This window comes from Diaporthe citri (assembly GCF_014595645.1).
Source record: "Diaporthe citri strain NFHF-8-4 chromosome Unknown scaffold_4, whole genome shotgun sequence".
NCBI lineage: Eukaryota > Fungi > Ascomycota > Sordariomycetes > Diaporthales > Diaporthaceae > Diaporthe > Diaporthe citri.
Genome location: NW_025064849.1, coordinates 1464857 through 1708909, shown reverse-complemented (window position 1 = coordinate 1708909; position 244053 = coordinate 1464857). Strand labels below are relative to the sequence as shown.

General features: G+C 47.5%; 65 protein-coding genes across 65 annotated transcripts; 31 read left to right on the top strand and 34 right to left on the bottom strand.

Annotated features, from left to right (window-relative positions):
- Positions 1 to 11425: 11425 nt before the first annotated feature.
- INS49_009669 (uncharacterized protein) lies at positions 11426 to 12325 on the bottom strand (the record flags this gene model as incomplete). Its single annotated transcript, XM_043170397.1, has 1 exon — positions 11426 to 12325. The coding sequence occupies one exon, from the start codon at positions 12323 to 12325 to the stop codon at positions 11426 to 11428; it is 900 nt and encodes a 299-aa protein (XP_043024962.1).
- Positions 12326 to 13194: 869 nt separating this feature from the next.
- Positions 13195 to 17458, bottom strand: INS49_009668 (uncharacterized protein; the record flags this gene model as incomplete). Its single annotated transcript, XM_043170396.1, has 6 exons — positions 13195 to 14929; positions 15646 to 15795; positions 15872 to 15925; positions 15985 to 16761; positions 16819 to 17028; positions 17100 to 17458. 6 exons carry the CDS (start codon positions 17456 to 17458, stop codon positions 13195 to 13197), a joined length of 3285 nt encoding a protein of 1094 aa, XP_043024961.1.
- Positions 17459 to 21703: 4245 nt separating this feature from the next.
- On the top strand, positions 21704 to 23120 carry INS49_009667 (uncharacterized protein; the record flags this gene model as incomplete). Its single annotated transcript, XM_043170395.1, has 3 exons — positions 21704 to 21829; positions 21890 to 22875; positions 22934 to 23120. 3 exons carry the CDS (start codon positions 21704 to 21706, stop codon positions 23118 to 23120), a joined length of 1299 nt encoding a protein of 432 aa, XP_043024960.1.
- A 278-nt stretch (positions 23121 to 23398) lies between these two features.
- Positions 23399 to 25814, bottom strand: INS49_009666 (uncharacterized protein; the record flags this gene model as incomplete). The annotated part of the gene is made up of 7 exons (XM_043170394.1): positions 23399 to 23444; positions 23625 to 23830; positions 23990 to 24313; positions 24386 to 24637; positions 24722 to 25052; positions 25142 to 25267; positions 25384 to 25814. The coding sequence occupies 7 exons, from the start codon at positions 25812 to 25814 to the stop codon at positions 23399 to 23401; spliced, it is 1716 nt and encodes a 571-aa protein (XP_043024959.1).
- A 1691-nt stretch (positions 25815 to 27505) lies between these two features.
- Positions 27506 to 28970, top strand: INS49_009665 (uncharacterized protein; the record flags this gene model as incomplete). The annotated part of the gene is made up of 2 exons (XM_043170393.1): positions 27506 to 27800; positions 27853 to 28970. The coding sequence occupies 2 exons, from the start codon at positions 27506 to 27508 to the stop codon at positions 28968 to 28970; spliced, it is 1413 nt and encodes a 470-aa protein (XP_043024958.1).
- Positions 28971 to 29596: 626 nt separating this feature from the next.
- INS49_009664 (uncharacterized protein) lies at positions 29597 to 30841 on the top strand (the record flags this gene model as incomplete). Its single annotated transcript, XM_043170392.1, has 1 exon — positions 29597 to 30841. The coding sequence occupies one exon, from the start codon at positions 29597 to 29599 to the stop codon at positions 30839 to 30841; it is 1245 nt and encodes a 414-aa protein (XP_043024957.1).
- A 618-nt stretch (positions 30842 to 31459) lies between these two features.
- On the top strand, positions 31460 to 32454 carry INS49_009663 (uncharacterized protein; the record flags this gene model as incomplete). The annotated part of the gene is made up of 5 exons (XM_043170391.1): positions 31460 to 31470; positions 31532 to 31597; positions 31661 to 31813; positions 31891 to 32230; positions 32299 to 32454. 5 exons carry the CDS (start codon positions 31460 to 31462, stop codon positions 32452 to 32454), a joined length of 726 nt encoding a protein of 241 aa, XP_043024956.1.
- Positions 32455 to 33177: 723 nt separating this feature from the next.
- INS49_009662 (uncharacterized protein) lies at positions 33178 to 34338 on the top strand (the record flags this gene model as incomplete). The annotated part of the gene is made up of 5 exons (XM_043170390.1): positions 33178 to 33188; positions 33249 to 33314; positions 33377 to 33532; positions 33596 to 34034; positions 34108 to 34338. 5 exons carry the CDS (start codon positions 33178 to 33180, stop codon positions 34336 to 34338), a joined length of 903 nt encoding a protein of 300 aa, XP_043024955.1.
- A 374-nt stretch (positions 34339 to 34712) lies between these two features.
- On the bottom strand, positions 34713 to 36587 carry INS49_009661 (uncharacterized protein; the record flags this gene model as incomplete). Its single annotated transcript, XM_043170389.1, has 1 exon — positions 34713 to 36587. One exon carries the CDS (start codon positions 36585 to 36587, stop codon positions 34713 to 34715), a length of 1875 nt encoding a protein of 624 aa, XP_043024954.1.
- Positions 36588 to 36993: 406 nt separating this feature from the next.
- On the bottom strand, positions 36994 to 45192 carry INS49_009660 (uncharacterized protein; the record flags this gene model as incomplete). Its single annotated transcript, XM_043170388.1, has 4 exons — positions 36994 to 41526; positions 41561 to 44359; positions 44492 to 44790; positions 44874 to 45192. The coding sequence occupies 4 exons, from the start codon at positions 45190 to 45192 to the stop codon at positions 36994 to 36996; spliced, it is 7950 nt and encodes a 2649-aa protein (XP_043024953.1).
- A 1367-nt stretch (positions 45193 to 46559) lies between these two features.
- Positions 46560 to 47758, top strand: INS49_009659 (uncharacterized protein; the record flags this gene model as incomplete). The annotated part of the gene is made up of 5 exons (XM_043170387.1): positions 46560 to 46607; positions 46686 to 46817; positions 46968 to 47077; positions 47170 to 47434; positions 47507 to 47758. 5 exons carry the CDS (start codon positions 46560 to 46562, stop codon positions 47756 to 47758), a joined length of 807 nt encoding a protein of 268 aa, XP_043024952.1.
- Positions 47759 to 47876: 118 nt separating this feature from the next.
- On the bottom strand, positions 47877 to 51123 carry INS49_009658 (uncharacterized protein; the record flags this gene model as incomplete). The annotated part of the gene is made up of 4 exons (XM_043170386.1): positions 47877 to 48761; positions 48917 to 50459; positions 50530 to 50791; positions 51117 to 51123. 4 exons carry the CDS (start codon positions 51121 to 51123, stop codon positions 47877 to 47879), a joined length of 2697 nt encoding a protein of 898 aa, XP_043024951.1.
- An 859-nt stretch (positions 51124 to 51982) lies between these two features.
- INS49_009657 (uncharacterized protein) lies at positions 51983 to 53623 on the bottom strand (the record flags this gene model as incomplete). The annotated part of the gene is made up of 1 exon (XM_043170385.1): positions 51983 to 53623. One exon carries the CDS (start codon positions 53621 to 53623, stop codon positions 51983 to 51985), a length of 1641 nt encoding a protein of 546 aa, XP_043024950.1.
- A 1360-nt stretch (positions 53624 to 54983) lies between these two features.
- INS49_009656 (uncharacterized protein) lies at positions 54984 to 55532 on the bottom strand (the record flags this gene model as incomplete). The annotated part of the gene is made up of 2 exons (XM_043170384.1): positions 54984 to 55329; positions 55444 to 55532. The coding sequence occupies 2 exons, from the start codon at positions 55530 to 55532 to the stop codon at positions 54984 to 54986; spliced, it is 435 nt and encodes a 144-aa protein (XP_043024949.1).
- A 1321-nt stretch (positions 55533 to 56853) lies between these two features.
- On the bottom strand, positions 56854 to 58287 carry INS49_009655 (uncharacterized protein; the record flags this gene model as incomplete). The annotated part of the gene is made up of 3 exons (XM_043170383.1): positions 56854 to 57791; positions 57913 to 58029; positions 58086 to 58287. 3 exons carry the CDS (start codon positions 58285 to 58287, stop codon positions 56854 to 56856), a joined length of 1257 nt encoding a protein of 418 aa, XP_043024948.1.
- Positions 58288 to 59686: 1399 nt separating this feature from the next.
- On the bottom strand, positions 59687 to 65852 carry INS49_009654 (uncharacterized protein; the record flags this gene model as incomplete). The annotated part of the gene is made up of 7 exons (XM_043170382.1): positions 59687 to 60837; positions 61443 to 61806; positions 61913 to 62779; positions 62857 to 63013; positions 63082 to 63677; positions 64499 to 64827; positions 64889 to 65852. The coding sequence occupies 7 exons, from the start codon at positions 65850 to 65852 to the stop codon at positions 59687 to 59689; spliced, it is 4428 nt and encodes a 1475-aa protein (XP_043024947.1).
- A 2308-nt stretch (positions 65853 to 68160) lies between these two features.
- Positions 68161 to 69189, top strand: INS49_009653 (uncharacterized protein; the record flags this gene model as incomplete). Its single annotated transcript, XM_043170381.1, has 1 exon — positions 68161 to 69189. One exon carries the CDS (start codon positions 68161 to 68163, stop codon positions 69187 to 69189), a length of 1029 nt encoding a protein of 342 aa, XP_043024946.1.
- Positions 69190 to 71169: 1980 nt separating this feature from the next.
- On the top strand, positions 71170 to 72143 carry INS49_009652 (uncharacterized protein; the record flags this gene model as incomplete). The annotated part of the gene is made up of 3 exons (XM_043170380.1): positions 71170 to 71356; positions 71419 to 71587; positions 71717 to 72143. The coding sequence occupies 3 exons, from the start codon at positions 71170 to 71172 to the stop codon at positions 72141 to 72143; spliced, it is 783 nt and encodes a 260-aa protein (XP_043024945.1).
- Positions 72144 to 75777: 3634 nt separating this feature from the next.
- Positions 75778 to 76447, top strand: INS49_009651 (uncharacterized protein; the record flags this gene model as incomplete). The annotated part of the gene is made up of 2 exons (XM_043170379.1): positions 75778 to 75997; positions 76074 to 76447. The coding sequence occupies 2 exons, from the start codon at positions 75778 to 75780 to the stop codon at positions 76445 to 76447; spliced, it is 594 nt and encodes a 197-aa protein (XP_043024944.1).
- A 2142-nt stretch (positions 76448 to 78589) lies between these two features.
- Positions 78590 to 79426, top strand: INS49_009650 (uncharacterized protein; the record flags this gene model as incomplete). Its single annotated transcript, XM_043170378.1, has 1 exon — positions 78590 to 79426. One exon carries the CDS (start codon positions 78590 to 78592, stop codon positions 79424 to 79426), a length of 837 nt encoding a protein of 278 aa, XP_043024943.1.
- A 537-nt stretch (positions 79427 to 79963) lies between these two features.
- On the bottom strand, positions 79964 to 81099 carry INS49_009649 (uncharacterized protein; the record flags this gene model as incomplete). The annotated part of the gene is made up of 3 exons (XM_043170377.1): positions 79964 to 80030; positions 80097 to 80235; positions 80298 to 81099. The coding sequence occupies 3 exons, from the start codon at positions 81097 to 81099 to the stop codon at positions 79964 to 79966; spliced, it is 1008 nt and encodes a 335-aa protein (XP_043024942.1).
- A 2074-nt stretch (positions 81100 to 83173) lies between these two features.
- Positions 83174 to 83863, bottom strand: INS49_009648 (uncharacterized protein; the record flags this gene model as incomplete). Its single annotated transcript, XM_043170376.1, has 3 exons — positions 83174 to 83581; positions 83642 to 83702; positions 83805 to 83863. The coding sequence occupies 3 exons, from the start codon at positions 83861 to 83863 to the stop codon at positions 83174 to 83176; spliced, it is 528 nt and encodes a 175-aa protein (XP_043024941.1).
- Positions 83864 to 85519: 1656 nt separating this feature from the next.
- Positions 85520 to 86418, bottom strand: INS49_009647 (uncharacterized protein; the record flags this gene model as incomplete). Its single annotated transcript, XM_043170375.1, has 2 exons — positions 85520 to 86085; positions 86154 to 86418. The coding sequence occupies 2 exons, from the start codon at positions 86416 to 86418 to the stop codon at positions 85520 to 85522; spliced, it is 831 nt and encodes a 276-aa protein (XP_043024940.1).
- A 3385-nt stretch (positions 86419 to 89803) lies between these two features.
- On the top strand, positions 89804 to 90092 carry INS49_009646 (uncharacterized protein; the record flags this gene model as incomplete). Its single annotated transcript, XM_043170374.1, has 2 exons — positions 89804 to 89900; positions 89986 to 90092. The coding sequence occupies 2 exons, from the start codon at positions 89804 to 89806 to the stop codon at positions 90090 to 90092; spliced, it is 204 nt and encodes a 67-aa protein (XP_043024939.1).
- Positions 90093 to 90307: 215 nt separating this feature from the next.
- INS49_009645 (uncharacterized protein) lies at positions 90308 to 91607 on the bottom strand (the record flags this gene model as incomplete). Its single annotated transcript, XM_043170373.1, has 3 exons — positions 90308 to 90765; positions 90927 to 91176; positions 91248 to 91607. The coding sequence occupies 3 exons, from the start codon at positions 91605 to 91607 to the stop codon at positions 90308 to 90310; spliced, it is 1068 nt and encodes a 355-aa protein (XP_043024938.1).
- Positions 91608 to 92237: 630 nt separating this feature from the next.
- Positions 92238 to 94043, bottom strand: INS49_009644 (uncharacterized protein; the record flags this gene model as incomplete). The annotated part of the gene is made up of 3 exons (XM_043170372.1): positions 92238 to 92649; positions 93390 to 93754; positions 93813 to 94043. 3 exons carry the CDS (start codon positions 94041 to 94043, stop codon positions 92238 to 92240), a joined length of 1008 nt encoding a protein of 335 aa, XP_043024937.1.
- Positions 94044 to 95702: 1659 nt separating this feature from the next.
- Positions 95703 to 96665, top strand: INS49_009643 (uncharacterized protein; the record flags this gene model as incomplete). Its single annotated transcript, XM_043170371.1, has 1 exon — positions 95703 to 96665. The coding sequence occupies one exon, from the start codon at positions 95703 to 95705 to the stop codon at positions 96663 to 96665; it is 963 nt and encodes a 320-aa protein (XP_043024936.1).
- Positions 96666 to 96847: 182 nt separating this feature from the next.
- On the bottom strand, positions 96848 to 98802 carry INS49_009642 (uncharacterized protein; the record flags this gene model as incomplete). The annotated part of the gene is made up of 3 exons (XM_043170370.1): positions 96848 to 98313; positions 98381 to 98718; positions 98777 to 98802. The coding sequence occupies 3 exons, from the start codon at positions 98800 to 98802 to the stop codon at positions 96848 to 96850; spliced, it is 1830 nt and encodes a 609-aa protein (XP_043024935.1).
- A 784-nt stretch (positions 98803 to 99586) lies between these two features.
- Positions 99587 to 101069, top strand: INS49_009641 (uncharacterized protein; the record flags this gene model as incomplete). Its single annotated transcript, XM_043170369.1, has 3 exons — positions 99587 to 99600; positions 100235 to 100379; positions 100437 to 101069. The coding sequence occupies 3 exons, from the start codon at positions 99587 to 99589 to the stop codon at positions 101067 to 101069; spliced, it is 792 nt and encodes a 263-aa protein (XP_043024934.1).
- Positions 101070 to 101494: 425 nt separating this feature from the next.
- Positions 101495 to 103321, bottom strand: INS49_009640 (uncharacterized protein; the record flags this gene model as incomplete). The annotated part of the gene is made up of 3 exons (XM_043170368.1): positions 101495 to 102008; positions 102090 to 102730; positions 102797 to 103321. The coding sequence occupies 3 exons, from the start codon at positions 103319 to 103321 to the stop codon at positions 101495 to 101497; spliced, it is 1680 nt and encodes a 559-aa protein (XP_043024933.1).
- Positions 103322 to 105626: 2305 nt separating this feature from the next.
- INS49_009639 (uncharacterized protein) lies at positions 105627 to 106517 on the top strand (the record flags this gene model as incomplete). The annotated part of the gene is made up of 3 exons (XM_043170367.1): positions 105627 to 105664; positions 105735 to 106099; positions 106342 to 106517. The coding sequence occupies 3 exons, from the start codon at positions 105627 to 105629 to the stop codon at positions 106515 to 106517; spliced, it is 579 nt and encodes a 192-aa protein (XP_043024932.1).
- A 244-nt stretch (positions 106518 to 106761) lies between these two features.
- INS49_009638 (uncharacterized protein) lies at positions 106762 to 109375 on the bottom strand (the record flags this gene model as incomplete). The annotated part of the gene is made up of 4 exons (XM_043170366.1): positions 106762 to 106856; positions 106919 to 106946; positions 107668 to 108602; positions 108688 to 109375. 4 exons carry the CDS (start codon positions 109373 to 109375, stop codon positions 106762 to 106764), a joined length of 1746 nt encoding a protein of 581 aa, XP_043024931.1.
- A 488-nt stretch (positions 109376 to 109863) lies between these two features.
- On the bottom strand, positions 109864 to 111411 carry INS49_009637 (uncharacterized protein; the record flags this gene model as incomplete). The annotated part of the gene is made up of 3 exons (XM_043170365.1): positions 109864 to 110622; positions 110691 to 111135; positions 111212 to 111411. The coding sequence occupies 3 exons, from the start codon at positions 111409 to 111411 to the stop codon at positions 109864 to 109866; spliced, it is 1404 nt and encodes a 467-aa protein (XP_043024930.1).
- Positions 111412 to 112578: 1167 nt separating this feature from the next.
- INS49_009636 (uncharacterized protein) lies at positions 112579 to 114737 on the bottom strand (the record flags this gene model as incomplete). Its single annotated transcript, XM_043170364.1, has 7 exons — positions 112579 to 113060; positions 113122 to 113166; positions 113226 to 113315; positions 113374 to 113652; positions 113730 to 113931; positions 113998 to 114191; positions 114254 to 114737. The coding sequence occupies 7 exons, from the start codon at positions 114735 to 114737 to the stop codon at positions 112579 to 112581; spliced, it is 1776 nt and encodes a 591-aa protein (XP_043024929.1).
- A 717-nt stretch (positions 114738 to 115454) lies between these two features.
- Positions 115455 to 116100, top strand: INS49_009635 (uncharacterized protein; the record flags this gene model as incomplete). The annotated part of the gene is made up of 3 exons (XM_043170363.1): positions 115455 to 115656; positions 115758 to 115963; positions 116020 to 116100. 3 exons carry the CDS (start codon positions 115455 to 115457, stop codon positions 116098 to 116100), a joined length of 489 nt encoding a protein of 162 aa, XP_043024928.1.
- Positions 116101 to 119419: 3319 nt separating this feature from the next.
- INS49_009634 (uncharacterized protein) lies at positions 119420 to 120504 on the bottom strand (the record flags this gene model as incomplete). Its single annotated transcript, XM_043170362.1, has 3 exons — positions 119420 to 119739; positions 119799 to 120099; positions 120163 to 120504. 3 exons carry the CDS (start codon positions 120502 to 120504, stop codon positions 119420 to 119422), a joined length of 963 nt encoding a protein of 320 aa, XP_043024927.1.
- Positions 120505 to 123981: 3477 nt separating this feature from the next.
- Positions 123982 to 126007, top strand: INS49_009633 (uncharacterized protein; the record flags this gene model as incomplete). The annotated part of the gene is made up of 7 exons (XM_043170361.1): positions 123982 to 124269; positions 124382 to 124428; positions 124503 to 124672; positions 124774 to 124970; positions 125053 to 125129; positions 125190 to 125286; positions 125351 to 126007. The coding sequence occupies 7 exons, from the start codon at positions 123982 to 123984 to the stop codon at positions 126005 to 126007; spliced, it is 1533 nt and encodes a 510-aa protein (XP_043024926.1).
- Positions 126008 to 126518: 511 nt separating this feature from the next.
- On the bottom strand, positions 126519 to 127274 carry INS49_009632 (uncharacterized protein; the record flags this gene model as incomplete). The annotated part of the gene is made up of 1 exon (XM_043170360.1): positions 126519 to 127274. One exon carries the CDS (start codon positions 127272 to 127274, stop codon positions 126519 to 126521), a length of 756 nt encoding a protein of 251 aa, XP_043024925.1.
- A 1165-nt stretch (positions 127275 to 128439) lies between these two features.
- Positions 128440 to 129945, top strand: INS49_009631 (uncharacterized protein; the record flags this gene model as incomplete). Its single annotated transcript, XM_043170359.1, has 4 exons — positions 128440 to 128591; positions 128756 to 129377; positions 129437 to 129759; positions 129828 to 129945. The coding sequence occupies 4 exons, from the start codon at positions 128440 to 128442 to the stop codon at positions 129943 to 129945; spliced, it is 1215 nt and encodes a 404-aa protein (XP_043024924.1).
- Positions 129946 to 143135: 13190 nt separating this feature from the next.
- Positions 143136 to 143352, top strand: INS49_009630 (uncharacterized protein; the record flags this gene model as incomplete). Its single annotated transcript, XM_043170358.1, has 2 exons — positions 143136 to 143164; positions 143217 to 143352. 2 exons carry the CDS (start codon positions 143136 to 143138, stop codon positions 143350 to 143352), a joined length of 165 nt encoding a protein of 54 aa, XP_043024923.1.
- A 5212-nt stretch (positions 143353 to 148564) lies between these two features.
- INS49_009629 (uncharacterized protein) lies at positions 148565 to 151087 on the top strand (the record flags this gene model as incomplete). The annotated part of the gene is made up of 6 exons (XM_043170357.1): positions 148565 to 148800; positions 148857 to 148940; positions 148999 to 149326; positions 149464 to 150160; positions 150217 to 150953; positions 151013 to 151087. 6 exons carry the CDS (start codon positions 148565 to 148567, stop codon positions 151085 to 151087), a joined length of 2157 nt encoding a protein of 718 aa, XP_043024922.1.
- A 1142-nt stretch (positions 151088 to 152229) lies between these two features.
- INS49_009628 (uncharacterized protein) lies at positions 152230 to 152964 on the bottom strand (the record flags this gene model as incomplete). The annotated part of the gene is made up of 1 exon (XM_043170356.1): positions 152230 to 152964. One exon carries the CDS (start codon positions 152962 to 152964, stop codon positions 152230 to 152232), a length of 735 nt encoding a protein of 244 aa, XP_043024921.1.
- Positions 152965 to 155529: 2565 nt separating this feature from the next.
- INS49_009627 (uncharacterized protein) lies at positions 155530 to 157116 on the top strand (the record flags this gene model as incomplete). Its single annotated transcript, XM_043170355.1, has 3 exons — positions 155530 to 155604; positions 155784 to 155901; positions 156074 to 157116. 3 exons carry the CDS (start codon positions 155530 to 155532, stop codon positions 157114 to 157116), a joined length of 1236 nt encoding a protein of 411 aa, XP_043024920.1.
- A 967-nt stretch (positions 157117 to 158083) lies between these two features.
- INS49_009626 (uncharacterized protein) lies at positions 158084 to 159024 on the bottom strand (the record flags this gene model as incomplete). The annotated part of the gene is made up of 3 exons (XM_043170354.1): positions 158084 to 158807; positions 158879 to 158914; positions 158981 to 159024. 3 exons carry the CDS (start codon positions 159022 to 159024, stop codon positions 158084 to 158086), a joined length of 804 nt encoding a protein of 267 aa, XP_043024919.1.
- Positions 159025 to 161204: 2180 nt separating this feature from the next.
- On the bottom strand, positions 161205 to 162386 carry INS49_009625 (uncharacterized protein; the record flags this gene model as incomplete). The annotated part of the gene is made up of 1 exon (XM_043170353.1): positions 161205 to 162386. One exon carries the CDS (start codon positions 162384 to 162386, stop codon positions 161205 to 161207), a length of 1182 nt encoding a protein of 393 aa, XP_043024918.1.
- Positions 162387 to 162687: 301 nt separating this feature from the next.
- INS49_009624 (uncharacterized protein) lies at positions 162688 to 163281 on the bottom strand (the record flags this gene model as incomplete). Its single annotated transcript, XM_043170352.1, has 1 exon — positions 162688 to 163281. One exon carries the CDS (start codon positions 163279 to 163281, stop codon positions 162688 to 162690), a length of 594 nt encoding a protein of 197 aa, XP_043024917.1.
- Positions 163282 to 168156: 4875 nt separating this feature from the next.
- Positions 168157 to 169290, top strand: INS49_009623 (uncharacterized protein; the record flags this gene model as incomplete). Its single annotated transcript, XM_043170351.1, has 6 exons — positions 168157 to 168166; positions 168291 to 168495; positions 168554 to 168596; positions 168654 to 168733; positions 168799 to 169153; positions 169210 to 169290. The coding sequence occupies 6 exons, from the start codon at positions 168157 to 168159 to the stop codon at positions 169288 to 169290; spliced, it is 774 nt and encodes a 257-aa protein (XP_043024916.1).
- A 1780-nt stretch (positions 169291 to 171070) lies between these two features.
- On the top strand, positions 171071 to 172255 carry INS49_009622 (uncharacterized protein; the record flags this gene model as incomplete). Its single annotated transcript, XM_043170350.1, has 1 exon — positions 171071 to 172255. The coding sequence occupies one exon, from the start codon at positions 171071 to 171073 to the stop codon at positions 172253 to 172255; it is 1185 nt and encodes a 394-aa protein (XP_043024915.1).
- A 1635-nt stretch (positions 172256 to 173890) lies between these two features.
- On the top strand, positions 173891 to 175375 carry INS49_009621 (uncharacterized protein; the record flags this gene model as incomplete). The annotated part of the gene is made up of 2 exons (XM_043170349.1): positions 173891 to 174284; positions 174426 to 175375. 2 exons carry the CDS (start codon positions 173891 to 173893, stop codon positions 175373 to 175375), a joined length of 1344 nt encoding a protein of 447 aa, XP_043024914.1.
- Positions 175376 to 176372: 997 nt separating this feature from the next.
- On the top strand, positions 176373 to 178934 carry INS49_009620 (uncharacterized protein; the record flags this gene model as incomplete). Its single annotated transcript, XM_043170348.1, has 3 exons — positions 176373 to 176490; positions 176603 to 177985; positions 178174 to 178934. The coding sequence occupies 3 exons, from the start codon at positions 176373 to 176375 to the stop codon at positions 178932 to 178934; spliced, it is 2262 nt and encodes a 753-aa protein (XP_043024913.1).
- Positions 178935 to 179453: 519 nt separating this feature from the next.
- On the bottom strand, positions 179454 to 180574 carry INS49_009619 (uncharacterized protein; the record flags this gene model as incomplete). The annotated part of the gene is made up of 3 exons (XM_043170347.1): positions 179454 to 179731; positions 179865 to 180345; positions 180446 to 180574. The coding sequence occupies 3 exons, from the start codon at positions 180572 to 180574 to the stop codon at positions 179454 to 179456; spliced, it is 888 nt and encodes a 295-aa protein (XP_043024912.1).
- A 1030-nt stretch (positions 180575 to 181604) lies between these two features.
- On the bottom strand, positions 181605 to 182608 carry INS49_009618 (uncharacterized protein; the record flags this gene model as incomplete). Its single annotated transcript, XM_043170346.1, has 3 exons — positions 181605 to 181721; positions 181780 to 182296; positions 182382 to 182608. The coding sequence occupies 3 exons, from the start codon at positions 182606 to 182608 to the stop codon at positions 181605 to 181607; spliced, it is 861 nt and encodes a 286-aa protein (XP_043024911.1).
- Positions 182609 to 184389: 1781 nt separating this feature from the next.
- INS49_009617 (uncharacterized protein) lies at positions 184390 to 186512 on the bottom strand (the record flags this gene model as incomplete). The annotated part of the gene is made up of 10 exons (XM_043170345.1): positions 184390 to 184462; positions 184540 to 184601; positions 184650 to 184676; positions 184746 to 184804; positions 184899 to 185112; positions 185175 to 185434; positions 185563 to 185629; positions 185691 to 185743; positions 185799 to 185809; positions 186016 to 186512. The coding sequence occupies 10 exons, from the start codon at positions 186510 to 186512 to the stop codon at positions 184390 to 184392; spliced, it is 1323 nt and encodes a 440-aa protein (XP_043024910.1).
- Positions 186513 to 187438: 926 nt separating this feature from the next.
- Positions 187439 to 188618, top strand: INS49_009616 (uncharacterized protein; the record flags this gene model as incomplete). Its single annotated transcript, XM_043170344.1, has 2 exons — positions 187439 to 187603; positions 187656 to 188618. 2 exons carry the CDS (start codon positions 187439 to 187441, stop codon positions 188616 to 188618), a joined length of 1128 nt encoding a protein of 375 aa, XP_043024909.1.
- A 9565-nt stretch (positions 188619 to 198183) lies between these two features.
- Positions 198184 to 199280, top strand: INS49_009615 (uncharacterized protein; the record flags this gene model as incomplete). Its single annotated transcript, XM_043170343.1, has 2 exons — positions 198184 to 198198; positions 199080 to 199280. 2 exons carry the CDS (start codon positions 198184 to 198186, stop codon positions 199278 to 199280), a joined length of 216 nt encoding a protein of 71 aa, XP_043024908.1.
- Positions 199281 to 200957: 1677 nt separating this feature from the next.
- INS49_009614 (uncharacterized protein) lies at positions 200958 to 202527 on the bottom strand (the record flags this gene model as incomplete). Its single annotated transcript, XM_043170342.1, has 3 exons — positions 200958 to 201070; positions 201133 to 202390; positions 202462 to 202527. The coding sequence occupies 3 exons, from the start codon at positions 202525 to 202527 to the stop codon at positions 200958 to 200960; spliced, it is 1437 nt and encodes a 478-aa protein (XP_043024907.1).
- Positions 202528 to 205727: 3200 nt separating this feature from the next.
- Positions 205728 to 206610, bottom strand: INS49_009613 (uncharacterized protein; the record flags this gene model as incomplete). The annotated part of the gene is made up of 2 exons (XM_043170341.1): positions 205728 to 205945; positions 206046 to 206610. The coding sequence occupies 2 exons, from the start codon at positions 206608 to 206610 to the stop codon at positions 205728 to 205730; spliced, it is 783 nt and encodes a 260-aa protein (XP_043024906.1).
- A 1225-nt stretch (positions 206611 to 207835) lies between these two features.
- On the top strand, positions 207836 to 209780 carry INS49_009612 (uncharacterized protein; the record flags this gene model as incomplete). The annotated part of the gene is made up of 3 exons (XM_043170340.1): positions 207836 to 208812; positions 208845 to 209388; positions 209415 to 209780. The coding sequence occupies 3 exons, from the start codon at positions 207836 to 207838 to the stop codon at positions 209778 to 209780; spliced, it is 1887 nt and encodes a 628-aa protein (XP_043024905.1).
- A 505-nt stretch (positions 209781 to 210285) lies between these two features.
- On the bottom strand, positions 210286 to 212851 carry INS49_009611 (uncharacterized protein; the record flags this gene model as incomplete). Its single annotated transcript, XM_043170339.1, has 5 exons — positions 210286 to 211268; positions 211327 to 212107; positions 212167 to 212451; positions 212553 to 212685; positions 212778 to 212851. 5 exons carry the CDS (start codon positions 212849 to 212851, stop codon positions 210286 to 210288), a joined length of 2256 nt encoding a protein of 751 aa, XP_043024904.1.
- A 1458-nt stretch (positions 212852 to 214309) lies between these two features.
- INS49_009610 (uncharacterized protein) lies at positions 214310 to 217446 on the top strand (the record flags this gene model as incomplete). Its single annotated transcript, XM_043170338.1, has 2 exons — positions 214310 to 215908; positions 216268 to 217446. The coding sequence occupies 2 exons, from the start codon at positions 214310 to 214312 to the stop codon at positions 217444 to 217446; spliced, it is 2778 nt and encodes a 925-aa protein (XP_043024903.1).
- Positions 217447 to 218997: 1551 nt separating this feature from the next.
- INS49_009609 (uncharacterized protein) lies at positions 218998 to 221261 on the bottom strand (the record flags this gene model as incomplete). The annotated part of the gene is made up of 2 exons (XM_043170337.1): positions 218998 to 219087; positions 219228 to 221261. The coding sequence occupies 2 exons, from the start codon at positions 221259 to 221261 to the stop codon at positions 218998 to 219000; spliced, it is 2124 nt and encodes a 707-aa protein (XP_043024902.1).
- Positions 221262 to 221373: 112 nt separating this feature from the next.
- Positions 221374 to 224111, bottom strand: INS49_009608 (uncharacterized protein; the record flags this gene model as incomplete). The annotated part of the gene is made up of 4 exons (XM_043170336.1): positions 221374 to 221593; positions 221732 to 221766; positions 223368 to 223944; positions 224041 to 224111. The coding sequence occupies 4 exons, from the start codon at positions 224109 to 224111 to the stop codon at positions 221374 to 221376; spliced, it is 903 nt and encodes a 300-aa protein (XP_043024901.1).
- Positions 224112 to 225256: 1145 nt separating this feature from the next.
- Positions 225257 to 225710, top strand: INS49_009607 (uncharacterized protein; the record flags this gene model as incomplete). The annotated part of the gene is made up of 2 exons (XM_043170335.1): positions 225257 to 225548; positions 225619 to 225710. The coding sequence occupies 2 exons, from the start codon at positions 225257 to 225259 to the stop codon at positions 225708 to 225710; spliced, it is 384 nt and encodes a 127-aa protein (XP_043024900.1).
- Positions 225711 to 226660: 950 nt separating this feature from the next.
- Positions 226661 to 227113, top strand: INS49_009606 (uncharacterized protein; the record flags this gene model as incomplete). Its single annotated transcript, XM_043170334.1, has 1 exon — positions 226661 to 227113. One exon carries the CDS (start codon positions 226661 to 226663, stop codon positions 227111 to 227113), a length of 453 nt encoding a protein of 150 aa, XP_043024899.1.
- A 2562-nt stretch (positions 227114 to 229675) lies between these two features.
- Positions 229676 to 230488, top strand: INS49_009605 (uncharacterized protein; the record flags this gene model as incomplete). The annotated part of the gene is made up of 4 exons (XM_043170333.1): positions 229676 to 229803; positions 229852 to 230230; positions 230293 to 230364; positions 230444 to 230488. 4 exons carry the CDS (start codon positions 229676 to 229678, stop codon positions 230486 to 230488), a joined length of 624 nt encoding a protein of 207 aa, XP_043024898.1.
- Between the last annotated feature and the right edge of the window lie 13565 nt (positions 230489 to 244053).

Genomic DNA, 244053 nt, shown 5'->3' with positions numbered 1-244053 from the left:
AAAAGGCTATAATAATTAAGTAAATAAAGTTTAAAAATATATTTAGCTTTATAATTATTATTAATAAAATAATATAACTTAAAAGAATAATTAGCTTTAATATTATTTAAAATAAAAAGGTTAGCATTATTTAAGGTTAATAATTATAACCTTATAATGCAAAATTCTTACTATATTAATTATAAGAATAAGCTTTTAATAAGGTATAAATAATAATTAAAGTAAAAAGAAAAAGGGAAAAGTAAATTAAGTTATTAAAAGAAAAAGAAAGTTTTTAATTTTAATAAGAAAATAATAAATAAGTATATAATAAATTTTATAATGCATTTTTTAAAAATATAATATTTTATATTTAAACTTAAGGCTAAATTTAATTAAGTAAATAAATACATATAAAAAGAAATTTTACATTATAATAAATATATATATATATATATATAAGAAAAGATAACCCCCCCTTCCTTAAATAAATACTTAAGCTAAGATTTAAAAGTATTGCTAAGCTAATTATATTAAAAATATTAAGAGTTATTTAATTAAAGTAAAGGAATATTAATAAATTATAAAGGCTTATTTCTTAAGTTTCTTTATTTTATATATAAGTATATTATAGGTTTAGCATTTTAAATATTAAAGTTTAAAGAATTTAATAAGTTTAAGTTTATAAATAATTAATATACTTAAATAATAAATAAAAATATATTTAATTAATTTTAATAATAATTAAAGTTAAGATTATTTAAGATAAAGTTAAATAGGCTAAATTTTATTAAAATATTTAAAAAGGGGTTATTATTTATAATAGCTATAAGATTAGTTTTTTAAAGTAAATAAGGTTTAAATTTTTATATCTTAAAATAATTAATAAATCTTTTTAATTATTTTAATAAAAATATATTTAAAAAGTAAATATTATTAAGTATTTAAAGTTTATAAATATTATTATAATAAATCTTATAAATAATAAAAGGATTAAATTAATAATAAATTAGTTTTTAAAATAAGAAATAATTAGCTTTTCTTTACTTATTAATAAGTAAAATAAAGTTATCTTTTTTTAAGAAAATAAATTAAGGGAAATTATAATATATATTTTATTACATAGCTTTCTTTTTATAATTTAAGATTAATTTAATTATTATATTTATATCTTATAAAAGATTAAGAAATAATTAAAGCTAGGAATTAAGAGTATTTTAAGTAAATATATTTAAAGTTTAGGTTTAAATATATTATATAAGAATAGTAATTTTAATTAAAATAATTAGTTTAAAGCTATAAAAAAAATAAAAGGGACTTTTTTTATAAAATCTTTTAAGTAAAGTTTAATTAATAAAAAAAGCATAAGGTAAGATTTATATTTAGCCTTTAATCCCTTTATTAAGTATTTTTTTAATAATAATTATAATAATAAAGTACTTATATTTAATAATATTATTAATATAAAGGTTATATATTAAGATTATAATCTTTTTAACTTTAATTATTAAAAGATATTAAGCAAATTAACTTATATTTTCTTATTCCTTATTTATTATTACCTTTATTAAAAGCCTTTATTTAAAAAGGAATTTTTAAATAAAAAACTTTTTAATGCTTTTTAAGTTAATTACTTTAAAAGGTATAGCTTTAACTTATTTTATTAAGTTATATTATTTTTTAATTAGCTTATTATATCTTTAATTAAAAAGTAAATATTAAATATTAATATAAATCTTAATAAATAATTAATTTAATATAATTAAAATAATTTTATTATTATAAATTTAAGTATTTTACTTATTATAATAAGAATAATTAAAAATAGCTTTTTTAATATTAATATATATTTCTTTTTAATATTATATAGCTTAAATTTAAAAATAAATAATATTTCTTTTATAATGCTTAAAAGGAATATAATAATTCTTAATAAATTTTTATTTTTAATTAAGGTTATTAATAATTTATTATTATAATAAATTCTTTTTAAGTTATCTTTAAAGAGTTTCTTTATAAATAAAAAAATAATAAGCCTTTTTATAAAAAAATAATTATTATTATAATATTAAGTTTTTAAGATAAGTTTTATAATAAAGATATTAAGCAATCTTAAGTAATTCTTTTAATTAAAAATAATTATTAAATAATAATAATTCTTAATTAAATAATTAAAATTAAAATAATTAATTAAGAAAAGCATTATATTAATTCTTAATATTTTCTTTAAATTTATAATTTACCTTATTTAATAGCTTTAATAGCTTTTTAAAAAGTATATTTATAATAATATTCTTAAAATCTTTAATATAATAAATAATAAAATTATATATTTTAATTATAATTAGCTATTTTATAATATAAATACTTAATATATTTAAGGTAAATTCCTTTAATTATTAAATTAAGATATTAAAATATATTTTTAAAGTAAAGTAAATATTATAAATATAAAAGCATAAGCACTTAATTATATATAAAATAACTTTATATTTTTATTTTATTATATTATATAACTTTTTAATTTTTATTTAAATATTATTTTTATATTAAATTAAGTATTGCAATTTATTTTTAATTTATATAAGGCATATACCTTATTCCTTAAGATTTATATTTATTATAAAAATAATTTTATTATTAAAATAATTAATATTAATTAAATATAGCTTTAAAGTAATTATAGCTTTAAAAGCATTTATAGCTTTTTAATAATTTAAGGTTTATTAATAAGGCATACTTTTTTTTAAAAGGTTAAATAATAACTTAATAATAATTTTATAAAAAAGCATTTATACTTTATAAAAGTTTAATAAGCTTAAAAAGGATTTAAACTTAATTATATTTTTATAAATATTTTATTTATTAATTTTAATAATCTTTTTATTTAATAAAAATTAATTAAATATTTTATAAATATAATTAATAATATTAGCTTATTATTAATATTATTTTAATTTAATAATAATAATTATTTCTTTAGCTAGCTTAAAATTATAAAGAATATTATTAAAATTCTTAATATACTTAGCTATATATTTTTAAATTCTTAATAAAATAAATACTTTTTTATTCCTATAATTTATTTTTAAATTTTTAATTATAATATTATTAAGAAAGAATTTATATATTATAGAAATTAAGTTATAAAATTTAAATTATATATTATATAAATTAAGTAATGAAATTTATAGCTTTTATAAGTAAGTTATATTATTAAAATAATTTAATTAAAGTAAAAAAAGTTATAATATTTTAGCTTTTTTTATTTAACTTAATTTAATTATATTTTAAGAAAAAGTTAAAAAGGAATAATATTTTATATATTATAAATTCTTTAATAAACTTATTTATTAATAATAAAATAAAGGCATTTTTAATTATAACTTTATTAGCTTTTAAAATATTATTAATAAATTAATAATTAAAGTCTTTTTTTTTATAAGAAATTATTAATTTTTATAAATAGCATAAGATTTCTTAATAACTTTATTAGCTTATTAATTTTTAAATATTTTAATAATTATCTTTTTTAAAGCTTTTAAAAGCTAAATTATCTTTACTTAATATACCTTATAAGGAATTATTTAAATAAATTATAATAACGCTATATTAATATTAATTTAAATAATATAAAATTAATTTTATATTAAAGATTTTTCTTAATTAAAAAGTAAATAAATAAATATCTTTTTTTCTTGCTTTAAAAAAGAGTTATAATTTTTCCATAAAAGAGCATTTAATTAATTAAGCATTAATTTTAATTTCTTATTAATTAAAAAAAACTTAAGCTAAATTTAAATATTATATTTACTTTTATAATTTTTATTTATAATTAATTTTACTTTTTCTTTATAAGTAAGTTTTTAATTAATTATATTTTTAAGAATAATATTATTAAAAGAATAATTATTTATAAAATAAACTTTAATGCTTACTTATTTATAAAAAGTTTTAATTAAAGGTTAAATAATTTTATTAATTAATTTAGCAATAATTAAAGTAAAAAGAATTTTATTAACTTATTTTTTAATATATATAGCTTTTTTTTATAAATAAGCATTATAAATATAAGTTAATATTTATTAACCTTCCCTTTTAACTTAATAAATCTTTTAAACTTTAACTTAAAAATTTTTTATAAATATAAAAATTAAACTTTTTATATCTTTATTTAAAAAGATATTTAAAATCTTTTTATTTTTTTTATTTTAATATTAAAATAAATTAATATAATTAATATATTAATTAATATTAAGCTTTAATTAAAGCTTAAAGAAAATAAAAAAATACTTTTAAAAGTTAATAAGTATTTTTAAGAAACTTAAGCTTTCTTAAGTAAAGCTACTTTAAAGAGCTTTTAATTTATTTATATTAAATTATATATTACCTTAGTATTATTAAGAATAAAATAGGTATAAAAATATTTCTTTAATTATTTAAATATTAAGTTTATATTTAAGAAAAAGAATATTTTTAAAAAAATATAATATAAGGTATTAAGAGCCTTATTATTAATAATAAAAAACATAGCTTTAATTTTATTTAAATTAATATAAATTTATTTTTTTATAACTTTAATTAAAGATAAGAAATTTTCATTATATATTATTAAATTTATATTATTAAGTAAAGTATATAAAAGTTTATTATATTTATAATATAATAAAGGTAAAAGATTTATTTTAGCTTTAATATTTAAAAAAGCAAGTTATAAAAAATAATTATTTACTTTTATATAAATTATTAAATAAGTTAAATTAAAATATTCTTAATTAATTATATTTATTATAAATATAGTAATAAAGTTAACTTAATATTAAATAATTTATAATAAATTAATTAAAGTATTAGCCTTAATATTATTTTTTAAGAAAGTAATTATATTAACTTTAAAAAATAAGGTTTTAATATAATTCTTAAAATGCATTAATTTAAAAAATATCTTTAATAAAATATATATTTTAAATTATATTATTAATAAATACTTAATTAAGGTTAAATTAATATTATTAAGCATTAAAATATTTATAATACTTATTTTAATAATTATAATTAAAATTACTTAAGCTACTTTTTCTTTAAGTAATAAAGATTATTAAATATATTTCTTTAATTTTAAGTTTATTATACTTATTAAGCTTACTTTTCTTATAAAAAACTTAATATTTTCTTTTTAAGTTTAATTTTAATTAATAAATAAGTTTTTCCTTTTTCTTATTTTTTTTATTTCTTAGTTATAACTTATTATTAATAATTTAAAATTAATTATTTTTTACTTTTTTAAAATCTTTAAATTAAATATAATTAGCTTTTATAATTTTTATAATTTTATTTTAATTTTTAATATTCTTAATTATATACTTTTTCTTAATTATAATAATATTTATTTAAGGAAGCTTATTATTACTTATAATTATAAGCTTTTTCTTAATATAAATTATATAATTTATAAAATTTATAAATATTAAAATTAAGCTAACTTTCTTTTAATTATTAAGTTTTTAAATTATTTTTAAGGCTTTTAATAAGGCCTTTTTTTTAAATAAAGAATTTACCTTAATAAACTTATAATATTTAATTATATAAGGTAAATTAAATTTTTTTTTCTTAAATAAAAACTTTAATTAATTATAAATATATTTTTTTAAATTATAATTACTTTAATTATAATATAATTAAATATAAATAAGGTTTAAATACTTTAAAAGGCTAGCTTAAGTATTTTTAAATAAATTAAGGAATATTAATAATTTCTTTAGCTTAAAAGTTATTAATAAGCTATTTAAAAAAAGTTATTTAAGCTTATTGCATTAATATATATTATAATCTTAAAAAGTATAATTATAATAAACTTTAAGTAATTTATTCTTTTTAAAAAAAGTATTAAAATTATAATTTATACCTTATTATTATTAAGGTTACTTTAATTAAGTTTTATTAAAAATTATTAAATAAAATTTATAATTCTTAATTTAATTATTTTAAAATTACTTTATTATTTATTATAAAAAAAATTTTTAATATCTTATTAAAATAATTTAAATTTATTTTTAAACTTAATTAAGTTAAATTTTAATTTTATAAATTTTTAATAAATTTATTTATATTTTATAAATCTTAATTATATTTTTTAATAATATTAATATAATTAAATTTAAATAAAAATTATTAAGTTTATAAGTTTTTATTTTAAAAGTAATTTAAAGAATTAAAATTATTTTAGCTTTTTTAAAGGAAATTTAGCCTTTTTAAATTAAGTAAATTTTAATTAAAATTATTTTATATAAATAAATACTTATTTTACTTAAAATACTTAAGTTTTTAATTAATAACTTTTAATAAGGCATATTTAAAATTTAATTAAAGAATATTCTTTATTAATTTATAAATAATTTCTTTCCTTATTAATTATTTTTTTAAATATAATAAAAGTATTTTATAAAAAGGCTAAGTTATAATAAAAAAGATATTATTTATATTATTAAGTTCTTAATTATATTTTATAATTTTTCCTTTTTATACTTTTAAATTATTATAAGGATTATTATAAATAATATCTTTAATAATTATAATTAAATTTATATAATAAGTTTAATTATTAAACTTATAAAAAATAAAAAGCTTTTTTTTTTAATTCTTTTAAATAAATTATTTAATAATAATGCTTTTAATTATTTTTATTAAGTTTAAAGTAATATAATATTGCTTAAGCAATTTTAAGATTTAATTATTTAAATAAGAAAATTAATAAATAATAATCTTAAAGCTATTTAAAATCTTAATAATATTAATTTTATTAAACTTTAAAATATTTAAATTATAAATTATAAATAAAGCTATTTATAATAAAATTATTATATTAGCAAAAAGTAAGACTTTTAAAATATTAATTTAAGTTCTTAACTTATTATTAATAATAAATTATAAAGTTTAATTAAAGTAAAGTTAATGCTTTAATTAATAATAAATAAAATTAAATCTTCCTTTTTCTTTAATAAGTTTTTTAAGATTTCTTTTTTAGCTTTAAGTAAAAGAAAATAAATAATTTTTAAGATTTAAAGGTACTTTTAAAATAAAAGTAAGTTTAAAAAGGCTTTAAGCTTAAAAATATAATATATATATTATAATAATTTTTATTAAAATAATAATAAAATAAAGAAACTTAAAAGCAATAATATCTTTAATTAAAGCAATTACTTTTAAAGAATTTATCTTTAATATTATTATAAAATATTTAAATTAAAGTTTAAAGAATAAAAATATTAATAAATATAATAAATAAAATAAATTTAATAAAAAGATATTTTATTAAGAAATAAGAATTATAAAGTTATAATAAAGAAAGCCTTTTAAATTTATATTTAATGCCTTGCTTATTAATATTATATTAAACCCTTAATAAATTAAATTTAAATTTAATTAAAGTTTAAATAAGGTTATACTTTAAGTTTAAGTTTTTTATATAATTTAATTAATATAAAAATGCATAATATAATGCTATTTATTAAATTTATAAGTAAGTAAGATAGGTACTTTAATTTTATATTATAGCCCTTTTTACTTTAAGCTTAAGATTATAATAATAATAATAAATATTAATTAAGAATTTAAAGTACTTTTAATTAATATTAAATAATATTTATAAAGTTTAAATTTATTATTTTAATTTTAAATTTATATTATTATTATATTTTAAGTATAATCTTTAATAAGAAATTTAAAATAAATTTAAAGCTTAATAATATATTAATATATAACTAAGATAGTATTTTATTTAAATATTAAAAGCATAAAAGGTATTTTAAAATTAAAAAATAATCTTAAGGTATTTATAATATTATTATAAATTTAATTATACTTAACTCTTCTTTATAATAAGTTAAAGATAAACATAAGCTTTAATTAAAGCTTTAAGCTAATATATAAAATAATTTAGCAATATTTAACATAAAAATAAAAGAAAAAATAAAATTAATAAATAACTAACTTATAGCTAACTTTTTATTTTTCTTATTATTAATTAAAAATATATAAAATTAAAATTAACTTAAGCTAAATTATTAGTAAAAATAAGCTACCTAAATAATAAAGGATAAGTTTTGCTAAACCCTTTTAAAGATAACTTAAAAAGGAGCTTTAACATAATAAAGAGGGAAGATAAAAATAAAAGGGAATTAAAAAAAGGGAAAAAATAAATATTTTAAAAATTCTTAAAAATAAGAAAAGCTTAATTAAAGCATTAAATATATAAGAAAAGAAAAGAGTTGATTTCTTAAAAAAATATTTAAAATAAGCATAAAAGCTAGCTTTTTATAGCTAGCTGGAATTTAGCGCGATACCATTTCTTATGTAATTCCCTGCACCTGCCAACAATATTATTATTATTACCTTTACTAAGCTAATATTTACTACCATAGCTATCTTTATAAAATCTTTTATTATAGCTATTATCTTTAAATTAATAAGATTAGCTTAAGCGGAAATTTAATTAAAAATTATTACCTTTAAAAGGAGATTAAGAATACCTTAAGTATTAATTATTATTATTATATTGCTTATTAAGATAATATTACTCTTTAATATTCATAATAGCTAAATTATTATTATTTTAATTATTATAATTATTAATATAACCTTATTTATAAGCTTATTAATTATTTCTTATAACTATATATTATAATATAAGATTTTAAGCCTTTAATGCCTTAATATATTATTATAAAATAAAGTAAAGCTGCTTAATATTTATTAACATTATTAAGATAATATAATAAAACTTAGAAATGCCTTATATTACTTATAAAATTATATTTTATAAAAGGCTATCCTTATAAGTAATATACTTAAGTATTTTATAATAAAGCTATATTTTATTAATAAACATTTAAAGAATATTTATATAGCTTTTATTTAGGTTTTTTTATTAAAAAATAAAGAAAATTAACGTATTTTAATTTATAAAATAGTTATAATAATTATTATTTATATTAAATTAATTTTTAAGTTTTTTATATACTTAAATAAATAAATTCTCTTAATTAATAACTTAAGTATAATATATTTTTATTAATTTCTTAAATATATATAAAAAAGCTACCTTAAATTATTAAGATTAAATTTATAAATTATTATAAGCCTTATAAAAAAAAAGGATCTTATTATTAAGAATATTATATAATTTTTTAATAAATATTTTATTTTTATAATAATATTTACTTAAATTAGCTATTATATTTAAGTTAAATAAAAAGTTCTTTATCTTTATTAAAGGTAAAAAGGTATAATAATTATATATTATATAAAAGTTATTAGCTAAAGAAAGGTTATTACCTTTTCTTAATAAATTAAGAGATTTTAAAGAGCAATTACCGCCTTTATTACTATTATTAAGTAAGCTAAATGGTTTAAATAATTTAAGATTAAGAGAATTATTATTATTAAGTAGTTTCTTAGCTTTTATTAAGGTATAATTAAAGTTAAAAATAATATAAATATTTAAATTATAGCTTTAAATTTAATTAATTTTAAATATAATATAATATTTTTACTTTTAATTTATTAGCTATTTAAAATAATTTAGTATTTTAAGGATATATATTAATTCCCTTAGGGTATTTACTCTTTAAGTATAAATGCCCTTAACTTAAAAAATCTTCTTAATAATATATAGTAAGTTTTTATTAACTTATATAAATATTAGCTTAATTTAACTATAAAAGTCTTTAATAAATGCTTTATATGCCTTATTACTTAATATATATATTATAGCTTAAATTTAGCCCTAAATATAAATATTTAAGTATTATTTATTATTAAGAAATCTTAGGAAATTTATTTATATTAAAGGATTAAGTATTTTAATAATGCTTTTAAGTATAGGAATATAATTCATTATAATTAATATTAATAAACCATTTTAATTAATAATATTGCTTATTATATTTATTATATTATTATTATTTCTTATTATTTTAATAAAGTAATAATAAAAATATATTTAATTTAAAAAAGAAAGTAGTAAAAAGGGGAAATAAGTAATATTAAGGGAAAATAAAAAAGTTAAGAATAACTTTTATAACTTAGCTATTAAAAGGTAAATTAATTCCTTTCTTTATATTTATTTATATAATAAGATATAAATAAATATATTATTAATAAAAATAAATATTAATTTAGTTCTTTTAATTATAGCCATTAAATTTAAAAGTTATTATTAAGGTTATTTAAAGCATAATAAATATGCATATATTAAGGGTAGGGAAGTTTACTATAGTTTCTTATTATAATAATTACTTCTTTATATATTAAATATTATTATCATTATAAATTATGCTATATAAATTTATAATATTAATAATATTAATTAATATAATTAAAAGGTTATCTTTTTAAGCTTTATTAATTTATAATTACCCTTATAACTATTAATTAATATTAGCTAAGTTATATATTATAATATAACGTTTAGTTAATATAATAATTAATTATTATTAATTATAAAAGAAAAGAAGGCAAAAGGCCTAATTATGCTAGCTATTTTATATGCAGCGCTAGGGCTGCTGCCTGCTAGGCATCCTAACGGGCCAAAGCTGCCTAGTCCCAAACAGTCCTCCATACAAACAACACCCATTATTCCCACAGTTAACGTCATATGCTTAAGACTGGTGTGGACTGCAAGCTTTTTAAAGCCATGGTGTTGGTGTTCAATCCTATCACACAGCTAAAAGAAAATTGAATTATTAAGATATTATATAGTTTATTAAAGACTCAATGGCTCTATGATAAACAAGCTTAATTGTTTCTTAATTATATGGCTTAGTTTACCAGAGGTGTACAGCTGTGGTAAGATGATCATATCTCTTGAGGAGCGTTGGTGCTTGGTTAGTCCTTACCTGAGCAGCAGGGTAGTCTGTTTTTCTAGCATGGAGTTTCCAGCAGATGACGGAAATCTTATACAATGGTCTACGATGGAAAAAACAGTCAAAAGAAGCTTTAATGCGGATTGTAAGGTTGAATTGCTCTGCCTTCCAGACCGGTCCCTCCCCGCTGCGCCGTCACAGGAGCCCTGTCAACAATGCCAGGGAGGTCGGCAACGGCATGCCCGGGTTTCCATTCCGTTTGCTAATCCTCCTCAGGAACAAACAAACCGGCGTCTGAATGGCTTATAGTGTTGAATCCTTCAGTAATCCGAAGGACTTTCTCCCGTCCGTGATTCAATTGGGCCCGCAGTGTTGATAGGTCGTATGTGCTCGCCCTCCAGGCCCGTTGGCCAATACTTCCCAGGCAGCACGAATCCCGGATTTGGGTGGCTCATGGCGCCACCTCCTGTAACGGCTTGCTCTCCCAAGTCCGTCTGTGTCACATTCCTGGGCTTGAGTCAATGTTTGTTGGTCCAGATGGCCCATGTCTGCAGCGTCACGATTTAAAGGAGATCTGTCGCCCATCAGGATTCCTCGTCTGTGCCGAACTCACACATTCGGTAGTCTTTTGGCGGTTTCCAAAGTTCAGGGTTGAACACAGCCCCTTCCGTGACTTTTGCCGCATGTTCGCAAATCAAACCTGCGACAGCTAAATGGCCCCAAGATTCAGCCTTCGAAATGGCGCCCTTATAGCCATTTACACCACGATCACCACTCAAAGCATTAGCTTTGAGGAGGAACTTAACCATGTCCAAACGTCCATAGTGAGCAACGATGTCTAAGGCCGTATCTGTGCCGCCCAACCAGCACGATGGTGCATTGATGTCGGCGGCCTCGCGGAGTAAAAGCACAGCTAGCTCCAGATCTCCCTTGGTTGCTGCCGCTGCTAAAGCCGTCAACCCGCGTTTAGCAGGCGCGGCATTGACGTCTGCGCCTTGATCGATCAGGAGACGGCAGATTCGAATTTTGCGTTGATGCTCCTCCTCGGTAGCTGGATCCCACAAACAGAGGCCTTGTAGCGCGGTGCGGCCGTTTAAGCCGCGTGCAGGACTGTTGACGTCGGCCCCTTGCTGCAGAAAGAGGCAGACAAGGGTTTCATTCCCACGCTTTGCCGCAGCCTGGAGAGGTGTATATGAGGCGTAATTATCAAAAGAATACGCGTTGATGTCGGATCCCGAAGCCAGAACCTGTCGCACGAGTTCCTCCCGCCCACCTGCATTGACAAGGGCTGCAAGATGGGGACCTGGGCTCAACTCTGCTCCTTGCTTGTACAGGTATTCGTATATTCTCAGTCTCTCTTGTCTCTGCTCCCTAACATCACCGAGGTCTGCCGACCAGTGCCATGCGAAACATGATTCCAGGAGGTCAGCTGGGAGAGTAAGCGAGGTGTTGCCTTCCATCAATGTGCCGAGAACATATTTCATCTTGGCCAATGTAACGCATATGCCTTTGCGAAGAAGGCGGTTTACGAACTCAACAGGCGCTGAATCCTTAGGGGTGACAACTAATCTTGCGCCATAGCTGTCCAAAAGTTGCATCATCTCCACACTGCACCCGCCTTTCCGTGTGCTGTAGGGAGCGCTAATTGCAAGAGCCTGAATACTGTAGCTCCCGCTTTCCGTAGTGCTGAATGCGTGTGGGTCGACGCCCTTCCGAAAGAGTGATTCAACGGCTTCGAAGTTGTTGGATCCCGCCGCCTTTATCAACGCCCGAACTCGCCTTGGTCGCGAAACCAGTCTCACGGAAAAAAGATCCTGCCAAGCTACTGTGAGTCGGCTGATGTACTTTTTCTCGTTTGAGGGTATATATATCCTTTGTAATAAGAAGAAAAGAAAAACAAAAACTTGAACGTAAAGTGTACAGAGCCGGGGATTAGGTCCATAGAAGGCCAGTGCGAGCGTGAGACTCAGTCCAAGCAAACGCCCTCAAGGCTAACTACACGCTTCGCAACGAGGTAAGACGGCATGCTTAAGGTCCACAGATAGCAGCGTCGATCAGCCTTGCAGCTTCTTGAACCAGCCCAAAAGCCATGACATAATCTTCAATTACGGTCCTATACACATGGAAGACATGCTAGCAGCCAAATAGTTCATGCTTCACCCTAACGCCATGAGGACGGAGAGGACGTGTTTTGACAATATCTTTGGCCACCTCATTACTGCCATTGGGAAGGGAAGTGACGTTTTTTCTTTAAAATCATATTTGTATTCATAGTGTCTAAACAGACTTACCGAAATTGACCGAGTTTGCAGAAACGACACACTTACCTCACTTGCCTGTTCCTCAAGTGCTTTCATTGTGCCCTACCAAAGTGAGACATATCAACGCCAGGGCCGAATCCCGCCCACCCACTCTGCACGTTCCTATCAAAGGAATCTCGGTTGTAAACCAGCAAAAACGGCTCAACCCGCGCATACTCCCTGTCCACAGGCCCGACCTCGGCCGCCGGCAGCGACGCCTCCGACTCGGGATCCGTCTCCGAAGCATCCTCGTCCCATGCCGCGCGCCTGCGGAGCTTGGCCTGGTGCTCCACGACCCACTCCAAAAAGCCCTCGGGGATGACCTCTGTACGGCGGTACAGCCTGGCGACGGGCTGCGCGGACCCGGGAGGGCCGCGCACCGGCCGAGGCAGCATCGTTCCACGGCCGTTGAGCTTGGATAGTGTTTCCGCTCGCGTCGCCTGCGCCGCGGCTTCCCTCCGGCGCATGAAGACCTGGAACGCGGCAGATAAGTAAAACTGCACGTCATCCACGAGGGGCGGTTCGAACTTGTTGTCGTCCCGGGCTTGCGCCGCCGGGTCGTGCAGGAGGCCTGCTGCGACGCCGTAGGCGACCAGGGGCGTCCGCGCGGGATCGCCATCCAGCACCCTGCCCCTGCCGTCCGCGTAGGCGCCCGTGGCCTCGATAAGCTCCGAGGACATGTTGGCAACGTCGAAGTGGGCGGCGGCGTCCTCGCGGGGCTGGGCCACAAAGCTGCTGCCGCCGTTCTCGCGGACCTCACGGTCGGCGAAGTCCTGGATCTCGACGAACCGGGCGTACTGGGACGCGGTCGACGACGGGCGCTCGCGGTCCAGGTCGGTGGTGCCGATCGAGGTGAGCAGCAGCCGCTGGAGGTTGGGGAAGGTCCTCACGACGGCGTAGCAGAGGTACCTTCTGGTCTTCCTTTGCCCGAAAGCCCTCGCCGACACCGCGACCGTGGTCACCTTTGCCGCGTCAAGGCTGTTCAGGAAAGAGACAAGCTTCACGTCGGACCTTTTGCGCTGTCCGAGCGGGCCGCGCTGGCCGGCGCGGCTGAGGAAGTCGGTCAGGTACTCGTCGTCGAGCAGCAGGACGTCCCGCGTGCCTCGGAACCCCATGCCGAAGGGCTTGCGGTCCGAGTCCCGGAACCGGAAGAAGGACCGGTAGTCATCTCTGGCTTTCTGGTGCTCTCTGACCCTGGCGGCCATGACGGCAGCCTCACTGTTGTTTTTCCTCTCGAGTCTTCTGATGATATTTAGCGCCATAACCTTGATGTTCCGCCATGGCACCTCCGAGACTGGGGCGGGCTCCGATGGGTCTCTGCCAGCTGCGTTGAGGACGGCTGCGGCAAAATCGAGCGACTCACGAACGGTTCTCTTACTTGCCCCCATTGCCAGACCCCGCCTGAGGATTTCCCCCGGGAAGTCTTCCAAGGGAAGGTCCAGCGCTGGGCAGGGGAACTCCTGGATCCAGCTGGCATCGCAATGGGGGTTGGAGACCTTCTGCCAGAGGAAAGCCTTCTCCCAGTCCAAGTCGTCAGTCATCCTGAGGTTAGACTGCGGTCTGAGGTGGAACAGCCTCGTTGGGTAGTTGACATACCTTTTGTGGCCTCTTCTGTTGCGCATCCCCTCCAGCACCTGAACGGGAACGTCGTTGGGTACCTTCAGCCTGGCGAGCTCCTGTGGCTGGCACAGCCGAAGTGCGGGAGGGGCGGGAAATTCGAAGGGCCGTTGGCTCGTGTGCTCACCCGTGAAAGGGTCAAAGGGGCCCTCGAGAGCCTCAGGACCCCTTCTGGATGGTCGTGCCATGTTTCTGGCTCGGTTGAGACTATGGAATGCGTTGTATACGCTAGGAAACCTGGCTTGGTAAATTTCTGAAAGCGGGAAGGCCGCTCCGTGCAGTGCTTTTGGTAAAATGAAACAAGTCCTGAAACTGATGAATGACTGGACCGAATGTACTTATCTATGAAACCCTACCTCGAGTCGAAGACAATGCTTATTGTTGGAGCAGAACGGAGTCTAGAACATTGTTGAGCAAGGAGCACTACTAGTATCGTCATCTGACTCGCCCTCTTTTTATGTCCTTTCACCAAGGCGGGATGTGCACATGTACATCTTTGTCACACTATCAGTAATCCGACCATGAAAGCACACAGAGATTCGCTCACACAAAGCTTCGAGAGTACCACACATGAAAATCCTGTTGAGCAGCATGGGATTTCTTGTTTGTAAATCTAAGTGGTTCGAACCAGTATCCCGAGGTCTGTCCAAGTTTGTAATTTGCATGGTGCCGATCATACCTCATCCCACCTAATAATCAAAATGAAAGTCCCCTCGTGTTCATAATAGGCCGAGCCAATGGCTACATGTATCCGTGAGTGGATTCTAGATGAAGATGGTCTATGCGTAATGATTCTACGCAAGTAAGCTCCAGACGCCGGACACTATTGAAAGTAAACGGCCGGTGAAAAGCAGAGTATGCGGCGATGTGAAAATCAAAACTTCAACTGCCTTGGCTTGAGTTTGACCTGCCAGTGGCCACTGGCAAACTGCATTGTGATGTACTGCCTGAAGTCAATGTCCTGACCAGGCACCTCGATGGCATCGAAGCGGCTGAAGATGTTGGCGGCCACCATGCGCATCTCGGCCCAGGCGAAGCTAATTACGAGGCAACGCGGTCAGCGAAGAGATCAGGACATGGGGCTGGGACTTTTGTTTTGTTTTGTTCACTCACTTGATGCCTATGCAGGAGTGCTTCCCGCCGGAGAAGGGATAGTACGCATCCATACTATGGAACAATGGTCAGCAAGATGGAACATGTACACGTAGTGTAAGCATTTGACTTACTCGGGAGCTGGTGCGCCCTCTCTCTTGCCCTCTGGCAACCACCGCTCGGGCCAGAACCGCTGCGCCTGGGGCCAGTGCTCCTCATTCAAGTGCAGAGCCCTGTAACTGGCGCTGACGACGGTGTGAGGCGGAAGCCTGTAGCCCATGATCTCAACCCACTCACCGCCCGTCCGACGGCCCATCTCGGATGCGATAGGGTGCATCCTCAAGTTCTCCTTGATGCACGCCTCGAGATACTCGTACCGCGGGTCCGTCCGCACCGTCTTGGACGTGATGATGTCCTCGTCCATGACAGCGCGAGGAGGCAGGCTGGCCAGCAGCTTCGCCCGCACATCCGGGGTGCGCGCCAGCTCGAGGAACAGGCACGCGACGGTGCCGCTGGTGGTCTCGGACCCGGCGAGCAGCACCTCGGCCATCTGGTCGATGATGTCGCGGCTTGTCATGACCGTGCCCGTGTCGGGCTTGCGGCCCTCGTCGATCATGTGCTGCAGCAGGTCCTGGCGCTCCACGTCGGCGCCCTCCTTGCCGGCCTTGGCGCTGCGGCGGCGGACGACCGCGTCGATGGCGGTGATCATCTCGGCCGGCCAGTCGAACTTGATGTCCCACCCGAGCTTCCGGAAGAACTTCTTGACGTAGACGGTCCGGTACCGCTTCGCGAGCCCATCGAAGATGGAGCGCGGGATCGACTTCCATACCTGCTCGTCCACGCCGTTCTCCACCTCGGTCTGGTCTGGGTTTGTCTGCCCGAAGCCCTTGCCGAAGGAGCATTCTCCCATGCTGCAAATCACCGTGCGTCAGTTACGTGTTGATGTAATCCGGCTTGCTGGTACTCACATGTCGAGAGCTACGTTGTGGAGGTCTTCCATCAGATCCACCTGGAAGCCGGTATGTTTGGCAAGTTGGAGATCGCGGTCGATTGTATTCTGGTACTTGGACAGCAGTGCTCGAACGGTGTGTTGGAAGAAAGACTCCAGGTTGTCGATGTAGTTGACAGTGAAGGCTGGTGACAGGAAGCGCTTCAGTTTCTTGTGAGGCTCGTACCGGCTGTCCCGAAAAGCTTTGGTTAGTCTGGAAGTATCTCGAGAGCTGTCAGATCAGAGGCCCGTGACACTTACATCTCCCCAAAGAGACCAGGACTGAGCTTGTCTCGAGAGATTTCAGAATACATGGCAACCTTGGGCAGGTCCACCTTGACCAAGATCTGCTTGAGGGCGTCTTTGTCTGACACCCAGATCTGGCGCGGGCCGAGACGAACGATAGAACCATAATTGGAGTGGGCTTCCTCCACGGTCTTCCAGATCTCTCCCGTTGAGAAGCCCCATTTGAGGTGTATCGTGGTCAGCGGGGCGTACCATGGCCCTGGTATATCACGCAGCGGCGAGCGAATAGCTCTTAGAGTGCTTAACACCGATTTGACAAGCAGTGAAAGTACAACTAGCACTGCCGCTGCTAGTATCAGAGTGGCGGCCGCCATTTTGTATCGACAGGCTTGTAGTCAGGTTGTTCCAGGCTCCTGTCACTTGGGAACAGAATCACGAAACACAGCCAGCTTGAAGCGTGGCAGTCCTTTGCTCGTGTCTGATTGGAGATATAATGGTAGGATAAGGGGACTCGAACCAGTGTAGTTGTCTCTGGGACCTCTAAGCTGAGCAAGTCGAGTGCGTAACAGAGGCTTTGAGCTGCAAATAAAGTACACTATACAGCTCCTATCGTCACCACTGGGAAGTACCATTATTTATATACTATAGGAGCTCAACTATCACGTCCCATCTTCCCGCAAGAACGACGAGGTCCGGTTCGTCTCAGCTTCCCGGCCAAGGGCTCAGCCTAGATGGGCATGGGTAGCGCGGCTGGGGCTCACTGGCAGAGAAGATATCATGCGGCATAATTCGGAGATTGAAGCGGCAAGGACACGGCATGATCGTGGTATCAAGCCCACTCGCATCGCCCAGGGGCCTGATTCAGGCAATGCTCGCTTGGGTGACAGATCGGGTCCGCGAACCGATCATTCTGGACCTCAAAAAGTGTTTTCACAACGTGGGACATTGTTTCACTCAAAACACAATGCTTAACACGACCAGAACGAGACAAACCCGGCTTGTACCCGAGTGAGCCTACGTAGTAACAAAGTCTACTTTAAAACCAGGCTATCACAATGGCCGAGGCCTAATAGAATTGTCAGGCTGAGAACAATTTCGCCATCTTCCTCGGTTCCGGGGGGCTTTACCGCCTAGCAAAGTGAGGGGAAGATGCTGCGATAGACTCAGGCTCCCTGTCGTCATCGAACGATGAGACGGGATATGGTCATGAGTGTGTGGGCCTCTTTATGATAATTACTATCGTGATTGTTCTGTCCTGCCCATAGCCTGGTCTCCAGGCGAAGCTTAACAAAATAAGGTTTATCTGCGGGAGGAGGAGGAGGAGGAGGAGGAGGAGGAGGAGGAGGGGTTTGGTATGTTTAGCGTAACACTTCCGCGGCTGTGGGCCCAACTATGCTCGATCTAGAACCCCGGAGTCAGCTCGTGGGGATACTCGTAAACCTTAATGCTGTACCATGTAAATCGACAATGGAGCATATCCGGCCACATGGAGACTGCCCGCACCCGCTCGGTTGTGGGGAATATCAGCGATAGCTGCGGGCGAACACAACTTAGGCAGAGATTGGCTTCGAGAACTTGCATCGACACATGGCTCTCACACTCTGTACGCGCGCTTACCTTTCGCATGTTAGCAGCATGCCAGGGCAGCGATGAGCAAAGTAAGATTTCAGGCATGATATCCGGTGCTGAATGATATCCAGGGCCCGGTCTTGACTTCGAGCTGACTGTCTGAAAGTTCACTTTCTCAGCTTTTGCCGAGAGGGACTGCATTGACTAACAGAAAGAATGACCAGTTGACTGTCGTATTGGGCTATTGGCATCTGGGCCCGACGAGTGATGAACACAAGTGTGCCATAAACCCGACGGCTTGGGAACTCCCTCAGCGAAAGGCCGTGTCTAGGAGAGGCTGAGGCCAGGGCCCTTTGAAACATGTCAGGACACTGTAGAAAGATAGTTTGGTATACCATGCGATCGCTTCGCTGCCCAATAGAGAGACCGACGAGTCTATTTAAGTTTTGACTAGGGGACCCGCCCGTGCGGCCTTTAACCGTCGACCAACAGGAATTCTCTATCCCTATTTCTGTCTCATGGTCCCTTAATCAGGCACCGAATACTCGTACAGACCGGCCACTTACGAGGTGGCATATCGTATGTTTTGCCGGCCGGTTCAGCACGCGTGAAGGCGTCAACTTGGCCGCCCCTGGGCAGTAGATACGCTGACTCGTTTTGGGAGTGAGTGCTGGTAGACCTGCGACGCGCAGGCAGCCAGAACCGCCAATCTTTCCAAGACGGGGCCAACTGTGCCGAGGAGAAAAAGACTTTTCAACCCCTCGTGCAGTACCTGCACACTTCTGCAGGTAGTAATAAGCAAGACTAAAAGTCGAAGTTTCTCACCGCCGGAGGGCCGTAGGCAGAGCTGTGGAATCAAGAGGCCAGACCCCTCGAGTCTCGAGGAAGTGGGTCTGAGCGGACCGAGCGAGCGAGAGATCTAACGCTTGGGCGAGGCATATGCAATGTGCAGCAAGTGTGCAGATTATGATCAAGATTAGGGGAAGAAGATCACTATTAGCGACGATCTTTTTTGGAGGGGTCTGATACATTTCTGGACCTCTCTCCTTCCCCTGACCCTATGAGCAGGAGACTGGCGGCGGCAGTCTGTCGACATGCTGTTGACGCACGTGATCACGGTGTTTGGGTTGCAATGCAACATTGGAGGCGAGCTAAGCGCAGAGCCTGCATTTCACATGTCGTGCGCATGCTGTGTGTGTATGGTGCGTCAGTCGCCAAGGCCTCTTACCTCCTGGGCAGGCTATTTAGGCGGCATTAGCCTCGCCCAGTGCTAAGTTGATGACGCTACCATTATCCCCTTTGAACTGTGACCACGCCGGGCGAAGTTGGGGTGAGCCCACTGTATCTTTTGGTCGTGGCAATGGCGCGTTTCGAAAGGGGCGTTTCAAAAGGGGGGCAGGGTGGTCCGGCAGTTGGTAACCCTGGTAGTAACCCTCGCACTAGAAAGTGGGTACTCGAGTCTTTCTCGGCAGGTGGGAGGGAGAGCAAGCTGTAACTTCAAGGCAGTGTGAGAGTTTTCATCAAGGTTGGAAGGTCCGGGCTGTGAGCATGTTGGGCCGGCAGGAAGGAGTGTCACTTGCATGCCATAGCACGTGCGAGGCCGGTTGACTAACCGTTTGAGGATGGGAGCACCGTTGCAATGCTGCAGTAGTCTAGGAACAGGTAGTACTCTGGTACTACAGTGCACCACCATTGGCCTCCTTTTTAATTCCCTCTCTCTTTGCCTAACTTTCACTCACTCTGTCTCTCTCCGCCTCCCACCACAGAATTGTACACTACATGCATTGTGGTGTTTGTTGTCCACGATTGCATCTGCTTGTGCCAAGTGCCTGCCCCTCCCGCACGCCAGCAACTGGCCCCAACGGTTTTCCTCTATCCCCGCCTCCTTCCCTTGAGGAGAGCAGTCTCTGTCCTCAAAGCAACCCCCCTGGTTGGCTGTGAGGCTGCTCGCCCGTGGGGGCCCCGAGCCGCTTCCAGTTCAGGCCAGGGATGCCCCCTCCACACGGGCTCATAGCCAGCATAGCGGTCCACAAAAATAGCTGGGCTGAGCTTGGGACCCTGAATTGGAAGCCCTTGCCAGCCTGCCTGCCTGCCCAACTGCCAACTCCCGCCGCCCCTCTCCCCGGCCCACCAGTGCCAGTGCCAAGTTCCCACCACACGCTCGCTCCGTGCTCAAGCTACCCACGCAGTCAGACTGACAAAGAATCCTGCTTGGCAGAGTTTTGCATGTGAAAACCCCCTTTGGGCGTCCCTGGCGTCTTGGCCCCCTGATCAGCCTGCCAAGCTCCAATCCAAGGCCACGGACCTGCACGAGTCTAGCTGCATGGGACGTAGCCGAATGGTTGATCTAGACTGCAATCTGTCTAGAAGCGTTCCAGAGTTTTTCCTTCTCCTTCTTCTCAGGGGGGAGACGGGATGAATGCGAGGAAAGGAGATTGATGGAGTCAGCCTGTGCCCAGCGCGCCAGCGTGCTGTCTGCGCTGCTGGCGAGTAACCCATCTGTCCATCCACCCACGCGAGCGTCTATGCGTCGTCCATCGCCTTTCACCGCCAGGATGGGGCCGAGACCACTGGGCCGAGCCGGGGCCATTCACGGACTGGGCTGCTCCTCGATCCATCTCGCTCTTCAGGGGACCGGACGCCTGGACGGGGGACGGGGATCCTCAGTTCGGCTCAGGGTCCTCTAAGGGTCCTTGGGGTCCATGGGGTCCAAGCAATCCAGTCCCAAGTCCCAAACCCACCAGCAGGGGTCTCACTTGTTGATATCGCTCGAGCGGTCGGGGGTGAAAAACTGTTGATATCGTGTCCAGATCCCAAACCTAGAAAAAAAACTTCCCTGGTCCCCAAACCAGACCCTGAGACCCTTCATTCTTGAGACGAGACGAGTTACTATTCTGTCTCTCTTGCCTGCGCAACAATCCTCCTCTCACCCTTCACAGCCAGGAAGAGTCCAGAGTCAGAGTCTGCTTGCCTTGGGAACACCACATCGAGGTCTAGTAGACAGACAGTGAGAGAGAGACAGGGGACAAACTGGGCCTGAAGTCATAATCATGGCTACCGCAACCACCACGGTCCAGACGAGGAGCAGGGCGGCGAAGCAGCAGGTGAGCCTCTTCCCCCTGCCCATAATCACTGAGGGGCGCACTGCACCTTTCAACATTGCGCGCGCAGCGCTGGTCGCACAGGAAATCCCTCATCACAGCCAGCTCGACCAACACTGACACCATGCTTCCCAGGCTGCTCCCTCCGCTCCGATCAAGCTCGAGGCCGAGACTAAGGGGCAGGAATTCCCCGATGTCAAGACCATCAAGAGTTGGATCCCAGAGCACTGCTTCCAGCCCACGGTCGCCCGCTCCATGAGCTATGTCGTCCGCGACTATGCCATGGCCCTTACCCTGGGCTGGGCGGCTCTGACCCACATCCCTCAGATCGAGAACTCGCTCTGGCGCTCCGCCGCCTGGATCGCCTATGGCTACATCCAGGGCCTCATTGGTGTCGGTATCTGGATCCTGGGCCACGAGTGCGGCCACGGCGCCTTCTCTGTCCACTCCAAGTTCAACGACATCATGGGCTGGGCCATGCACTCCTCGCTCCTCGTCCCCTACTTCAGCTGGAAGTTCAGCCACCACCGCCACCACCGCTTCACCGGCCACATGGAGAAGGACATGGCCTTCGTGCCCCAGACAGTCGCCGACCGATCGCGCAAGCGCCTCGCCAACCTGTACATGGACGCCGATCTCTTCGAGGACACCCCCATCGTCCAGGCAGTCAAGCTGTTCTTCCACCAGCTGGTCGGATGGCAGACATACCTCCTGACCAACGCCTCCGCCGGCAAGGGCAGCTTGCAGCGCGAGGGAGCCAGTTGGTTCCGTGTTAGCCACTTCGAGCCCACCTCTGCCGTGTTCAGGCCCAACGAGGCTGTCTTCATTGCTCTCTCCGACCTCGGCCTGGCCCTGACCTCAGGCGCCTTATACTACGGCTCCACCATCTACGGGTGGCAGACGATTGCTCTCCTCTACATCGTGCCTTACATGTGGGTCCACCACTGGCTCGTGGCTATCACCTACCTCCACCACAACCACCCCGAGGTGCACCACTACGAGGCCGAATCTTGGTCCTACGTCAAGGGCGCGCTTGCCACCATCGACCGTGACTTTGGCTGGGTTGGCCGACACCTGTTCCACAACATCATCTCCGACCATGTTGTCCACCACCTTTTCCCGTAAGTTCAACTGCCCGCCGCGCCTGTCGATGAATCTGGCACTAACACGAAACCACAGTCGCATCCCCTTCTACAAGGCCGAAGAGGCCACCGAGGCCATCAGGCCCAAGCTCGGCAAGCTGTACCACCGCGACGACCGCTCGTTCCTCGGCCAGCTGTGGTCCGTCTTCACCACCTGCAAATACGTCGAGCAGGACCCCAACGAGCCCGGTGCGATGAGGTGGGCCAACCTCAAGGAGAATTAGAAATTTTTCTTCTGTTACTAGATGGTTGGGTTAGATCTCATTTTGGGACATTTCGACTCGAGTTTCTTTGTGTTCTAGACTCGATATTCTCCAGAGACTACAGACCATGGGATAGACAGATCCGACCCGCAGTGGCTGCGGGTCATAGATCAGAGGCCGGGCACACCTCGGCTTTTATGCTAGATTATAGACGGGCTGCTTTTAGACCATAGAGAAAAGAAGACTAGACTAGTTGATACCAAACTATGCCAAATCTCTTACTCCTACGCACCACACAGCTACTCCTCACCATTGTCAATGTGAAGCTTTGCGTCGACCAGCTGCCTATAAAATCTACACGTCACATCTTCAAATACTCGCGCAGTAGTCGGATTTTGCGTAGACGAGCAAAATCATAAATCTTGTTCAAATTGTTTCACAGTAACTATAGAAGATTGAATATAACCTCAGCGGCTTAAAAATCACAATTCCCGCTCAAATTTATTCCGCAGCCTTTCACCATACCTGATGAAGAGCAAAGGAGCAGGGATAAGCACACATGATATACCGGCCAGCAGCGTGTTCGCCAAGCCCAGCCCCAGGCTATCATTGAGCGAGGTGCCGACGAGCGGCAGGAAAGCACCCAGGACATAGCGCAGCAGCGTCGACGCGGCGATGGCGGACGAGGCGACGGCCGTGAAGGCGTCCACGAGGTAGGTGTTGAGAGGTAGCTAGCAGCGGGGCGCGCACACCGAGTCAGCCTTCGTTCGCCTAATGACCCCACCTTCATCCAAACAACAGCAGCTGAAAGGCGGGGGGGGGGGGAGGGGAAGGGAAAGGTCCTGGGTAGGAGGAAGCAGCAGGGAACATCGCAGTGGGGAAGAACATACCAGCGTGAGCACCATGCCGGCACCGACGAGTGCACTGCCCACGATGGGCACGGCGAAGTGCAGCCCGGCCTGCAGGGACCAGCCATAGAGCAGCAGCCCCGCCGGGATGAGCGGGCTCGCGTAGACGATGGGCACGAGGCGGTTCTCGGGCCTGTGGCCGCTCTTGTCGGACAGCCGCATGGCAACGTTGTCCATGACGGTCGCGCTGAGGGCGACGCCGGCTGCGAAGCCGGCCATGAGGCCTGTGTAGACCAGCCCCACCGCGCTGGTGGAGAAGGCGTACTTCTCCTTGAAGACGGTTGGGAGGGTTGCTAGGAATATAAACTTTGACGGGGGTTGTGTTGTTAGATGTGCTTTTGTGTGTGGGGACTTCATGAGGTGGTGGTGGCTACTCACGATGTATCCTGAGACCATTGCTAGGTACATCGACAGCAAGGAGACGACTGGGTTGGTGAAAAGCAGCAACAGTGGCCTGCGCAGCGCCCGCGCTACCATTTTGTAAAGAGGCACTGTGTTCGCATCTGCAAGTTTGGAGATGTACCTCTTGTCTTTGGTTATCTTGCGCATGTCATGTGCTATGCGCCCCAGGATGACCTTTGGGTTTGTCTCCCGCAGCAGGAGCAGAGAGGCAACGGTGAGGATCCCTCCCTGGGTTCATTCAACCCGAGTCAGCCAGCATTCTCACAAATAATCCAGGTGTGAGAACACAAGGGTTTAGGGAAGGACACCCACAGCAGCAGCAGTGAAGTAAACTGTTGACCTCCATCCGTATGCATCGACCAGGGGCCCGCCAATCATGGGACCGACGGCGAGTCCCAGGAGAGGTGCGACGACGGCCACGGACATGACCTTACCGCGGAACTGCAGCGGCACGATATCAGCCATGGTGCCGGCGCCGACGCTGTTTGGGGCCGAGGCGGCACAGCCCGCGACGAAGCGGAGGATAATAAACGCCATCAGGTTCGGGGACCTTGCCGAGGCCAGGGTCGAGATGGCGAAGACGATGTTGGTGGCGTGGTAGACGCCGAGGCGGCCGAAGACCTCTGAGAGCGGGCCGAGGACGCTTTGATTCACTCTCGCGTCAGTATTCCCTTTCCTATAATCTCTCTCCTGTTTGCCCCGGTATCTCTTCCCTCCGTTAGAAGAACTTACAGTGGAGCGACCCCCCACCCCAGCGCGTAGATGGAGACGGCCATGACCCCGAGCAGCTTGCTCGTGTTGTGGAACTCGCTTAGGAGCTCCGGCACCCCTGGCGAGAATATCGCCGTCGCAAGCGACCTGTCACGCGAGAGGTTCAAGCTTTCTTAGTCCCACTGTAGGTAATTCCTCCCGTTGCTGGGCGGGTCTTGGGACTCTTGGTAGGCAAGGAAGTAAGGGAGGTGGGCCACACTCACCCGATGAAGAGGATCCCACTGACGAGGCCCATGTGTATCCAAATCTTGGTCCACGACCAGTTGGCGGGATTCTCTGGGTCTAAGTCCGAGTCCCAGTCGACGATGAAATCCTCCGGCCTCTTCTCCGACTTCTCGGCGAATCGTGGAGGTTCTGATTGTGACGGCGACCATAGCCCTTCCTGCGACTGCGACCGCCATCGTGCTTCGCTCGCCCGCTGCGACGCCGCGTTGGCCGCCAGGATCTCCCGCCATTCCTTGCCCCAGTCCGCCTTTTCATCCTCGAGGCTGAATGACCGCTCCACGAAGGTGGTGAAGCGCCTCAGGCTGTTAATCGATATCCCGTCGGCGGACATGCCTGACCATCGTGCCCTCGGCGGGAACCTCGGCGGGGTCATGGGCGAGGTCGGCATGCTCGATGAGTTCCCGTTCATCGTCGCGGAGGAGGCCGAGCTACGGCGGGATCTCATCTGCTCGGATGATTACTGTCGTCGGGGAAGAATTTCGAACCAAGGAGTGACGGCATCACTCTGCCTTCCTTCTCTGGCGCTTTCCAGGAGATGGTAGGCAGCTGGATGTACTACAAGCCCAGGATGTGTCTGTGTATCAGGAGATATCGGTACACTAGGGTTTCTCTACTGCCTGCGCGCCCGCTTCTCCCCGGAGATTAAAATGCTTTTCAGGCTGCTGAGAGGTGTCAAAGTTTCATCGCCCACTGCTTGAGGGCAATAATGCGAAATCTTTAGGAAGGCTGAGAACGCAAGGCGAAAGTCCCGGCTCGGCGCGACTGAATATTGGTCCTCAGCCCAGAGTGCGCGCGCAATACTGATGTATTCTTCACCTTGGCGACAATTGTGGATCCTACAATACTCGTCACGGTTATAATATTATTACTTGCCCCAAGTGTGCACGCAAATTAGCGCTGCGAAGGTGAACTCGCACTCGGTACACCTATTATGCAGCGTTCTTGGCTGCGGAGGGGAGTGGACATTCCAAGTATCAGCCTCTTGAAACACCCTCTGTACTTCAGGACCCTCCCCCGACCATCGGCCCTCATCCCAACTCGGGTGACTAAGGTTTCTCGCGAACTGCCTAATCGAGCACGACCCCAAACAGCCAAGGAGGCCCTGCTAAGCGGTACCTGGGTGACATCGAGTCATTGCAGCGCCGGACGCATGATCGTGCGGCGAGTGCTACCACGGGTTCACAACAACACGAATGAGTCGAGAGAGACCGGTGGGCCCGATGTCATCACCGCATGTCAGAGTCTAAATCGGACTTCATGCCCTGCCTCACCACAGGGACCGAGTAGGCCTGGCCCAGACGTGGAGAACAGAGTTCGGAACTGGTCACGTATCACGACCGAATTCTGTTGCTTGAGACACGAGGTATCCATGGCCATGGGATCTTGCCCATGTACGTAGTTGACTTTTGGAGAAAGATAGGGAACATGGCGGGCATTTCCTTTCACCCCGGGGTCTGAAATCCGAATAGGGCATTATGAGGCGAGCAGACTGTCGTACCCGGCGGCACCAGACTTTAATTCGGTATTTTCAGCCCAACTGTCTCAGCTCTACCTATCGGAAAGCAAATGTATAGGCCACATAGAAGAATTAACTCTGATAGTGGAAGTCTATTTCCAGGCGCAATCTGTCGGGTAGACTCGTCTTTCCTAGTAGATATTAGGCGCAGGTCGAATGGTTCTGTATTAATTTCCACCGAGGTCTCCAGTGCTCGTGACAGCCCAAGACTTAATCTCTGACAAGCGAATATCGAATAGGGTGCCGCAAAGAACAGTCTGCAGTGTCCGTGACAGCCCGGTCCAGAGCTGAAAGGTGAGGACAGGGCAGCTTGGGCGTGGCCGAATCGTGTCATTTCGATCGCAAGATGGGACTTGACATGGACTGACAGATCCGAGAAAGGACGACCGTCCGGTCCACAGGACCACCACTGTGTGTCATCCGACGGGTCAATTACTTGCAGCACTGTCCAAAGGCCGATGGCAAGAGGGCCAGACCGTTCCACGCCTCAGGGATGAGGCACATGATTGTGGCATATAATAACAGCAAGTGAATGCAGGTAAAGCGACTGTGTAGTAGAAATACCTCGCAAGACACTGACGAAGATGACTATAATCCCAAAAAGTGAAGTACCTGCCACCAAGCAGGCGGCAACGGTCGAGACGTTTCTGGACTTTGTGAAGGGTAACTCTCCGTTTTACAAAGAGTTCTGGAATACTGTTCCGTCTGCTTCAGCTTCAGGGACCACCTTAGAGCGTTTACCCTTGACGGACCACGCTGCGTACTGGCAGGCGAACACATGCTTGAACAGCAGTGTAGTTACGTTGAAGCAACAAGATGGCATAATATTCAAAACAGGAGGTAAACAAGCCCCATCTTCCTACATCACCGACGGCCACTGTACGTTTGGCGCAACTCGCTTAAAGGCAGATGCTGATCAGATTTGAAATAGGTACAACAGCCAAGCCCAAGGTCTCCTTCTACAGCCATGCCGAGCTCGAGGGAGTCTCCAAGTCCCTGGCAACAAGCCTGGTCCGGTGCGGGGTGCGCCAGGGTGACAAGGTCATCAACCTCTTCTACGCGGGGGACATGTACGGCTCGTTCCTGCTCCACATCCTCTCCGTCTTCTACCTGCCCATCCACGAGCGCGTCGGCGCCGTGCAGCTCCCCGTAGCGGGGCACGTCACTACCGAGAGTATGGTCACACACATACTGGAGTTCGAGGGGAGCGTTGTGCTGTCCACCGTGACCACGATGGTCAAGATGGCGGAGCTGCTGGCCGACGTGGGGTGGCATGGCAAGAGCGTGGCCGACAGCGTGAGGCTCTTGTTGTTCTCTGGCGAGGCGCTGTACAACGATCAGGTCGGCACTATAAAGAGGGCGTTCCCCAATGCCGAGCTGCGCAGCTTAGTATACGGGACTATGGATTGCGGAGTCATTGGGCTGCCTCCTCATCCAGAGGCGAAGGAGCAGTTCTCAGTCGCTGACGGCATTAAAGACCCAAGAGTTCATCAGCTTAACCGCCCGGGGATGATCGTCGAGATAATAAGAGAGGACGGGACAGTCACTACGGAACCAGGCACGCCAGGAAGTCTCGTGGTGACGAATCTGGAGAGGAGACTAATGCCTGTTGTCAGGTACCCTTCTGGGGACAGGGCGGAATGGATTGACCATGAGACCGGACTATTTAGAGTCCTGGGACGGGATCAGACGGCCATACGGCTTGGTCCAGTCTCTATCGACTTCACGCATCTTCGTGAAGCTGTCTCCTCTGCGTTGGGCAGTGAGCGTCATGTCTCTGGGATCCAGGCAGTGGTTGGTAGACAAGATGCCAAAGACCTACTAACAGTTCTAATTGCCTTCCAGCCAACATCTGGAGCTGAAGAGAAGGAGCTTAGACTGAGAGTGGCCGAGGAGTTGGGCAAGGCGAGACCAATGTTCAGAGGCCATGTCGAGCTCGGTCTGGTTAACCCTTTGCAAGTCTCATTCGTGAAGGCAGAAGAGCTGACAGTCAACGAGAGGAGTGGGAAATCGATCAATGTGGTCGACAAGAGGCTCACTACATTATAGCGATACTCTCACGTACACCAGAACAAGCACGTGCAATTAGGAGGGCCTGAATGATATTCAGTCGAACAATTGTGTTACCAACTTGGAGGACTCCCAGGAGACACGAAGCGTTCTCGCCCACGTAGCCTGCCAGTCTGTTTCCTTACACTTTCCCAAATATTGAAAGCTCCCAGCCCCCAAATGATTATGATTAGTGAATTCGTCTCTCATTCAGTTGAATGTAGCTTTCTATTGTTGCTGGCAAGTGAATGGCGCCGTCTGCATAACTTAACGACCGGCTCTCAGTTGCCAGAAAGCCACAAATACCCACTTCTCTCAAACCTCCAGACTTTTCGAAACTTCATCTAACCTCGAAGTTAATCCTATCTATTATTCATCACTTCACAAGAAAAAAATCGATCACGAAGCCTGCGAATCTGCATGCTTGCAACCCTACACTCTCAGCCTTCCCATCAGCCTCCTCACATCACCTTGGCCCGAGACGTCATTGCCTTCAGCAACTGCGTCAAGCAAAGAGCAACTATTTCAAGCTTACTGCCTCAATCCGCCCGCGATTCGTCGTAGCAACTAGTGAGTCCTCGGTGGAGTCGACGGTGACAGTATCTGAAGCTGACTATCACCAGACCATGGCCGGAAACATGGGCTTTCCCCTCGTTACCGAGGAGGACTTCAACTTCGCCATAGGATTCACCATGGAGTCTCCCCTCGAGGCACGCCTCAACACAGCTCGTGAGGACTTCAACCTCCAGTATCGTCACCTTCGCCAGGCGGACGGCCAAGACCATGCAGCCAGCGTTGATGGCGACCAAGCCTTCCATCTGTTCCCCAGGCTGCCAGCTGAGCTGCGACTCGAGGTCTGGAAGCAGGTTGTCAAGAACCTGCCTGTCCCGAAAGTCCAAGAATTTGACTTCGACCTTGCGTACGACGCCAATGCCGCCCCAGAGGGCCGCGCTGGAAACGGCTTGGTTGCCTGCTTCAAGCCTAAGCACAACCGCCAGCTCGCTGGCCACCGTGGTCTTCTCATGGCCTGCATCGACTCCCGAGAGGCCTTTTTGAATTCTAGCGACTATCACATGCTGCCTCTGACCTACCTCGTTGCCCTTGATGTCGAGAATACCACCAAGGAGAAAGTGGAAAAAGCCGAGAGCTTCGAGGACTACGTCAAGAAGACGAATGCCACGTTCAGGAAGAAGTATGGCACGATCGAGAGCAAGAAGACTATTAAGATTAGGAGGGTCGGAAATACTACTTTCAGAGTCAAGAAGATAACCCCCCAGGCCAACGACGTCGCCCACAAGATCACGGACAAACATTCCCAAGCCAACAAGGCCTTCGTTCGCGTTCTCTTGCCCGTCAGCTTCGAGCATACCCGTTTCCTCATCGACAAGGTGGCAGAGACCTTTGCCTACAAATCTGTTCACCCGACGCCACCACCGCCATGTATGGCTTTCGGCCGGGCTGCAGGACTCGAGTTCGTCCACTCGATCAAGAAGCTCGCTTTCTCCATGGACAAGAAGGCCTGGTTCAAGACCAGCCTCTTCTCAGACTTGTTCGCCACCTCTCTGGACCAGTATCGGGTCGATCCCAATACCCCGCCATACATTTTGGGCAAGCTCGAGGAGCTGTCCTACGCGAGTGCCAGTGCTGTGGAGCGCCAGTGCTGCATCGGTGCGGATCTGATCTGGGAGAGCGTCCCCACCATCGCGGTTCAACAGTTCGAACGACGGTCCAGTCCGTCGGAGGGATGGCATATCCTGGACTTGTACAGACTGCAAATACACCTGCTGAACCAGTGGGCTCGGTTCCATTCGGACTTCAACTTGCGCTGGGGAGGAGCCATCCGTCAGAAGTGCACCTGTCCTCCCCGCTGAACCGATACTTCGCTTTGCGACACCGAAGACGACTCGTCAGAAACTTTGCGGCACACAGACACGCGAGGTGGAAGGGAAGCGCAGGGAGAAACCTCCATCGCAATGGCTCCTTGTTCAGCCTTTGTCCCCAGGGCTGCTGTATGTTCCAGGTTGTCAGGGTTCTTTTCGAGGTCCGAGTCGGGGTCGATTGGAGGAACAAAGGCGGTGGATGAGGATTTGACCTTGGAAAAAGGAGTTGAGATTGGAACAAAACGGTGAAAGCGAGGAGTGAGGACATCGTCTCGTATTCTAGGCAGTACTTGGTCTGGAATGAGGAGATTTTACATGGACAACGAACCTGATTCCCTTCGCGATTAGTTTACTGCACTGCTCAGTGATGAAACAGTCTTTGTGTCTCATCTCGGTGAATGTACACGATGATGGCTCTGCCAGATGACTCCTTCCTCAATAATCCGCGTGCCTGCTGTCGTCTTTTGAATGCCCTATTTATGGCAGCGTGACGCCCAATCCCCCCACGTGGACTGCAAACGGCGCTGCAAACTCAACAGCACCCACTCAGGTTCAATACAGCCCACTCAGCCCTTAACACCCTGTTGACCCCAAACATTGCCTAGCAGAATGAATATCGAGTGAGCCCACGGCAGCAGTCACTGCTTTGATACGCAGCTTGCAAGATGCTGACGTTCCCAGGCGCCTGTGCGACATTGCCGTCAAAGCAATCCGACATACACTGCGATACCATGTCGGTGCAGAAGCGTAAACACTACCAACTCCAATGCGCCCTCGATCACTGCTGACATGATGCGGCGCACGAGATAGACTCGATGACGATGTCCAAGCCTTGATTAGACAAGAGATCCACGAGCTCTACCCCCTCCGCGCCGTAGCACAGGATACCAGCGTCGCAGACTTGGAGATTGCTTGCGACGCCGCAGTCACCGTCGCCGAGGCCTACAACAAGGCTGTTCCAGGGTGAGTCCCTCAAAGTGTCATTGCGTAATTTCGAGATCATGTAGAACACAGCTCTGACATGCTCACGGATCATCGAGCATCAACCTGCGATGGTTCTACATCTGCGTTCAAAGCCTCCTCCTCCCCGACCTCCTGCCTGCCGCGTTGCTTGATGGAAAGGTCGACCGACTTTCACGCAAATCCCAACAGCCACTCCCAAATATTTCTAGGTCTACATCAGAGAGCAAGAGTTCCCCACTGGCATTTTCGTCAACTCTGGGCCCCAACACGGCCCATTCCTCTCCCCAGCAATCAACGCCGCTGAGCAGCGCCACCACGGCCGTCCCCGCCAAGGCCGCGAAGGCTAAATGGGAGCACGACGAAATACAACGCATGTTGGAGCTCAAGGCCTCCGGGCTGCGCCACCGTGACGTCGCCGTAAGCCCCCCAAGTGTTGCCAGTATGTGTCAAGGGCTGTCAAAACCGACACTGACCAACTTCTCCAGACGAGACTCGGTAGAGGCCAGAGCTCGGTCGAGAACAAGTACGGAAGGGTCATGCATGAGAATGAGTGGAGGGACTATTCGACTTCGTTCGAGGCGAGCCTCCGGCCAGAGGAAAAAGACACGGAGGACGGGGGGAGCGAGGGTCCCTCGCCTTGACTTTACGACAACAGCATTTCACCAAGGTCCGAGAACTGGTGAGCGTTTGAACGGCTAGTACAGGAGAGACTATGGGAGCAGCCTCTGCAGTGGTGTATCAAGCACGATGAGGTGGGCCATGCAGATCTGCCTCGGTACTGTACGGGCATGCTGTGCCGTTCAGGATTCTGGAACTCACCGGCACATTCATCATAGTCATGCCTGTGTGTCTGGCTACTCCAGAGTTCGGGTTGTAAACTTGTTCTTGTGTAGGAGCATCTTAGCTGTTTGTATTCGGCTTCATGCTAGTCATTGACCGCACTTCAAGTGTCTTACGATTCTCACACATTCATAATGTAACGGATCTGTTTGCTTCAAGCAGTTGAGCACCGCATGATTCGATTTGCCCAGCTATGAACACAATTATGGGAAGGAATGCCCCTGTGTCTTCTTTCACTGGTAGTTGCAACCGCGACAGGTTCCAGCCGACCAAAAAAGTTCTATGCAACAAACCGTTTCTTGACCCTAGTTCCCTTGAATGCGGTGCCAATTTCATTCTGGTACCACAGCTCAAATCGAGTGAAGTGGGGACCCGCCGACGTTATCCAGGTATGCCTCAGCTTCAAATTTAGGAACAACAACCATCAGGTGGCACACCTACCTTCGCATCCTCACGAAGCATCGACTGGCTTAACGCCAACTTTCAGAACTCAGTTCAGCATCGCTATAAAGGAGCAGACCACGATGAAGGACCAGTGAGCTCTGCCACAGACTCGACAGTGAACTTGCGACAAGCATGCTAACCGCGCCCCTAGCGAGCTCCCATCCATCGCCCAGAAGGCGATTGAGCATCTCTTGCGTTACCATGATAGCTGCCACACGTACATTTTTTCTGGACCGCGTTCGATGCCTAGGTACTGGAGCTGACAATGTGACCGCACAGGGGCTTGACGGATCTGCACAAAGACATCATCAAGCAGAGGATCGAAGCACTTCTCCCCCTGAAATCGCTGGCAGCCGACAATGACGTTGCCAACATCGAAATTGTCTCGGACGCAGCCATGTCATTTCTCGACGTCTACAACCTGGAGCACCTGGAGTGTGTTGTGTCCTTTGGTGTCAAGCCCCGGACACGCGACCCCAATTGCTAACAGCAGTGAAGGAATCCGCTCAACCACAAGTGGCTGTACATCGGCGTGCAGACTCTGGCCTCCATTGACCTCAAGCCCGCCCTGGTGAGCGGAGAGGTGAGGCGCCTCTCAGAGGCCTCAATCGAGACGGAAACTCGCGCCATTGACTCTAGCCCAGACCGCCACGACATGTCCCAGCCCGACGAGACCGAAGCCCACGATATTGCTGATCCCAATGATATCCATCACAATCCCCCGACTGCGCCGGCATCCAATACTGACGACAGACCTCGAGAAGAGCAAGCCTCGGCCGGAGGGGAAGAGTCGCCTTCCGTGAAGACCACTCGGTCCAGAAGGAAGAGGAGGTCGAGCGGGTCGCAGGCCGCGAACGGAAATGACCCGTGGGGAGACGAGGAGATCATGAAGTTGATCAAGTGGAAGGTGCAGGGCATGACCCATAAGGAGGTCGGCGTAAGTCTCAGCCTTGCACTACTTGTCAACCTAGATTAATGGAACTCTTGCTGACGAGCTTCGAACTTTGCAGGCCAGGCTTGGCAGGAGTGAGCCCGCGTGCGCCATCCGGCACTCAATAGTCCTGAAGCAGGATAGGTGGATCGAGTTTGCTCGGGCGTACCGGGAGAAGAGGGCGGCTGGCGAAACTTCGGATGCGGAGGGCGAGAATGAGATTGAGATCGGGGAGAAGGACGAGCTGGCCAAGGAGGATGAGGAGATGAAGGAGCCAGAGGAGCAGGAGGATTCTTGCGAGATGAGTTGACCAACGAAGCCGAGCAGGCGACGAAGGACGATGACAACAACGACTTTGACTTAGGGAAGAAGGAGGCGGTGGATGAAAGGAGACAACGAGGTCCTTGGTTGTCCGGAGAGCTGCGAGAGCAGGGTGCAAACCCTCGCCGGAGCGGATCTGTGACTCTAGTCCCTCGAAGAGTCGGCTGTTGTTTCCCCTAGAACGGAAGGAATATAGCCCGCATTGACGAAATGCCGTAGAACAGCTTCCGTCACTTTTTAAGCGTTCTTCATGTACCATTGACAGAAGTTCGGACAAGGAGAAGATGGTCTTGATTAGACTTCTCTTGGGGGCTTCAAAATTTGTATAACTAAATTCAGGCCTAGGACTCCCGCACAATATATTCATTGTGACACACTCCAGCCCTGCTTCTTGCCCGTGAACGTAGCATTGCCAACACCCAAGACCTCGAGGATATCCTTGAACCTAGGCGTTCCAAAGCCAGTCACTGCATCCCAGCCCTCCTTCGCAGGGAATCCGAGGCCGTCCCCAAGCTCAGAGCAGCCCACGGCACTACCCGATGTGATATCCGTGAAGGCCTTGTGACCTCGCTTGTAAAGCCACGGGTTGAGGAACCCAAGCGGGCTCCTGCCAGCAGCGATCAGCGCGTCGTTGACCAACGCAAATATGGCGGAGATGGCGGGCGTGGACGCGCTGGTGCCAGACACGCGTACTTGGCGCGAGTTCCACACCTCGACGTACGAGTACCCCTGGCCTGCGATGTCAGGGTACCCGCGGCCGCTTGGGTTGTAGAAGCCCGCATCCCTGCCACCTAGGGACTCGATATAGGCGTCGACAACGGCCTCCTGGTACAGGGGCCGGGAGAAGTAGTTCGAGAAGCCGCCGCCGCTCGCGTAGCCTTTGCTCTCCTTTTGTGCGACGACCTCCGGGGTGAAGTTCATGGTGGCGCCGACGGAGGTCACAAAGGGGCACGAGGAGGGGAACTCGGGCAGGAAGGAGGAGCGGTCTGTCCCGTCGTTGGAGCTGCAGCAGCCGCTGAAGCCGACGCCCTCGTCGCCCGAGGCGAAGAGCAGCGACACGCCGCGGGCGCCGAGCTGCGCCATGTCGTTGCAGACGCGCGTGGCGTACGAGAGGGGCACGGTCTGCTCGTCGTCGTCGTAGGACGTGCTGATCACCCTGGCCAGCTCGTCGTCGGGCTGCGACAGCAGGTGCTCCAGCCAGGCGAGGTACGGCTCGTTGCTGTAGATCGGGGTCGCGGCGTCTGGGATGGAGGGAGCGCGGCCGCCGACTGAGTAGGCGATGAGTCTGGTTGGCCAGCCGATCCCCAGCATGGCTTGGACGTCGAGGTTGCCCTCGATGTTGGTCTGGTCTTCGATCGATCGGTTGGTATAGATTTGCGAGGTCGTGCCGTTCGCAATGGAGTCGAACTTGAAGTCGTAGGCCCCGGACTTTGCCTCGGGTCTATACTTGGAGAGGAACTGGAAGGTGTCGTTGCGGTTGTTGGACTCGCCGAGGTAGTTGACCAGGCCCATGATATTGGTGTCTGCAGACCGTGTCTGGTAGTCGATGGTTCCGTACAGTGTCCTCAGGCAAGTGGGGGTGACGTGATCCCAGACGCAGACGTCAGTTACGGAGCCGTTGCTGCACAGCGTCGTGGCTGGCTTCGGGTCCTCGAGCGTCTCGACCTTGAGTGCGAAGGCCTTGGGCCTGGCGCGGAACCAGGAGTTGGTCGGCTGGATCGTGTCGATGTGATCGTGGAGGTGGAGCGGCAGAGACCACTTTGGAGTACGCACAACCTCCGAGCCATCGTCATGACGGTAGATCGAGTACTTGGTGTTCAGCATCTGCTCGATGTCGGCGACGGGGAGGGTGACAGTGATCCAGTCCTTGGCCGGGCTGTAGTCCAGCTTTGACTTGTCTACGCCATAGTCGGCCAGCCACTCATGAACCTGGTCCAAGGTCTCATCGGAGGGCTCGACCAACTTGTGAACGTCTTGGGCCGTGAGATGGTGACCGTAGAATTGGTGGTCGGGATCAGACACCTCGTACAGCTGCCGCTCCAGGTCTGAGAAAAAACCTTGCTTCAGACCGATGCGCAGTGCGATCTTGTGGTCAGCATCAGGGAGGCGGGCCTCAGTCCACCTGCGAGGCACGTGGTGAGAGTCCTTGACAGCGAAAGCAGAGCGCTGCTTGACGGGCTTGCCAACGGCCAAGGTGACCATTAGGCCTGCTGCCAAGAGGAGTCCGGTTGCCCTCATTCTGAAACTGTCATCCACAAGCTTGAGAGTTGTGGTATGAGAAAGACGAGGCACTCTGGGGAAAAGAGAAGGAGGCAGGGGACGTCACCAAGGGCGTAGATCTGGGAGCCCATACCCTTTTGTCACGCTACAGTCTGATTCACAAGAGACGGTCACCCACGCACGGGGAATACGGACAAGGAGAACAAACATGAGGTCACAACGTCCGTTTGGCAGAGTTTCGAATCTCAGTATTCTCACACGTAGCACAGATATTGCTTGAAGCTCCACCGGCAGCAGAGACCCCTGATGAGACAGCTTTGGTTGCAATGAGGTCGATAATACATATATACACAGTTCTGTTCCAAATGGCCTTATTCCTTTCTCCCACACGCACTTTGTCCAGGAGCCTTACCCTTGCTCGGGCTTACTTGCAACTCGCACGTACAAACTTGCTTGCCTTGGCAATATCACCACTCAAAGCCTCCATACTCTTGTTGCCCATGATCTCCAACACGGAAATCTCCGACCCGCATTCACTAGCAAGATAGTTCCTGATCTCCATGGCCACCAGCGAGTCCACGCCATAGACGTGGATCGGCTTGCCAACGTCGATATCCGGCTCCGGGATCCGCATCGTGCGGCTCAGCCTCTTCACCAGCGCCTCACAGATCAGGTCTGCCGCCGCCTCCAGGCTCTCGGCAAACTTGAGCGAGTTCGTCACTGACACGGCGCCGTCCTGATCCGCGCTGCCGTCCGCCGCGCCGCCCGACTCGTCGCTCGCCGACCGCAGCTGCCGGAACAGCGGCGACTTGATGAAGGTGGGCTCGGGCAGCCCGCGCTCCTTGAACACGGACAGCGGCGCCAGGCCGACGCCGATCTGGGGCTGGCCCGCGCGCCCCGCGCGCCCCGCGTCGAGGTGGAACTCGACCAGGCTGAGGAACTCGTCCTCGCGGATGCCGTCGTGCGCGAAGAAGAAGAGCGGGTTCTTGTTGAGCGTCTCCTGGTTCTCGGCGACGAAGCCCACGCTCATGATATTGCAAAGGTCGATGCACGTCGCCGCCAGCCCCCGCGCGCGCCGGTGTACGGCAAGTGCGTCCTGGAACGTGTTACCCGCTGCGTAATTGGACTGGCCCCGGTTGCCAACCAGCCCTGCGACGCTGCCCAGCATCACGAAGAAGTCCATGTCGGCGGGCAGGTGCTTATGCAGGTTCCACGTGCCCTGCACCTTGGGGCCTAGGCACTCCTCCCACTGTGCGTGCGACATGAATTCGAACGCAGAGTCGCGCAGCTGCATCGCCCCCTGGATCACGCCCGCGATCCGGGGGAAGCCCAGGCGCGTCACCTCGGCCAGCGCCGCCACCAGCTGCGCCTCGTCGCCGACATTGCACTTTAGCGCCGTCGCCCGCACGCCCATGGCGGCCAGCTCGGCGAGCAGCTCGCGCGTCGTCGCGGCATCGGCGCCGCCGCGCGAGAGGAACACCAGGTTCTTGGCGCCCTGTGCTGGCAAGGCCATCCACTTGGCGATGGACCGCCCGAGACCGCCCGCGCCGCCGGGCAGCAGGTAGGTTGCGTCGGGTCGCAGGCGCGTAGGCGGGAGCGGCTTGGGGGTGACCTTGACAACGTCCTCGGGGTGCGTGGAAAGGACGAGCTTGCCTATGTGCTTGCCCTGCTGTAGGACGCGGAAGGTGTCTTCTATCTCGGCAAAGGTGTGCACGTTGAGTGGCCTGCAGACGTGGAGCTTGCCGGTGGCATGCAGGTCGATGACAGAGCGCATCATGCGGGAGGTCAGCGGGCGCGCCATGGAGGATATCTGCGCAAGGTCGACCGCGGTGAATGTAGCGCACCGGCTGAAGGGGAGCATGTCGATCTTGCCGTTGGCCATGATATCGCGTTTGCCAATCTCGATGAACCGCCCAAACATAGAGAGACAGTTGAAAGATGCGCGTAGTGCCTCGCCCGAGAGAGAGTTCACAATCACGTCGACGCCCTTGTTCTCAGTCATCCGCATAATGCCGTCTGCAAAGGACAGGTCACGACTGCTAAAGATGTGGTCCTCGGCAAGCCCGTAGTTATCCATCAGGAGCTTTCTCTTCTCGGGCGAGGATACAGTTGCGTAGACCTCGGCGCCCAGGTGCTTGGCCAGCTGGATCACGGCCTGGCCTGTGCCGCCCGCCGCGGCGTGAACGAGGATCGTCTCGCCCGCTTTGAGACGCGCCACCTCGTAGAGGCAGAAGTACGCCGTCACGAACACGACGGGAATGCTGGCGGCCTCTTCGAACGACATTCCATCCGGGATCTTGGCCACGAGATCCTGGGGTGCCCTCGTGCGGGTCTGGAGGCAGTTGTTGTCGCCATTGAAGACAAAGATGACACGGTCGCCGACCTTGACATCCGTCACCTCGGCACCGACGTGAGTGACAACGCCAGCGCCCTCGTAGCCGAGGATGTTGTTCACCAGCTCGCCCATGGCCACCATGACGTCGCGGAAATTCAGGCCCGCCGACTTGACGTCTACCTGGACCTCGTCGGCCTTGAGAGGCTCCTGCGCGCCCGGCCAGTCGATGAAGTGCAGCTTGTCCAGACGTCCCGGCCCCGATGTGTGGAGCTTCAGGCTGCGGTCTGGGTCCGCACCGAGCGCCTGCAGCTGAGGCTGGAGCACGGTCGTCCTCTGTGCGATGAAGTCGTTGACGGGGGGAGCAGCGATGATCCGGGCCGTCTGGACGAAGCCACCATCAGGGCCACCGACTGCGTTGACAAGGTAGTCGGCATGGCGATCCGGCGACGGGGAAGACCCGCCGAAATGATGCTTGAAGACCTTGACAACGTTGGAGACAACGAGCGAGGCCTCGGCAGCAGAGGGCAGGTGCATGAGCAACAGGTCCGAGCCGTCCAGGTCTCTCTCCCAGCGCACGGTGCGCAGCAGGCCTGGTATCAGCGCCATGTGCGGGTTCTCGTGTGGATCGAGCGTGAGCCACAGCAGACCTCCAGCCGTGGTCAACAACTGGCGCAGCAGCCCAAACTCGGCCTCGCTAAACGACGACGCGAGGAAGGGGGCGGTGGTCTCCATCGTCACAATACAGCATGTGTTCTTCAGTTTGTGCTGGGCCAGGTCGGCGAAACGAATGACGCTTACGCTGTGCTTGGTGACCTCCCCGACAGCAGAAGCCACGGCCGCAGCCAGGGCGGCGTCCTCGGGCGTGTTATGTGCGATCACAAACACCCGGCTGATGACGTCGTCCTCGTCGAGCTGCTTGCTGGCTTCGTCCTCCGCCGGCCGCGTGGCCACGATCATGCTCTGCACGTGTTGCTCATCGCTGAGCGAGTCCTTGAGCTCCAGGACGGTCTCGGCGAAGCCGGCATCGCGCAGCACCCGCTCCCACCCTTTGCCGTCCAGCAGCGGGCCCCAGGGGCGGAAGTCCTCCTTGCCTGCCCACCAGCCTGCAAGCATGCCGAACACCAGGGGGGACTCGAGGCACCAGAGCTCGGTGGTCTCCTGGAGGAAGACCTTGCCGCTGGGCTTCAGCAGGCTGTTGACGCGGGTCATGGTCTTGGTGATGTCCGAGGTCGCGTGGAGACAGTTGGCTGCGATGACAAGGTCGTACGAGGCCAGGTCGAAGCCCTGCTCCTCGACGTCTCTGTCAATATCCAACGTCTTGAACTCGATTACGCCGCCAGCCTTCCACTTGCCGAACTTGGTAGCGGCGGTTTCGAAGAAGCTCGGGCTGATATCCGTATACGTGTACCTGAGCAGGCGCGAGTCTCCGATGATCCGGGAGCCTGTCGGGCAGATGGCCTCGAGGATGCTGGTCGTCGTGCCACCCGTTCCGGCACCGATCTCGAGCACCTTGAGGTCTGCGCCCCGCTTGTGGCTCAGCGTCCTGGCATACGCTCCCATCAAGGTGTGGATCTTCGGGGTTCCTATAGCGGTGCGGTAGACGCGCTCGAGCATGTCATCCATGCCGAACAGCAGGTGCAGTCCGTCCACGTCGCCGCGGATGATAGGGGCAATGTCACGCCCCATTCGACAAATCATCACGGCCTCGGGGTGGCCTGACGCCTCGTACTCGGCAAGGAACTTGTCGCGCGCAGCAGCGTCTTCCACAACAGCCGCCCACGAGGCGTCCTGGCGGAGCACCTTGTTGTTCTTGTAATGATCGGCGATCAGGCGCAGCCAGCCTAGGTATTTCTGCAAGTGTTCAGGCAGCGCCTTCTCATCTGCAAGCGGCCGGGCCTCGAGGTCCTTGACGGCCTCGATGATCCAGATAGCGCATGCCAGCTGCACGTCTCCAAGCTGCTTCACGTCGTTCTCCTCGAGCGCTGGCGTCTCTAGTGGCTGCAGGGCACGGCGTATACAAGCCTCCGCCTCGCCGCTCGCCTCCAGGATGTCCACGTCCGGCTTCCAGTCCAGGTTGAAGCAGATCTCCCGCGCGTCGCTGGCCGCGTCCCCGGCCGTCGTGCTCCCCTGCAGCGGCACGGCCTCGACGCCGCGCATCACGACCCTCACCGGATTAGCAGCCCCGGCATCGGTGCTCCAGGCCGTGATGTCCGCCTCGACCCGCTTGTGGCCGACGCGGCCGGCGGCGGCGTGCACGGTGAGCTCGGCGCCGGGCTGGGCCTCGACGTCGGCGCTGACCCACACGCTGCGCATGGCGACGGGCACCATGGGCTCCGTCAGGCGCTCGGCGCAGGCCTGCAGGGCGAAGATGAAGGAGTGCAGGATGCTGTCGAACACGGGCGGGTGGATCACGGAGGCGGCGAGCGCGTGCGCCGGCATCGCCTTGGCGAGGTCGGGGACGCGGACGGTGGCGAGCGACTGCCCGCGCGCCTTGGTGTCGCTGCTGCTGTCGCTGCTGCTGCTGCTGCTGTTGCTGTTGGAGTGCGCGCTGGTGATGTTGCGGAAATTGGGCCCGAACCCGAGGCCGATGCGCTCGAGCTCGGCGTACTTGCTCGCCAGGCCCTCGGCCGTCGTGCAGGCCTGCGTGACGGTGGACAGCAGCTCGGCGTAGTGGCGGCGCCGCGCCTCCTCCTCGCCCGCCGTCGATGATGCCCGTGGCGGTCGAGGCGTGGGTCTCGGCGGCGATCTGGCCGCGGCTGTGCTCCAGCCAGGTGTCGTCGTGGGCGCTGGAGGACGTGACCTTCCACTCCCACCACAGGCTGCTGTCCGACTGCCGCGACTCGGCGACGCGCCTCATGGAGAACATGGTCTCGGTGTGCTCGTCCTCGCTGACCTGCAGCGCCCGCGAGATGCTCACGTCGCGCAGGTTGAAGCCCAGCGGCACCTCGCCCCTGTCGCTGTACAGCTGGCGCACGGCCTCGATCGCCATCACCAGGTACGTCACGCCGGCCACGACGATGCTGTCCGTGACCTTGTGGTCGCGCAGCCACGGGACCTCGGGCACGCGGAGGTGGTTGCGCCACCGAGGGGCGTCCGGGTCCCAGTCGCGAACGGGGGCGCCCAGGACGTCGTGCCGGGCATGCTTGCGGAAGCGCCACGCGCGGCTGCTGCGGGACTCCAACCACGAATGTGTCTCCTTGTCGTGGTGGAAGGGGTACGGCGGCAAGTCCACCAGCGTGCTCGCCTTGCTGCTGCCGTTGACCTTGGGCAGGTCGATCGGCAGGCCCGCCGCGGCCAGCGCGCCGACTGTGTTCAGCGCAGTGGCACACGCGTGCTTCCCGCGGGTCAGGAGGGACACGTAGCGCAGGGCCTTGTAGTTGGGGTCGTCGAGCACGGCGTCGCGCGCAGCCGCCTGCAGCGCGCCGTGCGGGCCGGCCTCGACGAGGTGCGACACCGGCAGCTCGGCGCCGCCGCCGACCTTGAGCTGCTTCTTGGCGACGTTGGAGGTGCACAGCGCCACGAGCGCCTGCGAGAACTGGACCGGCGACACGAGGTTCTGCACCCAGTAGTCGGCCTTGGTCATCTCGCCCGCGGCTACCAGGCCGCCCGTGACGGACGAGAAGACCTGCACGTCGGACGGCGGCTGCGTGGCCGCAGCAGCGCGGAGCGTGCCCATCAGCGAGCGGTACTCGTCGGACACGGGAACCATGTGGCGCGAGTGGTACGCCTTGCCCACGCGCAGCTTCCGCGCGAAGAGCTTCTCCGCGCTCGCGGCCTCGACCAGCGCGTCGACCTTGGCCTCGTCTCCCGAGAGGGTCAGGCTGTGCGGCGAGTTGTAGCAGGCAATGACCAGCTCCCCGTCGGCGCCGACTTTCTCGTTGACCTGGGCGATGAGCGGGCCGACCTCGTCCGCGGTGCACCCGATGGCCATCATGGCGCCGCGGACGTTGTCGGCCGCGGGCTTTGCGCTGACGACGCCGCGGTAGTACGCGACCTTCCACGCCGACTCGCGATCCAGGGCCCCCGCCGCGTACGCGGCCCCGATCTCACCGCTCGAGTGCCCAATCACACGCTTGGGCGCCAGGTTCCAGCTGGCCAGCAGGTCGACCAGGGCGACCTGCAGGACGGTGCACAGCGTCTGCGAGTACAGGGGCTGGTCGATCCTGGTGGTCTCCGCGTCGCGCTGCGTGAGCTCCTCCAGCACGCTGAAGCCGCCGCCGAGCGTGCCGGCGATGAACTTGTCGGCCTCGGCGACGCTCGCGCGGAAGACGTCGTAGGCGAGCAGCTCGCGGCCCATGGCGAACCACTGGGCGCCCTGGCCGGTGAAGATGAAGGCTGCGGCGGGCGTGGTGGCCTTGCCCGGGCGGACGGCACTGGAGCTGGTGGTGGGATCGGTGAGCGCGGCAACGAGGGACGTGGCTGAGTCGGCGGTGACGGCCAGGCGCCAGGCCAGGCGCGAGCGCCGTTCTGAGAGTGTCGTGGCGAGGCTGGAGAGGTATGTGTTGTCCACTGTCGAGGAGGTTCCGTCCTCGCCCGTCTGCTTCTTCTGCAAGTGGTCTGCGAGGCTCGCGAGGACTCGCGAGATGCCCTCTTGTTCGTTGGCAGAGAACAAGAAGACCTTGTGGCCTGCCACGGCTTGTGAGCTCGCGTCCTTGCTGGGGCTCGCGAGTGCCGGCGTGCTCGATTTTGTGTTGTGCAGGTGGCTGCTCTCGCCCAGGCCCAACCTGTCCAGGTAGCTTCTCGCATCGTCCAGCACCAAGTGGGCGTTGGTGCCTCCAAACCCGAAACTGTTGATGCTCGCCCGCCGGACCCCCGAGGGCCCTGCCTCGAATGGTGTCGGGGCCAGAGGCAGCTTGAGGCCCCATCTGTCGATCGGTATCCTGGGGTTGATCTTCTCAAAGTTGGTGTTGGGCGGTATCACACCGTTTTCCAGCACCAGAACCGTCTTGATCACCTGGGCCATGCCGGATGCCGCCTCCAAATGGCCGAGATTCGCCTTGCCAGTGCCTATGTATAGCGACGGCCTACCTGTCGCTTTCGGCCCCCCGCGCTGGAACACAGCTGCAATGGCGCTGGCCTCGATTGGGTCGCCAGCCGGCGTGCCTGTGAAGTGGCCCTCGAGGAAGCCGGTGTCGTCCGGGTTGAGGTCATTGCGGGTATACACATCTCGCATAAGGCGCTCCTGGGCCGCCTTGCTAGGCAGTGTGATGCCACCAGTACCGCGGCCGTCCGAGTTGACGCCCGTGCCACGCACCACAGCGCGGATCACGTTGCCGTCACGGATGGCCGCCGACACGGGCTTGAGGATCAGCGTGCCCACGCCCTCACCACGGCCGTAGCCGTTCGCGCGCGAGTCGAGCGAGAAGCACTTGCCGTCGGGCGACACCATGCCGAGGCCGCTGGCACGGAACATGAATTCAGGGGACTCAATTATGTTGACGCCGGTGATGATGGACTGTTGGGAAGTGCATTAGCAAGTGGCTCTGTTTTCCTGTGCCTACTTAGGTATTCGTAGGTATTTACCGCCGTGGTTCCTCAAGTGTGCGACACACACTCGAGAGGCAGATTTTGGGATGTAGTTACTTACCATATCGCTGAGCCCGGCTCGCAGGTCCTGGGCGCCTGTGTGCAACGCTACGATACTGCTCGAGCACGCCGTGTCGAGCGTGAAGCTGCTGGCTCTCAGGTCGTAGAACCAGCTTACTCGCGCCGCGAGGATGGCCGCGCTGGTGCCGATCGGCTTGTATTTGACAGACAAGTCCGGATCCTCCTGCAGGATGGAACGTACGTCGTCGGTAAACTGGCCCGCGAACACGCTGGTGTTGCTGCCTTTCATGTCCTCGAGCCGGAGGCCGGCGCTCTCCATTGCCTCGTAGACATTTTCCACTGCAATTATCGTGTGGTGAGCTTTTTTGCTACGATTTACATGTTTTGTGTGCAGACAGCCGCTGGGTCTTGGCAGCACCTACTTACTACCCGCTGCTGAAGATCCATCGTCTCGACCTCTGTGCGGGTGATGTTGAAGAAGGCGGCGTCGAACTGCTTGCCGTTCTGCTCGCCGTCGCGCAGGAAATGCCCGCCCTTCACGACGTTACTCCCTGCGCGCTCCTGGGACGGATGGTAATGTGCGTCCTGGTTCCATCTTGATGCTGGGACTTCCGACCAGGCCGACTTGCCGTCCATCAGCAAATCCCACAGTTTCGAGGGACTCGTGGCGTCGCCGGGGAAGCGGCAGGCCATGCCAATGATGGCGATGTCGTCGTCGAGACTGGTAGCCGTGGACCCCATGGTGCCGTCTTGGAATTGATAATTTTTACGCAAGGGGGTTATGAAGTAAGGCTAGGTGGTTGAGCACCAAAAGAGTGACGATGACTGCCAAGTCATCTGGGGTTCAAAACGATCGGTATACAACTTTTTGTAAAATAGTACGGCACTATATCAACATAAACTCATGATCATCCATCCTCACTAAATGTAATGTAATAAGATGACTCAGCAGAAAACGGCCCTTTCACATGTACTGTATGTCCTCCCAAGATATCGCTGCTCCGTGTCATACAATCGGCCCATCTCCGGTTTATTTTGCGCCAGATTCGGCTGCGCGGTGTGCTCTGCTCAGGTGTTGAACCCACAAAACAGACCGAGTCAGTGACCCACCACCCCCTCGTCAGCCTCTTCCGATATCTGGGTCGCGAGAAGTCAGACCCTCTTACCTGACTCTGGGGAAGCGGAACCCTTCTGGCAACTCCCGAGGGCCCCCCTTCTTCCAAACACACTGGACAGATCCGATCATGTCACAATTATTGCTCCGGATCAAAAAGAAAATAGTAAATATATAATTGAATTCTATAATGTATCCTTGCGCGAGAATCTAGGTCAACCTGACCGGTCGATGGCACGAAGTTGTCCAGGTATGTATGATCCTAGGTATGATCCAAGCGCCCGGGCAGCTACTTTCATGCTACTTCCAAGTATGTGCGAAAAGAGAGGGCAATTATTTAGGGGGAAAAAGTCTCTGTCCTCACTCTTGTCGATGGTCCCAAATTCTAATATTATGTCGGTCCGACTATACAAGGGGCACGAGCTTATCTGCCACTTCCACCCCACACATTCACATGTCAAACGACTTGATCTTGTGATTGGGCGGTGTGGGGATCGTATTCAAGTTGATCTTACCCACTGGCCTCAAGCGAAGAATGTAGGAGCTTGTCATAATGCTTGTCATAATGCTTGCTAGTTTCTTGAAGTCGATTGGATGAACTGGGGGCCCCGGGGTTTTTATGGGTCAACATGGGGAGCGAGAGAGTGCAGTCTATGTACTAAAGGTAGTGCGTTCTTCCGTTGGATCCCTATTCCGTGCAGTAATCAGGTGGTATCTCTACAAACAGGACAGGACTACCTCGAGGGTGGACGGAGGGTGAAAGACGCCGCGCACGACTGACAGTGGATCTCAGGAAAATGCGGCATTTAAATGCACTCATACCACATGTGGCTATAACCTGCTGTATTTGGTTGGTTTACCAAAGTATCACCATCAGAAACTAGTCTTACCTGCTAGAAGACTCCCGACGTCAACACCTTTGTAAAGCTTCGCAACCATAGTCTGAAACAGCAACTGAGTCTCTCACGAATATCGTACTTGGCAATCTGTAAATATGTCTATACGGATTCTATGTCTGCACGGCAGGGGGTCTAATACCGAGGTGGGCAGTTTTGATTCATCCTGATCGCATGTAGCCCAACACCAAAAACAATCGACTGATGTTTTGTCGCCCTTGTAGATCTTCCGGATGCAAACGGCGGGCATACGGAGCCAGCTAGAGCCAGAATACGAGTTTGAGTTTGTGGAGGGCCGGTGGCCTCACTTGGAGGGGAACTGGTCTCTGCATACAGTCGACTTTTCAAAGTCAAATGTAAGTATTCAGGGGCTTTGTTCTGGCTGCTGGGTCAGAAGGCCGCGTACCCCTTCCGGGAGTCTCTGCTTGCTGAAGTGCCTACTTTGGTCTGGCCTCAAAGAGACTGGGCTGCTAATAATTGCCGTGCTAACTAACATGCGTTTAAAGCTGTATGGATTCTACAATATGTTGGATATCGAGGATATTCTGGCCACCGAGAGCGAGCTGCGTCAGGTCATAGAGGAACATGGTCCATTCGATGGTTTGTTGGGATACTCGTAAGTCGGCTAAAACTCTCTGTTCATCACAGGAATCCAGTACCTGCACGATCAATGTTTTCTTCTCTGTTACTAAGCCTACCTTGATTTAGACAAGGTGGATCAATGGCTGCCCAAATCGCCATCCGGCTCCTCCTGGAGAACCCATACGCCACACCCCAGGAGTTACCGATCAAGTTCTTGGTGCTCATCAACAGCGCCGTGCCGCCTTTCATCATGCCATTGGATGGGCAAGAGGTCACGGACATACCGATTGAAGAGTCGCCAAAGCTGCAGATGCTCTTCGACGTCTTCAAGGCGAATCCGGCTGATCATATGGAAAAGGCGCGGCCAGCGAAGCTTGCCAACGGTCGACAGGTACGTACAGAGAGACTACACTTTTTTAGAATGTGCAGTACCGACTGACGGTGATGAAACCCACTCCCGCAGGTTCTTGCAAATAACACGCACTACATGACTTTTTTTGACGAGGCCTGGGATGGCCACGTTCTTTCCATGCCTTCGCTGCACATTACCGGCGTGGGCGATGCCCCAGAATACGGCCAGCAACTGTTTGACATTGCCGAGCCCAGCCAGGCGCAACGTATTGGGCATGTGTTCGGGCACGACTTTCCACGAGGGCTTGATATGAACAAGACCATTGCCAGGTCGATCAGGGAGATGGCGGAGAAAGCTCTGTAGAATGACGGACACAGGAACTTCTTATGGCGGCTTTCGGTGCGTGTAAATACAGTACATCCAGTACATATCCAATATCTCAGAGCATCTCAACAATGATGCCTCATCTCAAAACTGTGTCTCATGATTCATGAGAATCTGCGGACACGAGCGCAAACTCAGCAACCGTTGCCCCATCACCATCATCTGTCCAGCGTCCTGTGACCTCGAGTTTCGCAAACGCACCACTCCATACTGCGTCGGTGAGCTGGATGGTGGTAATGTTGCCAACATATCTCACCACAGGCGAGTCCGGGATCCATGGCTTCGTGATGCCGATATCCTCGTCCGCAAGTACAACGGCAGGCTCGAAATCCGAGCTATTGGAAACCGAAACCTTGACATGTCTTGGCGGTCGCATAGCAAAGTCCAGCTGAATGGCCCCCAGCGGCCGCGGAGCCTGCGAGGATCCAATGTCCACTACAAGAGCGGCTGTAACATCACTCTCACCGGGCTGCCAGAAGGTGCCTCCGTACCCATCCGTGGCTGCAAACGCCAGCTCGCCATGCGCCGAGCTTGCGGCGTGACACTGCAGGATGTTGCCCGGCACGTGGACCTCCGTATCGTACAACCTGTTCTCTACCACTGCAGTGTCATTGACGCGCAAGAATACCGTCCGCGCGTCGGGGTCGTCCACGTCTCGCCCGATGGAAACGGGCATGTCCTCCTTGCCGTACTGGTCCGGCACCAGGCCGTCGAAGTGGGACGCATCGCGCCGCGTGATCGAGGTATGCGTGCGGTTCATGCGGAAGCTGACGACGGCGCCGTTGTAGAACTGGACGGGCGGCTTGAAGTCGCGGAGCTGGGGAGGGAGGGACGGGTTGATGAGCAGGTTCCGGTGCGTGACGCGCAGGCCGAGGAAGCCCGCGGTGAATGTCTGCAGGAGGCCGCCGTGGCCGGTGAGGAACGGGAACGCCGGGTTGATGGCGTTCCCCGTCAGCGGGTCCGGGATGCCTGGCTCGTCGTCCTGCGTTCGGAATACTGGTACCATGGGCCGCGGATGTAAGGCTGGAATGATTTGACTAGGTATGTCCAGAATGCGCACCCTGAGGTGGCTAGGGAGTTGGCTGCGATGGCGTACATGCTCCATGTCATTGCTGGACCGTTTGGATCCGTGCGGACCGCGTAGAAGTCCATCGCGGCTCGGTACTTGGCAAGTGAGAAGTTCCGCTTGTAGTCGTATGGATAGTGGGACAGGATTACGTCTGCCTGCTTGGGGAAGACATCGTTCGTCATGCCCCGGAATTCGAGAACGACGTCGTCGTCCGAAGTGGGCATGGAAACGTGCTCGAGCTGGTCAAGCCAGTCTGGCTCGAGTGGGACGCCTCGTTTATGGCGAGCCTCTGAGGCGAGTTCCAGAAGAGTACTGACTGCAGTCCCAGTAAATGAACCGTCTGCGATCCACATGTAGTATTCGTCAGCATCTGCCATCACGTCGATGCCCCAGCGACCAGTATCCTCTCTTCGTGTTAGAACGCGAGCATCGCTCAGGCCCAAAGCCACGCCATCGATCACGTCCACCGCCCCGTGCTGGTCAAACCAGTTACTGTCGCCGCTAGTGTTCCGGCCCATGACCATACTCAACGCAATGTCGGCGTTGAGGTGATACTGGTACATGATGCAGGGTGCGGACATGTTGTAGCATTGTCCATGTCGACCGCTTGTCCACGCATAAAGCATGCTTCCCGCTTTCAGCTCGTGCCTTTCGGTGTTCTTGCGAGACTGCTCCGCCCGGTTGATACGATACAGCGAGAACTGTCTCGCCAACTTGGGGTGCACTCCCTGGATGGCGGGAGCCACGAAGAGATCAGCGTCCCAGAAAATCTTGCCTCCGTAAGTTTGGGAGACCAGGCCGCCCACGGCAAGAGAGTTGCACGCGATGCAAGTGCTCGGGTCCTCATCACGCGTCGGACTCCATGGGATGAGGCTCGTGTAAAGGTAGTAAGCGGAGGAGATGGCTGTGATCTGCAAAGCTTTCACTACGTCGTCGCCTGTTGGGAGCGATCCTGTCACCGGATCTCTGAAATCAGCCACGAAGTCTGCACTCATGAGCCTGCCCACTTCAGCGCTGTGCTCCTCGCGTAGCACACTATATCCGCGGTTTATAGCGGATGAGACAACGTCCGAGACCACTGTCTCCGTGTCCGACCCATAATGCTCTGATGAGGCAATACCTGCGTACTTGTAGACCGTTGCGGACTGTAAACCAGATTGGAACCGATACCCCTGGGTCGAGGAGACGGACTCGGACTCGGTATTAGATGAATTGGCTGAACCCAAGTTTGCTTGGTCATTGAAGGCGGGAACAAAGTCGCTGGAGTATTCGTCCTCGTCTTCAAGGCGTAATAAGTCGTCCCCAAGCGTCGACGACAGCACATACGCCATGGCATGGTCAACTCCATCTGGTGAGACAGCGGAGACGATCTGATTTCTGCCTCGATCCACTTGCGTCTTGACGGTTGTCGTGCGCAAAGCTGACTGGTTGTCCAGTATATCAAGAATGTGTACGTCGTCGAGGCCCTGCTCGCTGGAGACGACCAGTTTCACAGCTGCCAGACGTCGTTCGGCCAGCGACGCCAAAGATTCGTAAGACACCAGTAACGTTCGACCATCTGCACACTTTGGAGGACTCCAGACATATGACCATGTGAGTATCCCTGTCTTACTTGTAGGACATCCCGAATCAGCGCCATCTTCTGCCTCATAGGGGAGCTGGTGCACACATGCTTACTTACAAAGACAGTGTCGACTCGAATTCTGTGATTTCGGATTCGTCTACATCTCCATTGAGGACACTTCCACATGCCTCGACGTGCAAATCGGTGAAGTGCGGCACACCGGAGATGAAACTCTCGCCCAGCTCCCCGGGCTCAAGCGTGCTGGGCTTGCTGCCCCAGAATCCCGTGACCGTGGCGAACGTTCTTCGAGGATTGCTATAAGACGGCCATCCTTCGGAATCATTTCGACGGCTGAGCTCGTAGAAAGGCCCCAAAGAACCTTGTGCGAGGCCAAAATAGCTGATCACAATACAACAAGCGCTTTATCAGCTTGTTTGTACAGAACGATAGGGGGGAACGGCGTCCTCAGCAGCCATTTTATGGAGAAGTCATACCCGTTCGACTGTGGTAGCCACGCAGTAAATACCCCTGGCAGCGGCTTGGTTGACTTCAAAGTCCACGTAGCATCGTCCCAGGACACCCAGTCTGCATTGATATCGAATGTCGAGCTAGAGCTTGGTGCTCCGCTTGCTACGCCCAAGGAGCATACACTAGCTAAGACTAATGCCGGGAGGTTCATGGTGTCTATTCGAGGTGAGACGAACCCAGCATTGGCTTCAGAGTGTGAAGGTGCCGTCTATCTCGGATGAATCATCTGTGTCAGAGGCAGCGCCAGTGTGGCCCGTGATAATCAGACGCTGATGGAGTGGCTGGCAAAAGCCCACAATGGAGCCCCCACAAGACCTGACACGCGAACAGCAGATTGAGGGGGAGCGACAGGGTCGGTGACTCGTGAGGGCTCCATGAGAGCCAGGTGGGTCGGAATTCGGTCCTCCTCTGGGGAACGACTGAGGTAAGCAGGGAGGCTCCTGGTTTTCATGGTTGCGTTGTCGCACCTTGTTGGCAAGCGCCAGATGCTGGTGTTGTGGGCTGCTTTCCGTGTAATGCCCTGCTCGAGCGCGCTGATACTTTTATTCTGGCAAGTGGGTACGGAGGCTCGACACATGCCGTGGCGAATAGCGTGCCTGTGGTCAAGACTGGCTGCAATTTGGACGACGCGGACCTAGGCGTCGAGTGAAATACTTGGGAATCATGTGTATCTGACTCCAGGAGGGCAAAATTGGATCAAGTTAAGTTTGCGGAGCTGTGTGGAAGATCTTGCCAAGGGATCAAAGCTTCAAGGACAGAGCCTTGGCATTCAGAGAAGACTTCAGGAGTCCGGAGTGTACAAGCCTCTGAGAATCCAGGAACAGGAGATTCGAGACCTCAATACTTGAATAGTTTGTTGAGATAGCTCGTGTATACAAAAGTTGACCTCCCGAGATCCTCGCTGCACATAATCAAGTTCAAGTTTGCGGCTAAAAATCGAGGCGCTTCGAATTTGTGGACGCGTGAGATTTTGTGCGGATGCCCACTTCGTTTTGATAACCTGGTATTCTTCGAAGAAAACAGAAACTGTCCTAGCCTGTTCTTACACCTCTTGCTGTCTCCTCCTGATCCTCATTTTCGCGGTCATCGGCGGAATGTGATTCGTTCCAAACCACACATTATCCGGTCTTTTCTCTTGGAACTCAAAGTCATACCTCATCAGGATATTCGCCATCAAGACCTTGATCATTCCGGAAGCAAAGAATCGTCCAGGACAGCTATTCAAGCCAGCCCCAAAGGACAAGTAGTCGGCGGACGTGGTCGCCCATGCCTGCCTCGCCCCCTTCAAGTTATCGCCAGTTTCCTGTGCGTTCTTCCTTCTGTTGTAGAAACGAAACGGCTTGAAAGACGCTGCGTCAGAGCCGTAGATCTCCTCATCATAATGGATCGAGTACGCTGGAATGCCAAGTTGATAGCCCGCTGGCACCTGGACGCCGGAAGGCGTCGTGACGCCGTTCTTCCCCACGATGCGCAAGGGGCCCAAGCTCAGGATCGTGTTCATGCGCTGGCTCTCCCGGAAGCTACTATCCAGCTTCTCGAGTTGGGCCAGTGATCGCTTGTTCCATCCTTCGTCGTCGCTGTGGGCGGCGCGGACATCGGTGATTTCTTGACGCAGTTCGGCAACGTCTTTTGAACCTTGCTCTGCGCCGGAACCGACAATGTCGAGGACCATGTGCACGATGGCGAAGACATTGGTGTGCAGTGCGAAAGCGTTGAGGAGCAGGATCCGTGCTGAAAGGACTTCTGGGTCCAAGAGGTACGGGTCGCCCTGGGATTCTCCGTAGGCGATGAGCCATTCCAAAAAGTCATTCTTCTTTGCTTCTCCCTTGTGCTGCCCAGCATCTGTTCCCGATCCCTTGCCATGCTTTGAGTGACCCCTGGCCGCCAATCTTCTGTGAACCTCGCCGAGGGTGAGCTTGAACCATTTTTTCTCGTAATAGCGGGATGGAAGGGTCACCAAAGGCGCCAGAAGACGGCGCAGCGGGTCCGGAATCAGCCACAGCATATTCGCCGCCAACGGTATGGCCTGCGCATACCCAAAGCCGGTGTCGAGCACCTCTTCATTCCGGCAATGTGAGTCTCCTCCGATGAAGATGCGGTTGATTGCCTGACCAATGATGGGCCTCAGCGTGTCGTAAACGCCCACCTCCTTCCACTCGCTGCTGCCGTCGTCACCACCCCAGTGCTTCGCCAGTGCAAGGTCCAGCTCCTCCGAGAGGTCTGGGATCAGGTTGCCGATCTCCCGCGTGAGCTTGGTAGATATGATGTGGATGGGCACCGCGTTGTGATCTCGCGTGGGATAGACGGTGCCGTAACTCCACTGGAAATGCTGGTTGGTCTGCTCGTGCATGCTCACGGTAGACTCGGGCTGATCGACGAGCCATTTCCTCTGGGAGGGGGGCAGCAGGATTAACTTGTCTTGGCCTGGGCCGTAGATGGGGACGCGAACGGTCTCATCTTTGTGCTCTGTGTGGTGCAGGTGAAGCGTCTTCTTCAGATCCAACGTGTTCCGGTAGAGTGCCCGAAGGTAGGGGAACCATTCGCCGGGCGTGCTATTCAGGAACTTCAATTCGGCAATTGAACGAGGGGTTGGGAAGATCAAATAATTGTAGGCCAGGTATCCAATCAAGACGACCGCCAGCATGAGTACCTGCGGCGGTACGGGCCATTCTGCGCTTTGCATTGTGGCGTGAGTTGGAATTGATTCGTTGGCAATTGGCGGGAAACGCAGACAGTCAACAGGCATGAGAACAGAAGATGAATGTAAAACTTTATAACTCCCTACAGTACCTGCTGAGCTGTGGCAACGGTAGCCACACGCTCAAGTCCAAATGCCCAACTGGCAGGTTGACAGATGTTCCTGCCACCCCCCCCCCCCCCCCCCCCCCAGCTGCAACAACCCCTCATCTGTACTGTAACAACCTTGCTGCCCGAGTCGTATGTCTCAGGAGAGGGAACCACTGTACTGGTGCTGTCTCGTATGGCAACGAAGACCAGGCTTCTAAAGAGTGACCGAGATCTACAAGATTTATGCTGACTCGTGGCCAGTGTGGAAGTGATCCACCTAAAGTGGTCCTCGACCTCAGACCGGGGACACTGGTCAGCTGATGATGACCCGGGCCGATTGGACTAGTAGTTGCATTTGACAAAAGTTTCTGTACAAACGCCAGAAATGCGCTCAGCGGTGTATTGAAGTCTTGACTCAAGATAACCGCTAGTTTACTTATCCTGGCATCGCAAAGCTGCATTACAAACCTGAAAACACCAAAGGGCATTTATGACTAGCAGCGCGGAAAATTAACGGAAATCACCCCCAGGATGGGGGGGCGCATCTCCTGATCAGCCATCGGGCAACACATTGTTTACATCGTACCACATGCTGAACCGGAGCTGCAGTATCTGCTTTATGCTCGAGAGGCATCAGATCATGATGTCCGTGCCGTACGATTCTGACTGGTAAGAGGTTTCGAGGCTACTCTCGTCTACACAGTTGGGAAAGTACACCAACGTCTGCAGGTACGTGCTGCAATTCGACGTGGGAAACGTAGCTGCGTCCTCGTCGGCCAGTGCGTCGTCGTCCTCGCAGAATCACTCGACTTGAGTTTCGGCATCCAGGGCAGGCTGAGCTAGGAGGACTTATTATGCCCGGCGCAAGTCAAACTGTAGAACTTATCCAACAAGTGAAGCCACTTCCGCACACTCGTAGTGAGTTTCGCAAAACAGAATTGCTTGGAAGACACCCCAAGACTTGTGGAGGGAACTAATGTCCAGCGAAGCATGCAGCAGAGGGCAGGAAAGAGCCACAGCCACCACGAGTCCTGCAGTAGATGCATCTTCATGTGCTATGTCAGTTATTGGATTGTTCCAAGTGTTCTCGGTGAGGGCAGCCTGCCTTGCTGGTCATTGGCCGTCACATGAGGAACCGACGGGTTGTAGACTCACAAAGCGCGTTCCACCACCACGTCGCACCATGTTACGTCCTGAACGTGCTGTATGTGAGGTCCAGCAGATGTATCACACACCGAACACAAGAACTGCTGCATTCAATTGTCAGTGTTGACCGGAGAGGACTTCTGGATAAAGGAGACGCTGGGTCTGAAGATTCGAAGCACGCCAGTTCCAATCATGGTGTCGAATTTGCTACAATGGTGATCCTCTGCGTTCGTCTGGTCCCCTCTAGACTTGCTTCTCCACGGCTGGTAGACCTGGACCAGTATCCGTCCTAGTATCGTTGAGAGGCGAACGCTCTGGAGGAAATACCCCATTCCCGATGTATATTCGAAGGACGTAACCGTGTCCGTCTCATCGACTTCTTCAGTGAGAGAAGGAAGCGAGACCTTGGAAGCATGTGCGCCCATGGTCGGGCGGCAGGAGGTCATACTGACAAGCCTACATGGGGTACAAGGTCAGACGGACATGCGCTTGATTAGTGTAGCTCAGTCGTCCGATGGATGCTTAGATTTCCTGAGTGTACGATTACATGGGCGGAAGGTAATGACTTACTCGTGATCTGGTCGGGTGTAGTAAGTCTCCGAGAGAACCTCGTAGGGAAACTCCACGAGGGCCAGGAGGGATTCTGGGCTTGGTTCCATTCTTGGCCGTTCGCTTCCCAACAGGCTCGAAGAGCTCCAGAGCCGCCCAAAAGACTAATGCCTAGCAAAGGGTAATTGACTGCCGTCAAGGCCAGCTGGAGCCTTGCCGTGCCGGAACACAGAACCGACCCCGCCATCACCAGGAAATTGGCCTCATCTCGTCGCCTCATCGCACGACTGCGACTCGCTCGTGTCTGGTGGCGGCGAACACCTGCTTGGTGTGATGAGTCTGCTGTGCCTGGCTTGATCACCTCGCTCTGGTCCGTGACCATCGTCGCGTGCAGGGGGTTTGGCTAGGGCAGTCTATCAAGCTTTCTTGGATCTGCTTGGCCAATGCAGGCCAAGCAGCGGGACGAAAGCTCGGCATCCTCTTGGCGTGCGGCTGGCGCCCAGCTGCTGTGTGTGGAAAACGAAACTATCCCCCCCCCTGTCTTTTTGCCATTCCACATATGAAAGAACGCCCTTGCTTAGTGTAGTAGAGACTTAATTGACAAGTAGCAACCGGAAAAGTACAGTTACACAATTTTGCACTTCCTGATTTCTACCTCACACCTCCCCAGGGTCGCCGGAAGCTTTTGGGCCGGATTAGAGCGGTACAGCAAAGCTCGAGCTTCCTATCAAGATTGACGTTAATCCCAGAAATATGGTGCTGCAGAAAATTCAATTGTGGACGAAGTGAATTGAGCTTGTTTAGTAGCGCTTTCGAAGCTCTACAAGTCATCTGCCTGACCAAACCCACAACTTCCCACCTTGTGTATCATCGCATCTTCTCGATCACCTCGCCCCACCGGCAACCCAAAGCATTCCCGAAAACACTGGCCAGATTTGATCGATACAGCGTAAGTAAAATTAAAATTAATATTGCTGTCCAGTCTGGGGGCTGACGGATAGCACAATGCCACCACAGGACCAGTTCCACGATCAAGGAGCGATAGAGGCCGCGATGGCTCCTGAAGCTTCCGACGACAGCGTTGAGGAAATCGTCCCGCGTTGAGGAGGATCCTGTACGCTACGACTGACACCCCAGCCTGTACAACAATTCCCACATAGCCGCAGACTTCACCAGACCACATAGGTACTAACTTGAGACGACAAGTTCGACCACGACTCTCTACATCCTCCTTGCCCACGTGAGCCACGTCAGGAAGCCCCTGAAGAGCCTAGCGGCGCACCGCACACCAAGAAGCCCCGCAGAGGTCGGTCTCGTCATGCCCGATCCCGTGGCCCGCGGTCGACAAAACGAGGCTCGACTCGCTCGTCAATAGAAGCTCTATCATGAAATTGATTTGACAGCATGGCATCAAGACCTCTCATGGTCTTTCTATTGAGTGTCCACATGTGTATAGATGTCGTCCTCCGGGACAAAACTTCTCTCGGAGCCCTTACGCTTCCATATTTCCACCTCGCACCCACCGCGCAGAACACCAACTCGCATGGTCGCCAGCAGATTGTGTGCCGCATTGGAGTGGTCATAAACGCCACCATTGAATGCGGCAGTTGCGTCTTTGCCGATATACCCAGCAAGCAGAGACCTGCCACCCGGGTGTTCATGGACAAAATCTGCGGCATCGTGTATAACACCAGCCACAACCAGCAGGGCCTTTCCATTCACCCGGGTCTCCTCCACGAAGTCATCCCAGGACATGATGGGCAGCTGCTCCAGCGGGAGGCCCCAATCGCACTGGCTGCGCCTCCGGTCCAGCGCCTTCTGGAGCTGCTGGATGCGGCCCTTCTCGATCTCGTTCCGGCGGAAGCGCTTGAGGTCGCCGGCGAGCCCGACCTGTTTCCACAGCCAGATCATCCACTTCGTGGGGTCGTACTGCCACCATTCGATGGCGTTTCGGTAGTCCGAAGGGAACTCGTGGTGGAAGTTGTGATAACCCTCGCCCAGGGTGACCACAGCGGTCAGGAAGTGGTCACGGGGCGAGCGGCGGTCGTCGAATGGCTGCTCCCCGATCCAGTGGGCGAGCGAGTTCACGCAGAACGTGGCCTGTTGGAGGAAGAAGCACCGCAGGATGCCGGCGTAGATGAAGCCGCCCATCTGGTCGCCCCACAGACCGCACACCAGAGCCGGAAGGGCCCAAGCCATTATGATCACAGCTGGTAGGTAGTTCCGATGTTGCCACATCACGATTTGGTTCTGATTGAGATCGGTCATGTCGGCTCGACCGAGCTTTTTGGGGTCTTGTTTGAAGATCATCCAGCCCAGATGAGAGTGTAGGAGACCCTTGCGGACCGAGTAGGGGTCCTTCTCGGTATCTGTATGCCGATGATGTGCTCGATCTTGTACTTTCAGTCAGATTTCACCGAACCAAAGGCTTGTTTGAGACGACCCCCAGGCAGCTTCTGGGGGGAAGGGATTCTGACTGAAATCACTAACGATCTCGTGACCAAGCCCTGATGGACCCTTGAACTGCACCAGCACCAACGGCAGCTAGGTAGACCTGAAGTAGCGGCTTTGCCTTGTAACATGTGTGAGACCAGAGCCGATGATAGCCTGCACACAAGTCAACATTTCCTGCCGGTTCAGCTCAATGTTACGATCTCACATACCCGCGGTGATCCCAAGTGCAGTGTTGAAGTAGTACACAGCAGCAAAGATGGCAGTATAGGGGTGCAAGGGCGTCCTGATCGCCCCAAGGAAGCCCAAGACAGGGACAACGATGACAAAAAAGACATTCAGCCAATTGAGATGCTGGTACCAGTTCCGCCACGTGATGGGCACCTCACTGATATGAGGCGCCTTGCCCGCCATGTTGCCAAAACCGTCACCGTGAGTGGCTGATCAGGATGAAGCTGGCTTCGGTCTGGAGCAAGCAAGCCTTCTCCAGAGCCCCGTACGTTCCGAGGCAATGCTACACCCAGAGATTTTGTCTGGGCTTGATCTGAAACTTAGATTCTGGAATGGTTTAAGTAAAGTGCCACCGCTGTGCGGTGAGGCGAGGCGATCCCCAACGTTGAAAAAGCAAGAGGTCAAGAGCTTGGCGCCTGTCGTCGGCCTCTCACCAGTCACCCTCAGTAAATTCCCGGTCTCTGTAGAGTACTTGTGTTGAGGAGACCGTCTTTTGTTGGGACGTGCGCATTTCAGTTAGTCTGGTTGGGCCCGATATAGGCCGGCTTTCTAGGCACAAGTACGGGTCGGATTCGGGGGATGCATTCCGCCGAAATGGCAAGTCGATGACCCGTGCAAACGTTTGTTGTTTTGAAACGAAAATTGTCACAACACCCCGTACCTTCTCCAGGGGTGGTATTACCGGTATCGCGCCTTTTTCTCAAGAATTCCCTCCCGATGCAGTTTCGGGAAAGCCTTGCTTGCAACAGCGTCGGTGTTACCCGCCGTGTGAGACATGCGGAGTGTGCTCGCGAGAAGTTTCATTTGATCTTTCGCGTCCGTGTTGTCAAGGAACACATATGTGGAATTTCATCCCTTTGTGCCCTATTTGATTTGAATTGGATTGGATTGAAGGAATCGATTTCCCACGATCTTGCAGATTGATACTCATAGCCAGAACGGATGTGTTTTCCATCGCCAGCTTGCCGGAATGGTAGTGGCTAGCCTGGACCTTGACAACTAGCCATGTCACGTAAATCCGGCATTCCAACAGGAATGCTGGGGCTAGATCTGAACACAACTTGTAATCTCCGAACCAGCCGGCGGCTGTCATGCCCGTCTGACGGTCATTAGCACATTTCAAAATAGCCCTGAGAAGCAAGGGTAGCCTTGCCACCGCGGTATTCCTGAAGATCACGTTTGGAAGCCTAAGGAGCCATAAGAAAAATCGACCATCTGCAATTATTAGTTCACTCGCCCAACCGGCGAAGAACCAGGTGTGTTGCTACAAGTCTAGGCCGTTGCTAATTACATGAGCCACGTGCCTACTCCTAATCTTCTACAGAGCCATCGCAGGCGGTATTCTAGTGTTGCTACGGCCATAAGGGGGAATTGACAAAACGCCATTTCCACATCAATTCCTCTATTACATCACATTATTCAAAATCTACTCGGCCAGGGTCTATGGAGGTCGTCTATGCGACCTTCGGCTGCTCAAGTGTGCGTATAAATCTACCGACCGACCAAAAGTATGCCTGCCAGTTTCTTCGGATTAGTTGACAAAAGAAATAAGATTAATTATGGCTACTGTATCATCAATTGATCATGCCTCGGTATCCAGCCAGTCTTCCGTTTCCACGTTGTGCCGGGACAGAAAGGTCCTTGCCTCACCCTCATAGTCGATCGGGCCTTGCTTTCGAGGCCGAGAGGTCAATGGATGGTACGCCCGGAACCCAATGTCAACACTGGGGTGTTTGAACGTAGTGTTTCTTCTCATGCTAAAAGGCTTGCTCACCGGCTTCTTCTCGGGTTTCGTCACTTGTTTTGCCGCTGGCGCACCTGGCAAAGTGTCCATGGCCAGCCCCAGCAAGCTTCTAATCGCCTGCCTGACGGGAGCCGAGTCCCAGTATTCTACGAATGCCCGAAACGGGTCCGCGGTTTCCGGGACTGCGGGAGGAGCGCACCGTAGGAAGACACCCTCGACAATCTCCGGGTCAAAGCAGCCCTCGACCAGCCGGGCTACAATTGCCTCACGGCGAATGCGGATGTACGCCGGGTCCCTCAGGACCTCAGGATATACACTTAGCTTCTGAATGTTGTCCTGGAATGTCACGGTCCCATCGCCGAGCGGAAAGCATTCGCAGGCAGCAGGGGTTATCTCATACTTGGCCAGCTTCGGTATTTTCGCCTCGCCTGCCCAGAGGGAGGATTCCAGGAGACGCGCCTCGTGATCATTCAGAAAGCGTCGGATAGAGCGCTCATTCCTGAGGTCATCGAGGGTGTAGCGTCCTGCCGCCGCAGCCCAGACACGAGAACGCCAGGCCGAGGTTGTGAAGTACTTTTTGGTGAGCGGGTGCGGTATCACACTTTCTTCCTTGGCCAGGATCCGAAGCCAGATGTGTAGGTTGCCCCACGCCTCATTGTCAACACAGTCCCATTGCTTTGGGCCTGTAGCCTCGAGCGAGTGTGAACGGTGGGGTGCGTTGTTGAGGTCCTGGATTGCGCGTTGAAAGTCCTCCGGTCCGCCCAAATCATGCATCAGGCGCACCAAGAGGGGGCGGTCGAGCTCATTGATCCGTCTGTAGACTTTGAAGACTAAGTCATTCCGTGCTTTCGAGTGAAGGTATCGTTGGATGAGGCCCTGCTTGCAGGGCTTGCAGATGAGATCCGAATGACTGACCGCGCTGAAGAATGCGTGGCAGAGTTCAACGTCGAAGTCAGACGACCTTTTGTTGACCACAGCGCTGCTGCTGTCTGTATGATACATCTCTGATGGTCAATAAATTTCGGTGGGAAGAGAATTGAATAGAGAGTTTTGTCACCGTTTTACCTGCGGGCCTGCAAACAGTGTCGAAGCAAGTCGAAAGGCTGCAGCGATGGCAGATATAGCTTTGGGATGATAGGCGGCCACAGACAGTCCCGAGACCACGTACGATCTTTCACAAAAGCTATATCCATATGGAAGGGACGAGACCCCACGATTTTTACAAAGATAGACGGGCTGCGCAGAGCATTGTGTCAAAATACACAAAGAAACAAGACTCAAACCGCGGCACTTGGTTTGGACTCCTTTGTATCGAGCTTCAAGATTAGAACCGGGACGCTTTTGTTTGCCACGTGCATACTCAAAGTGCAGAGCCTTCTAAATTTATGACGGCAAGGGCCGAAGAGACTTGAAAGCTCCCGCGTTTCTATTTTCTCCCACAGCTGGAACTACCGAAATCTCCTCCGGACCAAGGGATCATCAACCAAACCAATGCCCGTTCGCGATACCCAGTCCTGGACCGCAGCCACAACCCCCGACACACTCGCCCTCCCGCTCGTGGTCGCTGCGGGCCTCTTCCCCACGACGTCCTCACCAGCCAGCCGCTCCGTGTCACCAAGCACCGTGCCGTCGCTCTTGACGCTCACGTCCCGGAAGTACAGCTCCACGTCGGGCTCGCCGCCGCCGCCGCCCACGCCGCCGAACCGCATCGTCTGCGCCTGCGTGCCGGACTGCGTGCTCCCGTTCTGCCCCTCCGGCGCGGTGAGCACCGTCGCGGTGCCGTTCTGCGTCGTGGTGAAGGCCGTCCCGGCCAGGCCCTGCACCCGGTCGGCCGTGCCAGGCAGCACGGAGAAGAGCTGCAGGCCGCTGGGGGAGACGGCGCCGCCGAGGCCGGTGCGGTCCACGCTCTTGGTGCGCTGGAGCGTTGCGTCGAGGCGGGTCGTGCCGTTCTGGAGGGTCTGTGAGGTCACGTTTGAGTTCAGGGGGAAAGGAGTACCGGGTGGTGAAGCCTGCTGCCCCGTCGTCCCCGTGTGTGGAGGTGTCGGTTCCCGTGGTGGTGATCACGTTGACCTGGTTCTGTCCGCCGTTGCTGAGGACGGCGTCGTCGGTGTGGGCGAGTGTTTGGGTCCATGATACTGTGGTGTTGCCCGTCGATGTTGTGATTGAGCCCGAGACGCTGAAGCTGCGGGACACGGACGTGGTATACTTGAGCGTGTCGTTGAAGCCCGTCGCGTTCTGTGTGACGGACTGGCTGATTGCAATTGTTGGATCCAAACCGTTGACCGTAGGTGGCGATCCTGTCGTGATAGAGTCCGCTTTGGGGTCCAGCCATACAAACATTTTGCCCGTGACTTGCCAGTTTGAGGTGACATTTGGAGACAATGTAGCGGTCTTCCCGTCGTCGCTGAGACCAACAACGTTGACGGTCAAATTGTGCGGCTGGCCATCACAGAGTACTGGAAGCCACGGCGAGATATCGATCTCGCCCTCCTTAAGATCAAAGGCGTCGATACCAACGGTGGGTTGCCAGAAAGCTGGCGAAACACCGCCGGTGAAGATCACGGGGAACGGCCACTGAACGCCTGCTAGTTGCCCATCAAGAAGGACCTGAACTTCTCGAAATGGTGAGTTACCTGGCAGCTGGCCACCTGAGGCGTTGTATGTCAGTGCGTTGGACTCCAGAACATTGCTCCACCAAAATTCCTCGTTGCCCTGTCCTGTTGCCGAGACAGAGAAGATGGCCTTGACGGCGTTTCGAGGGAAGTCAGTGATAACGTTGGAGGCAATTTGGTCTGGGATTGAGAATACGCTCGGCTGCGAGTCGTTGTTCGCCTGGCGGGAGGAAATGGGGATGACTGTGTCCGCCGGAGTCACACCGTGGGGTGCGCTGAAGAAGCTGGCCGTCAAGGTGGTGTTGTATACTCCAGTCAACTGTGAACAGCATGAGCTTTCTGTTCCATTCTGCCTCCCCCAAATCCAGGGGAGAGGCTTAGATGGACCAAACTTACTATATCAGTGAGGCTGTTCGGAAGATCGAAGATGACCTTTTGTGGCTGCTTCCACAAAGCCATGTACTGCGACATGTCCTTCACATATGTGTAAGATATACCCCTCCGATTTGGCTCCTCAGTAGAGGTCCGGAAGACTTCTGTGTCTCCGAAGTACCTGAGCATGCCCTCCGTCAGCATCTGAACATGGTGAGCGTCGAGGTATGTGGCATCTCGCAGACTCACACGATAGCCAGGCGATCAAACTGCCTCCCTTGCGACTGCACCGTCAAGTTCATGATAGCCGTATTACTGTCAGCTAGACACGCAGGCGGTGTATAGTTGCCAACGAATGGACTTCCAAACGAGTTGGAGAAGGTGTTGGCAGCAATCGTGACCTGGCAGTCCTCTTCACCGAGACCGGGCAGGATCGTCGGTATGTCACTGAATCCATTCGCAGTACCGCCACCAATGACCTTTCCATTCATTCCTAACAGCGGTACGTCAACTTGGAAAGTCTGCATTGCGCTGTTGTTGCCCCCAGGGACGTCCCTCCTGACCCGCCGCAGATCGTGAATGGCGTGCCGCCTCAGTGGCTTGTGCACCGCGGCTCGAAATTCAAGCTCGACTGGCCTCGAGACTTGCTCGATTTGCTCTTCATTCTTTGCCCATAGGCCCAGCCGTCCGAGTGCTCCCAAAACAAGGAACAGCACGTTGAGGACGACGACCGCGATAATTGCCGGCGTTTGGGACCGTTCGTCGGCCCATCTTACTTTCTTCTTCTTTTTTGGTACCTTCTTGCTCGGACCTGCCGTGTTGCTTCTCAGGGACGGCTCAACCGTCTGATGTTTCTCGTCAGACATGGGTAGGGTGGGTGGATTCTCCATGGTCGATGGCTTGTTGCCCGGCGCTGGGCTCAAGCTCGAGTGAATGCACAGCGCCGGCGGCTGGGGCCGGTGAACATTACCACAGGTAGTCCTAAGAAAAAGTGGGAAATCTCGCCTCGTTTTGATGATGTGTTGTCCTATCGTTTTGCCTCAGTCACGAGTCAAATCAAGCTTTCGTGTCCAGCCTCCGTGTCCGGGTCCGGGTAGAGGGGTAGCATCGTTTCAGAACCCGGTCGCATTGAACATTCTTACCGGGGCGCACAAACGCACTGGGTCAAAAGTGCGCCCGGCGGGCACTGCAGCTGATCCGAACTGCTGGACTATAATTGCTGGTGTTAATGAGATCGGCGCAAACCTTGTGTGTCTCATCAAGCCGGCGCCAACGAAGAAACATCACCAGCTTCAAAACGCTAAACATCGCCAACCTGGAGTATGGCGCCATATGCTGACAAAGCCGTCAGGCCTTGGGTGAATAAACGTGGGCGCTCATTTCTGAATGTGTTCAAGGCCTTTGGAGAACGGGCTACTTAAAGGTGCAGGCAACATATTTACGGTACTTGCAGGGCAGTCTGAAATCGGTATGAAGGCCGCAGTGTGTCAGATTATTCAGCTCTGTACACCCGAAATCAAGTTGGCATTAGAGCCGTCCTATCGGCAGAACTTGGTGCTGCGATGATGGCCATGTATGCAGCGATAGGCCTTTGACGGACAGCATAGGTAGTGCCAAAAGATAGCAAGACGAAAGCCTGCATCACCCCAAAGCCTCACCGACTCACCGCGCTGAATATCCTCCCAGCGCATTCACCAAAGCCAACCCTCTTGCCATCCTCACCGGCCGAGGCCCTGAGCGTGACCAGGTCCCCGTCCTTCAGGAACTTGCGCGCGTCCATGCCGGCAAGGAGGACCTCCTTCTTCCCACCCTCGCTCATCTCCAGCAGACTGCCGTGCTCAGATGGCTTCGTGCCGCTGATCGTGCCCGAGGCGAGCAGGTCACCACTCCTCATGGGACACCCGCCAAGGGTGTGGTGGGCCAGCATCTGAGGGAAGGACCACAGGAGGTTCTTTGTGGAAACTCGAGAGATGGTGGTGGTGTCACCCTCAGGGGCTGCGAGAGTCGTCAGTTGTGAGAGTTCCGGCAGTGAAGTGTGCTTGGGCAAGGAACTTACTTGTCAGGTCGATCTCGCACTGGACGTCAAAGACGTTCTCGGGTCTCGCCTCCTTGAGATATTCCTGAAGCTCTGGCCTACCCTCGAGCTCGATGCCCTTGCTCCTGAAGGGTTCCAACGCGTCCGGCGTGACGACCCAGGGGCTTATCGTCGAGGCAAAATTCTTGCCGTTGAACGGCCCCAGCGGCACATACTCCCAGTTCTGAATATCCCTCGCGCTCCAGTCGTTCAGCAGGACATAGCCGAAGATGTGGTCATCGGCCTTGTTGACATCGATGGGCGACCCCATCTCGTTGCCCCTGGCGATGAAGCAGCCCAGCTCGAGCTCGATGTCCAGCTTCTGGCTCGGCCTGACCGTGGGCTGCTTCGGCTCTGCGGCCGGGTCTATGATGATCTGGCCAACCGGGCGCTTGACGGGGTGCCCCGAGACGACGATGCTGGAGGCTCGTCCGTGATAGCCGACGGGCAGGTGTGTGTAATTCGGCTGCAGGGCGTTGGCCGGGCCGCGCCACATGGATCCCACGCCAAAGGCATGGTGGTACCCCGCGTAGAAGTCCGTGTAGTCACCAATGTGCATTGGCAAGTGCATCTTCACCTTCGTCCTCGGTAGGAGGGCCTTTTCACGCAGCTCTGCATTGTCTTTCAGGAACTCGGGGTGCTTGGTATCCACGGACAGCAGGTCCTGGATAGTGCCGCGTACCTGCCGGTGGATGTCTCTTCCTAGTTCGGCGAACTTGTTGAGCGTAGGGGAGTCGAAGACATCGCCATGGTCCTTGAGGTATGGGAAAATGATTCCAGCATCTGTTTGGTCTAGTAGTGTCTTCAGGTCGAGGACATGGCTGCCGATGGCGGTCACGGCGCGAGGAGTCTCGTTGTCCAATGTGGTGGCGATGCCAAAAGGGATGTTGGCGAGAGAGAAGTCGCTGTCAGGACCGACGTCAGAGACCCAGGTTGAGGAGGCCATCGTTGATTCCTGGTTAGAGTCACCGTGTGAAGCATGCAACTGAAGGGGGTTCTTGTCCTCGACGACCAAAACCTTCAATATTGAGTTCCGAGGGAGCTGTGACGGCAGTTATGGGGCCGAGCTCGGCGACTCCCGGAGGGGCAGAGAAGCCCGACGGAAGCCGGCGAGGACGGGATATCGCCGCCAGCCCCACAATGCCGCTTCCGAGCGACGACAATTCATTCGATTTGATGTCCCGGATCACGGCAGTCTTGGCTTCATGCGAGGGATTGAAGTTGTGTATATTCGGTGCTTTTCGTTCCCCTTTACTATGGAAATAGTGGACACTCAATCTGCCGAATACAGGAATTGCACCAGTAGAACCTGATATGCCACAGACGCTACAAATTGGAACATAAGGTTGTCTAGGAGATGTCAAATACTGTTTCTAATCCTTCAGAAAATTCCTTATTTCCCTCTTTTGACATCATTTACGGGCCGCAAGATGAAAGGCCCTGTCATACCAAATATCAAGGCAACAACGTCGCCAATTTCAATGACTGGGACGCTGACGCCCATGTGGCCGCTTTTGGTAGCAAATGCCATTTGGCCAGCTCGCGCGTCCAACGCCAGGTTGACCGACTCTCGTAACTCCCTCCAACGTCTCTGGTCGTCAGTTTTCGTCCACATTTTTCGAATGTCTTCCTCAGTCACGCGTTGTGAGAGTACTCGCCACAGCAGTGACCTCAAGTCAGGGGTGATTGCTTGGCCGAAGAACTGTCCACGAGGAATAAGAAGCCAGAATAAGTCCTCCATTGAGTGAGTCTCCACAGCTGCATGCGCTGGACCGTATGGGGCTGTCTTGGATAGGATCTTCTGAAACATTGCCATAGCATCCTGCATGCCCCTGATGTGGATGCTCAGACGTTCTGATTCCAGCTCTAATATGTTATTGACATCGTTAGGAAGATCCAATGAATCTATGGCCCCTGAATCAAGGGAATCGATCACAGTGTCGTCCAAGTGAGCCAACTCATCCGGCTTTGTCAACGGACATAACTCCGTCACCGTATCTAACAGCCAGGCTGAGAATCCGAGCGCCGTGACCAAGCTGTACTGAGGGCCGGCCAAAGGTGCGAGATCCAAGCTCGTGGTACGTGTGTGCCGTACAGCCTGTGAAAGGTTTCAAGCTGGCTGAGCGTTGCTGCGACAGATCCGGCACCCAGGAAGGGGCGTCCCCACAGTTGGGCCAGAAGCGAAGGTTTATGATAGAACGGCCTAGGAACTCGACTGGATTGTGTCGTAAAGCTGCTGTAGTAGCTTCGTGGTAAATCTCGTGTGCGGACCTCCGGTAGTTCACCTCCAAACCAGATGAGGCTTCTCGGCACAAGAAGCCGAGACAACCGTACACGTATTCCTTGGTGTCTGTGACATTGCACTGGGCAGACAAGTCGAAAGAAATGTTCGCGCCGAGACTTCCGCCCGCTGGTAGTCCCGTCGCAATCTGGCGAACATCGACACTGTGGCGCCAACATTAAGTTGAGGGTTCAGAGTCGGCATAACATCGTAAGAAGGCAGAAGTTCTCCAGGCGTGTCCCTGAGCCACTTTTGAACAGCAAGGACTAGCCAGGCAATAGTTGACCATGAACATATCTTCGACCCACACAGGACGGCAGGGACCTGACGGGCCAGCACCAGCTCTTGACGTGCACCTGGGTCACTATGAGAAGAAGTGGGAAATTGGACAGATATAAGAGGGCTGGTTTCGTTGCAAGTGACGAAAATGCATGATTCTCGACTCGATGGGCAAGGAATGCAAAATGGGTTTGTTCGTGCTGGGTGATGTGTATGGCTTTAGAGCACTGGCCACTCTTTAGAAATATTGTATTTGACTAAAAGTGTTAGTATCATGCAATATTGCATAACTTGATATTCGGTAGCGTACAAATGCATACGGCAATGGCATTACAGCTGGTGCCTCTGGACGCCACTAGCCCTCATGAATCAGTCCTATAAATACTGCTGCCCTCACTTCAACTCTTCCGGAAAGGTCACATGCCAGCCAACAATATCTCGTCGAAGATGGCGAAGAACCACAACCCTGGAAGAGCTAAGCTGGAAGCCGCTTGCAAGTGCCCCAGAAACGTACATGGGTTCGGACTACGTTACCCCGGTTTGAGCTTAAGCTTCGGGCGAGGGACAAAGTCCTCCGCGCAAGGGAGCTGGGTCCGATCTCCCCCAAGAACATGCCCGACCTCGACTCGAATGCTTGAAGATCTACAAACGACGACAGCTTCGAAGACGACTCGGCGTCGACAATCGTGCCACAATGCCTCACTATCGGGTCCACAAAGCCGGGAAGCCTCCGGCTCTCGGCGCGACCATCAAGCGTGATAGCTCCGACTCCGACTCCGACGCCGAGACCAACCAGCGCCGCGTGCGCGAGCAGCGTGCTCAATTGGACCGTGGCGTGAGGCTGCTTCCCAGGACCTCGGCGGAGCAGAATCCGCAGCGCCTCACACGAAGCCTCCAGATCCAGCCCGCGGGCGTCTTCCGACCTCAAGACCACTTCCTCGCTCCCGAGCAGCACTTCCCCCTGCAGACCATACGCACGCGAACACAGTACCCTCGTTATGTCAACCGCTTCAACTCGAAGGAGATCATGCTTGTCGTCGACGGCAGTTGCGTGAACAATGGTGCCGGTGCATGGCGCAACCCACCCGCTGACAAAGACAATGCGCCAAGGGGTGGCTTGAGCTTCATATACAACAGCAGTGTCGGCGGAGCCGGGACCACGTTGCCATACCTTACAGCGGACAATATGAATACGGACGGTGCACCGCTGGGAGACCTCACGATACCGATGCCCGACATCACAGGCAAGATCGCACTCCCTCTCGAGCAGAAGGGCCCCTGCGGGGACATACACAGGCACACCTCAAACAGGGCCAAGCTGCGCGCCGTGATCGCCGCGTTGGACTTCCGGCCGTGGTACGGGGAGGGCTGGCAGTCGGTCGTGATCGTCACGGACCTCGAATACGTCGTCCTCGGGGCCACCAAGTGGCTGCCGGCCTGGGTGCAGCGGAGGTGGAGGCTAGCCCCACGCAGGGACGGCAGGGGGAGGCTGAGGCTCGGCAGGAAGCTCGCGAATCGTGACCTGTGGGAGGAGCTGCAGTCCCGCGTCGAGAATCTCCGGGCGAACGGCACGGAGGTGGCCTTCTGGCTCGTCCCTCCCAAAAGCCTGGCCAGGGAGGACAGCAATCTCCTCTGGGAGGCGAAGACTGCTGCCCGGGAGGTCGCTAGGGGCTCTGGGCCTGTTGTCGATGATTACACGAGGCTGCATGGCTTGTTCGTCTGATGAAACCGCCGTTCGGCATGATTGAATCACTTTGGTGACAAGAGTGCTTACACGCTCTTCCCTCTGCTGCCATGTTCATCTCATGCAGCACGAGGGGCATCTAGAGGCTATGATTCGGATTTTTCATGGTTCGGCCTGACTTGACGACAAATGTCATGCACTGATCGACTTCCTCACTGCCTTCTTGTAATCATGCCGGATGCAGGAGGCGGGCTGCAGCCGCTGTTCCCTCCATTGAATTGGTCCAGCAGAGGTCGTCTTGGTCTTCAAATGCCGAGGAAGACTCCTCATGATGGAATGATAGACTGGCTGACCTGAAGATTGGGTTTGCCATCTTGTGCTCGTCAACGAGGTCAGTGAGTGAATCGCATCGGTATTTTCTGAGGCGATATGGGGCTGGGCTCTTGCCACACACAGGACCTTTTGGTTGCCGTCATTTCATCATTATATTGGCGGCACCAAAAGTCTGAGAACTCGATAAGTAGCTCCTCAGTCGCTGATGTCTTTGTGCCCTCTGAAAGAAAGACACCAAGGCTTTTTACAGATCGGCTTCAACGGACCCGTGACGTTGAAGACTTTCGGAGCAGGAAGTTGCGTACAGGGTCGTTGCAGACTCGATGGACATGATCATTGAAAATCATTACTCCTTGTCAGCACACCATAGTGTACTTGAAACCCCGGGTGGTGAGTTGCGATAAAGATTCACGGCGAATCTAGAATTTTCAATCGAACGCACAAATATCTAGCCTTTCATGCGTTCTTGATGCTTAGGCCGCCGAAGGTCTGTTACGCGAAGATAACAATATGGTCTCGTCATGAACTGTGGATTGCATTTACGATGTTCACATGGCCTTGGTTGCAGTACTTTAATCAACCTAGTGCTTTGTTGGACGCCAGTGGAAAGTTAAGTTGTGCTGATGAGAAATGAAACTTGATGTCTGCTCCCATGTGCCCACAGTCTTAACACTTGCTTGGAAAATTGATGCTAATGGCATAACTGGAGCTAGAAAATATCGGAATAAATCTGCCAGGTTGTTCTTGTTGATGTTCAGATAGTGAACCTTGCCGGCGATCATACTGTGATGACGGTTATCAATGCAGTATGGTACCACTGGCAGCTGCCGTGAACCAAGTTGGGCGAGCTACCAAAACATAACTGATAACGCAACGTACTTAATTTGTTGTTCGAGGTGTCACTTGCCAATCTTCTACCAGCGTGGTCGTGTTGTTCTTTCACTGCGAGTTTCATCATATGCATGGAGCCGTGGGGTGAACGACCCAGCCAAATGGATGCCGGTGCCATGTTCCGGTCGCTCAATCCGTCGTGGGTCTTTGTTAGGTGTTCTATGTGGGCCACGTAGTGGAGGAGTATGCATTCCATGCCACATGGATGAGGGTAAGGGTCTTGAGTGTTTGAGAATCAGGGATGAACAGGAAGCATTGGGCACGAGCCTTTGACTCTGGAGAACCTGGTACCCGGTCTGCATTAAGCTTCACCAGTCTCCCTGTCACCAGGCCCAGCTCAAGCTCAAGCTCTCCTGCGTCGCGGCCGAGCCGAGCATATCTTCACATCTACACGTGTGCTCCGTCTACAACACACGTACGGGCCCAGCTGAAGACGATCAACCCCTGGTCTACCAGTCAACCGGATCTCGCTTCGTAGAGATCAGCGGATACCTGCCCTGTGCGTCCAGCAAAATTGGCAACACCGCTTTGAGTGGGGACTGACAAGCCGCCATCCAACAGGCCAGCATCACCTTTCAAATTTGCCCCTGATCTGTTGAACGTCTGACCGCCCATCAATCAACCGGCCCTACAACAACAACAACACAGGCCGCCGCCCAACACTCGCACATACTCACTCATAATATACTCAAGCTCACCCTCACTCGATACACTCACTTATCCCACCTCACTCAACAACGATACCCGCGACCACCACCTCCCCTACCCACCGCCACATCACCAGATCCGTTCATCATGGCGAACCTCGAGGGCATCGACGAGCAGAGCCTCGATTGGCTGCGATGCTTCGATACCATGTTCATCATCGATGACTCGGCCGCCATGACGCCGTACTGGAAAGACGTGCAGCACCTCATCGAGAAGGTTGCCCCTATCTGTGCCAAGCACGATCCCGATGGCATCGACCTCTACTTCGTCAACCGTGAGTATTTCCTTGCCTCGCACCGAGTCTTGAGATATCATACTAAGCAAATGCCTGCATAGACAAGCCGGGCGGACTTCTCGGCCAGTTCAAGTCCATCCGGAAGACGGGCTACACCCGCATCGGCGGCTTCGTCGGAGGCATGCTGCTCACAGAGAAGGGCAAGGAGGTTAGCTCCATCTTCACAGAGAAGGTCAAGCCTGCCGGCAAGTGCAACATCGGCGCACGACTGTAAGTAGCCTTCCCAAGCCACCATACCCAGCCACCATGAGAGGAGGGCAGAGCCCCGGCCTCACCTTCACCCAGGCTCAACGAGCCGATGAGTATCGCCCGACAGCCGCTGACCTAGAGCGAACACAGTGGAAAGCTGCTGGAGTGGTACATCGAGAAGTTCAAGGCGGGCGAGGAGAGCGCGGCGCTGAACCTGATCGTGCTGACGGCGGGCGCCTTCGACGACGACATCAAGACGCCCATCGTCAACATCGCGCGCGAGCTGGACGCCGCCAACGCGCCGCCGCACCAGGTCGGGATCCAGCTGTTCCGCCTGGGCGGCGCCAACATCGAGCGCCAGAAGACGTTCGACTACCTCGACGACGAGCTCCACAAGGAGGCCAAGGTCCGCGACATCGTCGACACCGTCACCTACCGGGGCGCCGGCGAGGGCGAGCTGTCCGGCGACGAGCTGCTCAAGGTCGTCCTGGGCGCCGTCGTCAAGAAGCTCGACACGAGGAGCTCCGAGCTGCGCCTGAACGGTGGGGCCCAGGTCCTGAGGGCTGAGAGGGACTGAGTGTCCGATGTTGATTGGGTGTCTATGAAGCACGGTTAACGGTTGTGCTTCCTTGTTGAGTTGAAGCGAGATTTGGTAAAATTTGTGCCATGCTATGCGGACTCTGGATCAGTTATCACGGTCATTTTGCGAGCTCTGATGAAGATGGTCCACATCTGATGTGGTCGTGATCCAGAGCAATCAGTTGAAGAGCCGAGTTTCAACATGGACGAACTCGCAGGATCTCATTATTCGTGACCTGTTGTAAAATCATCCCTCAAGCTGTCACCTGTGGAATTATCACGGTCAGCAGTTGGTATTAGCGAAGATTAACAACCGCTCGTCCTTAGACCGTAAGCTTATTTGTCTGACGTATGTCAGTCGGAATGGCATGCCAACTATAGCTAGCTTGGAGACTTGCTACTCTGCTGTGCTGTACAAGGGGTCATGGGTGACCTGAACCTTATAAGTCGCTACTATAGACGTTTCAATTTGTAGTCGAGGTAAATATGGTGAATCCATGGAGGTAGAAAGTACACATGCTTTGTACATCTATATTAAGTGAACAATCTCGGTGTAAGATCACAAGCCATGGCATGTATGTACGGCTCATGCGTAGAGCATATCTCCATGTGTTCGAGCTGGGGACTCAACCAAGCATCTGTTCCTCGTAGTATCTCCAGAAAGGACAATACCTCCTCTTTGCGTTCCGTTGTCGACACACTTTAGGCCACTCGTGCAGTGATGTGATGAGCGCCTCTTCAAACCTCTGGTCATAACGCTTCATGATTTCAAGGATGTGCAGCAAGCAGAGATGCCCCAGAAGCCTTCAGATATCCACTGCAGTGCTCTTGATGTCACGTATATAAGGACCCGGGTGTACTGTGCATAAGTGGCGTCACTTTTGTCCTTATAGTATAGCGGCCAAAAACGTGACACTTGAGAACCCACGGAGCCACCGACACCTTGCCTCCATGGACAGTCTGATACCCCCAAATTTGCGAACCCTCTCGTTCCCTCAGCCAGATTCTCGCTTGCTGTATTAACATCCCACCTGAGAGAATCACGTATTGGAGCAAATCCCACGTGCATTCCACGGATTTACCAGGTCAGTAAAATTTCCCTCCGCGCTTCGTCACATTTCCAATCCAAGGCGTGGCACTCATGTCGCTGCTTTGTCAGTAAGAACCTCGTGTGAGAAGCCGCCGCGCTCAACGCACGAGAAGGCCGATCTCAGCCAATGTGTCCAGAAGTTTCCTAATAGCTATTTCACTCATTCTTCTCTCTATCCCTTGTCACAGTCAGTCCCATAGCATCTTGGTGTGCCTAGGCCCTAACTAAGGGGTTTGGTCGGACTTCATTTCTTCGATCGGGTCAGTCTTGGGAAGTCGTGTGTCTTATTGCAAGTCATGTTGGTAAAGCCAAGCACTCACTCCCTAACACACCAAGACAATGTGATGGCAGTCACTGCTACTCGGGAACATGGCTCGGGAAAATCACTGAAGAATTAAGCCAACAGTTTGCACGAGTGAAAGCCTAGAGAACCCACTCTTTCCGATCAACTGTTGCCTCTGTCATCGAGCTATCAATCAACAAGAGCGAGCTTGAGATGGACCAGGGGTTGTACAGGTTGAAGTGATACATAAATGCACGGGGCCGTCCGGAGTCCAGTGGCGATGGACTAGTCGCCGGAATACATTTGAGAACCACTGTTTGAAATCCACGTGTGATTATGGGGAAGCTTACTTTTGCAGTTACTCAAATAAATAGCGATGGCCGCACTGCAGGACTGGGCACTGAATTCGTAAGCCCGCGGGGCCCGCGGATCTCTGGCTAATCACTCGGTGGCTTGAGCAGGCCACTCTGCCGTATATCGGTGACGAGACGTCTGGTATGGCCGGTGAATACCGAGCCGGCGACGTTACCCAATCGGCAAGGCCCCTGAAGGCCTCGAGGTATTTACGAGTAGATTGTCGTAGATCTACGTAATTTTATGACTGGTCATGGGCTTCCCCCGCTTCCCTAACCTAGAAAACACACAAGGGCCTGGTGAGATCAGATGACAACACCCCGCCTGCCATTGGATACAATGCGCAAGAGAAGCAGATGGCATTGATTGAATGGAACATGAATTGTTGAGATAAGCTTTAGATTATTATGCTCGAGGCGTGCTGCACCCCTTGGAGAGCGGAAGACGCGGGAATATGCCTGGCTGTCGAGATCGGCATGCCCGGTGCAGAGCCAGTCATCGAAAAGCTTGTGTAGCAGAGGACGGATGCGGCGAATTGGATGAGGCCGAGAGGAGAAGGGGGCGCCTGGGCAGCCTACTGTAAGCACCCGCGAACCTAACCTTATTGTGTGGGAACCAAATGAGCGGGTTCCTGTTCCCTTGATGATGGGTACCTGTGTTCTGCACGGCCAAAAAAGGCCTCGTTGCAGTCACATGGACGAGGGCCCGGGAGTCGGTCCCAGTTTTTTGGCAGCGAATAAGCGGTGGGGTCGGAAATGGCCATGGGACGACGGACATCTCATTTCCCCCAAAACCCAATGAGATGTTTGCGGCCATGCCAAGGGTCGATCATCGTGGTAGCGCAAGCGCCAGGCGGGATCAGACACTGAGTGACGGCTGTCATAGCCAATTGTGGACTGTTCACCGTCGCCGCAACGCATTTGGCAGGAAGGTTGAGCGAGTGGTGGAGCAAAGGTGAAGCAGACATCGAACATGGAAGACAATCAGGATGGAAATCAGAGTTGTGTAGGAAAAGATGGTCGGGAGACAGGAACACCCTGTGGTCACGACCGACATGCTTCGCGACACGTGCGGCCGGGCAATTTCCCGCCCATGGCCATTTTGTCAATTAGCTTTTCACGCCATGTCAACTGACTCGGGATTCTTTCTGGTTACCCGCTGTCAAACCCTTTGTGCCTATCCAGGCCTGGTCTATCCCGACCATCCGGGGTCTTTTCAGCTCCAGGGCCTGTCGTCCAGGCGTCCGCTCCATTCGATGTGGCCTCCGTCCCTGGCCACAACAGACGAACCTGCAGACAATCGAGACTATTGGTAACGGTTTCGTCACATGTGATGACACTTGCTGGCATGACCCATGCGTGGCAACAGGAGGGATGCTACGTTCCAGGAACGCCATACACCCTCCCGGCCCTTTTACCCCAGATGTTGGGCCCTGGTTTCTCCTGGGGTCCCCCTTGGCGTGCAGCTTTAGCCAGAGCTCATCCTTCGAGCTGCGAGGCGACATTGGAGCTCGCCAAGCCCGTGCAGGCGACCAGCACCACGGTTGACCAAACCCTTCCAGGCCCAGCTTGCTGATGGGGAACAGGTCAATGGAGCTCAACGGAGCTCCTAGGCAGCTATAGGCAGGACACATGCCACAGTGGCGCCCCGGTGCTAGATCTGAATACGATGGCTGGGCCGAGCCCGGGAGCTTCATGGCTCGACTCAGGAGGAGCTATATAAGTCGCGAGGTATTCCCGATCCGGCCGTCCGTCCCTGTTTCTTTGTTGTCTTCCCACAATATTAAGGATTGCCCATTCAAGTCCAGATTCGTCACTTGCTTCTTTCACATCTTCGTCTCCGTCACCGTTGCAGCCACCGAGTTCCGAAAGACCGTTCCGCCTCACCCCAGACCCCTCCGCCAAAATGAAGGTTACTCTCCTCGCCGCCGGCCTCGTCGCCGCTGTCTACGCCCAGGACCTGTCCTCCATCCCCGAGTGTGCCCGCACCTGCCTCACAGACGCCATCAGCCAGGATGGCCAGTGCCAGGCCACCGACGCGGCCTGTGTCTGCGGCCGGATCGACCAGCTGACCACCCTCGCGACCAGCTGTGTCCTGAGTGCCTGTGGCCAGGACGTTGCCCTCAGTATGCGGAACCCCACCCGTCCCGGCGTCTTTGTCTGCCTGATGAGCCCTATACTAACACGGCCCGTTCCTTCAAGACCAAGTCCTGCCCGCTGTCCAGACTTTCTGCGCCAACGTCGGCTCCGGCTCCTCGGCAGCCTCCTCGGCACCGGCCAGCACCTCTGCTGCTCCCACCTCGGCCTCTGAGTCGTCGGCGTCGGCTTCCAGCACCGGCTCGGCCTCTGCCTCTGGCTCGGAGAGCACCCCCTCCGCCACCGAGTCCTCGTCTGGCTCAGCCACCGCCTCGGCGTCTCACTCTGGCACCACGCACGCGTCCAGCGCCACCTCGGGCTCCAGCGCGAGCGCCACCGACGCCTCGGCGACCTCCAGCGTCGTCACCGCCGGTGCCGCCCAGTACGGTTCCGTCAGCGGCCTGGCTGCTTTCGTCCTCGGTGCTATCGCCGTCTTCTAAGCTGTGGCTGAATCCCTTGTACCACCGCCGGGTTAGTGTTGTGCCGAAGGCTGTTTGAACTCGGCGGATTCTGTTGAAGCCGGGTCAGCGCTTGGGTACCTACACGTCTGGTGTCAAAAAGGAGTGGGAGTGATGAGTAGTCTGCATATAGTAGAGATCTCACACCTGAGCTAATAATAATAACAACAATCGTATAACGTCTTATTGCCACAAATCTCTGTTGAGAGTGTTACTGTCTAGGATGAGATATTCTTGATTCTCTCGTTGAACTATGTGTCCAATGGCTCCACAACATGAGCTCGGCGTGTATATACCGCTTACCGCTCACGTATGCCTGACGAATGCGACATTTGGTGAGCAGTTTCTTACTTGCCGAATATGTGTATATTAAAAGCATCATGCAAAGGTATGGAGGACGCTGAGAGGCATCCTTACGCAGTAGTTGGACTTAAAGCTCTTGTAAGAATTGATCGGATCCGGCTGAGAATGTTGAGCCTTGGCCCCACAAACCTGACCAGGCGTGTGAACGTGCACCGAATATGTGCAGCGCAAAATGAAAGTAACGGACGCGAGAGCTATGCTCGAATATATTTGAGTCTCGGATGGATTTTACTGATTCTATGATGGACTGCCATCGCAACAAACCGTATTTGCATACCGGAATCGCTGGCTGAGGGAGAATAAGGCGGGTTCCAAAGTCCAAGACCACCTGTCCAACAACGAAGTTTCCAATACAATAATATACAATACATCCAAGACATGCACTACACTTAAAGGTCCAAGGCAGAGCGTCCATGTGCTAACCGCGAGATATCCCTCCGAAAATACCGTGGTCTTTCATGATGCTGCCTAAACCATGCGGGCCACGGACAGACAAGTGTTGCATCCAGTGATTGTGCCTTGCCTTGGGCTTTTAGTCCAACACAAGCGGTCTCTGCGAGAGAGTCTATACCAGACAGTTATTTAGATGTCCTCCGTTGGAAGTTAGCCACCTGAGCAAGGATGAATTAGCCCAGCTCTCAGGTCCTCAATCTTCCACTGCTAGCCAGGCATAGATAGTTTGTGTTCCTGTTTCTGGTCTACTGGCTCCCACCCCACCGTCTGCAATGGAAAGCCTGCATATTGTACGAGCTTCTGTAGCGAGGGGAGGGGAAGATGGACATCCCTGGGAACGCGTGACATGGATAGGGAATTCGTATTTAGGAATGCAGTGGAACAACCACAGTTCGTCTAACCCATTTGACAAGTGGCTGCCAATCGTTTCTCACTCGGGCTCGTTTTCTGGCGAAAGGACTCGCCAACTGCATTGAAGTGGGAGTTTTGATGGGGCTTAACATTCCAGCACGCTCCACACACAGGGGCCTGGGGCTGCATACAACGGTCTCGAGTGGATATTCATCATGTCCGTTGGCGACTGTGCCACTAGACCGCATGAAACATGGGACAGCGCCAGCCATCAACAATACAACATTAGAAGTTTCTGTGGTCTTCACTGTGTTCGAGTTCCGGTTTTCTTCTTCCACATCTCGTTGCAATCCTTCCACTTGGGTTGCTCGGATCGTTGATTTCTACTGACGGTGACAGTCATTCCCACATTATTGACAACATGAGCACAATCAATCCACTGATATCGAACGGAACCTGTTATTACGGTGTAGGAAGGAAGGCTGCTTCAAACATCATACCATGTGGCAATGCTGCAAGTGGCACACAGCAATGTTGCCAGGAAGGCGACTTCTGCTTGGAATATAACGTCTGCTTTAATGCAAAGTGTGAGTTCACATTTCTTGGTCATAGATATAACACCCAGTTGTAAATATTAATACTGAAATACGGAGTGTGCAGATACAACGACGTAGTAAGCATCTTCACCGCCTCTTAGGCCCCTCCGAGCACACTGGTTACAGTCAAAAACATTATCTTCAGGACGAGAACCCCCTATCTAGCCCTTGTCTCTGCAGCTGTTCGTCCGGAATGCCAGTGTTTCTGACTTGAGACTATCGCAGTTTAGCCGGTTGCACTGACGAAGATTTCACCTCACCAAAATGCCCAGGAAAGGGCACATCAGAGCAGCAGCTCCTCAACCTCGTACAATGTGCCGACTCTGAAAGTGAGAGCTCTGTCGTCTGGAGCACCTGCTCGATGCCCGCCACAAGAACGGAAATCGGACCGCCAGCGGCATGTACCTGCACAGACTCAGACAGCGGGATCCTAACAGGGCCCAAGAGCTTCGCCCAGGTCGCATCCTTGCCGACAGCCACTGGGGAGACGATCAGCTTCCAGCCCGGCCACACACCAAAGGCCAAAGGCAGCGCGACGGTCACGTCTACCGCAACCGACGGCCAGCTGACGACGATGACGGAGCCGCTCGCCACCTCCACGGCCACTGCGCCGAGCACAGCTTCCGGAGACCCGGGGCTGTCCAAGGGCGCCAAGGCGGGCATCGGCGTCGGCGTGGCAGCGCTCGGCATGGCGGTCGTCTTGCTCATGGCGTTCCTCTTCGTGCGATGCCATCGGATCCACTCTAAGAAGCAGCCACCGGGAGAGAAGACGGCATACCACCCCGCCGCGCCCGGGCCGGATATGGCCCAGTCGCCGCCGCCGCAGTACGGGAGCCCAGGCATCTTGTACAACCCGCCGCCGCCGCCGCCGCATCATGACGTCTCGGCCTTTGGGTATCCGGGCTACACTGGCTTCAAGTCGGAGCTCCCCGCCGTGCCGGTCGAGAGCAAGTCCGCGTCTGGGTTCACGTCTGAGCTCCCGGCGGATAACGGTATCTCCACTAGCAGGCATGGCCTCGATAGGAATGCTACGCCGTCGATGCTGTCCATGCCGGGGTCACCCGGACACCACAGCATGGTGTCGGGTATCTCGAGGGCGCCGTCGGTCGCGCCTTCGATGCACTCTAGCCAGGGGGATGCGTACATGAGGTACTCTGTTAGCGGGGATATGGCGCCCATTGCTGAGCTGCATGGGTGAGAATCGGAGACGGGGCTGGCTGCCAGTCTGAGGAGACCGTAGGCTGCAGGAGGACGGGTGGGGAGCAGCTTTGTGGGAGAGCCTTGATTAATGCACACGAGGCGATGCTAGTTAGAAAGCTCCGTTCTAGGGATATTCAGCTTCATGACATCTTGTACGCAAAGTGGGTGAGGGTTGAATGCTGTATCGCCGACCTTGTTGAATACATGACACATGCGCATGTAAATGTCTGATCTATCCGCGCTCTCACACAAATTCACGTCTGCATGCAGCAACTCATGGAGAGACCAAATTTCCTCGGAGTACAAGTCTGGGCCCCCTGGTGAGAGTAACTTGTTTCATCTACATTTCGAGTCTTGTATTTATACAATTGTGATTTGAGAACCACCATCGCAGCTCTGTCATCACCGAAGCGAACCATTCAAAATGAACCAGCCACTGGGGCTACTCGTGCTCTTCTTCAGCCCGTATGAATCTCCACGACGTCACAGCAAACTGTGGCCGCTTATCCGCCCTGGACTTTTTTCCAAGAGCCACTTAAGCCCTGGCGACGTCGCGGGCGTGGCGGCGCTTCTTGCAGGACTTGGCGGCAGACGTGGCGGCACTACAGACCAAACGTTAGCATCTGAATCCTCAGACCGACAGCATTTAACGCTCTCAGGATACCTACGGGGAAGCTGAGCTCGTCTGGGCGGCGGCAGCTGAGCCGGTCGGGGCCACAGCCGAAGGCGCCTGAGACGCAGCACCAGAGCCAGTCGGGGTAGTCTGAGCAGCCGAAGTGGATGCCGCAGCTGCACCGGAAGCACCGCCTATTGAATGTGAGCACATGTATCGACTACAGAAGGAAGAGTGAGAATTGGTTCCAACTTACTGACGACTGCACTTGCGCTGGCAGTGATAGGGACAGCAGACTGAGCCAAGTTGGTACCAGCAGCGATCTGCGTGGGACCCGGGATATCATATGAAGTGAGGGAGTTGTAGATGTTGACCAAGATGCCCGCATCGCTCTCCTTGTACAAGGCCTCGCCGAGCGTCCCGGAGGGCTGGAGCGAGCCGGTGCCGGTGATGGCGAGGTTGAAGCACTGGGGGTAGTTCTGGGCGCCGCCGGCCGACCCGGCCGAGTGCAGCGCGATGATCTCGTGGCGGAGCACGTAGTTGCCGGTCGCGAGGGTCGACGGGATCTGGAGGACCCACGAGTTGTTGTTGCTGATGAGCTCATCTGTTCCCCAGGTGGAGGCCGAGGCGTCGGCCAGGCCGACGGCGTCGATCTTGAAGAACTCGAGGGCCGTCTTGTCTGCCGTCACGCAGTCGTCGCCGGCGCACTTGGCGAGGTAGTCGATGACTGGCCCCTTGTGGGAGGTGGGCCAGGTGTTCCAGTAGACCTCGATGGTGTCGCCCGCCTTGGCGGTCGCGTAGCCCTTGGCGTTGGTGGCGGACTTGTGGCAGATGATGTCCCCTGACGCGTAGGCGCTCGGGGCCACGAAGCCGTTGTCGGTGTCGGATGCGGTCCAGCCCACGACTGTCGGAGGGTCTGACATGTAAGGGAACGAAGTTGGGTCATAACCCTCGTACCAGGTGCCAGCCACGTTGATACCGGTAACATGACCGTGAGCAGCCACAGAGGTGGCGCCGGCCACGATGGCAACGAGGGCCTTGACAGCAACGAAAGACATTTTGATGGGATATCTTCTGGTGTTTGGAGCACAGTCGGTTGAGGCGGGAACAGACCAGCTTTTTGTAAGAGAATGGCGGGATGGGCAAGAGTTGTCTCCAGTCAATGAAGTGAACAAATGTTAATGAAGATTTCCTCAAGAAAAGAATCGATAGAAGAGACTGATGGTCTTTGAAAATTCTTGGCAAAGGAATACGCCCATGGAGGCGCGAGACTGATATATATACATGATGGGCATTCGTCCTCCTGCCGTGCGAGCTATGGTCAGGTCAGGGGCGGGAGTTCGGCACCGAAAGCTGGCAGAGGAGTCGACGTGCAGGTGTATGGGTCCGATCCGACTCATCCACGCACGGAATAGCCCAGTCCTCTCGACCGGTGCCCGTTCGGGTGCCCCCACTCGGGCAAATGTTTCCTGCGTGCCTGTTTCAGTGAAATGAATGTTTACGAGTCCAACCCGAACGTGGAAGGCATGGGTATGGGGCTCCGTGGCCAGTACCGCATGGGGACTCTGCCCAGAGATATCCACAGAGATTCAAGTCATTGTCTGTACAAACCTTCAACCATGATGTCTCTCAAGTGAGGCGAAAAGATCATGTGGATGGCATCGTGCACCGCCAAGACACCAAGATCTGCCAAATCTGGGGGTATCTCTTGGCGACGGGCCTTGGACGAAGCTTGGCAACGGAAACATTGATGGAGATGGCGATCCTGGGGGATTCGATCAGGGGCTGGCAGCCGGGGGGCGAACGGTGAGTGAACATTTAATCAATGCGGTGGGCCTGTCGTTTTACATTTTGCGCGCGCGGAAGAACAGTTTCCTGGGATGCACGCTAGCCCGGCCCAGTGCACCAATCCACCAAAGAGTGGCATTGCTTGGCTGCCATCTCGGGCCTTATCCGGGAATGCTGTGACCTTCGAGGCTGCTGTCGACATTGCGGTCGCTGAGCTCTGAGATGGGCACCACAGATAGGAGGGGCGTTTTGTTTGAAAATACAAGGGTCTAGGACCGGGACAGGATTACAGGACTGGCGGCGCTTGCTCAAAAGCGTCGGCCGGAAAAAAAAAACATCATCCTGACCCACAGACGTCAGTGATGCCAGCAACCTCCAGAATGAGTATGGCCGCAGCGATAGGAATGAATGTTTTCGGCTGTAAGGAAGAGGAAAGCTTGATCGCACGCCAGTCCTGAATGCAGAACTCGTGGCCTTCAATTTATGTGAGACACCGGTGGGGCTCAGACTTCCTGTCCAATCGCGAAGTCATCATGGCCTCGAGAAATACTAGGAGTAACATTTGGTCGTCATTGACTGACGGTGATCCGGCAGCAGCCCTGGATTTTCCTTGGCCATCATGATATTTGTATCCTTATCAGTCCGAGATTATTTTACATCGCAATGCGCGGTCCACTTTCTTCTCGATGTTCTGCTCAATGCAACAAACCAGCACACACTTGCTCCTTTGAGAGAAATCGCAATCTACAAGATGATGACGGGGGCGCACAGCAGCTGCAGACTGTCCAGCAAATTCACGGTTAGTCTTCCTGTGACATGAACAGTACGGCGATAAGGAACTCACCGAAAACACTCTGAAGTGTACATAATGTACATAAGTCTACAGAAGTTCTTGCGACTCAGTATCGCCTGGGAATTTACAACGCTCAAAGATTTAGGCGCGACTGATAAGCTGTTCTAAGCAGCTGCGTTGGTTCAGTGTTCAACTCGCTACCTATTTACAGCTCACGTTGCGGCCCTCCGAGTGTCAGTGACACACTCGCGGCTCGCCTCAGGCATGGAGACTACAACTATTCTCCGAGGCAGATAAAGTAATGCACATATGCGTTCCACAGTCAGCTTTGTATAACTCCAAAGATAACTATGTTTGTCATGTAACCCATCCTCAAGTTTGACTATCTACAAACCCATTCCCCAAGAACTTTTTCATGTCTCGTACACTTCGTTATCGTAAAGCACCGTCCCAGTCTTTCCCTTTTTGGTGTCATCATGGCCTCTAATGCATCTCACGTACATGAATTGGCCTTACATCACGTCATTTTCACATTGCAGTACTCGTCATGTTCATCTCAGGCTCCCACTTGGCCTCCTGTTCAGGTTCTTCATACTCTTTTTCATCCTGAGGCCAAAAGTGCTCACGGAGCGACGGAACCGGACGGTAGTTTCACAGGCGGGGTTGGCGCTGGGTTCCTTCGCCTCGGATCCGGGGCGGGCCTCGCTATCGGCCGAGCTCGTCGAAACGTGTGTCGAGGCCCTCGACGCCTTGCGAGGGTGCCCGCCGTAATCTGGGCTGCTCAGGGCTGTGGAGGGCGGCCGCGGGAAGCCTGTGCCCTCGATGCAGCAGGGGCACCCTGAAGGATGATCTGAATCTCTGTACCACATGGGTTGGCAGTCGTCTTCCTCCTCCTCCTCCCCCTCCTCGTCGTAGTCGACGTACGCTGGCACATTTGCTAGGCGAAGGCTCGAGCACCACTTTGTTTCGTGGTCAGCGTTATATGTCCAAATGCCTGCTTTAGTTCCAGGGGTCCTCACCATGGGTGTTGAAATGGCGACAGGCTCGTCGGATGTGGGCGAGAAGGTTGGATCGGGCGACCTGTGTGGCATTAGCTATCGTGATCCAAACGGCCCTTGCTATTGGTCCTTCAACGGTCACAGTGCTCGCGATCAATAGAGACATGGATAGTGCTGTTATTACTTTTGTGGCGTCTTCTTCCGTGTCTCGCCGAAGAGGTGTCGCAGCCAGAAGCGGACCATAGCGGGCTAGGGCACGGCGCTGAATAGAATGTATTAGGCCTAGAGGCTTGACTACGGGTGATACCGACGATAGTGAAGAGAAATGGGCGTATGAGAAGAGCAACGATGTGAGACGGACGGCAAGGGTTGGTTGGATGAGGGAGGGGGAAGACGGTGACACGGTAGAAACATTGTACAGTAGTCCAGGCAAGGGTAGGTCAAGCCCAGGACTTTCGTTCCCCATCCGACTTATATCACAAGAAACTATCGAATCATTCTAGAGCCCGTCCATGTGGCGTCAACCGTGTGGAGACATCCGAGCGAGGTTGGTTGACAAACAAACCTGATAAAATAGCCTTGTTCGGACAATTTGCAGGGCTTCTGCCGCACCCTGCGCCAATAATATGCATGGCACTGACCCATCTGCAGGCCCCAGAAGCGACCCCCCCCCCCCGACTCCTGTCACAATACCACATCCCGCATCTTATGTCTGTGCGCCCGAAGCCTGAGGATCTTGCCCATCTTCGTCCAATGTTGTCCCAGCCCGATGAAGATTTTGCCCATCTGCCTGCATAGTATGCGGATCGTGGAGGGGCACGATGTGGGAGGTCAGTATGGCAGCCTGTCTCGGTTCTAAAGCTTATGCTGATCCAGCAAGTGAGAAAGGAGAAAAAAGCCACACATGAAACGAAACAAACGAGAGGCAGGGGGGACGCGCTACGGATTTGGGGCAGCCCTCCCTCCCAAGTCCCAACTGCGGGGCCGCGGTCCAAGGCACATTCCCGCGGCCGTGTTGCCCTCATCGAGTCGGAACGGCTGCTGCTAATGCAACGTCGCTGCAGGCCCCAACATGAACGGCGTCCGAGCGCAACAGGAACCCCCTCGGCTCGATAATAGCCCAAGTCACCAGCCTCTGCAGGCTTTGCAGATAGGCTGGGTCACGGCTCGAGCCCTCTTCCTTGCTGGGCTTTCTTCCACGCCAGCCAAGCGTCACAGGACCCGGCTTCATCAGGGGAGCACGCAGGCTTGAGGCCGGGGATGGGACGTCTGTGATCGGCACTCTGGATGCCCTCGTTCTCTTCGGTAATAAGCTAAAGTCTAGTATTATCCCCCGCGCTCTGCGAGCATGACCCGTGACAAGATTTGTCGTCGATTTCCCCGTCATACTCCCGCTCTGTCTGCGCCTGCATGTGTGGACGACCAATGGCAGGTAGTAACAGTGTCATAGCCCCCTCCCCCTTTCAAGGTCAGATGCTCTCCCGCTGACTATAATAACAAGCTTTGCCCCGAGATGTCAGGGTTCAGGAGGCCCGACGCGCCAAGGTGGCCGTGACTGGCCTGGTCCGACTCGTGCCTGCGAGGCCAACGCCGGCAGATGTCCAAGGTGGCCGGCCGGATTTCCCGGGGCCCAGAGAGCTTCACCAAAAAGACATCAAAACGTGGACGCCGTAAGCGCGCCGGCCCGTGTCGCCCGGGTCGCGTTGTGGCTCCATCCGCCAGGGTGCCGCCACAACGCCGTCGTTTCCACTCGATACTCCTGCGCTTGGAAGTTTTCCATCATGGTTTCGTAAAAATAGGTCATGGATTCTATCATGTCGTTCTGTCGTACTATAAAGTTGTGTCGTCGTGTCCGCATGGTGCATTCGCATCGTGTTCCGTCATATCCCGTCGCATTTCTCATTTGTACTCGTTCCCGTTGATCATAACCGCCTCATGAATTCCGCCGTTCCACCCGCACTTAACCATCCAAAACATCGCGAAGAAGGGGGTCGTCATGACCGCAAGCACGCCGCCGAGGACCAGCTTGAAGATCTCGGGCGCCCACCGCGACGCATAAACCCAGTCGCCGCCGGCGCCGACCTTGGACCCCACGGCGGTGAGGATCCCGACGGACGGCCCGAACAGGATGCAGAAGCTGACAAACGCCACCAGCAGGGCCCGGACGACCTGGGCGAGCACGTACAGCGCCTTGCGCTTTATGCTGCCCCGCCGCTTGCGCTGCTGCTTCGACTGGTCCAGCAGCATGAACCAGCGGACCCAGCGGCTCAGGCGCTCCGTCGAGCTGGGCTCCGTGATGAACCCGATGGGCTGGATGTTGCCCTTGCGCAGGTCCCGGTTCACGATGAACATCTCGATCATCCACGTCATGAGGCACTGCACGATGATGGTCACGGCCGTGTCGCCGGCCAGCGTGTTGGGGAACTGCCACAGCCTGATGGGGTCATCGGTCGTGGTGTACATGGCTAATGGTTCCCGGGAGCGTCAGCCAAAACAGATTATTTGCCACCAGAGGCTTGGGATACCGACTAACCATAGGCGAGGGCAAAATTGATGCCCCCCGATATGATCAGGGCACCGATGCCATGGGAGCCGGCAATGTACAAGAACTGGTGCAGAGTCAGGTGTGAGCTCGGCACCCTCTTGTCCGGAAGACGGCCGGTCGGTGGAGTCTGGCGTTCAGACGTGGTATAATTGCTCAGCGGTAGGCCGGGTTCGTCCTCGGATGTCTCCCGAAAGTTCGGCTTGGAGACATTGGTCCACCAGGTCTGCAGGACGTTCTTCGCTCCCCTCACCATTTTGACTGGCTGTATCACCTCGTCGGTGAAGTGGACTTGTCGAAAGGCAGCGGACCCATGGGCAGAGGAAAAAATTGCGAAGACCGAAGACGGGATGCCGCACATGCACACTCAAGTCGGGGTGGCACCGGCCGGGACATTATAAGAAGGACATGAGTTGGCACATACGCCTTGCTCTCCTCTGCTAACGACTGGGCTCTTCCCTCAGAATGCTGGCCGTGGCTGGGCACCGGCCTCTTGTGATCGCAGCCTTACTGCTGGGGATCCCAGCCCGGCATTTATCCTTGGCATATATGCAGCACGCGCCGGCTCTGACACCTTAGCATTGCCACCGGCGCTTGCACCCGGGGCTGAATGGTTGGGCTAGTGTGCATGATTGATCAGAGGTGGTTAACGAGGCTAGCAAGACCGCGACATGTGCGTGCATTGTTGCGTTCGTCGCCGGCGCGGCCCAGCCCCCAAGGAGAGGGCGGGCGGTGTTCGCCTTGTGCTCAACATCGTGAGACGAACACATCGTAAGCACCAGACTTTTTTCGTTCGAGGAAGCATGATAACTCTGTCATTGGGTTCCAGGCGACTGTGCACGTTATCATGCTCTACACACTGCAGCAAGACGTCATTCTCCAGCTGATCTACGGTATGGAGCGTCGGATTCATCCAGTCTGGCCATGCACGGGGCCCAGTGCACCCAGGCTCAACCCAGGAAACAGGCGCGAGGTGCGGTCTAGAAAGCCCTTCCGATTTGCTCAAACACGGTCAATGCAGGCAGCCACCGCCGCAGGCGAACAGTCCGATGTGGGAGGCTTGGCTTCGCCCAGAACATCGGACGGTGACCCAATCTACCCCCAACATCGCCGCGTCGCCGTCTTCCGCGCCGTCACGGGCCAGAAGGTTGCGGACCGGCAACAGAGTTGCATCCGCCTGAGGCCTTGTTTCATTTCTCTGGTTTTTTAGTCCTTCTCTCGCCTCTCTCACTGCTCATGCTGCGCCATTCCGTGCCGTCGCTCAATCAAGGATCGGGTTCCGGCCTGGATTCGCGTAGACCGGGAACCTTGCCAAGCCGCCCCAGACAGCGGGCGGCCCTTGTCGCGCCCGTGCCGTGTCATGCGGTGATTCGTGCGCTGGCGCCGCCTTGCCTGGTCCGACCTTGCCCTCGACGAAATCTCTGGTGACTGGATGTGATGTGCTGAGGACTGGACCCGAATCGATGACGGCTCAGCGCCTCCACCTGGGCTTATCCTTTCCTTTGAGGTGTTTGAGAACCAGCCGCGGCTTTCAAGCAGGAGACGGAAAATTCTGGTAAGAACTCAATTCCCTGCGTCCTTTATGCCAGGGGTGGCTCTTGCAACGTTTTGTGATCTACGACATGACGCTTCATGGGCAGGGGTCAGCAAGTCGGACGAGCCTCAAGGGCAAGGGCATTCAGTCGTAACGCTGGCTGTTCCTCGTGTGCAACTTTTCCCGTGTTCGCTCTCGCTCGTGTTGGAAACGGAACAATTATGCTTGTGTCGTAAATATGGTTGCCAACACATAGGGCACACAGAAATCGATTCGAAAGACTCGGGCATGAGCTCCAAACTGCACCGTCGTTTCGCCTTGCGAGGAAGGCAAATGAGGCCACTTTAAAAGTCTATTAGCTTTGCACAAAGTGTGGCTGAGCCGAGGAAAAATAACTGGCTGCAGACTAATAGTATCCAAGCTTTCGATGTTCTGAACAAGTTATTCCCTCAAACGCTAAAACTTGCACAATCACACTACGTGTATATGTCAACCTATATAGTCTACTTAACCTGCATTCGGAGGATAACCAACCAGTTACAATGAAGTTACTTAATACACCTGTATAGACTCGTAAGCTTAGTTTCTGCGGTCCCAGTCCCACATGTTTGATGAGCTAAGAGTTGTCAGTCTGACACACCGAACATGCACATTATTCGGCGATTAAGATGGCCGCGAACTCTACGGTACGAGCCGAACAAATCTATTAGCAAAATCATTATTGCCAGGGGTCTGTCTTCGTATCTGATTTGATAACGGCCCCAAGACACGGCTGCATACTTTGCGAGCACAAATCCCCTGTCGCCACCTCGATCGACGGCGTACTAGTATGTGCCTGTTTACGAAAACGATTCGTCAGCTCACCATTCAACAACGGAAAACAGGAGTGACACCCTGGGCTCGAGAATACGTGATGGGGGTTAAGGCCGAAGATCGTAAAGCCTGGATCTCAAGGTCCCGAGCCCTGATATCCCCATCACATCGACTTGATTGGCAGTTGGAAAAGGCACGTTCCACGTCTCTGGCGACGTTCGCCACTGTAATAGTCCATCCAGAAGCCTGATTGGTCTGTGGCGCTTCTAAGGAGGCCTGCTTGCAGAAACCGGGTCTGAAAGCATTTGCTTGGAAGGAGGAATAGAGGAACGAGCTCGAATGATCATTCTCTGGCCTTATCTCAACCGGCCATTCCTTGCGAAGCGTTCAGTTCGTATCTGATTATTATTTATATTCCATGTTTCCATTGCAATGCTCTGACTGATACAGACTCATCTGTGGCGGGTTACTTAATTCATCCTGACTATTGGCGCATTTTCAATACAATGCCTACCTGCAACGCGCTTAGGAGGTGGTTATTTGCTACTGTTACCTTTGAACCACAGATCAAGAGGTCATTCTGCAGGCTTGATGTTGAGAAGAATTGCTTGTCCTAAAACCGGCCGGGTCGTTGCTTTTGAATTGAGAACTACACCGCACCCAGAGACCTTTGCCACCCCCTTTTTCCTTGCTTCAAGAATCTTGAGCGCATCAATCTTTTTCTATGAATATCTCTCGAAGAACTTGTGTCAATTCAACAAACCGATCTCATCGTGCGTCGAGTTGTTCGTCATAATGAAGACGTCGTTGGGATGAAGTCGGCACATCTAGCCGTGAGCCCCACAATGATTTCATGTGCCTTGCAGAGCCGCTACAACATGCCAGGGTCGTGCTGATCGTTTGATGTCATCTTAGGGTCGAACCAGCTATCGCATATGAGTCTGACGTATCACGTAGCCAATGGCTTGCATGCACTGCCTCCAAATTGACCAGCAGCGATGCTGTAGTCGCAAAGTGAAGCCGACTAGCCAGCTAGCCAGCAGCATCAGCCAGAAAACTGGATTGGGGTATTGCACGCAATGACGAAAGCTGGACGACAGCATATCCAACCTGCTCAAGGTAACAACAGATAGAATCATACCAGCACATTGATGTATAAGTATAAAGAGTCGACATGTCGACGTTTTCCAGACTGTGAACTGTCCTTGGCATCAATCCAATTCACAAGCCTTTACAACTCATACTCTAGACCTCAACTTTAAAAATCACAGACAATCACCCAATTTCACTCAAAATGGACTCCCTCAAGAACGCCGCCCAGAACAAGCTTGGCAAGGACTCTCAGCCCGGCAACAACGTCGAGCGCTCCGCCGATAACGCCGTCGACCAACGTATGAATCACCCCTTCGCTGCTCGTCAACAGCCGCACCGCTCCCCGATTTGAGATCAGAGTATGCTAACTAGGCACATCAACAGAGGTCGACAACGCAACCGGCCAGGCCGGCGTGCCCTCATCAACCAACAACACCATCAACGATGCTGTTAACAAGAAGGTCAACGAGAAGATCCCCGGCGGCAACTAAGCCTAGGGAGGGAATGATACCACGAACGTCAGCAGTGTAATTACCATGTATATTACGAAGAGGGATATGTACAGGAAAGCGCGTTAATATTTACGATCCAAGATTCCTCATACTCCTATTATACTGCTCCAATATCTACCTGCACGTGCATGTGCATGGGTATGTGGTGAACGCAAGCCCACGCCCCCCTCCGAACACGGCCCCTCCCCGGTCAACTACGCCCACTTCGCAGCGCTGAGAGCACCATACTGCGCCGCAGTGATGGGCAGCACGCTGCCGTGCCTCAGCCCCCCGGGGAAGTCGGCCGTGCTGGCGTTCGCCCAGCCGCTGTTGCTCCGGGGGTTCGTCGTCGTAACGGGTGCATAGCCGTTGCCGCCGTAGTAGTCGACCAGCAGGTTCACCTTGCCCGCGGCCTTGTTGTCCCAGTACGCCGCGGGCCCTTCGGTCTGCGCGCGGATGTAGGCGCCGCTGCCGCCGGGCCGCGTCCAGGTTCCGTTCAGGCCGGTTGTTGAGTACTCTACGAAGACGTTCTTGAGCGTCTCGTCCTTGAGGAAGCGGAGGTAGGCGTTCGTGTCGCTGCTGCCGTAGGGCAGGATGTTCAGGTCGATTATGTTGGTGGGGGCGTAGTCGATGTAGGTTGCTGGTGCGCTGAAGGTCTTGAAGTCGCTGGTGTCTGTTTACTTGGGTCAGTGGATGCTCGGAAAGAGAACTCTGAGACCATCTCGCTGGGCTGGCACAAGGAGTGTAGCTCATTGAGAATTGTGCTCGGATCAAGCCATCAGGCTTGAGACCAATGGCACAGGAGGCGGGGGGGGGGGGGGGGTGGTTGCATACAGGCAAAGCGGATCTTGATATTCGATGGGGTGCCGGTGTGGGCGGTGTCAGAGGCCGCATAGAATTTAGAAGCCCAATGGACCAGGTACTGGCCCTTGTTGGCATCCCAGAGAGCCTCCGGAGCCCAGACCATGCCGGCAGTCTTGTCCTCGACCTGAACCAGCCTCTCGTTCTTCCAGTTGATCAGGTCGGTGCTCTCCCATACGAAGATCCCCCTCGAGCCGGTCCTCTGCGCCGCGTCCCAACTCGTCTGTAGCTTGGTCAGTATTAAGTTAATCAATACTTGAGTCGCGCTGCCGCGTTCGCAGTATGGTCACTCACCTTGCCGATGTCTAGATCCGTACCGACGATGTACCACTTCTTTCCGGCCTCAGCGCCACCGCCAGGAACTATCGCGGGGTCACGGACACCACCGGTGCCTGCGCTGGGCACGATCACCGCTTTGCCACCGTTGAGCGCCTTGAACGAGATCGCATCGTTTCCATTGCTGAGATAGAAATAAACATCCGGCTCGTCACCGAGGAAGAAGGCACCAAGGTAGCCCGTCAGACTCGGATCAGCCCGCCTTTCCGGTAGCCCGAGCTCCCTGAGGTCCAGGTGTTGAGGGCTGCGGGCCACCAGTGCCAGTGAGGAAGTGGCAAGCAGCAATGCTGCGGTGACGGTCTTCAGTATTGATGGCATCGTCGTGTCTTGTTTGACAGTAGCACGCGCGGAACTACAAGGTGTTGACGCGGTTACGAAGGACGGGGTAAAGGTTGTGGGAGAACAGGCACCATCGGAAAGTTAAGTAACACGCATTGGGCGTGCACCACGCCTTTCACCTTCTGTGAACTCCACCATCTATCGTGACCAGTTCAGGCGGGCCGCGGTAATATTAAGGTTACATTTAGGCGATCCCCATGATTCAAGCTATTTTGGTTGCGGTGAAACGAAAACGCCGACGACTCATAGCTGAAATCGTGCCGGAAAAACAAGCACGTTCCTGCAGAGCAATAACGGACCTAACCCACACGTTTATTAGGCGACACATCTCCGGCGCCATTGTACAGGCTTACACCGAGCTGTGCCTCGTGACCAGCAAAACTCGGTGGAATGATCCAAGCCGGTAGAGGTCCATCCGCCTGGCTCTGTAGCGGGCCAATAGAGGACCGCTGGGCCCCGGACTTTTATTGACAGGCCTTCTCCACAGCGAAGGCAACGGCTCCGTGGTCCCCGCAATTAAAGCTGCAGGAGGCTGGCAATGACAGATGCCAAGCCTTCGCGCGTTGTGGGGGTGTTCGCATTGAACGCGCTCGGTACATGCCGAGGTTATCAAGGCACTGATTCCTTGGAAGGACCGTCATCCATGCCAGACAAATCCCGTTCCTCGCCTAGCTCAGTTTCTTCATGTGTGTGGTTGTTCTTCGTGCACAGGAGGCCGTCCCACCGGTCAGGATTAGACTCGTGAAGCACCGAGTTGAAGGCAGTTCGACGGGTCTCCAATGCGCGGGCCGAGATGGATGTCTCCTGCGAGTCGAGAAGATGACTGATGTCTTCGTCGGCAGTCTCATCACGCGACCGTGCTTTCTGAATGGGCTCGATATCCTCAACGAAGCTTCCGAAATTCCTCTTGAGTAGCTGGCTCCGTGTATCTTGAGTGGCCGGATTTTGGCTGCTCTCGGACTCCTCGAGAGTGAGATCTATGACTTGATGTTGCCGACTGGTGCAGTCGTTGTCATGAGGACTATTCCTGTTATCATGGTATTCGTGGGTTACTGAGGCAGTGGTCGCTTGGCTCGATGCTGCCCTCTCATCGCTGCGAGGAACTTGCTCATGATTGCTATCCATGCCAGGGGACAATGCCTTGGCAACTGGAGGTGACATCCCAACGGCTGGGGATGACTGTATGCGAGACTCAGCAGAGATCTGAGTCTCTTGTTGCTCAATATCTTCTATCTGCAGCTCGGAAGCCAATTGAGCCATGTGTTGATCATGATCAAAGACATTACCCGAGCAGTGCTCACCGAATAAACCCTCAATGGTGATTCCTAATGCAAGGGTTAATTTAATTCACCTGAAGACGACCGGTGCGTGCCATTACCCTGTCTAATCCACCGAGTCGTATCAACTGTGCACGGCCAGATATCTTTCGGCTTCAACGCTGAAACCAAGTGGCACAATTCGCCGTAAGAGGAGTGGCGGGAATAGGGAAATCTAATCCTGTTTGTTAGTGTGGTGACGGGCCTGTGTCCTCGATTCTCCTCCGCGGCGGCCACAAGAGACCGGTATACTGTGTGTAGGTCATGCTCGTCCGATTCATTTTCTTCCACAAGACTCAGCACAAGAGGGTGCTTGGCCGAGATAGTACTCGTTAGGAAATTCTGTAGCAGAGATTTGGTGGCTTTGGGCGTGTGTTGGTCCGTCTTCACGCTGGATACATTCAGTTAGCGTTCTGGATGGATATTCAGTGGCGTAGAATCCTACCTTTCGAGCCATTTACGGAGATCTTCAGTAGCCAGAACGACTTGATCCGATTCTTCCAGATCTCCAGCTCCGCCGCCGATACCAACCTCTACCATATCATCCTCGCCCCGGTGAGCAACAATGGGCGTGATCCAGACCACATTTCCAGTCGCCGTCTTTTGCATTATCGGGCAACCGGACCCCTTTTCGCAGCTGTGTATTCGGACATTTGGATTTCGGGTTAAGCAGCCAGGGTGAAACCGATTACCACATGGGAAACCAGCCAGAGCTGGTGCTTCAGGGCTCAGGTGGAGGTAGTTGTTTTCGTCGTCTAGCTTAACTCGAAGGGATTCGTAAACCTTCATTTTGTAGTCATCGACATGTATCTACATATCGATATCAGCACTGGCCCGAGAAAAGACTTGGGTAATGTCATGAGCGTACCTGGGTGTTTAGGGCCTTGGCCAATGCGATCCATACATCCTCGTATCCATAGGTCCAAGCAGAGAAGTAGAAGAGGGTATCACCAGGATACTTGTCTACCTTCTCAAGCAGCTCGCGCAGGCCGTCCGCTTTTGTCTGAAACTGAACGTCTTCAGTGAAGCTCGTGTCCAGGTATATCTTATCCAAAGTCTTCAGCTGTCTCGAATCTCGTCCAAATGTATACTCAACCATGCAAGGATTCCGGACCAGGGCGTCAACATGCCAAGGCTCGCTCCTGATGTCTCCCGTGTACAGTACAGCCTTCCCATCTCCCTCGAAGACTAACAAAATCAGGTACGATCGCTTATATCAGGGGTACAAGTCACTCACGGAACATGACGGCACCGGGGCAGTGGTTCGCATCGAGGAGTGTGACTCGCACGGTGTTGTTTGGGGCAAGTTCAACATCCGTCGGCGTGTTCAGTGGCAGAGCTTTCTGAGGGGTATCAGCCTCTGACGACAAGCTACGGCCGCACGGGGAAGGCTCACCAGGCGGTTCCTTTGATGTCTGTAGGTAATTTCCTCCGCCTCCAATATCCCTTGGGCAAAGTTGATGCGGGAGGCTTTGCGTTGCAGCTTCAACAGCATTGCCCTTGTTGCCGCCGAGCAGTAGACAAGACGGCCCTTGAAGGTGTCGAGCCCAGCTATGTGATCGCTGTGGATGTGACTGATGAAGCATGCCAGCGGAGGGTCGTCCACGACGTTTCGAAAGAAGTCCACTGTTCAAGAGTCAGAGAAGGCGCCTGGGCAAAAGGGTCAAGAGATGCACACCCCTAATCCCAGGGAACTCTCTGATTATGCCGTCGAATGTGGACATGGTGAAAGGAGTTTAGCGTGTTATGAGACGTTCTAGTATGTGGTCTCGATCGCCGCTTCGGAAGGTGACGATGACAAGCCACACATGGACAGCGACGGTGCACAAGTATCAACGGCCGTGACGCATGGACGGGTCGGAGTCGCGGTTTCATGGCAAGATGCAAAGAATAGCAACAGTGGTGTCACGAGTCTGTCGACCCCAGCAACGCAGGAGTGAGCCCATGTGGTTTCCAAAGTTGATGCAGGAGAGTTGATGGAGCTGTTAGGCTGGTGTTCTGTGCTGCGAGCAGTGAAGGTCGGTCTGTCTGCCTGCTCGGGCATGTTCTCCTGACGTAGGGTTTGACCCCGAACCCTTAGGGTTATCAGGTCAGAGAGAATAGGTGAAAAAAGGGGGGGGGGGGGTTGGAGTTGCCCATCGCCAGAATTTCAATTCACACTCAGTATCAAGCGCCATTACTATGAGTATCTTTTTCCCCGGACAAACTGAGTAAATCATTGAATTTGATAAGTCCGAAAAATTACGCAGCTTATGTGTTGCGAAGAAGTAGCCTCTGTAAACGCAGTGTGGCCTACTCCTGTGTCACTCCCTCATCCACTGTAACCTACCGGAAACCAGCACGGTGACTTAAGTTTGAGGGACACAGATGCGGACCGTGGATTTAAGCCGATTCAAGCGAAACCCTTAGTTCCGCTTAAACCGTGTCTTCTAAGTGGCTTGTTAATCAGATGTCATCCTCGACGGAGTTTACAACGGCAACGGAGGTAAGCAGTAGCCGGATGTGGCAATATGACGGGCTTACACATGGACGTAGGACAAACCACGGAGTACTGCGTCGCCCCTATTCCCATTGATGGTTCAAGATGGAAGACTATAAATATGCTACTTAACGCATGCTGCCATGCCACACGGTCGAGTCCTCCGCTCAGCTTTAGCCAACATTCTTCGAACGAAGGGCATCCTTTCAGCACCAATCCCCCAGCTCGAATTTAAACCCATTATCACTCTTCAGACAACCATCTTGAGTCCTCAAAGTAATGTCACAAAAGCGTATCTTCATGACCGGTGCCACCGGCTATCTCGGGCAGGTTCTGACAGAATTTGCCATCGCCGAGGGCTACACCGTCCGCGGGCTGTCGCGCGCCGAAGCCAACGATGCGAAACTCACCATGCTGGGCGCAACCCCCGTGCGCGGCGACCTCGAGACCCTCGACGTCCTCGAGACCGAGTCCAACCAAGCCGACATAGTGATGCACCTCGCCGATGCCCTCCTTAGCCTGGGCTTCGACACGCCCTACGACAAGGTCCTGGCCATCGACGCCGCAGCCGTAGACGCCATGATCACGGGCTTATTAGAGTCTTCAAATCCAGAGACCAAGACCCTCATCACAACATCGGGCACCATGATGGCACGCCCGGACCCGGACGGCGGGGAGACGGCCGAGGACGCGCCGGTCATGACCGAGTCGCCCATCACGCGGTACAAGGCGTGGGACCACGCCAAGGCCGCGGCGGCGAAGGCGGGCGTGAGGGCCCTGTGCGTGCGCCTCGCGCCCTTCGTCTACGGGCGCGGCGGCAGCGGCGTCAGGATGTTCATGGAGGGAGCCGCCGCGGCGGGGGCCGCGACGTACGTGGATGGCGGGTCCACGCGCACGACGACGGTGCACGTTGACGACGCGGCGAGGCTGTACCTGTTGGTCGCCCAGAAGGGCAGGGCTGGTGAGGCGTACAATGCGTCTGCCGAGACTCATGTTACCATGAAGGAGCTCCAGGGGGCTGTTGGGCAGACTCTGGGCGTGCCTGCGTTGGACCTATCCAAGGAGATCGCGTTGACTAAGATGCCGCCTTTCCTTGTCAATTTCTTGGTCATTGAGAACAGAGGCTCGAACAAGAAAGCCGTATCGGAATTAGGCTGGCGCCCTACGGAGCCGGGTATCGTGGAGGATATTCTGAAAGGCTCGTATGTTGATGTTGCGAAGAATCTAGAGAAAAGCGAATGAGCGGATGGGATATGGCTGATTCTTAAACCAACGTGGAGACACCGGGCCATGTTGCAGTTTTAACAGCAGTAAAACATTATCGTTTCAACATTCATAGGATGAACGAGGCTATCGTACATAATCACCCCCCCTGGGCTTAATACCTGCGCCTATTATTTACAGAATTTGCATCGAGATCTCGATCAGCTCTTCGCTCTAGCGGTGGTAGACGTCGTCGTGACCTTCTCAAGGTCACGGTCCGCCGACTCCTCCTCCCCAATCGCCTTGGGCTTCTCGGTGAACTTCTCGAGGTCGTTCATCGATTGCTCCGTGTCGTTGTACCTGCTGTACAGCAGCCAGAAGATGATACCAGCAAGGAAGCACGAGACGCACAGCCCGGTGTACATCCAGAGCAGCTTGGGGTCGACGGCCGTGGGCGAGAGGGCGATCGAGAGGGCCGAGCCGAACGCGTTGGTCAGCAGGAACAGCGACATGATGAACGACTTCATGCTCGCGGGGGCCTTGGTGAAGGCGTACTCGAGGCCGGTGATGCTGGCGAAGATCTCGGAGAGGCCGATGAGCAGGTAGGCGGGGGCCTGGATGGCGACGTGGATGTCGTTGGGCGCGTAGGTGCCGTCCGACTGCAGGGCGGCGGGGCAGGCGGCGACCTGCTCGTAGCAGGGCCCGGAGTTGTAGATCATCTTCTGGACGCCGGCCGCGTATGCCATGGCGCCGCTGGCGAGCATGAAGCCCCAGAAGATGCGCGTGATCGGCAGCATCTTGAAGCCCAGCTTGTTCAGTCCGGGGTAGAGGAAGTAGTCGCAGATAGGGATGAAAATAATAATGGTAATTGGATCCCAATTCTGCATGAGATCGTTGGGGATTCCGTGGAGGCTCATCTGGCCGGCTTGCGAGATGAAGTTGTTGAGCATCTGGCTGTAGACCACCCAGTAGATCGGGTAGAAAACGAAGACCTTGCAGGCGACCAGGGCCCTCTTGACTTCCTCGACAAAGATGCTATCCCAGGTAATCTCGTACTTGCGGCCGGTGCAGAGCTCCTCGTGGTATTCGGGCTTGGCGGCGTCGTAGTTGCCCTTGTGGGTGAAGGCAATCCAGATGATTTTGAATGCCTTGGGGATAACACTCCCCTGGGGAGGCCGCAGCTTGTATTTCGACTTTCCGGCAACCAAAACCGCCATCCCGATGAGGAACATCAAGAACGGAAGGAGGTACGCGGCCCAGAAATCAACGTTAGCCTCGAGTTCGGTAGTAGCGATGCTGGAGAGACTGCCGATGTTGATCATCATGTAGAAAATCATGTAGATCCTCTTGATGGTAGTTGCGGGATCCACGATGACCCTCTCACCGGACTTGAGCGTCTTCACGAACGGCACCGTGTTGTCGTACTGCTCCGCGATCAATGGCGAAACGTTGGACTTGATGCCTCCGGTGCCCAGACCGATGACGATCATCGCCGCGATGAGGCCTCCCAGAGCAGCGCCATTCTCGATGGCGACGGGCAGGGAGGTCAGGAACAGGATCAGGTTTCCGACGATGTAGATAACGGCTGAGTAGAAGATGGTCCAGTATTTTCCTAGGTACTGGTCACTGACCACGGCGCCAAGCACTGGAGTCACGTAGCACCAGAACTGGAAGAAATTCGTCAAGCCTGGTGTGATCTTGTCAGCGACACGACGGCCGAAAGCGCGCGCCTGGGTTATACAAGGGCTGCTCACCTGTAGCTCCGCTTTGGCCCAGGCCAATGGCACCAGGAAGGGCGTCGTTGCGGCTATTCTCGATGTAGTTCTGAAAAGGGCCGGAGAGGCCGTAATACGTAAACCGTTCGCAAAGCTCGATGATGCAGACGAGGAAGGCGGCCCACGGCAGCTTGTCGGCGACCTTGCGCAGGTTCTGCTTCTCCTCGTCGGAGGGCTCGTCTCCGTCCGCCGTCACAAAGCTTGCAGCGTCCCCGCTGGAGAGACCCTGCTCGTGGCCGACTGGCTCGATGCCACCGGCCATGTCCTTGTGGTCCTTCTTGTCATGGAGGCGAGGCTCAACCGCGGTAGCATGAAGCCTGCATTGTCTTCATTAGCAAACCTGGTGGTTATCAACCTCGTGTGGTTGCTACGTACTCCGCTGCGCTCGATTCGTGGTCCATGGTGGGAGCGCTGTACACGACTGTGCGTGGGAACCCAATTTGACAGAGTCCCGGAGAGACTCGACCTGGCGTAAAGCTGCAGGGTGAACTTCAACGCCTGGACGGGATGCGACTTTCCGGTGACAGCGGAAGGGATAAATAGCCAAATGGCAGTGACTCAGAGAGCGCGGGTGTATCTTTAAAGACCGTTAGATGTTGAGAAACCCCGTGTGAAACAACTTAGGTGGGGCCCCTTTTATCAGTGTCGATGTAATACTCGCGCATAAAAGTTACCTCACACGGCCGTACCACGGGGATTTCTCGTCTGGGGCACCCGATGGTCAGGCCATCAGTGTCACGCACGGCTTGCAGGCGCTGGGTGGTTGAGGCGAACAGGGCGAGTCCCTGGGACCCACGTAGCAGGTCGGTCATGAGATGCTGGCATCCGGCCCGGAGTGCAACCCAGCGAGACTCGCCCGCATCCCATCAGTTACCAATCGGGCAGCTGCGAAGCCAGCTTGGAAGTGATCATCTCTGGATCGAACAGATCGCCCACTGATTGGCGACAACTGGCGCACCGTAATTCTCCGCGCCCCTATCTCGCGGAATTGCTGGCGACGAGAAATGAACCGAGGCAGTGGAGAGTCAGTTCGAGGCCGGAACCTTGCCGAGTAGGAGTCAAGGGGAGGGCAAAATTTATCACCGGGAACTGTGCAACGTTGCGTAGTTTATTCCTAGTCCGTATACGAAGTAGGGTGGGTTATGCAGCAGCTGCTGTAGGCGGGAAACACCCATCTCCTGTTTCATGCGTATTCTACCGTACGCTATTAGGCTGAAGGCTTTGTGGCGAGTTTGTGGGGCCTGGCGGCATTGACCGAAGCTTGATGGTGTTGGAGCCACTGGAAAGATCGGATCTTGAGCGCTCTCGCCAAGTTTATCTTGCCTCTTCTCCACATTAGCAAACGTACAACCGTCGAAGCTGAGGATCGTGGCCTACCTTTTGGTGTGCAGTACATAGCCATGTGTGTGTAATCGACTGCCGCACTCCGATCGATGGTAGCACAGCTAGACAGCCACACTTTCGGACCGCACCGAGACCAAGAGATCCGACGCCTTGGCTTCGAGAGCCGCATTCGACATCTTGGCGCGTAAGCAGTCTTGGATGCGCTACCCTGTGGTGGCTCCACACCGCACTGAGCGTCGCCCGGTGCCGCCTGGGCACCCAGCAAGTCCCAGGATCCCGGGTCCCCGGAACTCCAGGGTCTTGGGAAAACTCGCGTGTGGGCTCCAGCGCTCGCGTGCTCGCCCCCTTGCCGATCTCGGCCCCATTTGCCACCGACCCTCATGCACGACACGACATTCAATCACCGACCACTTGCAGTAGCAAATCATGGCCTCTAATAACTCACAAACTCCAGCATGCAGGTTGAAGCCTAACCTGACAGGCGCACAGGAAACACTCCTGGCCCGTCCTGCACGCGCGTGCACTGGATGCGAAGACCACCACGCCGATCCTCGACGACCAACACGCCGTGCGACTCGTCGAGCAGCTCGACTACGACTTCTCGAAATTGCGTGTGCATTCGCTCAAGGCAGCGGTAATTGCTCTACGTGCGAAATTTCTGGATCAATGGGCTTCTGAGTTCCTCCAACAGGCCCAGAATGACGGCGCACCGGTCACGATCCTGCACCTGGCCGCGGGATTGGATACCCGCGCGTTGAGGCTCCAGGGACACTGCAGCAAGGATGGAGCAAATACCCGTTGGATCGACGTTGACCTGCCGGATGTGATTGATGTGAGGCGCGGGCTTCACCTCCCGGAACCGGATAGCGACCGTATGCAGTACGAAATGGTCGGCGCCGATGTGACGGACGAGCTCTGGCTGGCAAAACTCGGGGTCCCACGCGACCGCAGGACGCTCGTCGTGTTCGAGGGTCTGACCATGTATCTGAAATCAGCTCAGGGCCGCATGCTTATCGAGCAGTTGACGAGTTATTTTGTCAAGGCACGAAACCAGATGGTATTTGACTGCTTCAACTGGTTCCCGATGATCGTCCAGAGGCTCGAGCCCATTATCGCCAGGACGGGGTCGACGATATCCTGGGCCATCAACGACCCGAAGGATCTTGAAGGGTGGCATCAAGGGCTGCATTTAACCGGTGAAATCCTGCCCGCAGATAACCCAGAGAACGTCAGGCTGCCCATCGTTGTGAGATGTTTCTGCTGGATAGTATCGTGGATCCCAACATTCCGAACCTCAGCCAGAAATCTCCGATACGAGTGGTGATGTGGACTGCCCCCAGGAAAATCCGTCTATTAGACTATTGGGACCTGCCCGAGGAGTGAAGGTTGCCCTTAGAGACAAACACTCCCTGTTGTGTTAAACATACAAGAAATGTCCCCCACACATAAACACTTTGCGACCTGGTCGCATTTTTGTCAACCCTCCACAAGAACCAATCTCCGCTTGACCTGCGCGGGTGAACCCTAAAAGACCAACGAGGAAAGGTGCCTCTCGTTCTAATATCTGGAAGAGAAAATGCCAAATGTACGCTGTTCATGCCTGGCCTCTCGGCCGCCCTGCTGAAGATTATAAGCCGCTTCAGACGCGGCGTCTGTCTTATCCATAACCGAGGAAGGAAACATGACAGCGCTCAGTGCTATGCTGAATGCCAATGTTCTCCCATACAAGCGTCCCGAAAGACCAAAACCTCACCATGCCATTAGGCCACTCCTCTTCTTCCCGAGCGGGTACAGCAGCAACGCGGCCAGCGACAGCCCCATGGCAATGCTGATGCCGATCTGGATGACCTGCAGCAGGATGGGCATCGCGTCGAGCTGGAGCTCGCCCAGCGGGAAGGCCTGGTTGTTGGCCGTGGTGTTGCGGACGATGGCGTCGGCCGTCTGCAGGCCCGCGGCCACGATGCCCGTGTTGGCCAGCCCGGACGGCACCTGCACGGTCATGGCGGGCACCATGCCCGCGGCCGCGAGGGCGAACCCCTGGGACGCGCCCAGGCCGATGCGGCTGCTGCGCCGGTTGCTGCTGCCCGTGCCGAGCCCCCGGTCGTAGATGAGGTGCTCCACCTGCCAGCCGAACTTGGAGTACAGGTTCCCCAGGAGGCCGATCATGAAGCCGCCCAGGGTGTGGGAGATGGTGAAGGAGCCGTGGAAGAGGTCGACTGAGAGGAAGTTGATTAGGTAGCCCATGAAGGATATGAAGACCATACTGCATTCATGTAAGTCAATGATTCGGTCACAAGGGGGCCAACGGTAGTGAGAGTGATGGAGGTATTGGGGGATATCTTACGCTGGGATCTGCCGCCATTTGGCTCCGCTGATGATGGCGACCTGGACCGAAAAGAAGGGCACAAAGAACAGATTCCACCGCCGGTCGATCAGGTTCTCGCAGCGTGGGTTGCTGACTGCATCATAGTCCATGTAACCATACAGCGTCGATCCGATGGCGATTCCATAAGCGAGAAGAAGCGAGTAAATCAGGGCGTACATCATCCTCGAGCCACCAGTGACGATGTTCTTGGTCATGATCTCCAGAGCAGCGTTGGTCATCCAGTAACCAGGCATGAGCAGGTTGATGGAGCACTGCGTGAGCGCCGAGTAGCAGAAGATGCGGGACCCGTCGGCGCCCCGGATCGAGCCCAGCATGCGGCCGAGGAAGGACATGAGGATGGCGGCCGTGACCTCGAAGATGAGCGCGTACAGCGGGTGCGAGGGCGCGAACTTGAGCTGCATGACGCCCAGCAGGCTGCCCGTGATGAAGGCGACGGGCAGGTCGATGAAGCGGGCCCGGTACGCAAAGGGCGCGATGCCCACGGCCGCGAAGCCGAAGATCATGAACATGAACCACACGTTGTGCCCGTCGTTGCGCTGCTCGATGTGGTCCAGCCGGCGGATCCCCTCGGCGACCGAGATGCGCCCGTGCAGCACGTGCTTTTACACCTCGTGCGCGTCCAGCATCTTGCCCACGTGGGTGCCCGCGCCCTGGACCAGCTTCACCTCGGTCGGCTGGTAGATTCCCTTGCCGTCGACGTCGTCTGGGCTGTCGAAGGCGAGGATGATGTTGTCTGGGACGTAGAGCATGTATATCTCCATGTCCAGGGCGCGCGCTGCCATCTGGATGTATGGCACGATCCTGTGCGTGGGCGAGCCGTAGACTAGTGTGGCCTTGCACAGCTTGGTGATGTACCGGCGCCTGGTGGGTATGTCGCACTGCTCCTCGGACATGGTGATGTAAACTTCGTCCTTTACTCCGATTCCCACCGGTGGCGGAGGACTCCTCGTTGGCGGCATGGGATGAGCGTCTGCCGAGTGTGTAGAGAACCGATATGTCGGGTAGTTCGTCCTTCCACTGGCGCCGCGGCGGTCGTAGCGGTCGTCGCCAAATACCGAATTACGCGGGCTCTCATACCAGCCGCTCTCCATTGGCGGTGCACCGCGGATGGTCGGGCTGTCGTTGAACGAGGCCTGCCTGGTGACCGCCGGAGGCAGATGGGCCAGCTCAGCCTCGGGGTCGACTACCATTCCCGCTCTCTTGTCTCCGTCTCTTGTCATGTCTTTGACAAGGAATTCTCTTACTCTGTGCACAAAGGCCTTGAGTCTGCTGGTTGCGGAGGGCATATGAGAATGTACCGTCGAGGTATGTGATAAAATTGAGAAGGCACGCTGGTTAAGGTCTTGGGCATCTGTTATGGGCTTGAGCACGGAGTCTGGGGGGCGACAAGTTTTCCTGAAACTCGTAGAGTGCTATCCTCAGTTCCCAAAGTAGAGCAGACGGAGATCGACGGGTAATTGCAATGTTGGAGCCAAGGCCCAGATGTAGAGAGATGGCAAGTCGCACAGGTCTTGGCAGGGGTTTACATTGACAAGCTGGCTCAGTAGACTTCATCTCGATCTTCCCAATACTATTGGGAGTTGCCGCCGGCGTGGCAAGACGATGTGACCGAGCTCAAAGCACTTGGCAGCCTCGCCTCTCAGATACCAAGACTCGAAATGTGTTGCGTGTGATAATGCCGCGGGACGTGTACAGCCGCCACTCGGGTTTTGAGGCACTCTGTCATGATCTTGATGAGGAAGGGGCAGTTCCTAGCGGTTCTCTCCACTTGCTTCTACACAAAGACGCATGTCTTCCTCAACAAAGTCAGCCTCACGACACGAATGGTCGGATCTTGCCGTCCTTGTTGTTGACTGTGACAAGATGGCTGCTTCAGAATTGTAGAGCGGGAGTTCCTCTGGTAGAGACGATCTTTGACTAGAGGAGATGGAAGACATACTTGGTCCGCCGTCACATATTTGTTGGCTTCCAGGTGTCATCGCCGAGTCTGGACTACTGACCATGATGCAAAATCCACCTGGACTTGTGATAGTCGACTTGTGTGTCTAGTGTAGTGAGGCCAGGGATGCTCGTGTATACGAGTCAACGATCAGTATTATCGCATGTGCTCAATGTCTCGCACAAGCCCATGCGAATCGAGTCTTTACGACCTTGGTCTAGCGCTTCGAGATGTGATGGAAGTTCTCGAAAGGTAACATATTCACACTAGTAAGTCAACAATTAAGCAGCAACATGATGCCAAATCTCCGCGATGCGGCCGCCCGAGTTTCCCGTCACTCAAGAGATCGGAGGACGTGTTTGAGACTGAGATGGGACGATGAAAACCGGTGGCCATATCTATATTTTTGGAGGCACCCGGGCGCAGTACTAGGGGAAGCTAAAGTTTTCTTTGCCATGAATCCAACTGACTCACTCACTCTGTTGCCAGCCGATGTGAATTCCCACTGAAGCTGTCAGATCTTGCGGAGAACATGGGATCGTGTCGACACAGCTTTTGGCCATTCAAATCCCTGTTAGTGTGGAAGGCCACGAATCAGAGCAAGCTTCAAACCTTGATACTAAAAATAAAGATACCACGACAGTATATCACGGTAAAGTGGACCATCTCAGACGCTCTCCCGTGGACCTTTGCGGAACGGGACTCTGGAGGCCAAAGCACCGATAGCAACCCCAGCTCACTGTGCCTTGCAATGTACGATCAAGATTGTGTGCTACATTGCCACCTAGATATTCTGTGCAGATCACCAGGCTCAGGAATCATCGTTGTCCAACTTTTCTTGCGATGAAGAATTTCTGTCCATAGTATTTCAAGCAGTGTTGCAGTGACGACGAGCGACGTATCGATGTCACGTACGCCATAGGTCCCCGAGCATTGCCGGAGATTAATATCGCCAAACCTTCCCCTACGGCCGCAGCCCCCCATGGCCCTTGCCGTTGCAACCCGCCTGGCCCTGTTGTGAAACACTCCCAAGCAACCAGGCACTCTGTCCCCTGCAAGATAGTAACGCGTGCGGCGAAGCGGCTTGATTTCCCTCGCATCCGCGAGACGTGAATTGCTACCAGTTGGCCGGAGACAACAGGTTGCTGCCCGTCGCCAAGTCTGCTAGGCCAGACTATGTCGTTGTTTCCAAGCCCTACGGGCCTACCGTGCCTATTGGCAGCCTCTCCCGAACACGCCGACTCAATTGAGTCATGGTGTGATCTTACCGGTTAACTCGAGCCGCCTTCTTCTCTTCTCTTGAGGTCGCCCAGAGCCTTGCCGGTACTCACATGCCTCAACCTACGCCCAGGAAACGCATGAAGTTCTCGGCCGAGTGCCTCTAGGCTCGCCTGCGGTAAGGTGTCCAGCTTCATGCTTCATATCAAATCCTCAGCATTGATGATCCGCCCGCCGATGGGCCGCCCGCCGGCGGCGAGCAACCGTTAAACGCCATTCTATCACCGCCAGGCGTTCTAGACGAAGCATTCGAGGAATCGTTGCTGTCTCCAGCCACGATGATCATGGGAGAATCACTGAATTGTTGGATCGAGATGTGAGGAGGCTGTAGAAATATAGAAACAATATTTAATTCAACACTCGTTGCCCGTAACTTCATCCAACAGGCTCGAAGAACTAAAGGTCTACACCCTCAGGTCTCTCCACCACCCAGCTGTCTATCGGGAACCGCAGCCCGCGATCGAGCTCTCTCTGATCGCTTCCTGCCCACAATTTCTCGGGCGCCGGAACACTGTCAGTCACTGGTTGAAACATGCCATCCACACCCTAGTCCGCCGAGATGCTTCCCCGGCCCATGAAACCAAGGCGGGTCCTGCAGCAAAGTCCAACAACGAGTCCTTCAAGAGCATCAGGAACTTCGTCTACGTTTTTGTCCATCGCAACGACTCGGCCGCGGTCGAGGAGAACGATACCGAGCAGGATGCGCTCACGCACCGCGACCTCAGGCGCTTCCCTGGTGGATACCAGCTTGGTGAGCGTCACCTTGACTACACCGGCGGGTCTCGAGTGTTCCCTCAGCGAGGAGCGATGACAGTCCTCTGCCGCCGTTCGATTCGGTCTTAGTGGACGGAATTTACATTGTTTCACTTAATGGCACACGTTGAAAGTCGCTCCTGCACCCCTCGCTTGCTCCTCTTTAACGCCAACCAGATTCGATAGTAGAAGGTTCTTTAGACCCATGATTGCTGACATTGTGTGTCGTTACTGTTTTAGTGAACTGTGGTGATGATGAGCCTCGACCGGTATCCCAGCCAGATCTCAGTGCAACTGCATTCAGGAATGGGAACAAGGTCAAGGAAAAGTATTTATGGGAAGTTCCCGATGAGGATTACGAGTTGCATGAGGTCGAGTTCCGGGCCAGAGAGCGAAAGAAGCCGATTTCCTGGTGATGAACGTACGAGTCCCCTCAAAAAGAAGGCACAAATTTGTCCGCGCTGGCCGCTGCCTGTTCATGGAGGTAGATGATGCAGTGCTAGGCTATATGATGGATTCTGCTGTTCCTGCACTATATAACGAGCTGGTTGGGCACCTAGTCTATTATGCAGAAAGCGGTTCACATACTTCCAGCTTCAATCCTCAAAGTACAACAGCATAGGTGTGAACTGCTGTTTGCTTCAAGGGAAAAAAATGCAATTAGATCCTGAAGGTTCCATACTTCAAAAACTTGACCATGATGACCGTTGGTGCTAGCATAGGCCCAACATATCCTAGAACAAGCGCCTCGTTATCTGTATTAAAGAATATAACAGAATGTCACCGGTGATTGTCTGGTATGATCCATTGTTCCTACATGCTACTGTGGCCTGAGGGCTACGTGTCTGCGCTGCATTAGATGTATCAGCCCCTATGTTGGCTCTCCTGTCAGGCAGGCGCAAGATGTTCAAGAGATCAAGATCACGCGAGTTGATTTCGGCTGCTGATTCCCGGCCATTTCCAAAAGTCAGGTCCATGAAGACTCACAACATGCCAATGCTTGGCTTTGCCACAGAGCCAGTGATAAATTGCGTGACTTTATTGATGGAACTTACGGCTGAAGAGCAACAAGTTTCGCCGTATTGATATATTCAGTGCTACCAACCCCCTAATCGCTTCCTCCGTCACCAAGAGTCAAACCAGGGAGTCAGCCGTGATCTGGGATCAACGATGCTGTGACTGTGTGAGAGCAGTTGAATTGCAAGGTACAGAAACCGTGACGATACACTTGGCATATTGTGTATATGGACTGTCGGACCGGGTGAGCCTTATGAACGCAGTCGGAGGCCCTCTTCCCGTATCCGAGAGAGCTCGACAGAACGATTTTGCGAGGGAGTACCAGGCTGCTGTTGCTGTCGTGTGTCGTCTTCTTGCCGTATCCTTTCGAGCCCAAGAACAGCTCCTTTTGTCTCTGAGCTCAAATGGTGAGCACGAACAAAGAAGTTAGAGATAAGAGAAATTCCGGCGACAACAACACACTGTTCGAGAGCACTCAATTAGCTCAGGGGACACTGGAGCCGGCTCCACCGGCTTATCTGGGCACATTGTGATTCGACGAGCACCTACCATGATCCATACCGCGCGTAAGCTTTGGAAATATACGCGTCTTATAACATCCTGCACATCCACCGGCAACGTAGCAATAAAGTCCACGTTTGCAGTGGCGTGTTCACCGTTGAAATGAGCTGCGAGCTCCTTGCCTATCTGGGCAGATAGCCCGCTGTTGTTCGCGACCATCTGGCCTTGGAATATGACGCCACCAACGACGACTATGATGGCTGTGGAAATCGACCGCAAAAAGCTCATGGTCGAAATAACAGCAGCCGTGTCAAGCGCCGTCGCCGTCGCTTGTGCAACAAGGAGCGGCGGCTCCATGTTGAAGCCGACGCCGACCCCTGTAATGATCTCATAGATGACAAGTTTGGTAATGCTCTTTTCGAATGCGAGGTTGATGAACAGCCCAGAACCGAGTGTGAGCAACACTTGGGCTCCGTACATGATTGGTAAGTAGATGCCCGTCTTTTGTATGAATACTCCGGTACACGCGGCCGCAAGGGAGCTCGACACAATGAGGGGAAGGAGATGGAGGCCAGATTCCAAGGCGTTGGCCCCAAGCACTGACTGCGAATAGAGGGGGAGGTAATAGGAGAGGCCGATCAAGACCGAGAAATTGCAGACGTAGACAAGATAGGCCGCTACTGTCGAAGCGTTTGAGAACAAGCGTAGTGGGACGACCGGATTTCTTGCTAGCTTCCACTCGTTGAGGAGAAACAGTCCCAAGACTACTGTGCCAAACGTGATGAGGCAGATGACAGCTGCGGACGACCACGGGAAGGTGACGCCTCCGAACTGGACCCCGAGTAGGACCATCAGAGCGGATCCGACGATGAGGAGGCTGCCAGTCCAGTCAACTGCCTTCAGACCAGCCACTACAGGAGTGTTGGGCATAGGTATCTTGAGGTATAGCAGCTGGACAACAAAGACTAGGGCACCAATAGGCACTGTGGTGTAGTGGAACATTAGCCAACTCTGGGGGAGAATGAAAACGATATGTGTTGGCGGCTACGTTGAGGCAACGGAACTTACAGTTCATCCAGAAACACCACCTCCAGTGAGCCCTGGTAGTGAACACTCCACCGAGGACCGGCCCCACCGCTGTCCCAACCGCCCACATAACGGAGGTGACAGCGAGATACAGGCCGCGGTCTCGCATCGAAAAAGTATCGCAGACAATCACGTTGACCAGTATGCCCATCCCGCTGGCCCCAATGCCCTGAATACCGCGGCCAGCAATGAAGGCATCCATGTTGGGCGCGAGCGCACACAGCAAGCTACCGGCAAAGAAGAAGGCCTGGGCAATGAGCATGATTGGCTTGCGGCCCCATATATCAGCCACGGAGCCCCAGACCGGCGTCACGGCCGTGCTGCCCAGGATAAATGCACCGCCGACCCAGATATATCCCGAAGACGACTGAAACTCGGCGGCGATGGATGGTACCGCCGGCGTGACCATGGTCAGGTCTAGCGATGACAGTAACACGGACAGGCATAGGGGCGCCATGATCAGCGCTATCGCCATTCCGGACGGTTTAGCAGTGAGAGTCTCTTGCTGAGCGACTGCTCCGGCGGCGGACCAGCTGTCGGCACCATCGTGCTGGCTTTGGCTGCTGCTGTTGATGCTGTTCATGACGTGGTCCGTCTGGCTATGTTGAGGCATGTGCAGCATGCTGGCTGTGGGTGCAGCCTCGATTACCGTTGCGGACGCCGAAGCCATGGCGTAGATAAACAAAGCCTGGTTACTTTGCTGTCCCGGTAGCTTGGGTGATGCGCCGCAAATGTTAGATTCCTCGAGGACGATCGTGGGTGCCAATGAGAAGTCTCGTATGCTATCGGCCGGATGCAACGCAGGCTGATCTTTTCACGTGTTGTGGACCACAAGCGTGGTTCGGTGGTGAGATGAGAATGAGGCTTCGGCTGACAGTTGTCTTACCGGACGAATTAGTCATATGACGTTTTAATATGGCGATGTGACTGGGCATACAAGTTCTTGGCATGGATACGAAGGACTGTCTCAATCGGGAAAAGCCACCTCTTTTGTTCTCCATGGCCAAGAAAGTGAAGTACAGATGTCTCAGATCTGAGATTTTCACAAATAGGTGAACCCATTTGAAAGAGTGTGAGATAATTCTTATATGTGAGTTTGACTGTACAAGTTCGTGTCTTCATACGCATTATGTATATGTACCAGAGATAGCCTACCCATCAGTTGGACTGTCTGCGAAGCATCACCTGCAAAACGAAGTATGAAACCACACCTGTGAAACACATCCCGCTGATGACACCGAATCCCATGAGATACTTCGGCGCATCAACATCAGGAAACAAATAAGCCCCATAGATCTGCGCCAGATTCCCCATTGCATTAACAATCGCCAGACTGATTCCTCTGACCTCATGATTCATCGACCCGAAAGTCGTGGATGCATACGCCAGCGACAGCGCGTTAGATGCCCACAGCGCACTCGCCATGATGACAAGCAGTGCGTACCGCGCGTGGAAATTATACACGGCGCACGTGACGATACTGCAGATCATCGCGACGGACATCCACACCGCCAGAGAGAGACCACGATACTGCGGAACGCGGTCCATGAAGATGCTGTTGAAGAAGGTGCACACGAACGCGGCGATATAGATCGGGACGGTCATGTACTGTGTCACGGAGCCGGAGTAGCCGAGCCCCTGGACAAGGGTCGGGTAGAAGTAGGACAGGGTCGAGGATCCCACGATAGCCATATAGCCGACGACGAAGACCCAGGTGCGCCAGTCGACGATGGAGCGTTTCAGGGCTGCGACGTGGCCGAGCTTTTCCTCGTGGCCCTGGGTATTTGGTCGGCCGTACGCGAGGCGCTTTATCGCCAGTTGGCGTTCGCTGTCCGTGAGGCGTTTGGTGTTCTCGGGGAAGTCTAGAAGCAGGAAGGAGGATACAATGGAAAAGCCGGCTGTTGCGGCGCCTTCAACCTGTTCAGATAGTTGTGTTAGAATGTGAAGTGGGTATCCAAGAATATTGCCTGTTCATTGTGACTCACGATGAACAGCCATTTCCATCCGGGCAGACCATGGACACCGTCAAGCCCGTCCTCAATAGCCCCCGCAATGAGGCCACCAAAGGCCCCGGACAGGATAGCAGCTGAGATGTACACCCCAAACCTTTTGGCCTGCTCGTTAGGCTTGTACCAACTCGACAGTGTGAGCAGCACACCAGGGGCAAACCCGGCCTCAAGGACACCCACGACGATTCTCAGTCCGATGAGAGCCTTATAGTTGGGGACCCAAGCCATTGCGATAGTAACACAGCCCCATAGGAACATTATAGTCGGGAGGAAGACAGAAGGCTTCGTGCGAGCGAGGATCATGTTGGAGGGGACCTCGAAGACGACGTAGCCCACGAAGAACACTGTGAGGGCAATGCTGTATTTTGTAGAATCCATATCTAGGTCGTCGGTCATGCCGGCTGTTTTGGCGTTGCCGATGCTGTAGGGGAGGTGAATGGTCAGTTCTGGAGACTCAACCAGCCGTGTGTCATTCAGATCTTGTTGGGAAAACTCACTTTGTACGGTCCATGTATGACAGCAAGTACATTCCCCATATCGCAGGAAGCAAGTAGAGGTCGATCTTTCGCACGAGCTTGCGCTCCTCGGCGGTGTCTGGCACGTATTCGTCGACGCCTCCGAGCTGATGAGGCTTGGGCAATTCGAGATAGGCATCTTCGTCATGCTGGGCGTCTGCCTTGCCCGTATTGGGATCCATTGCGTATGGGACAGAAAGAGATACCAAAAAATGGGTTCCTCACAGGTTAACCAGGACAAAGATTTCGAGACTGGCTGGATGCAGTAACAAAACGAAACCAAACAAAAAGGGGGCCAGAACACGAACAGGAGGAACGAGGCTTGACGTCTTGTTTTAAAATTACGTTGACCGACTCGAGGCTGCCACTGCTCCTAACGAACTTGTGACCACGATAGGGAAAAGTGTTCAAAAGTGAATTAAATATACTAGACCGTCGAAGCATGGATCTACACTATCTAGGTACAGGGGCACATTCAAGCTCAAGTCCTAGTATACCAAGCCTTCCCGGTTTCCTGGGCTTCCGCCAAACTGCCACTTGTGCAAGGTGGTTCGATCCCACGGACTACGCACTTCCCTCCAGTGCCTTGCATCAACCCCCTGGGCAACTCGTCGTCATGAATCTGCAAGTCTAACAAATGAACGCCTGCCCCGGACAATCCCGGTTAAGACTCCTCGGTCAGATGCCGCCTCGACCCCAAGAATGAGAAGCCAAACTCCATCTGGGGCCCCGCGTCTCCACAGAACGCTTTGGAGTGGCCCCATATTGGACGAGCCCGGGTGAGCTCAAAGTGGACATCCCGTTCGTAACAGGGGCGGCTTTGGGCAGCTCCGGGGGTCCCCCGGTCAAGTTCAGGCGCAGCTTGTGGAACTCTGGGCCATGACCTCGAGACGCGGTCTATGCGCAATTGTCGGTGTCCCTTGCTCAAGAGTATCGGTCCGATGCTTTGGGCCGCCTTCTGACGGCAGCAGTGTTTTCGTTTGCCTGGAACTGTGAGAGTAGTCCTGAGGCTTCAAAGGCTACAGATATCGCTTTCAGATGTCTCTTCCTAGCAGGGCCACTTTACTATCGAAATCGAGATTCCTGCCGTTGGTTTTGCGTGAGTTTTCATGTAACCGACACAGAGAATTCTTACGGCACAGATTGTACCCACGAAAACTCTGAACTCATGTGGAACATAGTCGAAGATGGCTTCGAGGGAATTGAGGAGGATCTTTCTTCTGCCTGGGCCCAGGTAAGCAGGACATTTGATTGTAATAAGATGAAGAATTTCACCGCTGGTGATGCTTCTTTTTCTTTGATCTTGTTTGAATTTCGAATAGCACAGTGGCCGTGTAGCTTCAATCGACCTAAAATGTCTTGACAGCCCTCGACATTCCATCCAACCACTCATACAAAGCCCAGGCCCCCGGATCCGGCAGCTCCTGCCCCTGCGCCTCTGCAACATACGTAGCCCGTCCGAACTTGGCCTTGAGGAATTTCGTAGCCTCAGCCTTCTCCTTTGCAACGCCCACAGCCTGGTGGAAATCCTTCGACCGTGCAAACTCATCAGTAAAGGGGAGCAACACGTCCATCACCGTACGATCGCCCTCTCTCGCACTAGTGTGGGTCTTCAAGGCTGCGACAGCTTGTTCCAAAGCTGCTGCGAATTTTTCCGAGTTCCCAGCGGAGGTAGATTGCTCCTTAAGGGCGGATGCGAAGGCGGAGAGGAGGATTCCCAGGATAGCGCCCAGGGTCCCACCCATGTCGTCTACTGCGTCCGTTGTCGCGTTAAGGAAGTCTAGCACTGAGCCCTTGCCTGCTCCATTGGTGTTGAGGATTTTTACCACGGCTATCGAAAATCGTTAAGCTAGGATCGGGTGGGCTTCGAACTATTTTCGGGGCAGACTTACACTCAGAGACTCCCTTGACAGCTTCGCCGCAATCTCCATCTCCCACTACACACGATTCTGGTCAGAACTCGGAGTTCAGTCCGCTTAAAGTGATTAGAACTCACTGATCGTATCCAATTTAGTCAAATTGGGCTCTGCAGCAATTGCTGCCTCGCACGCGGACCGGATCACGGTGTCTAGCAGCTTAGGATCCACTACACAACTGATCAGCTCCGTTCCGATGCCTAGCAAACTGTGAAGGGCCGTACTTACATGTGATATCTGTACCGTCATTGGACTTGATCTTGCCTTTGGTTTGAGAGAGTTGCTTTTGCCTGGCCCCGTTCTGATGTGGGTTAGGTGCAGTCAAATTCGGCCATCCAACAGCTGTTGTTGGTGCATCCAAAAGTTCCAGGAGCTCGTCTACGGATGTATCTGATTCCCTCGAGGCGGCAGAGAGGTTGCATAGTGAGATAGAAAATCCGGGCGCGTTGAGAGAAGTCTCGAAGGCGCCCGTGAGTATCCTGACGGGCTTGATGTCCCACTTTGAGGCTAATGGAAATTCTTCTGTTAATAAATGCCTTTGAATTGGGGCAATGGAAGCCATATTTCTTGAAAAATGAACTCACCGAGTTGTGTAATTGTCTCATCTGTGAGAGCTCCAAGTTCGAGGTTCGACATGCCGCCATAATTATTGATCACAAGCACGGTCGAGTCTCCCTTCTCGAATGTGACGAAGTATCGCTCCTTGTCCTCTGGATCGCAAAGAAGCTTGAGGCAGTACTGGATGAGCTCATCCACCTGGGGAAAGGGCGAGAGTCTCTGGGCGCCCTGTTTTGTAATCTCATCGTCAGCCGCGCCAATGCAAGAGGTCCATGCCAGTGGTTTTTAACCTACAGGCTCATTGTGAATACCAGCGCCCACGATAGCAACGTCATTGGGGATCGTCTCATTACCCTGACGACCTGGCACATGACAGTGATCTAGAGCAGATCCAATCGAGACGACCTGGGAGTTGACGCTCCTTCCCAACTTCACGGTCCTCTCGAACTCGTACTTCCTGGCAGCTGCAGCGCCCGTGATTTTCATGGCTTAATAGACAATCTAGTCAGCAGTTGTTCTCATAGCTCTGTGTCACAGTCATCAAACTTACGAACAATGTGCCCCGGCATTCCTCTCCTTCCCACAGCACCACACCGACTCCTCCCGATACTCACATCATCCGCTAGATGAATCATAGCCACTTTCTTTGACAATCCTTGCACCTTGGCTCTCTCAGCTGCGAGCCCGAAGTGAAGCTTGTCGCCGGTATAATTAGTAATCATCAATATGTGACCTTGCTCAGACGGGGTGGCCTCGATTGCTGCGAGAACCTGTTTGGTGCTGGGTGAGGCAAAGATATCACCGCAGGCTGCACCGGAGAGCGCGCCACTGCCCACGTATCCCGACCATCCTGGCTCGTGACCTGAGCCTCCGCCGCTGATGATTGATACGGTGGAAGGGTTGTGGTGCGGGTCGTAGACTACGCGCTCCGACTCTATCAATGCGAGATGGAGGTTTGAGGCCGTTAATGAACGGAGATAGCGAGGGACCAGGGTGTTCGCTGCGGTTTCGGGGAAGAAGTGCTTGTCTGACATGGTGAAGACGTTGTCAAGGTTGGAGGATGTATCGCCGAGAGGGGATAGCTAATACGGGTTGGACCAGACGAGCGTTGCCGACAGGCAGGATCTGAGGGGATAAGACTCGAGATTTATTGGAAAGTCACGTAGCGGAGCTTGTCACTGAAAGATCTCTACATTCCTACCTGTGACAGCTGAGTCTTGATCGCAACCGGCGGGACAGTGTCACCCTACTCCGATGATCATGACGAAGGTTGGTTGCAATGTCAGGTGGAGAGCCCATAAGTTAATGCATTCGAGGCATAATCTCCAAGTGTGAGGGTGTTTTTCCTTACCCAGTGGGGTTCGTCGGCCAGCTCCACACTACACTGAAGCACTGTTGGCACTCGCGTGTGATGACCGCGTCTCGAGGTCAAGACACCTAAATTGCCCCACCAGCAATAACTTCCGAGTCTTTAGCCGCATCAAATACGCAATCAGAGGCGAGTGCTATACACTGGGCGAGCTGAGAAACCCAATCATTGGTAACGAATGACTGGCCCGTCCATATAGTAGAATATCCTGGACTTTTCGGTGGCTGTCCCAAAATTGACCATATTTAACCACCTCCGCCAGCACCAACTTGACCCTGAGAAACCCACCATCGCCACTTAAAGCCGAACATTTAGGCTCAACCTAGCAACTTTTGAGTGAACAACCTCTAACCCTCCTCCTCATCCCTACAGTCCCTTAATCATGACTGGCCTTCGTATTGCCATCGGCGGAGACGACGCCGGCTTCGCGTACAAGGAGACTCTTATCGAAGACCTCAACGTTGATAAGCGAGTAAGCGAGGTCATTGACGTCGGACCCAATTCAGCATCAGACAAGACCTCATATCCTCACTTTGCAATCGCCGCTGCTGAGTTGGTGGCAGGGGGGAAGGCAGACCGCGCGCGTAAGGACTTCTCACTCCCCTTTTCTCCACCTTCTAAAGTTCTGGGAGATCTCTGTGTGTGTATTCCGTGAGCTTTTGACTGACAGTCTAGGAATCGATAGTCTTAGTATGCGGGACTGGCCTGGGCGTCGCAATCTCCGCCAACAAGGTCAAGGGCATCCGGGCTGTTACGGCCCACGACAGCTTCAGCGTGGAGCGAGCGGTCCTTAGCAACGACTCGCAGGTGCTATGCCTCGGTGCTAGGGTTATCGGGATCGAGCTTGCCAGGAGACTCGCCAAGGAGTGGTTAGGATATACTTTTGACCCGGTAAGTTGGAACATGACCCATCGTTTTCATACGATAAATAGACTGACGGTAACTAGACATCTGCCTCTGCAGCCAAGGTTCAGTGCATCATAGACTACGACAACAAGAATAACGCACCCGCGGTTGCAACAGCTTAGACGGCTGGGACTGGACATGGGTCTTGACAGGCTAAGGTCGACAGTATGAAGAAATTCAGTATCCGGAATGAATAAGCGTGTCATATTGCATGATTCAACATGGGCTGAAACAAGCGGCATCAGTTAATGGATCAACATATGGTCCCTTAGACTTGACTATTTTCTCTTCAATTCATCGGTAAAACCGCGCAGTTCAAGGGCTCGCCTGATGCATTTATGTGCCATTGCTACCCATGTTGCCGCATCATATTGCACAAGGCGTAGTCCTCCATGACCTGACACACATTGGATTTTATTTGTGCAGTGATTGTTGTCGTTGATTTCCTGGTTCTGTTGATGGTCGAAACGAACCTCAGGCAAAGCAAGGAGCGAAGAGCTGATATTTATGAATAATAAGTTAGATGGGGGAAAGTCTAAGACTGCTTTTCCCGCTCCTCTTTTGCCCAGTTGCTTGCCAACAGATCACTCAAGTGAACACATATTGAATAAATGTTATGGAGTGACCTAGAGATCTCGAATGACTAAACGGTTGATAGATGATTTACACATTGTGCAAATGCAAATCTGGCGATTATGGCCTTCAGCGACATGTCCACACCCGTGTCGTGTCTGTATGCAGCCTGAATCTCCTCTTGCCGAAGTGTCGTCAAGTGGGCGCGAGACGCGGTCCAAATCCTACCCCGATTTTACCATGCTTTACCAGGAGCGAGTTGAGGGGAAGTGGACCCAGCCTCCGAATGTCTCCGTATTTTCCCCAGCTCGCCTAAGCAGACCCACTGAACCCCCGCAACCAACCGTGCGGCCTCGCTCCCAGTGGATGCATTGCACGCGTAAGACTGCCGCGACTCGGAACACGAGCTGAGGCACGCTGTCAGAAGGGCATCTACCTCGAGCCGCGCTTGTTCTCGTTCGCTGCATCCCGTGCGCGCTGCCCGCGTTATCGGGCCAGAACTATCACTGGAGATTGCCGAGTGCTAGCAGCAGGATGCAAGCCCTGGAGAATCCTGGGACCAAGAGAAGGACCCGCAAGCCTCGTGGGAGAGAATTGAGGACGTCGACTGGCTGGTGAGTGGAACACAACATCAACGGGCGTACATGCGTCGCTTCGATAAGTCTCCACTCCTAAAGCCTCTCAATGACTATCTACATCATCTATTTCATGTGACCATCATGCGGAACGAAGTGCTCAAGCTACCTAGCTTGGAAAATCTTACGTGCCGGAAGAGACACAATGTGTAGAAAACCGGTGTTTCTGTGGACCTTGTTCCATATCCAGCAGGGTTTGTTTCTACTCTAATGTTGGGACGAGCTGGGTGAGTTTTGACGATGCCAACCATACCCAAACCGTCTTCACTCCAGACACCATTCTTTCAGAGTACCTACTACCGATCTTGCATCTACACGTGTCTTGACCTGTTAGCAACGGATGCCGCCCACGCGATAAACTTGAAGACTTTTCTTTGCCTCCAGTGCTGCACCCAAGTCCAGCACCAGGTCACCTCAGCTTTGGATACAATGCTACTCAGATGAACCTGCAAGACTTAACCACTGCTGTACCACAAACTTAGACATAGCTGTGTTGCAAATGCAGAGCACCTATGAAATTACATGCGCTTGTCTCATTCAACTGCTTCTGTATACAATGCGGTGAACGAGACTCACTTCAGAGTACAAGCACGATAATCTGACAAGGTTCGGATAAATTTAGACGCTCCGCAAGGTATCCCGAAAAGGCACATTGTTTCTTTCAACACAGGATTTTACAAAGGTATTGAATGGCATTGTGTTTAACAAAAAGAGCGCAGCGGGGACGGGACTTTGTCTTGGGCAGACACCAGCTGATTCTTTAACCAGAAAGTCAGATGTTGGGTCACGTAATTACCGCAGTCTCCGAAGCGAATATATCTGTATTCAGGTCAACAGGCCTTTGTTTTTTACCAGAACAATACCACGCTGTCGTCTTTGTAGCCACTTCAACTTTTTATTTCAAAAGCCCCTCCTCGTTCAAACCTTGGTCTCTTGAATTCTTGACAATAACTGGCAAAGCAACTCATCTCGGCGTCTAGCAAAAATGTGTCTCAAAGCTCTGACCTCTTTTGTCTCAGAGGCAATCATGTACTTCGACCTGGCCTACGCACGTGCCATCAAATTCACGGAAAATGGTTTGATCATTGTGGTCGAAGCAGACTTTAGTGCCAGTGATTTGCTTGAAAGTGCCAATCCAGAGCTGAAGAGCAATAATACGGTAAGTGATTCCAAAGTCAGAGGTCGCTCACTAGACCGGCTGGTCCGGAAAATTCGCCCCTCGCACCTGCTGCAACGCAATGGCTCCAACTCGTCAGTCAGATCAGATTGCAGCGAGCGACTTCATGAGTACCTGCGGCTCCAGGAGAGTCTGTCATCTTTCCCGAGTTTTCAGGAAACATCATCCCTTTTCTGGCGTAAGCAGCCAACCAAGGGGAAACACAGAAGCCTTCAAGGCAAGACTGCTCTCATACCACCAAAACAACCGACGCGGCCCAAAAGACAGTAGCACTGTTAGAGTGGCTGGTCCAGTCTTATCTTACACTCAGCTTCCAGTCCCCTTCCCTCTCCCTCGTTTTGGGTTCGAGATCTTCACAATCCCCGCTGAGGTTGTGTATTCTTGCCGAATACGACTTCGCTCCCGTCGGAACTCTAATGTTCACAGGGAACACTGGATCCCGGATGCCTGTTCCTCATACGCAATCACCAATACAATCATCGCAGCAGTCGGAACGTTGCTGTGATCGATCAGTAGCAAAACTCTCGAGAGTATTGCAACATTGGCAACAATCGATATGTGCAAGGCGGAGGAAGCGTCTCTACTTCCAAGCATCAGTTTGCTCAAATGACAAGTTGTGTCAGGTAGGGCACAGGAGCTTCGGAGCACAATACACTTAAATCTAGTTAATTCACATGAGAGTCACCCTTTTCAGGCGTTGGGCAGCCTCGGCGGCAATGTGAGAAATTGCCTTGATGTCATAGTAATTTGTGGATCTAGTGAGGCAATGCTTCAGATACTTGCCACTGAGCCGGGTGTTCCGCAGTTTGCGGCAGCTCGGGGTTGTTTCACCATGTACAAAAAGAAGCTAAAGTGTCTAGCAGATTATTTCCGCTGGATTAGATCCTCAAAGTGGGTCTACTTAATATTAACATTGAAACACGTGCTCCCCAAAAGTCGAAGACGTACTTGATACAATGCATCATGCATACAATGCACTAGAACCAAACGACCGCGCCCTTCGCGAGCCCCACTAGTTTTCGGTGATTTTTTGTCTTCTTCAACGCACGCAAGAATCTAGAACTTCATCCGGGTCCTTGGCGACGTCATATCCTGCAGATACGTATTGTACAGATTGTCCGAGCTCCGCCTCCTTGGTCGGATTGGCCGCGTCGGTTGATGGACGATTCGGTAGAAGCCCAGCCCGTCGTCGTCCTGCCCAGGATTGGCAGTCTCGTATCCCATCGCTTTCAACAGGTGATAAAGGGCAGCTGCGACAACCGCACCCAGAATAGGCCCGACAAAAAAAATCCAGATTTCGTCGACGTAGTTGTTATTGACAACTGCTGGACCCAAGGATCGCGCTGGGTTTACGGAGGTTCCGGTGTAGTTAATGCCTTCATGATACGTGTTAGCTTTCAAAGTTCTGTGTCGGACCAGTGCATGTGAGACATACCGATAAGATGAGCCACGAACAATGCAAATCCAATGGCCAGCGGCGCGATGAATGAAGTGCGACTCTTCTCAACGGCAAGCATGATAATAGTCATGACAAGCTCTGCAGTCAGGATGACCTCGAGGAACAAGCCTTGGACAGGCAGTGTACCCGATGAAAGGGAGTTTTCTGCCTGAAGTTTCCCGGGCAGCAATGCGGAAACGACACCAGCCGCTGTGATCGCTCCCAGAAACTGGACGGGAATCACACACACGAGGCGGACCCAGTCAAAGGCTCCGGCAATCCACAGTCCGATGGCGACCTGCGTGTTCTTCAGTTTAGGTGCCCTATGGCCAAGTGTGGGCTGAACCCGAGAAAAACTTACCGCGGGGTTGAACATTCCACCGCTGACCCTGTAGAAGATCCACACGTTCACCCCCAAACTGAGGCCAAAGACTGAAGCGATGTATGATATTTGAAGAAGGCTCAGCCCTGCTGGCGCATTGAACAATGGCAAAGAGTCCTCCTTTTCGTTGCCTATCTGAGCAGCCGCATATGAGAAGAACAGGAACATGAATGTCCCTAGGAACTCGGATATCATGGCAACGATGTGACCTCTCACGGTGTCTTTCATCCTGGCGAAGAAGTGGACTGTCGGGCCATTAGGCTCCAGGTCGTACGGCTCGAGGCCTGCTTGTTCTCGGATAATTAGAGGCGCATCGTCCATGTCTCCTGTGAAGCGGGTCGGTTGGTACGCAATTGGGATTGCCATCTTGGAAGACATGTTTCCTCGGTGACGGCCTTGTTCAGCAGCCGGTAACCAACTGTACATGGTCGAGGTGTGAGGAGCATACGAGGGTGGAGGTTCGTATAAGAGACGGCGTACCGGCGATGGGGGTTATAACAACTTCGGAAACAAAGAAAAGAAGTGACGGAGAATATAGAAATCGAATATAGCCAGAAGAAGATGATAATATGACGATGAATAAGAGAGCCTAGCCTTCAGTCTGACGGCACGAGAAAGTAGAGCAGAGAAGAATGCTTAGCAGCCCTGATAATGCGAAGAGGAAATCGTCTGACCTCAAGATGTTCCGAACACCATCTCGCCATCAAGCAGCCCTCTCCCTCCTCGACCGGCCCATTATGCCTTACAGACTAATAGCGCGGCATGAACCGCCTACTGGTCGGGGATGACGCATGGCAGAGGCAGGCATGTCGAGGCAGATCGGCGAGCACCCCCGGAATCGACGTCGCATCGAGCCGTTTGAGACAACCTTGTGCGACGAAGAATACCCGTTGCTTTCCCACTTGCGCACGCCGGGGGCCTGGACTCAGCCTTAACTTTCGCAGCGAATATCCGAAAACATCCTGGCTTGACACTGGTCATGGCGCGCGCTGGAGAGGGCTGAGGTGTGGGTGTGGGCGCGAACCGTGCGCGGCAGCTCCTGATGCTTGGGACGGAGCTGGTGAGGTCTCAACTCGCTGAGATTGGACTAGTCAGCACTCTTTTAGACTCCGGCGCCCAGGATCGTGACGACATTGCCAATGACTCTGCACAATGTCCGCCCAGGTCAATTGGGCAGCGCCGGATCCCCCGGAGGTGGCTTGGTGATTTGCGGGCAGACAAAGGGATGACATACCGGCTGAATGGTCCGCCAGCTGATCTGGCGCAAGAGGCTCCTTGAGCTCATCCCACCATCACGGAGGTGGCGGTGATCGGGAGCGGCAATGGCGCGCCAGTCCCAAGCCAAAAATACTATCACGCTTGACTCAACAGGCTACGGCTACAATGAGCGACCAGGGGTTGAACATTTATTTTTCACCCCATGATGCTTGGCGATAAAGCGAGAGCATCAAAAGCAGGCCCTGCTTTGTTGATAGCCCACGGACGACGACAAGAACCACCGGCTCGGACCTTTTTGAAGCAGCTACTAGTTCGAATCCAGCAGTGATTGCTACGGTACCAACCGGCCGAACCACTATGCACCTAGGGTACCGAGCCCGACTCCCCCCTTGCCCGTCAACTCTGCATAAGTGGTTGCAACGAAGCAACCAGCTTCGAACCGCTGAAACAGCTGCAGAAAGCTTTCATCGGTATCGCAGCTGCGTTTCAGCGGGCTCAGAATGCGCCCATGGCTGCAGATAAGTGTCTGAGCCGGTGGATCCGAGCCAAAAACTTTGCTGCAGCGATATTCACAACTTCTCTCCAATCAATTGGCAGCCGGGAAGGACGTGTAGGCAGAAGCGGCGCGAGCGCAGCCCAGGCGGAGAAAACCTGATTCCAGGACGCGTTAGACTTAGATCAGAGGTGTGTCTTGCAGCAGCTGACGTCTGCCAAAGTGTTATACCCTCAGATTCATATGCGCCTATTCTCAGTAGGCGCGCGGCCATGCGCGAAGAGGCTTGGTGATCTGACGCGGGACCAAGGCTGATCACACCGCAGGCATGGTCCACACAAAGGAGTTGCGGTCTGCTGTATCTGGTGAAGTCACAGGATGCTGTTCCACTTACCAAGGTAGGCAGTAACTGAGTCAACTTCCTGAATCTTCCTTGGACGAAAGGGCCTGTGATCTGCATGCTTTGTGATGCTGCGGTCACTGACTATGTGACTTTGCTTGGCGCTTTGCGAGGAAGGTTTTAGATATACAGGATCGATGGAGATCTCAGCCCAGTAAGGCGTCGTTGGGGGTGGGTATTGGGCATCCAGGGCTATTTGTGACCTCATGGGTGCTTCTGTTGGTGTACATCGGATCCGTGGACGGGCACAAGCTCGCGAGCGAGCGTCATTCGTGACTGGCCGTGTTCTCGTTGGATCGGGGAGGCGGCTTTCAACTTGGCTCAGCCCTCCAACTTCGAAACGGAACCCACTTAACAACTTAGACATCTCTTGATATGTGGTCATATCGATGGGGAAAGTGCCCCATCCCCTCGGAGATCTGCTCAATCTTGTTGCAAGATGAGCGCTCGTTGCAAAGCCCCAAAGATGGCCATCCATACCTTCCAAGGTTTTTTCGGAATCTGATGCGATACATGCAACTATCTGCCTTGGTCAGTCTTTCAGGCGCTTTTCAGGTAGAATACAATAACTTGAGTGCCTTCACAGGCCTCTCAACCTCTATCGACGTGCGTGGCGGCTTTCCCAAAGCCTCATCACTTCCTTGTCATCGTGAAGTAATTACGTTGACTGATCGTCTCCGACAGAGAAGACCCATTTTTCATAGGAAACAATCGCTCCTTCACGAGAGTGTACGTATGTTCCCTGAGGCTGACGACGGTCCAAGTTTAGACACGTTGGTCTGGGACAAGAACTGCATCTTCGGATCTATGTCTCAAGTGGACATTTGCCATGAGTTTGACCGCCCCAAAAATTTACTTTGGTCCCGAATAAAATACCAGAGCACTGTCAGATGGCTGCTGCGATATCTTCATGGGTTCAGACTTGCTGCAGGGGACCACATTCAAAACCACGTGGCTTGATCGGGCGGTTCTGTGAGTTGAAGAGAGGTTTGATGCCTGGATGTGATTAGAATGGATCAAGAAGTTGTGGGTTGCGCGGATCCCTCAACGAGCAGGCGGGGATGCGTACAAACAAGGAGTTGACTTGAACATCATTTGATGGCGATGTCCACCTCGCCGGATGCAATCCTCCATCCTACACGTGTAGCTTTGGGCTCATCATGTTTAGTCGAGCGCCTCCTGAGGTGGTACCTTGATATTGTGATTTGCTTCCTGCGTACACGTAAAACAAGGCCTGGACAGCTGGAATACAGTACAGTACAGTCGTGGCAGCCACGCAGTGTCTAGGGCCAGTCATCGCTGTGGGGGCGATGAGGAAGGACCGATGGAGGAATGACGACAGCACAACGCAGGATCTGCCAATCAGCCAGCACTTTCTCCATAATTCGGCTGCGCGCATCTCGAATCTCACAGTCAGTTCTGGAACTTGTGTAACTTTGGGCTTCCCAACTGCGCTCTAGTCAAGGGGCTGGCGGAAGCTTTTCTCCGCAGGCACCTTGTGGAGGCACGACTTCACTGGTGCACCGTCTTCGCAATCTTGTAGCGCTGCGTGTGGTGAGTCAAGCTAGCTCCCGAGGTCACCTGGGCTGCACCTGGGTAGATAAACAACCAAGGGAAGCAAATTTGTTGTGTCGCCTTCCGACTTTCGTTACGACACGAAGCAAGATCTCGCAGTCCGACTCCAACAATGGCGCGAAACCGCCTCAAGAATCGCTTGACCAAAGGGGGCAAATCGTCAAGCCTAGCGAAACAATCATCTACAGTCAGCGGACGCCAACGGAAAACCTACGATGCTCTCGAGTACACGCGCAATCGAATGGGTCTGAAGCCTGTGATCGAAACAAGGCCAGGCACCCACTCTGACCCAGAGCTTTCGTGGTGGCCTCGCCTGCGCCTCATATTCCGCGAGCCTCTTTTGGAGTTCTGGGGCGTGCTCGTGATGATGCTGCTCGGAGGATCCGTCACAGCAGCCACTGTGAGCAGCTAAATCATCAGACAATACCTGGACACACAGCACTCTCCAATGCCGTCCCATTGTCTTCTCTCCACATCCTCGAAGGTAGCAGTAGGTAATTGATGATTCGCAGTATCTCAGCAACTACCAGAGCGGAAATTGGCTCACCATTTGTTTTGGGTATGCTACACCTGTTTCTTTACCTTGCATGCGTGTTCATATCACACCGCTAACTCCAGTATTTGGGACTTCAGTTGGTCGGCAGCCATGATCTTCGGGATATACGTCGCTGGAGACTCGGGAGCATACCTCAACCCGGCGATTACCTTGACTAATTGTCTCTTCCGGGGGTTGCCCCTGCGCCGCTGGCCTGTCTATGCCGGCGCTCAGCTCCTTGGCGCTTTCTCTGCGGACACGGCCTTGTGTATGCCAACTGTACGTATCAACTCCTCTTCTATTTCCGGCCTTCGTCTTTGACCTTCAACATTGTCGCACATGGCTAACATCCGATCGAACTCTACGCAGACATCTCGGCTATAGACCAATACGAAGGGCACGCTATCCGAACCATTCCCCCAAGCCCAACAACAAGCGCAAAGATCTTCTGCCAGTTTCCTCAACCATTCGTGCCGATAGGCAGCCAGATATTCTCGGAGTTCATTGCCAACTTCTTCACTGTATTCCTTATTCTCGCAGTGAGAGATGAGAATGGCGCCGACTTGGTTAGTGATCCGCTATAGGTTTGCTACTCAGCATTGATATTATGACCTCAAGTGTTTGATCCAGGGCTAATAATGACAGTAGAAAGGCGGTGGCTTCTTCGTCATCGCATTCTTTTGGCTGAACTTCGCTGTTATGGCTGCCTTCGGATGGGAAACAGGGTAAGCATATGTCAATAAACGGGCACGATCAGGGTGCGAAGACTGACGTTTGTCAAACAGATCCCCGATCAATCCAGCTCGCGACCTCATGGGGCGGACATGGTTGGCGATACTTGGCTACAAGAACGCATGGTCAGCGTACAACTACTACTTCTGGGTAAGTCCGGTGTCACTAACGACTTGATGACTTCACCTCTTGCGGACATTGACAAGGATGACAGATCCCAGTATTTGTCCCGTTCTTTGCATGCTTCTTCGGTGCTCTCACCTACGACATATTCATTTACACAGGAGATAGCCCTCTCAACAATGGTGCCTGGAGCTTCAGCAACCTTCGCAAAGGAGCGACGGAGATGTGGGATAACACCCTCGTCAGGTTCGGCAGAGCACCTCGAAGGCATCAGTCAGATGAGGAGAGCCTGGGTGCAAAGCAAGGCCAGGATTTCCCGGCATCCACTTCTAATGCTGAGAAAGAAAGGCGCAAGTCATCGAGCTCCAGTCTTCAAGACAACCACCCCGGAAGACCTGACAAAGACGAGAGAGATGGCGACAATCAAGCAAATCAAAACATGGGAAGCGAGTCACATTCAAACGTTACAAACACGCGAAAGGGCGGGTATCACGGCGAGAGGTGGGAAAAGACCGAAAAGACGTCTGAAAGCAGACAGGGCCAAGAGAGCGGAGACAATCGAAAAGACCACCATGACAAAAGCCAAGAGACGCAACAGCGCTCCGACGACACAGAGACCCAGAGAAAGGAAGACGATCAAGATCTCGAGGACAAGAAAGACAAGGAGACCGGTCACGATGAACCCGCTCGTGACGCTGAAGAGAATGACGCCGGGGAGGAGGTCGACGACCATGGAAACAAGGATTGAAGAGCGGAGGACATCGCCTTGATTTGCTACAACTGCGTAGATTCGTATTCCTTTTCACAGCGGTAGGAAAATAGAATTGCACCTAAATAGGTAGAATTGCTTTGCCTTCCATCCAGTCCATCGCGCAACCTCTTCGTGGCCCTAAGTCAGTGTGCTGCATGTATATTCGAGCCATCCACAGAAGCACGCCCAATTCTCAGTTTCACGTAGAATCAAAATTAGTTTAGAGCACAGTTTCAGCCAAGATTTCTGGTCTCTCGCAAGAACTGCACGGGAAGATGTCATATCACGGCAAGCATTTCCATAACCAGTGAAAAGTAATCCAATTATTAGATTGAAGAATGATACCGAGCAGGAACAGAGCTCAGGATGTTCCATAGACATGAGTAAAAGCCACCTCGTTCCCAACGCCAGCAAGCACAGCTTGCCTGGGGGAATATTAGCGATAAAGAAGAGTACTTCAACACCGTCTCCCATCAACCAACCCACTTACCTTTCAGGTCAGTCATCTTTACTGCCACTTGGGGATGGCGTGGTCCTGAATGGTATAGGGCCGCGAGACATTTGTCGGGCCTATAAACTTGCGCAGCGAGTCGACATTCCTCAACTCCATGTCGACATGGCCGCCAATCTCATGGCAGACCTGCGCGCAGCGGTTGATCAGCGCCTGCTGCTCCCCCACGCGCTGGTCTGAAAACTTGTGAGGCGGCAGAGTGAGCGGGTTGGTGGCCGATATGACGAGCCGGAGGGCACGAAGCCCGAGCGACGTGGCCTCACTCACCATGACTTTCAGGCGGTCGAGGGCGGCCTCGTACCCCGGCCTGGGGGCGGCCTTGGGAGCCTGAGAGGCGTTGTCCAGGTCCGACTTGCGTCCGAACTCTGCCCTTCGCTGGTCGTAGCTTGAGTGCCCCTTTTCGAAAGTCCAGTTCAGATTTGGGAAGAGGGAGGGCAAGGGGGCATGGGTGCACTTGAAAGTGCAATCCGCGTAGTTTTTGCGGTTCTGGTGCTCATTCTCGAAGCACTCCACGATATAATACGCGTCCTCCTGGGGTTCCTCGACCGGGAATTGGTATTCGTCGGCGACTAGCTGGCCGCGCTCGGCCTCGGGGTCAGCAACTAGGTGGGCGATGAATTGGTCGTACTTCGTCTCGCCTGTACCTGTCTCGGGATATTTCCCAACAACGGCTACTACAGCGTCGAGTGAGCCGGCCAGTTGGAAGAGCTGGACCCTGTTGACTCCGACTCTGCCTGCTCGAGCTGTGTTCATGGTTGCTGTGGTGGAATAGATAGATACGAGGAGGTCTGTAGGTGAGATGTGGATAGTCAAAGCTGACGGTTCATGAGTGAAGCAAGATCTAATCTGACTACCTCTACGTCCCATTTATGCCTCTTCGATCTTGTTGACACCAGCTGCATAGTTACGGCCCATTGTACAAAGGTCTTTTTCTCGAGAAAGTGGCGCGCGTTGATTGTTGCATTGTTCCACTGGTCAACGTTGTTCCTGGACAATGCCCTTTCAAGGGCGTCGGCAAGGTGATTTTCCAAGCATGAGAAAGCATTGTGAGGTGGTATCACACGAGCCGTCTTAGAGGCCACGTTAAGCCTGCGACAGTGTGGTCTGTCGAACGGGAGGCACGTGTCTATGTGGGTCGCTTGAAATGCTGCAACATAGGTAATCCGCTGGACTCTGACCAGTGAGGTTGAGAAGAGACCTTTCGGGTCAACTGCAGTCTTTTGCCCGAACTGAGGTGCTCTTTCGTGGTTCTCGAAATAATTTAGGGAAAGCACAATACAGGGTAATCGCTCCTGCAGAGCGGTGCATGAACAGCTCGTGTACCTTACAGGACTCCAGGGTTCCTTCCGACATGGCTCAGTCATTCAAAAGCATCCTTGAAGCGTGATAAGATCTGATGCAGTGGACCCCTTCAACTCTGTAGGTGCAGCTTGAAGATGTGGAGATAAGCACGTGCATGATCTGACCCTCGATTTCTTCTAGAAGCAGAGACGGACATTAGGAAACCATCAATGGCTAGGGTGGCGAAGGAGGCATGGTGCACATCTTTAGGAAAGTACAAGTGGGAGTATCGGGAACGCATGTCTCGACGTTGGAGCTTCGTCATTGTACTCGCAGACTGACCCGTCTCCCCGTCACCCATCAACCAGTTTACCAGTCTGCCTGTCAATTCCCACTACTGCCATCGAAGAGAGACCCCCATGCCCGACGGACGCATCGAGCAGGACAAGGCGGGAGCATTCCGCTGTCGCGTCTCAGTCACCCGCATTTGTCTTGGCATGAGCAGCTGCACCGGTGCTGCGCCTGCCCACCCGAAACGCGCTGAGTGGCCCGCCAGCCTGCGTGGCACACGCCCGACCTCGCCGCCGGTTCTGTGGAGCTCTGGGAGCCCCGCGGCCTCCCTGTCATCATCATCGCCATGGGCCGGAACCCACCGAAGTACCGGGCCCTGCTCCCGGCCGCGCCCCACGGCGACCAGGCCTTGCCTTTATCCACCTCCGCCTTGGACCCGGTGCCGAAGCGCAAGGCCACGCGTATTGCATGCAACGAGTGCCATGAGAAGAAGAGAAAGTGAGAGAGAGTCACTTTTTCACGCGCTTGGTCGCGATCTAATGCATTTTTTCCCCGTCTGCGCAGTGCGATGGACAGAAACCCTCCTGTGCCTCCTGCAATCGTTACGGGCAGCTATGCACCTACCGGAAGATACCATCGATCGTGGCGGATGAGACCCTGAGGGACGAGCTCGAGACCCTCCGCGGTCGCTATGAAGTCCTGGATTTGCTCGTCACTAAGCTGAGGGTGGCACCGCATGCTTGCGCCCAAGAGGCCCTTCGCCAGCTGAGATCGTCACCTACAAACTGGTCTGCGGACCTGGAAGCGCCGGCTCAGCAAACAAAGGTACCATCTTCGATGAGCACAGCTAATGGATTGAACTCGCCTCTGTCTGAGCCTGATCGTGCCTCTTGCATCCCACCTCTGTACGCCTGTGGTCCCGCCCAAGACCTGGGCTCTTCAGCGGAAGAGCCTTACCCCATGGCCCTCGCGGAAACAGTTCAAGGAGACTGCTGTGATCAGCCACATCTCACTCTGGATGAGGGTTCAGCCTCGCCGCCTGCTGCCAGTCTCGGCCCTATCAAGATAGCTTCTGACCCACGTCTCAAAGGCCTGGATATAGCATTCTGGACAGCGGTTCCCGTCACCGACGTGTTCGCTAAAGATGCCATATCATCATACTTGAGAAGCGACCACCGAATCTGGGAACTGTTCGATGCTGATTCCTTTCTCTCCGACCTCGTCGCCCAGAAATCCAACTTCTGCTCTGCTTTCCTCGTCAACTGCCTCTTGGCATTTGCTTCAGTATGCTGTCCTTTCACCTTCCCAGCCTCAGGAGGAATCCTGTCTCACCAGATCACTAGCAAACGTATGCGAATGATTGTCCAAGCGCCACAAGCAAGGGTGTCGAGTTCGAGGTGGCGGCCGGTATTCTGTGGCAGTTAGAGGACACACGCCTAGACTCAGAGACGGCTCTGACCGGCTTAATCCTTCTTTATCTTTGTCTCGCTGCCCGCTGGAAATCCAACAATGCCGACGACTGCTTAGGACAGGTCCTTGAAACGGCCATCAGGATGAAGCTGTTCGGGGTGGAAGAGAGGATTTCGGATTTCGATATGTCCCTGCTCAAGGCAGATAGGCGGAGCTCGATGGTCCACGCTGCCTGGGGCGCCTTCAACACTATGAGGTGAGCATGGGCCCTGTGCCTACAAGCATTAAGTAAAGCCTATTTGTTGACTTCTTTGGCCATCTCAGTACGCACAAGAGGCGCATGCTTGGCGACGTCACTTCGCTTCCACCGCTCGTGTCAACCCCGAGGATGATTTCAGCCAGCACCCTGAGCGAGAATGACGACCTTCCCACGGATTGTTGATCCAATTACTCAACTGGTTGAAACACCTTCATTGGAATGATGAATTCTCCATGGCACTTTTGCCTGTGCTCCTGAGGTCACCGCGGCCTCGGGTTAGCCGACCAATCAGGAAAGTGTCTGCCTGCCACCACCAACTGGGCAGAGTTTCAATAAAGCTGAGGTAAATAAATGATTGTGTATGGATCACTGCATCATTATCGAACTAATGTTAACTCATCGACTCTGTACGTAGTTACCTGACGATCTCCTCTCCTGGTGGAGAGGTCTCAACATAGAGCCAAGCGAGCTTCGTTGCAACATTTCACCGGAATACCTAGCATAGACTCCTGCGCCTCAAAGTTGGGAACTGTCTCACCCAACGAAGATCATACTTGTTTCACCATTGACAGTTGTCTAAGGAGCCAACGCTGAATCTGCTTGGGATGCACTTGCAGACCGATGGAAGGCCAGTGCTCAAGCAAACGCAGCGAAGGAAACATATGCCTGCGGAGCTCAAACATCACCTCAAATGGACAAGGAGTCATACGTCAAGAGAACAGAATTTATTCAAAGAGACACGCCACTCGGATACGGCACCTATTCTCAAGAGAGGGTCTCCCGGGGTAGATGATAGCAAGCTCTAGAGTAGTAAATCAAACATGATTAACAACTAACTAACAATCATTCCGCAAATCATAACGCTCATTAGAGTCGTCCAAAGAACCACAGCCCCCCCCCCTTTTTTTTTCCTTTTTTTTGTTCTTTTTTCAATTGAGTTACTCAGGGAACTCGACAGCGTGCTTGTTTTTCAAGTGTCTCCTCATGTTGTCCGGCCGGGTGAACTCTTTCCGGCACGACTCCACTGGACAGGTTGCACAGGACTTGGAAAAAGTCTTGGGGTGCCACGCTTCCATATGCCGTCGCAGGTCGCGGGGATAGCCTGCTGCGTAGCCACAATGGGCACATTGTATGGGTCGATTGTGGTATTTCTGGTGTTTTCTGTGACCTGGTTAGTCCTATGGAATACGAGTTAAATCTGTTGGAAGGTGCGAGGGTCGTATGCCCATACGCTAGCGATAGCCTATAAATAGGCTCCTTTTAAGCGTTTAATAGCGGGGAGATTTCTCTCCTTAACAATTATAATTAACTATTGTTTGCTTTATTGCTTTATTAAGATATAAGCCTAGCGTTGCTTAAGATATCTTAAAATGTTGGGAAATATTAATACCCCTATTTTTATAATTATTTTTATACCCAAATTATTAAGATTTTAACGTTGCTAGCCTTTGCTTATATATCATTATTATACCCTATGATAGCTGCCACAGCTAATAGTAACTTATAATAATTTAGCATTCTTGCTTTAATATTTTAACTACTCGCTCCTTTTCGTTTATATATTTATATTAATTAGTGCTAATTATTATAAATAAATAAATATATAAATATCGTTTAAAATATACTTAAAGATATATAAATATTATTTAAAAGATATTAAATATACTTAACTTTAAGCTTAACTTATTATTTTCCCTAAAGTTAAACTTAAAAAGGGAAAACTTTTTAAATTAAAGAGCGGTATAAAGTCGCGGCTTTTAATTTATTAGCTTTAATAAATATATTATAAGCAAAGGAATAATTAAATAAAAATGCAGCCTTTATAAAATAGAAAAAGCTTAATAATTAAGCCTTTATTATATTCTTAAGCTTAATATATTTAAGCCTTATAATATTTATTATATTATATAGAAAATTTTTTAATACTTAGAAAATATTAATTAATTAATTTAATTATAATATTAGCAACTTAATTATTTATTTTTTTTATTAATTAATATATTTATAATATAAGGATGGCTTTAACTTATAAAATTATTTAAATGCCTTTTAAAACCTTTAAATAAAACTTTATATTAAAACTTTAATATTAAGATAATTAATTAAAAGGTTAATAAAGTTACTTTTTAAAAGTAATAAGGTTAAAGGCTTCTTTTTTTTAATAATATTATTAAATATTATAAATAATATTATTAATAACTTAAATAATTAAAACCTTATAATGTTTTTTAAAATTAAACTTAAGATAATAAATATTATTTTTTATATAAAAATTAAATAATTTAAAGCTTATTTTATCTTTATTTAAAAAAAGTTAATATTAAAAGATATAAAAAAGGCTATAAAGTTTATATTAATAAGTATTAACTTTATATTAAGTAATAAAGAATATATTTAATATTATATATAAAACTTTATATTTATTAGCTATTTATATATTAATTATATAAAGTTTGCTAAATATAAAGCTAATTAAGAATAAAAAAAGAGTAAGAAATAAGTTATTATAAATTAAGCTATAAATAAAGAAATTATTAAAATTTTTAATAATAATAAGAAATATATAATGGCATTATATATTAATATTTTAATATATATAATAAAGCTATTAATAATTATAAATATTTTAATATTATAAATTTTTAATTTTAATATTTTAAAGTATATAATAAGATATATAAAAGATTTTAACTTTTTATAATTATATTTAAGTATAATTATTATTATAAGTAATAATTAACTTGCTATAAAAGGCATTAATTTTATAAAAATCTTTTTATAATTATTAAATAAGTTAATTACTAAAAGCATCTTTATTAATATTTTATATAATTATATATTAAGGAATATTTATTTATTTAGCTAAATTATAGTTTAAAAAAAGTTTTAATTAAATGCATAGGGAAATAATATCTTTTTATTATTAAAAGATAATAAATCTTATAAGATATTATAAGTAAAGTTTTAATATAGAAATTTTAAAATTTAAATAATAAAAAATAACTTTGCAATATTTATAATATATAGCGAATTTTATAAAGCTTTTAGCTATAGCAATTTATTAAAATTAATTGCTTAATGCTTATATAAAAATAAAAACATTATATTAAATAAATTAATAAATTTTTAATATAAATTATATTAATTTATAAGGTTTATTAAGAAATATTTATATTTATTATTAAAATAATAATTTATATAGCTATTTAAATATATTTAATTTAATTTATTAAGTAAATTCTTAATAAAATTATTAAAAAGTTTTTAATACTTTATTTTATTTATTAATAATTATATTTAATTTTATTAAATTTATTTTATTACTTAAAAGAATAATATTTTAAATATTATTAAGAAATTTTTAAATATAATTAAAACTTAATTTAATATAAAAATTAAGATATTTAGTTTAAATAATAATAATAAATATATAAATAAGATAATTATTATAATATTTTAAAGATATAAAATTATTTATAAGAAATTACTTCTTTATTATTATAAGTTAAATAATATGCTTAAAAGGTTTATATATATTATTATTATTAATACTTATATAATAATTTATAATAAAGATTATTTATTTTTATAATTTAAAGCAATTTCTTATATAATATATTTATAAAATTAAAAATTATACTTAGCCTTATTATATTAAATAATGCTATTTAAGGCACTTTATAAATAAAGGCTTAATATTAAATATTTTTAATTATATTTTCACCCTATATATCTTTATATCTTTATTAAGGCTTATAAATTAAAAATAAAATTATTAAATAAAGCTAAAAAGGTATATTTTATAGGATTTAAGGTTAAAAGCAAGACTATTTTTTATTTATTTATATTGCTTTAAAAAGTTATTATAATTACAATATTAAGCTATATTACTTAATTTAATTTAATAATAAAGATTGCATAAATAATTAACTAGCTAAATAAAAATATGCTATTTAAAATAAAGGTATTATTAATATCTTAATTAATAAAATTTATTAATAATATAAGACTTATAAATAAACTTATAAATAAATTACTTAAACTTATAAGATTTATTAATAAATTACTTAAACCCGCGGAATTTATATAATTATATAATTCTTAAGGATAATGAATTTAGCCTTTATAAAAAGCAAAAGAAAATATAAATATTATTATAAAATATTTTAAAAATTTTAATAACTTAGCATTAATTAATATAAACTTTATATTAAATTTTACTTAATTAGCATTAATTAATATTAACTATGTTGGCTGGGTTACGTATTGCAATATAACGTTTAATTGGTATAATGGTTAATTATTATTAATTATGGAAGAGAAGAAGGCAGAAGGCCTAACTATGCTAATTATTTTATATATAGCGCTAAGGCTGCTGCCTATTAGGCATCTTAATAAGCTAAAGCTGCCTAATCCTAAATAATCCTTTATATAAATAATATTCATTATTCCTATATTAGCAATCTTTATTTTATAAGTGCATATTACTTTTAAAAAAATATAAAGGAAAGGAAGGTATTAAGTTAAATTAAACTTAAAGTTAAGAGGTAATTAATTAATTATATATATAAGTAAATTATAAGTACGCTGTTATTTCGTTGCGTTATATTATTATAAAAGGTAGGTATATAAAAAGGCCTAAGTTATTATTAAGGGGTTGAAGGTTAGTTAATTTATTAAAGTATATAATTAATAAAAAGAGATTAATTAAGTATATATATATATATTAAAATGTTTTAATTATATAAAGTTAAAAAGCTTAAAAGGTTGTAATTGCTATATAAATATTTTATTTATAATATATTTTATAAATTTATATTTTTATTGCTTATAGCGCTTAAATTAAATAAGGATTAAATTAAACTCTTGAATTGCTAATATAATTATTTAATTTTTAAATAATTAAAATTTCTTAATTTAACTTAGCTTAAGCTTTGCTATATTTAATGCCGCTTATTAAATAAAGAAATTAAGAAGTATAATTAAAAGATAGGTTATTAAAATAAGGGTTAAATAAATAAAATTAATAAATTATAAGAATTAATAAATAAGGTATTTAAATAAAGGGAAAGTAAGGTATAAAATAAAGATTATTAATTAAGTTAGTAAATAGCAATATTGTTAATTTTAATATATAGGTATTAAATTATAAAATTTAATTAAAAATGCTTATTAAATATAAGCTGGTAACTTAAGTATTTATAAAATAATAATAACTCTTATTATTTAAACTCTTAATATATAAGTATTATTATAAAAATCTTAAATATAAGGTTTGCCTTTAAAAGGGATATAATTTAAAGTTAGCTAATTACATTGCATTATAAAGTAATTTATAAATAATTAATAAATATAAATTAAATTTTTATATTTTTACTATATATTACCTTTAATTAAAAAAGTTATTTTATTATCTTTTATTAAAAACCTTTAATAATCTTTTTATTTTTATAATTATATAATATATATACTTAAGTTAATTATATTAATATTAATATAATAACCCTATAATATATAATATAATAATAATATTTAGGGTTATATTAATGTAATTTGTTAATAAGTTATTAAATTATGCTTTAATAATTTAAATTTAAGCTTTAATATATTATAGTTTTCTTAACTTTTTGCTGCATTTAAATAATTACTTTATTTTTTTAGCTGCAATTTATATAACTTTATATCTTAATTATAATATTATTTATATTTATAAAGCGTTAAAAAGTATTATTAAGGGTACTCTTTATAAAGGCATTAGCTAAGTTATAGTTTTTAGCAATTTAATAAATTTTAAAAATCTTATGTTTCTTATATAATTATTAAAGAGCTATAACATTAATTATAAGGCGCTTTTCTTTTATTATATTAAGCTTAATTAAGCATTTATATAAAGAGTATAAGTTAATATATATTATAAAAGGAATTATTATAATGCTTAAATATATAGTAATTTAATATAAAGTAGTTATTAGCATTATAGCTATATTAAAGCCATTAATTATATTATAAATTTTTAAAGCTAAAATGCTTTAAGTTATTGTTTAATACTTAGTTAAGAATTAATAAATAATATTGCTTTTAATATTTTACTTAAAAGCTTATTAAGTTTATATTTTATTTATAAGTATAATAATAAAGCTAATTTATAAGTTAAGGTTTTTATTATTAATAAATAAGTTATTAATAAAGATTATTAATTTAGCTTAAAATAAATTTAAGGGTATATATTAAAGTTTATATTTTAAATTATTAGCTTATTATTATAATTAATAATTTAGCTTATTATAATTTTTATAAAAAAGCTTTTAAATTTAAGTTATTATTAATAGGTTAAATGCTACCTTAAGTTAATAAATAAAAGCAAGATATGCTCTTTATATATATTGCTTTATATATTATTAAGTATAATTATTAACCTTATTATTAATAAATATAATTTCTTTATTTTAATTCTTTTAATAAAGATATAAAGTGTCTTTATTAAAAATGTTTATAATTATGTTATTAAAGATAAGTAACTTATTAAGGGTAAGTATTTCTTTTAGCTTGCATTAAATATTTATCTTTTTAATTTTTTATTTTTTTAGCTTTAAGAATGCTAAAGTATTAAGGGATAAAGTATTATTAATTTATATAATAATAATAATAAAGATATTCTTTTCTTAATTTATAATTAAAAGGCATAAGTTATATATTAAGATAATTATACTTAAATTATTATAATAAAACTTATAATAAGTTGCTTATTAATATATATTAAATTTAATAATGCTATAAAACGATTTAATAACTTATATAATAATTTTAAGAAAGTATTTATTTTAAATTTTAAGAAATAAGTAATATAAAATAAATTACTTAAGCTTAAATTTTAATTAAGAATATGCTTAAATAATATTTTAAAGCTTTACTTAAAAGCTTTATATTAAAAGGAATAGGATTAAAGTAATTAAAAGCTTTTCATTAGCTCTTTAAATAATTAAAAATTATATAAAGATATTATATTTATTTTTATTATTATATTTAATAATAATAAGTTATAATTTCTTATATAATTTTTTAATTTTGCTCTTAATCTTATAAATAATATATAATTTAAAGAGCTAAATATCTTTATGCATTTTAAGATTAAAACGTTTAAAGTAAAAAATATTATTATTAATTAACTTTATAATCTCCTTATAATTAAACTCCTTAAATGGGTTACTTAGGGTATTAATTATGCTATTATATTAAAGCTTTAAAGAAAAATTATAATTCTTAATTTCTTGCTAAGTAAAATATATTTCTTTTAATTTATTTTTTAATCCCTTAAGCTATTTATATTATTAAGGTTATAATAGTTTTAATATTACTAAGATTGAATTTAGTTTAAATTAAATAGGCTTATTAAGAGCATTATTTAAATTAAAAACTAGCTAAATATTATTTTTACTATTTTTATCTTAATAATATAATTAAATTAATATTAATTAAAAGATTATTAAGTTATTTAAAAAGTTTAATATAAGGTTATATTTATTAATATTAAGCAACTTATATAATTTTTATTAATTATGCTTTTCTTATTATATTTATATATTACTTTATAATAAAAAATTTAATATTTTTATAATATTTAAATTATTATAAGTATTTAAAGCTATATTAACTAATTATTTAATATAAATCTTATATAGCTTTTTTATAGCTTTTTAAATAGCTGCTACTTTTTTAAGAGTTAAGAAAGTTAATATAAAGTTTTTTATAAGTTTTAAATATGTATTAAAGATAAAAAGTATTAAAATAATGCTATTAAGGCTAATTATATTATTTATTACTTTAATAGCTATTTATAAAATGGCTTTTTTAATATAAATCCTTAAAAGTTTAGCATAAAAAATATTAAAAGCTTATTAAAGCAAAGTATAATACTTTTTAACCTTGCTAATAAATTAATATACCTTTATTAATATTTGCTTATAAATAATGCTTATAATTTATATAATATTTTAAAATTTTATTAAGGTAAAGTTAATTTTAGCATTATAAATAATATAGTTTAAAGGTTTTAAATAAATATTTATTTAACATTATTAAATAGCATTTTATATATTCTTTATAAAAAGAAAGATTAAAAAACGTTTAACTTAAAAAGAAGTTATTAAATTAATAATTTATAAAATAAGTAAAATAAGTAAATATATAATATTTATAATAATCTTATAATTAAAGTTAATATTATTTTAAAGGTTAAACTTAAAACATTATAATGCTATAAAATAAAGTTAATAATAATAATAAAACTTAAAAATTATTTTTAAAATAAAAGAATTAATATTATTATAATTAGCATTAATAAGAAAGTATAAAAAATAATTAATTAAAGGGTGTTTAAACTTATAATAAAGTTATTAAAGCTTTATTTTTATTAAAAATATTGCTAATATATTATTGCTTTTTATATTAAGGAAAATTTATAAGTATTCCTACTTTTAGGTAATTAAGAAGGTTTTCTTTAAGTATTTATCTTTTTATTAAACTACCTTATTAATAATATTTTAAAGAAAAAGAAAGTTTTTATTTATATTTTAAATATAAAGAAGGAAGGGAATAAGCTTATTTATAATATAAAATGTTAATGGTTTTATTAAAGTATTAACTTATATTATATTAAGTAACTTAATAAGTAAGCTTAAGTTAAATTATACTTATGCTTTATCGGCCTATATAATATTTAAGTATATGGAAGATATTTAATATTATAAAGCTTAGAATTGCTTATATTTATATTTAGCATAATATTTTAATATTATTAATAAAAGTATTAATCTTAAATAATAAATATTTTTATTAATAAATAATCTTTAAAGTTAATATAAATATTAAAGCTATTTATATCGTTAAAAAAGTTATAAAAAAAGGCTTAGTTTATTAAAAAGGTATAATAAGTATGCCCCTTTTTACTATTATTAATAGCTAAAGTTATTATAATGTTAATAGCTTTAAAGTTAAAACCTTTAAAGTTAATAAGGAATGTATTAAATTTATTATTATTAACTTATTATTTAATATCCTTATATATATAAATATATATAGCTTTAATATATTATTAATTTTTAAATAAATAATTTATTAATTAATATTTCTCTTTATAATATATAAAATACTTTTTTTTTCTGCATTATATATTGCTATTATTGCCTTTATTAAGTTAATATTTATTATTATAATTACCTTTATAAAATTTTTTATTATAATTGCTACTTTTAAATTAATAAAGTTAGCTTAAGTGGAAGTTTAATTAAAAGCTATTATTTTTAAAAAAAGGTTAAGGGTACTTTAGGCATTAATTATTATTATTATATTACTTATTAAGATAATATTACTTTTTAATATTTATAATAGCTAAATTATTATTATTTTAATTATTATAATTATTAATATAACCTTATTTATAAGCTTATTAATTATTTTTTATAATTATATATTATAATATAAGGTTTTAAGCCTTTAATGCCTTAATATATTATTATAAGATAAAGTAAAGCTGCTTAATATTTATTAACATTATTAAGATAATATAATAAAATATAAAAATGCTTTATATTGCTTTTAAAATTATATTTTATAAAGAGCTATCCTTATAAATAATATACTTAAATGCTTTATAATAAAGCTGCATTTTATTAATAAGCATTTAAAGAATATTTATATAGCTTTTATTTAAATTTCTTTATTAAAAAGTAAAAAAAGTTAAAGTATTTTAGTTTATAAAATAGTTATAATAATTATTATTTATATTAAATTAGTTTTTAAGTTTTTTATATATTTAAGTAAATAAGTTTTCTTAATTAATAATTTAAGTATAATATATTTTTATTAGTTTCTTAAGTATATATGGAAGAGTTGCCTTAAATTATTAAGGCTAAATTTATAGGTTGTTATAAGCTTTATAAAAAAGAAGAATTTTATTATTAAGAATATTATATAATTTTTTAATAAATATTTTATCTTTATAATAATATTTTAAGTTAGCTATTATATTTAAATTAAATAAAAAGTTTTTTATCTTTATTAAAGGTAAGAAGGTATAATAATTATATGCTATATAAAAGTTATTAGCTAAAGGAAGGTTGCTGTTTTTTCTTAATAAATTAAAAGGTTTTAAAGAATTATTATTACCTTTATTATTATCGCTAAGTAAGTTAAGCGGTTTAAGTAATTTAAGATTAAAAGAATTATTATTATTAAGTAATTCTTTAGCTTTTATTAAGGTATAATTAAAGTTAGGGATAATATAAGTACTTAAATTATAGCTTTAAATTTAATTAATTTTAAATATAATATGGTATTTTTGCTTTTAATTTGCTAGCTATTTAGGATAGTTTAATGCTTTAAGGATATATATTAGTTTTCTTAAGGTATTTACTTTTTAAATATAAATGCCCTTAATTTAAAGAGTTTTCTTAATAATATATAGCAAGTTTTTATTAATTTACATAAATATTAGCTTAATTTAATTATAAAAGTTCTTAATAAATGCTTTATATACCTTATTATTTAATATATATGCCATAGCTTAAATTTAGCTTTAAATATAAGTATTTAAGTATTATTTATTATTAAGAAATCTTAGGGGATTTATTTATATTAAAGGATTAAGTATCTTAATAATGCTTTTAAGTATAGGAATATAATTTATTATAGTTAATATTAATGGATTATTTTAACTAGCAATATTGCTTATTGTATTTATTATATTATTATTATTTCTTATTATTTTAATAAAGTAATAATAAGGGTATGTTTAATTTAAAAAAGGAAGTAGTGAAAAGGGGAAATAAGTAGTATTAAGGGAAAATAAAGAAGTTAAGGGTTACTTTTATAACTTAGCTATTAAGAGGTAAATTAGTTTTTTTCTTTATATTTATTTATATAATAAGATATAAATAAATATATTATTAATAAAAATAAATATTAATTTAGTTTTTTTAATTATAATTATTAAATTTAAAAGTTATTATTAAGGTTATTTAAGGCATAATAAATATATATATATTAAGGATAGAGGAATTTGCTATGGTTTCTTATTATAATAATTATCTTTTTATATATTAGGTATTATTATTATTATAAACTACGCTATATAAATTTATAATATTAATAATGCTAATTAATATAATTAAAAGGTTATCTTTTTAAGCCTTATTAATTTATAATTGCTTTTATAATTATTAATTAATATTAGCTAGGTTATATATTATAATATAATATTTAGTTAATGTAGTGGTTAATTATTGTTAATTATGGAAGAGAAGAAGGTAAAAGGCTTGATTATGCTAGCTATTTTGTATGCAGCGCCAGGGCTGCTGTTTGCCGGGCATCTTAATAGGCTAAAGCTGCTTAGTCCCAAACAGTCCTCTATATAAACAACACCCATTATTCCCACAAACTACCTTAATTAAATCTTTATTTAAGCATTACTTATAAATATAATAAATGTTAATAATATCCTTAATATATATATATAAGCTATAAAAAGTAATAAAAGGGATGCTTAATAATAAGCTATTAAAAGAAAACTTAAATTACTCTTAAATATAAGTATATAAATTAAAGTGCTTGCTATTATAAATTAATATATTATTAATCCTTACTAAGTATATATAAAGAAGTTTAATGCTTTTAATAAGCTTATTTGCTATAAAGCTTAACTTATTACTTATAAATATATATAAATCTGTAATATAAATTATAATAATACTTATAATTTTATAGCGTATTATAATAATTTAAAACTAATCATTATTATTACTATTATAATAAGTTAATAGCTTTAATAATTTAATATTAAAATAGCATACTTATATAACTATTTAAAATATAATATTTATATATAATTATTATAAAAATATTAAATATTATTTAATAATTAACAAGTTATTTTAAAACTTCTTAATGCTTTATATAAATTTAAATAATTAAGCTATAAATAGTTTAATATTCTTAAAAAGAAATTAATTAAATATTTAATAAAGATAATATTTAACCCTTACGTTTTTATTAAAAACTAAATTATTATTATTATTTATATTAATAATATTCTTATTATTAAAAGTCTTTCTTAAGTTAATAAATTTCATATTAAGCTTATATAATATTTTAAGTATAAAGATTTTAATCTTTATAAATACCTACTTAAATTAAAAATTATATAAATTAATAATAAAATTTATATTTTTTAAAAAAGATATGCTTAATAAATTTTAAAACGCTTTAATATATTTAATTATAATTAAAAATAAACTCTTATAAATTTAAATTTATTTTTATAATAAAAGAAACTTAACAACATTATAATAAATATAATAATATATTAATTACTTACTAAATCTATTAATTTTCTTATTATTAAAATAAAACTTAATTTCATATTTCTTTTATATGCAATGCTCTTAATATTTAATATAAAGCCTATAATTTATTATTTAAATATTATAAAAGAGGTGCTTTAATATATTTAGCATATATTAAATTATACCTTATAATTTTTAAAATAAATATTATTATTTTAATTTACTATACTTAATATATATATTAATGCTTCTTATAATATTAATTTAAATAATTTAAAAACATTTAGCAAATATATATAACTTCTTAATAATAGCTTAATTACTTAATTATTAAAGCATTAATTTATTATTATAAAATTTATTTATAAAGTAAAATATATAGTATATTTATTAATATTATTATATCTTTATTAAATAATTTAAGTATTAAAAGATTTAAATATTAAGTATATTAAATATTTACTTATTTTATATATTAATAATTAATTAATATTAAACCTTATTTAAAATTATAAAATTAATGCTTAATTAAAATATATTACTATTTATTATTACTTTATTTATAAAGGAATTAAAAAAATATATAACATTTATTATATTGCATTTAAAAATAATCTTATTAATATTTACATAAAAGCATTACCTTGCTTTACCCTTAAAGAGGCTTATATAAAATTAAGATTAAAATAAATATAAGATTTATATTGCTAAAAAAGCGTTTAAATAGTTAATTAAAAATAATATAAGCAAAATATATAAACATTAAATAATGTTTATATAATAATTTTAATATAAATTACAGCGGAATATTTAAACTATATTTTTAGTTATTAAAACGGGATATTTCTTATTATTATTAAGATAACGATACTTGCAATGGAGAGTATATTAAAAGGTATAAGGGTTATATGCTTATATATTAACGCTAGCTTACAAATAGGCTCCTTCTAAGCGTTTAATAGCGGGGAGATTTCTCTCCTCAACAACCACAATCAACTATCGTTTGCTTCATTGCTTCATCAAAACCGAGCTCTCATGTCCCAGAAGGATGACAACATCTGGAGGTAGGAGTTGTGTTTCATTCGTTTTTTCGTCCCTGGAATTGACGCACCTGAGGTCGCTTTGCCTACTGAAACTCTTCGCACATGTTGGGCAGGACTGGGCCGATACCGAGTTCGAGCTCGTACTTGGTGATGGAAGCTCCGCATCGCTGTTCTGTGATGGTGTCGCATGGCTTGACACCGGGCGATAGGATCCTCGTGGAGAGATTGACCCAGGTGGATAGGGTGCGGGTGCAATATACTGCAGTCGATTCTCCTGGTATGTGTGCCTTGCGAAAGATGTATCGAGGTGGGCGGAGGGTGGTGGAACATCAGGGATGTCCTGGATTGAATTTTGAGCGGTATTTTGGCTCCATTGTGTCAGGGATAGACCGGGATCAGGCGATGTGATTTTTGCTGTTTGTTCAGAGCAATGACTGCTCTGGGACCGTTGCGGCTCATGAGGATGTGATTCGGGGTAGTCATTGAACATTTCGATTTGTTGTAATGAGGTGTCTTGCTCGGCGGACATGTAGAGCAGCGATTCGAAAGCCTGGATATCAAATGTTTCAAGATGCAGCAGATCATCGAATACCTGGTCACCCTCGCAGGCTCTAAGTAGCTCCGCAGACGCGGATTCGTTGTTTTGTATGTCCATTTGGTTGTGCACGGGTCCAGGCACGTTCATTTCCATCTTTCTGTCCGAGCAGAACTCAAGGTTTTGGCTACTGTCATGCTTCACACGACCTTAGATGAAATGTTCTCCTAGCATCATGTGCTCTTGTCCAACTCACAGGACGTAAGCCGACAGGAACACATGATGCTAGGAATGCATCTCATCTAAGAATTTCAGAGCTTGAGCTCCCCAACCCTTGAAATAGGATGCTTCCCACCAGCATGCAAACAATGTGAGCCTGGGCCCTGAAGCAGGTCACATAGATACCCATGCTGGTGGAAAGGCATCTCGTCCAAGAAGGTCAGTTCATTGTGGCCTGGTAGGTCGGATCCCACAACAGAACTTCCTGACGACCTGGAACGTGTCCAGGTCGACAAGGAGGTGGGGCAGGAAGCGAACAATCCCTTTTATATGAGAGACCAATAAATATGTCGGAAAAGACAGTCTGAAATAGTGTTAACGAAAGTGTTGTAGTGGGATAATGAATAATTGAAATGAGATGAAAGGGAAAGAAGTCGGAGCGGCTTGAGAGCTCCTTTTTATACACATTATGGACGAAGTTCGGCTGCGAATAAACAACCCGCAGTATACAAGCACTCATTCGGCGCCAAGCTGGGCTGGAGCTGTGATGTGCAAGTATCCTCAAGGTCACATTCTATCAGCATGTGAGACCTCACCTTGATTGGTCTATCCAGAGGCCCTCCATAGGGAGGCCCGCCACATGCACCTGGGCATCCTCCGCATCGTTTTCCGTTGAGTACTAGTACAGAGTGAAGTAATAGATCTGCAATCATGGAGACATGGAGGCCTTTAAGGATGTCTCGGGGCCGGCACCTGGTTTCATTGCAATCTCATTTAGTGTGGAACTTCGTCATTAATAGCAATACAGAAAGAGTAACTCAAGGTAAGAAATCAAGCTGAACATTCAAATATTGTCCTTCCAAGCAAGGCTACAGCCAACAATCCTTCGAGAACGCATTTCCGCATGAGCTCATTTACTTGGAACAACAACTTAGACCGCCAGCAACCCGGGACTAGTGGGTCGGTCCGGGTCAGATGTTTGATGAACCGCGCAGTATTTCTTTTCGTAGCCAGGACATTCTGGGTGACATATACGAGGATTTTCAGGGTCTCCTGTGAATCCGTGAGCGACTTTGGGTGGGCTAGTGGCTCTTTTGAGTCCTGATGACGTCGTGTCTTCGGTTTTCTTTCTTGGGCGCTTTCCCTCTGCTCCAGAGTGATCATCACCCGTAGTAGGAGTTTCCTCCCCAGCTTCCTGGACCCCAGCCTTTTTGGCCCTTCTCTTCTTGATTTGATGCGTGATACCTGCCACAATGCCGACGACGGTGTAGATAGGGCAACAGGCTACCAATGCAAAACCGTTGCCTGCCAGGAAAGGCTCCAAGCCATATTTACCCGTGTCTGGTTTCGAGGCGGTTTCGTCCCTCCTGTTGATATCGGCCAAGGATGGCATCGCAGCTGCTGAGACATACACCCGTTTGTGGAAGACTCCTTTCGTTCGCTTAATTTCCAAGTATAAGGCTGTAAACCTTGTATAAATCAGCCTGGTTCTGGTTGATATAATTGTTGTGTTGAGAGAAGAGTTACCGTCTCTCTTGAACCTTGTTACGCCCTAATTACTATCCTGGATCTTGACTGAACAAAGTTGGCCAAACACTTTGACCGGAAGCCAACAAGGACTTCCCTACTTCCATCGGGGCTAGTACTAGATATAGAGGAAAGCCTGCGGGGATGAAGCAGAGCCGCAATATTGTTGCTTGACAATTGGGTGCTACTGCGATATGACGCCAGCTGACAGATGATATCATTCCCGCCTTGAAAGATATTTGGTGTCACCAAGAGCGGCCAATCAGTACAGACATGGCGTCCAATCGCTTGCCATTGCATGTCGCCAAGGTTCCAATGAAGGTGACAATTGGAGCGCTTTGTGAATCTCGCCAAGTAAACAACTAGCATGGATTTCTGGCACTTTGCTGCGTTGCGACCGTCATTTCTTCCCAAATCCTTTGCCAGGATCGGGGGCGCTTGAGCTCGAGCCATTGAAAAAGGAGCGAATGAGCCCAGCTCGATGCGAGCCCGCAGAACTCGAAGAGCCGGGCCCGAATCGAAGCCGGAACTATGGAACTGTTTCTCTGTTGTGAGGGTCTAAGAAACTTGAGGCAATCAGAAGTTTCGAGAACTTTTATACACGGTGATGATGTAGGCAGGCCGAAATCTCAATGGATGTTCATTGTAAGTTTACACGATAACAATAAGACGGAGATCTCTTGGATGTCAGCTTGAGAACTCACTTCCAGGTTGATCTCCTGCATGGGAGGCAGCTAGTGAATCACGAACCCCTCACGCCAGAATTTGACTTGGCTGTTGGTGCTTTCGCCTGCCTGGGACCCGATAACTCAACAACCATCTCCGGCCATATTAGCTTATATCTACCCTGTCTTTTCATCAATGCAGATTTTCACTGCAAACTGTGTCTCGCTAGCACCATTTAATTACACACGCTCATAAAGCAACTCATTAAACCCGACGATGACTTCGTTTCCCAAACCTGGTCAGCCGGGATCCAAAGTCCCAATCGAGGATATTATCGACGTGCAGCAACGCAGCGCCGCCGTCTTTGCCATGGCTGATATCCTCTCTACGGCGCGATCCGAGCTCACCATGGCACAGCTTATTGATAGACTTCCGCTTCGTAGTGTCTTGGTCAGACGTGGATTTGTCCAGAATTTGGTTCCAGTTTCCCCTTGTGGGAGAAGATGTACAAATTGCGGATTCTTGGCTCTGAGGGATGGTCGACTTTCCATCAATGAACCAGGACATGTCATCTGCAGAGGCTAATTACGAAGTAGACTGTCATATAAACGGATTGTGTCAAGAATCGGCTCTTAAGCGACAACAATAAATGTGTCGACCGGAGCTGAAAAGGGGCCGATTATAGCTTCTGTTTCGCCAAGCTGTAGAAGAGCCGTCGATAAATTTGTAGGCTCCGAAGACCTGGCGTTACCTTGCTGGAAAACGGTGCTATTGGATCAAGCCGGCTCCGACACTCAAACTCCTACCCTGACCCGTGGATCTGCCGAGGTCAAGGCTTATTCCGGCGATTGCTCCCTTCCATGTCCAGCTTGCTCGTACAGGAGTCGCAGCCTATGCACCTGAGAACTTTGTTCGAGTGGCGACCGCCTAGGGACGAAGGAACCCAAAGTCAGCGAATTCGTGACAGCGCGAAATCCCTGTCCTGTGGGCCGTCGCGCGTCTCTACACTTTGACATTCCGATACCCGGGCCCGCCTGTTGGCGGCCAGTGTGGCCGTTCGCGTTCTGGGTCTATCCATCAAGAATAGTGGGAGAATGGGCAGAGATGACAGTCTCCACGGTCGAGTATCAGCTGTTATGAAGACCCATCGCAGTATTCTTCACCCAAACCCAAGGAAGTCTGCTTGGCATGCCCGGTCGTGGCGAGCTCCTGACTGTGTTGTTGGCTCTTGTCTAGAACGTTGGTCCCAGTTTTTCCCCATGGGAGAAAAATGGAGAAATTGCGGACGCCTGCGGCAAGACACTGGAGATGAGCTAGATCTTTGAAGCCCCCAACCCGAGGAAGGCTGGCACCAAGAAGGTCAGGGTTGGGCTGGATGAAGACGGCAGGGTCGTTGATGTTGATTCTTGAGGATTCCCGGCAAGGCTCCCGATGGTAACAAGTCAGGGAGTGTAGGAAGTGTGACAGACTAGACCGTATTTAGTTCTCACTTTTCAATAACCTGGAGAACATCTACGCGTCATCCGGGTGACAGGCAATGCGCCTCTCTGCACTCACCACTCCAGATCCCATGATGGCCCTGGGACGGCCCTCGTCCCGTTAGGTCGACTACATTCGGCACAGACCTCGAATCGAGTGTGTGGCAAGCGAGAAGTCTGCCTTAAATATCCGCACCCAAGGACTTGGGACTTCACTAGCAGTTAGTTCATAATCATCTTTTGCCTAATCAAGTGAAGTGGCTGATCATGTTGCGGCCCGGGCCCGAGCCCCACGAACATCGACCGTTTTAACGCGACACTGCCTTTGTATCTTGCACTTGGCCGAAGGCTTTCATATGTACGCATATGCTTTTGAGGCCAGTCATGAATTTATCGACTGTTCCTGTTCACAACCGAAAAGTGAGTGGCCCCGTGGTCCACTGAGCTGATCCAGGGACCTGACGATCATCTGACGTTTAGATGTCATGCACGGGAGATCCCTGAACCCCAATTATGAACCACCCTCTACTTCTTTCCCCCCACTTTCCCAAAACGCCCATCACGGAAGCACACCTTCCACACAAATGGCGGGTCGACGGGAACCACAGACATTCTCGACCCTTTGCAAGGAGCACATTTTCCCAAAACAGGGAAAAAAGGGCAACGATCATTTGTGGGAAATCCTCATGTTGTCAGCGAGGAAGGTTCCGCTTCTAATGCCCGCCTTGTCTTTGCCCTGCCAATGTCGCCACAAACCTCCTTTGGTGATGGCGGGACCTGGTAACATGATGTTGTGGGCCTGCCATTTCGGCAAGTCGGGAACTACTCGTTTCCTGGTTCCGTGAAGCTTGGCTTGTGGACAGATATTGATCTGATATTGGCCCTATAAACATAGTCATCCTTCCCGCCCCAGATGACGAGGTTCCGTACGACGTGCAAGTACGCGACCTCTTGGTTATCTTGTCGAGTACCCACGTGGCGTCAGGATCTTCGAAGATGAAGTATCTTTCAGCCCTGCAGCTACTTGCTGCGGTAGCAGTACCTGTCCGAGCGGCCTTCTCCTGGAGCTCTGTTAAAATCGGAGGCGGGGGAGGTTTCGTGCCGGGGATCTCTTTCCACCCCAAGACGAAAGGGCTGGCGTACGCGAGGACAGATATCGGTGGCCTTTACAGGCTCAATGCTGATGAGTCCTGGACAGCCATCACAGACAGCATAACCACGGATGCAAGTTGGTAAGACGTGCACTGAGATGTGGGAAGTAAGAAAACTACTAATCTTCGCATCACAGGAACCGATGGGGTGTTGATGCTCTGGCCCTGGATCCTCAAGATGACACTAAAGTCTACGTCGCATTGGGCATGTACACCAACAGGTTGGTCCTGTCCTGTTGTGCTATCAGACAGTCGAGGGAGTTACTGACCTTGAATCAGCTGGGACCCAAATAACGGCGTCATCGCCCGGAGCTCGGACAGAGGTGCCACATGGAGCATAACGAACCTATCGTTTAAATTCGGAGGAAACATGCCCGGGAGAGGCATGGGTGAACGTCTGGCAGTTGACCCGGCCAACTCGAAGATCATCTACTTCGGCGCGCGCAGCGGTAACGGCCTCTGGAAGTCGACGGATGGAGGTGCGACTTTCACCAAGGTCTCCTCCTTCACCGCTACGGGCAACTATATTGTCGACCCCAGCGACGCCAATGGATACAACAGCGACATCCAGGGCATCGCATTTGTCACCTTCGACTCCACATCTGCGGTTACTAACGGGGCGACATCGAGGATCTTCGTTGGCGCCGCAAGCAACGGCACTCAGCCGGCTGTCTGGCAGTCGACTGATGCTGGCGCGACATGGAGCGCGGTCGCTGGCCAGCCTGGAGCGTTCTTCCCGCACAGGCCAAGATACAGCCGGCGGAGAAGAATCTGTACATCACCTACTCTGACGGCACTGGGCCATACGATGGAACCAATGGCGGCGTGTACCGCTTTAGCTTGGCCAACAACACCTGGGCCAACATCACACCCGTCTCGGGCTTGAACCTCTACTTTGGCTTCGGCGGCCTGGGCTTGGACTTGCTCAAGCCGGGAACGCTGGTGGTTGCAGCACTCAACTCATGGTACCCTGAGGCTCAGCTGTTCCGTTCCACCGACTCCGGCGCGACTTGGTCAGTCCTGTGGGAGTGGACAAACTACCCAGCCATGAACCGCTACTACAGTATTTCCACACCGCTGGCCCCATGGATTTACAAGAGTTTCATCTCTAGGGCGGATGCGGAGCAACTCGGTTGGATGATCGAGTCGTTGGAGATCGACCCCTTTGACAGCAACCACTGGCTGTATGGCACTGGCCTCACGGTGTATGGCGGTCATGATTTGACAAAGTGGGACACAACACACAACATCAGCATCCAGTCTCTGGCGGATGGAATTGAAGAATTCTCTGTCCAGAATGTCGTGTCTGCGCCAGGCGGGAGCGAGCTCCTGGTAGCTGTGGGAGATGACAACGGGTACACTTTCAAGAGCGCAAACGACCTGAAGACTAGTCCCGCAGCCACATGGGAGAATCCTTTCTGGTCGACCTCGCCCGACGTTGGTAAGTGATGCTGAAAGTCTAATGAATACCCTTCCTCTAATGATGTCGTGCTGTAGATTACGCTGGTAACAAGCCTGCCAACGTTGTTCGCATTGGAAACGCAGCCGGATCGCAGCAAGTCGCGATCAGCAGCGACGGCGGCGCAAGTTGGAACATCAACTACGGCAGCAGCACAACAGATTACGGCGGCCTCGTAGCTTACAGCGCCGACGCTGATACCATTGTCTGGTCGAGCTCGACCTCGGGTGTCCTCCGCTCCCAGAACCAGGGCAGCTTCGCGGCCGTGACGGGTCTCGCTTCAGGCGCAGTTATTGCGAGCGACAAGCGCAACAATACTGTGTTCTACGGGGGCGCATCAGGCGTATTTTACGTGTCCACCAACGCCGGAACATCGTTCAGCAAGGCTGGAGCTCTGGGCAGCGCAACCTCAGTTGTCGACATTGCGCCACACCCGACCGTTGCAGGAACAGCCTATGTCTCCACTGACATTGGAATCTTCAAGTCTACCAACTATGGTGCTGCCTTCACCCAGATATCGACTGCTCTCACTTCAACTCAGAAGATCTCCCTCGGACTCGGCTCAGGAACAGCCTGGAACCTCTACGCCTTCGGCAACGGCCCAGCAGGGAACAGGCTGTACGCGTCCGCAGACGACGGCAAGACCTGGACGGACATCCAAGGAACCCAGGGCTTCGGCTCCATCAGCAGCTGCAAGCTCGCAGGCAGCGCGAACAAGGCCGGGCAGGTCTACGTGGGCACCAACGGGCGCGGGGTCTTCTATGCTTCGGGGACGGTACTAAGTGGCGGCGGCGGCGGCTCTTCCTCCAGCTCATCCACGGCCGGCAGCACCAGCACGGCGACTTCCAGGTCCTCGACGAGCTCCTCCAACAGTGTCAGGCCAACCACATCCTCAACGAGTTCCACTAGTGCTAAAACAACGAGCAGCTCGACTAAGGTGACGACCACCTCCACGACGACGTCCAGCCCGCCCGTGGCCACGTGTACGGCGGCCAAGTATGCGCAGTGTGGTGGGACTGGGTTCAGCGGGTGTACGGTCTGCGCAAGCGGGTCTACTTGCCAGGTGCAGAACACCTACTACTCTCAGTGCTTGTAGCTGAAGGAGGGGAGCGCCTCATCTGGAAGAGACGGAATCTCTCCACCAGACGGAATTGTGGCTGTCTGAGAGAGAGGGTCGGTCTCGCTGAGAGGAAAGAATCGCTCCCGTCTGAAAGATTCCACCCGAGTGCCGGGATGAAGGTTTGAAGGAACGGTCTCTTGCACATATTTACTTCATGTATATATATTCTCCGCCAGAAAGGAAGTCGCAAGTACATATGAACCCGAAATTTGTCAGAAAACTTGCCACCAGTCGAGAAGAACTTGTAAAACCCATGACACATCTGTATGTTGACACATCAGTCAGCCAGGTCCTAACCAATTACGTTGTCCGCAGATTGCCCCCAAACGCGTTTGAGTTAACTAACAGGTGAATCTCCATCAAATATGGATGCAAATGCATGTTGGCTCATGCAGCTTTTGAGAGCATAAGTCTCTTGGCAATCACGGGAAGCTTACGACATTTTCGAGGCGAATATCTCGCACTTCCTCATCGCGCAAGGATATAAAGCTTCACAAGTGTCTTATACTAATTGAAACTTCTGTGTCCATTGGTGGCAGCCGCCAAGACGACGCTCGGCAACGCCGGGCCAAAGGTTGACAACTGGGCTTCAATGCCCAGTTGTACGTGTTGGACCTCAACCGGTCCTGGACCTCCTCCAGTGCGTCGCCTGGGAGTTGGACGTAGAGACACTGATCGGAGGTAATCACGTGCGCAGGTGGGCAAGTATGCCCTGCCCGACTCTGTCAAAGCCAGGATGTTGATACAGCTGCAAGGGAAGTTCTCTTAATGACTATAACAGTTGACACCATACCTTCGTAAAGACACCTGCCAAAAAAAAAGCGCAAAGAGTTTCTGGCTGACTGAAAGTTGAAGGACAACGCGAACACGGTTGGGCAGATAGCTAGAGGCAACGTAGTAGTAGTAGAGAGCTTAAACGCGAAAACAAAACTCAAGCCTTCTTGGGTTTCCTTCCCCCGGCGTTGGAAGCGACCCAAGCCTGTCGCACATCGTCCGGGGTGAATTCTTCCCGCACAGTTCTGATACCAAACAACAGTGAGATGCCAGACGCGACGAATAGGAGTATGCGAGAAATGATGACATCCACGCCACGCAAGACGTTATGCCCCAGCGTCTTCTCCGCAAAGACAAAACCCCTCTTTGAAAATGCTTGGAGGACGTTGACAAAGACGGGGACGTTGTCAAGCACACGAAAGATGGAAAAGAGGCTGAGCGTAACCCAAGCATCCAGTAAGATGCTATGCAGCAGCTTCGGCATGTACGGCGGGCAGTTCAGGCTCTGCGCCTTGAGAAGAACCCCGTTCAGGTTCCAAAAGAAGACCGTCTTCTCGCCATCCTCTGGATCCGTCCTCTCCACAACCACCACATCCTCGTCGTCCTCTACATCAGCCCGCCTCCTCCACTCGTGCCAGACGTTTCGGTTGACCCTCACTTCCGTCTCGGCGTCTGTTGCTGATATCGTGCGGACTTGGCTGTCAAGGGTGACTTGGACGCTGCCTTTGACGACGCGCAGGTATTCAACGTGTCGCTCGTGCCAGTGCAGGCCACTGCTCCATGTTGAGCTGGCGGGCAGGGTGATGGTGACCTGGTGCGGCTCGGAGAGGTCGTAGACCACCGCGTTCGGGGCGTCGCGTTGGATAATAGGATTGCTTGTGAAGTTGCTCATGATGCTGGATTTTTGAGAAAATTTGGACCAGAATGACAAATGACTGCGCCTTGTTTCACGTAGTTGGGATTCGGGCGGATGGTATTATTTAAGGTGTAAGTAGACTGACGTGCCGGGTCACACTGCCAGTGTCTCACTTGAGCACTTCGTCTTGATGGGGGTTGTCAACCGGACTTTGTCCTAGGCTCCACGTGATCACACCATGTCCGAATCTAGCATCGCTTGTCACCTCATCAGATTGGGGGGTGGAAGGACAGGGATGTTGTCTTACAGAAGCTTGGGGGTAACGATTGTTCAGCTGACACACAACAGCTTGACCTCGTGAATTGTTTGCCCCGCTGGACAACAATGCTACACTTAATTTCTACCCAAAGCTTTCAGGCTGATTTCGGGAGGGGTGTTGTCCTACGCAAGATGCCATTCACCTGGGATCTAGTCCAGGACAACATTCTTTAGGGCTCAGAAGACTGTATGCCTCACGATAGATAACATCAAGCACTGCCGCTGTGTGTGCATTGCAACCATTGACAGACGTCTCCACGATGGATTTTCAACATATAATAGCTTGTCCCTGAGGCGACATTTGGGTATTTACTAGAGGTTTTAGGAGCCTAATGTCCAAGGGGTTTCCCACTGCTGCTCAGCAGACTGGAGTGATAAGCTTATAAACAAGACAATGGAGAGCCCTCGACCTGCAAAGACGGTCACAGGTATCACTCACTATGCAAACCCTATGATCTCGGACCTATTGTGCCCCCTCTTCGACAACAATTTTCACGAAAAGATTCAGCGCTTTCCCTCCAAAAAGCACACGTTTGATGTGAAAATTTCCGGCGGCGTATTAACCTGTGTTCATACCACCTTTGAAAGAGTATTCTAGAAGTAACCAGGGTTGCTAATCAAGGCGCACTCCTACTCGTGAATGGTAGGCATTTGGCATGACCGAAGAGGACGGCGAACAAGCGCATATGTTTATACTGTGGACGGCTTTGATCACTGCGAGGGATTCCTTTAGGAGCGGCAATGCACCCTCAGTACGCATGATGCTATGATTATGAATATGAAGAAAGCTATCCATGGTGAACATTTATTCTTCACGGAAACAATCTCACGATACTGGAAAGGTACCATGTGAGTCGATAGCATTGGCGAATATCTTTCAACAGATGTGAGCCTACAAATGTATTTAATAAGGCCTTGCTGCATCATCATCAACCATACAGTATTAGTAAAGTTGCGGGTCAGCCTCGGCCCATCACTCTGCTGTGAGCTTGTTCATTAATCCCAACTCATGTAGGCGCTAGCCTGTGGATGTGAGGGATTTTGGATGGTTGACGAATCTAGCTCGCCATCCCGCAATCTTAAAAGCTTAATAAAGGTGAGGTCAATAAGCTTCGGACGATTTCAAAGTTGCCGTCGTGCAATATACTTCTCTCACAATCTACTAGTCAAGCTTTGTGGGCGAAGGTTCATCCTCTGACTCGACATGGCAGCTCTAGTCTGCATATGAACTTATTGATCGTCTAACTCAACGCATGCATCTGCATCCGAACGCTCCAATACCCTTATTTTGACTCGTCAGTTCAATGATGAGTCATCTCCATGGTGTGCGTTCAACACACACTTTGACGATTGTGGCTTAATCGAATTTACCAGGATAGCAAGGCGTGTAAAATCAGTCAAGGAGACAAACAAAAGGAGCTCCAACAAGCTAGTAAGCAGTAAATTTCATTTTAACCCTTCAGATTGCTTTGAATTTCTCTATTGGCATTGGGACACTTGAATCCCCTCAAAAACAACAAACTTTCATGTTCATCATCTCTGAAATCAGACGAGTGCCTCAAAAGCCAGTGGACGATTTTGAATGTGTAGTGGTCCATAAGTCCCACGACAGTATACTTCACATGCTGTTGGCCTTGCAACTAAATTATAACGGCAGATTCATTCGGCCTTGAATCATCACCCAGTCTTCAACATATTCCGGAGATAATCAAAGTTTCAATAATGGGAACTGCAACAAGTCATGCCAAACATAGCTGCGGCTTTAGTAAGCCAGCCGAATTGCCTATCCTCAAAGATGTCCCAGGGCGTGGAGTCTTCCAAAGCTGATTTTGCTATGATGCCAATGACTAGCGGGGACACATATTGGTTACATGACTGCCGTGCCATAGGACGTCAAGCCTATCAGCAATCTACAGAGTAGCAAATGGCAGCTCGTCAGTCACTCCCGGTGCTCTCCAAAGGTTATCTTGATCCTGCTCTACTACCTTGACTAGTAAAGTCTAAGCTTATGCGTTCCACTTGACTAAGACCGCACCTGGAGATATGAGCATCCCAAACTTTGTGTAAGGAAAACACTCAGAGCGGTGAATATCTGAATGAGAGTCACGGCCTACAGATGTAGTAACTCATCCTCGGAATAAATGGACATGTCCCTCAAAATAATATAAAAGAGCTCACCAGCAGCTTCATTCCTGTCCTAGACTCTGCAACACAGTTCACAGCTCAAGACCGCCTTTCACTCGGCTCCAGGCTTGATCCCTTGCGTTCCACCCGCCAGTAACCATGTCGTCTCTCAAGCAAACCCTCGTCCAAACGAGCGGCCTCCTGGCTGCACTTGCTGCCTCTGATAGCTCCAACGTCAGCGTTGTGACGACAGACACACTTGTCATAGGTGGAGGTGCTGGCGGAGCACATGCGGCAGTTCGATTGACGGACTATGGCCAAGATGTGATTCTTGTTGAGAGACAACCCATTCTGGTAGATTTCACTTTCTCGGAAGAAAGCATCGTTCTGGATGTACTAAATCCGGGTTCTAGGGCGGCGCTGTCGACAGTTTCACGGATCCCACTACGGGAAAGACGTACGACATCGGCGTTGGAGACTTTGCGGACTATGGAAACGCCACGGGATTCTTTGCTCGCTTTAATATTCCCAGTAAGTAACCTTACCAGGAAGCCGTTCTTCTTTCTGGGATATCTCAGAGGTTTTCAAGGCCAAAAGAGTTCGAGCTTGAAGCAATGCCGTGTTTGTAACACTCTTCGGGAACTACTTTGATTGAGCTTTGTCAGTCTGTAAAGTAGTGGCATTATTTACTGGCGACTTTTAGTCACAACCCCATCGGAGGCGTCCTCGTCAACTCCCCCAAGGCGCATCGACTTCAGCACTGGCCAAGTACTCACCAACTACACCGCGCCATCCACGGCGGACGTGCATGCTGCTCTCCAGCGGTACGCCACAGTCGCGGAACAGTACGAGGACATACTAGTCCCAGGTTACTGGAACTTTCCCGACGCAAGCGACATTCCCGAGGACTTGCTGCTGAACTTTGGAGCGTTCGTCGAGAAGTACAACATCTCCGCCGCGTTGCCCACCATTTTCCAAATTGCCGGAGCGATGGGTCGCATCGTGGACAAAGAAGTCCTGCCGGTGATGCGAGCTTTCCCAGCACAGACTGCACGAACTATCTTGGGCACTCAGAAACGATATGTGACCGTGTCAGGGCGCAATCAGGATATTTATGACGCAGTCGCTGAGTTCCTAGGCGACAAGGTCTACTACAGCACCCAGGCCATCAGCTCGGTGCGCTCCGATGCCGGCGTCGCCGTGACAGTCCAGGACGTGAACACCGGAGTACAGACCATCATTCAAGCCAAGAACCTCGTCCTCGGAATCGCGCCTGACTCTTCCAAGTTCTCTATCTTCGACCTTGATGACCAAGAGCTCGGAGTCTTCAGCAAGCTCCAGTACACCCGCCAACATGTCTTCGTCGCGTCAAGCCCGTCGCTTGAGACCAACACCAGCCTGGCGAACCTCCCCATCTCGGCGGATGACGACAGCCAGACACACTACCCAGACTACAACTTCACGGGTACTATCTCCAGGCTGGCCCCAGGCTCCAGCCTCTTCCACCTCTCCGTGACCGTGACCGGGGACAACTTCCTGGGCCCCGAGGACGCCAAGGCCAAGCTCAACAGTGACATCCAGACCTTGATCGGATCTCACATCTTGCCCACCAGCAGCCAGGAACAGCTTGATTTCAAGTTCGTCTCCGACCATGGGTTCATGCACGCTCGGGTGACGACGGATGATTACAAGGCCGGGTTCATCCAGGACTTCCAGGCTCTACAAGGCCGTCGATCCACGTGGTAAACTGGTTCTGCCTTTTCGGCTAACTGGCAGACTATTCTTTGGGAGTACAATGAGGTGCTTATCCCCAAGATTCTTGATGCCTAATTTCCAATTTGGATATAATGTTTCACAAAGCAGGAGGGAGTGCTGCTTGAAAGGTATTGATGTTGAATAATTGGGCGTTGAATGGGCAACAACGTGTTATAGAGCAATAGCCACTGCAATCATTTTAAAATTAGTAGGAATCAAGTTGTTGGTGTAAGTGATCGAGGACGCTAGAGATGAAGCAGTTGGCGAATGGGCGGTATAGTGCTCCTGTGTAATATCAAGTCAGAAGCAAGCAACAGCCACTTCCCACATTTCGATGATCCACGCCTTCGATTCCTTGAAGCATATGGGTTTCAAGCTACCAGAACTTTTCTATTTGTATTCAGTTCGCCCCAAACTCCCAGCTTCGCGTCTGGAAGGAGGCTATCACAGATCCAGATATCCCAAAGTGGTGACTGATTAGATTTCGGGTGCGACCAGCTCTACTTCGGTCGTCTCAAACTAATGTCGCAGGTTCAGTAACTCATTCTGCCGGAAATATAACTCATCATCATCTAAAGCCGTGTATGGCAAAAATGACTATGATTGTCTACAAAGTATTCTGTCTCCTGTCCCACTAGAACCATAATTGTGATTCTGGCTTAGTAGCACTTTAAAAGAACTCAAAGAATGCACATAGTTTATACATTCATCTTGCTTGTATGTTATTTACTCATGATATTCTTTCATCACGCCACGAGTCTTCTAATTCACGACACAGATGTCTATAGCACTCAGAGGTGGTCATCTTTCATTTAATAGTACATAGTTCATTCTTCTCAACACGCCTCTCAGTGCTATGCTCAACTAAACCTCAGGCGAACATATCATCATCACTGATGCCACTATGAAGGTCTTAGCGGGAGGTCTGACGTGATGAGAGGACGTGAAAATCTTACATTTAGTTGCCGTACGCCGCGTGGTAGTCTTCTCCAACCACCTTCTGGTCCATTCGAGTACGGATCTGGTTAAGGACCCTCCTGCCCTGGGCACTGAGGTGATCCCTCAGCTTTTCGGCGCCCTCCTCGATCTCATACTTGACATCTCGATGCTGACGCATCAACTCGTCAACGATGGCCTGCTGTGCATCGGCCGGCAGCAACGGCATGAGCTCGTGACGACTGGTGTCGTCCTGGATGTTGCCGGACTCCACCAGCATGGCAACCATGATGCCGCGCAGGTTGGCGAAGGAGGGGCGGGCATCGGTCTCATTCCACCAGAACATGAAATCCTCCTTGCTCATCAGCATCCCGTCCGAGCCGTCTGCCTCGCCGGCGATCTGGTCCATGATGGCGTTGGCGAGCGTGTTGCTCTGGATGTAGTCGGCGAAGAGCCACAGCTTCGCGAAAGTGTTGAAATCATTGATTTCGTCGAGAGGGTCAACTTCGCCCTCGGGGTCCTCGGCGTATTCGACGTATCTAATGAACATGTCGACGTTGTATGGCGATGCATGATCGCCCTCCTCGAGCTCGACGACACCTGTCCTCGCATTGGCCCATGGGCCGCTCATGATGCGCTCAAAATAGACCGAGTGCGTCATCGCCATCTCCTTGTCGATTTTGAAGGGGTCCACGTGATCCTTGATCACGATGGTGATCACGTGTGGGTCTGGTACATCTTCCTGGCTGAAAATAAAAGTCAGTATGCATGTACTTCGTGGGTTGACATGCCTTTGATGTCCCAAGACATTGCTTACTCGTCGACACGCTGACGCTTCGCGTCGGGGGCACCACTGTTATGCCATTAGTATTGCACCAAACAATGACGCGTCCATGGAAATTGTCTCTCAAATACGTACTCGCTTCCTGCGTCATCACGCTCGTGCTCGCGGAGGGAAGACATGATTACTGTTATGATGAGTCGTTGCTTCCGATGTCTGTGTCGCGCGTGCAGAGTGGAGGAAGGAAGAGACAACACTGCGTTGGTGGCTGCAAGCACTCAGCGCGAGGTAGAAAACAACAATCACGTGCCCCGCGGTGAATGAGAGATAGTCGCGTCACAGATGGCCCGGCAGGCATCAAAGTAAATATCGAGACCTTGAGAAATGAGAGACTCAAATGAATCCCTATCTAGTATTCACGCGAAGCTCTCCCGAATGCCCTCTCCTGAAGGGCTTCAATTTTATTAAACCCAATTCTGTGGTTTCCACGTCACAATAGCTGTCACAGTTACACTCAGAGAACCTTGGCACATTTTCAATGAAAATTGAGGGCTAGGATGACCTCTTCCTTTTTTGGAAAATACCTTGTCCCACGATAAACAACAGCACGGCGAAAGGAAATTGTGGTGCTGTGGTTGTCACCACCCAGCGACACGGAAGTCCCTCGTGATTTTTGAAATTCCCAAGTGACAGCAACCTGCACTTCCGAGCTCAGGAACTATGTGCATTCGCGTGATTCTGAAATGCAAACTAGTACAAGTCCCCCGGGCACAAACCAGTACTTGTTGAAGCCCGTGGCCCAGTTGGGCTCACACAAAGGTCCAATATTTATTTTTTTTGCGGCCCCAAGGCTCCTGTGCCCCTCCCGAATAGACTGTCCGGAGTCTTGACTGTGCCACGGTACAGTCGATGGCATCGATAGCGTGCTAGATCTGAGTCTCGGCCACTGCCCAGGTCCGGGAAACCGAATTGCATACCAAGCACGGCAATTGCCAACCAGATTGATCCTCGGACCGGTCCCTCGTGGGCAGGTTATATCTCGGGATCTCCGTGAAAATATCCCCAAGGCGAGTCTCTCTCCGAATTCACGCTGTCCGTCCTCCTGGCAGGGAGATTAAAAACATGGTATGAACATTTGCTGCACCTGAAACGTCCTTTAAGATTCTCTCCCAGCCCCGGTACGTGGTGGGGCCGCTGATCATTGGGCCGGCAGTCCTGTCGGCGGAGACTCCGGCGGAGACCTCCGTCACCGAGGCTTGTCTCGCAGCCCGGACCGGACCGGGTTTCTGTAGGGCATGGGCGGCTTTCTCTCCCCCGCCTTGATTATGAGGCCAAGGGCTACCTCACCCCGCTGGCCAAGTGACAAAGTTCATTCAGATCACAGTCGAGACGCCGATGGGAGCGAAGGTCAGCCCGCTATAGGGTTTTCATGCCTTGGGTCCTGGCACTGGCATTTTCCAGCAGAAAAAACACCGGAGTGCCGGATCCTTGGGGCCTTCCAGAAGCACGAGAAATGGACGACTGACGGAGGCTAGAAGTAGAGAGAAGCGGGAGGTGCCGTGGCTCCGCTCGGTAGCGAGCGTTCAACGTTGGGATTTCTGTTTCAGCCGCAAGGGGTAGGTGGGTTGGTGGCAGTCGGTCCGGTTCAAGGATGTCGTGCAGGTCCCCTCGGGCTGGAATTTTATTAGCAGGGATCCGGAATATTATTGCTAGCCACTGCAGCACCTAGCCTCCGGGGGGAGACGGGGCAGCCGGGGCCGCCGACGGGCCCCAGATTTGCGGATCCGACCTCTTGGGAGCAGACTGACATTGGCCAAATTCTATGTGTTTTTCGTAAGGTATTCCTACCAGACATCACGGAGCAAGTAGTTGATGCGTGACAGACCTGGACATGGATTGAAGGCGTATTACTATTAATATTATTAGATTTATGGTTCTATAACGGCCAAGTACCTCGAGGTCTCTTAAGCTCTACTTAAATGCGCAGGACAAGAGTTTGATGTATCTTGAAGTACTGCGCGACGTGGTGACTCTTTCTAGGTCCTCCGTCCACCAACGCCATACCGGTAAGTGTGAGTATAGGTGATGCTGGGGACGGGTGGGACAATCTTTGGGCGACTGCTAATGCAGACGCTTGATTAAAAGTGATTGCCCGGTGATATATACACTTGCGGTGCTCCGAGTACGAGGCTATGCGCTTTGATACGGACAATATCAAATTCACAAGTCACGACTCAACCCTGAGCCCGTGATCAGCAAATCCAGCAAACCATTCGGCTGCTTGCTTTGGCCAACCTGAGACTATCCCGAGTCTGACGAAGTCGACTACTAATGGGTCAGTCGCCGGTTGGTCGTCGCGCCGTCATTGATTGTCCCACGACATATTAATTCCCCCACCGTGGCCTTGGCTGGGCCGGTACTGCTGGCCGAAAGCCTGCTGGCCAAGTTGTAATTGTTGGCTGGGCAATATTCCAGCCTGTCCCGCGAAGTTGCCACCTCCTGCTGGGTTCTGCGGATACGGGTTCTGCCGCGCCTCTGCCGCCATTTGCTGAGTGGCATAAGGTTGTTGATCATGGGGGATTTGGCTTTGAGTCATCGGTGTTTGAGGCATCGGAGTCTGAGGCATAGGGGTGTGAGGCATCTGAGGAATGTTTTGGGGCACAGGCGTGTGTGCCGTTGAGAGGTATCCCTGTCCACCTTCCATCTCAACGTCAGCTTCGGCGTCGGCGTCAGCGTCGGCGTCTGCATCTTCCCCTGCCTCTGCATCCGGGTCCGAGTCTTGGTCAGAGTCGTCGACAGATTGTTCGGACGGTGTTCCGGCAGTCGATGTCTTGGCCTCGCTGGTGGCTATGATTGTAGGAACAGCAGAGCTTCGGGACGTATGTCGTGGGAGCGGCGGTTGAGAAAAGTTAGAGATGCTTGGCGAGGATTGGTGCAGATGCGCCTGTTGGCCAGTCGGTGTGGGAGGCTGCGTTGTGGTGGTAGGTATCTGGGTAGAAGCTGACGGCGGGTCGAGAGGTCTCTGAGAGGCCAAGCCGCCTGTTGCCCTTGAAGATACGATCACATTCTTCCATCTGTCAATAGCGCTGGAGACCACAGTGTTGAGATCTGAATGGCGATCCTCCATGTTCAGCCCGACAACTCGGCGACCACTGACGCCCGCTTCTGCCGCAAGCTGTATCATCTGCTGACTCATGCCCCAGGTCATCGGATTGGCGATTTTAAACTCCCGCGGTTGCTGTAGTCGGTTCAGATGGTCGATTTGCGACTTGAGGTTGGTGTTCTCCTGCTCTAGGGAGTGCTGCGTCTCCTTCAGTTTGTCCACCTCCTTCTGTTTCCTCCCTACGCTTCGCGCCAACTCCAGTACCCACAGCTCCTGCCGGCGTTGTGGAGGAAGCTGCTGCCACACGGAGAAGGCCGACGCTAGATGCTCTATTACTTGCCTTTCGAGCCTTTCAGCAGCTCTCTCTGCCTTTTGTACCGAGTCACGGGTGTTCTCCTGGAACGTTGCTGCTTGCGAAGGGGGATAAGTCAGTTCTTCCATGACTGCTGTCGTTGCAGAAGAGCATGTTATCTTCCACTTTCGAAACTCTTCTTGAAAGTAGGCTAACAGTGCTTGGTCCTGCTTCTCCCCAGGAGGGTTTATGGACCATGAAGTTGGAGTGGGATGTTGAGTAGACGAGAACAACGTCGGCGGCGGTTCCAAACATTGAAGACACAGTGCTGGGAAATCTAACGAGAGCGGATCGAAGTCGAACGGCATCGAGTGCACATTCACCTGCTGCCTAGAGAGTCCAAGTCAGCACAAGAACCTACGTGATGAGTGTGGGGATTTTTGGTCGGTCCTACTTTGCGGCCCTCCACGAGCTGAGGATTTCCCGCAGTGCCAACTCAGCAGCTCTGGCCCGGTCGAGAGCATCCTGAACTTTTTGCTTGACCTCGAAGGACGACTTCATCATCTGTCTGCTATGGGCCCTTTGTGTGTTTGCCCTCCGGACGGCGTCTGCGCTTCCTCCTCCAGCTTCTGCTTCAGGGATGTTGTTAATAACCCCGGTTGTCTCCCATGGGGCAGTAAAGGTCGCTAAACCCTTGGTCAAGTCCGCTGCGGACTGCTTCTCCGTTGGCATACCTGGTGATTTTGCCGCTGCCGACTCGGCATCAGAGACCTCTGGACTGCGTCTGGATCCGGCATGACTGGCCGCGGGATCTGAGCTGGCTCTCCTGCTGCCCTTGTGATGCCGTCGTGTGATGCCGCCCCGGATTTTCCGGATCTCGTCGACGTTGTGAATGCCATCGGGTGCCTTGGGGTTCTTCTCCTTGATGTACAGGTCAAGGTGTCTTCCAAGCGAGGATGAGGTGAATGCCTGGCCGCAGTAAGGGCAGTTCTTGTCCTTGGGAGCCTTGGTCGTGGTTTCGGCACTCAAGGTCACTTCGGCCATCCTTGCTGAAGAACCCTGGCTGGCCCGACTCGGAGAATTTGGGGCTTCAGAGTGGTGGGCCGTAGGTTTCCGCCCGCGAGATCGAGGAAAGAGGGACGATATGACAGGTCGTCGGGAGGCAATGAGTCCCGTGTGGTGCGGTTTCACGAGTCGTCAGACCACAACCCTCGAGCACAGAGTCAACAGTGAGTGAACGACTCAGAGGAAGTAGGAAAGTAACAGACTCGGCCTCGCTGGGAAATTCGGGCAAAGACACAGGGCGATATCAATACAAGCTAGGAGAGGTCCGGTGGACAAGGGCAAGGTTGTTGCGGTTGGATGTTGAGATAATGGTCTAGAGATGCAGTTGGGCAAGAGAGGCAGGTCGGGATAGCTGGTGACTTGATAAAAGCCCCGCGACCAAGGCAGAGAGGGAGGCGATATCGATTTGCGTCGACCCTGGGAAATGCTGCTCGTCTCGCTTCTCCGAACCCCTACTCTTCATTGGGGCTGGGGGGACCAGGCAGGGGCCCAAGTCCCGATGAGCTTCGAGAGCAAGAACGTGGAGCCGGAGCGGAGCCCAATTGACAGTCCGTGCCAGAACGTGGAGAAGGGTAGCCGCGACGACACACTCGACTCGATGCCGTCCTGGACAGAAGTGTGGTGGGCTGCACAGGATGTGTGGATATGATATGCAGAGAAGGGTCTGGTGCCTGGTGTGCTCCCAAGTGTTCCATACGAGACAGAAGGCGAGGAGGGAGGTGTGGAGGCGTCAGGGCGAGACCAATGGCCGTGTGTCTAAATTTCCGAACATGGTCGAGGAAATAGACGCAACACGGGAATGACGAGCTGGCAATGAAGTGTGTATGCACATGAAAGACCCATGGCCTTTTGCCGTGGATTTGGGTTAATGCAGGCACGCAGTGTGTTGTGGCGCGGTGGCGAGGCAGTCAAACCGCGCAGTCAACGATGGGTGAGGTTGGCAGTGGGGGGGAAGAGAAAATGCAATGATTGGCATTGTGACCGACCGACCGGCGACGAGCCGGCCGAAAAAAGAAGCAGCAAATTGTGAGAGCTCATCCTGGTTTAATTATCATTAGCGTCCTAATTAAATCTAGAACAACTACCCGAACAAGAGATTCTCGTGAGGTCCAGATTGGGGCCTGGGAGGGGTGGCAACGCCTGTTCTTCAAGAGCTGGACAGCACACAGCACAGCTAAGAACGCAGGAGCATGGAACGAGCTGGCGGTCCCCGTCCCTGTTATGATGCCGCCGTGCGTGACGGTGACGGTCGAGGACAAACGGAAAGTCGTTCTTGCCAACCAGCATTGGAACCTCGAGGTGGGATTTAAGGGTAGCACCTCTGCCGCCCCAGGTGTCCGGGTGCCTGGGCTCAGGGACTGCAGGTGCACCTGGGTGGTTCTTTTAGGCAACCTGCCGGTGGAAGGAAAGTTCGAGCGTTGAGTGGCTCGAAACGCCGGGCAAGTGGGGACAGCCAACGGTCAGGGCAGGGGTCTAAGAGCAGGCCCACTCAAGACAGGGGCAGGGATGGAGGGCCTTGGAAGATGGAAGGCAACGCACTTCTTCAACGCCTGGCAGCAGCTTGGAAGTCTCACCCATGCTCGTGCGTTCCCATACCATGATATACCATGCAATGCCGTGCACAAGACAGGCATCGACGACAGCCTGACGCTGGCACAGCATAATGGACGTTGCTGCCCATTTCGCGAACACGATATCCTAATTAGACAGACAAAATGTCCAGGCACAGTGACTTTCAACGGTGGACTTGATCAACCTCGCTCCTTCGCTATCGCTTGCCTGCGGTGGTGACAGTAGCGCCACTGGCAATGTGACAAGTAGCATGATCCAGCGCTTAACCAAAAATACTCCTAGTCATTCACATGGAGACGATATGGGCCAACAGTCGACAGCTCATGTTTTTTTTCCTTTTTTTTTGGTATCGATGTAGCATCTGAGGTCGTCTATCACGCACGCAAAAGACATCGAAGAAACGCATGCGCCTGGCCAGGCTACAGTATAAGACGCACAGTCTTCTCCCACGTGCCTTTGGTTCGACCTCACCTTGTCGCAATCCGCGGAACCCAGAAAGCAACACTCAGTCACATTCTGAACTCTGCCATTGGCCAAAACAACAAACGATAGATCCTCTACACCCATATTTTCCTGGTTCTTGTCAAATTGGTTTCGCAGCATGCGGGTCAGCCCACGACAGGCCCTGTTGGTCTTGTACCCTGCACTCCGCAGTCCCGCCTGGAAGCAAGGGGGCAAGGCTCCTGGAAGACCAGCATACTCGGGACATGCAGGAGTGGCGGTTCTGCTTTCAACAAGTAAAAGATTTGGTGTTTGGGTCATGGGTTTCTGACGGCGGTCAAAGCAATCAATGGGCGTGAATCCGAGTTTCCTGGCCGAGAAACAGATGCCCTACGCCGCATGTGCATTGCCAAAGAAGCCAGCTAGAATGCGTTCCGGCTCGCGACTCAGGACACCGAGCGGATCCTCCCGCAGCCCACAATGTGGCGACCTCAAACCCAGTTGGCTTCTCGTCGCCCGCTCTTCAGACTTCCGTCCTGGACTGCTTCCTGCCTCACATATCCACCAGAACCGGAAAAATCATTGTGAGGCCTGCGATGGCTCAACCCACTGCCTGCCGGACCCCCTGCTGGGATTGAGTTCCCAATGCCTTGGAAGCCGCGACACGGAGCACAGAGGTCTGAGGAAGCCTCCAACCGGGATCAGCGAAGCAGACAGGTCTGAAAACACAGTACTTCCGATGACCGTCAATGGGCCAGACTCATGTCGATCGTTGAGTACTGTACTGTGTACTCCAGCACAACAGAACACCGGGCAGCTCCGCCCTTCCATCGTGAGGGTGGCACTCCTTGGTTGGTGGCGCTGAACAAGGATGGAGTCTCGGGCAGATATCAGCCAGAAATGACGTTCTGCTCAGATCGCTGAAAATAGCCGTACTGCCTCATGGCGACTGGCAGATCATCCCCGACTGGGCGAGGAAGCCCATTTCCTGGCATCTAGAATGGCAAGCTCTTTCCAAAGACATTGTGTTTCTCACAACGGCGACCCCAATGATCGCCCTTGATGAACACATCCGAAGTAAGCTTGAAAGATGCGGTCCAGGGTGGATTCCATCCGGGCCCCCCTGTCCGGTACGGGACTTACTGACAGCTGTCAGTTGCACTCCTCCCCCGTGTTGATTCCTGGTGAATGGGGACTGCAGCTGCACATCCTCTCCTGAACGGTGGGAGGAACAGGGCTCTACAGGGTCTGGTTCGCGGATCCTAACCTCATGTCGAGCACAATACCTACTGACTCGGGATGTGATGCCACAAACCACCTCTGCTTACATCTCACCTTCAGGCTTTCGAAACCTTACAATAGCCAGGTGGTAGCGAGGAAGTCTAACTGCCACAACGAACATGGAATGCGACCGTTCAGTCGCCAGCACCTCTTCTAGCTTCCGCCCTAGCTCAAGCTGTCACGAAAAGCCGTGGTAAGCCGTGACTCTCCCTTCATCCTACAAGAGCGGTAGCGATGACATGTATGATATTTTGCCAGTACCCTCTAGCAATCCAAATTTCGGCCGATTGCCCCAATCGCGTCGGCCTTCCGCGGCGGGACGATCGTCGAAAGATTCTAACCCCGCTGCTCGTGGAGCCTTGGGCGGCTTGCATTCCAGAGGAGGCCGTGCCCAGGTAGTCGGCCACTGGAAGATGGAGGCGGCCAACTCCCAGCCAGCCAGCAAGCAAAAAAGAGGCTCTCGGGAGGAGATTCACGAAATGAGACTCGGGCTCGGAAAACCTGCTAATTTGCAGCGGGTGGATCCCCCAGAAAGCACGGGGCAACAAGAACGGTGAGGCAACGAGATTGGAAATTATCTACAGCTTCATTTTGGCCTTTCCGCGGTGTGTGTGTGTGTGTCTTTTATTAGCATGTGATACAGCACCATCTCCCTCGCAGGGAGACGCTGATGGTGTATTTTGGTGATGTGCGGCATCCCGTCGCCGCGCCGAAGGGACCGACCTGCCGAGGACGAGCTCCGTCGCTTTTGCCGAATGTCCACATTCCACTTCGTCTAGTCCTAGCCTCTGCCCAGCTCTAGACTGAACCCGCCGTGCTCCACCCACTCCTTCGGCTCCGGAGGTTGAGACGAACGAAGAGGCCGGACGGTCATGAATGTGCGGTCGTGCTTGCAACCTAGAACGTTGTGGACAGGCCTCGCACTTTGAGTCCTCGGGCCAGATTTGCCGGGCCAGCTGTGATCGAACAGTTAACCATTCAGACGAATGATGGTCCTCAGACCAGTAAATAGGTGTTCCGTGACCGAATGCGAGCTGCGGATCATCATCTGAAGGGACGCTTGGGGTTGCAACAAGGGCTTGAGGGCATTTCGTAGGCGGGCTGATGTCAACGAACTGTCAGACCAATCCTCACGACGCCACACTCCAAACTCAAGACGGAAAAAGACACACAAGGCTCATGTTAAATTGTAATCAAGACTTGCTTGGAAAGTCTCCATTCAACATGCAGATGCTGTCGTCCAAGTAAAACGCTCCAACCAGTAGATAGAAGAGGTCATGGGCTGCCTGTCGTCGATGCTGACAAGACCCCTGCAGCTGCGGGCTTATCTTATCGGACGCTGTGCTTAGCTAACCAGAGCAAAGCAGAAGCTTGGCGCGTCGGCGGGCAGCTTCCCAGCTCGCAACGCCCAAGCTCCGCGTCACGGCTTGACCTCACTCCGCACCGCCTCTCCGGTCGCAACACTCGCCGAGAGCAAGTCGACCTTGGTCGAGACCCATTTCAATCTGGACTCTCCTCCCTACCTCCTCAAGCACCCGTCACCCTAATCAAACAGCAGCCATGCCGCCGGGTAAGTGCAGCGCAAACGGATTCCCCAATCAGCTTGTGCCTCCTACAGCGCGTCACTTGCGCGACGGGGCTGCAATTCGCGGGCGTCTCTGAGTTCACAATCTCTAATCACCCTGCATGTCTAGCTATCAGTGATGACGAAAACTCCGACAGCGGCGATTTTGCCGTGACGAGCGACATCCTGCCGAAGAAGGGGCGCGGGCGCACGCCGGCCAAGAAGGAGGAGGACGTTTCGGAGGGCGATGATGTCGCCGACGGCAAAGTTACAAATGGCGATGTCGACGAGGACGAGGACGACGAGGAGGATGACGAGGACATGGATGAGGACGAGTGAGGACTTCCCGGGCCTGAGATGATCGATTGACGCGTGCCACTGACGAGTGTGCAGGTACGTGGTCGAAAAGATCTTTTCCCACTACATTGCCGACGACGTGGGTTTCCTGCCGACGAGACTTCTACAAGGACTCTTCCACTGACGTGCCGTACAGGGTGAGCCTCGTTTCGAGGTGAAATGGGAAGGCTGGAACAAAAAGTCAGACCGGACCTGGGAAACCGAGGACAACCTCCAGTATGTAACAACTCCACAGAACCCAAGAAACGGGCCCGCTGACCTATTCTCGTTCTTTCCTCCAGAGAAAATGCCGCGGAAATCCTGCAGGAGTATTTTAAGAGCATCGGCGGCCGGGAGAAGATCTTCGAGCAGACTAGCAGCGCGCTCAAGGGCAGGAAGCGCGGCCGGCAGTCCAACTCAGCCACCCCAGCCGAGAAGCGCTCCCGCAAGAACGGCCACCCGGCAGACTCGACCCCACCCGCGACCGCCAGGGCGGTCGAGTGGAAGCCCCCGAGCGGCAGCTGGGACGAGGAGGTCGACACCGTGGACATGTGCCAGGACGAGGAGAATGGCACATTCATCGTCTATCTTACCTGGAAGAACGGCAAGAAGACGCAGCATCCCAAGGAGGTTGTTTACAGAAGGTGCCCTCAGAAGGTAGGTCCCCAAGCAGGTCCCAACCCGGAACCCGAGCGCAGGACTGACTTTGGCAGATGCTTCGGTTCTACGAGCGACACATTCGTATTTCCCGCGACGGCGGTTCTCCAGTTGCCATCGGAACCATGACCCAATAGTTGCGAACTCGTCTGGTCTGCGTACACCGTGTACGATTGGACGGCAAAGAGATAGCTATGGGTGCGGAGGCATGCTCAGTTGTTGCTTGCTATGCTGGTTTTCATCTCGATTCTATTTTGCGTGCGCGCGTTTGAGCTCATTTGACGCTAGGAAGAAGCACGAATTCCCGTGTACATTACAGAAGGAAAAGCATCTGCGGTGGCACCCGAGCGCTCGGAAGGCTGGCTTGCCCCAGAAACATAGCCAGCCAGCCGTCTTAACCCATACGGAGGGGTTCAAGGGCCGAGATGGTTCGGCTCATTTACATAGGTGTCGGTCCGTCAGTCTCAGTCAGCCTTGCCTTCGGGCATTCCGGAAAGGTTGGAACAAAGGAATGAAATTTTGTCGCGCGCTGTCTTGCAACATTACTTCCATGCCCCACCGTAGAGGCGCTCACCATGTTCTCGATTGCTCATGCTGATAATCACAACAATTTGTGATGTCGTTTTCGAAGGACCAAGAATGTGTGGACGTCGAATATCAACAAAGCCCGGACCTTGAAGCCTGGTGTTAGCCTCTTGGTGATGCATTCTCCCGCCCATCGTGCCGACACATCTTGCTATGATTCACCTTGCGGTTGCCGAGCAAGCAAGGGCTCGGATCGAGGTGCCCCGGAGATGCCGCGGGCGGCTGCTGGCGGGCGGTAATGGAAGGAAGAAGAGTGAGGTGGTCGTCGACACCATGGAGAACCGGCTACATTGCAGGCTCATGACATTTCTGGTGGGATTTGGCTCCTTATCTCAGGCTAGGCATGCTGAATTGCATCTCAGACTCGGGCACACCTACCTCGGTCTCTTAAACGATTGTGTACAGCATCACCAGCACAAATTCACGGTGGAGAAAGGCTCATGTGAGATGATCTGGTCTTGGTATCCTGAAATTGGAGCCGTCCACATTCATCACCTCCCACGGGGTAACCTGTGGGATAACCTGCTACAGGCTCATCTTCTATATGTTCTAGAATAATCTACCATGGCGCTCCTGACGACCTGTATGGAGCTTTGGTATCTCTGGGTGAGCGATCTCTCAGTGTAGTGGGTCTGACAGCTCGGGCAAAGCCGTCGAAACTTCGTGAGGGCGTCGAGGGGGAGTAACACGACGTCAGGCAATCTAGTAGGCAGCCTCTCAACGCTACAAACCCTTCCTAGTAAATTAACACTCGAATAATGTGCAATAGCAGTTGCCCCGATTTGGTGTGCATGACTGTCTAATAAGGGGGGCGGCAATATGGTATGGAAAATCTATAGGCGAAGTCATCCACCTAGTAGTATTGAGGGGGAGATGCTTGTGTTAATCAGTTGGCTAGCAAACTAGGTCCTCAAGAGCTTCGCCCGACTATCTGTCGAGAGGCATCCAGCTCAAATTTCTGGTACAGGGACATCGCGATTTGTTGCTTGGACTCTTAGTAAGCCATTCAAACGACGATTCGTGCCAGTTGATCGTGGCTGCGACAAGCCTCGAGCACGTCTCCCGTCTTTGTGTAGCGTTAGAATCGACTCAGGGTGAATCAGAGTGAATCACGTATCAACATGTGAAGTGTCGATTGGATCTAAAGCCCCGCTGTAAATCCAAGGGGCTCATTCCAGGGGGGTAGTGGTTGGATGAGTCATCTTGATCGCGTGAATGTGGCCCTGTCTAGTCGGTAGTCTAGGTATTTAAAATCTCGGCCTGCCTCTTGCGGGGAAGCCATCGTCTTCACCTCCATTGCTACCACCGAAAAAAGGAGCTAAAGCGGGCAACATGGCGCAGGCACATGGCACCTACGACCCCAAATTCGAAGGCGTTTTTGCAAAGTTCAAGCAATTCCTGGAGACTGGGCAGGAAGTAGGGGCTTCCCTGACTGTCAATATTGATGGCAAGGATGTCGTCAATTTATGGGGAGGGTTTGCCTCCAGTGAAGGCACTCGCCCGTGGAATGAAGACACCATCGTCAATGTCTACTCAACCACCAAGACCATCTCCGCACTGGCCGTCCTACTACTCATCAACGACGGCCAGCTGTCACCATATGAAAAGGTCTCCAAATACTGGCCCGAGTTTGCTGTGAACGGGAAACAGGACATTGAAATCCGGCATTTGCTTTCTCACACGTCGGGCCTCGCAATCATCGAAGCCCCTGCAACGATGGACGAGCTCTGCAACGTCGAGCTCATCACCGCGAAGCTCGCAAAACAGGCACCTCGCTGGGAGCCCGGCTCAGCCTCGGGATATCACAGCTGGACTTATGGCTTCCTACTAGGAGAGGTTGTCCGCCGCAGGACAGGCTTGAGCCTGACAGAGTTCGTCTCGCAGAGGATTGCAGGTCCTCTCGATGCCGACTTTCAGATCGGCGCGGCCGAGGAGGATTGGCCTCGCATCGCGGAGCTGATCCCGCCGCCTCCGTCTGCCATGGCTGAGATGGCCAAACTCGGCCCGGAATCAATGATGGCCAAAATGCTGTATCCCCTTGCAGAAGCAACATTTTCTCGCACCCCGCAGTGGAGGAAGGCTGAGATTGGAGCCGCGAACGGACACACAAATTCGCAAGCACTCGCTCGAATCTGGTCGAATGCGCTCACCATCGGTGACGAGAGCAAGAGGCTTCTCTCAAAGGACACGATCGACCTCATCTTCAAGGAGCAGTCATATGGGCCGGACTTGTGCATGGGGATTCCTGTTCGGTTCGGCATTGGCCTGGGTATCAGGGGCAACGGGGATGCCATCATTGACTCGTGGATTCCCGAGGGCAGAATCTGCTTCTGGGGAGGCTGGGGCGGTTCCATGGTCATCAACGATCTGGATCGTCATATGACGATTGGGTATGCGATGAATAAAATGGAGACGGGTACCGCGGGAAACACTTCTGTGAGAGCCTACGTGGAAGAGATTTACAAAGCTCTGGGCACTTCTCCACCCACTAAAGAGACTGTGGATGGTCATTTGTGAAGCGATAACAGTAACGGTTACCAAGCAGGTGGGTTTTAATCAAGCCTTTTTCCCATAATAACGACTCGATGTTGCGTTCATGCTAGAGGGAGGGTCGCAGAACTAAATGCCTAAGTGGTGACGTTTCCAATATTGAAAAGGATTGGTTTCTGAAGAGAGCTTTTCTAACTACATCGCAAGCATCATTGGTATGTGACCTTGTTTGAACAAGCGTCACATTTAGGCGGCGCGAGGAAGTCGAAACTGCTAGCCCTAGAGTTTACTGTGCGAGTATGAAGTTCAACATGCCCTTCTCACTGCCAACATTCAAACTTAGCTTTGATTACCCCTCCAATTTGCCGGTACACATGGTTTGTCTTTCCGCATGGAACTACCGTGAAAGCATGCCTTGCCTGACCTGGGCGGCTCGGTGCCATGGGACAGTTGTAGCTTCCGCAAGGGATGATGTAGTGATCAGATAACTAATAGAATAGAAACCGCTCGATACTTGTTTGCCTGTGCGTACGGTCAGTGGTGGGTATCGACGATGAATCTTGCATTCAAGTAGGTCAAAGATTTTACAGACCAAACTTGCCGACGCTAATGGAGGACTTGCCTCGGAGCTGCGGCGCCGGCGGTTAGTCTTGCCCTGGAAGAGGAAGGCACTGGCACATGCAGCATTCTGGGAGGCTGTCGTCCTCGACTTGGTCGGCCCAGAGTCTGTCCCGACGAGCCAGATGCTTCCCTCGCACGAGCGCGGCAATTTCGGCCATGGCTGATACGTCCTCATTCCGGTTCTGGTCGAGGTCCATATGAGTAGTGTCGAATAAGCCCCAGCTATCCGTGTTGTTTGACCTCAAGTTGTTGGCGTTGATGTGATTAAACTGGGAAGACTTGAGACGCAGGCCTGAGGTAAGGCTGTGTCGGAATTTGGTATTAATAATCACGTGCGACCAGTACAGATGCTTGAGATTCTGATGTGTACTTACCATGCTGCAGCCGCGAAGCTGAGGATGATTCTGATGGGCAGCACTGTGTGGCTGGGTTAATGGTGATATGTGGTGCTTGCTGCAGGGCTATAGAAGTGATGAGAAGTCCTCTGCCGTGTGTGGAGATTCTGGAATCAGATGGTACAGAACCTAGATGATGTGGGTGAATGAACATGGAAAGATGAATTTATACTTCCATGATAATGAGTAATTTGATCAGAAGTATGGAGGTTCCAATACAGTGCGCACATCTGGGCATTATGCAACTGACTACTTACTCACGTTCCGGACTATAGTATTCAGATTCGTACGGCCCGCTACCAACGTCCTTAGACTGTCATTTTCGTCATGGAAGACTACGACGGCTCATCAAGATGGATAACCAAGGTAGGCATCAGGGTACACACATACTATCTTAGCGTAGTCGTTGGGGAGCATGCCGAACCTGAACCCCGCCTTGTCTGAGGCGGTCACCTCGCCTTCCTCTGTTGTGAACAGTCCCATCCATACTGCAGCACGTACTGCTCCAAAAGCCGAGACAGCCTTGTCCTGTCAAGAAAATTCCTTGTTTTGCTGCTTGGGCAGCTGAAATCGCTGCTGCAACATTTTCAGCTTGGAAGATGGCTCTGCGTCCGATCTTCGAGTCTTCAGATTCAACCCGCATGGCATGGACAATTGCGAGGACCTTGAACGATACGAGCCGGGCGGATTTCACCCTGTCCATATTGACGAGCACTACGACGACAGCCGCTACCGAGTGATCCACAAGCTTGGGGCCGGCGGCTTCTCGACCGTGTGGCTCGCACAGGATCTGCCGGGCCGGCGATGGGTGGTGCTGAAGTTCATCGTTGCGGCTGAGTCTGAAGGCTACATTGCCCGTTCATCTGCTATCATTGCAGACACTGTTCTCGCCAGCTCTGAGTTGCTGGTGAGGCCTGAGCGTGAATTCTGGGTTGACGGCCCCAACGGGCATCATTTGTGTTTTGTGCTGCCCCTTCGTCGGACCAAATCTTGCGACACTGTCCTCTGGCATCTACTTCAGAATCTCATCCCGCTTCTCGGTAAATCTCTCCATGCAAGCAGCACAGGCAATGGCACTTCTACACTCTCGAGACCGGTGCCACGGAGGTATGTATGAAATACTTCTTCAAATGTAGCAGATACGTGCAAAATATGTCCCAAGGCGCTGATCAACTCAATAGACTTCACGGCGAACAACATTGCTCTGGCATTATCAGAAGAGATCACATCGTATGAAATCGATGACATTTATCGAGCCTTTGGGCATCCTAGGACTGGGCCTCTCGGACTTTGCAATGAAGATGACCCAGGCCCCGGACCGCACGCACCGCAATATTTTGTCGCACCCTTGGACTTCTTTGCTTCCAGTACAAATATCCTCAGCAAGCAGATTCGAATTCTAGACTTTGATCAGTGCTTCGAATGCGACAATCCACCGAAACGAACAGGCACACCCGCGAAATACATGGTCCCGGAGGTCATCGCTGGTGGGCCACCCAGCAAAGCTTCAGATGTCTGGTCACTGGGGTGCACCATCTTCCGGCTGCGGGCGGGCAGGGACATTTTCTTCGATTACGACACATTCAACCCCGCGGATGCTTTGCAGCAGATCCAGAGGTTCCTCGGCGATCTTCCGGACAACCTGGCGCAGGCGCGATTCGACACTGAAGGCTACCCAACCAAGGACGAAAGCGGCACGCCGCTTATGTATTTCATGGAGAAATGCAGTCTTCCAGATGAGATTGGAAAGATCTGGGACGGGCCTCCATCGCTGTCGATGCGCAGCCATGGTGAGATTGATACCACAGTGTACACGCAACCCTCAACCCCTGATGACTCTCTGTTTTCAGAAGAGGCCGAGAGAGTTACTCCGTATCCATTAGCTTATCAATCTATGCTGTGGAAACCCACGGCAGTTCGAGTGGATGGAACACACTACATATTCTACAAAGATGAAGCGAGCCCGTTTTGGGGTGCGTTCCCTCTGACCACAGACGATGAGGCTGAACTGCTCGGGGATCTTTTGACACGGATATTCGTCTATGACCCCTCGAGGCGTCCTGATGTCCAGGAAATCTTAGAGCATTCCTGGTCCAAGCAGTACGGCATGTTATCGGAGGAAAACATTTAGATTTTGCCGTAAAGGGAGCGTCTTTTTAAATCATTCGCTTGCCAAAGTGTGAAGGTTTGGAGCCATATACCCTTCCAAGAGCCATCTTGGGAAGAAAAACATCAAGTTGGGCCGTCGACCATTATATCGATTTTAGAAGACGAATTTTCCAAGACGGGTTTCTTCGTATGCGCGTTCATGCTGTTGGACAAGCCAGGATACTATGTCATTGATGTCCAGTGGTGCCGCCTCAATGCTCCCTCCAGCCTGATACAAATAATCCCCAAGCTATTGGTCCAGCAGGTGCTGTCGCATTGCGCTCAAGCAAGACCTCGACATGATAGAACGCGTAGGTGCAGCGCAAGTATACCACGCCGCCAGCATGTGTTTTGGCAATCCAAATTCAGCCAAACAAGGAATCATGTTCCCATCAAGTAGTGAGGCATTCTACTCAGATTAAAGCCGGAGGCGGAGCTTGTGGCGCTTTTTTCCCGCGGCACTTGAGCCATATCCGGTAATCGAGTCCATACCGACAATGGAATAACAAGGCCGAGGGAGCATCGCGTAAAGACCAACTCGTTGCAATAGGTAGATGCACGCATACCGAGGGGCTCTGGATTCGATCTGATCGCTTCTGGGGACTCGTTTCTGTGGAGTCAAAACAAAGAGGGCCGTCAACCTCGGTGGCCGGAAACGGCTGCATACATGGGGTATTCGAAGCGGCGCCAGAAACGGCACGACAATGAATAATGCTGAAACGCTTTTAGACTGGGGGTTCTCTCCTGCTGAAAGCCTCCGAGGTTTTCTGAACTTAGCCTTCATATGAGCATCGGTTGTTGTGGCCAAATCGGCGTCGACCGCGTGCTTCCTCGAATCTCGCGGATTTGCAACGTCACCCTCCGAGCATTCATCAGCATTCTTGGCAAGGGGAAGAGGGCAGACCGATATTGCAGCACCATAATTGGCAGAGTGAATCGTTTCACGAGCGATCGCGCAGAGACGCCGCCAAGTCGCCACAATGCCACGAAAATTTACCTTCGAGCAGGTCGGAGCACACAACAACAGCCACCCCAACAACAAATACGCGGTCATCCACGGCGATGTTTACCGTATCGCGTCTATTCCATTTGGCAAATGTAAGACATGCACATCCATCCACAATCAAGTCCTCGTAGTATCATTGTGAGGCTTGAGCGCTCTTAGAAAAGTGACGCATAGACGTACGCGAGCTAAAACTTGAATATCTAGGCTTGATATCATCTGTCGCGGTTGAGGCAGCGCTGGTCAATGGCCTGGATGTATCTGCTCTTTTCGGTTCCGGACACAAAGATGGAAGCACCTTGAGACTCCTGAAGTCTACTCAAGGCTGCCACGTCGGTACCATTGTCCAAGCGCCGGCCGGTGCCCCGGGAGGCCAGCCTGCACAGCCTGCACAGCCTGGGCCACCTGGCCAACAAGGACGAAATGGGCAGCCAGACGCTGACGACGACGAGGGGGGAACTGCCGCCGAGAGACGCCGCCGCGAGGAAGCCCGCAACAGGAGACTCCGCAAGACGTACAACCCGCTCATGCAGGACCCGGACGACGCGGACGAGTACCCGGCAGACGCCGTCGCCATGGGCTACCTCCCGGACTTTGAAGGCCGCCGCTGGCGCGAGAGGCGCATGCGCCTGTCGCGGTACATCCAGTACAATGACATCCCCGCCATCGACGAGGAGGACATCGACCCCGGACTCGCTGCGGCGCTCGACCTGGACTTTGCCAAGGAGATCCGGTACCAGAGGAACCTCAAGGGTGGGGAGGCCAGGGGGTGCACCGGCTCGTTCCGGGCCGCGAGGCCGCCGCCGCCGCGCAGCCAGCTTCGCCCGAGGGACGGCGGCCGCACCCCCGGCGGCCCACCCCCGCGGGACCCGCCGGACTCGGATGCCGACGACGACGACGGTGATGACGATGCCCCGGGTGCCCCAGCCGCGGCGGCACGACAGGTCCAGGTAGAGGGGCGTGTGCGCCAGTGGTTCCCCTCTAATTCCAACCGCGCTGGGCTCGGACCGACTCATCTGCCAACTCCGCCGGTGACTCCGCTCAACCCTCTCGCGCAGCCAACTGTTCGGCCCCCTGTGCAGCCTCCGCCGCCTCCGCCGCAGCATCCTCAGCAGTTGACTCCCCCGGAAGAGGAAGAGATTGCCAAGCAGAGACGGGCAGACGAATCGGCCGCAGCAGACAAGGCGATCCTGAAGAAGGCAAAGGATCCGAAGACCGTAAAGGAAGTATCGGAAAAGTTTTGGTCCGTGAAACCGAAGACCAAAGCGAAACGAGCAAAGCCAGAAGAGAAATCTCAAGGGTCAGAAGAGCAACCAACACGAAGACAAGACGAGCAAGCACGGAAGCAGCGGCGGGAGCAGAGGAAGAAAGAGGAGGAGCAGAGGAAGGCACAGGAGGAGCAGAAGAAGAAAAAGGATGCGGCAGATGAAGCGAATCGGCAAAAAACGCGCAAGCAGCACAGAAGGAGAATGGACAAAAGAAGCGAATACAAGAACAGTCACTACAGCGACTGGATGAACTTGGGCCGGAAGCAGTACAGGATGCGACGAGACGCGCGGATGAGACGCAAAGGCAGCAAGAGGTCGAGAGGTTGCGAGACGAGACATCGCGAAGAACAAAAGAACAGGCAAAGCAAGCAGGTCGGGATATGAAAGAGAACCAGGCACGAGAGCAGCAAAAGGCGAGAAGTTCGCAAGCTGCAAGTAAGGAGGAATATAAGAAGGCAGAAGCAAGAGCGGTATATGCGGAGCAGCAAACGCGGATAAATAATTTCATAGTCGGAGGTTACACCCTGGGACAAGCAAAGGACGTCATTCGCGACCAGTACGGAGAGCTGGTGGAAGACCCGGACAAAAAAGCGCGGAACAAGAGCACAACCACCACTCCCAAGGGCCCCAAAGAGCCCACCACCAAGACGCCCCCGAAGAGGTCGGCGGACACGACAGAGGGAGACCAGGGTTCCAGCAAGAAGCTTCGCTCGGACGACAGCCAGAAGACCAAGAGGGACCAGACCAGCAGCGGCGGCAAGTACGGCGACGGCAACCGGCCCTACAAGAAGGGCGAGGAGCCGTGGAACAAGGGCAAGGGCCCGCAGAACAAGACAGGGCTCCTGATCAGCCGCTCAGACGACGAGGACAGTCCGGACGAGCTCGGACCACCAGTCGTGACGACCGGCGGCCCGGCCCAGCCTCCTGATCTGGACGTTCCTGATCTCCCTTCGGACCTCCCTCGCGCGCCCACTACCACAGGCACCGCCGACACGGGCCCCTTGGTCCCCGTCCCCGTCCCCGTCCCCACCACCTGGCCCCCTAATCTTATTCGTCCGCCCAACACCAACCCCCGGCCCCCTACCGTGATTCCTCCGCCCGGCGGCATCCCTACTACCACCACTAGCACCACTACCGGCGGCCCCCGACCGGGCGGGGCGCGCGGGGGCGTTGGCTTCCGGCCGGGCAGCTCGGCTCCGGACAGGATCAAGGACTTGTTTAGGAAGAGGGACAACGCTGACCCGTCAAATGGTCGGTCCACTAAGCGTTGACCTAGGCGTTAGTGGAGTTGACCTTGGTATCTCTGTTGTGAGTCCAACATGTTAGATGTGGAGGTTGGATGGCGTGTGCTAATTCTTCCTCAGAAGGGGTAGCTTTGGAAGCACGCTGAAACCATTACTGGGGAGGTTATGAGGTGGAGATGGGCGGCAACCGTGAGGCAGCCTATAAGAAAATAATTCTACCTCGGTGAGCTTGGTTTGGTTTGGAATAGACACGGTAGATAGATGGGATGAGCTAGAGAATCTCGCCGAGGACAGATCTGGGATGTGAATCTGCTGAGGTTTTGGCTGTGTTCTCGGTTTCGGACCGTTGCAGGCTGGAAGAGCCGAGGAAAGGAGTGGTGATTGAGGAGAGGTTCGTTTTGCGACGGTGGCTCCCCACCCATTACTCCCCAGCAGGAGACAAGTTCCCTTTGTCCTTGATAGTATTCATGCAAGTCTTGAAAGTTATATGGCAGCACTCGTCGTCGTGTGAAACAGAGGGTCCCATACTCGTGTTCAGTACTTAGATCAACAAGTGCCAAAGCGAGACCTTAGCCAAAGATACCAGTATATCACTCCAAAGGCGGCACCGCCCAGGTGGCCTGCATAACCAACGAGAGTCTTGTGCGCATCGCGAACACCCCCGTTGGCAACCGAGGCAGCGGTCAGTTCACGGCGCTGAGATAGCATGCCGTTGAGATCGATTGCGCAGCCTGTCATCATCGTGATGAAGAGGGGATAGCGAACGTCGCAGACGACTGGGACCCGGAAGCCCATCACGGGCTCAAGGAGAATCGCAGCGACCCCTGCGATGTTATCTCAAGGTCAACCAGTCTGGCCATCATCAGAAGGGCGTGCTCGGCGCGAATCACACGTAGCAGAGTCGCCACGCAACGACAGAAAACACGACCATAACGACGGGAGAAACAGACAACTCACTAAGCCCAGAAATAATGCCACTGGCTCCCATGTGCAAAGTCGGCCACCACGGAACCTCGTTCGCAAGACCCGCAACACTACAGCAGACGGCCGAGCCAAGCATCAGACCCGCAACGCTCCCGGGCCCCAGGCCGAGGTCAAAGCACCGTGAGGCCCACGTGTAGAACTCGCACATATTCACGATCAGATGCGCCGGTGCGATGTGGCTTACGCCGGACGTGAGCAGTGTCCACCACCGACCCTGGCGCAAACTGCGGCCCGATAGACCGAAATTCTTGACCATGTACACCAGGCTTCCCGGCGCGCGTACGTGCGAGGGGCGCAGGAAGACGGACCTTGTCCCCGTCATGCCGGCAGCGGCGGCCTCGTCCGCTGCATAGGCCCATGCTATGGAGATGGCGGCGTTGGCGCCGATGAAGCCCCAGATGAATAGTCTGCGGACAAGTTTTGGCGGCCGTCGTGGTGGCGGCCCGCCTGGCTCCTAGTCGGGTTTGGACTTTGAGGTGCCGCAGTTGGTCCAGGTTGCTCGCCCAGTCGAGGCAGCCCGCGTGAGCACATGATGCTGCCAGCTGGAGGCCCACAGTGTAGATGTTGGACCAGGGGAAAACGTCTTCGGGTCGAGGAGACGCGGTTGTTGCATCTTCATTGGAGAATACACGTGTGCTGGCGAGTGGGAGAGCCCCAGATGGGTTGATGGGAGTGCGGGACATTTGCCTTTATCTAAATTATTCAGACAGCCGTCCTGGGATTTGGAAACCTGTTCATAATGAGTGAAGGGGTTGCTTTTCCCAAGCCTCCTGACGCCACCCAGGGGCAGCCTGTGCCGTGTCTTGGGCCACCTCACCCACTCAAACTGCCTAAGCCGGAGGAATTCTTCTCTGTCTGCCTCGTTGAGGTTATTGTTTTCTTTTATGCTTAGAGGACCAAGTTCAGGTAACAACATCGGGCTGGACAGTCTTGGAAGCCAGTAGCTTCCATAGTTAGAACCACTTCATTCAGTTATGTAGGGGGCAAAAGCACGTCAATGTTTCTTATCGGTGTGTCAAGACCTTACTCCAGGAGAACAATCGAAGTGAGTAAACACTAGAATCTTGCCTGGAAAACGAAGACGATCATTGATCGTGGTCATCTTGTGGCAAAAAGGGCCAATACTGTATTGACGCTTTCAAGGTCAGATCCAGTGATCCAACAGATGCTGTCATTGTCGGCCCAAATGAGCCTCCACAAACGCCACAGCATATCAGCTTTCCCGCAAGGGGTGGCCTTGGGATCCCGAGCCCCGAACAAAAACGAAGCAGAATGCCGTCCCAGATGGTAGTCGCGAAATTGGTATCCAGAAAAACAATAACTTCTTTTCTTCGAATGCTTTCCCTCCCAGACCTCTCCCATGGTCGGCGCTTTGACGCACGGCGTTGGTGATCAAAGGCGGTGTCCGCTATTTCGGCCATCTTGGATGCTGATGGTATCCGCATGGAAGACCGAAGACAGAATTCAGCCCGAGCACGGGCTTTAAATTCACAATCACCGACCGTCGGTAATGTACACGGCATCGGGGGGCCCATAAAGCTCATGAAAAGCCGAGGGATGCCGATGTTCCGATATGTGTTGTGGCACTGGAGCGTAGGACTCGCGTTCCTTCTGTGCTCATGCCGTTCGCTAGGGCCTTCTAAGGCTCCTGGTCGAAAAGATATCCGTACAAGTCGCTTGAGAGAAAACTTTACATGATCCGAGGCATGAAAACTACTCCCGGTAGAGGCCATGGTGGTCTATGTATTCGATGACCGAGTCCGGCACAACATATCGGAGAGACAGATCCCTTTTCCGCATCAGCCGAACCTTGGTGCTAGAAACATCGTTCTGTGCAACAAGCACGTCAGTAATAGCACTTCAGAAGTGGGCAGTGGGCAAGACATACAGTGATCACTTGGGGGATGACATGGATGTTGTCCTGATAGTCCTTCAGGCCGGCCAAGGCCTCATCGATGTCGGTGCCGGTTCTCTCGATGATGAAGGCGCCGAATTTTCTCAGGATGTGATCCAAATCCGTGGGGGACCAGACACCTGGGGTGCTCATGGTCTGGATCAGGTCCGCTCCGGCGAGTAGGGCAATGCGCACGGGCCGCTTGTTGCCGTGGACATCCTCGCAGCCGCCAATGACCTGGTTGATTTCGTGGTCGAAGTGGTCGAGGACCTGGGCAGTGGGGAAGTAGTGGGATTGAATGGCCTCCCAAGGGTCGCAGGTCAGCCACTCGGAGGTCTTCTCTGCGGCGTAGGAGCACATTTGAATTCGGTGTTTGGCGGGCGCCAGGCCGGGCTTCTTGTAGGCGTCGGAGACTGGAGACAGGAAGCCACCGACAATTTCATACTTGGTGTTGAAGCGAGCGTAGTCGGAGGCCATCTCGAACATGCGCAGGTGGAGATAGGTTATGGGGCTGTGGAGATGGCGGCATTTGTCAGTAAAGTTGCTTGCTTTGCGTCATTGCGGACGGCAGTGACAGCAGGAGAGGGATAACGGACCTGAAGGAACCGCAAGCTACCAAAACCAGAGGTGTCTTGCCCTCATGCCTTTGCCTTCGCAGCAGTCGCTCCGAGGGAAATCGATAGGTGTCTGGCGACAATTGCGAGTCTGGGATGATGTTTGGCAGCGAGGTGGTTGCCTCTTGGGCGTCCTGGTCAAGATCGTGATCCATCCTGTCGATGGAAGGGTCGGCCAGCTGCTGTTGTTGGGAAGATTCGGCCGTCATGCTTGTGGTGAGGGTTTGGTGGTGGGAGTCGAAGAGGGACTTCGTACGAATGGTGAATGTTGGACGTCGGTTTGGTGTATGAGTAATGACTCTCGGTCGGTCGCAACGGTTGAATGGGAAGGAGGGGTCCCAAGGGCTGCTGGCTGCAAGGGCGAGTCTCGGGGATGTGGATGGGATTGCCTGTGACGGCGATTGCGACAGGGAAGGCAAGGTTATGTAGGCGGCGGGTGCGCGGGGGCCCTGGTTGCACTGCGATGCCGAAAGCCGCAGTCGAGACAGAAGCAAAGCAACAGCCGAGGTGTGTCTTGTTGGGAAGCTGGTTGCGACGAGACCAGATCAAATCAGATCCGATCAGATCTAGCTGATGTTGCCTGGAATGGAAATGCCCACTTCAGTCAGGGTGGCCGGGACGCCGATTGAGCCGTGGGCCGCAGCAAAAGAGTCAGCGTCGAGTCGTTACCCCTCTGTGGTCGGGCAACGGGGCTGCGGTAGCGCGATGACGAATCACAGCCTGTGATGGTGATGGCAGCTGTGTGGTTATCAACTGTCTTGAGAGAGGAAAGAGTGAGAGAAGTCCTTTCCAACTAATTATACAAAACGGTCTTCTCAAATGGTCAAAGATGGGAGGGAATAGCGACCAAGAAAGAAGGTGGGCTGTGCGTTGGATGGGTGCCAGCTTCCGCCGATGGTCGGTGCAAAAAGAAGAGAAACGGGATCTTCCACGGCACGCGATTTCAAAGCCGTTTCGGTCGGTCTACCACTACTCTGCCACCCTAAATTCCTGGCAACTTCCTGGGGCCCGTCTGCGCTCGACCTTGCCTGACCTGACCTGACCTGGGCCGGCGCCACTCCGAAGTTTTGAGTCTGGACCTCCTCTGGCGGGGGCCGACCGCACTTGGAAGGGGCCTGGGCAGTCCGTTTTGATCCCACTTTCCTTACCCACGTTTGTCGCTTCAGTCGGAGCGCAAGCAGCTGACCGAGACAGAGGAGAAGGGAAAGCAGACCCCACAATGCACAGCACATGGTTGTTTGCCTCCTACATGTTTCAACCGTTCCCTCCCAGGCTGGGGCCCACATCCTTCCCGCCTGCTCAGCTTCACTGCACCATCTAGCAGAAAGGTGCATTGCCTGTCAGCAAGTCGAAACTTGGGAAGAAAGGACAGAGCATTTGCCTGGCCGGCAACGTCAGACCCAGTCAATCGGATCTGACGTCGTTACAGTTCAGTACAGGTGCTCAGACCCGTCAAGCGACCGCAGTTTGTCTTGGGACGACGACGCCCAGCTGCCACTCCCACGCCGCCGAACACAAACGCTCGACCAGAAAGCTTAATAGCCGATTGCATTGCATTGCATTACGACATGTGCATTGCTAAGAGCTGGAGCAGGGTCTCCGGAACCGATTGGCGCTCCCGTGACCAGCATGGAGCTGTCATCCCTGACCTTTGAAGCTGTGACACCAAGGGTCCTAAGGCCCCCGAGGCCCCAGTCTTACAATCCATCGACCTGTGGACGTGGCCTTGGGAGGGAGCTGCAGCTTATCGCCACCAAAGGGAATTAGGAAACAATGGCCTCCGGTGCTGAATACCGTGGTACAATCAATAATACTCAGCCTCCTCAAAGACGACGTGACCACGAGGCAGTCTCACTGTGGTACTCGGAAAACCGGCCTTCAAGACAGACAAGCAATGCCACCTTCGCTCCACACTCCCGCTCTCGGCATGTACACATGGAACAGCCATTGCGGATCAAAGACATGGCGATCAACAACCCTGCTGCTTGGCTTAGCTCTTCTCGCCCGCAAGACCCACGCCCTCACCCTCAATGAGGGCCGCCGCTTCCGGTCTCTTGTCCTGCCTGTGCACCAGGAACCAAGTGAGGCCGATCGTGGCCACCGTCACTGTCAGCAGACCGACACTCGTACTGTAACTGACCCTATAGGACGGTCCGAACTTGGGTTGATAGACTTGTGGTCCCTAGCACGATATGCAGTCAGCTACAAATGCACCTGTCCGTGGCACGGCGAAAGGGGGATTTCACTCACCACGATGCCCATCAGCTGTGTTACACCCTACAAGGCAACCGTCGAGTCAGTCAGAATTTCCTCAGCATCAGGCTCCAGCCTTGTTCGCTCACTCACATTGGTAATACCAATGGCCAACCCTGCACTCGTCGTCCCACTCGTCGCTCTGATGCGTTCTGTTCGCGAGGGCACGGTGTCAGCAAGTCCATGCACCAAGGTCTAGGTCCTGGGGGAAGGACCGGGACGAGGTCCGTGTCACACGAAACTCACCTGGCCAGATGATCGGAAAGAAACTCTGGGTGGCGGCCGTGGCTATCACCACAAAGATATACTTTGCAGTTGCGTTGTTGATTGTGATGAGAAGGATGTAGAAGATGATCTGGGCGACCTCGAGCCCGATCCCGGCCACCCATGGGCTGAGACGCTTCGTGTGGGTGAGGTACCCCAGGGTGAGCAGTATGAGGAAGACGGCGGCATATGCTGGCTACGTGGCGCCAAGTCAGTATATGGAGGTGACACTAAGCCTGTGCGACCCGTCGTGCTTACCATGGTCATAAGCTGTGATATCGCTGTGTCTGAGATGCCTAGCTCGTAGATCACCGTGGGCAGTACAAAGGTAATTCCGAAGCCTCCTATCCCGTGTGCAATCCAGATTATCAGAAACGGGACAAACGTCGGGCTCTTGAACATTGCCTTGATCTGGTCGAGGTCAAATGTCTTGGATTCCATGGACGGTGCTCGGGAGGGCAGGTCCGCAACGATAGCCTCCTTCTCTGGCTCTGACAGGAAAGCAGCTGTCTCCGGGTCTTCGAATGTTACCGTCAGAAAGTCAAAGTCTTTGCCTCACAGCATTTGGGGCGCAGTTGCCAGACAACGAAGGGGAATTGGCAAAGAGGGATACAGCTAGTGTGAGCAAAAGTTATGAGCAACTCACAATCTGGCAGGAAGAAGAATGTGTAAAAGCCGCAGAATATCGCTGGCAGTCCTTCCAAGATGAAGACCTGATGCAACGTCAGTTCGTACGATCAGGTAAACAGAGCAAAGCGTGTGTGCAGATCATACCCATCTCCAGCCAGCAAGTCCACCAGCACCGTTCATGAAAGAAATCGCATAGGCTTAGTTATGTGTCAACTACATTCGCATCTCCCAGGGTGTTCTCGGGTAACTCACCTAGCAGCCCGCTGATTGTTCCCGAGAACATGCCACACGCATAGAAGAAAGCCTGGATGTATATCAGCACTCGTGTACATACTCCAAAAGCGGTGTATACGCACAATTCGAAATGACAGCCTCTGAGTTGGAAACCAGAAGCTAAGGTGATATCTAACTCATAAAATCAGCACTCCTACACATCTGGCAGCCCATCTATGTGGAATTTCATTCTCACAATACACCAGGATAGAACCCAGCCTCAGCAGCCCCAAGGAAGAACCGACACGCCATGATCCCCGCATAGTTGACCGTCGCACCCTGACACATACTGACGATGCCCCAGGTGACCATTATACGGGACATCCACAGCCGCGGCGTGAAGCGCTTGAGCGCCAGCGTCGCAAACGGCTCCAGCAGCATGTACGGGTAGTAGAAGATGCTGAGCACCCACGCCCACTGTTGCGACGTCAGGTTCCCCAGCTGCGCCTTGATGTCGTCGCCCTCCTCCAGGTTGATGATGGCCGTGTTGCTGATGTTGGACACGTGGATCCGCATGATCAGGTACACGAAGGAGTACCACAGGACCAGCCGGCGGTCGACCTTGCGGTGGGCCGATTTGAGGTCTGCTGCGTGGGTGGGGTGGTCATCTTGCTCGGGGTCCGTGGTGCTTGAGTTTGATGGCGAATGGGCGACGGGCGATGTGATGCCTTCTGAGAATATCTTTGATGGCATCCTGAAAGTTTCAATGTCGACGTCGTGCTCGCGGCGTTGTCGAACGGACTGTACCTGTGTGTTTAGGAGAGAGCTGGACAAGCACTCTTGTGTATGACGAGCGGAAATCTCACATATTCTGTCTTCCACCCTTGCATTTGCATTATCATATCTCTCCCGACTATGAGATCTGATGAATACCACTCATCCCACACAATGACGTGCTGTGGGGAGTTCAGTGTGGTTGCGATATCCGGGACTGTTTGCGGCAAGTTCTGCGACCTTCGACTATCAAGTCTGGTCCTACTACCACAGGAGTACCACGCTCTCAGCAGAGAGAACTAACTTTAATCTCAAGTTATAAATTCTCGAGGGACAATCTACTCTGCGTTTGTCTGGCGCATACACAGCCAATGCGAGTCACCTCCTGCAGCTTTTATGCCACTCAATTATCGAGCACCCACAGAGAGTATCAATACATGCATGCTGTGATCCAATCTGCCAATTTCTTCATGTGAGACTCCCGATGTCGCCGAACAGCCTGCCGATATTATTTCCGGCTGTCGCCATCGCTAAGCAAGAGGCAGAATACAACAGGTCAACATCAAGCTGCAGGAGCTCTGCTAATGGTATTCCCCATATGTTCTCCTCACCATCTTAGCTCAAATGGCGTGCTCATCAGGACTACCTCTCAACCAAAGGACCCTGAGCTCCTCAGCGAGAATCGGTGTGATTATCGAAGTTGGAGAAATATGTACATGCTTCTGCACTAACCTTTATTAGGGTTCGCATGTGTTCGACAGGTATACTTTCAATGTCGGGGTCGCTGAATGAGATATTGAGACGTCACAGCTAAAAGATTCACTCCCCTCCTAATTGTCGTCAGAACTCCGCCCACAATAACACTACGACTATTTCACACTCATAAACAACATCATCTCATCAGAATGCCCTCCGCATTGAGCCCTTCCGAAGCTTTGCCCTTACCCAAGTGGAAGCGGCCAGCCAAGACGTCGCATGACCTCCCTTGGGCCGATATAAAGGTCCTAAACCTCTCAACCTTTGACGAACCCGGCGGCAAGGAGAAGCTTGCCGAAGAGCTGCGAGATGCGGTGCGTACATGATATCATAACACATGTTTTTAACCGCATCACAAGCGACCAGCCAGCTGACAGACCACCAGGGCACAACACGGGCTTCTTCAGCGTGACGGGGACCGGCCTCACAGAAGAGGAGATCCAGCGGCAGTACGACATCGGGCAGGCCTTCTTCGCCCTCCCGCACGAGGAAAAGGCCCAGCCGAAGTACAAGTGCGACTTCGCGAGCGGTAATTATTTCGGCTACCGCGAGCTCCACGAGCGCACCGTCCGCGGCACCGAGGTCCGCGACAACGTCGAGTCCTACAACCACGCCAAGTTCACGCCCTCCAACGCCGCCGAGCCGCGGCACCCCTTCTTCGACGCCTACGCCCCGGAGGTCGAGGCCTTCAGCCGCAAGGCGCTGGGCGTCGCGGACCGCATCCTGCGCCTGTTCGCGCTCATCCTCGAGCTGCCCGAGGGCTTCTTCGCCGACGCGCACCGCTACGACGACCCGTCCGACGACCACCTGCGCTACATGTGCTACCACCCGCGGCCCGAGGCGGACGACGCGAAAGTGGACAACACGTGGGCGCGCGCGCACGACTTCGGGTCGCTGACGCTGCTGTGGAGCCAGGACGTCGCGGGCCTGCAGATCCGGACCGCGTCGGGGGAGTGGCGGTACGTGCCGCCCGTCGACGGCGGCATCGTTTGCAACGTCGGGGACACGCTCGACTTCTGGTCCGCGTCGTACCTGCGGTCCACGACGCACAGGGTCACGCGGCCGCCGCCCGACCAGGTCGGCGGGAAGAGGCTGGGGCTGTTCTACTTTGTGCGGCCGGGCAACGACGTCGACATCAAGCCGGCGCCGTCGCCGCTGCTCAAGAGGCTGGGGCTGGTCAGTGAGAATTCCGAGGATGCTGCGCCGGTCAAGGGCCTGGAGTATGTGCGGACGAGGGTCAAGGACTACCACAACAGCACTGACTATGGGGACCGCAAGGGCCAGACCTTCAAGGTGGGCAATCTGGAGATTGTTGATGAGGCGGTGTGATATTTCGAGGGAGCCATAAATGCAACTCACTTTTCAATCACGGTTCCAGATGAGCCTGGACATGTGAAATCAGGCTATGCTGTATTTTCCGTCTCATGGACGCTTGGGGCGTTCGGTTCAGGATACTGTGTGGTATCGCCACGTTTAGACCCTTTGTTCCTACTATCTCTTTGGCAACACTGTCAACTGAGCTATTTTTACTGAACCTCCATAATTCTACTTAGCAACCTTGGTCTCAACTGTTGGTGAAGTCTAGGGCTTGGAATGCCTCGGACTTTGCAAAGCATGAATGATGTTGCCATTAAGCCGTCGTGCAAGCGCCTCCGCCTGTCACATGTTGATAGGACAGTAGGGGACGACAAATGGATCTTGGGTCATTCATTCTAAGACTATGCTAGTACAAGACACAAACAGCCGACACCAGATTGGGCTCGTGTTAGTGGGTTGTGGCTGTAAAAGACCTCTGCCTCAGAATAGCTGGCTGTAGATACGCGTCTGCTTAGATAGATACCTAGGTACCTGCTTTCAGAAATCGACCGTAGAAGGCAACAAGACAAACCTGCCCCTATTGCCCACCGGGACATCAGCGGCACTGTTCTTCGCCTTGTTCAAGACAAGTCGAGTATTACCCAGGCACTGTACAAACTTCCTCGCGCCCCGCCCGCACTTTTTCCGTCGCTTATACAACGCAGAGACACCAGACGCGGTCACCGGTTGCTACCAGGCTGCGCGATGGAAGATACAATTAGTTGAACTCGCGGGCGACTGCCCTGGACCGCTAGGATCTGCGTGCGGGGCTGTGGTTGTTGGCAAGTACGACCCTCGCACTTGGAAGGCTACTTTAGTTATCCCCTCCGGGGCATATAGCCTCTTAGAACTTAGATAGAACAATATTAATATATAATTGCTTTCTATATAATTATTGTATATATAAGAAACTTATTAATACTAATTAATAGTTATAAATACTATAGATTAATAAGGTAGAAAAGGTAACCTTATAAGGATTTCCCTAACTTAAAAATTATATTTTCCTTATTAGCAAGCACTATATAGCAATAATTGCTTTTTTAGGCTTCTTTGTATTATTAAACTCCCTAAGCAAATATTATAAAGATTAAATAAATTAAGTAGCATTTCCTGTGATATTTATATATATATTTATTACTATTTAGAAAATATATATTTATTATATATAAAACTTTATTAAAAACGAACTTATTTTTAAATTTTCTTTAAAACTTAGTAAAACTTAATAAAGCTTCGTTTTATTAATAAATAAAGCTTATAATTATTATAATTGCTAAATAAATAAAGCTTATAATTATTATAATTGCTAAAGTTAATATAACGCTATATTATAAGTAAGTATAAGTTATGCATTATACTTTTAATTAATATAAAAGGATTTAATAATAAGAGAAAGCCTTAGCTTTTAAGGCTTAAAGAAATTAATAACTTTTTTCTTTTAATAATTATAACTTATTTATTATTAAATTATTATTATTAATTTATTTTTAAATAATATTTATTTTATTAATATTTCTTTATTTTATTAATTTTACTTTTTATAATATTTATTATAAAAACTTATAAGTATAATTAATAATATTAAAAAGCTATTAGTTTTTATTAAAGGGTATATAGTTAATAAAATGCTTGCTTAAACTTTAATTAACTTAGCTTATTATAAATATATTAACTTAAAATTATAATTTACAGCCCTTATATAAAAAGCATTAATAAAATACTTAGTTACTTATTTAATAAATACTTTAGCAAGCTATATATAATAAAACCTTTATAATAATAACCTTTTTATTACTTATTATAAGAATTATGCAATATAAATATAAGTAATATTTAAAGCATTATTAAATTTTTATTAATAATGCTTAAAAGTCTTTCTTTAAATATAAGGCATTTATATAAGATATAATAATTAATTTATAATATTATAATTAATTACCATAGCTTAAGTTAAGGAAAGATTAAAATAAATTAATAATAAGCTTTGCAATACTTTATTAGCCTTAAAATTAAGTATAAATAAATATTATATATAACTTTAAAAATAATAATTATAAGCATAGCCCTTATAAGTATTATAAATAGGCTTTAAATAATAATAATTATTAAGAAAATAATCCTTAAGATAACTTTTATTATTACTATTAACTTTAAGCATATAATTATAAAATTTAAATTTAATAATATAATTTATTAAAAATAAATATAGCTAATAAGGCTTATTATTATTAATAAAAAGATAGAAATAAAGCTTATATTAAAAATATATATTATACTTAGCATAATTTTAAGCTGCTTTAAAAATGTTTTTATTAAATAAAAAGTATAATTTATATAAAATTCTTTCCTTATAATATATTTTTAATAAATACTTAAATTTAGCAAAGTTAGCATAATTTATAAAAATTTTTAATAATTCTTATAAATATATTAAGGATTTATATAATTTGCTAAATAATAAAATAAAAATAGTTTTTAATATTTATTATTATGTTAAAATTTAACTAAGTTAATTTTATATAATTTTTCCTTAAATGCTTAAAGATTAAGCTAAGGCTTATTACCTTTATTTTATAAATTAAATTAATATATTTATAATAATATATCTTAAAATTAAGATGCATTTTAATATAAATCTTAATTATTAACATTATTATATAAATTAAATAATAATAATATTTATAAAGATAAAAGCATAAAACTTAAATAAAGATTTATATAAAGTTTTATATTTAATATTTAATAAGTTATAACTTTATTAATAGGCATTAAGCTAAGATTATATTAAAAAGAATAACTTAAGAATAATGGTAATTAAAGCTTATAAAGGAGTTTTTAAGTTAAAAATAGCTTTTTTTAAGTTAACTTAATTATATAAAGAATTATTTTTAAACTTAAAATTTATAATAAAAATATAGCTTAGCTATATAATTATAATTTATATTATAAATAAAGTTTTAAATTAATATTATATTAATTATAAATATAATAGCTAAAAGCTAAGGGAAGGATAATAATTATAATTTTAAGCATTTTAAGGAAATTAAAGGTTTAGTTAATTAAACTTAAGCTATTTAAGCTTTAAGTAGTTAAGATCTTATAATATTAATTATAAAGCTTAAAGTAATAATGCTTATAAAAAAAAGAAAGATAACCTTAAAAGAAAAGATATTATATTTATAAAAAAAAGAAATATTAATTAATTAAATATTTAGCTAATAAGTAATATTTAATAAAAAAAAGCTATTTAATATAATATAAATATAAAGGTTATAATAATAACTTTAATATTTTTTTAAGTAAGTTTAAAAGATATAAGATAAATAATAAAGATGAATTTTATAAATATAAAGATAAATAAGATTAAGATAATAATTATAATAATAATGCTTATATTATAAAGATAGGATTTAATAAGAAGATTTATTATATAAATATTAATTTCTTAGCTAATAAAGCATTTATGCATTAAATTATTGGAAATAATATTTTTTAAATAAAGATAATTATTATAATTAGCTAATTTATTTTAAAGAATAAATATAATTAAACTTATTTTTAAGGAATTTTATTAAATATAAGAGCATTATTAATATTTATAGCTAAATATAAGCAATTTCTTATATTATAATAAAAAAACTTAAAGTATTAAATTAATATAACCGTTATAGGAAAAGCTAAAGTTAAATTTAATAATAAAATAATTATTAATTTACTTAACATAATAAAAGTTTTTATCTTAATTAATTATATTAACTTTTATATTATTTAAGTATAAATCCCATTCCTACTTTATTTAATAAATATAAATAAGCTTTAAATATATTATAATAATATTATAAATAAAATGGTTTTTTTAATAATATAATTATTATATTAATACTTAAAAAATAAAGTTATTTATAATTTTTCCTAAATTAAATTATTAATGCTATATATTTCCTTTTAAAGATAGAAATAAGGAGACTTTATTATTGCTTTAAATACTTATTAATAAATTAATTATGTTAAATGCTTAAAAAAGCTAGTAATTTAAATGTTAATAAATAAGTAATGGCAAAGATTAAGAAGATATATTATTATTATTAAATAAATAAACTTGCGCTTAAGCGTTTTAAGTTTATATTATATAATAATTATAAATTTAATTATAAAATCTTAATTAATATAATATATTTAAGTAAATGCTTAATTCTTTATATTATAAACTAAGCTATAGCTTTTTAAAGAGTAAAATTTTTAAAATTTATATTTATAAAAATTATATAGTAAATATTATAAATGCTTTAAATTAATATATATTAGGAATTATTAAATATTATTAAATATAATGCGAAAATAAACTTTATATTTTTAGAATTTTATTTAAAGGTATAAATAATAGAAATTAAATATAAATAAATCCCCATAAAGATATATTAATTTATTAAGAAAGTTAAAAAATATTATTAAGCCCTTAAATAAGCATATAAAATCTTATATATTAAACTATATAATAATATAAATAATAATATTATTTTATAAATAGTTATAAAAGCTATTAATAATATTGCTAAATTAAATAAATTAATTCTTATGCTTTTAGTTTTTAATGCTTACTTATAAATATTATATAAGTTATTATTATTATTATTAATATAAAAGTAAGTAAAAGCTATTTTAAAGGCTATAAAGATATTATAAAAAACTATAATTAAATGGTAAGTATAAAATGCATTAAATATTAAGGTTAAACCTATTTTTAATATAAAATATTTACTATAATATAAAGTTTATATATAAAGAAAGAAAAAGGGATGAAAGGATTTATATAAGGTTATTACTATAAATAGCTATAATATAACCTTAAATATATTAAATAAAGCTATAATATTTAAGTTAATAGTTATTTAATTATATTATTAAAATAATAATAAGGAAATGCAACCTTTATAAGTAAAAAACCTAATTATAAAACCTTAAATATAACTTATTATATAATTATTATTATTAAAAATAAAAGATTATATTATTATATTATATATTTTAAAAAAAGAAAATAAAAATTATAATTTAATAATTAAATTAAGATAAAATAAAATTATTATAATATTAAGCTTATTATTTAAAGAGTTTAATAAAATGGAAATTAATAACCTTATTGCTAAAGGTATTTTTTAAATTAAGAATTAATTAGCAAAATAATATAATAAATATTATTTCTTTAAGTTTTATATAATATAAAAAGTAAAAGGTAAAATTATAAAACTTTATAAGAAATCTTAATTTATTATTTAAGGTTATAATAATAATAAAAAGGGATTAATTTTAATATAAAGCTTAATTATTTAAAGAATAAGTTAATAAATAATCTTTATATTTACCTTTTTATTAATTTAAGAAAAAGGCATAGTTTTTATACTTTAAGATATTACTTAAGCTTATCCTTAAGTAAAGTTAAAATTATATAAAATAATCCTTATAAAATTATTAAAGAAATTAAAGAATAAATACTTTTTAAGCATAATTATTTATATTATTTAATCTTTATATAGCATAGTAAAATTTAGCATTTATTAGTTTAATATATATTAAAGATATTATTAATAAAAGCTTAAAATAAATTGCTTTATATATAATTCTTGCTTAATAATTATAAAGCTTATATAATTCTTTAAAATAATAAGTATATAAATAAATAATATATTAATTTTATTTATATTAAAATTCTAAAATAAAAAGAAAATTAAGATAAAAGCTATGAAATTATAAGGAAAATTAAAATAAAAGCTAATGCTTAAAAACTTAATAAATTATAATAAGGCTTATATAATTATAAATATTATTAATTTAATTATTATTTAATAAAAGGGATAAGCTAATAAATTTACCTTTATTAATGCAATAATTAAAGATGCTTTTTAAAAATACCTTAAATAAAAAGCTTACAAAGTATATATAGCTTTAACTTATTAATTAAAAGCTTTATATAATCTTTTAATAATTATATAAGTATAAAACTTAAAAGCAGGAAATTATAAGAGCTTAAATATATAATTATTATAGTAAATAAATAATGCTATATAAAAAATTAAATATATACCCCTTAATTTTAAAATAGCAAAACTTTTTATATTTATAAATAAATTATTTATAAATAATTAAGATTTAATATTTTAACTTAGATATATTATTATTTTTATAAATAAGACTTATAAGAAAACTAAAAAATTTATAATAATAAGTAATATTCTTTATTAATTATTAATAAAGTATAAATATATTACTTAAAGTATATTAATAAGCAAAATTTATAATATAATAAATAAAGTAAATATTAAAATCTTTTTAATTATAATAATTAAGATAGCTATAAAATAACTTTTATTATTAAATATACCTTTAATTATTTATATAAACTTATATAATTTATATAAATACCTTATAAAGCTAAAAATAATAAAGGAAAAGCGCCTTATAATTAATATTATATTATTATAAAAATTATATAAGATAAGAAAGATTATTAAAATAAAGTAAATAAATAAAAAAGATAATTTTATTAATATAATAATAAAATTAATTTTAAATATTACATTATAAAAGCTTATTAATAATAATAAGCTTTATATATAAATAAATAAATTAATTAAAAGACTTAAAGTAGCCCCTTTTTATTAAAAAAGGAGTAACTTATTATTAATACCTTTTCCTTTTAACCTTATTACTGCTAGCTATAAAACCTTATACCTCTTAAATTTAAATTCTTAATATAAACTTTAACCTTTTATACTTTAATTAAAACCTTTTTAATATCTTATTATATATAAGAATAACCTTATAATTATTAATATTATTAATAATTATTATTTTAAAGTTAATCTTATTATTATTATTGCCTTTTATTATTATTTATTAATAATTATATTAAAATTAACTTTTATTAAATTTAATTATAACTTATTAACTTTTCTTATAATTAAAGAATAAATTAATAATTATTATATAATAATTATAAAGTTTTATATTATAAATATTTATTTTAATTATTAAATTCTTATAAAATCTTTTTTTTTTATAATAAAAAATATTAATAATAATTTATAAAAATTATTTAATACTTTTATTAATATGCCTTATAAGGATAATAATAATAAGCAAAATTATTTAATAAATATTATATTTATTACTTATATTAAAAATATACTTAATATAATTATTATTATAATTATTATTAATATAATTAATATTAAAGGTAGCCTTACCGCAACCCTTAATTAAAATTAAGATTTTCCTATAAATATTATAATTATAACCTTAATTAATAAGATAAATATTATAATTATAACCTTAATTAATAAAATAAACATTATAATTATATTTTTAATAAGCAATAAGATAAAAATTAAAATTATTATTAAGATTATAAAAAATGCTAAAATCGCCTTAAATAATAAAAATAAAGATAAGCTTATTAATCTTATTAATTCTTATAATAAGGTTATTATTAATAATGCTTATTTAATAAATATTAATAAGGAGGTTAATAATAATAACTCTTATTTACTTACTTATTTAATAAATATTAATAAAGAGGTTAATAATAATAACTTTTATTTACTTAATATTAATAGTAATTTAATTATTATTAATAATAAAGATAATTAAAATTAAATTAATAAGATCTTAATAAAGATTATAAAGATTGCCTTTAATTTTATTTTTATATTAAGCATTAAAAAAAATAAGCTATTTATTAAAATAAACTCTTAAGGAATTATTAAAATTAATAAGCTAAAGGTTATAGCTATAGCTTAAGTTAAATTACTTTTCTTAAATAACATTATTATAATAATTATTATTTAAATTATTAATAACTTTTAATATTAAAATAAATAAATATTTTTTAATAATATAGTTAAAAAGCTATATATTTATATTAAAAGCATTAAAACTCTTAATATAAGATTATATAATATCTTTAATAATAAGAATTATTAAGGTAATTATTATTTTAAATATTAAATTATTATAATTTTTATAATAAATAACTTAATAAGAATTTTAATCCTAAGTATTTTTTATATATATTAAATTAAAAAGATTTAATTATTAAAGAATTAAATTGCTATGTTAACTTAGCTTTAAAACTTTTTGCATTAAATTATTAATAAGTATATATAAGGCTTATATATAAAGAAATTTATTAAGAAATATATATTATTATTTAAATAATTTAAATAAAAAATAATTATTAAGGAAATTAAAAAAAATAATAAAAAATAAGAAAAGAAAATAATAAATAATTAAGCTACTTATAATGCTTAATTTTAAAAGGATAAAAAGTAGCTAAAAAAATTAATTTAAAATAATATTAAATGCATTTTAATAATAAGAATAAGGATAAAAATAATAATATTTATATTATAAAAATATATAATAAAAATAAATATAAATTAAAAGGTTTAGCATTAACTTTATAAGCATTAACTTTCCTTATAAAGAAGAAATTTAAAATTAAGGCTATTATATAAAAGTTAATAATTTTTATAAAGAAATAACTTTAAAAGCTAAGTATTAAAGATAATAAGTATAATATTTAAGAAATAATATAATAATAATGGTTATAAGTTTAAAAAGTAATATAATAATAAAGATTATAAGTTTAAAGAGTAATATAATAGCAAGGGTTGCTAAGATTTGCTTTAAAACTTATAAGTTATAATTTTAAGCCTTTTTAATAATGCTTTTTTATAATAAAAATTATATATATACTTAATATATAATAAATTATAATTTTTAAGGCTAATTATAATAAAAATTATTAATTATAATAAAAATTATATATATTTATTAAAAAAAAAGAAAAATTGCAAGTATTAGTAAGTATAACCCTTATACTTAAAAGGCTACTTTAATTATCCCTTTTAAAGCATGTAGCCTCTTAAAACTTAAATAGAATAACACTAATACATAATTGCTTCCCATATGATTATCGTACGTACGAGAGACCTACCAATAGTGGTGGATGAGCGGCGGTCCGAAGGTGGACTTGAGTGATCACCAAATTCATGCCGGTGGGCTTCCATCTCCGTGATGTTTGACCGGCCCGAGAGGTAGGGAGAGGTCGGGATGGCATGGAAAAAAATGTCAGAAGCTTACAGGCAAAGGAATATGCTCCATGTCCATTTCTCGTCATGTTGAGCTGGTTTCGATCTGCCATAGGAAGGATTCCTGGCCGGAAAGCATCGGAGGGTGCGTAGTATCGAACATGGAATACCCAAGCTTGACAATTGACGTGTACTTCCTATGAAAAATATGAAAACCGATAGACTACCGTGAAGGTGTCATCACCAGTCTGCGTTGTGCGAGCAACGACAGCCTGAGGCGCGTAAGTGGACGGCCTCATGACGGGCCTGATTTATTTACCGTGAATTTTGGGATCAATGGCATCGAAAATAATTCAGAGAAGTGATGTTCGTCTCCCATTGGATTGAATCATTGTTGCTGGAGAGGTTGCTCATAGAATCGTGCCCGTCCATGTGCTCAGACAACAATGTCGCCGTCCGAGGTGGAGCTGGCCAGCCCTACATTTTTAGCTCCCTGCCGATCGACCCATGGCCTGGGGAAAGCAGGGATCAAAGCTTCATAGCGATTCCGCCCTACTCAGGTACTTTTACTAGGAGTAACACCCCCAAAGAGAAGACCATAACCGCGGATTGAAAAGGGTCAGCATCAACACCAAGATTAATAGGTCAACGACGTCAGCAACAAGATATCCCAATTTCAAGGAATCATCAGGGCCTGGTTTCAAACAACAAAATGGGCTGGTCGTGCCTTGCAGGAGACCATCAGATCTGGCTTAGCGGTGGTTGGGGTCGGCTCCCACAGGAGAGGACAGGACCCACCCCCAGCCCGCCGATTTATTGACATGGCATATTTGGTGGCGGGGCAACAAGCCTAGGAGCACCTCAGCGCCAGCAGCAACCAGCAACCACCTAGCAGCCAAGCTCCGGGCCTAGCTGCTGCACCGGTCGGGTACCTGTCTGTCTGGCCACCACAAAACCAAATTGTCGTCGTCCTGTATTGCTGGTAATTCTTCTCCTCTTCCATATTCGAACTATCCATTCTGACCCTCTGCCTTGCATTCCACAGCTCATATCCTCCCGACCGTGCTGTGTTGTGTGCTGTATCCTCTATCGAGACTTACGCACGCTCGTCATCGGCTCCACCCTCGCATGCGACGAGTCCCTCGTTCGAACAAACAACTGCGCTCCTAGACAGCATCGTCTGCCGCCAGCTCTGACCCAGCATTCCAGTGCACTGAGTGCTCGCCGCCCAGAGAACGGAAGAGAGATCTACTTGTCTCGGAGGGCATCGAACAGCTACCATCCCCGCTTCCATTCCAGAGCTCGTTCTAGCCCCTCACCACCACCACCACCACCCAATTAGCCCAAGGGGTCTCGGAAGAAGAGAAGAAAAACCGCCAAGATGGTCAAGGAAAACGACACAATCGCAATCATCATCATCGTCCTCTTCTTCGTCCTCGCCCTCATCTCCTTCGGCATCTACAGGCTCGTCTCCATCGCCCGCCGCTCAATGTCCGTCACCTCGGGGTCGACCAGCAGCAGCAGCGAGATAATAAACGACTGATCGCGGGGGAATCCCGCGGCGGGTGGGCTCTTCCTAGCCCCCCTACTGTGGCAGAAGAGCGGGCAGGGGGGTTCCTCCCCCTCCCCCTCCCCCCAGGCCTGTCCCCGGTGCTCTGCACCTGCGGCGCCGCTGCTGCTGCCTTGGTCGAGGCGCGGCGGGCAGGGCGGGACAATGGACCGGGGCGAGTTGTTTCTGAGGAAAAAAGCATGCGTACAAACCCGGGATTCTCTGAGACATCGGGGGGGGGGGGCGCTGTTAATCTCGGAACAACCACCAGCACCGCACACATTTTGGATACCCTAGCACTCTCAGCGATCGGTGCAAGAAGAAATTGGTGATATAACAGCCAAATAATGACGATGTACTACGGGAGGAAAAGGAAACCCATGTAACGACGAAAACGTGTTTACGGCATCTGCATATGAATTAGGAAAGCCAGGGAAAGGGATGAAATCTATGGGAAGCGCCGCGATGGATTCGTTGATCTCATCGCCATGTCTGGTAATTATTTTCTTATTTTGGGCGCATTGGGGGCAGACCACAATTGGGCACTGGGAGGGGGCAATGCAGTGCCTGTTGGGAAGGCAGAGGGCATTGAGGACCCGAACCATCTTGTATCTCTTTAGACACACAAAGATAGACCAGGGGAGGTGGACGGAAAAATCCCCAACCTCGAAATCCAAGTTCAATTTTAATAATTCATTGCACAACGGGCGAAGAGGCTTGCATGCCACTGGACGCGAAGTTCTCGTGATCGTGGTAATTATCTTCATATTCATTCCATCCTGAGTTCGTGTCAGGGGATGCTGATGCAAAGTTCGCTATAATATGGGCCTTGCTCCTGGCCACGCAGACATCAATCCCAAAATGTGACATATAGAAAAAACATGTTGTACTGTATACACGCCGTCCAGGACGGGCTCCTTTTTTCGCGCAACCCGGCTAAACACCTTCGACATCACGAGTGTGGTATAATGTGGTTTTGAACATTTCTAATGTCTCGTACAGAATGAAGCGAAAGTCAAGAAAGGTATCAAGGTATCAAAGAAGTCGGGTAGCATTGAGCCAAGTAAGTTAAGAGGCGGGGAAAAAGAAGTAATTTATGTGGATGGGCGGGTAGGCACGTAGATAGGTTAGGCCTAATATCGTGGTCCAGGCGTTCCTCGCTGGCTTTCCAGATCTTGCATCCAACCGCTGCCGTTTGTGGGCTGCCTGTTGTGTTGCGGTGGTCCGTTGCTATAGGCCGGCTGTCTGCTTGGCTGGCTGTTCATGGACCGTTGGCTGTGAGCAGTGCCGGGCCGGTACTGGTATTCGTCCGAGGGTGGCCGTTGGTAGTCGCGGGCGTCTGCGGGAGCAGATGGGTTGAAATACCCGCTTGCTGCGTCCGACTGGGCAGGTGTATTAGAGCGGAACTCCCCCGTTCCCTGTCTCCGGATGCCTGGCTGCACCGGAGCCGTCATGTTCCTCTGTGGCTGTGGAATCGGGGGTCCACGGTTAGGCACGGGACCGGTCGCACTCCTGGCAGGGTAAGCTCCAGGTAATCCTGGGCCAGGGTAGCCTCCTTGCCCGTACCCAGGACCCATCATCCGTGGCGGGATTGCTGAAGGGGCTGGACTTGATCGACCACTGTAGTCGTTGAAAGACGAGTTGGAGGGCATTTGCCTCAACGGAGCTGGACTAGCTCGCCCAGAGTTGTAGTCGTCGAATGTTCCGCGTGGGGCTGGTGTCATGTTTGATCTTGGCGGCATGCCGTAGGAACCTATTGAAGTAGATGTGGGTGACCGAATTGGCTGCGGCATGGGAGGGTAATTGCTCTCTGGCGAGTATGATGACGGTGTCTGCATGTACGAACCACCAAAGTTTGACTGGTTGGTCTGCACCCTGGAGAGAGGCGGAGGACCACCAACGGGAGACCTCAAAGCCGGAGATGCACGTCCCATCTCTGCACCCGCCGCGAGCAGAGGCGCTCGGCTTGATACAGTCGTTGTCGTGCCCGTCCTACTGGGGACGGGTCGAATCTGATTGAGTTCGAAGGCAGGCAAGGCAGGCTGTCCGCCGCTTGGTGTTCCTGGTCGGGAAGTGTACAAGGGCAGCGTGGCCATAGTGTCGTTCCTGCTGATCATTGGCATTCCCGGAAGCTTGTCATCGTCGCTGCCCTTTGGCATTAGGTTGGGCAGAGTGGCCTTGCGCTCCTCAGGTGGCAGCTCGCCTGCCTTCTTGGCGGCCTTGAGCTCGGCCTTCTTCCGTGCCCGCTCCTGGTCCTCAATGGCTGCATTAACCTTCTTTGAGACGATCTTCATCAACCTCTTGTTAATCTTCCGGTCACAGTACCCCGAGAGGCCGCCATCGTCCCGTGGAATCCAACCCCAGAGGAAGAAGACGAAGAACAATGCCGCGAGAATGAGCGACAGCATGGAGAAAGCCCAGATTACCAGGGTGAAAAGCATGCCGGAGAGAATCAAAGCTTGCTGGTAGTCCTGCTCGGCGAGCGTCTTAATCTTGTCGAAGAAGTTCTCTAAGCTGTGTTCGAAGTTGTCCCCTTCAATCGCAAGCTTGGCAGTATACACCGAGTAAAGGGTGAGGGCATTAACGGCTTGGCGTGGGCCAGAGCAGAAAATAACACGAATCCAGGCTGAAATTGTGTTAGTGACTTCCACATGCTGGTAGTAAGGGTCCTGGTACAAACATTGGAAACTGAAGTAGGTGAAGAGGGCGATGTACTCGGCCCCCTTCTTACTCTTTGTCAGCTCTGCAAAGACGAGGAATCTCCGCCATCCTTTGCCCTTCCCCATCTTGACGCTTTCCAGACGGACAGCCAAGTTGTCCAGGTACGACTCAGCAACGGCACCCCGCCTCATGATGCGTTGAGCTCGGATGTGCTCGTACCCGACATTGATGAAAGAGAGAATGATACATATGGAAAATATCCATTTCGTCACGTCGAAGGAGACGGCCGGCTGGATTTCGGAGGACCATTTGTTGAAGGCGAGTAGGTTGACGGCCGTGAAGGTGTCGACTGCGTAGACGACTGTCGACAAGATGAGCGAGAAGTACAGATAGCCGTATGCGAAGTACGTGAAGGCATTGCCTGATTTGAAGTCGTTGAGTTGCTACAGTAAGAGGAATTGTCAGTCACAACGAACAGTTCCCGTACATGGCATAGCGCCGAGCCAGTACTCACGATGTAGTCCCACTTCTGCTCAGGCCGGACCTCAACGTTTGGTCTGCGATGGCTCATGCAACCCATGCTGTCTTTGGTTTGTGACCCCGTCACGAACGTTCAATGGATCCTGCCCTAGAAGAAAAAGCGAACCGTCGACCCCGTCGGAAAGAATTGAAGGAAACGGAGAGTCGTAGAGTGGTCCCAGCGCCGCTGCGTCCCCTGGTGGAAATGATCGGACCGAAACTCAAAGAAAACTCGTCGTTGCCGTCATGGACCAAAGTCGTGCCCTCGCCTGCGAAGTTGTCGACAATGGAATGGTGGTGAAAGAATGAATACTCGGCGTCCTCGTGTGTATTGGACGCTCGGGAGACATTCGGCTGCCGGTAGGGCAGAAGAGAAAGGTTGCAGGAGTGGAGTTGGTTCGGTCCCTTGGAAGGGGTGACAGGAGGCAGTCCAGTCCAAGTGCCGGCTCGGGAGACCAGACGAATGTGCGACACGACAGCGGAAGTGATTGATGCTATGGAGGGCCTCTCATACTGACACTGCCAAGGCTGCTATTCTGGGGCTGATCGACGTAATCCAAGTTCGGCAATCCCAAGGAGTCAGTCGCCGGCGTCGTCACCCGTTTGGGCCAGCCGTGTGGGAGAGAGCGGAAGGGATGGAGACGATGAGAGCGAGCGCATGGATGAAGGCACCAAGGAACCAGCCCGGTGATGGGTGGCAGGTGGTGAGAAGCCGGGAGTATGGGTAGTTCGGCAAGAAAGAGAGGGAGAGAGTCTCTCGGGATGGCGGTTGGATGCGCGTCCCGGTGTGTTGGGTTTTGGGTTTATCGGGTGGTGACAGACTGCCACAGGTTTGATCGTCTTCGCTTTGCCCGGTAGTGGACAAGGCTGGGTATCAGATTCGGAGCAGTTGTAAGTGGAAATGGGGCATTTAGTGGACAATGCGTATTGCGATGATCGATAATGTTACTCGCGCAAGAAATGAGCGACGATTTGTTGATATTGTGTGCTGAATGAGTGTGGGCGACCAGGAGGTCTAATGGACGGTCGACCGGCCGCTGGAGGAGGCCGCCTCTTTCATCCCAAGTGCTGGTGATTTGGTTTGTGGCAGAGAGCGGGGAGGGGACGAAGAAGGGGAGGGAGGCACAACGTCAATGGGCGACAGCAAGGTTGAATGGGCACTGCCCGGCATGAAGACGCCGTCGGCGGGAGCGTGTTTGAGGGAAAGTTCAGAGAGCCTGAGTCGCCAGGGCTAAGCAGGGGTTCCCCCAGTCCCGCATGTTGTAGACTGACATACAGAAGGTCCCTCTTGGAGCTTGATCTGTTACTGTTCCATGCATTCCCGGGTGGCGGTGCTATCAGAGGGGCAGCAATGTTGAGGGCCACTCTACCTAGGTAGGTATCTGCAGTACACCCGCACACCTCTGGGCTGAGGACATGGCCCGCTGGTGGCACCATCCCGCAGGTGGCCAATGCCTGTCAGATGGCCCCTGTCTGACGCAGGAACCCTCTGTTCGAGGATGCGCTATCCTGCATGCGTCCTTAGCGCCAAACCCATCGGTACCATCCCTTGAGCCCTTCGAACCGTGGGACTCTCGATTGGCTTCTCCCCGTGCTGCCAGTCATCGTTGGCAGTCTCCCTGGCGGACCCCCTTATTTCCGATCGACAGCCTCTCAAGTCGCCTCGCAGCGTCCCCCATGGCCTGTGGCCATCTGGATGAGACACCATGGGCTGCATGGGGCTGCCAGCTGCTCGGTATTACTCCGCAGGCTCATCAAGCGCCGACACTGGCAGAAAAGGGCGGATGAGGACGACAGCCATCGTCGAGCCGTTGAACCATTGAAACAAAACATCCACCGATCAACGACAAGGGCGTCTACTTCGTCATTCTGTTTGGCCAGGTGGCCGCATCCATCAGCGAAAAATGTTTGCCTAGTAAGAGCACCGCCCAGCCAATCCAGCCAGCCAATCCAGCCAGCCAACTAGAGAGCAGACTGCTGTATGCAGGCCGCAGTTCAAGAGGCCCTCTCTCTATCCACCCGCCCCGTCCACGTGTTCGGCGGTTCGTTTCACCCGCGCTGTTCCAATCGCTCTGTCAATGGGCTGCCTGGCCGCTTGGCCGCTGGCCAACACTGCGAGCGGAACGTACCGAGTTGGCCTGGCTGCAGATCAACCTGGGCAGGAGCTCCTGCATAGGGGAGGTCTTGTCTTGTGTCTCTGCGCGACGCTCGCAAATGCCACAGAAGTCCCCGGGACTCGACGATTCCGCCATGTCAGTCTTGTGTCAAAGCCAAGCTTGTCGCGCGGCTCCATCGCAGAGAAAATCAGAGAGAAGCGACCCTGGCGCCTCCGCGGTGGGGCAGGCTAGGTATTCTTCCGAGCTGCGAACGGATGGGGCGGGTTCTGTGACACCATCAGAGTCCTGTTGCTCGGGGCACCCTCGCACTGTGGGAATCGAGGCTTCGTTACGTGCTACAACTCCAACGACGTCTCAACACTTCCAATTGACGAGAACACACTGTTACGAGCCACCTTACTGTCTACCGTGAGCGCAAATTGGGCAATCAAAAGCTCTGGATACCAACGAAGCTCAACGCAGCCGACGATGTGGACTGCCGATTTCTCATGAGTCGGTCGCCAGAAGCTTATCTACCTGCCGATAAAGCGAACCGTGCCATGCTGGCTGCTGCAATTTGCGCATTCCTGCGTACCACTGCATATCGTCGCGTGTTGATGCGCATGAGGGGCATCTGTTCCATCCGTCGAAGCATACTATTTCGGACGCGGAGTCTGCCCACAACAGAGCATACTTTTCTCAAAGTCCGCACCTCGGTGCATGTAATTCCGAGTGAGTTACAGTATTGACAAGACCCTTTCTATCACAAATGAACCGCCGAGGCATAGCCAAGGCATTATGACAGCCGTAGAAACGACCCCAAGAGCCGCTGGCACTGAGAACTCTCCGGATCGGCAAACAACCGCCAGCCGTGAGACAGAAGATGCAGCCCGTGAACATCACAAGGCGGCTCCTGCGTCCCCGTCGCGCCTGGCCATCCCGTCTGAGTTTAGCTGTTTCTGACAATTTTTGGAAGCTGCGTCTATCTGGCCCCCGGTAATTCTGTCTGTTTTCTACGCATGCCACACGATGCAAACAAAGCAGGAGCGCTTATGCAGCGCGGGCTGTTAACGTTTGATGAAGCGCCCCCTGCCGAAGCACCCGCGCGGATGGACGACTTCGCCTCTGTCTCCTCTGTTTGACAGGATGAAAACCGTCGTCTCGATTATTCGGCTGCCGCCGCACTGGCATCACCGAATTCTTTCCTGTAGGCCTCGATAAAGACGGCCCGCAACTGCTGCTGCTCGGTACTGGTCAGCCCGATGGCGCTGCCGCGCCTCCTCCGCCAGCTGGGCTTGGTCTCGTGGATCCTAGCCTCTGAATCGTCGCCCTCTGGGTTGTCGAACTCGTAGCTCCTGTACTCGGTGTTGACCCATCCGGTGCCTGTGCAGTCATGTTAATCAAAGCACGGCAGAGCAACGAGAACCTTAAATGTAACAGTAACACCACCGCCATTCCGACGACCAGCCACTCTGGAACTTACCTTTCGTAAGATCCAGCCCATCCCAGTCCTGCGTAAGGAAGTGCAGGAACCCGCCGTGAGTCGTGACAACAATATCAGCGGTATCACCACGCCCTTCAGCCTTCCACTTCCGGCCCAGGTCCCGCAGCCACACGCGCGCTATTCTGGCCCGACCCTCGAGCGCCTCGATGCGCGGCGCCCACGGCGACCCGGCGCTGGTCTTGTCGTTCCACCCCTTCGGGACGCCGCTGAGGTCCGCCCAGGCGCCAAACTCGGCCGCCAGCACCTCGGGCTCGGACCCCGTGTCGCAGGGGAGCGTCGACACCTCCTGCACGAGCGGCTGCGCGACGACTTTCAGGCCGGCTTCGACGGCCGGGCGGAACGACTGCTCGCACGTCTGGAGGGTGCGGCGCATCGGCGAGGCCACCAGGTGCGTGAGGCGGTCGTGGTGCGGGAAGCTGGCGCGCAGGGCGGCGCACTGCTCCTTGCCCGTGGCTGTCAGGTAGGGGTCTGGGATCTGTTGGTTGGGCACGTTGAGGTTGTGGAAGCCCTGCGCGTGGCGGACGAGGTGGACGGTGATGGTCATGTTGGGCTGGATTTGTTTGTCTGCTCAGGTCGTGGGAGTGAAGCATGTGGCGGTAGGCACGTCTTCAGTGACGAGACGTGACGTAGATTTTCGTCGGTCTGATCTGTGTGCGTTTGGCACTTTGATTTCCCGAGGATTATGGGAAGGGACGTTCAGGTCTTATGAGGGCAGATGGATCGGGAATGAAAGTCCAACACTCGTCGTAGCAAGATGAGTCATGGTGTCCCAACAGGCCTATTTCCATCATCTCGCCCTTGAATGGCCGGAAAGAACGCCCGCCTGAGGTTGACAGTCGACCTTTGCTCAATTGACTCTGCCGAATGCAGCGATTGTCGGCGGGTAAGAGGCGTGCGTCTCAGTGACAAGCCACCCGGCTTCCTCGATCTAGACATGGCGGTTCAACACAGAATGTCGCCGCGGAACCGACTGTGTTCATGACATGCGTCCGACCTAGGCCCGCGGGGCCCGGGTCGGCCTCGGTGGTGGGTCCGATCGGAGAGCCGGCATCGGCCGGACCGGGCCTGGACTCTATGAAGCCTCGACAGCACCTCGTAATCTGAACGGACGGGCAGCTATTGGTGCGGCGTAGTCTTCTTTTGATGTCTTGTTGGAACGTCAAAACCACAAGTCTTTGTCATCTTCCCTGATAGGCCGTCAGAAAAGCTCTGTTGGCAACAGTTCCCGTTGCTATGCATCTGTCCATCGAATCGATTGCAGGTACACGTAGCGTAAGTTGAGCTGACATACTCATAGACGCGGCAGAGAACTAAACAGAACGCACTGTCATAGCATTGACGGGCTTTGTGGCGTGCGGAGAATTGCCCAGCCCGCCTTGCCATTCCCGCGCCCTTCTGATTTGTCACGGGTGAGACGCCTTTCAGGCCCAGCCGTCTCGCATCGTCGCGATGGCCTCGACGACTCAGCACCCGCGGAAATACGTTTCTGGAGCTCGTCGACTGCAGCCAGGGTTTGATGACGGGGTTCGACCAGGTTCGACGTAGTTGACAAAGCAGCGCCCTCTTTGGACAACGACATCTAAATTGTGCCTATTTGATCGCATACGAGGAAGGAGCAGTCCTCAAACATCGATCAACACATTCAATGGAAGAGAGAGTCGTGAAATTCCCAACACGTTCAGCCCCAAGTAGGTGAAAACTACCAGAAACGCTTCAAACGGGCAGCCACAGAGCCAGGAAAGAGCACGGCACCAAGCAACCCCACCAGCATGACACTACACCTCCAACGGCCGTCCTGGCACGCAGGCGAGCTCGCAGTGCACAAGCTGGTCCACGTGCCGACCCCCGAGAACCCAACAGCCGCGGGCTTCCCCGCAAGATACGGCTACCGCGTCCAGCAGTCGCCGCTCGTGGCACTGGGCGCCCTGGACGACGATGGCAAGCCGTGGACCACCGTCTGGGGCGGGATGCCCGGGTTCGCGAGGCCCATAGGGCATGACCTGCTCATGGCCGGGAGCCTGGTGGACGCGGAGCACGACCCGGTGATCTCGGCCTTGTTCGGCAGCGGCGCAGGGAAGGGGGATGGAGGGCCCAGCAGCAGGTACCAGATGGACCAGGCCGACTTCGCGTCCGGCGGCGGGAAGGTCGTGTCCGGGCTGAGCATCGACCTCGCCACGCGGGACCGGGTCAAGGTCGCCGGGAGGCTGGTCGAGGGCGGCGTAGTCATTGAGCCGGGCCCGCTCGGCGGCGACGAGAATGGGGTCGCCAGGGCCGAGATGGTGGTCCTCGTCGAGGAGGGCCTGGGGAACTGCCCAAAATACATCAACAAGCGGGACATCCGCGCCGCCGTGCCTGAGCCGCGGCTGGTATCTGACAGCCTCCCGCTCCCGGCAGAGGCCGTCGAGCTGCTGGGCAAGGCGGACCTGTTCTTCCTGACGACGGCCTCAGCTGACAGTCGGACGATGGACACGAACAACCGTGGTGGACCGCCGGGCTTCGTGCGCGTCATGCACAACAGCCCCGGAGACGGTGTCGACCTCGTCTACCCGGAGTACTCGGGCAACCGCTTATACCAGAGCCTTGGGAACATGCACGTCCGGCCCCTGGTAGGCATCTGCGTCCCTGACTTCGACTCGGGCGACGTACTCTACCTCACGGGCGAGACGGAGATTCTCGTGGGACCCGACGCGGGGAGGATCCTCCCGCACACCAAGCTCGCCGTCAAGATCCATGTCACCGCAGCCAAGTACGTCGCCAAGGGCCTCCCGTTCGCGGCAGCATGCCAGACTACAGCCCCTACAACCCGCCCGTCCGGCGCCTCGCCGCCGAGCAGGAGGCGGGGCTCGCCCTCCCCGGGGACGCCAACACGAAACCGCCCGCGACGGCCACCCTCGTGAGCAGGGACATCATCACGCCGACGGTCGCCCGGTTCACGTTCAGGCTCGAGACGTCGAGAAAACTCAACAAGTGGAAGCCCGGGCAGCACGCCACGCTCGACTTCGCGCCCGAGCTGGACATCGGCTGGTCCCACATGCGCGAGGACGACCCGGCCAGCCTGAACGACGACTTCGTCCGCACCTTCACCGTCTCCAACGCCGCGCCTGGCAGGATTGACAGTGACGACGACACGATAAGCGACGGCACAGAGCTCCAGATCACGGCCAGGAGGCACGGCCCCGCGACCGGCCTGCTGTGGAGGCAGAACCCCCGCGTGCCCCTGGAGCTTCCCGTGCTGGGCTTCGGCGGGTCGGAGGAGTTCCGCGCGCCCCTGGGCGGCGGCGGGGAGACGAAGAAGAAGGCGGCCGTGTTCGTCGCGGGCGGCGTGGCATCACGCCCATTCTCGCGCAGGCCCCCGGGCTGCTCGCCTCCTTCCCATCGGGGGAGCCCAACTTCTCCCTGCTGTGGAGCCTCCGCGCGGCCGACCTGCCGCTGGCGCTCGACTCGTTCGCGCGGTGCGAGGGCCTCGCGGCGCGAACCCGCGTCTTCGTCAGCGGTGAGGCTTCCACGGCGGCCGAGGATATCTCCAAGCTCGAGGGTCTCGGGGCTGTGGTTACAGTGGGCAGGCTGACGCGGGATGATGTGCTTCGGCGTGATGGGGCACAGGAAGGAGAGCGGGGGAGGAAGTTCTATTGCTGCGCGGGACCTGGATTGATCAAGGCGGTTCTGGGATGGTTGGAGGGTGAGGAGGTGGTCTACGAGAGCTTCGAGTATTAATCGGACATACTCGCTGCTGGGATGATGGCGCAGATGAGTCGATGTCGACCGAATATCGTATGCTTCCACTGATCAGGCGGTACTGCGAGGCTGGCCCATGGTCCTTGTGACTCTTTACGTGGCAACCATTTTACCCTGTACCAACCATCCAGGGCCATGGGATGAAGCGTCTCACTGAGCATCTCGTCGCATAGACTCGACAAAACGGGTGGATCCACTGCTACTTGCACAAGTTATAGGAATAGAAAGTCATTTCCCGGAGACATCAGGATTCAGGGTTTATGTCAAGACGTGATCCAGTCTCATTTGCTATCTTGTTCTCATGAGCTTCCTAAATGCTGCGAAGCATCCCCTCGCCCCAACATTACCTCTGCGCGCTATTCTCGGACGAGCATCGGTAATATATGCGGGGCTTCCGTCTGTGGGACAACTCTTGGAATGAAACCACAACACAACCATCTGACAATGCTACATCCAAAAACCACGCCATGCATACTAAAGCCCATCAGAGCTCAATCAAAGCCTCCTCTACTACAGGCTTTGGCGGCGCAATCGCGTGCTGGGGAGCCGAGGGGAAAGCCTCCTGTTGATACCCGCCGTATTGCGGTTGCTGCTGCTGCTGTTGAGGAGGTTGTTGCCACGGCGCAGAGGACTGTAGTGGCATCTGGACGTGCTGGGCAGCCGGATGCTGCCAGTACGGCGCTTGTGGCTGCTGCTGGTGTTGCTGAGCCGGCGGCGCCTGTTGCTGAGGAGGTTGCTGGTGCGTTGGCTGCGCGTGAGCAGTTGGCGTTGGCGTCTCGGGTCCATTCTGGGCCTGCTGGGGGTACTGTTGCATTGTCTGCTGGAGATTCGGGTACGGTGATGGTGCCGCTTCAGACGGAGCACTGGGCGACGCAAGCGGGTTTTGGCCTGGTTGTTGGAAGTAAAAGGATGCATTCGGGTCACTTGTTGGAGTTGTGCCGACCGACTCGGGAGCATTGGGTTGCTGCTGAGGAAGCGAAAGGTGGCTCATTTGAGGGGTAGCAGTTTCACTTGGAGGATAGTTTGACTGTGGAGGGTACTGGTTTGGTGGTGCAGATGCCCTCCAACTGTCTTGTCGTGGAGGCTGTTGTTGCTGCGGCGGCGGCGGCGGCTGCTGCTGCTGGGGGTATTGATGCTGAGGAGGACCGGACAACGAGGCACGTTGATCGTAAGTGGCATATTGGGGTTGGGGAGTGGGTTGAGTAGGATACGGATATGACGGCTGGGCAGCTGCTCTACCATAATCCTGCTGAGGTTCGCCTGTGTAGAAGCTCTCCGCAGGACCGGCGTGGTTGGTAGGAACGTTGGCCTGGAGGTTCGGGTAAGGGCCGGATGATTGACGATGTGGAGGCAAGTTGTAGCCTCCCAGATTTTGGTGGTTAAACGCCTTTGAAAGTCGCTCCTCCAGCATTCTGTCGTAGTAGCGCACTGCCGTCTGGAGCTTGGCGTGTAAGTCCAGGAGGGTGTCTGGCCCTAGGTCAGCAGCAACTCCAAAGAAAAAAATCGAGGATGTACCATGACCCACCGTGCTTGCTCATCGTCTCGCCATAGGTCCGCGCCAGCTTCGGACGAAGAGTTCCGATACTATCATAGAGCTCTTGGATCTGTGGCTCCCGCAGGATCGTCCCTGGAGGCTGGGTCTGCAGTCGATCGACAAGAGTGGAGAAAAGGTTGATGTTCTCGGCTTCCACCGGGGACAACTCGTAGTCGTTCTTGGGCAGCGCAAACGAGCTGGATGGTGCATTGCCTGCGCTCGATGTTTGCTCTTTCAAAGCAGCGGCGTGTTGCTTCTTTTGCTCTTCCATGTCAGCCAAAGAAGCTGCAATGGCCGCTTTCAAATCAGCGTCCTCTTCCTCAGCTGCCTTGCTTGCAGCGTCGCCGTTCACCTTCGCAGGGGAGTGGTGGGTGTTACTGGCCGGGGCAACATAGTCTCTGCCCTTCTGGTGGCTTTGAACCTCCTCCAAGCTCATTGCCAGTGCCTTTTTCAGGTCTTCATCAAAACCGTCATCCACCCTTGCATTCCGCGGCTGCATAGATACCGAATGACGCTTGAATGAAGCCTTTGACGGTGACTGCTCCGGACCATAGCCACCTCCCCTGCCACCAGACCTGTCTGTCAGCTTCGCATAACATCCGTCATCAACCCTGACTGGTTGTAATATTCCAAGGTGCGGGAGGGGCAGCGTCTTGGTCGAGCATTGCTGGTCGAAGACGTTCCCACAGTTCCGGCAATGGTGCTTTCGGTTGGTAAAGGTGAAGGCTGTTCGACATCGCATACAGACATCCGAGTCGACCCATTCGGGTGGCTGGTTCGTACCGGGTCAGCGAGCAGGAATGAATTGAGGCGAAATGGTCATGAACGTACCGCGCTGCTGTCAATCATGCTGCTAGACACAGACACCCTCGGTGGAAATTGAAACCTTTCTCTCTGCAGCGTCCTGTACACCTCGCCAATATAGTTCAACTCGTATCGGCCCTCGGTCGCAGCGGCCCAGTGTTGGATCAGCTCGAGAATCTTGGTGCGAACATCATGGTTGACAGAAGCTGGGCCGATGGCTTTGAGGAGCGAAACGAGGTTATCCATAAACTCTTTCGAGGCGATCTCGGCAAGGAAATGTTGGCCGCCATTTTTGACACAGGTGTCTGTGAGCTTCAGGGCAAGTCAGCATCGCAGTATCGCAGGGCACCACCGCAAGCGCCCTAGCCATATGGTATTGGGCTGGAGAGCTTGGCTTGGCTGGGGGGACATACGTTCAAGGCGCTCAGCTGGGTGTTTGGGTTCTTGTCGCCGATGCGCTTCTTTAGAGAGCGCATGGCTTCTTTTGGTGGGACAGTCTTGGACCTGATGACGTCGGATATCTCGAGATTCAGAGCTATGTCCTCCCTGTGGAATATGGCATCTCATTAGCAGCTGCCACCCGCTATGCTCGCGAGCCGGGGACCCGGAGAACAGGAGAACCAGAGCGGTGTTCATACAAGCTGCTGCTGGTGGCCTTATTGATCTGCTCGTCCAGAGCGGACGACGCTGATGAGGACCACCATCCCATCATGATGGCCTGCGACGTAGAGGTCGGTGTGGTTTCGTTGCGGTATGGCTGGTTCGTTGGTCCGCGGTGGGAGGCGAGCAAGGGATAGGCGTCGGATCGGATAGAGGGAGTCGCAGGAGGGTCGGATAGCTATCGTGCGATTTGATGCGCAGGCCAGGTGGAGGATTTGCGCCCGCAAGGTGGAGAGAATGAGGGTGGATGGGCGATGGTTTGCAACTTGGAAGTGAGCAGGAGGCGATACGTCGTTGACTGGAGATGTGTTGCAGCGCCGCAAGCCGTTGGCTATGAAGCTCCGTCGGTAGGTAGCAGCCGACTTGCTTGCCTGCCTGGACAAGAGGCGCGGCGCTGAGGTAGACTGGACGCTGCAGCGAAGCACGAGCTTACGTCGGTGACAGGGGTAGATGCTTTAGGTGCCCGAGTACGTAACCACTGATTGCGGTTGCCTAACAGCCACGGAAGAATGCCCGCTGACTAACTGGCCTGCTCCAGGTGTTCATCGTCTACCTGGGTACGGTGCAGATGCCCTGGGGGCCCGAGACTTGGGCTCTGCCCCGCCGAAGAGGATGGTCCCTGGAGCTTCCCTAGCGCTACGGTGGCATGTACTTTCTGGAGACGGACTACTTCTCCAGACACCAAGTGCAACGGGCCCGATCATACAAGCGGATAGAATGAGACGCGGACTGAAGAGCCCAGCGTTTGATAATCTAATGTCTGAATATATCCCTAGGTCAGGAACAGGACGCCTTTCATGAGCCAGGCACAAGAGAGTGTAGATATAGCAGACACAGAGAAACATACGTCAAGCCAGACACGCCAAGAGCACACAACGCACCCAAGAGGTACCGAATGCGCTAGAGGTACCTCCCCTCGTGGCCGTGAACCACAGACTTGAGGGACTCGGGCACCACTCTCCATCTGCCAGATTGTCGCTGGCATTTTTGCCCAGTGAGGTCATACGCCTACCGTCCGTCATGCTCAACACCACACTTACCCTCAGCACCCTACACCACCTCCACATCCGCCCACGACAAAGGACGCCACGCATTCCAGCCGCCTGCCTCGACTCTACCTCTACGTCCGCTTCCGCTTCGACTCGACACTGGCCTTTGACGTCCTAGCAGCCACTGAGCATCGCACATCCTCTGCCCGTTGCTGTTCCTCTGTCCTCTTCCTCCTTTACCATCAGCCCCCTCCTCCTACTCGCTTCGACTTTGCTCGACCTTCGACCTCGGCCAGCTGTTCGACTGTCTCCACCCTCGCAGCCTGCCCTCGATATCCGCTTCTTGATACCCGACCAGCCAGCCGACTCACTCCACTCTTCCTGTCGTCGGCCCTCAGGGCGGTACCGTTCCCTTCTCCTTACCGTTACCCCTCCGATCGGCCCGCCTTCCTCTCTCGGACAGCACCTCCTCCAGTCCTATTCCAAGCTCTCGAACCTATGCCACCGATGTTTCGCGCAGCATGACCTCGGACACTGGGCCTACTGTTGCTTCTCACCGCATCAGTGGCCATGTAGGAGGCCGCAAGCAACCCGGCCCCTACCCACACATCGACGACCTTCTACAGGTGACTCCCGAGGGCAACACCTCCCAACCCATCAGCCACCTCCTGGGCCTCGCAGAAAATGGCGTTAAGTTTGCCAAGTTCCAGGCAGACGTCGGCCGTATAGATGTTGCCCTCATGGAATATATCAAGGCCTACGTCGTCGCCGTCACTGTCATCCCCACCCATAGGGACTACACATCACTTCAGACAGACCGCAAGAATCTCGGCGACCGCTACAGCCGACTTACAAAGACCCTTCACGACTACGCAGACAATTACGAGAGTATAAAGCAGACTATCAAAGACGACAATGCCAGAACTGGGGTTCAAAGGGCCACGCAGACGACAACTGCCCATAAGAACGGCAGGCCCGAGACACCGAAATACCACCCGAGAGCTCCAGCGGTGACCACTTCACCAAGCAAAAAGACTGCCTCACCTGGAAAGATGAAGCCGCCAGCTGTGCAGCCGAAACCGCCCAATCTCCATGGGAAGGCCATACAGAAGCCAGGCTCAGCCGGAAAGGGCGAGGACCTGGCCAAGAGGTTTGCCAACTTACGAGGCCCCGTACAGGATCCGCGCATACGGACGCAGCCGCCACCGGTTCCAATCCCCGCCGACAAGCCCGCAGGTCCTAGGGAGATGCCCAAAAAACCTCCTATATCACTCGACGGCGTGGAGCCGGTATTGCCAAAGCTCCCAGATGCTATATACAGCCCCGCCCGAAGCAACCTCTCCAGTGAAGCTGCCGACTTGCCGTCTAGCACCCCACATGGGTTTAGCAGGCAGAACTCGTCGCTTCACTCCGCAGCGAAATCGCCCCCGACACAGGACTATTTTGGACCGAATACTTCAGCAGGGCCGACGTCAGCACCTGCGAATGAGAAACGGCGGACTCCGCTTCCCGAAGGCGATATCATCACCGTTGAAGAACTTGTGAAGTATCAACGGATTGGTTCTAAGGACTTCCGGATTCTGGTCATCGACGTTCGTTCTCGTCCTGAGTTTGAGGAGGGCCACATCCTCTCTTCGGCCACTATCTGCATTGAACCGGACATCTTGCAGAGAGACCGAATTGAGGCAGCTGACGTCGAGGATGCCATGGAAATTGGGCCGCCTATGGAGAAATGGCACTTTGAGAGACGTTATGAGTTTGACATGGTAGTTTTCTATGACCATGACTCGGAGCATCTCAGTTCAGGGAGCACGAATGCACCGGCTACCCTCTTCAGATTGTTGACAGACTTCGATTATCCCGAGGGAGACCCAGGGTCGAAACACCCTAAGCTGCTAAAGGGGGGCTTGGAAGCGTGGCAGGATGCCATGGGCGGCAGTGCTCTTCAGAAATCGTCCAAGGCAAATCACAAGAAACGGCCGTCTGCATACGACTGGCTCAAGGTCAGGTCGCCTTCGAAGCCCATCCAGAACATTGAGGAGGCCCGACGCTGGGAGGAGAAATTAACACAGCTGAGGAACGATGAGGCAGCGAACGGGAGCGGCGATGATTTCCAGCCTGTAAGGACACTGAGCGATTTCATGACCCGCTTCCCGCCTGTACAGGAATCAATGACGTCGCCCCCTGCGCTGTCACCCACTACGGAAAACAGCTTAAATGGCCGGCTCTCACCTAAACCCATACGCTCTCCCCCGCCTCGTTCAAGCCCTCAGCGGCCCGACTTTGATTCCATTCTCCCGACTGAGCCGACCCGCCCGCCGCCCGCCGTGCCGCGTCGGAGCTACACCGGACTACGCGACACAGAAGACGATCACGGACGCCCAACAAGCTCACGAAAAAGTCAAACGCGGCAAATAGGCGGCGAGCTGTGGGGTTGCAGAATCCAGGATCATGGTGCTATGCCAACAGCACGCTACAGGCTTTGTTCGCCTCGGGTGGCTTTGGGGAGGAACTGATGAGCGGAGAATGGGCGCAGCTATACAAGGCGCCCATGAAAAGTGACGAGACCATCGCGCCTCCGCAGCTGCTGACGAAAATCCTGGGGAGCGTGTTCCACTGGATGGGGAATGGCAAGTTTTCTTCGATGCAGGCCAAGGTTTTGATGGATTACTTGCGACAGAAATCTTCTAGGGATTCCCAAGGCAGGCGAGTCCCCGAGAGTCAGGTTCTGGGCACCAACAGGCAACAGGACGCTATGGAATTCTTCGGCTACGTGTTTGCGGAACTGGACGATGAGACGAATCGATTCCGCAATCGCCCGTCGGAAGTGCCGCAACCTGAACCTTCTAAAACCAAGTCTCTCACCGACTTGGCCATTCAGTACTGGGACCTCCACAGCCGAGTTAGTGACTCGATTGTAGACAAGTATTGGCGCACCACTGAGGTTGTCATCGTGCGGTGCGATCACTGCGGCCACGTGGTGACGAAGTACTCAAACAAGGACATGCAATTTCTGAGCCTGCCTCAAAGCTCAGCACCAGTGATGATGGAGGACTTGCTGCAAAGAGACTATTCAAACGAGCACCTCGATGATTATACGTGCGACAACTGCTCAAGCAAGGGCCACTGCTGGAAAGGAACCAAGCTCGCCCGGCTCCCAGACTTTCTGTGCGTGTGCTTCACGCGGTTCGAGAAGAACGACGAGAGCGCGAGGCTCTCCAAGATCACCACGACCGTGGACTTCCCCATACGGGAGCTGGACCTGACGCCATACACCATCCAGGGTCAGCAGGCGTACTCGTCCCTGCTGACCAATGGGCACCCGGGCACCCCCACCGTGAGGTCGCCGACCTCGACCATACAGACGAACGACCACCACTTCAACAAGCCCTTCCGGTACGAAGCCTACGCCGTTGTGCAGCACGGCGGTGAGCTCAGCAGCGGCCACTACATCAGCGTGATCCGCGATGAGCCGCACGGTCCGGACGGCAACAGTAGGTGGCACGTCGCCAACGACGAATCAATCAGCGACATCACGGTCGGACCCGCGAGGACCGACAAGGGCAGCCAGTTCCTCTACCGACAGAGTACGCAGTATGGCTCGCCCATGCAGGCGTTCATGGTCTTCTACCAGCGCAAGGACGCTGAGTTGGTATAGAGCGCGCATACACACACAGGCAGGCAGGCGGATAAGAAGGCGTGATATTGTATTATAGGGACTTGTATAGACACCGTTTTGGAGTAGCATACCCCCTGGATACCTGAGTTCTTTCACATCTTCATCTTCATCTCATAATCAAGCATGTTATTTTATTGGGTCTGCCTCGCATTTACTCATTGTCAGACTGGATCGTCTATGCCTCCTCGCCATGGATGTGCTGCTAATGAAATGAGTGACACGTTATTCCGCGGTATATGATTCCTTGTCCAATGGGCTGTTACTTTTTGTGCGTAGCTACAGCTATGGCACGATGTGCGATGTGCTCGATTGCAGCGCGCTATAACACAATCTTCCCCAGCTCACATGTCGGTATCTATCCTCTCCCACCCCCTCCCCACCAACAAACTGCTTGTACGTTAAGGTTCATAAGTATTGTATTCCCTTACAATTCCAAGGCCACTTGGCGTAACGGTCAGCACGGCTGCTTTAAACGAGTGAGTACCCCGAAGGCTGATCTACACCACTCCCGATTTTCATTCTACACCAATCCCGATTTAATGACAAGATACACCAATTTCGATTCGACAATAGGCTGGACGATTACATATCACCGTTGTAACGAGCAGCAAGATGCCAGTTCGACTCTGGCAGTGGCCTTTTTCTTTGCTCTTCTTCTTTTTTCCTCCCTTATGTCTCCGATCATCTCACTTCCAGACTCACATCTCATCCATTACGTCCCACCGCCCGCTGCCCTTTTCCAAGTTGCGGTGCGGCAGAGACATGGCCCAGAAGATTCACGCTGGTCTCCATCCTCTGGGCGATATCACCGCCGCGCCGCACCTGGGAAGTCACCTGTACTGGGTCATTTTCTCCGTCATGGCGAGGGCCTCTCCCTCGGGTGCAGCGAGGGGCAACAGTCAACTCTCGTGTTCAGCGCGTGGTGAGCGCGTCGTGTAGATCCATTCTGGGGGCTATGAGCCGCCCCGGGCGGTGTGACGCGAGGGGTTGAAGGGCGGGCTTTGGGACAACAAGGACACGAGAAGAATCAGACGTACCCTAGGACCATCTTCAGGCACACATATGTGAAGGCATGTCGGATACACTCGGGTGTTTCGGGCCAACAACACACAGTCATTCCCAAAGGGGATAATAGTACAAGCCAATGTCCGTATTGTCTAAACCAATTCCTTGTAGACCTTGCGTGAGTGCCTCTACCGGCACGTGTGTGATGATACAGAAAAGAGCATGTACACAGTACAGTATACATATTTATAAGTTTTGTTTTGGGTCGAAAAGACAGGCGGACAGACAACCAATAGAACCCAAACGCCGCTCCAACAACCAACCAAGTAGCATACAAGTAAACCAGCAATAGCGTTCAAACAAGACCCAACCAGCCAATCGGCCTCACTCGGAATACCCCTACGGAAACCGTCCAGTCAGGGGAGAAGGCAGGCGAAAATCTCGCCGGTGGGATCGAGCACCGCGCCCATGCACCGAGCTGTGCGTGGGAGAGCCGACTAGCCTTCTGGAGGACAAGATGGTTGTCTACGACGACTTGAAGGCCTCCTTGATCTCCTTCGCGTATCTCTCCCGTATGGTTCTGCGGTTGAGCTTTTGTGTCCCTGTCACGAGGCCCTGTAGCGAATATTAGCGACAGATTTACTCCACAAAAGGCAAGCCGTATCCGGAAAGGCAACCAACGAAAGCCCACGCGAAGGCAGTTTAAAAAGAACAGAGACGTTAAAGTGGGTGGGGAAAGGCATGTTAGAACTCACACTCTCTGGCGTCCATTCCTCATCCGTCAGGACGACACCACTAATCATCTCGAGCCCCGTGAGGCCGGCAGCCTTGCCCTGGGCGACGAGGTCCTTGAACACTGCGCCGCGGACCTTGCCGTTGCGGACCAGCTCGTGGATGCCGCCCGAGACGCCGAGCCCGGATGCGATCTCCTTAATGACGGGCTCGCTGACGAAGATGACGGCGATGGGCCGGGGGTGGTCCGAGTCGCCGTGGATCATGAGGTTCTGCACGGCGCGCGAGCCGCGGTAGGTCGCCTCGAGCTTCTCGAGCGCGATGTACTCGCCGCCCTGCAGCTTGACGAGGTTCTTGACACGGTCGATGATCTTGAGGTGGCCGACGGCGTCGAACTCGCCGATGTCGCCCGTCTTGAACCACCCGTCCGGCGTGATGGCCTTGGCCGTCTCCTCCGGGTTCATGTAGTACTCCTTGAGCACGGGCTTGCCGCGCACCAGGATCTCGCCCTGCGGCGGCGTTGTTGCCGTCGAGTAGTTGAGCTCCGGGATGCTGACCAGCTTGCACTCGATCGCCGGCGTGACAGGCCCGCAGGCGCCGGTCAGTTGGAACTGCTGCGGCGAGCCCAGAGCCCCATTACCGCCTGTCTCGGTCATTCCGTACCCTGTGAGCATGGGCGCGAGGATCATAGACATGAAGTGGGCCGTCTCCTTGGAGATGCCGCTCGCGCCGTTGACGATGAATCGCAGCCGGCCACCGGTGAGCTTACGCACCTGCCCGAAGATGGGGCGGTCGAATATCGTCTGCAGCGGCAGGTTGTTCTGGACGAGGAAGGACTTGGCGTTGAACGCGCCCCAGAACAGGCTGCGCACCAGGAACGACCCACCATTCACGCGCCCCATGACGCCCTTCTTGATTGTCTCCCAGACCTGGGGGACGCCGACCAGGATCGTCGGGGCAAGCGTCCGCATGTCGCCCATGCAGTTGCGGACGTTCTGGTCCGACAATGTCCGCGCGCTACCGTACCCGAGCGTCGCGCCGAAGAAGAGGACCAGGTTCTCGACGACCATCTCGAAGATGTGGGCCAGGGGCAGGTAGGCCAGGATTACCTCTTCTGTGCTGACACTGTCGCCAATGACGCCCACCAAGCCGGCCACGGCGGCTATGAAGCTCTCATGCGTGACCGAGACACCCTTAGGTGGGCCGGTAGATCCGGATGTGTACATTATGCAGTATCGATCTTGAGGAGTTGGGGGCTGGGGCTGGTACGGGTTTGCCTCGCCCAGGGAGGCGAGCTCGGAGGCGCTCAGGACTGTGAGGTCGGGGTGGGAGGACTTGAAGGCGTCGATCTCAGACTGGGGCGTGGGCAACGCGATTGACTTGTCGTTGTATATGATGATCTTGACCGTCTCTGCCTTTTTCAACGCCCCCGACGCCGTCTTCAGCAGGTGAGGGTCTGTGAACATGACCTTCGGCTTGCTCTGCACCAGGGTGTGCAAGACGCCGTCATGTCCCAGGGTATCGTAGGCGGTGACGATGGTAAAGGTCTGCGACGAGCAGGCGTGCGACAGTGCGAGCCAGTTCGCGCTCGTGGAGGCAAACATGTGCACCTTGTCCCCCCTCTCCAGGCCCAGATGGCGCAGGCCAGAGGCCAGGTTGAGCAGGTGTGTCTCGTACTCGCCGTAGGTTATGAAGGAGTAGTTTGACAGCTCGAAGTACTGCCACTTCTTGTCGACCATCTGGGTCTCGCCATCGACGATCTTGGGCACCTTCTTGGTCTCCTCGTGTATCTCGATCAGCTTGCGGGTCCCCATGCACCTGTCGCCGGCGTGCTCCTCTGCGCTGAGCTTGACGAGGGCAAAGACGGTGTCGACGTCGGGGGCGGGCCGGTCGATGAGGCCATTCTTTGCCTTGGGGTTCCGGCGTGGCTTGGTCTCGCCTTCGATCTCGGGAGCGCCGGGGGCGTCGATGGTGAAGGGGGGCTTCTCGATCTGGTAGAGGGGCCCCAGGCCGGAGCGCCAGCTCTCGGGGACGTTGAGGTTCTGCTTGCAGGGCATGATGGGCAGGGGCAAGCAGAAGTGTGGGAGGGTGCGCGTGTTGAGTAGCTGGTAGGCAGCGATGGAGAGGAGCGGGAGGAGAAGGGCGAGTATTAGTAGCAGGGGCGAGAGGTTAGGTCGGGCCCGTGTTCGCGTCCGAGGCTGTGATCGAGGTCGAGGTTGACGTCGGCTGGAGCTCCGAGGGCTGGTGGGTCTCTGCTGCATCAAGTGGGCGAGCTGTCCCGAACAGGCATCCGCCGAGTGTTGCGACGACGATTTGATGATTACCTGCGAGGAGTTGTAGCCACGAGAGAAGGATGACGACGTGGCCGGCAAAGGAGTGGCTGTGTGTGCTGTCGCGGGTGGTCAGCCTCGAAGCTCCCTCATCTGAACGGTCCGTGGGACCTGCCTAGCTTCTTGGTGCTTGGTGCTTTCCGTAGCAACTAGGCGGGCGCATCAGTCAGTCTGCCCGGTGGGAGCGAGCGGCTCACTCCTTGGTGACGTTTGGCCTAGATTGAGGGCTGACCTATTTCGGCATCAGCCAAGCTCCACGCCAATCTCTGGGCACGGCAAGGCACAGGCCCATCTGCAGTCCGGGCTCCGCAAGGCCTCGATCCACGGCACGCTGCAATGGCGCGCCACGGCTGCATGGCTGAGGATTCTCCATGTCTCATTTCGAACCGTTTTCTGGCTTGTGATAGTGGGGTCTCTCACTCGATCAGCAGCAGATGTCATGCCACCATCACGGTGATCAGTCACTCAATGCCATGCCAGACTGAACATAGGGGGGCAATTGGATAAGTCTGCAGCTTTGGCAGAGAAAAGAGGGACGACCACGACACCGAACAAGAGCCAGGGAAGACCTCGAGACCGTCATGGCTGGCAGCGGCACAGCCTCCTCGGCCAAGAGCTGCAAGGTGTCACGCATGCCAGACAAGGTTTGTTGGGTCCGGATCGGCGCCGTTTCCTGTCGGTCCCCAATGGCTAGGCATGCGATAATAAGCTAAGCTTTCAATGCTACTGTTACCTGTCACAAGTCCAGGTCCAGGTCCAATGCCCCGGCGACGGGCGAGCCGACCAGCAGCCGCCGTGACCTCGGCAGAAAAGCCACACGAGGACCCTACCTAGGTACTTCGTTGGACCCCACAGTCACGGCACAGATCCGGTCCTGATTTCCGCTGAGCCTCAGAGCCAAGCCATGTCGGCTCATCCCTGTTCGGCATCACACCCTAGATGCCTCGCCTCATCCCGACCGCCTATCTCCCCATGGACATGCAACATGTGCATCTCCGGTTACATACTGGCCCTTGACCACCTCGCTCCTTGTCAAGGCGGCCGACGAATCTCCGCCTCCTCCAGTACTGATGCAACGAAGAAGACGCCGACGGTCTGCCCGAGAGCTTTTTTCCACAGCCGAGTAACATGATGCTCTTAGATCACCGGCGCCGAAGATGTGGCGAGCCGGTATTCCCGAGCGCGGGTTCTCAATTCCCTGGGAATGTGATACGCGGATTATCGTACGTTCCCTTCTACACGGACGGTTTCTTGTGGGCATTGCTACATCTCTTGACACCTCGGAACCCCGCCAATGAGAACTGGCGAGCAGGAGTCAACGCAGTATCCAACTGGAAGCTGCCTCAAAGTTCCACAGTAGAAAGCGCATTCGAGACACATCATTCGAATGATATCGGGCTCTGTCTGAGTCCAGAACATGTGGGTAACATGAGACGGCACGTCTCTTCACATTGAACTCCGTTTTTGTTCATGTGAAGACGCGGTCAAGATATGAAAAAGCCATAAGTTGCATGGACGTATGAGCTGAGAGCATTTGATCCACATCTCCTTGTCCAAGTCAACTTGTACATCTCAACCTCATAAAGCGCTGAGAGATGTCACTGTTGAGCTCTTAGCGTTATCAAAACGGACTCGTAGTAACTATCAATGCTATTGCGACGAGGCTTGTCACCGGCACTCTTTAAAGCAATGCTAATTTTAGCGAAGCGAACTCGACTTCTTGTAAGAAATTTAGTAGAGTGATTGAGTGTTACAAGAGGAGAGAGACGCGGAAGTCAATGGTTTTACAAGTGCAAGGGACAGAGAAACCCAGCAGAGTGTCGAAACCCTGACAGGGAGGGAGAACTGATCCACATCTTCGCCCCAGACAGACCGCTCCTGGTGCTGTACCACGCCGGGAATCAGCAGGATATTGTCCTTCTTCAGAAGAAACTGCCCGTCCAACAGGTGGTCCTTGAGGAGCACGCGGGAAGAGATTCCGACAGCGTGGTAGTGGAAGACCCCCTTGAAGGCGGAGAGCAGGATCGGACATTGACTCCTAGTGGAATCTGCGTCGATGCTCCTTGTGGCATAAGAGGCCACTTCGCCATCCAGACCTCCGCCCGTGTTCAACGTCCGGGAGGCTTCCTCCCGGCAGTCTGCGAAGACAGTAGAGTCAGAAACGATGTAGTATACCAACCAGAAAGTTGCCGGCATAATGTTGCTGAGTAATGCGATCGAAGTCGTCATCTCACTTCTTGCGATATCTTCAAGAGATGATCCTTCCGAGGAGAAGTACTGGCAGCGATCGTGGATGAAAGTAGACGTTTGAGGGTCCTCATCCCATTTCTTCTCGTAGTAGGTTATGTAGGCCTTTAGTAGTGTCTCGTGAGCTTTGATGCGCCGTCTTGCCGTAATGGATGGAAGGGATCTAGTCATGAGCGCCAGTATCCCTACCTCGAATTCTCCGTGGATAGCAATTAGCAGGATTTCACGGAGACGATGTACTGGTCTGATTGTTCCTTACCGGAATGCCTGCACAGCAGAGTCGTCCCGGAACGGATTCTGGAGCCCGTAGATGCCTTCGGCCGTGGCCATCATGACTTGATGACTGATCCATTGGCACATATCTATGGTGGTGTATCCATTTGCCCCGACACGAGACGCCAGCGTGTCCATTGGCGCCATTACGTATTGGACGGATCTCCTGTTCAAGGCATCCCGTCTCGTCCTTGGAAGCCAGGTTGCGTGAACAATCTTGGCCAGGCTTTGGATGTGACCGTGATCATCGATTAGGTCATGGCCAACGATTTTCACTGCACTTTTGCTGCTGCCCATAATTGATACTGCCATTCAAACCATCACGGGCACAAACGAGATGATGCGCACCTGCTTTTGGACTGCCGTGATAGGGTTGATGATTGGACTACGTAAAGGTGGATCCATGGTAGCCGCAGAGTGTAGATCGGGGGCGGCTGCTTACGAATTGGTAGCTGTAGCCATGCGTTCTTGGGATGAGTGCTATGAGTATTCTTTTGAGTGCTTACCGTTGTGGTTTAACCCAGTATTTTGGACACCTCCGCCACATGCTAATCGCTGGACTGATGAGACTTGGGGAGGTTTCAACGGCAAGCTGTTCTGATCTGGACCGAGTAAATCGCGGGACACCTGATAGGTAGATAACAAAACGGGCAGATATATTGTGCAGACTGAAGCGATTCTTTCTGATAGATAGGATGTTCATTTAGTGCTACCTGCGAAAGATCTGCTGAGTAGCTTGACTTGTGTGACAAGAGAGGCAATTGCATTGGGACAGGCAGAGAGCTCGGGATCCAGAGGAATGGAAACCATCGAGTGGGAAACGACATAGACAACAGGGTGTGTGCCTAGAGAAGTGCGGCCGTGAGCTGATGGTTACCCCTGCTCCCGGTTGTCTCAATAACTAATCAGCAGGCAACCTGCAGACCAACGTGCACCAACGCGCAGAAAAACAGCAGACGCATCCGAGGCCTGTGTAATGTAACACAACGGCCAAAGGAGCGGTTGGTGCAGGAGGTTCACGCCACCAACGTTCGGGATGTTCTTTACCGCAATCTTCATCCCGACTCCCTTCCCGCTTCTTGCCCTTTTCTTTAAAACTTCTTTTCTCGTACTCTATTCGCAGTCAATCATCAGTTTGAAATTGTACGCGTAAATAGGTGCGTCTCAGACAGCTACTCGTGCATTTTCCCGGTCTTTCCATCATGTCGACGGCCGGATCCGTGGGTGCGCACACGCCAGAATATCTAACCTCATGGCGGCTCTATGCTGTCACTGCATGCCTATGCTTCAGTCAATTGCTTATTGCACTTGATACGAACATAATCACCGTGCCATTGCCGCGAATATCTTCTGACTTTAAGGATCTGGAGGAGGTGGCGTGGTACAGCACAGCGTACATTCTCACCATCACCGTTTTCCAACCCCTGTTGGAGACTATTTACAAGCAATGGAATTCCGCCATCGTCTATCAGTTGACGATCTTCATGTTCGAAAGTGAGAAGTCCTCCGTCTGAGAAGTTTTACCTCAATTATACTGAAACTATAACTCGTCTTCTGTTTGCAGTTGGTTCCGTGCTCTGTGCCGCCTCCGTGAACTCTCATGTGTTTATACTGGGGAGGGCAGTCGCCGGGTTCGGGGCTGCTGGTGCTCTCTAAGGGGCTTTGAGCATCATCAGCCAGACAGTGACTTTGGATCAGCGTGCCGTGTACACAAGTGCTGTATTATGTGTCTTCTTGATCGCAGTCACAGTTGGTCCTGTCCTTGGTGGCGCATTCACGCAAGACGTGTCGTGGAGGTGGTGCTTCTGGATGTGAGTCATGTACAATCTGTCATTCGATCTTTTCCATTATGTTTTCCTTCATTCACTTATCGAATTCTTACCGTTTCATTATAGTAATCTGCCCATTGGTAGTGCTGATTTGGCCGGTCTCGCAGTATTCATGAGGTTTCCCAGCCGCTCCGACATGTATCGCTCGCTGCCCTTGAAAACGAATTTCAACAATATGGATCCTTTGGGCTCCATACTAGTCATGGGTGCAGCATTCTGCTTCCTCCTGGCGTTACAATGGGGCGGTGATTCAAAGCCATGGAGATCTCCAGACGTGATCGGATGCCTGGCCGGTGGGGCCATTATTGGGGCGCTGTTCGGTTTTTTTTTTTTGGCAGTAGAAACGTCAAGAGTATGCCTTGATTACGTCAAGAATATTCAAAAAGCGTTCAATTTGGATTAGATCCATATCATTATTCTTCTTAGGAGCACAAGCATACGCTGTAGGTCAACTGCATTAGGTCTTTCCTCGACCCGCTATGTGGGCACCGTACCAACGAAATCCAGGTTCCCTTCTTCCTCTCGTTCTGTTTCCAAGGGGTCAAAGGAGTCAGCCCAGTTACTACCGCCATAAACTTTATTGCGCGACTTATCCCACAGTTTGTGTCCGTTATTTCCACGGGTATCCTCGTCAAGAAATACGGACACTATATGTCTTACGTGGTCCTAGGCGAAGTCATTTGCATTAGTGGGTTAGCTATGCTCACACAGTTAAAGTCGGAATCAAGCTCTGTATATTGGGCTAGAGCCCTTGTGGTCACTGGCCTCGGCTCGGGAATGGCAATGCAGATGCCTTACTCCGCCATCTCGGTCGTTCTGGCAGACGATGATATTCCAGTTGGCAATGCCATCGCTGTGTTTCTCAATCAGCTGGGTGGTGCACTGGCAGTGTCTTTGGGACAGACTATTACTCTCACAACTTTAGTCACCTTGGTCCCACAGCGCTTGCCTGACTTATCTCTGCAGCTAGTCAAGGATGCCGGCGCGTCAAATCTTTCATCTTTGCGTCTCAGCATCGAGGACATGACAATTGTGCGGGATATTTGGAACACGGCCATTGTAAGGACTATGATACTGGCCACCGCATTTATCGCTGCAGCGCTACCTTTCACGCTGAGCATGGAGTGGTTGAATGTGAAGACGGAAGCGGAAACAAGGAGACAGGCGGGTGCTTTGCGAGCACAAGAGAACGCACGGGAGGGTAATTTCAGCAATAAGCCGGGCGAGTGACGATTTAGAGTGGCAGGCTTGATTTACATATAAATCATGTTTCTAAACAAGCGAGATGATGCTGCGGGCTTTTCTCCAAAGGTGTATTCCGAACCGTTATACGAAAATCTCGCTTTCGCTAGAATAAAAGTAGATATCGACATACGAACCACAGGAAACTTCATGTAAGCCTTCCCAATGGTGACCCAAGGCCATGCACAGAAAGCGTTCCGTGATGCCGTTGCAAGATGATGGTTCAAGTCAAAGAAGCGCAAGGTTTGGGGGAAAGCCTATATTGCTCAAAACATTATTTGCCGTACACTAATATGCCGAAACTGATTTTGTAAGACCAGCACTCGACGAATCCGGAATCATATCGTAAAATAGTCTCAGCAGGTAAATATTCTCTCCTGACACAGTGGCCATCCTTGTACAGTTACTTACGAGTACCCTTCTGATATGTTGGCTCTTAGCAAATATTGATTTAAAATCCCCTGGGCGAAGTTAACAGGTCGGCGGTGAATGGTGATTCTAGAAGCGATGTCACTAGTTCTTTTCGGGAGAGTAGCGGCTACTGATGATCTCTTACAGTATTGCTAGGTATAAATTTACTCTGTGCTCTACCATTAATCAATGAATGGGCGGTGGGGCTGCCAGCTCCACCATATAGGTTCCCAGCGAAGGAATAATTAGCCACTTGTACATTAGATTGAGTTCAGAAGCAGAGATCGGCAATTGGCACTGCAAACATGGCGAACTGAAGCTTGAAAAGTACACGCAATTGATTCTTGCGGGAGCTTGGCCAAGGAAAAGCCTTGCACAAGACGAGGCTCCTCTATTTACACATCTCCACCCACACAGACTGTAATGTCTTAGTCCTTAGCGGTTCATTGGTGAGGGGAGGGTGCGCCAGCTGGAGATTGCGCTCAGTAACACAACATATCTGCCAGGTAGATTACGCGCCATGCGCTGAGCAAAATTCTGCCTCATTTTCACTTTCTTTGACCCTACTGTCACATATCAAATACATATGACGTGTTGACGGTTTATTCTGCGCAAAGGTCTAACAGAGGACACTTGAGTGAATGTCACACAACTAAGTGGGCATCTGCACTCCTGGAAGCAGAAGAACTGTATTCAGGTACATATCCTCACTCACCGGCTGCATGCGCATTTCACAGTTTAGTAGGCATCAAGTACACTTGGCCCCCACATTTGGTGGGCTGTGCCCGCAAATTGTTGCCAGTTGGCCTATCCCCGAGCTGGGACCGAGGTCACGCCTTCGTCGTGCTACAGCTGCAAGGCAGCCAATGAGACATCCATCAATCAACTGACTGTGACAGTGAGCACTTGTTTCGGGCTCGGGTGTATGTAGAAGTGTATCTAGGTACCGTCGTCTCTTGCCAGGCTTCCAGTCCAAGCCCACTGATTCATGACAGGAAACGTCAACGCTGATTCTTTGTAACCCCAACCCCTCCATGCTGACTGCTTCATAAAACGGGACTTTTGGGGTTGAGACCTAGTGGTTCAATGTTTGTAATTTGGGTTACGATTATAAAAGCTCCATGTCTCCTGGGAACATTGTTATGCGGTCCCAGCAGACTGCCAATAGCTCTTTAACTATTCTCGTCGTCTTGTTCTACCAAGACCTTAACAACTTCCCCGTCCCAGATTATTCCTAAGTCTAACAGAGTGACAATATGCTCACCCTACTCAGGTCACAAAGTTCTCTTGGTTTACTTGGGGTTGTTTTACTCCTTTTCTTGGTGATATCATTCTACCGAGACAGCGTCAGGTTTCGCACAGCTCATTTTCAGAAACAAAGTCTGTGCCAGCAGCCTCCGAGATATCCAACATGGTTCCCTTACTTTGGTAGTTTGATCCCATTCATATTGGATGGCCAGACCTATCTCCACAAAGTTACGTGAGTCAACCCAGGAACTAGGTCAATGTTGGTTTGGAGTATGACACCCATGAAGTTGCGGGCTGATTTCAATCACCAGGTCTTTTGCCGGACAACTGACATCTTCTTGAGTCGCATTCTCGCCTTGGGTGGACATTTACCTCTCCCACGACCGGCAAACTGTCCAAGAGATTTGGAAGCAGTCATCCCTGCTGAAAAACCTGTTCGGGATGCCGTCCAAGTGGCTGAGGCTATACCAACCGAAACTCAACGACATCGATGCCACAAATCATGCCCATCTCACACATGATTTGCACGTGGGACTCCTGAAAGCCGTGGTTGGATCCGGATCCGCACCCATGTTCAGGCGTTTCCAAGCAGCACTGACAAAGAACTTACAACTGGCCCGCCGGCAAGCAGACTGGGTCCACAAGAGTGATTTGCCTAGTCTCGTCCACCAAACGGTTGGCCAAGCATTGGTCGAAGCTGTCTTCGGTCCTAGCTTCCTCCAAATTAATCCCACATTCATAGCTGACATATTCGCGTTCAACGAGTCGATTCCATGGCTGTCAAAAGGGCTGCCACAATTTATTTGGCCTGGTCCATGCAGAGTACGACAAAAATTGCGCCAAGGTTTCAAGAAATGGTACCATTATTCACGTGAGAATTTTCGCGAATCCATGATCGACGAGGATGGTAATGGAGACCCGTTCTGGGGATCTGCCTGGATGAGAGATCAACAGAAGCTGGTTGGGGTTCTGAATGATGACGATATGGTCGCCTCCGTGGACCTGGGCGTAGCTTGGGGGTAGGGTGCCTTTCCACGTCCAATGTCACGTCAGCTAATTTCGCACAGGCTGATGGTAAATATGGTGCCCAGCGTTGTCATGGCGCTGATTGACCTTTTTGAGGACCAGAGCATGCTGGACCGCGTACGCGAGGAGATCCAGGCAACCTACGGACAGTGCCCAGCCGCTGAGTTCGACATACGGCGCCTCTCAAGCATGCCTCTTCTTCATTTCCTCTACGCAGAAACTTTGAGATTGCATGTTTCTTCATACTCCATCGTGAGCGCCCCGGATAACGATGTTCCCCTTGGAAAGTGGCGCCTGCCCAAGGGCGGCTTGGTCTCATCAGCCCCCAAATCTGCCACATGGATCAAACCTTCTGGAATACCCGCGGGAGACTTCATCCCTTGCAATCGTTTTGGGCGGAGAGATTTATCACGGATCCTAGTGACCCATACAGCGGACCAATACTACCTGAAATTGCCACCAAGCAACTAACACAACACAAGAACTGCAACGGCAGCGACACCAAGCCATACGTGTCAATGGAGGGACTCGAGGGTCTTGGATCCCTTATTCAGGTACATTCTATATATTAGTGCCCCCGTTCTGCACGAAAATTATGTGCAATTAGTTTTGACTGACGTTCGCAACCTACAGGGGGCCAACTTATCTGCCCAGGTCGTTTTCTGGCGCAGAAGGTGATTATATACTCATGCGTGTTGTTTTCTTCGGAGTTTGATATTCGGCTGTCAACAGATTCAATCAGGTTCGGGAAAGACAAATTTGGTCTGGGTATGCAAGAACCGGAGGACGAAGTGTCTTGCTATATAAAGGAAGGGAACAAAGGAAGGGCTAGTTGAGCTTGTTTTTATGTTTCCTATACAGAAGTATTCCAAGAAACATGAAGTTCAAATGGCCCAGAAAGTTTGCCATGTGATAACATGTCTAAATTCTGAGAACGCGTTCACACCTGACCCGTCTATTTGAAATAAGTAGAACGCGGCCTTGAAGAAGTACCTCAGGAATTACCCCTCAATTCGACGCACAGGACTTGGAGTCCAGTAAGAGAGAACAGAATGTATCAGCAGAAGTCATCCTTACCTCTTCTTCTTCCGTGTCTGATCCCTTGCGGGCCATATTCACTGACGGATCTGTTGCAGCAACAAGCAGCCTTGTGGCCCGTTGAATACGACCCAAGCCAGGGTGAAACTTTGGATTGCATGCAGTGTATCAGTGAAGGATTGCATGAGCAGTTGGGGGCCATTGAGGGTGAGTAGTGGGGTGGTGCTATCATGAGCTACGGCATGGCGACTCTGATGTAGTGTAACCACCGCTCTGTAGAATCAAAGCTCGTTTCTTAGTCGTTGATCAAAGATGTAGGAAGTGTACGCTGGGTGGATTAGATATTAATAACCGTGTGAGACTGTGCCTCCGCAGAGTTCAGCAGAGACCATAGAAAGAGTTGCCTGCGGGCGCACTTATATGTAACGTAGTTCGTCATATTGCATGTTGAGTGCTCATTTAGGTAGCGAGGTAGATAGGTAGGTCCCGAGGGACTTCATCATCTAAGATCACCTCCGCCAGCGACAAGCACTTCAAATTGGCAGCGAATTCCGACAATTCCGGCCGAAATACCCTGCCTCGGGTTCCGAAAGGAAAACTTTCTGGACTCATGTCATTCGTGCGCGGACGTACTCGTTCTGAGCAAGGATCTCGGTGGGAGACTTCAGCAAACAACCAGAAGACAGAAAGTCGCGTGGAGCTTCAGACTATCAACGATTACAGCTATCATACGTATCTCAACGATAGGCCAGTTGGTGTTGGAAACTTGTCGGACCCTACAAACGAACGCGTCTAATGTAGTCCATCAGCATCAACCTTCAGCACTACGTCGTTTTCAAAAAGGTAGCGCTACATGGTCCGCCCACAAATTCTACACGCACCAGAATCTTTTTGAGACTCCGGGTCAGTGGTCGATGACACTAGGAGCTTTGAGAATTTCGACTGGGGTGGCCTACCCGTAGAGGAGGGAGCTGTAATAATCGGCCCAAAGGTATACGAGATCCCTCATGGTCTTTACAAAAGATTTCGAGATGAAAATTCAGAGTCCCGCTTTGGGCGACCTGAAAGATACAGTGTCCATATACTTGCTGCTGGTGAGATAAAAAATGCTAAAGACAAGCCATGGTCTTTCTATTCAGTTGTGCGTTGCTAGTAGACAGATATTGGAACCTAGTCTTAGTTCTGTGTGCCAGGCATTCACGTTGGATAGGTGAGAAGCTACGCTATAGAGACGTGCAGCGCTTCACTGGGCCTGGTAATCGGAGTTTCTCGAGTCCATCTAGAATGTACCCTTGAGTCTAGTGGCCCACATTCGGGCCACCCCCCGATTCAGGCCACTTTTTACACCAAAAAGCTAGCTTTTTTAGGGCTTATATTTCTATAAATAAAATATTAATTATAATATAAAATTACATATAGCTAAATACTTATAAATTAAATGTGTAAAAAATTTAAATATTATATTTATAATTTTAATATTATTATATATTTATATAAATTAAGCTATTAAGGATTATACTTTATTATACATTATTTCTTAACATTTTTAAAATCTTTATAAATACTTAAGAGAATTAAATATATTTAAGTTTAACTTTACTTTTTTTAATTTTAATAATATATATAACGTAGTTTATTAAAAAGTGTAATGGGTGTGACTTATTAAGGTAAGGGTTTTGGGTTTTAGCTTAAAACCTAGGGTTTCCAGCATTTTATTGCTAGAATTTAGGTAATTTAGCTTTTATACCTTTTTTTTCTCTTTCTTTATTTAATTAGGCTTAGCTATAATAATGCTTAGCATTTATAATATATAAACTTATTATAATTAGTTAAATTTCCTTAAGATCTTTTATAATTTTTATTATAAAGAAAATCCTTATGAAAAAATATTAAGAAAATCATTAAAAAGCGCTAAATTAAGGGGAAACTTTAATAATGTATTAAGCATTAATATAAACTTATTACGATTTAAATTTTTAAATATGGAAATTAACTTTTTATAATATATAATTTAAAATCTAGCGTTTAGCTAAGTAATATAAGCAGCTATATAAAATTAAGGTTTATTAAATAATATTATATAATAAGTAGTTAAAGATGCGTTAAGGGTAGCTATTAATATAATAAAGGGAATTATATAAGAATTAAAGGAATTTATTAAATTAATAAGTTAGCTATAGGCATTTTTTTATTTAGCATTAATAATGTAACTATATCTTATAACTACCCTTACCTTATTATTTCTTAATTAAACTTTAATAGTTTTTAATAATAATAAATATATATTTAATGAATTAAAGATAATACTTAAGATTAACTTTAAGGTTATGCTTATAAGTTTTTTATAAAAGGCTCTTTTATAGCTTATATGGAATAATAAATTAAATAAATATATTAATTTTTAAGCCTTTTTAATTTTAAAACTCTTTATTAATAAGCTTGTTAAGTATATAAATAAAAAGCAAGAGGCTTAATATAAGATATATTAATGCTTAGGAGGTAATTAAAAGTTTAAAATTTAAGTATTTTAGGAAAATAAAGGTATAAATAAGGATTTTAATTTATAAAAATTAATTACTTATATAAATTATATATTTTTTATAATTATATATAAGGAAAAGGGGTAAAATAACTTAATTTAATTAAGGTAAAGAAATAGCTAGCCTTTTAATAAGTTTTTTATAAATTTTAAAAACGCTTTAATAAAAGCTAAAGAGTATGCATAGGATAATAAATCTTATATAATATAGCTATATTAAAGAATATTAAAAGTTTTAAAGAATAAATTAATAATTATATTATTTTTTATAATATTTAAAAAATATATAAAGGTAATTTAATAAATAGCTTAGCGGTTTAAATAAATAGGAAAATTTAAATTACTTATAAATTAATATTAATAAAAGCATAAAAGTTTTATTTTAATTATTATTATTTTTAATTTAAATTATAAGAATTTTAATTTATAATTCTTAAAAAATAAAGAAGGATTAGCCTTAAATTTTAAAGGGGATATCTTAATAAAGATAAATTATATAGCTAAGGAAAGAAATTATAAGGGGTAGAATAGAAAATGCCTTATAATAAGCGGCTTTTAAAAGTATTAATAAGCAAAGTAGGTTTTTAAAGAGGAAAGGGAGGCTTATTTTTAAAGCAAAAGGTATGGAAGGTGCAAAATATTGAATTATTTTTAAAGAGGGTATTTTTATGCTTTACCCTTAAATTTAAACCGCAACCTAGGGAATTTAAGTTCTTATTTTAATTTAGCTTAAGTAATTAAATTAAATCTTTTTAATAAATAGGAAAATAAAATTAATATATTTAAGCTAAAAAAAGAATAGCTTTAAAGTAAAGATAAGTTATAAAATATATAAAGAATATTTAAGTATAGGTAAAAATAAATATATTAAAATTAAAATTTATACTTATTTATATAATTATTAATAATATAAATTTAGAAATTATCTTTATAAATAAAGGGTATAAATACTTTGTTATAATTAATAAAGAAATAGTATATAAGATAAGCATTTTTATTATATTTATATAATTATAAACTTTAAAGGGTATTATATTAAGAATTATTAAAGTAATTATTAAGGAAATTATAAGATTTATTATAAAAATTAAAAGTTATTAAGAATTAATTAATGCTTATATTATTTTAAATTTAAAATTCCCTTTAATTTTAAAAAAGCTATAATTAATAATAAATAAAGCTTTTTTTATTCTTTATTAAAAAAAAATTTAGTATAAAAAGGTAAATTATTAAATTCCTTATATAAGTTAATAATTATATTTAAATAAGCTAAAAGAATTAAAGGTAATAATTTAAGTTGCTAAGTTAACCTTTATAATATACTTTTAAAGAATTAGGAAGAATTATAAGAAATTTATAATAAAACTTATAATATTTACCATTTTCTTAAAGGATATAAATAAGGCTTTATATATAAAAATCTTACTTATAAAAGAAAAGCTTTAAGCAAGAATCCCTTTAAAATTTTATAATATGCTCCTGCTTTTTATAAAAAAAGAAATAAATAAGCTTAACCCTTATAAACTTAAAATAAATTATAAAATTAACCTTAAAATTAATAAAAAGAATTAAAAAATATTTATTTCTTTTAAGCTAATTTATAATATATCTTAAGAGGAATTTTTAATTTTTAAAAAAACCCTTAAAAACCTTTTAAATAAGGGCTTTATTAAAGTTAATAGTAATAAAGCAGGGTTTTTAATAATCTTTATTTAAAATTTAAGTAAGGGCTTATAATTTTGTTATAATTATAAGGCGTTAAATTAAATTATAAAGATAAATTAATATTTATTACTCTTAATTTTAAAAATCTTAAGGAATTTAATAAAAGTTTATTAATTTATTAAGGTAAATATTGTTTAAGTATTTTATAAGATTTAAGTAAAGGAAGGCTATAAATGAAAGATAGCTTTTTAAATAAGATATAGGCTTTTTAAGTAATTAATTATACTTTTTAGCCTTTATGGCGCCCTTATTATATTTTAATAATATATTAATTTTATTTTATATAATTTATTAAATAAGTATTGCTTAGCTTATATAAATAATATCTTAATATATATTAGCGGAACTTATAATTAATATATAAAAACTATATAAAAGCAAGGTTAAAATTAGTTTAGTTTAGTTTAGTTAGTTAATAGGTTTAATTAAAAACTAAAAACTAAAAAAAAATTAATTTAGTTAATAAGTTTAACTAAAAACTAAAAACTAAAAAAATTTAATTTTTAATTTTTAGTTTTTTAGTTAATTAAGTTTAACTTAAAATTTTTTTAAATTAATTAAATAAATAAATAAATAAATAAATAAATAAGTAAATAAATAAATAAATAAATAAATAAATAAATAAATAAATAAATAAATAAATAAATAAATAAATAAAAAAATAAATAAATAAATAAATAAATAAATAATAAATAAATAAATAAATAAATAAATAAATAAATAAATAAATAAATAAATAAATAAATAAATAAATAAATAAATAAATAAATAAATAAATAAATAATATAAATAATAAATAATAAATAAATAAATAAATAAATAAATAAATAAATAAATAAATAAATAAATAAATAAATAAATAAATAAATATATATTTATATATATTATTTAATTTATAATATTATAATATTTACTTTTAATTTTATATTTAATTTATTAATTATAATGATTATTTAATAATATAAATATCTTTTTTTAAATATATATATTAAATTTCTCTTAAAAAAAACTAACGACCTAAACTCTTGCTATAACCTAATGATATATAACGTTAATTTATTTCTAAAAAATAAGATGTAATATATTTAAAATAAATTATTATTAAGGGGTATAATATTTATTACTAGCTTATTATGTCTTATATAATAAGGAAATTATTGGTTTGGCTTTTATATGGTTGGTGATAAATAAATAAAGTGTGTAATTAATTTGGCTATAGTATAAAGGGTAGGTTGTAGCGAAGCTGCAACCTTCCCCTATTTAGCTATAGGCTAGCTATGGTGGTTTATATGCAAGGCATATAACCATTAGCTAGTAGCTAGCTAGCACTAGCTGGTAGCTGCTATTAATAAAATTAGTTTAAACCTTATACCTTTAAATTTATGTATTGCTTGCAGCGCATTTATTGCATAAGCATGCTATATGTAATGCTTATATATACTATTCCCATATTAATAATCTTTTATATATTATTAGCGGGTATAAGGAATTACATAAGAAATAATACCGCGCTAAATTCCGGCTGGCTATAAAAAGCTAGCTTTTACGCTTATTTTAAATATTCTTTTAAGAAATTAACTCTTTTCTTTTTATATATATTTAATGCTTTAATTAAGCTTTTCTTATTTTTAAGAATTTTTAAAATATTTATCTTTTTCCTTTTTTTAATTCCCTTTTATTCTTATCTTTCCTTTTTATTATATTAAAGCTTTTCCTTAAGTTACCCTTAAAAGGGTTTAATAAAACCTATTCTTTATTATTTAAGTAGCTTATTTTTATTAATAATTTAGCTTAAGCTAATTTTAATTTTATATATCTTTAATTAATAATAAAAAAAATAAAAAGTTAATTATAAGTTAATTATTTATTAATTTTTTTTTTCTCTTATTTTTATATTAAATATTATTAAATTATTTTATATTTTAGCTTAAAGCTTTAATTAAAGCTTATATTTATTTTTAATTTATTATAAAAAAGAATTAAATATAATTAAACTTATAATAATATTATAAATATTTTAAAATTATTTTTTAATCTTAAAATACCTTTTATACTTTTAATATTTAAATAAAATACTATTTTAATTTTATATTAATATATTATTAAGCTTTAAACTTATTTTAAGTTTTTTATTAAAAATTATACTTAAAATATAATAATAATATAAACTTAAAATTAAAATAATAAATTTAAATTATATAAATATTATTTAATATTAATTAAAAATACTTTAAACTTTTAATTAATATTTATTATTATTATTACAACCTTAAGTTTAAAATAAAGAAAGCTATAATATAAAATTAAAATATTTATCTTATTTACTTATAAGTTTAATAAATAATATTATATTATATATTTTTATATTAATTAAATTATATAAAAAACTTAAACTTAAAGTATAACCTTACTTAAGCTTTAATTAAATTTAAATTTAATTTATTAAAAGTTTAATATAATATTAATAAGCAAAGCATTAAATATAAATTTAAAGGGCTTTTTTTATTATAGCTTTATAATTCTTATTTCTTAATAAAATATCTTTTTATTAAGTTTATTTTATTTATTATATTTATTAATACCTTTATCTTTTAAACTTTAATTTAAATATTTTATAATAATATTAAAAATAAATTTCTTAAAAATAATTACTTTAATTAAAGATATTATTACTTTTAAGTTTCTTTATTTTATTATTATTTTAATAAAAATTATTATAATATATATATATATATTTTTAAGCTTAAAGTTTCTTTAAACTTATTTTTATTTTAAAAATATTTTTAAATCTTAAAAACTATTTATTCTTTTTTATTTAAAGCTAAAAAAAGAATTTTAAGAAACTTATTAAAAAAAAAAAAAGATTTAATTTTACTTATTATTAATTAAAGTATTAGCTTTACTTTAATTAAACCTTATAATTTATTATTAATAATAAGTTAAGAATTTAAATTAATATTTTAAAAATCTTACTTTTTATTAATATAATAATTTTATATAAATAGCTTTATTTATAATTTATAATTTAAATATTTTAAAATTTAATAAAATTAATATTATTAAGGTTTTAAATAGCCTTAAAATTATTGCTTATTAATTTTCTTACTTAAATAATTAAATTTTAAAATTACTTAAATAATACTGCATTATTTTAAACTTAGTAAAAGTAATTAAAAATATTATTATTAAATAATTTATTTAAAAAAATTAAAAAAAAAGCTTTTTATTTTTTATAAATTTAATAATTAAACTTATTATATAAACTTAATTATAATTATTAAAGATATTATTTATAATAACTTTTATAATAACTTAAAAGCATAAAAAAAAAAGATTATAAAATATAATTAAGAACTTAATAATATAAATAATATCTTTCTTATTATAATTTAACTTTTTTATAAAATATTTTTATTATATTTAAAAAAATAATTAATAAGGAAAAGGATTATTTATAAATTAATAAGAAATATTCTTTAATTAAATTTTAAGTATATTTTATTAAAAATTATTAATTAAAAATTTAAATATTTTAAGTAAAATAAATATTTATTTATATAAAATAATTTTAATTAAAATTTATTTAATTTAAAAAAGCTAAATTTCCTTTAAAAAAGTTAAAATAATTTTAATTCTTTAAATTACTTTTAAAATAAAAATTTATAAGCTTAATAATTTTTATTTAAATTTAATTATATTAATATTATTAAAAAATATAATTAAAATTTATAAAATATAAATAAACTTATTAAAAGGTTTATAAAATTAAAACTTAATTTAATTAAGTTTAAAAATAAATTTAAATTATTTTAATAAAATATTAAAGCTTTTTTTTATAATAAATAATAAAGTAATTTTAAAATAATTAAGTTAAAAATTATAAATTTTATTTAATAGCTTTTAATAAAATTTAATTAAAATAACCTTAATAATAATAAAATATAAGCTATAATTTTAATGCTTTCCTTTAAAAAGAATAAATTATTTAAAGTTTGCTATAATTATACTTTTTAAAATTATAATATATATTAATATAATAAGCTTAAGCAACTTTTTTTAAATAGCTTATTAATAGCTTTTAAGTTAAAAAAATTATTAATATTTCTTAGCTTATTTAAAAATACTTAAGCTAATCTTTTAAAATATTTAAACCTTATTTATATTTAATTATATTATAATTAAAATAATTATAATTTAAAAAAATATATTTATAATTAATTAAAGTTTTTATTTAAAAAAAAAAAGTTTAATTTATTTTATATAATTAAATATTATAAGCTTATTAAGGTAAATCCTTTATTTAAAAAAAAAGCCTTATTAAAAGCCTTAAAAATAATTTAAAAGCTTAATAATTAAAAGAAAGTTAGCTTAATTTTAATAATTATAAATTTTATAAATTATATAATTTATATTAAAAAAAAGCTTATAATTATAAATAATAATAAACTTTTTTAAATAAATATTATTATAATTAAAAAAAAGTATATAATTAAAGATATTAAAAATTAAAATAAAGTTATAAAAATTATAAAAGCTAATTATATTTAATTTAAAAACTTTAAAAAAGTAAAAAATAATTAATTTTAAATTATTAATAATAAATTATAATTAAAAAATAAAAAAAAAATAAGGAAAAGAAAAAACTTATTTATTAATTAAAATTAAACTTAAAAGGAAAACGCTAAATTTCTTATAATAAAAGCAAGCTTAATAAATATAATAAACTTAAAATTAAAAAAATATATTATATAACCCTTATTACTTAAAGAAAAAGCAGCTTAAGTAATTTTAATTATAATTATTAAAATAAGTATTATAAATATTTTAATGCTTAATAATATTAATTTAATTTTAATTAAGCACTTATTAATAATATAATTTAAAATATATATTTTATTAAAAATACTTTTTAAGTTAATATATTTTAAAAATTATATTAAAAACTTATTTTTTAAAGTTAGCATAATTACTTTCTTAAGAAATAATATTAAAGCTAATATTTTAATTAATTTATTATAAATTATTTAATATTAAGTTAACTTTATTATTATATTTATTATAAATATAGTTAATTAAAGATATTTTAATTTAATTTACTTAATAATTTATATAAGAGTAAATAATTATTCTTTATAGCTTATTCTTTTAAATATTAAAGCTAAAATAAATCTTTTACCCTTATTATATTATAAATATAATAAATTTTTATATACTTTACTTAATAATATAAATTTAATAATATATAATAAGGATTTTTTATCTTTAATTAAAGTTATAAAAAAGTAAATTTATATTAATTTAAATAAAATTAAAGCTATATTCTTTATTATTAATAATAAAACCCTTAATACCTTATATTATATTTTTTTAAAAATACCCTTTTTCTTAAATATAAACTTAATATTTAAATAATTAAAGAAATATCTTTATATTTATTTTATTCTTAATAATATTAAAATAATATATAATTTAAGATAAAAAAATTAAAAGCCCTTTAAAGTAGCTTTATTTAAGAAAGCTTAAGTTTTTTAAAAGTACTTATTAGCTTTTAAAAGCATTTCTTTATTCTTTTTAAGCCTTAATTAAAGCTTAATATTAATTAATATATTAATTATATTAACTTATTTTAATATTAAAATAAAAGAAAATAAAAAGATTTTAAGTACTTTCTTAAATAAGGATATAAAAAGTTTAATCCTTATATTTATAAAAAACTTTTAAGCTAAAGTTTAAAAGATTTATTAAGCTAAAAAAGAAGATTAATAAATATTAACTTATATTTATAATATTTATTTATAAAAAAAAGCTATATATATTAAAAAATAAATTAATAAGATTCTTTTTACTTTAATTATTATTAAATTAATTAATAAAACCATTTAATCTTTAATTAAAACTCTTTATAAATAAATAAGCATTAAAATCCATTTTATAAATAATTATCCTTTTAATAATATTATTCCTAAGGATATAATTAATTAAAAACCTACTTATAAAAAAGAAGTAAAATTAGCTATAAATAAGAATTATAAAAGTAAATATAATGCTTAAATTTAGCTTAAATTCTCTTTAATTAATAAGGAATTAAAATTAATACTTAATTAATTAAATGCTTTTTTATAAAAAAATTATAACTTCTTTTTAAAATAAAAAAAAGAAATATTTATTTATTTACTTTTTAATTAAAAGAAATCTTTAATATAAAATTAATCTTATATTACTTAAATTAATATTAATATAGCATTATTATAGTTTATTTAAATAATTCCTTATAAAGCATATTAAGTAAAAATAATTTAACTTTTAAAGACTTTAAGAAAGATAATTATTAAAATGCTTAGGAATTAATAAGCTAATAAAGTTATTAAGGAATTTTATATTGCTTATAAGAATTAATAGTTTTTTATAAAAAAAAAAGACTTTAATTATTAACTTATTAATAATATTTTAAAAATTAATAAAATTATAATTAAAAATACCTTTATTTTATTATTAATAAATAAATTTATTAAAAAGTTTATAATATATAAAATATTATTTCTTTTTAATTTCTTTTTAAAATATAATTAAATTAAGCTAAATAAAAAAAGCTAAAATATTATAACTTTTTTTATTTTAATTAAATTATTTTAATAATATAACTTATTTATAAAAGCTATAAATTTTATTATTTAATTTATATAATATATAATTTAAATCTTTTATAACTTAATTTCTATAATATATAAACTCTTTCTTAATAATATTATAATTAAAAGTTTAAAAATAAATTATAAAAATAAAAAAGTATTTATTTTATTAAGGGTTTAAAAATATATAGCTAAGTATATTAAGAATTTTAATAATATTTTTTATAATTTTAAATTAGCTAAAAAAGTAATTAATATTATTAAATTAAAATAATATAAATAATAAGCTAATATTATTAGCTATACTTATAAAATACTTAATTAATCTTTATTAAATAAGAAAATTATTAAAATTAATAAATAAAATATTTATAAAAATATAATTAAGCTTAAATTCTTTTTAAGCTTATTAAACTTTTATAAAGTATAAATACCTTTTTATAAAATTATTATTAAGCTATTATTTAATCTTTTAAAAAAGAATATATCTTATTAATAAACCTTAAATTATTAAAAAGCTATAAATGCTTTTAAAGCTATAATTACTTTAAAGCTATATTTAATTAATATTAATTATTTTAATAATAAAATTATTTTTATAATAAATATAAGTTTTAAGGAATAAGGTATATATTTTATATAAATTAAAGATAAATTATAATACTTAGTTTAATATAAGAATAATATTTAAATAAAAGTTAAAAAGCTATATAATATAATAAAATAAAAATATAAAGCTATTTTATATATAATTAAGTACTTATGCTTTTATATTTATAATATTTACTTTACCTTAAAAATAAATTTAAATATCTTAATTTAATAATTAAAGAGATTTACCTTAAATATATTAAATGCTTATATTATAAGGTAGCTAATTATAATTAAGATATATAATTTTACTATTTATTATATTAAAGGTTTTAAAAATATTATTATAAATATACTTTTTAAAAAGCTATTAAAGCTATTAAATAAGGTAAATTATAAATTTAAAGAAAATATTAAGAATTAATATAATGCTTTTTTTAATTAATTATCTTAACCTTAATTATTTAATTAAGAATTATTATTATTTAATAGTTATTTTTAATTAAAAAAATTACTTAAGATTACTTAATATTTTTATTATAAAACTTATTTTAAAAACTTAATATTATAATAGCAATTATTCTTTTATAAAAAAGCTTATTATTTCTTTATTTATAAAGAAACTCTTTAAAAATAACTTAAAAAGGATTTATTATAATAATAAGTTATTAATAACTTTAATTAAAGGTAAAAGATTATTAAGAACTATTATGCTTCTTTTAAGTATTATAAAAGGAATATTACTTATTTTTAAATTTAAGTTATATATTATTAAAAAGGAATATATATTAATATTAAAAAGGCTATTATTAGCTATCCTTATTATAATAAATAAAATACTTAAATTTATAATAATAAAATTATTTTAATTATATTAAATTAACTATTTATTAAGATTTATATTAATATTTAATATTTATCTTTTAATTAAGAATATAATAAGCTAATTAAAAAATAATATAACTTAATAAAATGAATTAAAGCTATGCCTTTTAAAATAGTTAATTTAAAAAGCATTAAAAAGTTTTTTATTTAAAAATTCCTTTTTAAATAAGGGCTTTTAATAAAGATAATAATAAATAAAGAATAAGAAAATATAGGTTAATTTGCTTAATATTTTTTAATAATTAAAATTAAAAAGATTATAATCTTAATATATAATCCTTATATTAATAATATTATTAAATATAAATACTTTATTATTATTATTGCTATTAAGAAAATGCTTAATAAAGGAATTAAAGGCTAAGTATGGATTTTACCTTATACCCTTTTTATTAATTAAACTTTACTTAAGAGATTTTATAAAAAGAATCTTTTTTATTTTTTTTATAGCCTTAAACTAATTATTTTAATTAAAATTATTATTCTTATATAGTATATTTAAACTTAAACTTTAAATATATTTACTTAAAATGCTTTTAATTCTTAGCTTTAATTACTTCTTAATTTTTTATAAAATATAAAGGCAGTAATTAAATTAATCTTAAATTATAAGAAGAAAGCTATATAATAATATATATATTATAGTTTTTCTTAACTTATTCCTTTAAAAAAAATAATTTAATTTTGCTTATTAATAAATAAAGAAAAGCTAATTATTCCTTATTTTAAAAATTAACTTATTATTAATTTAATTCTTTTATTATTTATAAGATTTATTATAATAATGTTTATAAACTTTAAATATTTAATAATATTTACCTTTTAAGTATATTTTT